The 288,358-nt window shown below is 36.7% G+C and overlaps 1 non-coding gene across 1 annotated transcript; it reads left to right on the top strand.

Moving 5' to 3' along the window:
• The first annotated feature begins 215,368 nt into the window (after nt 1-215,368).
• LOC117071892 lies at nt 215,369-215,434 on the top strand. Its single transcript, XR_004432618.1, has one exon. It is a non-coding gene; the product is annotated as a small nucleolar RNA SNORD37 (small nucleolar RNA).
• The last annotated feature ends 72,924 nt before the right edge of the window (nt 215,435-288,358 follow it).

Raw genomic sequence — 288,358 nt, forward strand, 5'->3', positions numbered from 1 at the left:
GGCTATTTCACTGTACATAGTACTTTCTCCTGCACATCTCTATTACCTTATGTTCAAGTCCCTCGGACTATAATATACTTGTATATAAAAAAGTCTCTTGAATTCTTTAGATAAGAAAACCTTGAGAAAATAAAGGTATTATAAACATAGCAGTATTGATACTATTTTGATTCCTCCAACTATTCCTGATATTATACTTCCTTTGTAAATGTCTTAACTCTGGAACTTTTCCACTTTCATATAAATTAGCATCACAATCTTATAAACATGTTTCTATTTATTGAATCCCAGGTCAAAGTCATTATACAACAAAGAACAACAGTTTTCATACCAGACTGCTTGCATGCATGTAAATTGGGGCTCTCGCCAAGGAGGTAATGAATACAGTCTCAGGTTTCATGAGATGAATCAAAAAATAGAAAAACTAATAACATAATTTTCATATCTCAGATAACCTAAGTCAGGGTATCTTTCTTCTCCATAAGACTCGCCTTTTAAATTTAGGCATGATGTATTAAGTGATGTAAAAGTAAATCACACAGGAAAAAACCAAGACTCTCTCATGCATGAGAGAAAGTGAATTTTCATTTTTTATAATGGCCCCCTTACACCATGATGATTTACATCAAATCTCATATTCCTGGAATAACAATTATACCGGGAGATAGTAGAGCATTGTGGTCAGAAGCATTGAGTCTAATGATCTGGTTCAAATTTTGGTTCTCAAACTCATTAGCCATGGAACTCTCAATAAGTTAGTTAACCCTTCAGAGTCTCAGTTTCCTGTGCAGCAAAATAGAGGAAAATAGTGGCATCTATTCTATGGCTTGGGAAAATTAGAAGGCACTGTTCATCATATGCAGTTAGCTTAATGCTAGGACACAGTAAGATCCCCACAAACAGCAGCAGCTACTGTGGGGTGATTGACAACAGTAACAAGGACACAGGCATTACTATTCATGTTTCTCCTGAAGAGGTATGCCATCAACTTATGTTATAGTGACTGTGAAGCCTTATGGAGAAAGTAAATGAGGGGGATCATGGCTGAAACATCTTAAGTCAATATAGCCACTTTTACAATTGGGAATCTGTGAAAAATAGTATGATATCCTATTGCATAAGGCAATGGGGAGGAGTGATTAAGAGATCGATTCTGGAACCAGTCTTAGTAAATTCCTGTTCTGCCACTTTTACTTTCTGTATGATCTGGGCAAGTCATATCATCTCTCTTGCCTATACAATGGGCCCTAGTGTCTCAAGGCATGTGTTTGCATGTGAGTGTGTACATATGTGTGTGTTTAGTACATATGTCATGCTATTGTTTTGAAGACTAAGTCAACAAGTCAATATGTGGGGGCACCTGCAACAGGGCATGGCACATAGTAATTGTTATTAAGTGTTATTATAATTATTGAACTGGCATGAGATTGGGTACCTTCTTAAAAGGTTACTTTCTGACTATATAAGGAAAAGACAGGAATTTCTGAAGAAAGATATAAATAAAAGTGACTCCACTGCTGTTACTTCAGGGTTGAGCTCCCATTTGGGGGCTAGCTTTTTGCGTAGACTGCTGAAGGGAGTGTTCAAAAGCATATGAGCGTGAATTTGGCAGAGGCTTGGTCCCAAGCTATTGGAAACATTGATGGGAGTGACAGAACCTGTGAAAAAGGTCATTTCAAAACTGCAAGTGGTTTTTCTGTTTCTCTAGAAGTTGAGAATTGAACACAGTGTTGATGCAGACTATTTCTAAATTCTACGGCAAATCATTGCGTGCGTCTTTCAGTTATGCAAATCTAAATCACAGGTCGTAATTAGAAAAGGAGGTGTTTGAGAAGCTGTAGCTATAAGGAGCTAAACTGTTCTGCGTGATCATGGAAAAGGTCATTTGTGTAGTAGGCAGAATAGCATTTCTGTAGGCTGCTGCTTTGGGAAAAACAGTTTATTTTCTAAGTCTGGATTTAGATGCCTACAGAATACAGTTTATATCTTGTGTCTTATATTAAGTAGCTTCTTGGAGGTGGTCAGGCTCTGAGACCCCGAGACTTTGGAAAAGATATACAGGAGTGACTCTCACTTTATCCTGGAGGAAAGACCATAAAACAGCCCTTTATGTTATAAGCTAAAGCCTGAAACCCCAAATCTGTGAAACTTTGAAAATTAAAGGGGCAATCAGTTTTTCTTGGTAACTTGGAAGCAAGGGATACAAAAAAGCAACTTCTCCGGCTTCCCCAGTCTCCCCACTCTGCTATCTGTGTGCCTCACTTGTAAAGCAGGACGATGGTGTTCTCCTATGACCGCTCTGTTGAAATTGTGAGGTAAGAGTTCATATGAGAGTAGAGCTCACCAGTGTCTGCCTTCCTGGGATGAAGTAGATTTTGAGACAGGAAATAAATCTTAAATCTTAGTCTGGAGGTGAGGAGGTGATACCTTCATCTCCTTAGGATTATTTGCTTGGGTCTTGTCTCTGAGGAATCTAGCCAATTTGAAGAAGTTTGAGAACAAAACTAATTTCCCTTACCACTGAGACAAAGAGTCAGCCTTGAAGCAACGACCTGGTGCTGGGACCTCTCAGAACACCCATCTCTAGTCTGCTGTGAATTCAGCTCTGTGGGTACTTTCCTTCCCTGAAATTTGGGACTTCAGTCAGGCCTTGTAAAAGAGCTGTCTGTCATGTGTAAGAGAGGAAGTAAGGGACAGGAGTACCTAGTGTTAGAATGAGGAGCCTAGGCCTGAGGGAGCTCTTAAAGTTTAAGTCCACAGGAAGCCATCTCTGGCTGGGGAAGGACTGGACTGCTGACAGAGACCAATGAATGGTAAGCAGCTGCCTGACACCCTCAGGGCAGAGAAGAGAGGCCCAGGCTGAGGCACACCAGGAGCTGTGAGATTGGGAAAAGATGATGAAGTGGATCTGGGTTCCAGATCCCCAACAGGTGGTAGGTATTAAGAACACTTCAGTTTTTCTGATGTAGTGTACTTTCATTTGTACCTACAAACAGGTGAAGCCTCATAATCTCATGGGTGTTGAGATTGTGTCAGTTTTCATATTGCATCACAAGGGGTGAAAGCCATCAATCGAAAAACAACCAAACAGCTAAACAACCTGAAATGGTTAGACTTTGTGTCCCCACCTAAATCTCATCTTGAATTATAATCCCCATAATCCCCACGTGTCAAGGAAGAGGCTAGGTGGAGGTAATTGGATCGTGAGGGCGGTTCCCCCATGCTGTCCTCGTGAGAGTGAATGAGTTCTCATTAGATCTGATTGTTTTATACGTGTTTGTTAGTTCCTCCTGAGTTCATTCTCCTTCCTACCACCCTGTGAAGAAGGTGTCTTGCTTCCCCTTCACCTTCTGCGATGGTTGTAAATTTCCTGAGGTCTCCCCAGTCATGCAGAACTGTGAGTCCATTAAGCCTCTTTCCTTTGTAAATGACTCAGTCTTGGGCAGTTCTTTATAGTAGTATAAGAATAAACTAATACACCTCCAAAAGGTTGATTGCCTGGAACGTGAAGAGGACTACCTACCAAATTGTCACTGCCTCACCAACAGGGACTAGTCATTCTTACCAATTCCTCTCGCTACAGTGTTAAGTAAATAATTTTTCAAACCTGTAGTTGACTAAAGAGTAATTTTTTTTATAACTTAGCACATAATAGCCAGAGTTCTGAAATTCTAAAGTACATCTTACTGAACATTTTATGCTGAAAGTCTCTGTGAATGAAAGTGATTCAACCATGTATCTGGGATTTTAGAAGGGCTGACACATACAAGAACTTTTTTTTTTTTAACCGTATTTAAAAGTCCTGTTTTACTTTCTAATTGTGCAGTCTCATTTAGAATATTTTTATTTTCTCTAATTTAAAGATGTTACCTTCTAAAGACAAATGAACTTGAGGACATCTAACTTGTGATATCCTTTCCTGACTATGTTTATGACTACTGCTATTACTCAAAGGCAGTTTTCCTGGGTGGGATGTTTTCCAACACACTTTTTTCTTTCCCTTTACCACATTCCCCTTCCCTGTGCCTCCCCTGTATTCCCTGCATCCCCGACAGCAACACACACATACACACACTGTGTCCTTTGCTGTTTCCCTCTTGTTAATTTTTAATTTTTATGACTACATAGTAGGTGTATGTTTTTATGGGTACGTTAGATGCATCGATATAGGCATACTGTGTGGAATAACTACATCAGGGTAAAATTTTATCTTTGGGGCTTTTGTGTTGAGCTAGATCACAGAAAATACTTTTGTTTTGGAGATAAAGTGTCAAATTACCAGTTAAAATGAAATCTAATGCTTTCATAAAATTTTGTGGTACATGTGCCTATTTTCCAAGCAATAGCAAGAACATTCCTATATGTTTTTAAACTAAGGAAGGGAGAGGCATAAAGAACAACTTTGAAAAGATTATTATATATATTAATAGAGAAATTTATTCACCCAGTGGCTGTGTGGTGATGAGAAAACAGAAAGCAAATAGCTGATAGAATGTAAAGCATTTGGTTTTCTAGAGACGTTTGGATTTTATTTGCAGCTAATTAACATGAAGTCTTCAGTAGGCATGACTCTTTTCTCAAATACAGCTAGTTTTATCACTTAATATTCATAATAAATATGCTACAGTATAGAAATAAACTCTCTAGAGAGCAGCAGGAAAATTAAACCACCAGTTTAAGGAATCCGGGTTTGTCACACAGTCTTTACCCTTCAGCATCCAAGGTTCAGTAAGCATGGAGGCTGACACACTAAACTGCAAGTAATAACACGGTCACTCCCATGGAGCAAATAGGTCAGGGCTGCAGGCTGGATCTTCCGAGACCAGCAGACCCCCTAATTCCAGGCACACAGTCTCCCGCAGTCTCGACTCTTGCCTCCGGTCCTAACACCTGTCCTTAGTCTCCAAGTTTCTTCAGTAACATTAACCTTTCTTGCTTCTCAATTTCTCGCATATGAAGAGCTGCAAAGCTCCATGTTTCCTTCTGTTTTCTAGCCCCTTTCTGAGCAATCTCTGTTTTTTGTAGGGCATTGAAGGGCCACTCTGGCAGTAAAGCAGATTGTTTTAATTAGGTTTGATTACTTTTTAAACAAATCCTAGCGGATTGGGAAAAGCAATCGCTAAAAGATGTATTGAGTTTTTTTTTTTTTTAGAACTGAAACTATGAAACAGTGTGGCTACTCACATTAAAAAGGGAGGCTTTTCTACTTTCTCCTTTGTAATGTAGAGTAAGGGATTGCCTTCCTTGTGAAATTCACTGTCTTTCCACCCCTCATTCCACATTTTTCTGTTTTTCAGGCCAAACTAGAATACGGTGGGTGACCACCTCCAGGGACAGCAGGCTCAGAATTGTGCAGTCGGTTACAATTAAAATATGTGATTTATTTATGCTTGCTTGGTCTGTTTCCAGCACAACCTGAAAACGCTTAGATTGTGCCATTTGTTCAGTATACAAGGAGGAGCATATGAGATGATTTATAGCTGAATGAAGAAAAAGCAAAAATATAAAAGTTCTCAGTTGATAGGAATGCTAGTTTACACAATAGGTTTGAGAAGAATTTTATTTTCCTCCACAGATTAGTGTTAAGGACTTGGATTTAAGTTTACCAAATATGAAAAGGTTTAGATAAGTAGAAGCAATATTAACAGCAAATTTCTTTATCTAAGTAGTTTTCATTTTAAATTTTTATGAGTGCATAGCAGGTGTATATATTTATAGGGTACATGAGATTTTGATACAAGCAAACCATGTGTAATCACATCAGGGCAAATAGGGTATCCATCACTTCAAGCATTTATCATTTATTTGTGTTACAAATATTCCAATTATAGTATTTAGTTATCTTAAAATGTAAAATAAATTGTAGTCACCCTCTTGTGCTGTCAAATACTAGAGCTTATTTGTTCAAACTATATTTTTTAATCCGTTAGCTATCCCCACTCTTTTCCCCCCTCTTGACTACCCCTCCAAGCCTCTGATAACTGTCATTCTACTGTCTCCATAAGTTTAATCATTTTAATTTTTAGCTCCCACAAATGAGTGAGAACATGTGAAGTTTGTCTTTCTGACCCTGGCTTATTTCACTTAACATAATGTCCTCCAATTCCATCCATCTTGTTGTAAATGACAGAATCTCATTCTTTTCATGGCTGAATACTATTCCATTGAGTATATGTAGCACATTTTCTTTGTCCATTCATCTCTTGATGAATAGTTGTGTTGATTCCAAATCTGGGCTATTGTGAATAGTACTGCAAAAAACATGGCAGTACAGGTATGCTACAGTATAGAAATAAACTCTTTGAGTATAAACAGTATAGACATATCTCTTTGATATGCTAACTTCCTTTATTTTGGGTATGTACCTAGCAGTCAGATTGATGGATCATACAGTAGCTCTATGTTTAGTTTTTTGAGAAAACTCCATACTATTCTACATCATGACTATAATAATTTACATTCCCACTAACAGTGTTCCCCTTTATATTTCACCAGCATCCATTATTGCCTGTCAGTGGATAAAAGCCATTTTAACTGGGGTGAAATGATATCTCATTGTACTTTTGATTTGCATTTCGCTGATCAGTGATGCTGAACTCATTTTCATATCCTGTTTGCCATTTGTATGTGATTTTTACAGAAATGTCTATTCAGATATCTTGCTGATTTTTCAATTATATTATTAGAATTTTTACTATATAATTATTTGAGCTGATCTCCTTATATATTCTGATTAATCTCTTGTCAGATGAAAAGTTTGCAAATATTTTCTCCAATTCTGTGGGTTGTCTCTTCACTTTGTTGGTTGTTTCCTTTATGATGCAGAAGCTTTTTAATTTGTTGTGATCTCATTTGTCCATTTTTGCTTTGGTTGCCTGTGCTTGCAGGGTATGACTCAACAAATCTTTACATCCATTACAAACATCGTAGAGAGCTTCCCCAATGTTTTCGGGTAGTGGTTTCATAGTTTGGGGTCTTTAATTCATTTTAATTTTATTTTTGTATATTGTGAGAGATAGGGGTCTAGTTTCATTTTTCTGCATATGGGTATTCAGTTTTCTGAGCACCATTTATTGAAGAGAATGTCCTTTTCCCAGTGCATGTTCTTGTCGCCTTTGTTGAAAATGAGTTCACTGTAGATATGTGGATTTATTTTAGGTTTGCTATTCTGTTCCATTGGTCTGTGTGTCTGTTTTTATGCCAATACCTTGCTGTTTTGGTTACTATAGCCCTGTAGTATGATTTGAAGTCAGATAATGTGATTCCTCCAGATGTTTGTGTATATGTGTGTGTGTGTGTGTGTGTGTGTGTGTGTGTGTGTTTTCTCTCAGGATGGCTTTGGCTATTCTAGGTCCTCTGTGGTCCCAATTAGGATTATTTTTCCTACTTCTGTGAAGAATGTCATTGGTATTTTGACAGAGATTGCACTGAATCTGTAGATTATTTTGGGTAGTATGAACATTTTAGCACTATTGATCCCTCTAATCCTATTAACATAAAATATCTTTCCCTTTGTCATCTTCAGTTTCTTGAAGCAATATATTATAATTTTCATCATAGAGATCTTTCACTTCTTTAGTTTATTCCTAGTTATTTATTGCTATTGTAAATAGGATTTGTTTCTTGATTTTTTTTTTCAGATTGTTCACTGTTAGTACATAGAAATGCTAATAACTTTTTGTATTTTGGTATCTTACAACTTTGAATTTCTTTGTCAGTGGTAATAGTCTTTGGTGGAGTCTTTAGGTTTTTCCAAATATAAGATCATATAATCTACAAACAAGGATAACTTGACTTCTTTCTTTCCAACTTGAGTGCTTTTTTCTTTTTTAAATCTTTTATAATTGCTCTAGTTAGGACTTCCAGTAGCATGTTGAATAACAGTGGTGAAAGTGGACATCCATGCCTTGTTCCAGATCTAGGAGGAAAGACTTTCAGCTTTTCCCCATTCAGTATGACACTAGCTCTAGGTGTCATATATGTCTTTTACTGTGTTGAGGTATATTCCTTCCATACTCAGTTTTTTGAGAGTTTTTGTCATGAAGGAATGTTGAATTTTATCACATGCTTTGCTTTTCTGGAACCAATTGAAATGATCATATGGTTTTTGTCCTTCTTTCTGTTGATGTGATGTATCACATAGATTGATTTGCATATGGTGAGCATATGATCCCTTGGATCCACGGGATAAATCCTACCTGGTCATGATGAATGATATTTTTCATGTGTCGTTGAATTTGTTTTGTAGGATTTTGTTGAATTTTTTGCATCAATGTTTATCATTTTGTTGAATTTTTTTGCATCGATGTTCATCAGTGAGATTTCTTTTCTTGATGTGTCTTTGGTTTTGGTATTGGCAGAATACTAGCCTGCCTTCTAGATGAGTTTGGAAGTATTCAATTCTCCTCTATTTTTCAGAATAGTTTGAGTAGGATTGGTATTTGTTATTCTTTAAACATTTGGTAAAATTCAGCATAGGGTCCTGGACTTTTCTTTCTTGGGAGACTTTTTACTATGGCTCCAGTGGCTTCAATTTCATTATTTGTTATTGATCTATTCATGTTTTACATTTCTTCATGGTTCAATCTTAGTAAGTTGTATATGTCTAGGAGTACATCCTTTCCTTCTATGTTTTCCAATTTACTGCCTATAGTTTCTCATGGTGGTGTCTAATGATCCTTTCAATTTAATTTGCAATATCTCCTTTTTATCTCTGGATTTTTTAAAAATTTAAGTCTTCTGTCTTCATTTCTTAGTTGTTCTGGATAAAGATGTGTCAGTTTTGCTTATCTTTTCAAAAAACCAAATTTTTGAAAACATAGTACTGGAAGTCCTACCTAGAGCAATTGAAAATAATTTTTCAACTTCCTCTTGTGTATCCATTACATGGGTTTTGATTTGAGATTACCATGAGGCTTGCAAATAACATCTTACAACCTATTATTTTAAACTGATGACAACTTAACCCTGATCGCAAAAGCAAACAAGGAAAGCAAAAACTAATAAAAATTGTTTTAGTTAGACTAATAAAACTAAAACAGTTATCGTTGATACAATATATACAATTTTTATATATTGTTGTTTAAATTTCATTTATTTCTGCTCTGATCTTTATTGTTTCTTCTGTTAATTTTAGGTTTGATTCACTCTTCCTTTTGTAGTTCTTAAGATGTATCATTCAGTTGTTTACTTGAAGTTTTTCTACTTTTTTGATGTAGACACTTATTGCTGTAAACTTTCCTCTTGATACTCCTTTTGCTACTTCCCACATATTTTTGCTGTTTTGTGTTTTCATTATCATTTGTTTCAAGAAATTTTTCAATTTCCTTCTTAATTTCTTCATTGATCCACTGGTCCTTCAGGAGCATGTTGTTTAATTTCCATGTGTTTGTATAGTTTCTAAAATTGTTCTTTGTTATTGATATCTAGTTTTATCCAATTATGGTCAGAAAAGATACTTGATTTCCAATTTAAAAAAAATTAAGACTTTTCATGGCCTAACATATGCTCTATCCTTGAGAATGATCCACGTGCTGAGAAGAATTTGCATTCTGCAGCCATTGGATGAAATGTTCTATAAATATCTATTAGGTCCATTTGGTCTATAGTGAAGATTAAGTCTGATGTTTATTTTCTGTCTGAAATATATGTCCAGTACTCAAAGTTGGATGTTGAAATCTCTGTCTATTATTATATCGTGGTCTATCTCTTTAGCACTAATAATATTAGCTTTATATGCCTACTCCAATGTATATACCTACTACAATGTTTGGTGCATATATATTTAAAATTTTTATATCTTCTTGCTTAATTTACCCATATTTCATTATATGATGACCTTCTTTGTCTCATTTTAGTTTTTTTTTCCTTGAAATCTATTTTATCTGATATAAGTATAGGTACTCCTGCTCTTTCGTGATTTTGCATGAACTATCTTTTTCCATCACTTTATTTTCAGTCTCTGTGTGTCTCTACAGATGAAACATGTTTCTTATAGGCAACAGATATTTGGGGAGGGGGAGTTGTTGTTGTTGTTGTTCATTCAGCCACCCTGTGATATCTGATTGAACAGTTTAGTCCACTTACAATCAATGTTATTTTATTTTTTATTTTTTATTTTTTTTTTGAGACGGAGGCTTGCTCTGTCACCCAGGCTGGAGTGCAGTGGCCAGATCTCAGCTCACTGCATGCTCTGCCTCCCGGGTTTACGCCCTTCTCCTGCCTCAGCCTCCCAAGTAGCTGGGACTACAGGCGCCCGCCACCTCACCCGGCTAGTTTTTTGTATTTTTTTTTAGTAGAGACGGGGTTTCACCGTGTTAGCCAGGATAGTCTCGATCTCCTGACCTCGTGATCCGCCCGTCTCGGCCTCCCAAAGTGCTGGGATTACAGGCTTGAGCCACCGCACCCGGCCACAATCAATGTTATTAATAAGTAAGGACATACTACTGCTCTTTTGTCATTTGTTTTCTGGTTGTCTTGTGGTTCCTTCCTTCCATCCATCCATCCATCCATCTTATTTTTTCCTAGTAATATGTTTCAATATCTTGCTTTGATATTTTGTATATCACATGGTTTTTTATTTGAGATTACCATGAGGCTTATAACGTACTATTTTAAACCGATGACAACTTAACTTTGATTGCAAAAGCAAACAAATAAGGAAAGAGAAAGCTAATAAAAATTCTGTACTTGAACTGTATCTCTCTAGCTTCTAACTTTTTTTTCTATTTATATCTGATAAATAAAAATGTCTTTAAAAGTTTTTGTAGTTATTATTCTTGATAGGTTTATCTTTTAGTGTTCTTATTCAAGGTATGAGTAGTTTACACACCACAATTAGTGTTATAATATTTGGCATTTGTCTGTGTACTTACTATTACTAGTGAGTTTTGTACCTTCAGATAATTTTTTATTGCTTGTTAACATCTTTTTCTTTGAAGAACTCCCTATAGCATTTCTGATAGAAAATATTTGTTGATGTAGTGCCTTACCTTTTTTTCTGAGAAAATTCTTATTTCCCCTTCATGTTTGAAGGGTATTTTCACTGGTTATGACATTCTAGGATAAAACATTTTTTTTTTTTCAGAACTTTAAATATGTCATGTCACTCCTACCCTATTAAGTTTTCACTGGAAAGTCTGCTGCCATAGTATTGGATATGTCATTTTTTTTCTCTTGCTTTATTTTTTACCTTTGGAAATTTGAGTATTAAATGTCCACAGGTAGTCATATTTGGGTTTAATCTGCTTGGTGTTCTATAACCTTCTTGTATTTGAATATTGATATCCTGGGTTTGGAAAGAACTCTGTTATTAACTCTTTGAATAAACTGTCTACTCCAATCTCTTTACTCTTTAAGGCTAATTACTCTTAGATTTGCCCTTTTGAGGCTATTTTCTAGATCGTATAGGCATGTTTCATGTTTCATTCTTTTTTTTTTTGTTGTTGTCTTCTCTGACTGTATTTTCAGATAGACTGTCTTCAAGCTTACTAATTCTTCTGCTGGATCTATTCTTATTTTGAGAGACTCAATGTTTTCTTCAGTTTGTCAATTGAATTTTTCAGCTCCAGAATATCTGCTTAATTTTTAAAAGTTATTTCAATATCTTCATTACATTTTATTTTGAATTCCCTCTCAATGTTATCTTGAATTTTGTTCAGAATTCTCAAAACAGCCAGTTTGATTTATCTGTTTGAAAGGTCACATATCTCTGTTACTCTGGGATTCGTCACTGGTGCCTTAGTTCATTAGGTGAGGTCATGTTTTCCTGGATGGTCTTGATGATTGTGGATATTGTCAATGCCTGCACATTGAAGAAATAAATATTTATTCTAATCTTTGATGTCTGGGCTTATTTGCACACATTCTTCTTGAGAAGACTTTCCAAGTATTCAAAGAGAATTGAGTGTTGGGATCTAAGTCTTTGGTCACTGCAGCCATATCTCTGTTAGGGAGCCCCCCAAGCCTAGTAATGCTGTGGTTCTTGTAGACTCATAGAGGTAACATGTTGGTGGGCTTGGGTAAGATCTGGGAGCATTCCCTCAATTACCATTCAGGGTCTCTTGTTCTCTTGTTTTACTTTTCCCTTAAACATACAGAGTTTCTCTTTCCTTGCTGAACTGCCTGGAGTTGGGGGCAGGGGTGATTCAGGCATGTGTATGGCTACTACCACTGGAACTGTGTTGGATTATATCTGAAGCCAGCATAATACTGGGTGTCATCCAAGGACTGTGGTAACCATTGCCTAGTTACCACTGATGTTTATTCAAAGCTCAAGGACTCTTAAGTCAGCAGATAGTAAATCCTGCCAGGACTATGCCCTTCCCTTCAGGATAGTGGGTTCTCTTCAGGGCCAGGACGGGTCTAGAAATGTCATTCATGAGCTAGATCCTGGAATGGGGACTTCAGGACTCTACTTGGTATTTTATTTTACTGTGGCTAAACTAGTAACCAATTTGCAATATAAAGTCCTCTTTACTCTTCTCTCCCCTTTCCAAAAGCAAAAAGAGTTTCTCCTGGTGTTGTGAGCTGTGCTGCCTGGGATTGGGGGTGAGGCCACATAAGCACCCCCTTGGCCTTCACAGTGAGTGTCTCACTGGGTTGCATGTACTCCTAGTCCACTAGCTCCAAGCCCAGCACAGCGCCAGAATTTGCCCAGGAACCGCAGTCCTTGTGGTGTAGACTTCCTTTCAAATTTATTTATAACCACAGAGCCCTTTAGCCTGCAGTGGTGGGCTATCCAGAACTCAGGTTCCTACTGTTGGGATGGATGATTCCCCTCTGGCTAGGTCTGGTCTACATGCTTTCTCCATTGGCACTGGCTGAATTCTGCCCTGTGTTGCTTCCCGCTGTTACAGGGCAGCACTGGGTTCCAACGCAAAGTCACACAGTCAATTCCATGTCCCTCCCCCAAGCATGCATTCTTTCTCCATGCCACCTGACTGCTGCCATGGGATGAAGGAGGGATGCTGTAGGAAATTCAAGACTCTTTTGTACTCTCTTCAGTGACTCTTGGCTTATATGTTGTCAAAACCAGGTATTGTGATTGCTCACTCGATTGTTGGTTCTTACGTAGGTAATTTCTTGTGTGGATAGTTTTTCAATTTGGTGTTCCTGTGATGGATTTTTAGGGGGGATGATTGCTGGAGGCTTCTATTTAGCCATCTTGTTACACCTCCAATCTAATTAGTTTACCAATCAAAATTGATCATTGTGTTTACGTGTAAAACAAGTCGACTATTTGTAGCAGATCCTCATTCAGCCTTATGGCTTTATTACTATTTCTTGCATTCCATCAATGCTTATGGCCCTGATGAAATAGGCCAAAGGGTCAAATTACATTCTAGAGGCCAACAATTTAACATAAAAATATACACTTCATCTAATCCTCTTTGGTTTGGTATGAGGAAGAGGTAGAAGATGAAACTACTCAGGAATGTTCACCGAAGAGACCATGGCTTTCTGCATTTAAATATATCTCCTTGTCACCTCGACTTTGCTAATACTAATATTGCAGGTTTAAAAGAATGTAGGTCTACAGGGAAATCAAGCTGCTGGATCTCACCAAAATGAAATATTCAATACTCTGCTTTTCCCCGTTTCCTTTACATTCTTCGGAGACTGTGAGAATGATATTAAAGTTGCTGCAGATGTTAGAGTTATTATTATTATTTAGAGCCATAAAAGCAATAGAATAAGCTAGAAATGATTTGGGGAAGAAATAGTAATCTTGTTAACTGTTGGAGTTGAGGGCCAATAAATGGCACCCTCTCCCTTGATGTTTAAGAACCACTTGAGAAATATGCACAAGAGTCAGGAAAGTAAATATCAAAATACAGGTTTTACTGATGATAGTTCAATTAGAAAAGATGGATTAAAAATATGACTATAATAGGGCTTCCCTATAGCATATTTCACTCAATTAAATGACTTACCAAGTCACAGTCAGAACCACAGGCCATCTTACCCATACCCCATCTTGTCCCTCAAGGTTGGGAACTCTAAGAATAGATTATCTTAAACAAGAGGCCCATGCTCAAGGCTATGTGTCTGTACTTTCCTGATCTCATTAGTCAGACAAGCAATGTCTTTTCCTTTAGGAGGAGCAAGTGAGCTGGGTAGGCAGAAGCAGGAGAGCTACTTTCCCAGTGCTTCCAAGTACAGGAAAGGTCTGTTTCATTGGCCTGAAAAGGATGAAAATGGTTCCCTTAACAACAAGCTTCTATGATGCTATGTGGATTTTCCAGAGGGATTAGAAGTTGTCCAGTGCCTGTGATGCTGTAAAACCCAAAAAAAGGTAATTTATTTCTCAACTATACAAATAAAGTGAGACTTTATTTAAAGCTGATTTATGAGCCTTCCACTCAGGGCATAGAATCTTCTGCACTGGCCACAACAATAAAGTTACCTAAGAGAAACAACAAAATAGTGAAGTTCTATATGAGTACCACCTTATACTTTTTACTGTCCATTGAGCTTCATAATCTAGAAGGAAATATGAACTTACTAGTTTTCTGTGTCTCTCGGGCCTAAAGCTAAGGCTTAGAAGTGTTATTTGTAATTTTTTTTTTTTTTTTGCCACTTCTACTCATACTTGTTTCTAGTTTTCTGGTTTATAGAGCCAAAAATACTGTCTAAGCAAAAGACATTCAGTTGTCACTAATCTTCTCAAAGTATATCTACTTCATTCAAAAATCTCAGAGGCCAGCCAGGCATGGTAGTGCATATCTGTAGTCGCAGCTCCTCAGGAGGCTGAGGCAGGAGGATTACTTGAGCCTGGAAGTTCACCACTGCAGTGAGCTATGATTGAGCCACCATACTCCAGCCTGGGTGACAGAGTGAGACCCCATCTCTAAAAATAAAAAAAAATAAAATATAAAAAAAAATAGGCTGGGCATGGTGGCTCATGCCTGTAATCCCAGCACTTTGGGAGGCCAACGCGGGCAGATCACTTGAGGTCAGGAGTTTGAGACCAGCCTGGCCAACATGGTGAAACCTTGTCTCTACTAAAAATACAAAAATTAGCCAGGCGTGGTGGTCCATGACTGTAATCCCAGCTGCTCTGGAGGCTGAGGCAGGACTTGAAACTAGGAGGCAGAGATAGCAGTGAGTTGAAATTGTGCCACTGCACTCCAGCCTGGGCAACAGGTGAGACTCCCTCTTAAAAATAAATTTAAAAAATTAAAAAATAAACCTCAGAGGTCATAGTGCTTTTAGACACTCCAGATTTTTCTAATTTATAATTCTTACACTGAAAGCACAAAAGAAACATATTAAAGATGGGTAAACCTTCATCCATTCCATCTGGGTCCTTCGGTGACTTCATGGGTCAGTGAGTGACCTATGCCCCTCCCCCTGTCAGTCAGGAACACCCATTTTAAGACATTGTAATGGCAATAAATAATCCTCAATTGTGTTAAGCCACTGAAAGTTCGAAGTTTATCTGTTCTAGCAGATAACATTATCTTAATTAATACTCATGAATATGAGCACTCATTTTTTAATGAGTCCCAAATCTCTTTCAGCACTAAAAGCAGGCAATGGCCTCCCATCATGGTTGGCACATAGAATAAAACTACTTGTTATTCCTGCTACATGGATATTGTTGTTATCTTCCTGCCCCCAGATAGGGTATTACTCTGACCCTCTCTCCTCACCATTTAAAAAAAAAGTTAATAGATTATTTATTTTCGAATTGTTCAATTCACTGCAATAAATATTTAAGAACATAATCTTTGAGCAAGTTACTCATTATGCCAATTAAAAAGAGTAGGTTTTGGCCGGGCGCGGTAGCTCACGCCTGTAATCCCAGAATTATGGGAGGCCAAGGCAGGCGGATCGCAAGGTCAGGAGATCAAGACCATCCTGGCTAACGCAGTGAAACCTCGTTTCTACTAAAAAATACCAAAAAATAAATATAAAAAATAATAGAAAAAAATAAAAAATAAAAGCCAGGGGTGGGGGCATGAGCCTGTAGTCCCAGCTACTCAGGAGGCTGAGACAGGAGAATGGTGTGAACCTGGGAGGCAGAGCTTGCAGTGAGCCCAGATCGTGCCATTGCACTCCAGCCTGGGTGACAGAGCGAGAAAAAATAAAAAGGTTTTTCACATTCACCTAGTTTTGACTTTCTACAATGTGAAAATTCGATGCTTTCTAGCTTTCCTCTTTAAGATAGAAGAAATGAGTCCAGTCAGGTTGTGAGGCAAGTAATACATAGCAAATAACTGTTAAATGCTCTGCCTTTTACTTAATATGTCATATTTGTATACATAGATCTTTAAGAAATTCAATTTGTTCATCAAGTTGTATACATCAAGTATATACAGCTGTGTGGATGTCAATTATGCCTAGGTAAAGTAGTTAAAGGAATTTAGACTTTGTCATGATAAAAAGGTTTTAAATACTACCGTCAAGAACTATTATAGGATCAATAGAGATAACAAATTTTGATTGTTTACCTTCCAGATACTGTACTAAATCCTCTAAATATGTTAACTTTTTAATCATCAAAAAAGTCCCCCATCCATATAAAGTATTAACAATTTAGAAAAAGGAACCAAGGCTCAGAGAAGTTCAGCATTTATGCACAGTCACATAGCTAAAGAGTGGTGGAGTCGGGACATGAGTATGGTCATATGACTTCAGAGAATGAATTATTAATCATTGTTATATTGTATCACATACAGTGACAATTATAACCATTAAATCACTTATTTTGCAAATATTGTACTAAACTTTTAATAGCCCTTATCTCATCTGATTATCACAAGAACCCTTTGGTGTAGGCACCATAATTGTCATTTTATGAAAGAACTGAGGCACAGAGAGATCTCACTTAAGGAAATATCAGGGTGGATTTCAGCACTAGCATTTGAAAATACGCTGTCTGACTTACGTTTCCTTCCCAAATGTTTGAAAAAAAAAAAAATTAAAACCACAGAAGAGTGCTAAGAATAATACAGTAAACACCCACATAACATCATTTAGATTCACCAATTGTAGCATTTTTCTGTATTTGTAGAGCCTATATTGTTAACTACTATAATTATGAGGCTAGATTATTTGATCAGATTAAATACTAGATAAATTTGTGGAAAAGTTTATAGATGTGGGAAGCTTTATGGAGGTGTGTCTTAAGCTAGTCCTTGAAAGTTGGTGGATAAATGGTAACATAAAGGTGTTCTGAAAGTAGTGGACACTTTGAGCATAGTTGTGTGGGTACAAGTGGAGGAAAGATTTGGGATGGGGAAAATATATCAGGAACCAGGTTATGAATGTCCAAAAGCCAAGAAAGGAATTCAGACTGATTGTCATAAGAAACAGGGAGCCTCAAAGTGTTTTCATTAGGAAAAGTAGCAACTAAGTACAGACATTTATAAACACTTAACTTCTTGCTGTCTTTTTAAGAACTTCCATGAATTACCACCGCTGTACAGTTTTCTCCTTCAATTCTCGAAGTTCAAGACTTAGTGCTTTAAAAATCAATAATCTGCAAAATTCTTGAAATGCCAGTTTACTAAGTAGCCCTTGGAAAAATCAACAAGATTATAAAAGAAGCAAAATGCATTTTGATGATTTCTCCACTCCCTTTTAGCACCTTCACTTTGCTTTAGTCAGTCTAGAACATTCAGGCTTGTTATCATGGAGACATCCCCTTTGGGACAGCCTTCCAGAACCACACTTTATCCTCCAGTATGTTTTCTTTTTTTTTTTTCCTCCAACTGGTAATCTACCTGACCTGTACACTATCTTCTTAGGGCTCTATGAAGTTACATTACCCAAACAAGGTAATCTGAAGAACTTAGGAGCCAGGCTATAAAACTGTAACATGTTGTAGGGGTGAATAGATTTGGGAGATAATAAACTAAGATATAAACTGTTTAAATCTTACCACATTGGTGGCTAAAAATTGAACTTACGCTTCTGTTCATTCCTAAACATGGTCACTGGTTTTAACAAACGGACAAGCAATGAGTACACTGAGCTATAACACAGAATCACCGAAGGTGTCAAAGTGACTGCATTCTAGAGGCATGAATTCATGGTCTTTGAGCAGAGTAACTAGAAGAGGAAGGCTCTTTTACTATCTATATCTGAGAGTCATATTGCCTGTACTTACCATGCTTGACAGAAAGAACTGAGGTGAATATTTCAACATGAATATGCCAGCCATGTGTGTGATATGCCACTCACATTTCAAGCATGATGCAAATACATGACATGCCTGTCATCCTGACCTTGTAAATCCCTGTTGTTCCCAGTGTGGTGAGTTGTAAACAGTAATGTTTCCAAGCTGGTAGCATTTTCTGCTATTTCAAGGTCACTGGGAAAACACAAATACGTATTTTTCAGTATTAGGTTGAGCCACCCACATGCAGAGATCTAGATGGTAATGCTTTCCCCATACTAAGCCAAAATATTTGCATTTCTTATAGTTCCACTATAGTTTCTTATACATGCTTTTTTTTTTTTTTTTAAAGGTTCATTTTGTTCGCAAATTAACCTAGTGGAAGGTGAATGATTTTGGCTTTCATAAGTGTAAATATTTCTTATTACTTGAAAGTTGATAGGATATAAGAAACTCTAATATTGAATCAAGAATAGCAAGAAATGAGTAACCTAGAACTTTTCCACTGCTGAAGGATTTCAATCAAATACTAGGCAATCTTGAAGCCGAAGCAATGGTATGAAAGTATGATAATCACTTCATAACTATAATGTCTTTCTGCCACAATCTCTTTGACTATACTTTCTTTACTGAACTACAAAAAATAGTAGTGTTTAGGCTCTACTACCACATATAATAAGTAGGGTTCTTAGACTTCTTAGACTACTGGCCAACATGGTCTAATTTATAATTCTTTGAAATCACTTTGAAGTGATTCAGTGGTCACTGAGGAGTTTGCTTTAATACTAGATTTGAAAGAAAAATAAAATTCTTGTAAACATCAATTGACATAGAATTACTGTCCTAATTTTATCTGTGAAATATTGTCTATAGTTAGGTAAGCAGTAAGGGAGAAAACATTAATTTTATCCTACTCTTATTAATAATATTATTTTTACTGCAACTTTAGGTCCATAGCAAAATTGAGTGGAAAATACACAAAGTTCCCATATGCTACCTGTCGCCATGTATGGACAACCTCTCCCACTATCAACATTCCACACCAGAGTGGTGCATGTATTACAAACGCTGATCACATTGGCACATTTTTATCACTCAAGGTCCATAGTTTACATGGGGGTTCACTCTTGGTAGTATACATTCTCAGAGTTTTGACAAAATTCATGTGTCAAAGTGCAGGCATCTGTTTAGGTCTTTGGTCCATTTCTTTTTGTTGAGTTTTAAGAATTCTTTATTGGGAGGCCGAGACGGGCGGATCATGAGGTCAGGAGATCCAGACCATCCTGGCTAACACGGTGAAACCCCGTCTCTACTAAAAAATACAAAAAACTAGCCGGGCGAGGTGGTGGGCGCCTGTAGTCCCAGCTACTCGGGAGGCTGAGGCAGGAGAATGGTGTGAACCTGGGAGGCGGAGCTTGCAGTGAGCTGAGATCCGGCCACTGCACTCCAGCCTGGGCGACAGAGCAAGACTCCGTCTCAAAAAAAAAAAAAAAAAAAAAAAAGAATTCTTTGTATATTTTGGACAAATATACAAAGAATATTTATACATCTCCTTTAACAGATGTGTCTTTCGTAAATATTTTCTTCTAGTCTGTGGCTTCTCTTATTCTTTTGATGTTTGTCTCTCACAGAGCAAAGTCTTTAATAAAGTTCAGCTTATCAATTATTTCTTTCCTAGATTGTGCTTTTTGGTGTTATATGTCATCACCATACCCAGGGTCATTTAGGTTTTATCTCATGTTTTCTTTTAGGAATTTTATGGTTTTGTGTTTTATAGTTAGGTTTATAACTCCTTTGGAGTAAACTTTTGTGAAGGTGTAAAGTCTGTGTACAGATTCAATTATTTGCATGTGTATGTTATTTTTCCAGAACTGCTTATCAAAAAGATTAGTTTTGCTCCATGGTATTATCTTTGTTCCTTTGTGAAAAATCAGTTGACTCTATTGGTGTGCAACTATTTGTGGACTTTCTACTCTGTTCCATTAACTTATTTGTCTGTTCTTTCATAGGGTGATGTCAGTCCTCTGATCTCATTCTGGCTATTCTGGCTCCTTCCATAAAAACCTATAGAATAAGTTTGTTCATATCCAAAAAATGACTTGCTGGTGTTTTGGGATTGTGTTGAATTTATAAATCAACTTGGGAAGAGCTGCCGTCTTGACAATATTGATTCTTCCTTTTCGTGAACATGAACTTTCTCTCCATTTACCTAGGTGTTTTTTGTTTAGTTCTTTGTTTGTTTGTTTTGTTTTGCTTTGGTTTTTTTTAGACAGACTCTTGCTCTGTTGCCCAGGCTAGAGTGCAATGGCGCGATATCGGGTCACTATAACCTTTGCCTCCTGGGTACAAGCAATTATCCTGCCTCAGCCTCCCAAGTAGTTGGGATTACCGGTGCCTGCCACGAGACCCGACTAATTTTTTGTAGTTTTAGTACAGACAATGGCTTCATTATGTTTGCCAGGCTAGTCTTGAACTCCTGACCTCAAGTGATCCGCCTACCTCAGCCTCCCAAAGTGCTGGGATCACAAGCGTAAGCCACTGTGCCTGGCCTAATTTGGTTTTTATATGAAATATTTTAACAGAGTTTTAACGCTTTCCTCATACAGATCTGCATATTTTGTTTCATACTGAAGTATTTCATTTTGAGGAAAGTGATAATATAGATTGTAAAGTGTTTTTAATTAAAAATTCCACATGTTCATTGCTGGTATATAAGAAAGTGGTTGGCTATTTATATACTAATCTTATCTCCTAAAAGTTTGCTGTAATTCCCACTAGTTCCAGTAGTTTCATTCTTGACATTTTCAGATTTTCTACATAGACAATCATGTCTTCTATAAGCAAAAAACAGTTTTATTTCTTTATTCTCAATCTGTATACCTTTTATTACTCTTTCTTGTCTTACTGCATTGCCTAAGAATTCCAGTACAATGTGAAAAGTGATGGTGAGAAGGGATTTTCCCTTGCTTTTGATCTCAGTGGGAAAACTTTCATTTCTCAATATAGAGTATGATGTTAGCTCTAAGGTATTTTTTTTTTCCTAGAGATTCTTTATCAAGTTAGGAAAGTTCCCCTCTATTCCTAGTTTGCTAAGAGTTCTTTTCATAAAAAAATGTTAGATTTTATTAAATACTTTTCTGTGACTATTGATATTACATAATTTTTTTAGCCTGTTGATGTGATGGATAATATTAACTGATTTTTGAATATTAAATAAACCTTTTATGCATGGGACAAATTCCATTTGGTTGTGACGTATAAGTTTTACATATGGTTGTATCTGATTTGCTAATATTTTGAGGATTTTTGCATCTATGTTCATGAGAAATATTGATCTGTTTTTTGGTAATGTCTTTGTATGTTTCAGATATTAGGGTAATGCTGGCTTCAAAGAATGATTTAGGGAGGATTTCCTCTCTTCTGTCTTTTGGAAGAAGTTGTAGAGAACATGTATAATGTCTTCTTTTAAATAATTGGGAAATTTTATTAGTGAATTAATCTGGGCCTGGTGCTTTCTGTTTTGGAAAGTTATTTCTTCAATTTCTTTAATAGATATAGGCCTATTCATATTATCTATTTCTTTTTGAGTGACATTTGGCAGATTATTTCTCTCAAAAAATTGGTCCATTTCATTTAGGTAATCAAATTTGTAGGCACAATGTTATTTATTGTTTCTCTTTAGTATTCTTTCATTATCAAGGGGATCTATAATCCAGTCTTTCATTTATGATATTAACAGTTTGTTTTCTGTCTTTTTTCCCCTTAGATTAGCTAGAGACTTAATTTTGCTGATCTTTTCAAATAATTAGCTCTTGGTTTTTGTTTTTTTTTTTTAATTTGTTGATTTTGTTTTCAATTTCAATAATTTCATTTCAAGAAATGAAATAATTATTTCATTTCTTCTGCTTACTTTGAATTTATTTTCTAATTTCCTAAGATGGAAACTTAGAGGATACATTTTTAGATCTTTCTTTTTTTCTAAAATATGTCTTCAGTGCTATAAATGTTCCTCTAAGCATTGCTTTCCTGAATTCCTCAAATTTTGATAAATTGAATTTCTATTTTCATTTAGTTTATAAATTTTTTTTTTTTTCTTTTTTTTTTTTTGAGGTGGAGTCTGGCTCTGTTGCCCGGGCTGGAGTGCAGTGGCCGGATCTCAGCTCACTGCAAGCTCCGCCTTCCGGGTTCACGCCATTCTCCTGCCTCAGCCTCCCGAGTAGCTGGGACTACAGGCGCCCACCATCTCGCCCGGCTAGTTTTTTGTATTTTTTAGTAGAGACGGGGTTTCACCGTGTTAGCCAGGATGGTCTCGATCTCCTGACCTCGTGATCTGCTCGTCTCGGCCTCCCAAAGTGCTGGGATTACAGGCTTGAGCCACCGCGCCCGGCCTAGTTTATAAAATTTTTACATTTTTCTTGATATTTTATTATTGACCCATATTATTAAAAGTGTGTTGTTTAATCTCCAAATATTTTGAGCTTTTCCAGCTATCTGTTATTGATTTTTAGTTTAATTCCATTGTGGTCTGAAAGTAGACATTGTATAATTTCTTTTAAATTTGTTCAGGTGTGTTTTACGGTCCACAATGTGATGTGTCTTGATGAATGTTTTATGTAAGCTTGAGAAGAATGTGTATTTTACTGTTGTTGGATGAAGCAGTCTGTGGATGTCAATTATATTCAGTTGATTGATGGTACTCAACTATGTCCTTACTAATTTTCCTACTGCTGGATCTGTTCATTTCTGATAGAAAGGTGTTAAAGTCTTCAACTATAATAAGTTTATTCATTTTTCTTTGCAGTTCTATTTTGCCACATGTATTTTGATACCCTGTTATTAAGCACCTACATGTTATGGATTGTTATGTCTTCTTGAGTTATTAACCCCTTTATTATTATATAATGCCTCCCTTTATTCTTGATAATGTTATTTGCTCTGAAGTTTATTCTGTCCGAAATTAATACAGCTACTTTCATTTACTTTTGATTAGTGTTAGCATGGTATAATGGTCTCCATCCCTTTACTTGTAATCAACATGTGTCTTTATATTCAAAATGAGTTGTTCCCCCCCCCGCCCCCCCGACCCGATACAGGATTTTACTCTGTTGTCCAAACTGGAGTGCAGTGACACAATCATGGTTCACTACCACCTCAATCTCCTGGGTTCAAGTGATCCCCCCCACCTCAGCGTTCCAAGAAGCTGAGACTACAGGCATGTGTCACCATGCCTAGCTAATTTTAAATTTATTTTTGTAGTGATGGGGTCTCACCGTGTTGCCCAGGCTGGTATTGAACTCCTGGGCACAAACAATCCACCTGCCTCGGCCTCCAAAAGTGCTGGTATTACAGGCATGAGCCTCCATGCCTGGCCAGTTTGTGTTGTGATTCACTGACAATCTTTTTTAATTGGTAGATATAGACCATTAGTGTTTAAAATTATTTTGACACCATTTACTAAATATATACCATACTTGTTACTCTTTTCTGTTTGTTGCCCTTGTTCTTTGTTGTTGTCTTATACCTTTCTGCCTTTTGTAGTTTTAACTGAGCATTTTATAATATTCTATTTACTCCCTTAGTGTATCAGTTATACTTTTTAATATTTTTAGTGGTTTACCTAGAGTTTGCAAAATAAATTTACAGATAATCCAAGTTCATTTTCAACTAACACTATTCCACTTTACAATCAGTGCAAATACTTTGTAATAAAAAATTAACATGTCCCTCTTGTTCTTTGTATCATTGCTGTTACTCATTTCACTTGTACATAAGCATATAAACACACACACAAGGGGACTTTAAAAACTTTGTGGAAAATTGAATTAAAAGATTAAAAACTATTATTTCTCAACAAAAGCTCCATCAAGCTCAAGACACTTTCCTAACTGATGATATCAGCCATTTAGTTCATCCAGAAAGAACTGAGCATCCTGGGAATTTAACCAGATCAATGCAATCCTTTGTACCTTATTAACTGAAGAATAAAATGGGTATCCTTTAAAGATTTTTTAAGATTGGAGAACAAAAAGTCAGAAGGAGCCAAGTCAGAACTGTCTGGTGAATGCCTAATGAATTCCCACTGAAACTGTCACAAAATGTCCTCATTTGATGAGAGGAATGAGCGATAGCATTGTCATGGTGGAGAAAACATGTCTGGTAAAATTTTTTTGGCATTTGTGTGCCAAAACTTTTTCTAACTTTCTCAAAATACTCTCAGAATAAGTAGATGTTACTGCTTTTTGGCCCCCTAGAGAGTCGACAAACAAAATGTCTTGAAAATCCTCAAAATTTGTTGCCATGACCTTTGCTCTTGACCAGTTCTCTTTTGCTTTGACTGAACAACTTTTACCTCTTGGTAGCCCTTACTTTGATTGTGTTTGTCATCAGGAGTGTACTGGTAAAAAGCATGTTTTATCTCCAGTTGTGATTCTTTGAAGAAATGCTTTAGGATCTTGATATCACTTGTTAAAAATTTTCATTGAAATCTCTACTCTTTTCTGCAGCAGACCTGGGCACAGCAGTTTTGGCATTTATTGAGTAGAAAGTTTGCTCAAACTTAATTTTTAGAGTTGTGTAAGCTGAACCAATCGAGGTCTTTGTAGTTCTGGCTCTTGTTTCTGCTATTAATAACCAGTCTTCTTCAATGATGGCATGAAAGAGGTTATTTTTTTTTTTTCCTGGGATGGTCTACTGCTGCAGGCTTCATCTTCCAAATGTCTGTCCCTTCTTAAAAAGCATTATCCATTTGTAAACTGCTGATTTATCTGGGGCGTTGTTTTCATAAGCTTTTCATAAAGGATCAACAATTTCACCATTTCTTTCATCCAAGCTTCACCATAAATTTGGTGTTTTTGCTTCCGTTTTTCAAATTGATGTATTTTCTTTCCCAGTGCTTGTTCAGACATGCTGTAGCAAGTTAAAACAAGTTTATTTTACTGTAAACAATTTTAAAATTTACGATTTTGTAATAAACATTTTTAATGAAATCTTTGAAAACCCCTCGTATATATTTACACACACAATTGAATATTGTTGCTGTTACTATTTTGAATTGATCTGTTTGATCAATTAAAAATGAGAAAAATAGGGGGCGGAGCAAGATGGCCGAATAGGAACAGCTCCAGTCTCCAACTCCCAGCGTGAGTGACACAGAAGACCGGTGATTTCTGCATTTTCAACTGAGGTACTGGGGTCATCTCACTAGGGAGTGCCTGACAATCCCTGCTGGTCAGCTGCTGCAGCCCGACCAGCGAGAGCTGAAGAAGGGCGAGGCATCGGCTCACCTGGGAAGCGCAAGGGGGAAGGGAATCCCTTTTCCTAGCCAGGGGAACTGAGACACACAACACCTGGAAAATCAGGTGACTCCCACCCCAATACTGCGCTTTAAGCAAACGAGCACACCAGGAGATTATATCCCACACCTGGCCGGGAGGGTCCCACGCCCATGGAGCCTCCCTCATTGCTAACACAGCAGTCTGTGATCTAACCACAAGGCAGCAGCCAGGCTGGGGGAGGGGCGCCCGCCATTGCTGAGGCTTAAGTAGGTAAACAAAGCTGCTGGGAAGCTCAAATTAGGTGGAGGTCACAGCAGCTCAAGGAAACCTGCCTGTCTCTGTAGACTCCACCTCTGGGGACAGGGCACAGTTAGCAACAACAACAACAAAAGCAGCAGGAACCTCTGCAGACGCAAATGACTGTCTGACAGCTTTGAAGAGAGCAGTGGATCTCCCAACACCAAGGTTGAGATCTGAGAAGGGACAGACTGCCTGCTCAAGTGGGTCCCTGACCCCTGAGTAGTCTAAATGGCAGACATCCCCCACTAGGGGCAGTCTGACACCCCACACCTCACAGGGTGGAGTACACCCCTGAAAGGAAGCTTCCAAAGTAAGAATCAGACAGGTACACTCGCTGTTCAGCAATATTCTATCTTCTGCAACATCTGCTGCTGATACCCAGACAAACAGGGTCTGGAGTGGACCTCAAGCAATCTCCAACAGACCTACAGCTGAGGGTCCTGACTGCTAGAAGGAAAACTATCAAACAGGAAGGACACCTATACCAAACCCCCATCAGTACATCACCATCGTCAAAGACGAGAGGCAGATAAAACCACAAAGATGGGGAAAAAACAGGGCAGAAAAGCTGGAAATTCAAAAAATAAGAGCACATCTCCCCCTGCAAAGGAGCGCAGCCCATCGTCAGCAACGGATCAAAGCAGGTCAGAGAATGACTTTGGCGAAATGAGAGAAGAAGGCTTCAGTCCATCAAACTTCTCAGGGCTAAAGGAGGAATTACATACCCAGCACAAAGAAACCAAAAATCTTGAAAAAAGAGTGGAAGAATTGACAGCTAGACTAATTAATGCAGAGAAAGTCATAAACGAAATGACAGAGATGAAAACGATGACACGAGAAATACGTGACAAATGCACAAGCTTCAGTAACCGACTCGATCAACTGGAAGAAAGAGTATCAGTGATTGAGGATCAAATGAATGAAATGAAGTGAGAAGAGAAACCAAAAGAAAAAAGAAGAAAAAGAAATGAACAAAGCCTGCAAGAAGTATGGGATTATGTAAAAAGACTAAATCTACGTCTGACTGGGGTGCCTGAATGTGAGGGGGAAAATAGAATCAAGTTGGAAAACACTCTGCAGGATATCATACAGGAGAACTTCCCCAACATAGTAGGGCAAGCCAACATTCAAATTCAGGAAATACAGAGAACGCCACAAAGATACTCCTTGAGAAGAGCAACTCCAAGACACATAATTGCCAGATTCACCAAAGTTGAAATGAAGGAAAGAATCTTAAGGGCAGCCAGAGAGAAAGGTCAGGTTACCCACAAAGGGAAGCCCATCAGACTAACAGCAGATCTCTCAGCAGAAACTCTACAAGCCAGAAGAGAGTGGGGGCCAATATTCAACGTTCTTAAAGAAAAGAATTTTCAACCCAGAATTTCATATCCAGCGAAACAAAGTTTCTTCAGTGAAGGAGAAATAAAATCCATTACAGATAAGTAAATGCTTAGAGATTTTGTCACCACCAGGCCTGCCTTACAAGAGACCCTGAAGGAAGCACTAAACATGGAAAGGAACAACCGGTACCAGCCATTGCAAAAACATGCCAAAATGTAAAGACCATCGAGGCTAGGAAGAAACTGCATCAACTAACGAGCAAAATAACCAGTTAATATCATAATGGCAGGATCAAGTTCACACATAACAATATTAACCTTAAATGTTAATGGACTAAATGCTCCAATTAAAGACATAGACTGGCAAACTGGATAAAGAGTCAAGACCCATCAGTCTGCTGTATTCAGGAGACCCATCTCACATGCAGAGACATAAATAGGCTCAAAATAAAGGGATGGAGGAAGATTTACCAAGCAAATGGAGAACAAAAAAAAAGCAGGAGTTGCAACACTAGTCTCTGATAAAACAGATTTTAAACCATCAAAGATCAAAAGAGACAAAGAAGGCCATTACGTAATGGTAAAGGGATCAATTCAACAGGAAGAGCTAACTCTCCTAAATATATATGCACCCAATACAGGAGCACCCAGATTCATAAAGCAAGTCCTTAGAGACTTACAAAGAGACTTAGACTCCCATACAATAATAATGGGAGACTTCAACACTCCACTGTCAACATTAGACAGATCAACGAGACAAAGTTAACAAGGATATCCAGGAATTGAACTCAGCCCTGTACCAAATGGACCTAATAGACATCTATAAAACTCTCCACCCCAAATCAACAGAATATACATTCTTCTCAGCACCACATCACACTTATTCCAAAATTGGCCACATAATTGGAAGTAAAGCACTCCTCAGCAAATGTAAAAGAACAGAAATTATAACAAACTGTCTCTCAGACCACAGTGCAATCAAACTAGAACTCAGGACTAAGAAACTCAATCAAAACCGCTCAACTACATGGAAACTGAACAACCTGCTCCTGAATGACTACTGGGTACATCACGAATGAAGGTAGAAATAAAGATGTTCTTTGAAACCAATGAGAACAAAGATACAACATACCAGAATCACTGGGACACATTTAAAGCAGTGTGTAGGGGAAATTTATAGCACTAAATGCCCACAAGAGAAAGCAGGAAAGATCTCAAATTGACACTCTAACATCACAATTAAAAGAACTAGAGAAGCAAGAGCAAACACATTCAAAAGCTAGCAGAAGGCAAGAAATAACTAAGATCAGAGCAGAACTGAAGGAGACAGAGACACAAAAAACCCTCCAAAAAATCAATGAATCCAGGAGTTGGTTTTTTGAAAAGATCAACAAAATTGACAGACTGCTAGCAAGACTAATAAAGAAAAAAAGAGAGAGGAATCACATAGACGCAATAAAAAATGATAAAGGGGATATCACCACTGACCCCACAGAAATACAAACTACCATCAGAGAATACTATAAACACCTCTATGCAAATCAACTAGAAAATCTAGAAGAAATGGATAATTTTCTGGACACTTACACTCTTGCAAGACTAAACCAGGAAGAAGTTGAATCCCTGAATAGACCAATAGCAGGCCCTGAAATTGAGGCAATAATTAATAGCCTACCAACCAAAAAAAGTCCAGGACCAGATGGATTCACAGCTGAATTCTTCCAGAGGTACAAGGAAGAGCTGGTACCATTCCTTCTGAAACTATTCCAATCAATAGAAAAAGAGGGAATCCTCCCTAACTCTTTTTATGAGGCCAACATCATCCTGATACCAAAGCCTGGCAGAGACACAACAAAAAAAGAGAATTGTAGACCAATATCCCTGATGAACATCGATGCAAAAATCCTCAATAAAATACTGGCAAATCGGATTCAGCAGCACATCAAAAAGCTTATCCACCATGATCAAGTGGGCTTCATCCCTGGGATGCCAGGCTGGTTCAACATTCACAAATCAATAAACGTAATCCAGCATATAAACAGAACCAAAGACAAGAACCACATGATTATTTCAATAGATGCAGAAAAGGCTTTTGACAAAATTCAACAGCCCTTCATGCTAAAAACGTTCAATAAATTCAGTATTGATGGAACGTACCTCAAAATAATAAGAGCTATTTATGACAAACCCACAGCTAATATCATACTGAATGGGCAAAAACTGGAAAAATTCCCTTTGAAAACTGGCACAAGACAGGGATGCCCTCTCTGACCGCTCCTATTCAACATAGTGTTGGAAGTTCTGGCTAGGGCAATCAGACAAGAGAAAGAAATCAAGGGTATTCAGTTAGGAAAAGAAGAAGTCAAATTGTCCCTGTTTGCAGATGACATGATTGTATATTTAGAAAACCCCATTGTCTCAGCCCAAAATCTCCTTAAGCTGATAAGCAACTTCAGCAAAGTCTCAGGATACAAAATTAATGTGCAAAAATCACAAGCATTCTTATACACCAGTAATAGACAACAGAGAGCCAAATCAGGAATGAACTTCCATGCACAATTGCTTCAAAGAGAATAAAATACCTAGGAATCCAACTTACAAGGGATGTAAAGGACCTCTTCAAGGAGAACTGCAAACCACTGCTCAGTGAAATAAAAGAGGACACAAACAAATGGAAGAACATACCATGCTCATGGATAGGAAGAATCAATATCGTGAAAATGGCCATACTGCCCAAGGTTATTTATAGATTCAATGCCATCCCCATCAAGCTACCAATGAGTTTCTTCACAGAATTGGAAAAAACTGCTTTAAAGTTCATATTGAACCAAAAAAGAGCCCACATTGCCAAGACAATCCTAAATCAAAAGGACAAAGCTGGAGGCGTCACGCTACCTGACTTCAAACTATACTACAAGGCTACAGTAACCAAAACAGCATGGTACTGGTACCAAAACAGATATAGACCAATGGAACAGAACAGGGTCCTCAGAAATAATACCACACATCTACAGCCATCTGAGCTTTGACAAATCTGAGAGAAACAAGAAATGGGGAAAGGATTCCCTATTTAATAAATGATGCTGGGAAAATTGGCTAGCCATAAGTAGAAAGCTGAAACTGGATCCTTTACTTACTCCTTATACGAAGATTAATTCAAGATGGATTAGAGACTTAAATGTTAGACCTAATACCATAAAAACCCTAGAAGAAAACCTAGGTAGTACCATTCAGGACATAGGCATGGACAAGGACTTCATGTCTAAAACACCAAAAGCAACGGCAGCAAAAGTCAAAATTGACAAATGGGATCTAATTAAACTAAAGAGCTTCTGCACAGCAAAAGAAACTACCATCAGAGTGAACAGGCAACCTACAGAATGGGAGAAAATTTTTGCAATCTACTCATCTGACAAAGGGCTAATATCCAGAATCTACAAAGAACTCAAACAAATATACAAGAAAAAAACAACCCCATCAAAAAGTGGGCAAAGGATATGAACGGACATTTCTCAAAAGAAGACATTCATACAGCCAACAGACACATGAAAAAATGCTCGTCATCACTGGCCATCAGAGAAATGTAAATCAAAACCACAATGAGATACCATCTCACACCACTTAGAATGGCAGTCATTAAAAAGTCAGGAAACAATAGGTGTTGGAGAGGATGTGGAGAAATAGGAACACTTTTACACTGTTGGTGGGATTGTAAACTCGTTCAACCATTATGGAAAACAGTATGGCGATTCCTCAAGGATCTAGAACTAGATGTACCATATGACCCAGCCATCCCACTACTGGGTATATACCCAAAGGATTATAAATCATGCTGCTATAAAGACACGTGCACACGTATGTTTATTGCAGCACTATTCACAATAGCAAAGACTTGGAATCAACCCAAATGTCCATCAGTGACAGACTGGATTAAGAAAATGTGGCACATATACACCATGGAATACTATGCAGCCATAAAAATCGATGAGTTTGAGTCCTTTGTAGGGACATGGATGCAGCTGGAAACCATCATTCTTAGCAAACTATCACAAGAACAGAAAAGCAAATACCGCATGTTCTCACTCATAGGTGGGAACTGAACAATGACATCACTTGGACTCGGGAAGGGGAACATCACACGCAACGGGGCCTATCATGGGGAGGGGGGAGGGGGTAGGGATTGCATTTGAAGTTATACCTGATATAAAGGATGAATTGATGGGTGCTGACGAGTTGATGGATGCAGCACACCAACATGGCACAAGTATACATATGTAACAAACCTGCACATTATGCACATGTACCCTAGAACTTAATGTATAATAAAAAAAAATTAAAAAAAGAATTTAGATATAACTTTGTTCAGCAAATTTGACACTGTTTATTAAAAGACATTTAAAATTTAAAAAAATGAGAAAAATAAGTTTTTATCTTACCTTTATTGATTGTCCAGTGCTCTTACTTTCTTTATATAGATCCAAGTTTTTGACTTATATTATTTTCCTTATCTCAGAAAAACCTAACATTTCTTACAAAGTGTGTCTATTGGTAACAAATTGCCTCAATTTTTGTTTGCCTGGAAAAGTCTTAATTTCTCCTTCAATTTTAAAGGATAATTTTGCAGAGTATGGAATTCTAGGTTGGTATTTTTCTCCTCTCAACATTTTAAATATTTCACTTCACTTTTTTTGCTTGCATGGCTTCAGAGGAAAAGTTAGTTATAGTCCTTATTTTTCTCCTTTATACGTAGGGTGTTTTTTACCTCTGGCTTCTTCTCTCTCTCTTTTTTTCTGAAATTTGAAAATGATATTCCTAGGCATAAGTGTTTTAGGGGGCATTTTTTCTGCTTGGTGTTCTCTGAGCTCTTGGACCTGTGCTTTGCTGTCTGGCATTAATTTCAGGAAAATCTTCAGTCATTATTATTTCAAATATTGCTTTCGCCCCTTTCTTTCTTCTTCTAGTATTTCTATTATGTGTATGTTATGCCTTTCGTGGATGTCCCCAGTTCTTGGATATTGTATTCTGGTTGTTTTATTTTTATTTTTCAGTCTTTGTTCTCTTTGCTTTTCAGTTATGGAAGTTTCTTTTGTTATATCCTGAAGCTCAGAGAGTCTCTCTTCAGTTGTGTCCATTCTACTAATGAGTCTATCAAATGTCTTCCTCATTTCTGTTACAATGGCTTAATTCTGTTACAATGTCTTTTTGATCATTTAGAAAATATTTCTTAGAATTTCCATTTCTGCTGAAGTTATCCATCTGCTTTTGCATATTCTCTACTTTTTCCATTAAAGCCCTTAGCATAGTAATCGTGATTTGTTTTAATTCCTGGTCTGATAATTCCGACATTTCTGCCATATCTGACTTTCGTTCTGATGCTTGCTCAATCACTTAAAACTGTGTTTTTGCTTTTAGTGGCTTGTAAATTTTTTGTTGAAAGGTGATCTGATGTACAGGGTAAAAGAAACTGTGGTAAAGAGGCCTTTAGCAATATACTGGTGTAAGGAGAAGGGAAATATTCTATAAATCTATGATTAGGTCTCAGGCTCTTGGTGAATTTGTGCCCCTGAATGATGAACTTTATCAATGCTTCTCAGTTTTTCCCTGCATCATGTGGGATGGGATGACTACAGAGGGCTACAGTTGGGCATTTTCCTTTCCCTAGTCAGGTTAGGCTTGGTAAAATGGTTTCTCCTGAGGGTAAGCCCTGTTGAGAACAGAATACTCTACATATTTTTAAATGGTTCATTTTCCCTTCCTTCTCCTGGAAGCAAGAGAAGATTTTTCTTTGATATTCACTGTGAGAAGCTGGTAGAACTCCTGGAGGTAATACTCATAAAAATGTGGGAGTTCCTGGTGACTGGGCACCCCTGGAGTTTTTAACTTTCAGTTGTGTCCTCTCTGAGCCTCCACCAATTTGTCAATTAGAGTTCAAGTTTTCCTACTCTAGCACTGGCTCCTGCTGAGGTTTCTGCTCATAGCTGTCTGTTCTGAGAGGTTATGATTCTCTGAATCTGCCTGCTGCTCTCCAATTTTGGGGCCAAGAGTTTGTTCTGTGATTTCATTTATTTGATAGATCCAAGAACATTTGTTGATATTTTTTCAGTTCATTTGTTTTATTTATTTTTTCTTCTTGTTAAATTGGAGTGGAAACTTCTAGTCTTCTTATAAGCCAGACTGGAAACCAGAAGTCAAAACATGAATTGTTGAAAGAATATACAGTATCATTCTAATGATACTCAAATAGAGATTTAGAGAACTCTGAAACATTTTTGGAATAAATATATTCAGTTAAAAGACCAGGTAAAAAGAAAATGCACTGTTATTGTCTTTTGCACCACTTTTTACCCAAACATTGAAGCCTCACAGATGAAAACATAGAAGAATGAAGGAGACTTTCTGTGGGGTGTCTGCAGCATCACTACAATTGGGGGCAAAAAGTCAACATATCAGTTTCTTTTAATTTTCTATGAAAGAAGCTTAAAGGAAAAGATATATGCGTTTTCATGTGTGTACATGTGTATATGTTTAAATTTTCTATTCTCATTGTCATAGTAAAATTTAAACATACTTTTAGGTTCTTTTAAAAAGCATGCACTTAGATACAAAATATTATTCTAATTTCCAGTTTGAGCAGCTTCATTTGCAAAGAGCAAAAGTAACTATTACAAGTATGTAATTTCATGGTATCTTATATAAGTGGTCATATTTTGTGAGGAGAAAATGCCAATGAGGCATAGCTAAAGGTCACCTATTTTATGAACCAGATTCTGACTCATGGTTTTACCTTTACTTTTCTTTTGCCTTTTTTTGTAGGTTATACTTTGATTAGCATAGAGATTGTCTAATAATTGTTGTAGTATTTCAAGTTCAAATGATTTCTTATCCAGTGTGTTTCTTTGTCCAGGATTAAAATCATTTCTTACAAGTTCTTGGAATGAGAGAGAAAGGGAGAGAAAGACAGAGAAAGATATGGGGAAATGGCTTAGGTAGAAGAAAACTTAAGTCCGTTATGTTAGGTTCTCTGGCGCTAGCATCCTGTTGACTTAGGAAGGTTTCTCAGAGTAAAGGAAATGAATCCTGTGTTTCAGAATTAGAGTTGCTACTGTATTTTCTCATGTGATTTTTATCTTATCTGTTAATTTAACTATATTCAATACTTGTCGATTCCTGACTCTTAATGATAGAACATGAATGTCACATAAGCAAAATAATAGTTTAATTCTTTCTAAATGATGTTAGTAATGGTCCTCTGACCCATCCTTGAATCTCCACTTTTCCCCCTCTAGCTTTTTAGTACCACAGAACCTCTGCTCTGGTGATTTTCCAAAAGACTGTATTTTGCAGCCTCTCATATGAAAATACCCCAAAATTCACAGTTACGCATAAGGATAGCTGCAGCATAGCATAGTGTCTTTATGGGATCCTGCAAGCTAGGTATGAGATGAACTTGTATTAATTAAGAGCCTTCTATATGCTGATCTGTGGGCTATTTTATGCAACCATCACGATCTTCCCATGAAGTAAGTATTATTCTTGTTATATAGATTAAGAAGCAAAAATTAAGAACAGGATATAGGCTATGATCACATGGCTTGACTCACCAAAGCCAAGCTTTTAGGCAAAACTTAAAACTGTTGGTTTTTTTCCCTACCATGTTACCCAGCCTAAATGTGGTGATGCTTATAGGTGCCATGAGATAATGTACACACAAGTATCTATAAATTATTAAATATTAGCAAACTGTATTTGAATGCTCAGTGTTATTTTTCCTATATGTTTTGTACAACATGGAGGAAATGGAAGTAAAAAATTGAATAAATTAATTTAAAATGTACCTGACCTATGAAGAGATATAATAAATAGTGTATACCTGTATGCCCACAACCCAGCTTATGAAATGACACATTTCAGAGACAGTGGAAACCTCACCTCATCACATGTACTTTTCCGCTAAACGTTATATTGCCTCTCACCTTCTTTCTTTCATCTTCCTGCAGAAGCAGCAAAGACTGTCCTGAATTTGGGATTTATTACCCCATTTATTTCTCCAATCTCTAAATAATACATGGTAGTATTTTTTTGTCTCTGTACACATTTTATCATGCTTTTTATTACAATCATTTACAGCTTGCTCTTTTCAAGTTGGTTTTTTAGATTCATATATGTTGATGAGTACACTTTCTAGATTTTTAAGTGAAACATCTAAAATGTTCTCTGAAAATGTTGATAATAAAAATAATAGCTTGATCTTATGAGCTAGGAACTAAAACTGAGTGCTTTACATATTAATTTATTTAGACTTTATAATAGTAGGAGATGTGTATTTTTATCCCTATGTTATTGTTGAAGCTCAAAGAATTTTATTCGCACAGGCAAGAGTTAGTCCATAACAGAGCTAGAATTCCAGCACAAGTATTTATAACTTCAATTTTGTGCTTTTTCTATTACACTGCATTGCCTACCTTTACTGAATTCCAACTTTCATTTCATTCCATTTTTTTTTCAAGATCAGGGCTCAAAACTTCTGGCCAAAGGCAAGGCAGAGAGCAAGAAACAGTGACCCTTATGTGCATAAAAGCTGCCTTAGTAATGCAGCCCCAGGGTTACCATCTCTCCACTGCCTCTCATTTACACAGGCAATTACCCTCTGCTGTTACTGCTCTGTGTAGTGATATTTGGCATCACCTAGGGCACCTGTTTCTTGAGACATTCTACTCTCAGAGAGAAATAACTACTCCATGCATCCATCCCCCAGCTAAACCTAGGCCAATTCACCACCAATACACCATGATTAAAAAGATGCCGTAGAAAAATGTAATAAACCTTTAGAAACCAACCAATGGCTTACATGTTAGGCAAATTTGGTATGTCTTACAATTACTATTAATACTATTGCAAACCATTCATTAAAGCAGCCTCTGCCTCCCTCTTGACTCTTTCATGAGCACAATACTCCCACATTAGCACTCAATTATAAACCAGCCCCATCCGATTTTACTTTACTCTCCAAATTACATACACAGACTGATTACTGTTTCTTAAAAGAGCAAAATCTATGTGAGTGCACTAAATACTCCTTTCCTTTCATGGTGTTGTGGTTTAATAGTCAGATGCTTCTGAATACCTGTGGCAACAGCCTTTTAACTCAGTCTGCAGAAGCATGCATTATACTTGGAATGTGTTTCTTGTAAAGCAGAGTTCAAACACAAAGACCCTAAAGAGGTGTGTTTTATCTTCTGTCATCAAAACTGTATACATCTTTCCTTTTCTGTTTTTTTTTTTTCCCCTGCTTCTTTTTACCCCTCATTGTTTTCTCTACTTATCTAAGTGTCTCTGTAGTTTTCTAGTTGTTTAATAGCCTGGTTCCTCTCTGTTTCTGATTTTTTTTTCTTTTCTTTTTTTTTTTTCACTTATCTCATTAGTATATTTTATATATGCATTTTTTTGGCATCCCAGCCAGTTGTATTCTCAGTATGCTAGTATCTCTTCTGTCAAATGGTGTTTTACTCCCTGTGACTCCACAGGATCTTCTGTAGAATGGTCCAAAAAAAAAAGGACTTGCAAATGGTGAATCTGGGATCAAATTCACCCTCAACAGGAGACAAAATTCTTTTTTCACTTTGCTGCTCCAGGCCCACATTATGATTTTCCAGAACAGTGGTTCTTCTCAGAGTATATGTGGAAATTACCCTTCCTGAGAATTATCTGAACTAGTCAGAAGGCATTGTTCTGTTGTGCTTTTTTACCAAGGAAGAATTCTGACATTGAAAATGGCAAATAGAGAAAGAACTTATTCAACTCTTCCTGAAGAGAGGGCTACTGTTGTTTTTAGTACAATACTCCTTAAACTTTTTTTCTCTTGAAACTCGTCTACTTCTTTACCTACTTGTGGCACCCATTTACCACCCCAGGGAAGTCCCTGCTTCAAGCTGAGGCATTTTTGTACATTTAGTCCTAAACCCAAGACCCCTTTAAACATCTTGTACCAGCGTCTCAGATACCACCATATGTTTGGAACAGTTTCTCCAACAGGCAGTAATTCCTAATTTTACATCTAAAGTTTTTATTTATTAAGTATATTTTTTAATTTTAATCTAAGACATGTATTTCTTACCCTTGAATTAGAAGGCAGTCATCCTTATTTATTAAACTGAGACAAATTTTCAAAATAACAGCATTGTGATTTACTTTAAAATACTCCAATGGTTTCTACTGCACTCAGCCTATGATATAAACTAGTTATGGTTTACAAAATTCTGCTTGACATGATCTCTGTTTACCTTTCCTATATCATCTAGGAGTATTCTCCCCTTTCACTTAGCATGATACAACTATACTGTCCTTTAAAGTCTCAGACTCATCAACTTCATTCCTACCTTAAAGTTCTTTGCTGTTGCTACTTGTTGTTTCCTCTGCATAGATGGTTCTTTCCCCAGATCTTAGAAAGACTGACTTCATCATTTCGATCACATCCTGGCTTAAATCTCAGCCAACCCTTTTCAGCTTTTCCTTGGTGATAGGTTTTGGCTATGTCCCCACCCAAATTTTAACTTGAACTGTATCTTCCAGAATTCCTACGTGTTGTGGGAGGGATCCAGGGGGAGGTAATTAAATCACGGGGGCCAGTCTTTCCCATGCTATTCTCATGATAGTTAATAAGTCTTACAAGATCTGATGGGTTTATCAGGGGTTTCCGCTTTTGCTTCTTCCTCATTTTCTCTTGCCGCTGCCATGTAAGAAGTGCCTTTTGGGGAACTTGCAGTGAGCCGAGATCGTGCCACTGCACTCGGCCTGGGTGACAGAGCCCGACTCCGTCTTAAAAAAAAAAAGGAAGTGACTTTTGCCTTACACCATGATTCTGAGATCTCCCCAGCCATATGGAACTGTAAGTCCAATTGAACCTCTTTATTTTCCTAGTCTCAGGTATGTCTCTCTCAGCAGTATGAAAACAGACTAATACATGTGACATCTACCACACTCTTAATAAATAATGGTTTAATGAATTAAAAATTGTTGGCCACATGCAGTGGCTCATGACTGTAATCCCAGCACTTTGAGAGGCCAAGGCGGGTGGATCACTTGAGATCAGCAGGTCAATACCAGCCTGGGCAATGTAGTGAGATACCATCTCTATGGAAGAAAAAAAAAAAAAAAAAGCCAGGTGTGATGGTGTGCCTGTGGTCTCAGCTACTCAGGAAGTTGAGGTGGTAGAATCGCCTCAGTCCAGGAGATGAAGGCTGCGGTGAGCTGTTATTGCTGTACCATTGCACTCCAGCCTGGGCAACAGCAAAAGAAAAAAAAAATTGCCAACATGCTTAATTTCTGTATAGCATACATTCTGTTCCTGTTGACACTGTCATCTGATGTATACTTCTTAAAAATAGTCCAAGAATTTCAGGTGAGAGGAAGGAGAAAGACCACTGAGGTGGGCCATGACATTCTATGCATTGTCAGGAGGCTCCATCAGAGCCTGTACTCTGTTGCTCTTTTACTGGGAGGCCCTAGTGTTTGTTTGTTTGTTTGTTTGTTGTTTCTTTTCTCACTCTGTCACCCAGGCTGGGAGGCCCTAGTTTTATGCATAGTATTAACGTTTGATAAAGAGAACCATAATGGCAGAATCTTATTTTAAGCATTACTAGTATCTGATGTATCATAGGTAAATCAGGAAAAAGCAATGAAGATTTGATAATGCAGGGATATCAAGTAGAGATGCTCCTCAACTTATGATGGGGTTACATTCTGATAAACCCACTGTAAGTGGAAAATATTTTAAGTTAAAAATATACTTAACACAACCTACTAAACATCAAAGCTCAGGCTACCTTAAACATGTTTAGAACACTTACATTAGCCTACAGTTGGACAAAATCATCTGGCACCATAGTATAGCATAAAGTGCTGGTTGTTTACCCTCCTGATTGTGTGGCTGACTGGTGAGCAATATCATACTACATATCACTAAGCCAGGGAAAGGTAAAATTTTAAAATTTGAATTACAATTTCCACTGAATATGTATCACTTTGCACCATTGTAAAGTTAGAAACTCATGTGGAACCACAGTAAGGGACATCTGTATTTATTTCTAAGTATGTTTCATAGTCATATAGCTTCTACCCTTCAACAAGTAAGAAGAGGTATTCATAGGGCAGAGAAGATAATCTATCATGATGTCATCCTACCTTGCTTTCTGTTGCCCTTTGTAAGATTGTCAATCAACATTTCAACTTATACCTTTTTAATTCAATTTAAAAAATCAATGTAAGACCTATTTTCAGCTACTAATAGCACAGCACCATGCCGACCAATACTGCTTGGAGGGTGGAACCAACACAGAAACAACCTTTCCTTTTTCATCCTTTTAGGTATATCTACCACCTCCTGCACATGCATAAACCTGACAAGTGGTACCTGCATAAGTTCTTCCTCTCCACTTAGTTGTGAATATGAGAATAAAGCTGATCACAATTGCCACAAACTTAGCGTAAGATGTTAGGTATGTGATCATGGACATATAAATTCCCTCATTGCCGTGGAATAACTCTTTTGATCCAGCCCAAAATAGAATTGGCCTTTTCTTTGCTGTTTCTTTGTCAACAGCTATTTTTGCAAGATTTTCATTACTACTTAATTGTTGAAACTTCCTATCTTCATTTTTCTTGTTAAGGACGGATTTTACAAATGAGTTCATTATCTCTACCATTTTAGACTCATCATTAATTTCATGTTCTTCATTTATTAGTGGACCTATTTTCTCTCTGATATTTCTTTTCTCACTGTGGTATTGGTAAATGCCCTTGTTTTCTTCGAGTCTCCTTTACTATCTTTATTGCATTCTCCTTGTGCTATTGGTATCTTTCATATGTTTAATTGACGTATGTATCTATCTATTCCAAGTAGCAAATTTTCCTCCATTGACTTTAAAGTGTTAAAAGACATTTTTGTTTATATTTCATATTTACATACCTCATTCTTCAAATATGTTCTAAATCTGTTCTAGTCTACTTAAACTATCAGTAGAATAAGCACTTCCACAAAGATAATTGAGAAAATTCCACATCTTATAAATGCATTTTTTTATATAGTAAATTTCTTAACCCTAAATTAGTGGAGAGAGTTATGATAATTTTACCTGTTAGGCTGATAACAGAGCATTATTTAACAATGTCCTTGGCCAGGGCACACAGCAAAGCCAAGGAGTAGAATTTCAATTGCTAAACTTATGAGAATTTTAGGAAAAAAAAATGTGGAGGGTAGAGGTAAATAGCAAGAAGTGAGACAGAGAAGACCTGATTCTGGAGCACAAACATTTCTGAATAACCAGATCTCTTGCTCTTTCTGTCTGCTAGACTCTCTTTACCTCACCTCCATTTTGATTCTCACCTCTGTAGTAGTTAGAAATTTAAGGGTAAAAGTTGGGAAAGGGAAGGACATGTATTTGCATGTAGAACACTTTGGCAGAACCTAGGCAGCAAAAAATACTGTAATCCATGATTCCTACTGTGAAACAACAGAGCATTGGATTAGGAAGCAGGAGGCCTGGGGTTTTATAGCAGATTTCCTATTATTTGACTTATTGGCAAATCAGCTTTCTCATTTGTAAAATGTGGGAGTTGAATTGGGTTATACTTAGGATTCTTTCTCTCTCTAAGTGTTCTATATGATTCTTGAAATTCAGAAACTATTAAGTCATTCACTGGGTGGTTTATTTATATATTCCAATCATTAGGTCCCTATTAAGTACTTGATTCTCCTCCTTGGAACTCTAAATGAGCCTGGTGATTTTGCATACCACATACATGCCAGCCTACAAAAGCAAGTCATGGACAGTGGCCTATGTTTGAAGCCACTGCCCAGGGTTCCTGTTGGCATGATCTCTGACTGACTTTGTTTTTATTCCAATTGCACTTAGCTGTGAACTCTTAATATTGAAATCTCAACCTTGAACTGAACTTCAACCCATCTAGAGTTGGTGCTCATTACAATTCTGTGGCAGATCACTTCAATGTCCTCAGATGAACCAGGTCACATCATTGACTCTAATCATAAACTGCTACATGGGAGGGAACTCTGTCATAAACAACTAAATCTCTAAATTAAATATCAGCTAAACAACTCAATCTCTTCCAGTTCAAACTAGTCCCCACCCCTCACTGACTTATGTAAGCTTGGGAGGATGCATCAGACAATTATTTATTAAATATTTTGTCATAGAAAAAAAATTTGCAGAATTAGCCAGAACATCCCATTCTTCAAACATTTCCATTAATCAAGGTTTTACTATGCTTTTAGATGGGAAATCTAATCAAGGCTATCTGAGAATTCAGTGCATGTCACTTACCAAAAATTTCAAATATGCTTTTCAAAGTTTTTACATCATGATGTTTAGGGAAGTTTCTCTGGTCAAAAGATTATTTGCCTGTACAATGTCACATACAATCTTTAAACAATTGTCACTAAAATTTCATCTCCTTGTTAGAAATGGCATTATTTCTACAATGGTGAGTGTCTGGATACATATAGAGCACAGTGAAATACAGAAATGTGTTGCTACGTATAAAATGTAGTTTAACAAAATGAAGAGACCTTCCTTGGAATTGTTTACTGGATCCAATTAGACACTTGAGCAATTCAGGCAAAGATGCAGTTTTTGGATATTTTTATTTTAAATTGTATCATCCATTACCTAAATGCCTTTTCACCCAGCAAGAAATGGCAGAGCCCAGGATTTATAGCATAAACACTCTCCGAATCAGAAAAAAAAAAAAAAATGATGATTCTAATCATGGTTTCTGAAAAGGTATTAACATGCTTACACATGCTTATCCTTTCTGTATTTCCCCCCAAATTCCCAAATATAATATGAATATTTTACAGTGATGTTTAGTAATGAGCACCCAGTCCAACCTCAAAATGACTCCTCTTTTAATTAGCACATTAGTCACTCAGTAAAAATTGAGTTGGATGAATTATTCAAATATAATTCAGCAGAGGTTCAGAAGCAAATCTAAGAGATGGAAGAAAAAAAGAGCAAGGCTGCCTAGTTTTTTCACTCACAGTAGGTGAAAGGGGGACCCTGCGAAGCTAAGGGGTAGGAGTCATAAGAGCCATTATTAATAGAGGGAGACTTAGAATAAGCCTAACGCTGCCCATATCGAAAGGTCACCTTGAAGCACTGATAAACACCAAGCAAAGCAGGGGAAACCATGTTGATGAAGGAATGTTTCTTTATCTTTTGCTTTCATAGCTTAAATTAAGCCCCACAGAATACTGCTGTGTACATTTCGGGACAGACTCTCACTAGGCATTCACCTAGTGCCTAAAATACTTTTGAACTGCAAAGAAACATTCATGTAAAAGTTTTGTTGCCTCAGGATAATTCTGTAATTTAGTGTGGAGAAATGGTCCGATTAGCAGTTGGGACCAGCAGGGGGAAGCTAACTGGAGTGAAGAGGTGAGAGAAAAAGTCAGAACTTTTTTCCTGAAACACAAAACACTGCTCAAGGGAAGAAGAGGAAGTGGGAAAACCAGGAGGAAGTAGAATTCAGTAAGTCAATAGCATTGATAATTGGAAACAAAAATGACTTTTAAAATACTGCAAGGCCAAAGTCAGTAAAAACAAGCAAGGAAAAAATCCCCTGAAGGATTTAGACTTTCTCACAAAATCATTCAGAGGCATGGACAATAAACAAAGCATGAATCCTGCAAGATAGATTCCTACCCCGTGGATTTGGGTGGGCAGGAGAAATAACAGGGCTGAGAGGAGAGTCGCCATGAAAAGCAGCTTCAGTCTCTGGGTAATTTATCTGCAAAAGGCATTTGCTTGAACTATTTGTTTTTTTTTTGTTGTTGTTGTTGTTGTTGCTATTTTCTTTCCATTTCATGTTGCTTTAGTCAAGAGAAAAACATTTGAAGGGAGGAAGCCTGCTGGGCTGTAGTTTTTTCAAGCTGAGTGCGTTATTTCCCTGAGCTCACCAGGAACTTGTTTGACTTCAGCCTAATGTGAACCCTTAAGGAGGGATCTTGACTTCAAGATGACAGGAGTCTCTTCAGTGGTCATATTGGGATGGGTTATTGTATGGCATCCTTGTTTGGTTACAGAACATTTGGGATACATTGGGGTCTAGGAGCCATTACCTGGTGGCCAAAATCACATCAGAGACCTATAACTGACCCAGATTCACTTCTTCCCTCACATTCAGTTTTTGTCCATTTATCTACATACCCATGTAGGCCATCAAATCCCAATTTAATTTGGCTTAACCCGGAAGTAATAATCCTTTGACTCATATATTCTCCCTATTAATCACTCTTTTCCTGCAATTCTTTGACAGCAGAATAGTGTAGGGCAGAAAGCTGTTGTACTGTTCCCCACCCATCATGAGGGTCATTGCCAACACTCCTATAACAAAAGACAGGTTAACTAGAGAAAAGTGTCAGAAGTATTTGAACCAGAGCAACTCTGTCTTCAATAGGGCCTGGGTAAAATAAGGCTGATTCCTACTGGGCTGCATTCCCAGAAGGTTAGGCATTCTTACTCACAGGATGAGATAGGAGGTCGGCACAAGATACAGGTCACAAAGACCTGCTGATACAACAGGATGCAGTAAAGAAGCTGGCCAAAATCTGCCAAAACTAAAATGGTGATGAAAGTGGCTTCTGGTCATCGTCACTGCTCATTATAAATTAATTATTTTGTCTTTACATTTGATTGTGGCATTCATTCAGCTAGAATCCTATTACATTTTTGCGTATTGGAGTCCTGCTACAGGGTTCATTGCTATTTGTTACTTAGTAAGATTTAGGCAACCCTAAAGAAATAAAACATGTAATTGTATATTTTGCAGGGGATTTGTAGGAGGTAGAGAGATTAACCTGAAAGTGATTAAACAACAAAGGGTCTAAAACAAGGGGGCTGGCACTGTAAAGCAGGGGTCTCCAACACATGGGCTGTGGGCTGGTACTGGTTCTCCACCAGTTAGAAACCAGGTTACACAATAGGAGGTGAGCAGCAGGTAAGCCTTACTGCCTGAGCTCTGTTTCCTGTCAGATCAGCTATGGTATTAGATTCTTACAGGAGCTCAAACCCTATTTTGAACTGCACATAAGAGAGGTCTAGGTTGCTCACTCCTGGTGAGAATCTAATGCCTGATGATCTGAGGTGGAATAGTTTCATCTCAAAACCATCCCCCCATCCCCACACTCCACAGTCTATGGAAAAACCTGTCTTCCACGAAAACAATCCCTAGTGCCAAAGAGGTTGGGGGCCACTGCTGTAAAGGACCGGAGAGTAAATATATTAGTCTGTGCAAGCTGTATGTTCTCTGTCACAACTCAGCTGTTATAGTGCAAAATCAGCCATAGATGATACAGAAACAAATGAGCAAGGTTATAGTTAAATAAACTTTATTTATGTACATTGAGATTTGAGTTACATATAGTTTCCATGTGTCACAATATTGATTCTTTTTATTATACTCTAAGTTCTGGGGCACATGTGCAGAACATGCAGGTTTGTTAAATAGGTGTACACATGCCATGGTGGTATGCTGCACCCATAAACCCGTCGCCTACATTAAGTATTTCTCTTAATGCTATCACTCCCCTAGCCCCCAACACCCTGACAGTACCCAGTGTGTTTTTTTCCCTCCCTGTGTCCATGTGTTCTCTGTGTTCAACTACCACTTATGAGTGAGAACATGTGGTGTTTGGTTTTCTGTTCTTGTGATAGTTTGCTGTAAATTATAGTTTCCAGCTTCATCCGTGTCCCTGCAAAGGACATGAACTCATCCTTTTTGGTGGCTGCATAGTATTCCATGATGTTTCTGTGCCATATTTTCTTTATCCAGTCTATCACTGATAGACATTTGGGTTAGTTCTAAGTCTGTGCTATTGTGAATAGTGCCACAATAAACATGTGTGTGCATGTGTCTTTATAGTAGACTGACTTATAAGCCTTTGGGTATATACCCAATAATGGGATTAGTGGGTCAAATGGTATTTCTAGTTCTAGATCCTTGAGGAATCACCACATTGTCTTCTACAATGGTTGAAATAATTTACACTCCCACCAACAGTGTAAAAGCTTTCCTATTTCTCCACATCCTCTCCAGCATCTGTTGTTTCCTGACTTTTTAATGATCACCATTCTAACTGGTGTGAGATGGTATCTCATTATGTTTTTGATTTGCATTTCTCTAATGACCAGTGATGATGAGCATTTTTTCATATGTTTGTTGGCTGCATAAATGTCTTCTTTTGAAAAGTGTCTGTTCATATCATTTGCCCACTTTTTGATAGGGTTGTTTTTTCTTATAAAGTTGGTTAGGTTCTTTGTAGATTCTGGATGTTAGCCCTTTGTCAGATGGATAGATTGCAAAAATGTTCTCCCACTCTGTAGGTTGCCTGTTTACACTGATGATAGTTTCTTTTGCTGTGCAGAAGCTCTTTAGTTTAATTAGATCCCATTTGTCAATTTTGGTTTAAGTTGCCATTGCTTTTGGTGTTTTAGACATGAAGTCTTTGCCCGTGTATATGTCCTGAATGGTATTGCCTAGGTTTTCTTATAGTGTTTTTATGGTTTTACATCTTATGTTTAAGTCTTTAATCCATCTTGAGTTGATTTTTGTATAAGGTGTAAGGAAGGGGTCCAGTTTCGGTTTTCTGCATATGGCTAGCCAGTTTTCCCAACACCATTTATTAAATAGGGAATCTTTTCCCCATTGCTTGTTTGTGTCAGGTTTGTCAAAGATCAGATGGTTGTAGATGGGTGGTGTTATTTCTGAGGCCTGTGTTCTTTTCTATTGGTCTATATATCTGTTTTGGTGTCAGTACCTTGCTGTTTTGGTTACTGTAGCCTTGTAGTATAGTTTGAAGTCAGGTACCACAATGCCGCCAGCTTTGTTCTTTTTGCTTAGGATTGACTTGGCTATGTGGGCTCCTTTTTGGTTCCATATGAAGGTTAGTTTTTTTCTAATTCTGTGAAGAAAGTCAATGGTAGCTTGATGGTGACAGCATTGATTCTATAAATTACTTTGAGCAGTATGGCCATTTTCATGATATTGATTCTTCCCATCCATGAGCATGGAATGTTTTTCCATTTGTTTGTGTCCTCTCCTATTTCCTTGAGCAGTAGTTTGCAGTTCTCCTTGAAGAGATCCTTTACATCCCTTATAAGTTGTATTCCTAGGTATTTTATTATATTTGTAGCAATTGTGAATGGGAGTTCACTCATGATTTGGCTCTCTGTCTATTATTGGTGAATAGGAATGCTTGTGGTTTTTGCACATTGATTTTGTATCCTGAGACTTTGCTGAAGTTGTTTATCAGCTTAAGGAGATTTTGGGCTGAGACGTGGGGTTTCCTAAACCTACAATCATGTCACCTGCGAACAGAGACAATTTGACTTCGTCTCTTTTCTATTTGAATACTCTTTATTTCTTTCTCTTGCCTGATTGCCCTGGCCAGAACTTCCTATACTATGTTGAATAGGAGTGGTGAGAAAGGGCATCCTTGTCTTGTGCCAGTTTTCAAAGGGAATGCTTCCAGCTTTTGCCCATTCACTATGATATTGGCTGTGGGTTTGTCATAAATAGCTCTTATTATTTTGAGATATGTTCCCTCAATACCTAGTTTATTGAGAGTTTTTAGCATGAAAGGTTGTTAAATTTTATCGAAAGCCTTTTCTGTATCTATTGAGGTAATCATGTGGTTTCTGTCATTGGTTCTGTTTATATGCTGGATTATATTTATTGATTTGCCTATGTTGAATCAGCCTTACAGGCCAGGGATGAAGCCGACTTGATTGTGGTGGATAAGCTTTTTGATGTGCTGATGGATTCGTCTTGCCAGTCTTTTATTGAGGATTTTCGCATCAATGTTCAACAGGGATATTGGCCTGAAATTTTCTTTTTCTATTGTGTCTCTGCCAGGTTTTGGTATCAGGATGGTGCTGGCCTCATAAAATGAGTTAGGGAGGAATCCATATTTTTCTGTTGTTTGGAATAGTTTCAGAAGGAAAGGTACCAGCTCCTCTTTGTACCTCTGGTAGAATTTGGCTGTGAATTCATCTGGTCTTTTTTTTTATTTTTTATTTTATTTTATTTTTGGTTGGTAGGCTATTAATTATTGCCTCAATTTCAGAACTTGTAATTGGTCTATTCAGGGATTTGACTTCTTCCTGATTTAGTCTTGGGAGGGTGTATGTGTCCAGGAAGTTATCCATTTTTCCTAGATTTTCTAGTTTATTTTCATAGAGGTGTTTATAGTATTCTCTGATGGTAGTTTGTATTACTTTGGGATCAGTGGTGATATCCCCTTTATCATTTTTATTGTGTCTATTTGATTCTTCTCTCTTTTCTTCTTTATTAGTCTTGCTAGCAGTCTATTTTGTTGATCTTTAAAAAAAAAAAAAAAACCAGCTCCTTGATTCATTGATTTTTTTGAAGAGTTTTTAGTGTCTCTGTCTCCTTCAGTTCTGCTCTGATCTTAGTTATTTCTTATCTTCTGCTAGTTTTTCAATTTGTTTGCTCTTGCTTCTCTAATTCTTTTAATTGTGATATTAGGATGTCAATTTTAGATCTTTCCTGCTTTCTCCTGTGGGCATTTAGTGCTATAAATTTCCCTCTAAAAACTGATTGAGCTGTGTCCCAGATATTCCGGTACGTTGTGTCTTTGTTCTCATTGGTTTCAAATAACTTATTTATTTCTGCCTTAATTTTGTTATTTCCTCAGTAGTCTTTCAGGAGCAGATTGTTGTTGTTCAGTTTTCATGTAGTTGAGCGGTTCTGAGTGACTTTCTTAACCCTAAGTTCTAATTTGATTGCACTTTGGTCTGAGAGACTCTTTGTTATTATTTCTTTTCTTTTGCATTTGCTGAGGAGTGTTTTACTTCCAGTTATTTGGCCAATTTTAGAATAAGTCCATTGTTGTGTTGAGAAGAATGTGTATTCTGTTGATTTGGGGTAGAGTTGTGTAGATGTCTATTAGTTCCATGTGGTCCAGAACTGAGTTCAAGTCCTGAATATCCTTGTTAATTTTCTGTCTTGATGGTCTAATATTGACAGTTTGGTGTTAAAATTTCCCACTATTATTGTGTAGGAGTGTAAGTCTCTTTATAGGTCTCTAAGAAGTTGCTTTGTGAATCTGGGTGCTCCTGTATTGGGTGCGTATATATTTAGGATAGTTGCTCTTCTTCTTGCATTGATCCCTTCACCATTATGTAATGCTTTTCTTTGTCTTTTTTGACCTTTGTTGGTTTAAAGTCTGTTGTATCAGAGACTAGGATTGCAACCTTTACTTTTTTGTTTTATTTCTATTTGTTTGGTAGATACTCCCCATCCCTTTATTTTGAACCAATATGTGTCTTTGCATGTGAGGTGGGTCTTCTGAATACAGCACACTGATGGGTCTTGACTCTATCCAATTTGCGAATCTGTCTTTTAATTGGAACATTTAGCCCATTTACATTTAATGTTAATATTGTTATGTGTGAATGTGATCCCGTTATTATGATGCAAGCTGGTTATTTTGCCTGTTAGTTGATGCAGTTTCTTCATAGCATCGATAGTCTTTACAATTTGTTATGTTTTTGCAGTGGCTGGTACCCGTTGTTCTTTTCCATGTTTAGTGATTCCTTCCGGAGCTCTTGTAAGGCAGGACTGGTTGTGACAAAATCTCTCAGCATTTGCTCCTCCATAAAGGATTTTACTTCTCCTTCACTTATGAAGCTTAGTTTGGCTGGATATGAAATTCTGGGTTGAAAATTCTTTTCTTTAAGAATGTTGAATATTGTACCCCCAATCTCTTCTGGCTTGCAGGGTTTCTGCCAAGAGATCCACTGTTGGTCTGATGGGCTTCCCTTTGTGGGTAACCTGACTTTTCTCTCTGGCTGTCTTTAACAATTTTTCCTTCACTTCAACCTTGGTGAATCTGATGATTATGTATCTTGGGGTTACCCTTCTTGAGGAGTGTCTTTGTGGTGTTCTCTGTATTTTCCGAATTTGAATGTTGGCTTTTCTTGCTAGGTTGGGTAAGTTCTCCTGGATAATATCCTGAAGAGTGTTTTCCTACTTGGTTCTATTCTCCCCGTCACTTTCAGGCACACCAGTCAAACATAGATTTGGTCTTTTTCACATAGTCCCATATATCTTGGAGGCTTTGTTCGTTCCTTTTCGTTCTTTTTTTTCTAATCTTGTCTTCATGGTTCATTTCATTAAGTTTATCTCCAATTTCTGATATCCTTTCTTTCACTTGATAGATTCAGCAATTGATACTTTGTATGCTTCACAAAGGTCTCATGCTGTGTTTTTCATCTCCATCAGCTCATTTGTGTTCTTCGCTAAGCTGGTTATTCTAGTTAGAAATTCATCCAATCTTTTTTCAAGGTCTTAGCTTCTTTGCTTTGGATTAGAACATGCTCGTTTAGCTCAGAGGAGTTTGTTATTACCCACCTTCTGAAGCATACTTCTGTCAGTTTGTCAAACTCATTCTCCATCCAGTTTTGTTCCCTTGCTGGCAAGGAGTTGTGATCCTTTGGAGGAGAAAAGGCATTCTGGTTTTCAGAATTTTCAGCCTTTTTGCGCTGTTTGTTTCCTCATCTTCATGGATTTACCTACCTTTGGTCCTTGATTCTGGTGACCTTTGGATGGGGTTTCTGTGTGGCCATTCTTTTTGGTTGATATTGATGCTATTCCTTTCTATCTGTTTTCCTTCTAACAGTCAGGCTCCTCTTCTACAGGTCTGCTGGAGTTTGCGGGGGGTCCACTCCAACCCTGTTTGCCTGGGTATCACCAGTGGAGGCTGCAGAACAGCAAAGATTGCTACCTGTTCCTTCCTTTGGAAGCCCAGAGAGGCACCTGTCAGATGCTAGCTGGAGCTCTCCTGTATGAGGTGTCTGTCGACCCCTGCTGGCAGGTGTCTCCCAGTCAGTAGGCAAAGGGGTCAGGGACCCACTTGAGGAGGCAGTCTGTCCCTTAGCAGAGCTTAAGTGCTGTGCTGGAAGATCTGCTGCTCTTTTCAGAGCCAGCAGGAAGGAACATTTAAGCCTGCTGAAGCTGCACCCACAGCCGCCCCTTCTCCCAGGTGCTCTGTCCCAGGGAGATGAGAGTTTTATCTATAAGTCCCTGACTAGGGCTGTTACATTTCCTTCACAGATGCCCTGCCCAAAGAGGAGGAATCTAGTGAGGCAGTCTGGCTACAGTGGTTTCACTGAGTTGTGGTGGATTCCACCCGGTTTGAACTTCTGGGTGGCTTTGTTCACACTGTGAGGGGAAAACCACCTATTCAAGCCTCAGTAATGGCAGATGTCCCTCCCCCCACCAAGCTCGAGTGTCCTAGGTCAACTTCAGACTGCTGTGCTGGCAGTGAGAATTTCAAGTCAGTGGATCTTACATTGCTGGGTTCCATGGGGGTGAGATCCACTGAGCTAGACCACTTGGCTCCCTGGCTTCAGCACCCTTTCCAGGTGGAGTGAATGGTTCTGTCTCACTGGCATTTCAGGCGCCACTGGGGTATGAAAAAAAAACTACTGGAGCTAGTTCAGTTTCTTCTCAAATGGCCAGCCAGTTTTGTGATTGAAACCCAGGGCTCTGGTGGTGTAGCCATGCGAGGGAATCTCCTGGTCTCTGGGTTGTGAAGACCTTGGGAAAAGCGTAGTATCTGGGGCCAAAGAGCCCTGTTCCTCACGGCACAGTCCCTCATGGCTTCCCTTGGCCATGGAGGGAGTTTTCCAAATCCTTGTGCTTCCAGGTGAGGCAATGCCCCACCCTGCTTCGGCTTGCCCTCCGTGGGCTGTACCCACTGTCTAACCAGTCCCAATGAGATGAGCTGGGTACTTTACTTGGAAATGCAGAAATCACCTGCCTTTGTTGTTGCTCTCGTCTGCAGACTGGAGCTATTCCTATTTGGCCATCTTGCCAGTCACGATCAATATTTTTTTTAATGCTTTGAAGACTTTGTCTTATTATTTTCTAGCATCCATGATTGCTAATGCAGAGTCTGATTGTGACATAATCCTTATTCTGTAGTAGGGAAACTACTCTCTCACCTCTTGTTGTTTTTAACATTTCCTCTGTATCTTTGGTTTCTGAAATTTCACCAGGATCTATATAAATGTGGATTTTTAAAAAGTTTTTTTCTGCTTGATACTTAGTGATTTTGCTCAATCAGAAGGCCATTATTCTTCAGCTCAAGGAAATTATTTGGTTTTATTTATTCATGTAATAAGATTGCCTTTTCTTCTCCTTTGCTTTTTTCTGTTCTATAATTCCTACTAAAAGACATTAAATTTTCTAGATCTTATTCATGAATTTCAGTATTTTTTCTTACTCATTCTCTTTTATGCTTCGTTCTGTGAAATTTTCTCAATTTTATCTTCTAAGTTGACAACTTCTTTTTGCTCTTCCCGTTTGTTTACTTACTAGATTAATCTGCCATTATATTTTTAATTTGTAGTCATTATTATTGACAGCACATTGTTTTAGCTGAGTTTTTGTAAGTTTTTCAGAGCATCAGGATTACCAATCCATGCATCAACTGTCTTCTCCAAAAGTTTATCTCTGCTTTATCAGTCTGGTTCACATATGCTGTCTGTCTTCTAGTAAGTATTCAAAACTGTGCTTCATTTATTGCTCCTTTTTATTCCTTCTCTCACCCTCCAACTTCCCTAGAGCTATATGGTTTGTTTTTGCTTGCATATATTGTTTCTGTCTTTTCCTTCTTGAGGAGGAAGGAAACAGGTGTATGTCCATAGTCTGTTACCTTGAGTAGCAGGTGAATAAAGATGAGGACAAGGTAAAAGTTGGTGTGAGTATGGGAGAAAGGAAAAAAGTTACTTAGATTCCTATGGCACCTCATTTGGGATAAAATGGGAGGAACTGAGTACACTGTAAAAAAGAAGAACCAAATCAAACTTTGCCTGCTTAACAATTTAGGGAAGAACCCAGAAATGACAATACCTTTTGTAGGAGAAAACCTGTAAAATTTCCACTAATGTTATGTAATAGATCCAAATGTTAAGATGGAACTTTACAAGTTAAGGCGGTACTATTGATGTGTTACTGAGATGTTAAAAACACATTTGAACCAGCTGGTGAATATAATTATGTAAAAGATGCCAGTCTAGTTTTATTTGATTTCCTGGAAGCCTAAGCAATTAACTGTGAATAGGACCAAAATGGTAAGCATGACAAATTCCATTAAGGTAATCAATTAGTAGACAGGTACACCCATTTTAAAGATTGCTGGTGACTTTTTTTTTTTTTTTTTTTTTTTTTTTTTGTCTTTAAAAGCATTTTAATCTTCATCTTCTTGGTGAGTGTCATAGGTATTCTGCAATAAACCACACTTTGGAATTATGTTTGTGAAAGTGGCTCAGTGGCTTAATCTTGCTCCCCAAATTCCTTGATGTCATTAATAACCGCTCTCAGAGTGCATTTTCCTGGCCATTCTGTGTAATCTTTATGTTCTTCCTTTTGAATAGTCCAGAATTTGCATGAATGAGGCCCAGAAGAGTACTCTGTCTGAGTTTTAATGATGTTCATGAACTGAGTAGAACTTGGGAGGAAAAGATAAAGATTTTAAAAACCTGGCCGGGCGCGGTGGCTCAAGCCTGTAATCCCAGCACTTTGGGAGGCCGATACGGGCGGATCACGAGGTCAGGAGATCGAGACCATCCTGGCTAACACAGTGAAACCCCGTCTCTACTAAAAAATACAAACAAAAAAAAAAAACTAGCCGGGCGTGGTGGCGGGCGCCTGTAGTCCCAGCTACTCCGGAGGCTGAGGCAGGAGAATGGCGGGAACCCGGGAGGCGGAGCTTGCAGTGAGCTGAGATCTGGCCACTGCACTCCAGCCTGGGCGACAGAGCGAGACTCCGTCTCAAAAAAAAAAAAAAAAAAAAAAAAGATTTAAAAAACCTACCTAATCCAAAACACAGAGCTATTCCCAAACAGAGTGTGCAGACTGTGGATGTTCATTTTGTGTGCAAATAAAATCTAATCTCCCCCCCCTTCCCCATCTTGCTTTTTTGTAATGCAGAGCAGCTGTAGTGGTTTGGTCTTTTCCTTTGAGCTCTGTGTTGCTCAATAGTAACTTGCAAACCAATCTTTAGCCCAGGAAAGCAAAACAGACATTAATTCCTCATCCCCTACCCTTTATACCATATGTGTGACTCTTAATTACATTCACAGGGTCCTATTCAGAATGTGTAATGTAAGTGTTACACATTACACTTGTAATGTGTAATGTAAGTGTTAGACAAGGGAGTTACCAGGAAAAACAGACAAGAAAGGATAGCCTTGCAAAGCTTTTGTTTGTGAAATAATGCTGTGCTGCTTACACATTTAAGAAGCAAAGATGCCTGAGAATGATAGGACTTTGTAAATCAATTTGGGCTTCAGAGTTTCCATTTGGGGTTCACCAACAAATATGAAAGCAATGATATTTGAACTTACTTCAACCTTTTAATCGGTGCTGAATGTAATTAGTGTCATGAAGTACAGCAGAAAGCTCTATATTATCACCTCACACCCAACTTACCTCTCAGGATTAAAATCTAAACCAGTGTTACTGATTTTTAGGAACGATGTGTCCTAAATTTATATTGGTCCAACATTTTTTAAGCTCACATGTATATCAAACTATTTTAAATGGAATCTTTTGGGAAATCTATACCATCTCTTATACCAAAACTTACTCTCTGCACATTTCAGATGTATATGTGTTAACAGCTTCCAGACACATAATAGGGAGGAAAAATGGCCAGGGCAGTGATTCACTTTGACCATTGTGATCTTTGATATAATCTCATATTTTTCTTGTTAAAAGAACTATATAAACTTGTCTACTACTACTTGTTCATAGTACCAGCTGGTTGATGTCTGATTTGCGTATAACAAACCAATTAAAAGGTTTTTACAAGCTGGGTGCCGTAGCTCACGCATGTAATCCCAGCACTTTGGGAGGCCGAGTCAAGTGGATCATGAGGTCAGGAGATGGAGATGATCCTGGTCAACATGGTGAAACCCCGTCTCTACTGAAAATAAAAAAAAATTGCTGGGTGTGGTGGTGTGTGCCTGTAATCCTAGCTACTCAGTAGGCTGAAGCAGGAGAATCGCTTGAACCAGAGAGTAGGAGGTTGCAGTGAGCTGAGATCACGTAACTGCACTCCAGCCTGGCGAAAGTGAGACTTGGTCTCAAAAAAAAAAGGTTTTACAGTGTTACTTTATCTTCTTGTTACCTCAGTTTTCTTATCTTCAGAATGAATGAACTGGGCTAGATTACCTCTAAGTTCTCACTTAGCACTTGGAATTTTCAGTGGTACAACTTATATTCTTCACTCTCTACCCACCAGTTGGCATAATTGACAACAACCTTGTCTCATTTGTAATCTTAAGACATGAGAAAATCAGATTGATCTAAAATTGCTAAGGAAGAGAGACTATCTTAAATTCTCACTTCCCTGAAAGACTGGTTTTATTCACAGTCAAAAAAGTAAACACATAAATGGTATATGTATTTCTCTCAAAACATATTCCTTCCTTCCTTCAGATATCATTATGCTTGCCTCTTATTTGCTTGAGTCTCCAGGTATAATCCCCATCTACTTGCTAAAACCAGGTGCCATATTGAAGAAATTAAAGCTCACTGTTCTGTAATTAGAGGCAAAGTTTTGAAAGCAAGTGTCCCAGACAGGCAACAATTAACTTACATTTATAGTAGAAAGTAAAATTTATAAAATTGTTTCTGAGGACACGTTTGTTTCTTACAGTGAGTTATAGTGAACATAAAATACAATTTGCATATTTAAAGTATACAATTTGATAATTTTGATATATGTATTCACTTCAGAAACCATCACTACAACCAAAATAATGAACATTTCTTACAAATGTTTCCTTGTGGCCCTTTGTATTCCATCTCTGTCTCACCTGCCCAGGAAACTGCTGTTCTGATTTTTCACTATAGATGAGCTTCCATTAAGTAGAATTTATCATAAATGAAATCACACTGTTATTCAAGAGCAAATGACCCTGTACTCATTTTTCAAGAGCAAATGACTCTGTAATCATTTTTTTTTTAAAACAGGCTCCTTTCACTCACCGTAATTATTTTAAGATGTATCCTATGTTGTGTGTATTGATAGTTTATGATGGAAACTCTATTACATAGATATACCGCAATACATCCATTCACCCGTTGATGGATATTTAAGTTGTTTCCAGTTTGGGGCTACTACAGATAAAGTTACTATGAACATTCACATACAAGTTGTTATGTGTTTATATGTTTCATCTATTGGGTAAATGCACAACTGTTTTTAAAATGGTTGTACTGTTTTAAATTCCCGCAACAGGGTTGCCCTACACCAGGGATCCACAAACTATGTTCTTTTGGCCAAATCTGGCCTGCAATCTGTTTCCGTATGGCCTCTGAATTAGACATTGTTTTTATATTTTTAAATTGTTGGGGAAAACTGTTTTGTAAAATGTAAAAATTATTCAAAATTCAGATTTGTAAAATGTAAATAAAATATACAAAATGTATGAATAAAATGTTATCCCAACACAGCCATATTCATTCATTTTTGTATTATCTGTGGTTACCTTTATCCTACAACAACAGAAGACCACATGGCCCAAAAAAGAAATTCTACTGGATGTTTATAGCTATTATATTGTGATTTTAATTTGCATTTTTATAACGACTAACGATGTTAAGCATCTTTTTATATGATTTTTTGCCTTACATGTGTCCTCTGATGAAGTACCTGTTCAAGCCTTTCACCCATTTTATATAGATTTTTTTGCCTCTTTTAAGTTGTAAGCATTCTATATATATTCTAGATGCAAATCTTTGGTCATATATGTTATGCAAACATTTTATCCCACTCTGTAACTTTCTTAGTGTTTTTCAAAGAGCAAAAGGTTTTAATTTGATGAAGTCTAACTTATTGACTTTTCTTTTATATATTGTGCTTTTTCTGTACTATTTTGAAAATGTTTGCCTAATTCAAAGTCCCAAATATGTTTTCCTATATTGTCTGCTTTAAATGTCAGTTTTAGCACTTAGAATTCTATGATAGAGTTTATTTTTTGTATATTGTATGAAATTAGTGTCAAGATTGGTTGGTTGATTTTCCCATTGAGTCATCAAGTTGTTCTAGCACCATCTTTTGAATATAGTGTTCTTTTCCCATTGAATTGCCTTACGCCTCTTCAGAAAATGAATTGATCATTTATATCTGGGTCTATCTCTGGACCCTCTATTTTGTTCCATTTATCCACATGTCTACTTACTGCCATGCCACAGTCTGTTGATTATTTTAGCTTTATAAATTGTCATGAAATCAGGTAGTGTATGTGCTCTGTCGTTGGCCTTCTGTTTAATAATTGTTTTAGCTATTCTGTCTTTGCATTTTTATATAAATATTAGAATCATCATGTTAATTTCTAAAAATAAATGGCAGGATTTTGTTTTGGTTGCATTCAATCTATAGATCAATTTGGAGAGAATTGGTATCTACAATACTGAGTCTTCTAATCAATGAGAATGTTACATCACCCTTATTTATTACCACTTGGTTAATTTATCTGAGCAAAATTTTGTTTTTGTTATATAGGTCTTGCTCCTCTTTCTTCAAAATTATCTGCTAGTGTTTTATGTTTTTTGTTATAAATAATACTGGCTTTTCAATCTGTATTTCCTCTTGTTTGTTGTCAATGTATAGGAATATAATTGACTTTCGTATATTGTCCTTGAGTCCTACCACCTTGCTAACCCAATGGATCAGGTCTGAAAAATTTTTGGAGATCCCTTATCATTCACACAAAAGATCATGTAGTCTGTGAATAAAGATGGCTTTATTCCTTCACTTATAATAAGTATGTCTTTTTTTTTCTTATCTTATTGAACTGGTTAGGACTTCCAGCATAATACCAAGTAGAAGAGGTAAGACTATACCTTCTTGTCCTAGTCCCAATAACAAGAGCAATCATTCAAACCACATTTATTAACTATGGTATTAACCTGTTTTTTTTTTTATTTTTTTGTGGAGGACTTTTAATAGGCTGAAGCAATGCCTTTTCTATTTCTACATCGCTAAGAGGCTTTTAATCATAAATGGATGTTGAACTTTTGCCAAATACATTTTCCACATCTATTTGGGTGATAATATGGTTTTTCTTTAGTGTGCTTATTATAATGAATTCTACTGACTTTTTATTTTTATCTACTATTTTTATCCTAATGCTTGGAGGTTTTTTTTTTTTTTTTTTTTTTTCTTTTTAATAACAAATAAGCAGGTGCTGCTGGTGATAAAATTACTCAACTTTTATATTTCTTAAAAAGTCTTCTTTTCATTTTCATTTTCTGAAGGATATTTTACCTTGGTTGAAAGTTTTCCTCCCTGAATTTTATAGGTAATATTCTGTTGTCTTCTAGACTGCATTATTTCTTAAGGAAAATTCATGGTCATTCTTACCTTTGTTCCTTTATATATAATGTGTCTTTCTGCTCTGGCTACTTTTAGAATTTTGTCCTTGTACCTATGTTAAACAGTTTAACCATGATGTATTTGAGTATAGTTTTCTTCTGTTTCTTCTACTTGGACTTTGTTGAACATCTGGGATCTGTGTGTTCATAGTTTTGATGAACTTTGCAAGTGTTTCAGCCATTATTTATTAGAATGTATTTTTCTAACTTCCCCTTCCTCATCCTCTCCTTCTGAAATCTCAATTACATGTATGTTAGGTTGCTTCTAGTTGTCTCCCAAGCCACTGATGCTTTATTTTTCTTTCTCTATTTTATTTTGTATAGTTTATATTGCTGTTTTTGATAATGACTCTGTTCTTTACAGTGTCTAATTTTCTATAAATCCCTTTTAGCATATTTTTCATCTCAAGTGTGATTTGGATAGCTATATGTATATATTTATATATGCATGTGTATATGTGTGTGTGTGTGCGTGTGTCATGTATAATGTGTCTCCTGTCTACTTTCTTGAACACATACAGTATATTTATAAATGCTATTATATATATTTGCTCTTCAAATTCAATCATTTGTGTCATTTCCAGGTGTTACTAGTGATTGACTCTTCTCATTATGGGTCCTATTTCCCTGCCTTTTTACACGCATAGTAATTGTTTACTTTTATGGATACATAAAAGATATACATGGTTTTGGGAAATTTTTGATTGGATAGCAGGCACTGTGAATTTTGGTTTTTTTAGGTATATATTTTTTCTATTCTTTTAAATATTTGGGGGCTTTGTTCTGGGATATAGTTATTTGGAAACAGTTTGATCCTTTCAAGGCTTGCCTTCATGCTTTGTTAGCTCCAGAACAGCTCTTGGTTTAGGACTAATTTGGCCTACTTTTGAGGCTTTACCATTTTGAGAACCCTATTCAATGGCCTATGTATTAGAGGTCTTTCCATCCTTCTGTTTGGAAATCAAACTTTCTAGCCTGAGGGGCTCCTGATGTTTGACACCCCCACGTAAAAATCCCTACCATTCCCTCTGTATCACTTGACATCTACTTGAGAGCCTAGAAATAAAGCTGTAGGAAGTTTCATACACTGAATTTTCCTATTCATATCTCTATGAGGATAGGAAGATTCATATCTTCTCTGCTCCTTTTTTGGTGATTGTTGCCCCAGGCTTGCCAGTTTCTTCAGACGCATTTATGGAGCTGAAGATTCAAGGAGAAGCCTCTCAAGATCTCTAGATCTCTCTCAGTACAGCGCTCTCTTCTCTTAGTGCTGTGCCTTGTCAATTCTAACTGCCTTGGGCTCCCCAAACTCTGAACTCTATCTCTTCCTCCCTGTGAGATAGGGGGTCTTATTTCCTATTCTGCCCTGTGACCTGAAAATTGCCTTTCTGCAGCACGGTCATCAGTGATAGGGTTCACCTCACCTGTTTCCCTTTTCTAATGGATCACTACCCTGCCTGCCTATTTCTTAATTTCCAAAAACTGTCATTTCATACATTTTGCCTGTTTGTTTTTATAGTTGTTTCAAAGAGTACAACATTTCTATGAGGAGTAGTCACCAAAAATAAACAATACCTACTTAATATTTGTGCCTATAGCTAATCTTATATCTGAATCCAACTTATTTTACTTCTGAAGTAATGCCCAAGACTGTGATGGCAAGTGTAGTGTATAAAAAGAGGACATACATAGAGATATAAATAGGAAAATTAAGCTTTACTTCTAGGTTCTCAAGTAGATGTCAAGTGATACAGAGGGAATGGTAGGGATTTTTACCTGAGTGTGTCAGTCACAGCAAAAACAAGCTGAGAGTCAGTACCACATAACATGCCTCTGGTTTTCATATCTATTCTTCTGTATAATTGCCAGAAAAGGATTTTCAATTGCTGAATTCTTTTACAAGATTTTTACCATATGCTCATCCCAAAGAGAAAGACTACTGTGACCCAGAATTGCTCGATTCTACTTATCGATTTCAGGAGGACATACATTTGTACTGTTGTAAGCAGACAGTAAAAATTATCACCTTGTACCACTTCCTAGGCTCCCTCATTATTATATGAGTGCCCATAAACTTATATTAACTTTTGCACTTACTTTATCAAGAATAGGTGGAGTCCCTGTATCCTGAACTCATATACAATGCACTTGTGTACTACCTATATGGGGTGGAAAGCTAGACAAGAGACGAAGTACAGAAAAACTGAAAACCATAATTTTATCTTTAAGAGGCAGTGTTTGCCAGTATTTATGAAACAGAAGTTTTTAAACTTTGAAAGTATCTGTGACAACCATGCCTTCTTTAATTTATGTGATACTACTTCTCTTAGGGAAGTAATATATTATTTCCTAACATAAACAAAATTGGAACATTCTTTCTAGGTTTCTCCTTTTGGGGAAAAAGGAATCCTGGGTGAACCAGAAGTTGACTCAATTTAGACTTATCTTGTGACGAAATTAGGACATTTACTAATACCTGAGTTCAAAAATTAGACTTTGGCTCATTGGCTAACCTGTTGATGGTTCTATAAAAACTCAGTAATTTTCGGTGCAATAATAACATTCTCTTGCCCCATTAGGCCCTACAGTTCAACAACCATACAATCTTTTCACTGTCTTTCACCTACCTCATGTTCTCCCAATTCTTACCAAGAGAAAATGTATTCACTTTATAGCATGTATCTCCAATTCACTTGGGGCCCTCTGGCTTTATCATAATCACTGTACAAAATCTGAATCCTACTTACATCTAAATTCCTAAGTATTCTACTCTTGAAATCACACAAGTCAATGTGTATAGAAAAAAGTAGACCGGGAATGGTGGCTCACGCCTGCAATCCTGACACTTTGGGAGGCTGAAGCAGGCAGATTGCTTGAGGTCAGGAGTTCAAGACTAGTGTGGCCAACAAGGTGAAACTCCATGTCTACTAAAAATACAAAAAAAATTAGCTGGATGTGGTGGCATGCACCTGTAATCCCAGCTACCTGGGAGGCTGAGGCACGGGAATTGTTGAACCACGGAGGTGGAGGTTGCGGTGAGCTGAGATGGCACCACTGTACTCCAGCCTGGGTGACAGAACAAGACTCCGTCTGAAAACAAAAAAAAACCCCATGACTTACTAATTGACCTACCCTTTAACACATGATGACTAAACCTCAAATGGGCTCTTGGTTCTTTATATCTGATTATGTCCAATATACAATTATTTTCAAATTTGTAAATCACTTCCTAGTTAGCTAAGAAAATTCAACCAATCAGTAATTTCTACAATTTCCCACTACCACAAGTCTGGCTTACCTGCATCTGTGTTCATACACCTCTTCTATCTGCCTGATACTATGGATTCAGTGTCCATACTGTTGTCTGAGACCAACTTATACACTTGTCTCCTAGATCTCATTCCCTCTTCCTTACTCAAAGGTATCACACTAGCCTGTCTCTACTTCCTTGCACATCATGACTTTTTCTTCCTATACCAGATCATTTCTACAAGCATTCAAAAGTACTGAAATTTATAACAACTTTTAAAACTTCTACTCTTAAGTCCCTTTCAAGCTAATGCTTCATTTCTTATATGTGCCGTTTTTTTTTTTTTTTTTTTTTTTTTTTTTTTGAGGCGGAGTCTCGCTCTGTCGCCCAGGCTGGAGTGCAGTGGCCGGATCTCAGCTCACTGCAAGCTCCGCCTCCCGGGTTTACGCCATTCTCCTGCCTCAGCCTCCCGAGTAGCTGGGACTACAGGCGCCCGCCACGTCGCCCGGCTAGTTTTTGTATTTTTAGTAGAGACGGGGTTTCACAGTGTTCGCCAGGATGGTCTCGATCTCCTGACCTCGTGATCCGCCCGTCTCGGCCTCCCAAAGTGCTGGGATTACAGGCTTGAGCCACCGCGCCCAGCCATATGTGCCGTTTTATAGCAAAACTCCTCAAAAGAGCTATTATATGGGCTATCTCTAATGATTCTTCCTTTATTTTCTATTGGATCCACACCAATAAGTCTCTCATTCTACCTAATATGCTCTGGTCAATTTTAGCAATAGTATCCATTTTGCTAAAGCAACAGTCAAATCTCAGCCGCCATCTGACACAACCTCTCAGTAGCATGAAGAAGTTGATCATTCTCTTCCCTGGGAAACACTGTTGTCACTTGGCTTCAGGATGTCACCTTCCTCTTTGTGCCTTCCTACCTCACTGCTATTTTTCCTCAATCTCCCACTGCACTTTGCAAGGCCCTGGAGCCCATTTCTCAGAGCTCTTTTACGCTCTATTTACACTCCTCTACAAGAAATCATAACCAAGATTAATATCTCTGGCCTACTCTGGGCTTTTTCCTTAATTCCAGATTCATTTACCTAGTTGCTTACTCAACATCTCCCTCTATTTGAATATTGAATAAGCATCTCAGACTTTACAGGCCCCAAAGTAAACTCCTAATCTTCATCCCCAACCTGCTGCCTTCCCCATTTTAGTAAATGGTAAATCCATCCTTTGTCTCAAGCTAAAATTTTGGAGTAATCATTGGCTTTACCCTTTGATAAAATACTTTATATCTATTCCTTAAGCATAATCTTCAGAATACATCCATATTCAAACATCCCAACAGCAGTGTTACCTTCAGTGTAAAGCAGCATCACTGCTCACTTGAATAACTATAATAGTCTTACTGCTCACTTCACTATTTGTATTCTCTCCTGCCCACTCTATTTTCTGTACAGCTGCTAAAAGTTGGTTCTTTTTAAAACTTAAATTAGATGTTTCCCCTCAGCTCAAAAACCACTAATGCCCTATCCTTACTCAGAATAAAAACCAAAGTTCTTACAATTACCTCAAATTGTTCCTTGGCTTTTTTCACTGCAGCCTACAGCTTTTATTCAAATGTTGACTTCACAATGAGGCTTTTGCTGACCACTGATTTAAAATTGTAAAACATCCTCCAGGCCTGGCCACTGCCTACTTCCCTTCCATGCTTTTTTTTTTCCCTCTAAAGAATATACCACATTATTGGATAACATATATTTTTACTATTTTTGTCTGTCTTTGCTATTAAAGGTGAGCTTGTTGAGAGAAGAATATATGTATCTTTTTCTGTTTTGTTTCTTGCTCTTAGCTTTCTTAGAACAGTACCTGGTACTTTGGTATTTGTTGAAGGACTGAGAGAAACTAGGCTTTTGCAGAAACCAAAACATTGAGTTTTCAGTAGTACTTTTACTAGGTCACAGTATCTTGTAAGTTGTTTGGGTATAACATTTTTGTTCATATTTGTAGGCATCTATTAACTAAAAGCATCAATGTCTACTTCAATAGTGATGTTGATAAAGGGATACAAGTTAATGTGTGTGTGTGTATTATGTGTTATTTATTCACTATTACTGCCCACAGTGTATCACTGCTTTACTTCAACTTTCAATAGCTCCAAACTTGTACACACACACACACATACACACACACACACACATTTAAGGCTTACTAGGCTTAGGCACACCTACCTGTTGCATATAATTCACACTGCTTCTCACCATGGACCTGCCATTGCTGCAAGTCTTTATCCTGTCTCTAGGAGCACTGTGTTCTCTTTATGACCAAGTCATCACAAATAGTTTTCCTTACTAGAATGTCTATGCCATTTCCCATGTATCTTAGAAATTTCCACTGTTCTACTTAAGAAATGCAGCCAATACTGACTTGTGTCTTTTCTCTATATTTACCCACATTGTATCACTCCTGTGGCTTTTATCTTAATCTGCCTTATATGGAAAGCATACTTGTTATATGACTCCATCACCCTTTAAAAAATCCACCTGGAAAAAGCTAATTTAACTAAATTTAACTTCCTGTTTTCTTTGACTTATACTCTAATGCTGATCACTGATGAGGCACCTAGCAGAATGACTCTACTTTAAATTTGTGGTATCTAACCTCAACTGGACTGCTATTGTTTCCTAATTAGTCCTCACCCTCATTCTTTGCAACAGCTATTTCCAACCTTCTCCCTTCTTCCTAAACCTCTGTTCCTGCCAGTTTGCTTCTTACCCCTCAGCATATGTCCTACCCTCCTACTTCAAGGAGAAAATAGACGCCTATTAATATAACTTTCTCAACTTCATGCAACCAAAGCAGCTTATTTGCCCGTACTTATCTTCCTTTCTCTCCCTCTCATTTTAGGATATTAACTAATAGCCTAATGCAATCTCTCTACCTGTGCTCCAGATCTCCGTTCTTCTCACCTTTTCAGCATTCTCATTGTATGAATGAACAGAATTCCTTTTCCTGTATCTTTAACTCTCCAATTACATGGGGTTTCCTTTCCATCAGTACTAAACATGTCCATGTGTTGCCTAACTTCTAAAAAGAAATCCTGATATGACATTCTCTCTGGCCACTCCTCTCTTTATCCACCCCTGTTTGATAGACACAGACTTTGAAAGTGGTGACCACCTTTATGCCTGTTCTTTTCTTCTAAACATTTCTCAATCGACTATATTCTAGTTTTTGCTCCTACCGCTACAGTGAAACCCTAACTTTAAATCTTAGGATGAAGCCTGAATTGACAGCACAGCTTAATGTAGCCTGGTTTTTGATTCCCACTTCTAGCCATATCTTCCACCGTATTCCTATGCCCATAACTCTCCCCAATACATACACAGTATACCACAGCTTCTTGGAGTTCTTGGAAGATACATGCTCTATTTCTTTCTCTCATCTTCAGGATTTCACATCTTGTGACTCTGGCTGGCTAGTTAGCATTTCTGTATTCTCCAAGATTACCTTGAGACATTATTTTATTCTGAAACTTCTCTGATGTAGGTCCTCTCACAAATCTAAGGTTAAGGTGTTCTGTGTCCTCCCACAGCAAGTTGTACTTCCCTTTGCATTGTAATTGCCAATTCGATTATCTGTATCTCTCACTAAATCAAACACTTCATAATGGCTTGAAGCCACATCTTTGTCATTATGTCCTTGGCTACCCACTAGAGTGCTTGTAGGCAACATGCACACATGCTCATACTCATGCACACACATACCACTATTTAGCCATCAGAAAATTTTTGATGTGTGTGTGTATTAATTCAATATAACTTTCATGTTTGCCCTTTTGCAAACATGGGCAATCCATATTCACAATTCTAATACTATATTAGGATTTGTAAGCCTCATATAAGTAAACACAGGATTACATTTCCACTGTAAATCATCACATCAGCTTAACAGTTTTGTGATAACAGGATAACTCCCATGGCTATTCTTAACTACAAATATTTTTTCCCCAATGATTTAGTTATGCTTTCATATAGTGTAGACATGATATATACTAATATAATACAGATATTTTCTATAATATTCATATTGGAATGGGCCAGAGCTTAGTCATTGATCTTCATCCTTTCCTGGTTCATCTCTTTTAAATCATTGTAATCAATTTCATTGCTTACATACCCTATCAGTTTTCTATTGCTGTGTAACTATTCCAAAACTTGGCAGTGTAAAACAACAACTTTTCTTTCAGTGTTTCTGTGAATTGACTAGGTGGTTCCTCTCCTGGTGTCACCTGGATCACTTGTTTAGCTGCATTTAGTAGGAAGGCAGGGAGAAAGTCCAAGCTGGCCTCACACACAAGTTTGGTTGTGGATGCTGCCTGCCAGCTAGGTTACCTTGGTTTTCCTCCTCATTGTCTCTCACCTTCCTGTCTAGGTGGGTTTCCTTACATGGCATTTCAGTGCAGTGTTCTAAGACTGTGAAAGGAAAAGCTGAAAGGCCTACGTAGACTTAGCCTCAGGAGTCATAACATCCCTTCTGCCACAATCTGTTGGTCAAAACAGGTCACAAGGCTAATGAAAATTCACCTCTTTTTTTTTTTTATTTTTTTATTTTTTTTTATTTTTATTTTATTTTTTATTATACTTTAAGTTCTAGGGTACATGTGCATAACGTTTATATCATGTATAACTCCCCAATGCAATCCCTCCCTCCTCCCCCCTCCCCATGATAGGCCCCAGTGTGTGATGTTCCCCTTCCCGAGTCCAAGTGATCTCATTGTTCAGTTCCCACCTATGAGTGAGAACATGCGGTGTTTGGTTTTCTCTTCTTGTGATAGTTTGCTAAGAATGATGGTTTCCAGCTGCATCCATGTCCCTACAAAGGACGCAAACTCATCCTTTTTGATGGCTGCATAGTATTCCATGGTGTATATGTGCCACATTTTCTTAATCCAGTCTGTCACAGATGGACATTTGGGTTGATTCCAAGTCTTTGCTATTGTGAATAGTGCCGCAATAAACATACGTGTGCATGTGTCTTTGTAGTAGAGTAATTTATAATCCTTTGGGTATATACCCAGTAGTGGGATGGCTGGGTCATATGGTACATCTAGTTCTAGATCCTTGAGGAATCGCCATACTGTTTTCCATAATGGTTGAACTAGTTTACAATCCCACCAACAGTGTAAAAGTGTTCCTATTTCTCCACATCCTCTCCAACATCTATTGTTTCCTGACTTCTTAATGATTGCCATTCTAACTGGTGTGAGATGGTATCTCATTGTGGTTTTGATTTGCATTTCTCTGATGGCGAGTGATGACGAGCATTTTTTCATGTGTCTGTTGGCTGTATGGATGTCTTCTTTTGAGAAATGTCTGTTCATATCCTTTCCCCACTTTTTGATGGGGTTGTTTGTTTTTTCTTGTATATTTGTTTGAGTTCTTTGTAGATTCTGGATATTAGCCCTTTGTCAGATGAGTAGGTTGCAAAAATTTTCTCCCATTCTGTAGGTTGCCTGTTCACTCTGATGGTAGTTTCTTTTGCTGTGCAAAAGCTCTTTAGTTTAATGAGATCCCATTTGTCAATTTTGGCTTTTGCTGCCGTTGCTTTTGGTGTTTTAGACATGAAGTCCTTGCCCATGCCTATGTCCTGAATGGTACTACCTAGATTTTCTTCTAGGGTTTTATGGTATTAGGTCTAACATTTAAGTCTCTAATCCATCTTGAATTAATTTTCGTATAAGGGGTAAGGAAAGGATCCAGTTTCAGCTTTCTACTTGTGGCTAGCCAATTTTCCCAGCACCATTTATTAAATAGGGAATCCTTTCCCCATTTCTTGTTTTTGTCAGGTTTGTCAAAGATCAGATGGCTGTAGATGTGTGGTATTATTCTGAGGACTCTGTTCTGTTCCACTGGTCTATTTCTCTGTTGTGGTACCAGTACCATGCTGTTTTGGTTACTGTAGCCTTGTAGTATAGTTTGAAGTCAGGTAGCGTGACGCCTCCAGCTTTGTCCTTTTGACCTAGGATTGTCTTGGCAATGCGGGCTCTTTTTTGGTTCCATATGAACTTTAAAGCAGTTTTTCCAATTCTGTGAAGAAACTCATTGGTAGTGATGGGGATGGCATTGAATCTATAAATAACCTTGGGCAGTATGGCCATTTTCACGATATTGATTCTTCCTATCCATGAGCATGGTATGTTCTTCCATTTGTTTGTGTCCTCTTTGATTTCACTGAGCAGTGGTTTGTAGTTCTCCTTGAAGAGGTCCTTTACATCCCTTGTAAGCTGGATTCCTAGGTATTTTATTCTCTTTGAAGCAATTGTGAATGGAAGTTCATTCCTGACTTGGCTCTCTGCTTGTCTGTTACTGGTGTATAAGAATGCTTGTGATTTTTGCACATTAATTTTGTATCCTGAGACTTTGCTGAAGTTGCTTATCAGCTTAAGGAGATTTTGGGCTGAGACGATGGGGTTTTCTAAATATACAATCATGTCATCTGCAAACAGGGACAATTTGACTTCTTCTTTTCCTAACTGGATACCCTTGATTTCTTTCTCTTGCCTGATTGCCCTAGCCAGAACTTCCAACACTATGTTGAATAGGAGTGGTGAGAGAGGGCATCCCTGTCTTGTGCCAGTTTTCAAAGGGAATTTTTCCAGTTTTTGCCCATTCAGTATGATATTAGCTGTGGGTTTGTCGTAAATAGCTCTTATTATTTTGAGGTACGTTCCATCAATACCGAATTTATTGAGCGTTTTTAGCATAAAGGGCTGTTGAATTTTGTCAAAAGCCTTTTCTGCATCTATTGAGATAATCATGTGGTTCTTGTCTTTGGTTCTGTTTATATGCTGGATTACGAGCAGAACTGAAGGAGATAGAGTCACAAAAAACCCTCCAAAAAATCCATGAATCCAGGAGTTGGTTTTTTGAAAAGATCAACAAAATTGACAGACCGCTAGCAAGACTAATAAAGAAGAAAAGAGAGAGGAATCAAATAGACGCAATAAAAAATGATAAAGGGGATATGACCACTGACCCCACAGAAATACAAACAACCATCAGAGAATACTATAAATGCCTCTACGCAAATCGACTAGAAAATCTAGAAGAAATGGATAATTTCCTGGACACTTACACTCTCCCAAGACTGAACCAGGAAGAAGTTGAATCCCTGAATAGACCAATAACAGGCTCTGAAATTGAGGCAACAATTAATAGCCTACCCACGAAAAAAAGTCCAGGACCAGATGGATTCACAGCTGAATTCTACCAGAGGTACAAGGAGGAGCTGGTACCATTCCTTCTGAAACTATTCCAATCAATAGAAAAAGAGGGAATCCTCCCTAACTCATTTTATGAGGCCAACATCATCCTGATACCAAAGCCTGGCAGAGACACAACAAAAAAAGAGAATTTTAGACCAATATCCCTGATGAACATCGATGCAAAAATTCTCAATAAAATACTGGCAAACCGGATTCAGCAGCACATCAAAAAGCTTATCCACCATGATCAAGTGGGCTTCATCCCTGGGATGCAAGGCTGGTTCAACATTCGAAAATTCACCTCTTAATGGGAGGAGGGGCAAAGTCACATCACAAATGTACAGGCGAATTGGGATGGGATGAATCTACATCTGTATTGGGCAATCCACTGGGGGGGAAAATCTATGTGACAGTGACTCTCAAAATTGCATCTTCTGTCCATATATCCTTATTGGGCCTAGACTTGTATATCTGAATGCTGACTTATCACCTCTACATGGACATCCAAATTGAATATCTAAAACAGAACCCCTCTTCTTTCCAATGATGAAACGACTCCATCCACCAGCTTCCCCGTGAAACTAATGACAAATCCGCCCATCTCATTCTGGCAAAATCCTTAATGTCACCTTTGAGTAAAGCGACCACATAATTTGTAATCCAAACTGGGACACATTTGGGAGAGGCAAAGGAGGTGAAAATAATTGAAATAATAATAATTTTTGAAATAGAGATTTTTCCAACAGATTATTTGACTTTATTAGGGATCTAGAAAAGATTTTATTCAAAACTTTTTTCAACAATAGAATTATTTATAAAATTAACACATTCTTATATTAAAAATATGAAACTATAATTTTGAATTGCTGATATATTCAGTGGATTCTTCTTATGCTATATTTTTAAATGAGAAAAAATACTGTAAGTGCCACAATTCTTAAGAAAATCAGAGAAAATTCTAAGTGAAGGAGATCTCACTTCTATTTTTTATTAAAGTATATATTTTATTAAAGTATATATGGTGTACCTCAAATATGCTACGTTCTTTGTTTGTGCCTCTGTCAAAGAGGACCTTTCTTTGATAAATATTTTTACAAAAAAAATTGCAAAATAATTTTGTCTACACATAAGTTTTAGTGTTTCATAAAATTTAGATGCTGCAAAATCATCAGACTTTGCAATTTCATTCTACTGGCACAAAATATGCACATATTCAATTAAAATAAGAATTCCCTGAAAAAAAATTCCACAGTTGGGATATTATGGTTGAAGTTTTCAAATTTCAAAATGAAATCTTCATTTGACTTATATCACTTATTTTGTTTTGTTATTCACTCTTTTATACAGATAAATGTGATAAATACAGATAAATTTTTTTTGTGGTTTTGGCTCTGTTTTTTAAAAAGTTAGCTACAATTCATTAAAATCAATCTTTAGAAGTTGGATTTTTTTTTATTAGTTTGGTTTGGCTGTGTTCTCCAATCCTTAAATACTTACATTAAAAATTTCCAAATAATTTCAAACCAAAATCATTCAAAACTTAGAGGACTTGCTTAAAAAAGTTTATTGCTATCGTAAACCACTGAGTAGTTTTTCAAAGGATGAAATGTGGTATGAACTGACTTACTAAAATATTTTTTATTTTTTTAAAATTAAAGCTCAGCTTTGTAGCTTACTTTCTCTGTGTATGTATAAAAACCTGCAATTTTGACAATGTCCATTTTGATTTTTAGACCATCACCTCAAAATGGAACTCAAGTCTGAATTACATGTGTTCCCTAATCAATTCCAAATATATTTCTACTTCACATAGACCTTAATGTGTGAGGACATTGTTCTTGTCATCATGATACTGTGTCCTACAAAATCTGCATTCACATTTTTATTATAAAACAATCTTTATTGTTGTACTTAACCGAAGGGCATGTGAAATAATAGCATTCAAATAATTTTACCTTCAAAATTATGACAATTAAAAAGCTTTACTTTGAACTGGATGAGTAAAATAATCAAACCATTACTCAGTTAACTGATTTTTCTATTTCAAGAATCTGATGACACTCATATAACACCAGCATCACTTAATTATTCAAAAAGTTCCTCAACTAATGGACTAGAAGAAAACTTGAATTAGAAACTGAACAAAAGTAATTTAAAATAATGAACATTGATCTGAAGGAAAAGTCATTCTTCATCTGGTGATACATAAAACTACATTTTGCAGGTCCGCATATTAAATTATTTTTGATAACAGTCTTTCTCAACTAACAACTGACTTGAAGCAGATGCTGATGCTTCTTCATTATATTTTTGTGTGCTGGTTTTCATTTGACCTGTGGTACCATGATTACCCCCACAGAGGATGGTAAATGAATAAGTTCCATTATTTATCAACTTTGAGAAATGAAAATTCATTTTTTTTAATTAAACATGAATTTGTTTTAGGTTAGTGAGGCCAAAGAAGTTTATCACAAGCTATCGCAAAGCAGTGCAAAATAATGAAACAGATTTATGCCACACCATACATGACATGTGGGAATATGATCCATAATGAAACCACTGTAGCAAGAATGCTCAGGTTCTCATCTATACGTGCTTAGACAGTTTCTAATACCCACAAACCACTGTGGTCATGGACACTTCTAACTAGTGATCTGGTGGCATTTTGTATCTCACAGGCCTAATGGAAACAACTGGCTGTCACACCAAGCAGTGAGCAGGAATGACAGTGCTGAATGCGTTTCCTCATGCCTAGAGAGAGAATTACTTTCTGTCAGAGAGGCATGGAGCCTTCTTTTACTTCACCCTACACCCAATCCACATACATACTATTTTCTCTATATTCAACACAGATCCAGAATCTTACTATACCTTACGACCTCTTCAGCTGCCTATTTGGTCAAGTGACCATCATATCTAGCCTGGAGTCTTGCCATGTTTTTTCAACTGGTGTCTCCACTGCACGTTTACCTTTCAACAGTAGTCTATTAACACAGCAGCCAAAGTGACACATTTTAGTGTCACTGTGGTACTACTCTGTTACTCTGCTGGAAACCCTGCCATGACTCCCCATTTAGCTCAGAGTGATGGCCAAAGTCGTTCTCATGAACCCTAAAGCCCCACTCCATGAGCCTATAATTCCCCTTCTATTCTCTCCTTTCTTACTTGCTATAGAAAACAAACACAGAAAAAACACAGAAAACTTCTTGATATTCCCCACAATATTGTAAGCATCTTCTCATCTGAGGGTCTTTCCTCCAGCTAGCCCTTCTACCTGGAATAGTCCTTCCTCAGATAGTCTCTTGAAAAAAGTTTCCTCACATTTTTTCCAGAATGCAAATTCAAATTTCATCTCCTCAGTGAGGTCTACTGTGACTGTCCTATTTAATGCGGCTACCTGAACATAACCCTACATTACTACTCTCCTCCGTATTTTGCACAACTGATTTTCTTTTCACAATACTTAGTGTCTATATCCTCTCTCTATATAATTTACAGTATTAACCAGCTTACTCTATCATGCTATGGTAACAAATGACCTCAATCACTTACAAAAACATTTTATTTCCATAGACTTGACTTCAGTGTCGTCTTCATTCTGAGTATTCCAGGCTGAATTGCCTTTCTCCTGATAGAAAAGAGCAGAAGCTTCTTCTTGGAAGTAGCATCCATTACTTCCACTGACATTTCATTAACTAAAGCAAATAATATGACCAAGCTAGAGGTAAGAAATGTAGAAAGTGTAATCCTCCCACAGAGAGGCACTTAATACTCATTAACATTTATTATTTATTATTTGTTCCCCCAAGTAGTACATTAGGGACAGGACTCGTCATCTAATTTTATCCTGATAAATATTAAATACCTAGATAAAGTTTTGCATATAGTAACTATTAAGTAAAGTTTTATTGAATAAACAAGTAAATGAAAATATACCATTTATTATATGGCTTTGCATTTTGATAGCTATCTAAAATCTTTAGAGTTGCTATGGTTAAGGTGAATACAATCTCATTATAAAATAAAGATTACAGGCTTATATAACAATTTATTATTGACATTTAACTTCTGGTGAAGATACAATAATATGGTAGAGGATAATAACATTCCAATGATCAGGGAATGAAGGACCCATTGCTGGTCCTATAGCTTTGTAACTGGCTATCTGGTTGGCCTTGAACATGTTTTCCTTGCTAGCAGAATCTATATGGCAATGTAGCTAATCCAAGGGGTGTGTCATGATTAGTCTAGACCAACAATGACACTTCTTGTGTCGTCCTACCCTTTGCAGAGATTATCCTGGTATGATTTCCTAAAGAGGAAGTTGAGGGCATCTAGAAACTAATCCTCTCTAGTGAAAGAGGATTGAATAAGTAGCATGTCTTTTTGGCTCTCCTCTCCTTCTCTTCCTGTTTGGATACTATTGGGTAAAGATGGTATGCCTGGAGCTGTGGCAGCCATAATGTGACCACGAGGTGACCAACATAAGGATGATGGTGAACACAAGCAGGATAGAGGATCCGACCAATGGAAAGAGCCAGTGTCCTTTATCTCATCACTGAGCTGCTAAATCAATCCTGCAATTGCTGACCTACAAAATTCTTGGTAAATAAACAATGGATGTTCTTAAGTAGTGGCTCAAGACACAAAATTTGCATCCCAAGTGAGCTGAATTTATCCTGAGACAGATCAGTTGTCCCCCGCCACCCAAGAAAAAATTATGATTAAACATCACAACATCTCATAATACAGAAATATATTTCAAAAATATCTGAAATAGGTAAGAAATACAGATAAAAATAGGAACTTTTGGGTATTAATATATTCAATATGGTCAAAATATTCTAAACTGCTTTGACTATATATATATATATATATATATATATATATATTTGACTATATGTAGAGAGAATTTAGAAAATATTTAAGTTGATTTTTACTTGTATTAATCGAGAGTAGCTTGAATAATTTTGGTATTTATAAACCAACTGTTTTAAAATCACATAGATTCAGTCATAAATTAATATACTTATTCCATGGTCTATCACCCTATTTACTGTGAAAATTAATAATATATGGTATGTCTTTTTCTATTAGCTTAAAATATAAGCTTACTTTGAAAGAATCTAGGGCCCATTTGGGGCTAAATATAATTTTATAATTTCATAGACTGTGGGACGTACCTTTGAAAACAGCTGGCAATCAATATGGACTTTGAGTATTATGTATCTCCTGTGAAAAGGGGAAGCTATGCTCTAATTTCAGGGAGACCCTATGGGCTGCAGAAGGAGCCATGGGAACCTAAAGAACTAGATTTTCCCCTGTGGGATGATAACTCATTGACCTGAGCAAGGGAATAAGTAGCATTCCTGTTGAGTTTCTATTATAAATTCACTAGGTGGCAAATAACAAACATTACTGTGACTTAAAGTTTTATTTGTCTCACAAAGCAGGAAGTTCGAAGAAACTCAGAACTGTCATGGTGGTTCAGTGATGTTATTAGGAACTAAAGTTGTTTCCTTCTCTCAGTTCTATCTTTATTATCCATTCCTGGGCCCTTATGTTTCCTGTCTCAAGGGAGAGGAACACGTATATCAGCATTTTTGGCAAGAAGAAGGGTGGACTAAGCCTTAATAGTGAATTTTGCTTTTTAATTTGGGAGGTAAAGCAAACCTCAGGGACTACTAATGATATCTTGTTGGCCACAACTGTCACAAGCCTAATCCTGGAAGAAAGGTAGAATGAGAAATTGAGGTTTTGCTCTTTCCAGCATTTATGGTAGAATGATGCAAGGGTGAAAATAATCACAAGTAGTTTCTGGAGAGTCAATCAACAGTGTAATTATGTAGGAAACAATTATGTTTTTATGATCTCTTATCTTGAGCTGAGAGCACTTATGAATCTTTGCAAATACAAAGAGAAGAAGTAATTCCTCTTCTTACCATGCCAAGTCCCATGCATTTTCGCTGCCTGCAATCCTCTCGCTTACTCCATTTTTCTTATATGAACATTACCCATCATCAGAGCCAACTAACCAATTTTCAGTGCTCAAAGCAGAGTGAAAATACGGGACCCTGACCAGGAACAGGGAAGTCAGTCTCCACTTCTGACAGGCCATCAACCCCAACACAGAGTGATGGGTAACTCCCAAGCAATTGCAACTTCTGCTCTGAGACATACTTCGAGACTGGTTTAGGGGTAGATAAGAAGCCATTCCTAAGATGTGCACTGAATGTGTCTTTCCTGACTCTTCCAGCACTTTCTAGTCCACAGCTGTGCCCTGTGTGTAAGCATGACTCCTTAGCCAGGTTGTAAGCTTCCTGAGTGGTTGCAGCTGTAAGAACTTTACACTGTGCATATCTGTACCCCAGTGCTGGGACCTTGGTAGATGCCTGATGTATCATTAATTGTTCTTATCTTTTGTTCCTGACTACAGCAAGGGATCTCTTAATGGTAGTGATGAATCCTGCTACCCAGTGGCCAGGAGAGAGTCCTGATGTTGTAAAGAGGGGTGCTTGGTACACAGAACTTTTCCAAGGCCTTCGCCATGTTCCAGGTCAGCATTCTCCTTGGGAACTCCTCCATGGTCAAGGTTTTTTAGAGATACATGCAGCATCTTTGATTCAAGAAATACCATAGAGACTTGCTTTCTTCCTCCTAGTTTAGACTTAGTTTCTTCTTTAATTTCTATTATAAAATGGGAACTGACATTGTCTATTCTCTGTGCAGTGTCTGCAGTGTCACATTCAGAGAAGTAGACTAACAATCAAAAAGTAATTAAAAGCAACCTCATCTCTTTTTTGTTTTGTTTTGTTTTATTTTGTTTTGTTTTGTTTTGTTTTTTTGAGACGGAGTCTCGCTCTGTCGCCAGGGCTGGAGTGCAGTGGCCGGATCTCAGCTCACTGCAAGCTCCGCCTCCCGGGTTTATGCCATTCTCCTGCCTCAGCCTCCCGAGTAGCTGGGACTACAGGGGCCCGCCACCTCACCCAGCTAGATTTTTGTATTTTTTAGTAGAGACGGGGTTTCACCATGTTAGCCAGGATGGTCTCGATCTCCTGACCTTGTGATCTGCCCGTCTCGGTCTCCCAAAGTGCTGGGATTACAGGCTTGAGCCACCACGCCAGGCCCCTCATCTCTTACTGACATTTCTTGAAGAAGGTCTAAAGGATTTAATAGATAATTCATATCAATATCATCACACTCTGCCACTGCCTCCAAAGCCAATGGGTCCATGCTTTATAATCCATTTTCAACAACAAAAATCTTTAAAAAGCAAATTTCAGGCTGGGCGTGGTGGCTCACTCCTGTAATCCCAGCACTTTGGGAGGCCAAGGTGGGCAGATCATGAGGTCAGGAGTTCGAGACCAGCCTGACCAACATGGTGAAACCCCTTTCTCTCCTAAAAACAGAAAAATTAGCTGGGCATGGTGGTGCACACCTGTAATCCCAGGTACTGAGGAGACAGAGGCAGGAGAATCACCTGAACCCAGGAGACGGAGGTTGCAATGAGCCGAGATCGCACCACTGCACTCCAGCCTGGGCTACAGAGTGAGACTCCGTCTCAAAAAAAAAAAAAAATTAAATAAAAAAAATAAAATCACATTTTATACAGCCCTTGAATCTTTGTTGTCTCCCTCAATCTATTAAGTCATCTCTTTTATTTTCCTTTTGGTGTAGATATATGTTCCCCTGATATCACCATCCCGATGATACTCTTCTCACTTCACAGGATGCATAGAAAAGTTCAGGGACTTCTCTGATAGACTCAAAATTGCCCTTAAAAGTTTGGAGAGAGAGAAGTAAAAGCCAGCAAGAGATTTAGCTTTGGAGGAGAGAATGGAGGGAGAATACTGAAACATTTATAATTGAATATCTTTTAAGATTCTCATTTCTCTGAGAATCATTGCCCATGTCTGACTGGACTTCCTTCCCCCAGAGAAGGAAGAGAATCTGTCTCACTGCGTACATGCAGCAGCACTGCACTTGGGGACAGAGAGCCAAGATTGGTTTCTGTTTATCATGGAAAAGAGCTCAAGGTACTTAGTTTTAAGCTGCACTGAATCTGGTATCTTTCATCTGTTTATGTTCTTTAAAAAAAAAAAAAAAAAAGCCTTTAAAAATTCAGTGTAGAACAACAACAACAACAAAAAGCAAATTGTTCTTTGATTCCATAATGGCTTTTATTCCCCAGAACTGCAGTGTGCAAATAAAGGAAAGCAAATTATGGTCTGAATTAAACTATTTTCCTCAGCTAGGCTGAGTCACCTTTGACGTTCCATTTTTTGAACAGAGCCGGCTGCACATATAGAGCTATTTTAAAAGATGTCACGTACAAACCTGCAACTTTAGTACGTTCTACTTCAGGCAAGTCATCTAAAGCAAGGTAACTGAGCTGAATTTACCCATCTAGACCCCAGGCTTCAGTTGCCTCGTAAATCTATTTGGTATATATAGTAGCATCCAGAATATTAAAGCAAAATCATTACAGATACAGTCCTCTATGGTCCTCTTGGCTGCGCCACAGATGGCAAGATGTGATCAGAGAGGAAAGATAAATGCATTAAACTTCTCCTTGCTTATATCCCCTGGTAGGGAGAGTAGTAAATGGAGAGCAAGAGTTTAGTAAACGACTTCAGAATGTTTCTTAGGCTTTTAAATAGTCAAGATACAAGCAAAAGCCTCTGGTTCTAATAACTTAAAGAAGTCCATGGCAGATCTAGAAAGAAAGCTCTGTGGAGGGTGAGAAGAGAGTGACACAGAATGTACATAATGAACATAAAGCAGAGGATCTAAAAATTAATACTCTCTACATCTCTGCTCTTCCTATTGAGATTGTTTTTCAATGCATGCTAGATGTGAAGGCTTCCTTAGGACCTGTGTAGTCAGTAGCAGCTCCCAAATTTCTCAACAGGAGGAGCTTGGGGCATTCATCTTGCTTTTTTGCACTTTACAGATATTGCATCTTTTACAAATTGAATGTTTGTGGCAACCCTGCATCGAGCAATTTTATTAGCGCTGCCATTTTTCCAACAGCACATGCTCACTCTGTGTCTGTGTCGCATTTGGTAATTATTGCAATAATTCGAACTTTTTCTTTATTATTACATCTGCTATGGTTATCTGTAATCAGTGATCTTTGATGTTGTTATTATAGTTGTTTTGGAGCACAACAAACCACACCCATAAAGAAGGTGAACTTAATGGATAAATGTTGTATGTATTCTGACTGTTCCAACAACTGGCTATTTCCCCATCTCTCTCCCTGTCTTTGGGCCTCCCTATTTCCTGATGTATGATACTGAAATTAGGCCAATTAATAATCCTACAATGGCTTCTAAGTGTTCAAGTGAAAGGAAGACTCGTATTTCTTTCACTTTAAATCAAAAGCTAGAAATAATTAAGCATAGTAAGGAAGGAAGGCATGTTGAAAGCTGAGATAGACTGAAAGCTAGGCCTCTTGCTCTAAGAAATTACCTAAGTAATGAATGCAAAGGAAAATTCTTTGAAATAAAGTGCTATTCCAGTGAACACATAAATGATAAGAAAGTGAAACAGCCTTATTGCTGAAATAAGTTTCAGTGGAGAAAGTTTTAGTGGTCCAGATAGAAAAAACAGCCACAAAATTTCCAACTGCCCAAGCCTAACCAGGTGAAGGCCCTAACTCTTCAATTCTGTGAAGGCTGAGAGAGGTCAAGAAGCTGCAAAATAAATTTTGAAGTGAGCAGAGGTTGGTTCATGAGGTTTCAGAAAAAAAGCTGTCTCCATAAGATAAAAATGCAAGATGTAACAAAAGATTTTCATTGTAGGCACAATAGCCTTTTATTGATGCCATCTAAGACATCCATAGCTAGAGAAGAGAAGTCGGTGCTTGGCTTCAAAGCTTCAAAGGCAAGCTGATTCACTTGTCAGAGGCTAATGTAGCTGATGACTTTAAGTTGAAGCCATCATTCATTTACCATTCCGAAAATCCTAGGGCCCTTAAGAATGATTCTGAATCTACTCTGCCTGTCCTCTACAAATGGAACAACAAAACCTGGATGACAGCAAATCTGTTTATAACATGGTTTACTGAATATTTTAAGCTCACAATTGACACCTGTTACTCAAAAAAAAAAGATTTCTTTCAAAATATTACTGCTCATTGACAGTACAATGGGTCACCCAAGAGCATTGATGGAGATGTACAAAGAGATTAATGTTTTTACTGTCTAAGGAAGCTATAGCTTTAAACAACATATTTCTTAAATAATAAGACTTGAAAGAAAAATAACTGATTCATGGGGTGCACAATGGATGTTTCTTATTATTTAAGACATGTATTTTGTAAGGCTATAATTGCCTTAGATAGTGATACCTCTGATGGATCTGGGCAAAGTAAATTAAAAATAAAACCTTCTGGAAAGAGCTCTAGATGTCATTAAGAACATTTGTGATTCATGGGAGAAAGTGAAAATATCAACATTAACAGGAGTTGGGAAGAAGTTAATTCTAACCTTCATGGATGACTTTGAGGGATTTAAGACTTCAGTAGAGGAAGGAACTGCAGATGTTGTAGAAATGGTGAGAAGTGGAATTAGAAATGAAACCTGAGAATGTGACTGAATTGCTGCAATCTCATGATCAAACTTGAATGCATGAGGAGTTGCCTCCTATGGATGAGCAAAGCAATTTCTTGAGATGAAGTTTTCCTGCTGAAGGTGCTGTAAAATTATTGAAATGAAACAAAAGATTTAGAATATTACATATACTTAGCTGATTAACAGCAGGGTTTGAGATGATTGACTCTAAGTTTGAAAGACGTTCTACTGTGGGTAAATGCTATCAAATAGCATTGCATGCTACAGAGAAATCTTTTCTGAAAGGAATAGCCAGTTAATGCTGCAAACTCTGTTACCTTATTTTAAGAAACTGCTACAGCCACCCCAACTTTCAGCTGTCACCACCCAGATCAGTCAGCTGCCATCAATACTGAGGCAAGACACTCCACTAGCAAAAAGACTGTGACTTACTGAAGACTCCGATATCATTTGCATTTTTAGCAATAAAGTATTTTAAAATTAAGATGTGTGCATTTTTAGACAGGATATTTTTGCACACTTAATGGACTCCACAATATTGTAAACATAGCTTTTATATATGCTGTAATACCAAAAAGCTTCTATGACTCAGTTAATTGCAATATTCTATTACAGTGGTCTAAGCTGAACCTACAGTATCTCCTATGTAAGCCTGCACAATAGTTTTATTTAAATAATGCAAATATTCAAAGTGTCTAGGAAGGTTCTGAAGGAGATTAGGAGAGATAGTGGCTGGGTAGTGCCCCTTCTAAGCCATGCCTCCTTCAGTGCCATATCTGTGTAGAGTCCAGTCTTCCAAAGAGTGATCATTCTAAATTACGTCTGAGAAACACTCACTTTCAGCCATCAGAAACAAACCTCATGAGGAAGCCACAGAATCAGCTGGATGCTTCCCATTCTTAGGAGGTTTAAAGAGGCAGTTTTGTGTATCATTTGGGGAGTGAATTGTAGGGTCAGACAGACTTGTTTTCAAATCACAGTTTTATAATTTATTAGTTGTATGACCTTGGGCAAGCCATCTGGTCTGTCAGATTTGTTGTATGTAAATAACCTACTGCCTAGGGCTGTGTGGGTCAAGCTGGGGTGTGTGTGTGTAGTATTGCTTGGTTCTTGTACCTTGTAAGTGGTTCAAAATGGTAGCTTTTATTATAAATATCATAATTTATATTATTTTACTGAGCTCACATGTATTATCTTTCCATGTGTTATCCTCATTCCTTGACTCAAGAAAAATTAATTATCTTGACCTAAAACTTGTCATAGGTTGTGAAGACATCAGTTTTGTAAGTTGAAGGTTTGGTCAAGTGGAAAGACTTGCACACGAATAACAATAATCTAGTGATGAAGTACAAAGGGCGAATGGTATGCTGAAGAAGGCCTAAATTCTGACTGCTGTGGGTGAGTAGGGCTCATAGAAGAGATGATATATTTTAGCTGGTTCTAAAGGATGAACAGAATCTCATCAGTTGGAAGTGGGATGTGGTGTGGTGAATTGCTGACAGAGAGAAATAATAGCTTAAAGGAATACAGGTTTGAAAGTATAAAGTCTTTCAGAGTAATTTGTTCTAAGAAACCTAAGGATAGACTTGAGGAAAGGTTGATGGTTGGGGGATTGGGACAGGAGAGATGTATCAGGATATAAATGTGAATTTTAATCTTAAACCTAGTAAGGCTGAGAGAGTTCATGCTTACTCTGTGTGCATTAAGGAGCCACTGGGAGGTTTCTAAGCCCAGAAATGTCACAGTAAGGTTTGTTTGGGAAAGATAATTCTGGTGTGTTCTGAAGGGTTTATGTGGGAGAAATATGAGATGCAGAGACACTAATTAGAAAATTATTTCAATACGGAGGCATTTTCGGTCAGAGGCAGTGATATGGAGAGATGAAGGTGTATTTCAGAAAAGAAAAGCAGGAATCTGAAGTGAAAATATTTATCCCTCACCACAGAGGCTCTTTCAAATATTTGAAGACACTGTTTTGAGCTTTCTAGATCATTTAGTTTTTCAGACCAAACCTCTCCCACCCCTTTAATTGCTTCCATTTAGAAATATCCTTGTCTTCCTTAACATACTTTTGGTGAGTAATCTAAATCTGTCATTTTTCTGATTTAAAAATAGGCTCTTAAATTGAAACCCACACTTCAAATATAGACTCATCACCCCAACCAGACATTGTACAGCTATCGTTTATTATAAAATGGCATTATCTTTTAAACATTTTGTCATAATCTTGGCATCATTGAACGTGTGGCTAACGAATAAGCCCAGATCCTTTTTGCATTAACTGTTGTCATGCCACCTTTTAACATATGATTTGCAAAGTTTTATCCACATACATTAATATTGACAGGCTGAATTAGGTGGGCTGGTGTGTGATAAAAGCCTTGGAAGATTGTATTTTAATATAGCTTACTTAGGTTGCTAATAATTGAGAGTGACTTATGAATAACTACATCTAAGTAAGCTGTTGATGTAGACTTCTAGAGCAAATCATGATTCATAAACATTTACCTTAAATCTGTAGCCTAAAACACTTAACCTGGAATCCCTCCAGCCTCATCCCAGCCAAGCTATTTTACAGCAGAGAAATTTATTGACAAGTAGAGAATCTGTCTAAAACAGATATATTTAGACTTAATTTCAATCATAGATAATTAACCAATTCACTCATAATTTTTCATCAACCTAAACTATCTGTACAAGTATAACATGACATAATGATAATTTCTGTGAAAAATCACCTAAGGATTCTTGTTGATAAGCTCATAATGTGACCTTGGGCAGATCATCTTCTCATATGCCTTAGTTTTCTCATCTATAAAATAGGGAGATAATACTAATATTAACAATATCTCATGGGGTCATTATGAGGATTAAATAATCATATTTTAAAAATATTTAGAATACTGCCGGGCTTATACAAAATACTGTTGAGAAAGAACAGGACAAGTAGTTGTTAACTAAGTATCATTTTCTCCTACCACTACAACAAACTAATGTAACCAGCTGGTAATGGAGATGAGTTAGGATCTCACTCATATTCTCTGTTGTCTAGCTTGCCCTTAGCTGAATATTTGATCATTCATCAAGAAACATTTATTAATCACACACTATAGTCCATGCATTGTGTTTAAATTGTGCTTAGGAAATGTTAAAAAGACTCTAAATGTTAAGAAATTTAGAGTCCAGTGGTATAACAAATGCTTAAACTACGAATAACAGCACAGACTCCAGGGTTGTGACATCTTTCTGGGTTGTGACATCTTTCTGGCTTGTGGACAAGTCAGTGACTTCCGACCTGTAAAGTTGTTATGCACTTACCTATTTTCCCAAAAAGTCGACATCAGAAGTAACCTGACTGTTGGATATGAAAGGAGTTTGGGGACTGTAATATGTTTTCTCCTAAAAATAAGTTTTTAAACATGTAGGCATTATTGGTTCTTGAAAGCTGATGAGAATTACTGGATGAAATGGTGACTAGAATACCAGTGGGGATAAGGCTAGTTAAAAGTACAAAGTAATTTGGGGCATATTTATACATTGTGGAAGTTATTTTTGCTAGACTCAGATATTGAAATGTCTTTTTTTGAATTAGATAATAAGTAAACAAATATAACTTTATCCGGAATTAACTATGCCTATTGTACACACTGATCAATAAAACACTTTTTCCTGTCTGTGCCCTTTAGCCTCACATGTAAACCAGAAGTCAAGTGGCATTGGGAAAACCTTGATCTTTCACTATCCTACCATGGTCATTCCAAACATTTCCAATCATTCTTCATAGATAATACCATTTTTAAGAGTCAGTTAACTTTGCAGTACTTTATATTTGTTAGACAACTGAAGTGGTGAGACTAGCTGTGTAGTATTCTTTCCTGCCTAGAGTCAAAACCTGATTGTACTTATTTCAAACACAGCAGAAGATGAACCTGGTATAATACAGCTGTATCCAACCACTGTCCCAGGACAGGGAAATTTAAGTTGGCTCTATTCAGTACTAGCCCTTCTTCCGTTATCTCTCCTCATGGGATTACAGGCATTCTTTAATGTTGCAGAGTAGAGATAAATTGGAGAGGGTTAAGCTAGGCCAGCAGGCACAGAAGGGCACCGCATCCACTGGAACTCAGTGGGATTTGGGGCCTGCCAGAGAAGGTCAGTGCTTCTCTGCAGCTGATGTGAAGGTAGAACCGTTGAAGCCTTGGCTTCTGGCTTTGGATGGACCTCACTGGAGTGAAGACTAGACAGTCTGCAAATTATGATATGGCATCCACAGGGCTTTTGAACACAACAAAAATCATCCTGCCAGGGGTGCTTTCCTGAGACACTGCTCATTTCTGTACAAAACATGCAGATCCACAAACATCTTTTATTCTTCTCCTCTCAAATGCACTGCCTCCATTTTTACATTTTTGACATAGAAGCATCTAAAGTAATTCATCTAATGGAATTTAGAAACTTAAAAACACTAGAGACAGCAATTGTGAAGTTATTTCTGCTTTCTACCCTGGTAAACGTGAGGAAATGGACCCGGACTCTATTAACTACATATATGGAGAAATTTAGGGAAAAGGAATAGGTGGGGAGGTGGTAAGAAATATACAGCAAGCAAAAGTAAAATAGGTATTTCAAACAACTCTACAACAGCTGAATTTTTGAAAATGCCTATATGTTTTATGGACCCTAGAATGAGATTATAGAATTTAACTCCTGTTCTGGTGCTTGTTCTCTGAGTGTCTTTCAACAAGTCACCTTTCTAGACCTCAAGGATATCCTCCTCTGTGAATGGGGATAATGATGGCACTCTCTCATGGGCTGTTATGAGAATTAAATAAGTGTGTAACATACTTATAAATGTTTACATAAGTATTCAAGAGTTGAAATATTTTATTGAGTTTATTTTTTACTTAACAAACTCACAAAAATACATTATAGCAATCCTGAAATTGCCCACTATTAGGAAGGGTAAAACTAGTAATCTTGTCGTGGTGGTCTCAGAAAAGGTTAGTATTAAGACACTGTAATACACAGATGAAAGGAACCTTGGGATGGAGTCTTAGTTGCTGTGGATGTAAAGACAAGGATAAACTCAAGTTTAGGCAAGAAGGTGGTAGAAAAGAGATTTCAAGTCTGAGCCAACAAATGGTGAAGAATCACTTAATTTGCCTTAAACATAACCACCACTAAATGACTTTTTTGCTGGCGGGATTTTCGGTTTTTTATTTGCTTTTTCTATTGTTTTTATCTGAAGATATTTTTCCAGAAAGATATTTCTGGCTGTAAATAGGAAATCAATGGTAGGCAGGCTTTACTTTGCTGAACTTATCGATTCTATAAAACGAAAGCTGCTCATCTATACATCTAGCCAGGCAAGGAGTCAGGCTTATTTCTTTCTAAACTGCCTTTCTCAGACCTTTCAAATCCAACAGGGCTGAAAAGGAAAAGGGGTCTTCTTTAGCTTCACACAAACTTACAGCCATTTTGATGACAAGAAAGCAAGGTTGCTTCCCAATGTGTCTTTGTTCGAGTGATAGCAGCCCCATTGAAACCTCCTGATGGAGCTCATTGAAAATAATAGGCCCTATTATCTTCACTGGCAATGCTGCCATGAAGCTTCAAAAACTGAAATAATGACAGCACATATTGGATGTACAGTAGAAAGGCATAGCGTGATTATGGGCAATTTCTGCCTCTTTTCTACGCACCTCAATCGATGAGGAGGGGGCAGCTGGGGCAGACTGTAATGCCCAGAGAGGGACATTTTGTAGCTATGCCCTTTTGGTCATGTTTGTATGCTTAGAATTTAAATGCTTTTTCTCAAATAATTTGTAAAAGTGAAATATCAATGTCAGAATCTTCAGAAACTAGAGTTTGGGAGGAATTGATGATTTAATTTAGTAATGAAATACTGTCATATTTAGTAACTAGGCAGGAACTGCTGCTGTGAAGTTGGTAGGAAATTTCTGGGAGACAGTAAGTGCAGTAAGGCAGAGTGACCCTGTACTTACTCTACAGAGGAGGGTTTCTGTGAGATCACAATGCCCTTCCTTTCCCCACATCAGCGCTCTCTGGAATCCCGGATATTCCCAGCAAATCTGATTTTTCTGGCCACTGGAGATGGAAGGAACAAATGAGAAGGAGGATAAATCTAGAAGAGAGGAATACATCAGCCCTCAGAAAAACCCAGTGGGCCAGGAACAGACCTATTAGGCTCTGAGGAATTACCAGGAGGAAAACTCCCCTGAAGGCTCAAAGACAGCTGAGCAGGCAAGGGCTCCCTCAGGAGGAGAATGCGCTCTATTAAAGGAAGAAAAAAAAAAGAGTATTTGCTTTTGGGAACCTTTCTTTGGTTGCTTGTTATTATCTCTGTTTTCAGAAATGGAGTGTCTTAAAACCACTAACCAACACACACATTTTTGTTTCATTTGAAACAACTCTAAAGAATACAGTGTGTTGTGTACATCACCCTTGGGGCTTATACTTAATATAAGAACAAGATGGTCTCCTTGCTTTCCTGGTACCTAAGCTGGGGAGAGGCCTATGGCAGAAACAGCATCGTCTGTCTATTGTGGCAAAATGATAAGTGACAAGAAGGAAAAGGATATCTAATAGACATTTTTCACAAATCTGTCCAACGGTTGAGGCAGGTTGTTACATCCCACCAGGCCCAGGTAGGTAATAATGAGAAGCTGCTACAGGACCTAAGTGGGACTTATATCTGCATAAGAAAAAATTTCTCTCCCAGCTCATCCTTCTTCTGGCATATCCTCTTGTATATTCAATCTGACTAGGAAATACTTCCTTCAGGGCCTCAGTTCAGATGGCAACGTTATTTTATTGAGAGATGTTACCCCTTGGGAAACATGTGTCTAGTACATCTTACCAGCATGCATGATCATGTGTGTACACACAAACATATGGCCTCCCCACATCATGCTAAACCACAGGGAGGCCTGAACCATCAAAAGGCAACTCCAGAAACGCATGGTGGTAAAAATCTGGGGTGCTTGGTGTCTGCAAAGCACCGTCCTGGGTGGGCCTCTACTCCCTTAGCTGTCCCTGTCTGCAACTAGTCTAAAAGCTCCATAAGGTCAATGACAGCTTATCTATTCCTGAAACCTAATGGGGGCCTTATAGATAATTATGAATGAAAGTGTTGACCAAATATAAAAATCCTTACTAGTAAAAGTAAAATTTGAGAAGATTTCTAAGGAAAAAAATGAGATTTATTGTTTATAACTACTTTAAAACCTCTTAGAAGTTGAATTTAAGGCCAGAATCTATAAATTCCAAATAAAATGATCTCTTCTTCCTTTGAATCTGGCAAGGTACTTTCAGACCATGTCACTATTCCAGGTGCTTTTCTCCGAATTATATCTCTCAACGGAAACTTTTCTTGTCTACCATGCTTGTTCTGACCTCTTGTTTTCTGGGGGGCAGGGGGGATAGATGTAATTTTATGCATTTATATGTTTGTTTATCCTTCATGCAAAAATGCTGACTTGCTGAATTAAAAGTCTTAACAGACAACAGAAAAAAATCCTAAAAATCATTCTACTTTTCAGAGAACATTTCAGTTTCTAAATACTTATTAAAGCTTGGCCCAAGAATAACCTAGATGACATCATTGCTATGCTCATTTAAAACACAGATTTCAGACTTTACCCCAGATCTAAACTGGAATCCTTGGGGCTGCGCTTTAGGAATCTGTATTTTTAAACAAACATTCCAGGCAGTTCTTGTCCACAACAACGTGTGACAACAGTGAGATTCTGAGCTTAGATAGCATAGTTACACCTATATTTCTGGGTGAAGCCTCACAATTATAGCTTCCAAACAAAATAAGTTCTATATCGTATCTCAAAAGCAATCTTTCAATACTGCACTGTGTTTCCTGATCACAGCATAAATGGGGTGTTGAAGGGTTTTCCAATGTCATAGAGTTTGTCTTAAGTGGATGGAGGGAAGATATGCCTCAGAGCAATGCAATGTATCAGAGAATGCATTTCCCCTCTTAGGGCATGGCCTGATGTAGAGCTGTGGTGAATTAAAATGTGCAGATTGTCCAGTAGCACAGCCAGCAGTACACTCAAAGCACTAACCTTCTTTCAAAGAACAGTGCCTAGGGGTTGTTGAATTTTCCTTCCCTCTGGTGTACTTGGAGTATTTAATCCTCAGAGTGGATTGATTTTTAACATCCTTCCCTTCTATATAATGGTATCTTTAGCAGTGATCTTCTAATAATCAGTGATGATCATTAATTTGATTTAGCCTTTATTTTTAAAAAGAACAATTAAAAATAAAATTTCAACTTGAAAAATGTTATGAAAATTCAATAAAGTATTTCATGTATGACCCAAAATAGATGCTTCTTAACGATGTGTAGTTTCCATTGTTTCATTCTTGGAAATTTTAAACATGAACTTCAAGTAGTCACTTAGAATGACAAAATTGAATAGCCCATGTAATTTTTCTTTATTTTTACAATCATGTGCAATCGTTGTATATCTAGTGTTTAAATTCAGGAATATGTAGAACAACATTTGGAGAGGCAAACTCAAAGGATGTTGAGTCATTGCAAACATCTTATGAACTGGTAATTCTTCAAATTTCATGTAGAATATGGCATTTATTAAAGAAAATATAGATTTTATTAAAGAACGATGCTGATTTGAAGGTCACATACTGGAATATTATTAAAAGTCGACAGTAATCTCAGTAATTTAGAAATGAGACCAACAAGATACTTTTTTGCAAAGGAGTATTTCATCACTGACATTGCTTAGAGTTGCTGGAGCATATTGATAATGAAAAAAGCATACAGTCTTTTAGTCCATTCTAGAAGGTGTGAAAAATGCACCTTCTTATTGCCTGCACCTGGGGCAGTAGATCCATTGCAGAGCTGTCACTGGGTAGCAGGAAAAGTTCAGTATCTGTGCTTATCTCGCTTTTGACCTGTGTAATTTGCATAATTTAAGACATTGAACTATGTATCTCACTTCATTGCTAGGAGACTCTTTTTCCATTCATAGTAGTTGAGTTCCATTGGATTGTGGTTCAGGCTGGGCAACTCAGGCTCTCATATTGATATCACTTTATGGCAGGGACACAACATAGCATTTCTTTACCTAGAAATAGTTACCTGGTTTTGTACCATCCGTTTATTTCATTTAACCTCCAGCTAACACCTTTGCTCCAGCCAGACTGCAATCCTTACAGCCAAAAGAACATGAATTTGCAGAGCAATTTCATGTTTGTGATTTTATTTCATCCTTAAGACTTATAGGAGATGCCGAAGAGACAGTGTTTTCTTCCTGTTTTGTGGATGAGAAAAGGAGGTTCAATGAGCTATTAAGAGACACAGTTAAAATTAGAGCTCAGGACTTCTGTCTGTATCCTTCATCTTTGCTCAGATTTTCTCAGGAAGCATTACTCTCACTTTCTGGGATATGTAAATCCTTTCTCTCTCTCTCTCTCTCTCTCTCTCTCTTTTTCTTTATATTTTTCTTTTTTCTATAAAACATTCTTCCTCTAGCCTCCAGTGAAAATAACATATAATGTATATCTAATATTTAGCAATTCAAAAAGTCTTATGTATTTTCTTATTTTGCATTCTTAAATTATGTCTTCCTCAAAAAGCAGAGGTTAAAGTGACCCTTTGACTATAAAGGTTGTAGGTTTGTAGAGCTGAACTTCAGTCAAGTCATCAGATTCCAATCCCAGACCCTTTGCATCATACATCATGCTTTTGCAGTTCTGAAATATCTTTTTGCATCTTATCTCCTGGCATTGCATTCTGTGCCACTGGAATGTTGTCTAAGTTTTTCCATGTGCATTGCTGCCCCACTTGCATCTCCAACTGAACTCTAACTTAATTGACCAAAAAGGCAATGTTTTATAATTCTTTTATGTCCTGCTCTTCTCTATAGCTCTTAGCATATTTCTAAGCACATAATTTTCAAAAATCTATTTTTAGTTAATTGCTTTGACAATAGATTAAATTATTGATTGAAATATTTATCATAATTAGTCCTTTGACTCTTGGCATAATTCATTTTACATGTTCTTTCTACATATTACAGGCACTTTCATTAGCATATCCTTATTTTCCAGACCTCGGTGAATTTGGTACAATGTTTTGACCCTTTATTTAAATCAGCATTTGAGCCCAGCATCTTTCTGGATTTTGTGGCATATTTTTGGCCTATATTCCTCCACCTCTGTGTTCAGTCCTTCTCTTGGATTATAACCTATGATATGTCACTATGCAATGTGATTTTTGAGATTTAGACCTGTGACTGCCTCACACTAGCTCAGTGCAATAGCCATCCAAGGGAAGTATTAGAGTGAAAAATTAGCAGGTTAGCTTTTATTAAAAGGAAGTTGAGCTGTTTAGAAAATTCTGGCTTTGAAATTATGTTAGAAATTTATTTCCATGTCCTAGCAGTGAATAAAAGATACATCTCTTGTTTAGATAAATGTCCTTGAGATCACCTGCACTTTGATTTAAAAAGATAGCTCACACAACTATAGCAACGAACAAAAAATCAGACTGATAAAATTAAGAGACAACTGAACTAAGAATTGAAAGACTGTGAACTCAGTAGACTGTGAAATCCTTAGGAGCACACACTAATTACTAATATTCATATTTCTGGTACACAGATGTTTCTGCCTTTAGAAGTCCTTAAAAGTCTTTCAAATAAGTGAACGAATGACTAAAAAAAGAATGACATAAGCCACATCTGCAAGTCTGTTTCTGCCATGTTGCAACTGAGTAACCCAAAGTAACTCAATATTCTTACTTGGTCTATGTCAGCTTTCCCATATGTAAACCTGGGATTTGAAGTGAGCTATCTTTACCTTGGGGTTGTGAAAGTAAAATACTGTATGCCTGTTAATGCTAGCTAGATAGTAGGCAGTTACCAAATAGTGCCATATATTTTGTATCAGTCAAAAGTGGATTTGATTGCAAATAACAAACATTTGCTAACTGTAGTTTAAACAGTTTATTTTTCCCACATATTACAAACAGCAGAGATTAGCTAAGGCTGGTATTGCTCAGCAGCTCAGTGATGTCAGGGTCTGTATCTCTTCAACTCATTGTACCTTTCTCTCGTTATCACACACAACTGCAGAGGCTCCAGCTAGAAGAAGTCTAGAAAGGAATATGTAGGGAAGAGGAGGGGTAACACCTGTTGTGGTATCTACTTTCTTTTACCTGGAAAGGTGTTTTCCCAGGAGCCTACAGAGAAGACTCCCTTTCGGGTCTCATTGAACTTTGTACATAATTATACCTATCAGTTTGAAAGGGACAGAACCGTTACGATTGGCTTCAGTCAAATCATGTTTCATTGCCTAGGAATGTGCATACTGTGCCCCAAACCAAATCTAGACACTATTAACAAGGAGAAATAACATCTAATCATGTATTCCACATAAAAATATCTGGAAATGTTTTAAGGAACAAGATTTTAGAAAAACCAATATGTCAGTGCTTCCACTGGACATAAAAGTGTGTGCGTTGTATGTGCGTGCACATATGTAGTAATAGTGTTAATGGGGGTAGGAGTTTAACCATGTTCTTCTTTGATTACTAACTGCCTGATTTGGGAAAGGACTGGCATAAAGTCATCTGGTATGTGATGTCCTTAAAGTAATGGATACTTTTAGAATCAACATGTTTTATGCTACCTTGTAAAAATCCCCGCTTTGTTCAGCTTTGCAAAATAGAGTGATGTCACAGTCTTTGTCTTAGAGGGAGTATTAGCTGACTCTCCAATCTGCCATATGATTTCCTCTTTAACTTTTGATACTGAAAGGAGAGGCATTTCATATCATCAGTGCAAAGTGCCTATTGAAGTAAGACTCGTAAGAGTAATAATTATAGTGTATGGTAGCACAACACATTTGGTCTGAGATGCTCCTGACTTACGTCTTCTCCTTTAATTATGGGATCAAACCAGTATGCCATTCCTGTAGTATCTGGTGACCCACAAGCTCCTTTTACACGAGTGTGTCTGGCATACTTAAATAGGGCATTCATTCCATTATTTGCTTGACTATGATCCTGGTTCCCCCTCCTTCCACTTCTCACACCCACTATTAAATTGCTGTGCTTACTTTCCGTTATGGAAGTGACTAGAACCTAATACTCTGACTCTGCTTATATATGAAGTCAATGTTTACTCTGTTGAACCCATCAGTGTTTAAAAAGGAAAGGAGGGAGACATCTGTGACCCAGCCACTGACTGGAGGTCACAATTTCCAACTGCCAAATTACCAAGTAATTTTATTAATACCAGCCTCTGAAAGAGAAGGAAAAGGTGCTTTTAAAGCCTTTGGTTACGTGGCTAGAATACAATTCTACATTAAATATCAGCTAATTTTATTTTATTTTATTTTATTTTTTTTTTTTTTTACCCCACACATAGTAGAGCCTGGATTATTTACAGTTCATCAGGATGCTCCAGGGTTATACGACTGCCACACAACAGATTTCTTTGCTTTAAGAGAGCAACAGACACTACATAGTTTATTGCAGTAAATGTCTCATTTCTAACTATAGACACATTAAAGCCTTCAAATTAGCTAGAGGACTCTTGGTAATAATTTATAGCTACAACAATAATTATAGCTCCATTTTTATTAAACACACTCCCCCCAAGATATTTTATTTTCAATACAGAAGTTTTTACTTTGTTAGGCTTCAATAGATTGGTGTCTTAGTCTGTTTTCTGTTGCCATAACAGAATACCACAGACTGGGTGATTTATAAATAATATAAATTTGTCTCATGATTCTGGAGGCTGGAAAATTCAAGACTGAGGGGTTGTATCTGGTGGGGGCCTTCTCGCATGGCAGAAGGCATCATGTAGTGAAAGAACACGTGCAAGATAGAGGAAAGGGGGGCTGAATGTTTTCCTTTTATCACTTATGTGATAACTAACCCAGTCCTTTGATAAAGGTATTAATCCATTATGTGGTGACAGAGCTCTCATGACCTAATTGCTGCTTGACAGTCCCACCTCTCAACACTGTGTTAGGATTAAGTTTCCAATGAACTTTAGAGGACACATTTAAACCAAAGCAGTTGGTTTCTGGATGCATATAGAGGCCGTTTGTTGTTGTTTCTTTTTCTTTTTCTTGTTGCCTTGACAAAATAAAATCATTCCATTCTTGGCTGTTCTTCTGAATTTAATTCTTTCCCTTAGGATTTACAAGAATTAAACTGTTTGTTCCAAGTAAATTAGTAGACTTTTTTTTTTTTTTAAATGTATGTCACTTGCTCAGATACTGTGGTTTACCTAAATCCAGGGAGAGCCAAATGCAGCATTCATACTAGTGGGTCCCTATTGTTGATTTAAAGGTAAAAGCCACAATAATTTTTTTTTTATTTCCTTACAAGTCATCTATATTAATTGAACAAGTAAAGGATTGGAGTCGGCGTCTCAACATTTCAGAAAGATAGATGGCTGATAGTCTTAATCTCTTCAAACTGCCATAACAAAATAACTTCAGCCAGCTGGCTTAAACAACAAATTTATTTTTTCACAGTTCTGAAAGCTGGGAGTCTGAGATGAGGGTCCCAGCACTGTTGGGTATTGTAAGGGCTCACATTCTGGGTCGCAGGAGCTGCCTTCTCCCTGTGTCCTCGTGTGGCTGAGAGACAGAGTTTTCTGGTATCTCTGCTTATAAAGGCACTAATCCTGTCTGAGGATTACACATGTATTACCTCATCTAAACCTAATTATGTCTCAAAGGCCCTATCTCCAAATGTCATCACACTGGGGTCTCAGGCTTCAACATATGAATTTGGGAGTAGGGAACACAGTTCATTCCACTAACAAAAATAAATATTCTCCAACAATAAATGTTTAAAACTGCTCATTTTGATTGACAAAAAGTATTAAAATGTCAGTAGAATTCACGAGAAAGTAAATCTTCAGATGCTAAAAAACAAATTTAAACTATAAGGTGTACTGACAATGAGGTTGACTAGAGTGGGCTATTGTCCAACTAATATAATAGATTGGATTTTAGTTCCCTGCCCCCCAGATAACGAGTGTGAGATTTTGACTTGTACAAGGCAGGATGTTGGCACTAATATGTATGTATAAGTCTAAGAACTTAAAAGGATCGGCTAGAAAAAAATCCACCCAATATCTCAGACAATAACAGAGCCCACTGACTTTGACTTCCCAAATGGATGAGTGAAAAACAGGTCCCAAAGCACCTGCTTAGTGGGTCCTAATCATGGACCCACGAATCCTGCAAGTTTGGCATTTAAATTTACTCAGTTTGCATGGTCTGAGAAAAATGTATCCTTGGTGGTAGAATCCCTGAGACAAACAGAAATAAATGCAAAACTGTTCTATAGAGATTCTCCTACAACCCAGGTTTCAAGAGAAAAATGAATTTGTAAAAACAAATTATAATCCAGCATGAGTGTAGTCAACAGATACAAAACCAAGAATATTAGCAGCCAGGAACTTGAAATAGTAAATTAAAGGTTACACGAAGTAAAAAGGGGGCCTAAAATGTTTAAAGAAATTTAAAAAAGAAATCCAAGGATATAAGATACCATGAAATACACAAATTTCAAATTGATACAAATAGAACATGTAGATATGAAGAATTTTATCACTAGTTTAAAAAAAAAAACGTAGGTTTAAGTAAACTGAGCAAAGATGAGAACAAAGCAGCTTGAGCAAATTTGTGATTTGAAATACAAATCTGAGTAAACTACTAGAAAGAAGTAATAAATACAAAAAATCATGCAAGGAAGCTTAAAGAGTCAAGGTTTTCAATGTTCAGCTAATAGGATTTCAGAAAGGAAAGATGAAGAGGCAAGATGGAAACTAAATGTCCGAAAATTTACAGAATTGATAAATGACCAGAATCTTCTGATTTAAAACACACATAGATCTATCCATTCATGTATTCATTTCATTTCTAGGTAGACTATAGACCAACTATAGAATACCAAAGAGAGCAAACCCGAAAAGCTAATAGGCAATTCACTGTCCACGGACAGCAAACTTTTCAATTGCAATAAAATGTCAGAAGACAATGAAATACCTTTAAAGTGCTGAGTATAATTGTTAGTTTTGAAATTTACATTCAGCTAACCTAGCATCCAGCTGTGAACCCGAAAGAGTTATTGACTATTTCTGGAAAAAAATTAACTTTGGGGAATACAATAAATTATAGACTGTACTCCACTTTTAAAATACCTTTCAAAATGTTTAAAATACTTCATGATTTAAAAAAATCTTGTTTTAATTCAAGACGTTTTTATCTAATGATGAAACTACCTTTCTGTATTTCTTTCTCCATGTATCTTCCTATAGTATCAAAATTCATGCAAGAGAGTTTAACTACTATGCCCTGTACGAATAATATCTAGGATCTGTTAACTTTTCAAGAAACTTCAATAATATTTGCAACCTGTAAAGAAACTTTGACTCCAAGATATGTAACAAAAATTGCAAATTTTTAAAATGTGTAGTAAAATGTCTACAATACATACTATTGACAATCATTAAATTTCAAGACCATAAAACTTCCACTTCATTAAGAAATTTTATTTTTTACTTTGAGGGAATTTCCATGCATATAATTCCTAAAATTTGAGGTCAGTAAATAACAAATTAGCTTAGAAACAAATAATTCCAGAAGCAAAAAACCTTTGAAACTGTTCCTATTCCAAATTTATTTTTAATGTGAAATTTGAGTATGCTGGCTATGATTTTGCTATGCATTATGCTGCTGCGATATAGAAGTGTTGTTCCCAAAAATAGAGGCCTAGGGTCTATCTATGATGGTTCTTCAATGATTCTGTTATTAACTCAATAGCCCCTTTGCCAAGAATATTCATTGCTCAACATGTAGAAAGTATGGATGTGTTTGCTTCTACTATTATGCCTTTTACTCTAATGTTTTTTCTTTCTCCTATGGCTATTACAAGTATAATGTTTATTGAGTTATCACATGTCAGATGCTGTGCCCAGAGTTCCAAATGCCTTAACTCCTTTAATCCTCATGATAGCCCTAGGAAAATAGACTCAATTATCTTTAGTTTATATAGATGGAAATTGTGGTTTAGAGAGTTAGATAACTTGCCAAAAATCACACTGATAGAAAGTGTAAGGAAATGAGCCTTTCTGACTTCGATGCCTCCTTCTTCCCCATTATATGATGCTGCCCTCACATTTTCTACAGAAAGTAAGAATGTTGTTGTTAGGCCTAATGTTTGCCAAATGAATTCATGCCACTTTTACTATAACTTCTAAAGGATTAGACAGGACAAACTCATAATGATGGTTTGAAACTTCCAGCAATGGAGAAGGCAGGGTCTTTAGAGGTCCTAAGCACTAAAATATTGTGGTGATTATGGAGAATGTTTTTTGTCTCTCTTCACCCTCTATGTAATTCAAAATATAAACAATGCTAAACTGAAAAATAGGAATAAGTTCACCAGAGTCCTAGTTTTGTCTATGATGTTTGCTTTTCCTGAAATATATTATTTCAAAAACTATTTTTATGTACCTCATTTTGCTGGTATCTAAAGTATAAATTTGGTCTATGTGATGGTTAATTTTACATGTCAGTTTGGTTGGTGTTTTCTGATAAGATTAACATTTAAACTGATTAGCTTTGAGTAAGCCAGATTGTCCTCCCCAATACAAGTGGACCTCATCCGTTCAGTTGAAGGCCCAAATGGAACAACAACAACAACAACAACAACACAAACTAGCCTCCTCAAACAAGAGTGAGTTCTCCAGCAGAATGCCTTTAGACTTCATCTGTACCATCAGCTGTCCTAGATCTTCAGCCTGCAGGTCCACACTGCTTGTTCTAGAATTGCCAGCCTCCAGAATCACATAAGTCAGTTCCTTATAATAAATATCTTTCTATGTATATTCACATCCTATTTTATGTTTTTTTGTTTGTTTGTTTCTTCTGGAGAACCTGACTAATACTTTCCATTGAGTAATCCACATTTCAGAAAGGCCTATTCTCAGTCAAGTGTCCTAAATCCATGCCTTTTCTTTCCTAATGTTAGTGTCTGAATTCTCAATTCACTCTGGTCTCACTTACTTTGCAGAAGATGCAAGTGAATGCTATTTATTTAGCAGCTTAGAGTTTCTCCCTCTTATTTCTGTGGTACTAAGAACATACTCTACACCTATTCTTTATCCTCAGGTCTCCTATTGAAATCTAACCTTGGTTTATGAAACAACATAATGTAATTATGAGCATGAGCTTTCGAATCAGACCTTCATTCAGTCTCATTGCCCTGTGGCCTTGAGCAAGTCACTTTGAATCCCACTATCCTCGTTGGTAAAATACGAAGATGAAAATGCTATTGCATTTAACGATGTTTCATAGTGCTATGCAAATGTGTCTTCAATCAATGTTGGTTATTTTTATTGTAGGTATTATTATGTAAGTGTGCTTGGAATTCCTCACTTGGTCATTGGTGACAGTGGGTTTATAAATGACCAATTAAATGGTCCTTTAGAAATTGCCCTATGGGTCTATAATGGAAAGAATTGAAAGCCTGAATATTAACCAAGGTACCCTGAATATGAACTGGGCATATATAGTGCTTTTCAACTATCTGCTGTCCAGTTATGGTGCCAAGTTTCAACCAACTTAAAATCCTACAAGTTGTAGAACTAGTCATGAGATTTTCCTCGATCCTCCAGGACATAGAAATCAAATGAGCTCACATTTAAGCACTTAAAGGCTCTTGAGCTGTTTGAATGGACGTCTGAGATCCATGACATATCCTGTGTTTGCTGCAGTGTTTGGTTCTTAGAGACCAGGGTCACAATGAATTTCTTCAGAGCTGGCTTTCCTAAGGGCTATTTTTTATGTGGAAGCCTTCATCTCATAAACAATTGAATTAGTTCACATTAACCACCATCAATGGCAAAAGTACACAAAGCATAAAGAAATCACCTAAAATAATGTTTTTGAACCAGCTGCTAAATTAAGTAATGTATTTGTTTTATTGCACATTTGCATAATACGGCAAACTAGAAACTCTGTGTAACAGATGTGCTGGTGGCAGGGAGATTTGATTACTGGCTTCTGTTATTAATCACTGCACAAATCTTAAATGATTTGTTTCTACAGTTTGATCAATTTACATCTCAGAACTTACATTTATGCACACAATGTGGAGATAAAGCATCTGTTCACACCTTTCGTGGAGATATCAATATATTTATGGGGACTAAAGTTTTGTTAACCAAGGCACAGGAGACTTTGGCCAAATATTTGACAACTCAGTGAAAGATACCTTCATTCCTCATCAGCTAGTTATTATAAATAAAAATCACTTTGCAATTTCCTGAACAATTGGCAATTTCCTGAACAATTGTGTTCTGATGTCTATTGTCTTTATTAAAAAAAAGTTGAACCATAGATATTCCTATTTCCTACAAATCACTTCAGAATTTTGAGGAATTACAGTATAGAGTACAAACTACTGTATGTAGTTTTAAAAATTATCTTTCCCTTTTTAATTTTACATTTGACATTTCATAATTCCATATCTAGGATTTCCATCAGCATTCTAAATAAATGTAATCCATTTTTAAAATGGCATGCCTAAATTTTTAAGAAAGTAAAAACACAAGCAATATAAATATTGTTTCATTAATTTCCAATTAAGCATGATAAATGCATTGGTTCTACACATACACGTTTCCCCAATAAGTTGAAACACTAGATCATGTGATTTATTTCCAATTGTGAGTATTGCAGTTATTTGGTAAGCAAACAGTCAAAATACCCATAAAATAAAGTTAACATTTCAGCTTGTCAATTCCAGGGGCTTATTATACTAAAAGGGTTGTTTATTATCACTTGCTATAATTATTTATCATTTGGGTCCTAATTTTTCTCTTAATTTTTTTACCTTTGCATATATAGACATATATCTCCTATTTGATTTATTTTAATTTCTTTCAAAATCACAATAACTGGCAAAAGAAAACATTAGGGAATTTTTTTTTTCCTCATATAATTATCTTTCCCCAGTTTGGCCTCCTGTTTCTTCGTGGTAGAGCCAAAAGAAAGAGAAGAAAGAACTCAGATTAAAATTAAATGCATCATTTCTGAAAACTGGATGAAATTTCAGATAAAGCCTTTGTTTTTAATGCCTAGGAAAAAATTAAAATGTATATATTTTTCTCAGTCAGAGGCAAGACTGTTATGGTAGCAACCCCTGCCTTTTTATAGTTCATCCTGGGAGCTAATGAAGCATTGGATATTGGTTTCAAATTCAAAGCATATGTACTGACTGAGGCATTTTTTCTTTATATCACATGATTTCAAAAGGAGCCCCAAATGTGGTCATCTTAGAAAATGCAATTTGGTCGAGTACTAAAGAGCTTTTTCCCAGACGACTAAAACCTTCCCGTTTTGAGTTGCCTATGAGAACACAAACTGGCTGTGAAGTACATTCACAACTCTATGTGAAAAATGTACAGGAGCTGATGAAAATATATTAAAGGATTGCCACGGCAAGGTCATGAAGGGCATTGGGCAAATTTGGATAAATGTGTCCCCGTTTCACAGAATCAGAATCTGAAGTGAATTAGAGGACAATGTAAAAAGATGTTGAAGAGGATAATGTAATCTACACAACAAACTTAACAGCATTACACATCCAGAGCCATCTCCGAAGTCATTAACGCTGTTGCCGGGGGTGTCTGCCAAAGAGCCAGATGTCATTCTGCCACAACTTGGCATCTGATGGTTGTCATTTATAAGATGGAATCGAGTGAGGACTGTAATTAGGTGTGTGCTGAACGGAACCCATCCTTCTGACTCCATCGGGGGCTTTTTCTTGTCTTAAACACATAGAGAACAAAGCAGGGGAACTGATCTGCCCTTTGGACTCCTAGAAGCTCATATATTTTCTCCCCTGAGGGAAATGCACAGCTTATAGTTTTTTTCATTAAGCATTTATTGTACTCTTTGGAGATGGCAGACATGGTCCTTGGACCCCCAAAAGCATATGCTCCAGTGGAAGAATCAGACATGTAAACAGATCAGTTTACAAATACACCCTGTTAAGTGCGATGTTAGGGATATTGGCTTAAAAATGGTGTTGTGGGAGTACAGAGTGGAACAACTCCTCTTTGGAGATTTGGGAAATTGCTCCACAGAGGAGGAGATTTTGAAGGATGAGCAAGCATTTGGCAGGTGGGTGAAGAAACGAGGGGGTGCATACTCTATCAGAAGAAACCATGTGTAGACAAGTGATTATGAAATCATTTATGGAAAGGTCTGTTGTACTCCAGGAATTATGTGAATTTACAAATGTGAGAGTCAGAGGCAATGTAGATGGGCTAGATGAGGGTAGATGGTGTTGGGGCAAAGATGAAGAAAATACCTACTGAATCCTTAATTCCTCCTTGCATGAAGAAAGTTAGACTAGTATCGTGAGTATAAATTCATGTTAATACCCCTAAAACCTTAATAATAGAAAAAGCTAGCATTTGATAGCTTACTGAATGCAGATTTGTCACATCTAATTCTTACCACAACCTGATGAAATAGATGCTATCGTTATTTTTCACTTCACCAATGAGTAAAAAGAGAATTAGGGATGGCAAATAGCAGGTCCAGGTTCACCCAACAGGCAACCAGCAAAGCTGGGGAACTCAGAAAACCTGCAGACATGCTCTCCAGCACCACACTAAGTTTTTCTTCCACAGAGTTGTGTGGGTAACACACGGACTTCATTTCAGTGGCTGGAAAAGTTCCAGCTTCCTCAGTAGATTATATGGCCTAGCACATCAGCCTTCAGAATCATCAATCCATTTTTCTAGATAAAATCTACAAATGGTACTAAGAAATAGATTTAAAGAAAATATTTAAGATAGAAAATTACCTGCCCCATTCCTTAGTGTCCTCATTAGGCACTAGAATCCCCTGGAGGCAGTTCTCAGACTGAAGGGCTTTTTTAAAGCTTTCAATGTATATTTAATATTATGTAGAGATGCTCAAGATAGAGTTATGAATTCAAATAATGGGATATAAAATGATATGTATAGGACGATCACATTGTTAAAGGGTAAATACGAATCAAACACATACACAGTATACATATCATGATAATGTTAAACATTGAATGTGAGGATTACAAGTGTTTTTTTCAAAAATTTTATATTTTTCTCCTGTTAAAGGAGCTTGTACAATCAGAAAACACAAAACACCAATAAATGGAGGATGCCTGTAAGAGAATGCGTGCCAAGGTCTGAAGGCACTTAGAGAACCATCAGGGGCAGCAGGTCTTGAATTCACCTGAGAATATTCAAGATCTTTTGAAAATCGGCCAAAAGATGAGGAACCACCTGCTACCAAGACGCACTGATTTCACAGGGAGCATCCCTAAGTTGGTTTGGTCCCTCCAGTGTATAACACTCTGAGACTACCCTGTTGGTCCTCAGAGACCCCAAGCCCTTCCAGAACACCCTGGGAATCCTCTCTCAACACACCTCACCAGGTAGAAAACTTAAAGCTGGTGTTAAAGCAGAAAACAAATTAAACTGGATTCAATCATAAGGGGATTATCTCATGTTAAAGGAGTCCAAAAGCGGAGCAGCCACTGGAAAGACTCACAGATGCCTAGGACCTGGTCGCCCCCCTTTCTTCTCTGCCCCAGCTTGTTGCCTTCTCCATGCTGACACTGCTGTAGCCATTCTAAGCATAGTGTTCAGGCAGGATCTCCAGGGGCAGAAGTGGGCCCACTCCTTTCTTGTGACTTGAAGAATGAGAAAACCTTTCCTGGAAGATCCTAGCAGTCTCCTCCTTGTAACTCATTGTGTTCACTAAGGGCTAGTTTTTGAATGACCTGAATTGGATTTTCTGGAAGTCAGCTTTCCACTATCTTCTTTTTGGATGTGAGCTATGTTATATAACTCCTGGAGGCCCAATTTTGAAGCACCCAAATAGAAATTTGCCCAGCACATTAGATATAAACAACCCATTGTAGTGATAATAATTATGATAAAAGGCTTAGTAGGCAGTTTCTTTCTGTGTACTATATGGGGTACCAGGAGGTGATAAGGAAAGGGCAAATAAACTTCTGCTACAGTATTTTATGGGGAAATAGATTTCTTAATCTGCAAACATTTTGGAGGGGGTGGTTTAACACAAAGTATCTGGCCTGGTAGCATTCATCCTGGGAGTCATGGGGCAATTTTTCTGCTTCCTAGCGTCAGAAGACTTTGGTAAGCTAAAATCCAAGTATAAATGGCATAGACCGTGTGCCACTTACTTTGCAAGCAGTGTATGTGGCAGTATATAAGGTGAAAAGTGGGCCCAGCCCTGACATATATTGTTCCAAGGCAGCCAAAGAATACTTGGACCTAAGGTTGGGCTTGAAAACATGGAAAAATGGCTAGACTAGAATAAACTCCCTTTACCAGTGAGCCAGAGTATTTTCTGGTTGTAGGAGTAGCCCAATCTCAAAGTATGTGGCTTTCTTGCCCTTCTAAACTGGCTTCTGTTCAATACCAGCATTGTGTTGGAAAGGGGACAATGTTTAATCCATGAGAGTATGCTTATGTATCCAGTCTGCCCTCCAGCTATTCATGATGAGGTTACCATCTTGGCTAGATTATGTGCCTTTGATAACAAAGGGACCTGGCTGGTTCTTCTTAATGAAGCAAGTATTATGGCAAACTATATTCCACAGTAGCTACCACTTCTTGGCATTGCAGAGAAGCAGGCCCTATTGCTGACAGAGTGACAGATAGCTGTGTTGGAAGGGTCATTTGAAGTGTCATAAAAGCACGGCTGGTGAAGGCCTGGGACATCCATAAACTTGGTTCAATAGCAACCTTCTTCCAAAAAATTATACATGAGATAGCATCCAAGTAAAGAACAATGTGTTTCCTAGGCAAACAAAGCACTTCTTTAAGCTTGGGCTTCAGGACAGAATTGCATAATTCAGATATTCCTAAAGTTCACAGGGCTCCTTAAAGGGGCTACCTCAGGTCACAAAATAAAAAGTTGTCAACTTCTCTCCAAATCTGCTATTTTAACCTTGGTCAGTCAAGTGTCATTTCTTCCCTGGGTTACCACCTTCCAACTCTACTCTTGTCAATCCATTTTTCATAGAGCAATACATGTTCTCAAAATATAAACAAGATCATGTCCTATCACACTGTTGCTTAAAATCCTTTAATGTCTTGACTTATTCTTGAACTATGAATTCTTCCCCATAGTTCTCAAAGCCTTGCACAAGTTGGGCTATCTACCTCTTGAAGCTCATCTCGTCTAGATCTTCCCCTTGCCCCATATGCTCCAGTAACATGATCATCATCCACTCATGCCCAAAAACTAAGGTCATTTTCACAGGACATTTTGTAGAAACCTTTCCTCTGCCTATAAATGTATCCCCTGCTTCCCTGCTCCCATCAGTCTTTGCATGTTTGTTTTGTTAGATTTCAGTCTGTCAATTCTTCAGAAAGTCTGTTCCTGACCATTCTACATAAAACTAGTCCCTGGTTTATTTCTTGCCCAATTTTTAATTCGTTTATTTTTCTGTGTATTTGCCTGTTTTCTTATTTCTACAATAAAAATTCAAGTTCCTGAGTGGAGCGGCCATGTCTGCCTCATTTTGGTATGTGTGTGTGTCCCCAGTCTCTGGCAAGATGAGACTTATGAGTCATCAAAAAAATATTTAATGAATAAATGTATCAATGAGTCAGGAGAAAAGTAGGAGATAAAAAAAATCTCATCTCTTTTCAAAAAAAATCTTCTGATTGTGTTGCCTGAAGCTATGGTAGTCTTTTCTCCCGGTTTTCTCTTTTGCATGATTGCCATTGTTAATGTTAGCTCCTGTTTATGGAGTTTATGTTGTCAATGTTTTTGCAGGGTTCAGACATACTTAGAGATGTGAGATGTAGTTTCTCTCCTGATGACCTAACTGAAGTGTAAATAATCAATGGGGAAAAATAATGACCACAGAGGACTAGAGCTTTGAGATTTTCATAAAAGAAGCTCTTGGGATTCAAGATCAACACTGAAGGGGTAGTTAGGAGTTAGAAACCAGAAAGGGCACTCAAGACAAAGAAAATGGGAAAATTGGAGAGTAACCAGAGTGTATGAAATAAGTGAGATTATATTTATAAATATATTTGATTTGACAGCAAATGTTTGGACAATTCTTGTTGAATATATGATTTGTACAATTATATATCCATTAATTACTCCCTACTTTGTAAATATCTTCGTTTGATATCAAGCCATAATTTGACTTATTTATCAGTATCATAAATCTATTTTTCTTTCCAATGAGATTATAAATATAAGCAGGGTTTTTGTTCTCTTCATCTTTGCATTCATAGAATTTGATTGTCCAAATCAGAAACCACTATGTCTTCTACCTGAAAATGATGCCTCTCTATGGCATACTAATAAAGGATCATCCAGCCTCTCAATAAACTTTTCACAGAATTCTCATGAGGCAGCTTGTTTGGATCTCGGCTCACTGCAAGCCCCACCTCCTGAGTTCATGCTATTCTCCTGCCTCAGCCTCTCGAGTAGCTGGGACTACGGGTGCCCATCACCACACCCGGCTAATTTTTTGTATTTTTAGAAGACACAGGGTTTCACCATGTTTAGCCAGGATGGTCTCGATCTCCTGACCTTGTGATCCGCCTACCTCTGCCTCCCAAAGTGCTGGGATTACAGGCGTGAGCCACCACTCCCGGCCTATGGCAGCAAATTCTTAAATTTCTTTCCTTCTCGACTTTTCACCACTAACCCTAGTTAAGTGCTCCAAAATTATACAAAACAAAAATCCATTTTTTTGCAAAATAATCCCTGGCATATTTGAAGGCAGAATTTTTGTGTGTGTTTTAGGCTAAATAACCCTACTTTCACTAGCTATTCCTTATACATATTAAAACTCATGTTTAAATACATCTATTTTCCCAGACAACTGATAGTTATTTAAGCTCCATGACAGCAAGAACGCTGCTTATTTCATTTACACTGTTTTCATCTCACCTATAATCATGTCTGACAAATAATAGGCAATCAACAACATTTATTAAATAACTAAGTGAAGGATTTTTGCCAGTGCAATAAAGCAAGAAAAAGATGTAGCAGATATCTAGTTACAAAGGAAGAAGTACAACTCTTTCTATTCACTGACATTACCATCTGTGTTAGAAAATGTACGAAATATCTAAAAAGGTACTAGAACAAGTAAGTCAGCTTAACAAGGTTGTAGGATCCAAGATCAACTATACAAAAACCCAACTGCATTTCTATATGCTAGCAGTGAACAACAGAAAAAAAAAATTCATAACATCCAAAATATGAGACACGTAAGAGAAATTTGACAAAATATATGTAAAAATCTGTAACCTGAAAAATATAGAACATTACGTAGAGATAATCATTATACAACATTGTCTAGAGAAAAGTGAAAAAAATCACCATGTTAATGGGTTAGAAGGCTCAATATTACTAAGACATCAAGTTTCGTTAATTTGATATGTAGATTCAATCCTATCACAAAATCCTAGGAAACTTTTCTGAAGAAACTGATGGATTCCAAAAGACATGAAAATATGAAAGAGCTAGAATAGCACAAACAACTTTGAATAAAAATGCTGGGAAGCTAAAAATAGTTATTTTCATAACATATAAAAAGACTAGTATAAAGCTAGTCATCAGGAAAGTATGGAATTGGCTTAACTATAGGCGAGTACAAAGGAACAGAATGGAAAGCTTAGTATAGACTCATACCTATATAGACAACAACAAAGGCAAATCAATGGAGTAGGGACAGTCTTCCTATCAAATTGTGTAATTCTTACTTGAACCTAAGCCAATAATTATTCCAAGTGAATTATATATTAGGTATACATGATATACCTAATGTAAAAATGAAATGTATGTAATGTAAAAATGTAAATGTAAAAATGAAAACTAAAAACTAGACAATCACATGAGAAAAAAATCTTTGTTACCTCAGGTTAGGCTGACTTCATTGATTAGACACTAAAAGCATAATACATGAAGCAATATTAACTAGACTTCATTAAAATTAATTTGTACTCTTTGACACTGCTTAGAAAATGAAAAGGTGAGATACAGATTGGTAGAAAGTAGTTGAAAATCAAACATCTGATAAAAGTATTGTATTAATACACAAAGCTTCAAAAATTCAACGATAAGAAAGCAACCCAATAAAATATGGACAAAAGATTTGAATTGACACATTACCAAAGAAGATACACTAATAGCAAGTGAGCTCACAAAAAAAGATGCTCACTGTCGTTAGTCATTAGGGAAACACAAATATCATAATGAGATACCCCAACACACCTGTTCAAACAGCTAAAATTAAAAAGACTGATCATAGCAAGTATTGGTTGAGATGTGAAGGAATTAGAATTCTCAATGCTGCTGGTGTGAATTTAAAATGGTAGAACCACATTGAAAAACAGTTTTACAGTTTCTTAAGAAATTAAACATACACCCACTGTGTTATCCAAGAGAAATAAAAGCATATCTTCAAATGAAGATTGCATTTTGTACTTTAGTGATTATAGGAGCTTTATTTGCAATGGTTCCAAACTGGAAACAACCCAAATATTCATTAATTGGTGAATGAATAGTCATATCTGTGTAACGGAACACTGTTATGCAATAAATGGAATGAGCTGTTTGTGCACAACAATATAAATTCATCTCAATCATGCTGAATGAGAGAAATTGATAGAAAAAGTGTATACTATGAATGTTCATTGTTATAAAATTCTAGGAAATGCAAATTAATCAATACACAGAGAATAGACGAATAGTTGCCTGAGATGCAGAGCGGGGTAGTCAGGGAGGGGCAGAAAGAAAGACATGAGGGAACTTTTGTTTTATACATACATATATGTACACACACATACATACACATATATATATTCAGATATCTAGATATATATCTAGATTTATAAGTTATATAAAGTTATATAAGTTATATCTAGATATCTAGATATATAAGTTATATCTATATTTAAAGCTCATCTTGTTCATTCATGAGCTATGTGCTTTTGGACAAGTTATTTAACCTTTCATTTTTATTTTTAATTGATTCTTTTAGAATCCCTTCAAACTCCACAGAAGTGATGTGAATGTAAGTAACAAGGTGTCTTAGATGGGTAAAAGAGAGAGCTCTAATGCTGATGAAGTTATACAAACTCCATCCTCCCCATTTGTAACCACTAATTTGCAAAGGGGCTGAGAAGTTTTTTGCGGGGGACACATAGTCCCTGTTCTCCATTCATCTTCTGCCATATTCACATATGTCTGATGGACTGGCAGGGCAATAAAGGAAACCAGATTGCTGGAAGTATAATTAGAATCTCCCTAGAGGTCAAACTTCCCAATAGGGAAGAAGGAGACTAGCTGGTAGTGTACAGAGGTCTAACATTTGCCAATTATGGCAATGGAGGACAAACCACAGGTCAAGCTAGCCTAGCTATACTGAAGATAGTTGTGCTTTCTGAGGATGGGACTGAATGTAAGTGAAACGATAGAGGTGCCTCACTACCTTCTATATACTTTTGTATAGAAGCAGATTTATTGTAGCATATCCCCAGCTGAATACAGCAGAGGGATCCCTCTGCCTCTCTATTCACAAAAGCATCACAGCAGCAATTAGGTTTCTAGCATTGAGTGCCACAGTTATGTTTCACTGGCATCAGGTATGGTGGGCGTCCGTTTACACAGGTAGCAAGGAATGACCTGTACTGACCTACTGATAATGTCGGTGTACTTGGAGATTTCTTCAAAGTAATTAAGATGTGAATTTTCCTCAGGCAAATGAGTGATACTCTACAAGAAAAAGAGATGTATATTACTTTTGACAAGCTTCATCTGTACTTATTGCAGGTAACAACTGAGAAACTGAAGTTACAAATAAGATAAAAATTACATTGAAGACATATTATAATAGTAAATCATTAGAGAAATATCATGTTTCCAAACTTAATGGAAACTTTTCTTTCCTGACCTTACTAAATTCCCTCGCAGAACTCAACAATGCAGTTTACTACCATAATCTTGAAACATTTCTTTTCCAAATCCTAAGAGACCTCATGATCCATTTTTTTCTACCTCTCCATTTACTTTTTTTCTCCTGCCTCTCCATCCTTTTCAAAGTATATTTCTCCAACCAATACTTTTAATCTTCACATTTTTGTATTCAACTCTCTACCTCACATAACTACAGGGATATCTCATGATACCACACGAGTTTAATGTATTCTTCTTCTTAAACTTGTCTTCCTTTAGTCTTCATCATTTCATCATTATCCCATCATACCAACCAAGTAGGAATGATCCAGAGACCTGGGAATAATAGTTCATCTATCTAGTTTATCAGTCTAGAAACCTATGAAATAAGATAATAAGTTTGCTTAACTTGAATTATTCTCAGTGAATCTATTCTGGTTCTTATAGCTTCTTTTCCTGAAATTAAAAAGTATTGATGTAAGAATCTTCTAGAAAATTTGTAGGGAACCATTGTAAAATATACAGATATAGAGTAAATAGCCTCTCATTCTATTTTCTTGTTTTTCTATTTACTCTCACTAAAACATTTAGTTTTTAGTTTAATTTTTCACAAATACTGAATGTGTAATGCCACCTATATTGGATTTTGAACCATTTGTGACCTCCTGAGACATTTCCTCTTATCTCCTATCCTGCACTGGTAGACTTGATAAACCTAACTATCCAAGACTGTAACTTCATTCCCAGAGGTAGCATTACTTTTTAGTCAGTGTGGCCACTGGGGAGTGAACCAGGATAAATGGGATTAAATTGAAACAATAGGAGGTTCAGGTTAAACACTAAAAGAAACATGTCGAGAAAAGGTCACTTAGACATAGGAACAATTTCCCTTGAGAATGTAGAAATATCTTCATTGTAAGTTTAGTTTTGTTTTTTTTTTTCCTAGTGTAGTTAGACTAAAGTTCAACAAGAGTCACTATCTCATATTTCACGGTAGGCAATCCGGTTTTTCCCCCCTACATTAAGAAACAGTAGAGAGGGGGAATCCATACTACCTGGGCCTGATATTTAATACAGTATAGAAAGGAAGCATTTCATGGCCCTTAATATAAAATCCCCCCTTCTATTCTCCTTAAGGATTAACTTGTGACTCTGGAGAATAAGGCTTAAGTACCAGAGTTATCGCCAGTGATGAAACTCATATCTCCTTTGAATTCTGAATTAAACGTTTGTTTTGAAGGAATTAGTTTGAAGCTATTAGTCTATGACTGTTTATACAAAAAAAAAAAAAAAAAAAAAAAACCTAGTGGAGTCATCTGCACACATTTAGCATTTAGTTTCTGTTGATAATGCTGTTAAATTGAGTTAGTTTTCTAATAAGTGTAACAATGAAATCAAATCTCTTTTCCCCACATGCACTCCTCCAGCAGAATCCTAGTTTCCATCAGTCGACGGGTGTATAATCAGAAAAAGAATCCTGCATGCAACAAGGTAGAGCTCTTTATTTGTGGTAGACTAAGAAGTAGAAAACAGAACTTACTTTATCTTGCATACCCATTGTTTTCCATCTTCATTGGTCAGAGGCCCTATGAAAATCAGACAAATCAACTGCATTCTTGTTTTTTAATTCATCAATTTTTAATTTTGGTATCACTCCTATTGACACATAATTGTTATTGAGGGCTAATCACAATAGTTTTAGAATAATGAGTATATTACTATGACATAAACAAATGAACATGCTTAATAAACTTCTAAGAATAGTGTAATTTCCCAGACTTCACTGGCTCCATTTCCGGATTTACAATGATGTTCATTGGAGGAGATGATGGGGAGGAATCAGAGTCCTTCTTTATAATATTTAAAAATATTGAATGACTTCAGAGTAAAAGTGACACACCAGTTGCGTGTGAGCAGGATTGAGTCTGCAGATACATTTTACTTGGTTCTCCTAACTCTGTCAAGAAATTTGATGGAAAGCTTTGGTTCTGTTGGTAGTAGTTTAAGACATTGAAGTCTTCATTGAAACATTCTGATAATCTTTCTCTAACAATAGTGGCTGGATTGTCAAAATGGATTATTACAAAAGGCAGAATTATAAAATAATATTCATATTTTGAGCTAGTTATGACATAACCCTAAGTCCTCTACCACCATCTATTGTTTCTCCCTTTTTTATTCCATAATATGCTTTTATCAGTGTTCTAACTGGTTAGTATCTTGCTCTTTAAATCTCAGTTATTCTCTGTCATGCCAGCTACTCTCCTTCCTTTAATAAGAAGAATGATGTTTTTTGGTGAGCTTACTCAACTTTTCTCCATTTCATCATTTCTCTGTTTCTTTAAGATTTGTTTTATCCTATTTTATCTGACTTCTTTCATTTGACACTCAGACTTATAATTTTTCTATCAGCTTGGTTTTAAGTGTATTACATCTTATTAATTTAAAAGAAAAATGGACACCTACCTGTATGTATAAGTTTCATCAATTGCTAAGTTCTATGTGGTTGTAACTGTATTAGTCCGTTTTCATGCTGCTGATAAAGACATACCTGGACTGGGTAGAAAAATAAGTTTAATTGGACTTACAGTTCCACGTGGCTGGGGCGGCCTCAGAATCATGGTGGGAAGCAAAAGGCACTTTTTACATGGTGGCAGCAAGAGAAAATGAAGAATATTCAAGAGCAGAAACCCCTGATAAAACCATCAGATCTTGTGATACTTATTCACTACCATGAGAACAATATGGGCAAAACCACTGCCTTGATTCAAATGATCTCCCCCCAGGTCCGTCCCACAATACAGAATTATGGGAGTACAATTCAAGATGAGATTTGGTTGGAGACACAGGCCTAACCATATTATTCTGCCCCGGCACCTCCAAATCTCATGTTCTCACATTTCAAAGCTAATCATGTCTTCCCAGCAGTCCCTCAAAGTCTTATTTCAGCATTAACCCTAAAGTCCACAGTCCAAAGTCTCATCTGAGACAAGGCAAGTACCTTCTGTCTATGAGCCTGTAAAATCAAAATCAAGCTAGTTACTTCCTAGAGACAATGGGGGTACAGGTATTGGATAAATACAGCCCTTCCAAATGGGAGAATTTGTCCAAAACAATGGAGTTATAGGGCACATGCAGGCCTAAAATCCAGTGGAGCAAAATTTGAAGCTCCAAAATGATCTCCTTTAACTCCAAGTCTCACATCCAGGTCATACTGATGCAAAAGGTGAGTTCCCATGGTCTTGGGAAGCCCCTGTGGCTTTGCAGGGTATAGCTTCCCTCCCAGTTGCTTTCACAGGCTGGCATTGAGTGTCTACGTCTTTTCCAGGTGCATGAAGCAAGCTGCCAGTGGACCTACCTTCCTGGGGTCTGGAGGATGGTAGCTGTTTTCTCACAGCTCCACTAGTGGGTGTCCAACTAGGGACTCTGTGTGGGGATTCTGACTCCCCATTTCCCTTCTGTACTGCCCTAGCAGAGCTTCTCCATCAGGTCCCCGCTCCTGAAGCAAACTTCTGCCTGGGCATCCAGGCATTTTCAAATATCTTTTGAAATCTAGGCAGAGGTTTCCAGACCCCAACTCTTGACTTCTGTGCCCTTGCAGGCTCAATACCATGTGGAAACTGCCAAAGCTTGGCACTTGCACCCTCTGAAGCCATGGCCTGAGCTCTGTGTTGTCCCCTTTTAGCCACAGCTGGAACAGCTGTGAGGCAGGGCATCAAGTCCCTAGGCCGTACACAGCACAGCACGGGGACACTGGGCCTGGCTCATGAAATCATTTTCTCATAGGTCCTCATAGGCCTTGATGGGAGGGGCTGCTGTGAAGACCTCTGACATGCCCTAGAGACATTTTCCCCATTGTCTTGGGGATTACCATTGGCTCCTTGTTACTTACGCACATTTCTGCAGCTGGCTTGAATATCTACTTAGAAGATGGGTTTTTCTTTTCTGTCACATTGTCAGGCTGCAAATTTTCTGAACTTTTATGCTCTGCTTTTCTTATAAAACTGAATGCCTTTAACCGCACCCAAGTCACCTCTTGAATGCTTTGCTGCTTAGAGATTTCTTCCACCAGATACCCTAAATCATCTCTCTCAAGATCAAAGTTCCATAAATCTCTAGAGCAGGGGAAAAATCCCACCAGCCTTTTTGTTAAAACATAACAAGAGTCACCTTTGGTCCAGTTCCCAACAAGTTCCTCATCTTCATCTGAGACTACCTCAGCCTAGACCTTATAGTCCCTATAACTATCAGGCTTTTCATCAAAGCCATTTAAGTCTCTAGGAGGTTCCAAATTTTCCCACATTTTCCTGTCTTCTTCTGAGTCATCCAAATGGTTCCAACCTCTGCCTGTTACCCAGTTCCAAAGTCACTTCCACATTTTACAGGTTTCTTTCAAGCAGCACCCCACTCTACTTGTACCAATTTACTGTATTAGTCTGTTTTCACACTGCTGATAAGGGACATACCTGATACTGGGTATAGAAAGAAGTTTAATTGGACTTACGTTTTCACATGGCTGGAGAGGACTCAGAATCATGGTGGGAGGTGAAAGGTACATTGTGGCACCAAGAGAAAATGAGAAAGATGCAAAAGCGGAGACCCCTGATAAAACCATAAGATCTCATGAGACTTATTCACTACCATGAGAACAGTATGGGGGAAACCACCCCCAAGATTCAAATTATCTCACACTGGGTCCTTCCCACAACACATGGGAACTATGGGAGTACAATTTAAGATGAGATTTGGGTGGGGACACAGATCCAAACCATTTCAGTGACTAAGACAAAATCAAGGACTTACAATAGAAAAAATATTTTGTAACTATTAGTTATAATGTAAAAAATACTTATAAAGAAGAACTTCAAAAAAAAGAGAAGAAAAATTTCAATGAATGATGAGAATACAGGAGAGTAAAGGGATTAATTTTGCCTGTAATATGAAATGTAAGGCGCTTGATCTGGAGAATAAGAGAATCAATGGGAACATCTAAGAGAGCATATAAGAGATAAACCCCAAAATGGATTTCACAATGAAACTTAACTTTAGGACTCTGCACTTCCTTGGGTCTCTTCCAATGTGTTCCTATGGTCATATGTTTTTGTACTATTTACAAAAGTGGGTATGTTAACCATTGCTATTTAATATCACTTTCTCTTTCTACTCCAACATCTCCTCCCACATACCCTGCCTGGCTCAGGTGGCTTGGAGAGGCCACAGGCTTTTGTGGTACATGATTAGGAGAATGTTGACTGGGAGACAATTTGGGTTAGTGGTATAAATTTCTGTGGTTTGCCATCATATCCATATGTAGTTAACTTATTGCAAGCCATCCCAAGGTAGGTATAAGTTTCAGGAATATTCCTCCCATATATTGTGTAAACTTGCCTGTGGTTGGTACACAAAGGTATGAGCCTAGTGGTCACATCTAGCTATGATGTGGACCTGACACAATAAGAATGTGGTAGGTGTGTTGGGTAGTAAGGGAGAAACAAGATCTAAAATGTGCAGAACTAGAAATTAATAGGTCGAGATTTCCAGTCACTTGACGTGTAAAATTATAAACAAAGGAAGAAGATTTGATCTCATTGATAAACAGTAAAAATGGAAGTTCTCTCTTGCAAGAAATATACTGAATAACTTCTTAAGATGTTAGAATTTATAAATACAAATGATATTATAGCTTTTCACAAATCTTATCACATTCTTGAAAACTGGCATGATTTTATCAGTAATGAAACAAGAAGTTTAAATACAATTTTCTAAAATATCAGTTAAATTTTTTTCATCCATGCTAAAAGAAAAATCAACAAATTTTTGTGTTTTCTTAAGATTACAAAATTATTTTAAAAAATGAATATGTGAGCAAGAAATGTTGTAAAAATACAGAACTGTGTCAGAGGTTAACTTAAAAAAACACGCTCTTTATTCAGATTTGGAAAACGTAATATTCATTAGCTTTTAAAATATATACTTGATTTTCTCATTCTAAATACATGTTACTTTTTATACTTAATTTACATTTATAAATGTATATCATCTTTCTCAAAGAGGGCTCCCCAAACTATATAAACTTCAGGCAGTACAAATCAGGGTAAATAAATTTAAATTTTCCAGGCAAATGTGAAATTTTCCAAGTAGAGAAAACAGTCTGTATAAAGATTGATACTACATATTATTCTGGATCCCATTCACATCAGGCAGACTCAAGTAGCGATAAATCAAGGAGAATTCAATAAAGTGTGGGCGGCGTATAGTGGGTATCAGGGATAGTGCATCATATCTATTACCTATCTGTTACCAGCCCTAGGCCTAAAGGAGTGAAGGGAGACAGCAGTTAACTAGAACCCAGAAGAAATGGACCTATAGGAAAGACTTTCCCTGGAGAGGAGCTATGTACTTTGAGAAATGCAAAAGAGACTGGAATAAACAGATTTATATATAAATTTGTATTATATACTATACAGATCCTTACTTCATTTTCTCCCGCCACTCTCATGCCTTAGTCTCATACAGCCCTAACCCAAGTATCGCATAAGCAAGCCTGTGAAAGTGGCCCAATTATGTTAAAAGATAGGAGGCAGAGTGCAAGAGAGAGATGTATATTAGTTAGTCTGAATGGGCAGACGAAAAATATCTAGCTATATGTATAATAACTGTATGCATATATGTGTGTATATGTATGTACATATATGTGCACATGTGTGTCTTACACAAATATGTGTACATGTATACAATTGTATATATAGTTACATTTAAAAATGAAATTCTACCTGTTTAATTCACTTAATAACATATTATAAACTCTTTTCTGTGCCAGGAATCTTTTAATACAATATATTTTCATAGAATTATATGGTTCTATGTTCTATGGCACATGTATCAACATTCACTGAGGTTACTTCAAAATCTTCAATATTATATAAAAACCTATAACATCCTTGTAGATCATTTATTAATGAGCAACAATATTTCCTTAAAAATAAGTACTGCAGGATCAATGGGGTACCCATTTCAAGTTCTCATCACCAGAATGCTCTCCAGGAAGATTGTACCTATGTACATTGCCATAATCTGCATATTTGTGCTTACTTACATAACATCCTCATGAAGTTACACTATAAACTTTCTTGAAAGAGCTATACGTCTACTTTCCTACCATTTCTCCCCCTTAATTTTTGTAATTGGAAATTCTTCTCTTGGCAGTGAACGATGACTTCCTAATTTTGAATTCTAATGGCTATTTATCATTCTTATCATTGATCTTACAGTGTTTGGTATTATTGACTTTGAGCTCCTATTTGAAAAAATCTCTTTGCTTTAGTCCTTCGATACATTTCAATGCTGATTTGAATTCTCTTTTCTGTTCTTTCTCTGTCTTCCTTTTGGTATATCCTCTACCTGCTTTCTGTTAGATATGGGCATCCCCTCCGACTCAGAGTTCTGCCACTATTCTTGCACTATAGCAGGGTTCAGCAAGCCTTCCTTGCCTCTCATCTTTGTCTCTTCTTTACCTCTTCCAATGTTCCCACTGTCATTTCAGTCCTTGTTATTCTCACATGGACCATCAATAGCCTCCTAACTGGTCCCCGGACTCTAGGTATAGCTCTATCTTTCTAAAATACATTTTTGCCTATGGTGCTCTCTTGAACTGCAGCATCCACTGTCTTCCGTTCCCATCATCTATCAAATGAAATACGAGCTGGTATTCGGCAGCCCTCTTCCTCTACTCCTAAATATACAGTCTACGTTCTAGTCTAGCTACACAGCTTTGCCTTGCTTTTCCTTCTACCTATATATTTTTTCCTTATCTCTGCTTTTCAAATTCCACCCTTTCATTACGACCTGACTCAAAGGCACCTCCTGTAGGAATCTTTCTCTAGTCACACCCACTAACAATGACCTATCTATTCAATATTCTAAGCTCCGTGAGAGGCTTTAACCATTACTAGATTATAGAATGATTGAAAACAGATTCTGGTGTTTTCCTTTTTTGCCAATCACACAGCATAGAGTTTTGTTGCTGGCAGGTGATTAGTAAATATTAATTAAGTGAACAAGACAGCCCTAGAGCAATTCTACTGAAACTTTGGGTTTAAGAACAGTTAGAGAAAGCTCAGAAAGAGTCCACTGGTCATAGCTCATCTCTAGTTTCGGGTCTTACAAAATATTCTACTTAAAGATGCGATGACAATTTACATTTAAGGTAATAAGCTAAGCAATAATTTTGTCGAATATGGCCTTATTGACTGCCCAAGAATTCTAAAAACTGCAAAAGAATTTGTATCTCATTTAACAAGGTCTAACAATTTACTCACATTTCTACCACTGAACAATTCAAAGTTCATCTTTGATGGCACATGGCAACATTTGCCACACACACACCTAGGATAGCCAGTTAATGTCTCAGTCTTCATTGCCACATTTGGTCTTGCCCAGAGGGGACAAATTTTATTCTTTCTCTTCACACAATCATGTTTCATAGGAGCAAGTTAAAAAACATGGGAAGCATTTAGAAGTCACAAGACCAGCAACAGGAAAGAGAGGAAAACCTGCTGCCTGTCATGAAAAACATAAAGCCACTTTGCCAAGTTAACAAAGAACGAAGAGGTGCAATGGTGCAATGGGGAAGGCAAATATATGATTTCTTTTCTGCTTAACTCTGTGCAAGCTTTTCCCTTAGCTCTGTGCATGTCTTTCCTTTCTTGTATGACTTCAGGCTAGTCATTTCACTTATTCATACGTGGCTTGCAGAGAGTACCACCTCCCAGCCTCCTACTCCTACCTCCCAGGCTACAGGCATGCCAGTTGCTAATGCACTGCGATCTCCCCAGCCTGGCCCAGACTCCCAAACAATGAGATATCCTCTGTGCAATTTGTACAGCACCTTTCTCAAGCGTGGAGACATTGCACAACCCAGCAGTGAACAATGAGGCAGCAGGAGGCAGCACCAACAGGCGACATCTAACACGTTCAGGAAAAACAAAATTAAGCAGCAAAGCACTTTAGAGCAACAGAGACTTTTAAAGAGGGCTCTCTCAGGTAATGTAAGCATCTTCTTTCTCACCAGTCTCACAAGGGCATGCCATGGGGCCAAAAGAGCAATCCCTCCATCCCCAGGAGAAAGAGCTGAGCTGCAACGAGGACCAAATCCATTTATTTTCATGTCTCAATGAAAATACTGCATAGTTTGTAAATCACACATGCTCTGATCGCATTCCTTTTAAGAATACACAGCATATTTATTCACATGGGGAAGCATTTGATCAGCCTGCCTGCAAAGAGATTCTTAGATGAATGTGGCTGTTTGGTTTCTTACTAAATTGGGAGCTGCAGAGAAAGTGTGACCAGAGATGGGGTGCTGAGAAGGTACAGGCATTATCATGTGGAAATTTTGGCCTGTGTACCATAAGGACTATGCAGATGAGAAACAACATTCATGTTTGGTCAATTTTAATTTCTGAACACAGCTTACAATTTCCAGTTCAACTACATGTTGACCTCCAATTAAACCATACCATGTAAGGCCCTGATGGCACGAATACAGAGAAATCACATTTTCCACACTGCTGTCAGGAGCAGAATAGAATGGTAATTTTGCATTTGGTTTTGTTTGTCAGCATGCATTTTAATATATTTTATAATATGACCACCTGCTCCAGAACCAAACCCACATTGTTCTCCCTGATAAGACTGGGGAATAAATTCCTCCAAGGCATCTTTGCAAAGGGACTTATCTCTTTAAGTTTGCTGAGTGTCTGAGTGGGTGGAATAGGTTATGCTTTGCATTTCAAGAAACAGAATGAAATGCCACCAACAACCCAGAATTTCAATACTGGCATTGCCAGAGCTCAGAGCGTGCTCTTTAAAGAAAATGTAAGATTTAACCCATACCTGAGATATGTGTCTTTATGACTGTTAGTTGCATCTTCAAGTCATTATTTTAAAATGGCCATCAACGCAATGCATATTTACTTAGTAGCTTTGTTGTATTTTAGTTGGTAAATGACTGGGGTTAGGTGGTGTTAGCTTCGTACATGAGAACAAAAAGGACTCTTAAAACTTTTTCAGTTTCTTATCTACTGTGACAGCATAATAACTGTGTAGTCTAAGGATGAAGAGTATAGGCTCTGTAAAAAGGCTTGGTTCAAATCCAGGCTCCGTCTCTCAGGCAGACTACTTCATCCCTCCATGTCTCAATTTTCACATGTTTGAAATGGTGTGACAACAACCTGATAGGATGGGTGTGAGAATTAAATAAGTCATCTTAAGTGCTTAACACTGTGCTTTAGAGAAAAGGTGCACATAAATGTCCATTTTTATTATGATTAAGGTTCAGACTAACATGATTGAGTGCCTGAGAACTACCAGCAACATGCCAGCTCCTGTTTTTGAAAACCTTACCTCTAGGAAAGTAGCACATTATCTTTTCATCTTATCACTAAAGAAGATTTTATGTTGGAGCTCTTCAGCCCACTTTTTAGTTTATTTAAGGACTTAGCTTCCTTTATTGTCTCCCCTTCTGTGCTCAGCTCCTTTTAACCAGAGGTTACTGCCTCCTCTGTAGGATCTATGACTTTGTTACTCTTGTAGCCCCTAACACTTGTAATTGTGTTACTATTTTTTTTTTTTTTTTTTTTTTTTTTTTTTTTTTTTTTACACTAATGTCCTTCTTTTCCTTACCTAGAGTGAAGATTCTTTGAGAACAGGCAGCAGATCTGCTCCTCACCTAATGAATTTTTCCTTAGGATATAAAGGAATAGGAACCAGCTCTTAGAAAAATAAGTCTGTTGCTTCAAGTACTTTCCTAAGCTTAAAGAGAAATTGGAAACCTTGCATATCTTCAACACACTCAGGCCTGCTTCAGTATTTGTCAAGGCCTCAGCCATCCTGAAGAGATTGTCAAGACAAAAGACTGCAGAGGCGAGAGGAGTAGCAGATTAGAAAGACATATTTCAGAACTTCACAATTGCATTTTAAGCCTCTTCACAAAAGTCTCTCCCTGCACATAGCAGGATAGGCTAAAAATATTAGGAATTCCAGGCAAAGATGCTATGAGCTGATACATAAAATTGTCTGTCTGTCTGTCTATCCGTCCATCCATTCATCCTACCTACCTACCTACTTACCTATGTCTGTCAAATAGTTAATGCCTCCTTGTGGTGTTCATGCAAGAATACAGCAAATTTGAAGTCATTTTTTTTACACTATTCTGATCATAATGAGAAAGCCAGTTGGCCATAAACATAACTAGGGCTCTGATGAATACAGCCTAAGTTGTTGCTCTCAGCATTTGACACATAGCCTTCTGCACCTACACAAGAACAACTCTGCCGAATCTTGCTTTCATTATTGTGCTGTTTGCACAACCATTGGGAAACAACCGCAGCTTCGTGGGTATGGACCGAATGCCAGGGGTGAGGAGTGCATTTCCAGTGTGTTTGCCACTGTTTTCTTTAATGATTTTTCAAATGAATATGGTCTCTGTCCTTCTGTTCTTTAGAATGTATATGTTGGGCTTCAATGATTTCAAAGCTAATGGTAAAATATGCACTATTCAGCACCGCTCTGTTGAGATTTGAATCATTATTTGTCCTCTTTCTCTGGACAGACTGTAGGGTTAAATGGCTGGGGTTTTTGAAACAAAAGACTTATACTCCATTTTCTTTGTACTATCCATCCACGCCTCCTGTAACAGGAGCCGGTTGAAAGCTCTGTGTCTGGGTTGTCATTTCTCTTGTACAGTATATATTAGAGTCCCAATGACCTCTACACCATCAAGGTTCTACAAACCTTAAATTTAAGCTACCTTCTCCACCAAAGTACCTAAAACAATAACTTTTTTATGTTGCAACAAACATTACATTTAATGAGTACAGTGCACATGTAATGATACAGTGAATCAGTGTGAAGCCTCAAATAATGATTTCTGTTGGCACTATAAAAGGAATGTAATTTTTCTTGTTGAAATACCATTTTTCAGTTACTGCATGAGTGATGTGGTAATTATCCCCTACACCTGGGATTTAAATCCAATCCTACAAGCCCATTTTCTGTTTGCAAGCTGTCAGGCTGATGCATAGGCTTTGTTCTTATCTGGCAGTAGGCAAGGAATCGGTAATTCAGAAACAACAAAGCCACTGATGGGTCATCATGTAATCTGCACTGAAAATTGCAATCTGTAATGAGATTGGGAACGCAGATGAGGTGACTAAAATTGATTACCTACTATATCTGAAAATTTCAATTTTATTGCACAAATATGATCAAACTAGTCCATAAGTTTGAGGATTAGTTGAGAAAGAATAAAGATTACTTTTAAATTAGGTGAATGCAGATAAGTTATTTAAATGTAAATTATTTGCTTTATAGCAATATGGTTGGTCTGCAGGGTGATTCATATGGCTACATATTTTAAGCTCCCCGATGGCATCATTTCTGCCTGGGAGTTCCAATTAGAGATGACATACACACTTTCAGCTCTTAAAAGCAGTACAGCAAAGCAGACCATGAATGAAACTCATGCCAATCCCCAAGCCATAAAAATTCACCTTTCATATGCTTATTAGGGGAAAAATAACATCTAGAAGTCCTGGGAGCTTTAAAAAACAAGCCTTGGAGTATTTGAAAACATCTTCCACTCCCCCTTGCCCCCAGTGCACACAAACTGTTTTCCAAAAGGTCAGACTTTGTGGATTTAGCTCAGGAGTCAAGATGACAGGTTCCATCCCTTGCTTCCAATAGGAGCCGTGGACTTTATATAATCTTAGAACCACAAGAGATATTGGTGATATTCTGGGCCAACTTTCCAGCTACTATAAAGATCTCTTCATTTCTTGTCAGTAACATAATAATTTCTATCTCTGGAAATCTGGCAGATCTCAATGTTCTTGAAACAAATGGTATATCTAATAAGGAATCTTTATTATGACACATTTTCCAAAATGCATTACAATATGCTCACATAATGCCACCAGAATATTTCACCTCTTTGTCTAGCTCCTAGAAAGAATCCATTAAGGGGAAAGGAAGAGACTTAAGATATTAATTTCTAGTTGAGAGAACATCCTCTAGGAAAAATACATGCCCTCAAAGCCCAACTTTGTCTTTTTGGGGTGTCAAGGAAAACAAAACATTTCCATCCTGTGGGCTGTAGCTGCTTTTGCAGCTGCAAAAGTTTCTTCCACTCTTGAAAGTCATTACCAATAGATTATGAAACAAGGGTTCCCCTCTGATTATTGCATTCATGATCTTATATAAGACAGCTGAGGAGCTGGAAGGTCACATTAGTGAAGTGCTTGGTCACATGAGCTAAGTTACTCTTCAGCATGAATTTTATATTCTGAAACTTTTCAGAGCTTCACTAGTCTCCTGCCCAGTGTACACTGTTCCTAGGCCTATTTTCATAACCTGGTCCTCTTCAGGAGGAAAATTCCGAGGAAAAATATGTTTTTATTATTTGTTTTGTTTTGCTTTGTTTTTGCTTTGGTCTTACATCCCGACTTTTCTGCGCAGTTCCTCTGAAACCCAGAGAGAGCCCACTGGCAGCTAACCCAAGAAATATACATTGACATTGATCTACAAATCCCAAAATAATGACCGAAGCTCTAGTGACTCAAATTAACATTTGCTGGGCTTTATGTTTGGTTGTTATTTTTTTTTAACCACCATGTACACTCTTCTCCCCTAAAAGAGAAAGGAAAGAATTGCAGGAGTTGCTTATTTTATAAACTATGGAAAGGTTTATATTTCATGCACCATCTTCACAGAACTGCTTTTGTTATTCTTGCTCTTCTTTCAAAATGTAAACTCCTTCTGCAATGAACTTTTTTATAGTCATTCTTCTCTTCTGAAAATCTCCATATTGTTTTACATGTAGAAAAGGAATATGCTCTTCATTTCAAGTATCCATATCTCACTTTGAAGCACGTAAACAAAAAAAGATGTCAGCTGTCCCTGCACTCATGCAAATTTGGCTCTCAGCCCCTCTTTTACATTGAAACTGTTTTCTTAGTGAACCTTAGTGGAAGACACTGTAGTCAGTCTCTAACCTGGAGGGTTGCAATAGCTCTCTTTTTCCCATCATGCATCTCTAAAATGTATTCTCCATAAACCTGTCAGTTATCCTTTTAAAACACAAACTTGATGCCCTTCTTTGTGTTTAAATCCCTCCAATGGCTTCATTATCACACTGAAAATAAATTCCAAACATCTTACACTGGCCTACAATATTTTGGACTCTGCCAACCTTATCTCATATAATTCTCAGCCTTGCTCACTGTGCTATTGCCAGGCTTGGCATCTTTGAACTTTACCAGCTTTTTCTTGCAATAGGACCTTTGCTGTAGCTTATCTGCTTTTTGTTCCTGGTTCCTTCTGGTCAGTCAGATCACAGTCAAGTTATCCCTTCCTCAGAGAGGCCTTCCTTTTCCCCACCTCCCCTCCAATCCAATCCAAAATATCCACTAGTCACTTTATATTCAAACATTCTCTTCAAATTCCTGAATAGTATCTAACATTTCTGGTACTTATTTTTTCTCTTCCAACTCAGTTTTAAGTTGTATGAGAGCTGGGACCTAGTTTGTCTTACCTCTAAGATCCAAGCTTTGAAATTGCCTAACACGTGGTACACACTTTATGTTAGAATAAATATCAGTCCTTATCTCCTACTCATTTTACCCAATTACTTTTTCTCACAGTTTTTAAATAATTGTTTTCCCATATGCAGAACTAATGCTGTTGACATCTCCCTTCCTGAAATTCTCTTGGCCTTTGAATTCTATGTTACACATACTGGGTTTTCTTTCTACATTATCATTTCCTTCTCTAGTCCTGTAATTAAAAGGCTGAGTTTCTTCAAGATACTTAACTGGCCTTTTTTTCTTTCTTTCTTTCTTGGATATTTCCAATACTTTAATGGCTCCAGTAATTATGTCAAAGAAAAATTGCACTGGACAAGTTAAACAGGCTTTATTTAAGACTATCATCATAGGAGAGAGAGATTGAACTCAAATCCACTAAAACAAAAGGCAGGAGAGTTTTAAGCCCTGGGATGAGCTAGTGGAAAATTACTGGAAGGTGTGAAGAGGGAGAATGGTCAATGTGATTAGACCATCATTGTTTGTTAATTGGCATTTATTAAAGTTAGGCTCCTATTCTCCCACAGAGATTGAGAGATAAGGTCTCTGTCTTTCTGAATGGTTACATTTCAAAGGGATGGCTCCCAAATCATTGAAAAAGCCATTTCTCAGTTATAAAACTGGCAAGAGGTTGGGAGAAGAGTTGCATCTAATAGGGGCAGAAGGGGAATTTACAATTGCATTTTCTAAAGTAAATGCTCTAAAAAAAATAAAAGGGTGGGGGCGGGGTTGGGGGGGAAGGTAGAGATCAGCGTATTTACACCAGAATAAACCTGCCTAAGGTTTAGTCAAGCTGAAGAGAACATTAAATCATTCTGAATGCAATTACCAGGTTATCTTCCAAATTAGTATTTTCAAACCTAATGTCTTTGACAAGATGAGATCCTGAATTTTCAGTTGTCTGTTGAATACCTTCAGCTGGGTATTCCATTTTTACACACAACTTATCCTGTTTTAAAACAAGTATTACCCTTTCTTTTTAAAAATGATTCTTATATATTCACCATGTCCTTTCATTTTTATTGTTACTGATTTATTACCTGAATGCTATTTTAACCACTTTCTCCACCTTCATTTTTTCCTGTTGAAAACAGATCTTTGGTAATTTTTCCAAAATACTACTTTGAGCATATCCCTGCCCTACAAGACCTTCAACAATTCTTCATTGTCTGTATGATCATAATAGTTTCTCACCATTCTAGAACTGAAAATAATTTCTTAATGTGCAAGTTAACAAGACTTCATAATTTTGTAGAAGATCCTACTGGTTTTGACCACTTAAGGAGACTGCAGAACTGTTAACATTGACATAACCAAGAAAAATAGTAATAGGAGAAGAATGTGGCCCAGACCTATTTGAATAGTGACTTTACAATGGCTTACTAAGCGATATTAACAAAATGAAAGAGAATTTAAGAGAGTAATGGAGTACTTCTATTCATGGCTTTTTAAAGGTCTCTATTAGATCAGGACTTAGTACTTAATCCTTGTTTTCCCAGTTCATTTTGGGCTTACTTATCTTCTTATGTTTCCTCAATCCTTAAATCAAAAACAGCTCCTACCGGTTTCTTTCACTTTTATATTTTTGGCAACACTGGGAGGCTGTCTGGCAAAATGACTCCTTGAAACTTAAGGAAGAGAGTAGTAAAGCCAGTTACTTCTTATGCTCCAGTCGAGGGAAAATTCTAGGATTCCTAATGTTCCTTGTTGCATCAATTGGCATCACAGGTAGTCAAGGGAGAAAACAGGTAATTCAGAGGGAAATATATTCTCGTTCCTTTGCTGAGCTACTTTCTCTGAGATTTTTATATTATAACCAGGGCATTCTCTTTGTTTCAAATACTATTTTAGGGTAAAAAACAAGTTGAACATGCCATTCCAGGCACTCAGGATACAGAAGCCAGCTTCCCTATGTGTTTACATATCTGGGCTAAACATTTAAACTGGGCCTTACAGATTATCCTGGTACTGGGCATAGGGAAAGGAATTCAAAGAAGTTAAGTTGGTCAGTGTAGAACTAGTTAGCTCCATTTAACGAAGCAAAGTTCATTAGACTCTGAAAGACTCCCCGTTCTTTTTCTATAGAGAAGTTATCTATTCTTAAGTAGTGATATTTTATTTAGCTTTTTTATATATGTAGTCAACTGTCATCTCTAAACCATTCCATATACATTAAGCTATGATGTATTATGTTTAAATATAATATTAAGCTTGTTTATAATGTCAAGCATACCTAAATGTAAAGTTTCTACACTTTTGCTCAGTTTCATTTTATGTAAAATTTCCTTCTTACATTTTTCTACCTATTCTAAATCTATTCTTTATTAAACTACCTCAATTATTGGCAAGAGGTAAATTATATTGGAGAACAAGTCTAGTGATTGTAACATGTATTTCCAGGATTTTAGCATTTCAGATAGGATGTGCATGTTTAAATACTAAAATATATACTAATACATCACCAAAAATATGAGAATTTTTTTTGTTTAGAATTTTATTAGTTTGGGTAATGCTAGTTACTCCAACAATTAAAGTCTGTGTCTTAGTGACCTAACCCGACAGCATTTTATTTTTTAGTCAAGTAAAACTCATTTGACAATAGGGGTGTTCTTGTCAGGTCTCCTTTTCAGGGGATATTCAGCCTGCTGATTAGAAGAGAATGGAGAAATTACACTCACTTCTTAAAATTTCTCACCTGGAATTGGCACAAAGCAGTGAGAACTAGTCACAGGGTCCCATCTAGTTTAAAGGAATCTAGGGGCTACTTCCAAGCAACAATTCTAAACCATGAAATGGGATGACAAATCTTTGGTACTCAGCTTTCTATTTCTGCCACAAAAGCTCTTAGTTAGGTGTTTAAATAAAATGTGAAAACTCAGTTATATCTTAAAGTCAAAATCAATTACTCATTAGAAATATGGTAAAACATAGTCCTTTACATAGATCATAAAGCTTAAATATGTTCCTGTATATTTGTATTATAAGGAACTTCTGTTGGAAGAATAATTCCTTCTTGAATTTGAAGACTTTCAAAACAAGTATGGAAATCGATACAGGCAATTCTGCAATAGAATTTCCATCTACTTAAGCTAAATCTAAAGAAAATGGGCCGGGCGCGGTGGCTCAAGCCTGTAATCCCAGCACTTTGGGAGGCCGAGGCGGGCGGATCACGAGGTCAGGAGATCGAGACCATCCTGGCTAACACGGTGAAACCCCATCTCTACTAAAAATACAAAAACGAGCCGGGCGAGGTGGCGGGCGCCTGTAATCCAGCTACTCAGGAGGCTGAGGCAGGAGAATGGTGTAAACCCGGGAGGCGGAGCTTGCAGTGAGCTGAGATCTGGCCACTGCACTCCAGTCCGGGAGACAGAGCGAGACTCCGTCTCAAAAAAAAAAAAAAAAAAAAAGAAAATGAAGAAAACTGGATTTTTTTTTTTTTTTTTTTTTTTTTACAAAATGTATATTTCACTGAGTTTAAAAGGTGTTTCAAAAATATCTCATGCAAGTTACAAAATGAGAGACAGGATTATTTAAAAGTGGATTCAAGAGAAAATACTTAGAGCTAGAGCAGGGGTTGGAGAACTATGACCAGCAGGACAAATCTGACCCACTGGCTGTTGGCCATATTGTAAGTAAGGTTGTATTAGAACAAATCCATGCCCAATTACTTACACATTGCCTATGACTGCCTTTACATGTTGCCTTTTGCATTGCAATTACTATTACAATTATAGCAGAACTAAGTAGTGCACCCTGCAAAGCTGAAAACATACTACCTGGCCTTTTACAGAAAAATTTTGCTAAACCCTGAACTACAGTAATAACTGTCTTCTCATTGTTCTATCAACTCTTGTAAAAATTGAAGGATCCCAGTGTAAAGTAAGAGGTTTATCTACAGCTAGAACAATCTGCACAAAAATATTCTTATAACTGAATGACATTTTAAACCCATTTTCATTTTAATCTCACACTTTAAAAAAGATTAATATTTATATTCTACCTGAGTGACTCGTTAAATTTCCTTTATCTTATATAGTATTTAGCATGCTATCTTAGGAATGTGTTAATTATTTTATCTCTAAATAACTTATACTAGAAAGGCAACCTATTTTAATATATAGTACAAACATTTTCACTTTAATATTTGTAATGCATTTATTCATTTTGTAATTATATTATTTGGTTCAATAAAATATTTATAAATTCTAGTCAGACTATTATTCCCACTAAGCTTTGGCACTTCAACTACTTGAAAATGTCCACTATTTCATCAGAATGTATGTTTGAGTTAAAGGAGGAATTAATCCAGTTACTTTGAAGTTTCCTATCTATACATATACTGAGTTTCTGACAAACATGCACACCTCCTTTCAGAACCTTCTGAAAATGATTAATACTTGAAAAAGTGGGCACTGAATGAAGAGTCACTGAAGTCTGAGACTAGACAGCAGAATAGAGATGTCACTGTCGGCCTTTGTAAGAGGTACATATGAGGAGCACTGATGAGTGGTGGATGTTACTCAAAGTGACTGCTGGGAGAAGTGGAAGTTTCTATTTGGATTTTAACTAAACAAATTGGAGAATTGCTTCAACCCTCTCTCTGAGCTTTGGGTTTTTTCAACTACAGAAGAAGGAGCAGACTAGTAGTTTATTACATATAATAAATCTAATACATTTTTATATGTATTTTTCAAGGCATGCTCTCTTTAGATGTATGGATACAGGTAGATAGCTAGAGTGGTATAGAAAGAGTGATAGATTAGAGGTGGGTACAAAGAGAGAGATTAGAGATAGAAATAAGGATAGGTAGATGGATAGATAGGTAGACATGGGGAGATTGTGTGTGTGTGTATATATATATACACACATGTATATATATACACATACATATACATATATACACATATATATACACATACACACATATATATATACATATATATGTGCATATATATATATATATATAGAGAGAGAGAGAGAGAGAGAGAGAGAATGGGGGAACAGAAAGGAGGGGAGAGAGAGTTAGATGACAGATAGATGATAGATCAGCCAGACAGAGACAGGGAGATGTGTGTATGTGTGTGAGTGTGTGTGTAGAGGGAGACAGGGAGAGAATGAGAGAGATTAGAGATAGAAATAAGGATGGATAGGTAGATGGATAAGTGAGTAGATATAGGGAGATGTGTGTGTGTGTGTGTGTGTATAGACATAGAGACAGAGAGTTGGAGAGGAGAGAGAGAAGAGAAGAAAGAGGTTGAGAGAGACAGAGGCCTTTGTAACACATCTGAGAAAGGTCACTCAGTACTCAATTACTCAAAATTGACTGCAGGGAGGAGTGGAAAGAGAACTGTCAAACAAAAAGCAGGGCTTTTACCAATAAAGTTCTGATTCCGATTTTATAAACACATATAGATATAGATTTAAATACAAATAAAGATAGAGATGGACAGGTGAGAGAGCAAGAGCGAGAGAGTCATGGAACTCCCCCAAGATTTGTTTCTACACAATCTTATAACGTTTAAAATGCAAACATAAATCCAACAATTGAAGTGGAGGACGGAGGGCCAGATACCCATTCTCAGGTCTGCCCAATTTTTCTACTGTCTTTGTGGCTGGCTCATGTTAGGACTTCCTAATGGAAAGCAGCATTTGAAAAATGCTTTTAAAAATAGCATTTAAACTTCCTTTTATCTTTTACATTATCTAAAATCCCTCTTTTGCTAGTGAAGCATTTCCTTTTTTTTAAAACTCATTTTCCTACCCCTACTACTAGTTCCTGAGCACCCCTACCTCTGGTTCCTGAAGTACTTCTTTTAATGTATCGATGCGCTATATTTTGAAACATCATCTATGGTTATACTGACCCCTTGAGTTTTTATTTAATTTTAAATTTATTTGGTCTGTTCTTATCAGTCAAGGTTCTCTTTCTTCTTCCCTGCTCCCAACCCAACACTTTGCAGGGTGCCTTACAGAGATTGGAAGGATATTATGGCTTGATCCACCACTGTGTCCTAAATCTCCAACCTGGTGTTAGGCCTGTTTATGAGTACAGAAAGTAGTTTATTTCCAAACGCTTAAGTAGTGCTGTAAAATATAAACTCCTAGTAACCCTGCAGGATTTCACTTTCCATACTACATTTTACTTTAGTCATAGCAATGGAGTTGGATAATCCAATTGTTTAATGCCATGACACCCTGTACCACTTACCTCTTGCTCTGTTCTTTCTTGGCGGGAGAGGGGTAGTTGTCAGACTTATGAGAACCCTCAACAGTATCTACTGTAGTCAGGTAGCTCAGACTCTTGTGCTTGGAGACTGTGAAGAGCTCTGATAATTATCACTTACCTCTGAAAAGTAAATGACCCAAATAGAGAATTCTAATTTTTGAAATACAAATTTTGCATTTCAGTGGAAATGTACTCCTAGTTGATAGTTCAACTAGGATTCCCTGTAGCTCAAAATGTTTCCTATTTGGGTATTTGAAATAGATTAAAGAGGATCACTAAATATAATAGCTATTCAAAATTTGGAAACAGAAACTGAAAAAGTGTGTGTGTATGTATGTGAGTATTTCAAATGATAAATCATGTTCATGCCAGGGAAGATAAGTTAACGTCAGTCTCAAGGTGAATCAGCTAAGTTACACAGATATTAGAACACTGTGAGAGGTTTACTAACTAGTCCTGAGTCTTATTTGACATTACTGTCAGGCAAAAAAAAAAAGAAGCGTATATTTTAGTATTTGAAATTCCTACGGTGACTAAATTGTTGATCTGTAGTCATTTTTCAAAAGTCATAAAATCACTGGAAGTGTTAAAAAAATGTTCAGTTTTCATAGTCTGGAAATATTTATAGGATTCTAGAAGCTAAAATAAACTGTTATCTTCATTTGAAGTTGTTCCCAATGCCTATTCAGTAGTGCAAGTGCTCTGCATTTTTATTTCAGTGGTGAAGATAGATGATCCATCCACACCTAGTTGTCCCCTAGTATAATGGCCTTTATTTATGAGTGTTCGTGGAGAGAGCTATAGTCATTGGCCAGAGAATAGGGTAAAACTACCAGGCCCTTATGATGATAAAATGAACCTTGGCTACATAAAAAGATTAAAATCTTACAGTAAGGAACTTATATTTCTGGCTGTGATGGATTAGTTTGCAAAGACCAGTCTTTCCTCATCTAAGAATTATACAGGCTGGATAGAACAAAGAGGAATCTATTTGAATACACAGGAAACAAAATGGAAAGTCAGCAAGGACTAGAGAGTCCACAATCTCAGATAAATCTTTAAAAGAAGAGAGTAACAGAGAAGGGAGCCTAATATTCAGTTCTGTTTTTTTCCCTTCCAACAGTTTACTCATTTGTAAATGGTGGCTGAACAACTATAAAGTTTCTAGACCCTTGTTCAGTCTCCTAGAGCTTGCGAGATAAAACTTGGAGCTGGGCACTGTCAAAGCAGGATGCTTAGGCTTTTAGCTGGGATTCCTAGAGGGTACCTGTTATGAGAGTGAGAGTAAGAGAACCACGGAGCATCTTGTGAGTCAGAGCAAATCAGAAAATGTATCAGCTTTTATAGCATTGACATCTAGCTCTCATCAGCTCAATCAGAGATTGGGTTAATCTGTTTTATCCCTGGTTTAAAGACTTGTCAAAACCAAAAACAAAGCAAAAAGATAAATCTTTGATAGAGAACAAAATTCTTCAGATTCTTGAAATATCTCTCTAAATTTTCACACACAGTAATTATCATTTAGTCAAAAGTTACATACATACCAAGAGACACTGCCAAATGACAAAAAAAAAAAAAAAAAAGAATACAAGCAACAGTAAAAAGAGATCTACAGGACATCCATATTTTGCAGTTACTAAATACAGACTTTTAAATAAACATGATAAACATGTCTAAGAATATAGATGAAAAGATGGGGAATCTATTAAAAAGAGTCAAATGAAAATTATGTAATTGAAAATTACAATAACTGTAATTAAAAATGCAACATATGGATGTAATGCAAGATTCAACAAATCTATCTTTGCTTTTTTCTGTCTTTTACCACTGAAATACATATTACAGAACAGGAACTCTGTCTATTTTTCCTTGCTATTTCTGCAACATTGAAAATAGTACATGATAAAAATAGATACTTAACGAATATTTATTAAATGAATGAATTAATGATAACTTGCCAAGAGACAAATAAAGTGGCGTATCCTTTTAAGGCTAGAGTTACAAGCAAGGAGATGAAAAAGACAAGACAGGGTAGAAACATTTGTCAGCACAAAGGCAGCAGAAAATGAAGATAGGAAAGAGCCACAGAATCATAGACAAGTCTCCACTCAATGTGTTCTCTTATTTGCCATCTTCTACTTCTCTCAGCTGCTTCCACTATAATGAGAGACGTAGAAGTTGAATACAAGAAGAAATGTTGATAAGCCACCTGTGGTTACACACCTGCTACACAATTATGGGCTGCCCAGCAGAAAGATTGAGTTACTGAGTTGGTTCACACCTCAATAGGAGACTGATAGAACCAGTAAGTGCTATGATAGAACTTTCCTCATTCTTCTCTGAACCTTTCCTCTTGGAGAAGGGTTGCAGGAGAATCCTAAGTCTTAGACTCCTCCACAGCTTTGTCATGGTGCACAGGAGGAGGTTTCACATTAACCATTTTCCTTCTCAAGGACAGGAAACTAAATGCTTCTCTTAAATACTGTGTGTGAAAATTTGTGGATATTTTGAGAGTTTGAGGATTTTGTTTTCTGTATCTACTTAGGCAGCAGGCCAAGTAGTTTTGAAATATTGTGCTTTTAGAATTAAGTGATATTTAAAAGGAGCCATAATAACTGGAGAAAAAAAGCAGAAAAAAGAAGGTGAGAACTTCAGGGGGGAATTAAGTAGCCCAGGCAGTTTATAGGCGACAGTTATAACTTCAGAATTTTCTATTGTCATCCTTTAAATATCTTCAAATTAACAGAAAGAGGGAAGGAAAAAAATTTTGCTTGAGGTAAAATGTGGTTAGACCATAAGGAAACACTGAAAGCTAAAAAATAAAAGGCTAAAGTTAAATATCTACAAAAAACTTAGTCTATGCAACACAGATTTTTTTCTTTGAGAAATTTTTTTCACTGAAGTGCAGAGATTATTCTTAGACTTACCAATTTAGTTTGCTGTTTGATTTCCTTGCTTTGATCATCAAATCAGTGTAAGTGTTGTCTCTGTGAGGCCAGTGCAAGCCATCTATTCTAGACATTAGGTAAAACAAGAGAATACAAAAGACCACAGATGAATAAGAAATCCAGGTCCCATGGAAGGAGAGAAGTTTGAAGCCCTGGCCAGGGAGCCATTCCTAGAGGATTCAAGAGTTCCAGGAATACTACAGATACCAGAATTCCAGGAATGAAATACATGAGGCAGGTTCCCTAGGGCATCTTTGGGTGAAGGCTAAGTAGGGCAAAAACTAGCCAAGGACAGGAGCTCAGGTTACTCAGGGGAGTCTAGAATATTCTCCTTAATTTACCAACACTGATACTCTTTATGAAGGCCTAAGAATGACCTCTGTCAAACTCCACTCAAAGAGGCAACCAATTCTTCCAACCTTTATTTTATGTTCCAAAAGTACTATTGGGAAGTTGGATCCTTTCTCACTTCATCCAATTTCTGAAAGCTATATAGAGCAATTAAGAGAATACTTGTAGGTCTCTGAAAATACTAACACTTTCCAGAGTTTGAGTAATTATTTTTGCATAACTTATCTGTGTAAAATTACGTAGTTCCAGAATGAGTAGTGTTATCTTAATTACAGAAAACAGGGCTCTCTTCATTGAGATCTGACAGGTAAACAGGTGGAGGTTAGGGTTAGTGGCTTGACAGATTATAGACAACTGTCAAAACTAGGCAAAGAACATATACATACAACACACACATACAAATACATACACATACCGTGAAATAGATCTGATTCTACCAGATTCCATTAGACATTTATTTCATTTTTTATAAACAGTGCCTTGCAGTCCAATAACACAATAGGAAACTAGGTAAAGGGGCTGTTTTTTGTCACTCAGTGTGTCACAGTATAATTTTACCTATCATTATTTCAGCTGAAGGTGGCATTTAGCAGTTCATTAGTGATTAACAGGGCCCTCCATTGCTCAAAAGAATCTTAGATATTTAAGGAAAGCATTTAGTCTAGATTGACGGTTTTTCTATCCTAACCATGTCTCTAAAACAAACAAACTAAAAAGTTATGGTGAATTCTATTAAGAAATATATATTTCATGTCAATTTGCTACCAGACTGTAAGCGGGAATGACAATAAGACATAGGTCTGTCTCCCTCAGCAGGCTTCATTTCCCTATCAAAAGAGAGCAATGCGTGCAAGGTCTGAGTAGAAGACTTAGCGTTTTTTAGCACTGCACTGTCACTCTCTTTTTATGTTTTGTTCATAATGGTAACTGTCTGGTTTGATGCATTGGTTCTGATGCTTTCACCTGCTTGTTGTCATTCAGGTGCTAAACGAGGAGTATGAATATGTATAATTCTTTCAAGAGTGCATTAGAATGACCCATCTTGGCATATTTTATGACATATCCCACCAGACCCTGATTATTTTGTGAAGTTGGCATTCAAGTTGTACTGGTTGGCTTTTGATAGCTTTTGCCAACGTCTTCTGAGCATGTATGATTAATCAGTACAATAAAATGGGACACTCTAAAATGCAGGATTGATGCATGGGTAAGGATTTTAAAACTTTCATTCCTTTATCAGTCATTCAAGACAGTTTTAGTAGCCTATTACCGGAACGTATTTTAGGACATCTTCCACCATTTGATCACTGTGCTGGTATTGTGTGGCCCCTCACACAATGGGGAGAAATGGATCTTTTGATTTTGATAAAGATTCTCCCTTCTGGATGAGGAGCTAGTGTTTTCTTCTTTGGAATATTGTCAAGTGACTTTGGGTAGGTAATAGAAACCAATAGTAGCTGGGAAATCTTAGGCCTCCTTGAAAAGACCTTTTGAGAACAAAGTCTGGATTGGAATTGGGGAAGATTCTTTTGCATATCCCTTCATTGGGCCACTGGGAAAAACACATGGAAAATTTGCAAGTCTGACTGTTTTTATTCATTCACTCATTTAACAAATTCTTATTGAGCCCTATGTGCCAGGGACGGTGATAAAAATGATGACACAAAGTTAGTAGGAAAAGCCTCTCCTTAAGATATTCATAGTGTAACTGCCTAATGGGTTCTTCTAGCCCACGGCGCAGATAAAACCAGTTCACTGAGACCATGGCATTGCAGTAAAGAGACTTTAACTGACACAAGGCTGGCTGTGCCATGTGGGAGACAGTTATTACTCAAATCAATCTCCATGAAAATTTGGAGGCTAGGGTGTTTCAAGGAAAGTTTGTCAGGCCAGGGAGTCTGCTTCTGGATGGGGTCGCAGAACCTGTTGGTGGGTCTGGGTGGAGCCATTGGTTGTCCACCCATCCGTGGGTCAGAAGTGTGGAAACCTGAAAAGACACCTCAAAGGCCAATCTTATATTCTACAATAGTAATGTTATCTACGGGAGTAATTGGAGAAGTTGCATATCTTGGGACCGCCAAAATAGTGTCTGGGAGTCTTTTATGTCTGCACATTAGCAGAATTCAAGTTCCTCTCATCCTCCTAACCTGATGGTCTTTTATTAACTAGACAAATATAGTTTAGTTATGGGAAGAGCAACTATCATTTAAACTATAAACTAAATGTCTCCTAAAGTTAGCTTGACCCTGGCACAGGAATTATTAAGGGCAGTTTGGAGATTAAAGGCAAGATGGGGGTTGGCTAGATCAGATCCCTTTCACTGTCATAATTTTCTCATTGTTATAATTCTTGCAAAGGCAGTTTCAATAGCTTTGTTGTGGAGAAAATAGATGAATGTATGGCAAATGCATGCAGTCTTAAAGCATTCAAATTAAACACAATCTCTCTTAAGGGTGGAAGAAAAGTGTTCCTGGAAATCAAATTATTCAAGTCTTAAAACTCTACTTTTGGTAAATGCCTTAGAAAAGATCATGGCTTGGTATTGATGATCCCAAGCCACAAAATGGCAAATGCAGACAAGCTTATGTAGAAAGAAACAAAATTCATATATTACAGAGATGAGGATTCAGATTGGACAATTATTTTCTTAGTCTCATTGATGGAAGATTATTGTCTTTTTTATTTTTTACTGTGAGGAATTGGGAGTTTTAGGGATATACTATCAAATTTGATTTTCTATAAATACATCTGTTGAAGTCTATACATTTTTTCTTTAAGATGGATAGTTCAGCCATTTTTAGAACATTATTTTTGTCACATTTACACAATGTAAGTTAGAGTATCATTTAACAATATTATTGTGCATACGAACTTGGACTGACTGAAGAATTCTGACCAATAGGATCAAGATTCTGGTTTTCAGAGGGCACCTTTTACAGAATTTCATCTCACCTGGGAAGACTGAGTATTGCCATGGCAGGGACATAACCACTCTGGGATTTCTTTTCTAATAAGGCCTTCCAGAGAGGGAAGAAGAGAAAGAGGATCCACAGGAGCACAAGCAAAGACATATGTGGATTCATAAGTTGCTGTGGGTTTCAGGACAATTTAATCATATTTTACCATTTCTCAGCAGAAGTAGCAATACTGGTTCACCAAAACACTTATATGTCTCTATCAAGGTATCTTTGTGTTCATCTTCATTCTCACTATTGGCAATATGAAGGGGTGATTGAGTTGGAGGAATTTCTAGCTCCAGATAATTTCCATCTATATTCCCAAAATCCTATATGTATATTATATACATTTCCCAACCAGTGCCAAGAATGAGGAATGGGTAGAATAAATAAAGCATGGGAGATGTAAAACATGTCCACTGTGTATTTGCCTCCTCAAGCCCGAATGAATTTCATAGGATGAAATGGACATATAGGGCAGCCCATAAAGGGAAAACAAGTCATCAATAGACAACCTTTGTGAACAATGTAGAACCTAAAGGAAAACTTCCACTTCATCCTCTGAAGGTTTACTGAAAATCACAACTGACAAAAGAATAATAGGAGAAACGTCATACGTATTTGTTGTGCACAGGAGGGTGCTAGGGAGAAATTGCAGAGTAATCACCCCTCAGCCAATGGGATACAGATGCTCATATATGAAACCACCTTTGCAAAATTATGACAGAGATCTCTGACATGAGTGACTCCATCTTGCTTCTAGCCTCACAGGGTGGCTGTCTTTTATTCCTGGGTGTAAGCCAACTTTGGGAGAAATTTAGTTTACAGTTTAAATAATAGCCCTTCCCCAAAACTAAACTGTTCTTATAAAACTAATGAAAAGACCACCAGGATAGGAGGATGAGAGGGTCTTGAATTCTAAATAATTACCAGCCATTATTTTATAGTTCATAAGATTTGCAACTTCTCTAGTTGAGCAGATAACATCACTATTGTAGAACCTAAGATTGACCTTTAGAGATGTGTTTTCAGGTTTTTTTCATTTCTGACAAGGGATAACCCCATCTGGGCCCTCTAACCAGTCCTGTGGCCCCTACCCAGAAACTGACTCAGCACAAGAGGACAGCTTCATTTCCCTATTATTTCTTCTCCAACTCAACCAGTCAGCATACCTCCCACCGTAGCTCCTTGCCCATCAAACTATATTTGAAAAATCTCTAACCTCCAAGCCTTTTGGAAGATCATTTTGAGTAATGACTCTGTTTCCCATGTAGTGTGAGTGGCCTCATGTCAATTAAACTCTTTACTGTGTGCAATGACATGCTCTTGGTGAGTTCATTTTGTTTGTGCAGCAAGCAGGAAAAACTTATTGGGTGGTTACATATACCCTTCTTAGAGGAAAGGGAGATGTGGAAATGTAGATTATTTGAGAAGTATAGCAAATGATTTTTCAGGAAATTGAATGGGCTTAAAGTACATACAATGGCCTAGGACAAAGTCTGTTGGGCTCACACAGCAGGCAATGGTTTGTGACAAGTCTGTCCAAGTGTGTTGACAGATTAGTCTTTCTTCCTGTTACGAATTTAATTAATGAACACTCGGGGAAGGAACCAGAGGTAATGATTTTCTTTGATGGGTCAAGATTTTAGGCAGATGAGGGCAATTCCGAGAATGACTTCATCCTGTTCCCAAGAGGCAGAAGATTAAGAGACAGGGTGGCAAGGTGGTGTGGAGGGGGAGTCAGGGAGACCTTGAGATTTCCTCAGTTCAGCATGTCAAAGTGCCATATTTTGAGTTATTTGTGAACCCCAACAACAATAATAGCAGCCAATTATATTTAACACTTACATGCCAGTTACTTTTCTGTATGTTTTTGTACAATAGCACTAATCCTTAGTTTATTTAATTCACATTTGTATCCTTAGTAAGTGGAGGAGCCAAGATTTGAGCCAAGGTAGTCTGCCTCCTAAGCCATGTTCATATCCCTGCAGAAAAGATCTCCTTTAAATCTCATCTACTCTTTCTAGCAACACAAAGAATGGCTCAGTGATTGCTCTGGTCTTCAGTGGTATATGATTTGTTAGTGTCAGCTTTAGCTTTACAGAAGGGGGTGCATTTGAGGTCCTTTCTCAAGGTTCTGAATTTGATTTATCATTTGATATTTAAGAGAGAGAGTGAATTTTCACCAATTTTGGTTGCATTACTGCTGACTCTAGAGACTAAAAGCAGAAAAAGTTCTGTTTTGATTCTTTGTAGAATGAATTACAAAGTTAAAACTACTTAATTGCAAATTTCATAGACCAAGACTTCAGAGAGGAGGCCAATGTTGAAAGTCAAATACTCATGATGATTAAGGAATAGTTGAAAACCATAGAATAAGGCTATATGGTAGTTCCACTTTGCCCTCCAGGTACCAGCAGATTTAGATGAGGAGCCTCTTGTTGACAAAGACTCACTCCCTGTCTGCCAACATCCAGATTTATCAACAAGAAATTAATAGCTTCTGCACCCCATCATTTCATGGACAGTCTGAGAATAAGCAGAGAATATATGCATAGAGATAATTAGACTTTCAGAGGTAAGGTGCTGCTGAATGTTTGATTTCTTGTTTTTCCTTTTTTTTTTTTTCCAAAAAAAAAATGAAGTGGCTAGAATCAACACACAGTGTTCAAAACAGAAGCTTGGAGAAACCACGGATAAGCAAAGTCTGGCTTTCTAAAAGCAAATGCACAGGGTTCTAAACAGAGTAGAGAAACAAAAGCCTGGGATGCTCTGGTTAAATAGTTTCTACATTTTGAAAAAAATCAGCCACAACTGGCAAAACATTTTTTCTTTCCTTTTTTTTCACCCTTAAATCTACAGGGAAGAGACATCTGATACCAACTACCCTCAGCTCTCTGGTCTTTTGAGTTCATTTTCCAAATCTATACACAAAAGCAGCAGAGAATATAGTAGAATAAATGTGTCCAGGGAAGAAATAAGTGCATTGGGGAATTGAATAGAAATGATAAAAATCACTCACATTTCTTTATTGAAATAATTAAATATGAAGTGGAGTGGAGAGTAGCAGATGAATTCTAATAGTAATTGAATTGGCACTTAGGAGTTACCTTATCTGCCTTGCCACAATTCAAAACTCCCCACAGTGTTTTCTCTCAGTCCACATCATATTAATTATGCCTCTCATCCACCATCTTGTTTGTGAGCAAAGTAGTTAGTATGCATGGAGAGGTATTCAGCTATCCTAACAGGGTTCAGTGAGTAGTTATTTCATCCCTCAAGAAAATGGCATCTGTTTCTCTAGCACACAAAAAGCAGCTACTACACATACCAACTGCCATGGGGATTTCTTCTTCCTGCTTTATGAAAAGAACAAAGGTTTCTGTTTTTTATAACTCAGATACATGGTCCTGCTTTCTCTATCTGGGTGAAAATCTTGGAGCTTGATTCTTGTCAACTCCATCTCCAAAAATATTTGGTTTCCCACAAGTAAGTTTTCTGTTTTATACACATCTTTGCAGATCCCACCTATCGCATGTCATGCAGAATACTTGCTGAAATCCTATCTAAAAGTGGAATTTTGTTATAAAATTTTTCCTCCTATCTTATTTTCAGCACACTTTGTTTTATTTTATAGAACAGAGAAGATTAATGATGTAGGTTTTCCAGCCAATCACATTATTCTGCCTCTGATTGCCATGTTCTCTCTTTGGATGGGGGAATATAATGATAGATGATTTCTGCAGTATACAGGTTCTTTTCAACCTTGATTATATGGACTAGTTTTCTTGTGTTAAGATTAGTCAGTGGGAAGAATGGAGTTGAAGAGTAAAGATTTTGCTAGCTGGAATTCTATTTATCTTGTTCTGCTTAAACAGTTCCAGCAAAAATAAAAAATAAAGGTGGAGGGATGTTAACTAAGTTTAACCTAAGGCCAATTGTGTTAAACTAATTAATCACTTAAGAATAAGAGGGCAAATTGAGACAATAATAGAAAATACCATGTATGGAGTTGACCTGTTGCCTGGCTCACCCCTTTGTCTATGTGTGCATAATTTAATTGCCATCTGAAATTATTCTTGTTCATTGTCAAAGTAACTAATTCATTGGCTTGCAAAAAAAGATGAAGACTTGGGCCTCTGGATCAAGGCACTGAGAGGCTTCAGTCATACAATAAGTTCCCTTTGAGGGTGAGGGATGTTATATAATTTTTAATAATTAAAAGTATCATTATGAATATTCATTTGTCTCTCCAGCCATCTGGAGGGTAGCCCAGTAATACCAGAACACAGCATGGAAACTTTTGGTGTAGGGATATGTTTGGGGAGGCATTGCCTCAGAGGCCAGTAAAAGAGATTACAGTAACTGTTGGGGAGAAGATAGATATGAACATGCTGATTGATTTCTTTTTCAAGATCAAATTTGCATCAATGTCTCTCCAATTCCTTTATTGTCTAGGTATCATTTCCTGCTACTGCTTGTTATTTGACTCATAAGCTTTTATACCTTCTCTATTATCCTTAAGTTTTGCTTAGGCTAAGCTAGGCTTCAACCAGGAGTATATTTTCAGGTCCAACTGAGACTCCAAACTTTGATTTCCACATTCTGATATACCAAAACATAAGCCAGGAGTGAGGCTATGTCTACACTCTACTATTCAATAAATTAGAGATTGGAAAGATAGAAGATTGACCAAACCTGACTTTTCAAAATAAAAAGCAGTAACTTCAAGATTTTATTTTGAACACCTTTGAAATATTTTCTAGTATTTTAGGGTGGTTCTAAATATGAAATAATGTGTTACTTTTTGCACTCCTCTGATGAAAGTCGTAATCTTCCTTAAAGTAAAAATATAACCCTAAATTACCTGATTTGATCACCAGTATTTATCAAATTAGTTATTTGCTAAATCTAAATTCTTACTTAAACTTCATGGGCATGACAGCAATTGTATAGGCTTCAGAGATAACAAAACTGTAAATGTTGTGCAGAATAAAAGATTTAACACCAAATGGTGTGATTAACTAATGGAACTGCATTGCAAGTGGTAGCGCAACAGGAAAATCCTTGCATTACTGTGAAAAAAAATTAAGATGGATAAAACGTATTAAGTCCTACAAATGAGAATGAAAAAGTTGTAGAAAAAAAAAAACAAATTCTAGTGCAGGAAAATCAGCTTAGTGAAAATTGAAAATGCATGTAATAAAACTAATTGAGGCAGGATATTAATCTTGTGTAAAAAAGATAAAAGCATGTTAAAGTCTGATTGTAAAATATTAATGTGCTAAACCATCATAAAACTTCACATATGCCCTTTAGCGATAGTATTGTTAATGATGATAAAAACTTATTTGCAAATTCTTCTTTTATGAAGTCTGGGAACAGAAAATCTGAAAATGAAGACTAATGTAGACGTCTACTGTGTGTAAAAGATAGGAAATGGTGGAGGTTAATGAGGTTTAGGGCAACTGGTCTCTTGACATTTAACTGTGTGACCATAATCAAAGAACCTGTGCAGTCTCTGAGTGAAGTGATTCGAAATGATTCAGGTTTGTACCCTAATAATATTGGGAGTATTCTTAACTCTTCCTAACGTGTTTTCTGATGGGGCACATGCTCTTGGAATTGCACTTATCTTGGCCCACAATAAAGGAAACTGCATTTCTAGATTTTTTTCTTCCACTGAAGCCCCATTTTAACAAAAACAAAGGTGGAATTCATCTCAAGCCTTATTCTGCTTTTACATCATTATGTTACTGACTCTGAATTTTAGGGGCTAGAGTGACTGAAATTCTCTGATAGCTCAGGAGACTGTTTTTGTATAATAGGGGGAGGCAGCAGGAAGAACTGAAGTAGGCTGTCCTGGGTCAATCAGCTTGACCTGCATGCAAATCCTTATTATGTCAGTTACTACAGGATGTTGATTCATTTATTTAACCCCTCTGAGTCATGCATACTTCATAGAAAAAACACATAGGGACAAAAAAAAAAAGGTTAATAATCCCTATTTGCATGTTTTTTGTGGGGGTCTATAATGAAGTATATAAAGCTTCTGTTGTCAGTGCTCAAATATAATACTTATTAAAATTTTATTACTGAATTTTTTTTTTATCTGCTCAGAAAGTTCTACTAGCTGACCTCCCACACAGTATGGGTATTCCACACGTCATGATTCAGTCACCTATTTCTACGTAACTGGAAAGTTTTCTGTGTTCATCAATGTCTAAGAAAATCCTATTCATGTTTTAACACCCGAGTCACATCCCACTTTTTCCAAAAGGCATTTCCAGCTCCTCCATCACAAAATATACCTTTTGTGTTTCTCTGGTCTTCTGTTAAAGTTATCTTCCTTTCAACTCTGGTCGAATCATGTTTTATTTCTCCCTTAATAGCAGGAGCAATGACTTGTACTTCTCTCACATTTCACCTTTCTCACAAACTCCTAAAACATTTAGCATGTTACCCAATACCTGTTTGAAATTCCTTTATTTGGTTGCATTCTTAGAACACAGGACCAAGAAAAATGCAAATTCTTTGATTGATTATGAAGACAAGAGCATGGCCTTTGTTTAAGAGCATGCAGCTCAGGTTTTGAATATGACTTCAGGACCTTCCTATTTTGTAAAATGACACTATATTTAAGGCATAGGTCTAATTAGAAGTGAGCCAAGGAGTAGACCATCTGTCATTGACTTTATGAACTCATCATCGACCTGATGGTGAATATATATTAAATGGACTTTTCTCAGCTACACTGCTGAATGTATTTGTGCTTCTGTTCTCTTTGGCTCAATTTGCCTTTACCACTATTATCTTCTCATTGTTGATTCATGTCCAGGTACTGTTTTTTGATGTCTTGTCAAGTCATCAGCCCAAGTGACATGGTGAATAAAGGGAAAGAAACTGCTCTCACCAATCTCATGCCATTTTGCTTTTCTGCCTCAATAGCTTTTCCTCTTTAAGATACAGAGAGACCTTCCACAGATCAGAAGGCAGCTCAGAGAACATGGAGGCAAGACATCTAGATGATAACAGGGATGCCTATTTATAAAAGTGTGTAAAAATGAAAGAGGAGTCTGATAGCAAAATTGGATTGGTTTTACAGAGCAGAGGTAGCATATCCCAGGTAGCCTAGGCCTAGCTATGTTATCCCTGAGAGAAACTGAAGTCCACATAGAAGCATTTCATTAATTTAAGTAAACCTTTGGAACAAAAAGGCAGAGGGAGCTCAAAACAAACATCTTGTGTTGCTGATTTTTAATATCTTGTGTTTTGTTTTCTTATTTGTAGTACCACTACTTGTGACTGACTTGTCTGCTAATCCATATTTTAAAATCTAGTGCATGGCCGCATCAAATAACCTACTACCATAGACTATAATCTCCTATTTAATTAAGAGATAAGCCTTAATAAAATATGGTTAGCATGAATAAGCTTTGGATATGATCCTATGGTCATGTCATCCTAAATACTGTTTGGATTAAACCATCAATAAATGTAAGCTTTTTAAAAAAATATAAGATGTCTCTAGAATGGATGAAGAAGTATCTTGGACATGAGAGATTAGTAAATTAAAAACAAATTATGAGGCTTTTTATAAAAATACATTTTTAAGACTTTTTAAACACTCTGGCTTTAGGAATGAACACACATATTGGCTCTGATTCAATTCTCCATTTGACATCATAGGCCCAAGTTTTGCTTTGTTCCTGCATAGGATAGATGTTTTCAGACATAACAAGATTCAAATAATCTGATGATGATACTGGAAACTTTTGTTTTGTCTTTTTCTTTAAAAAAGAAATATCTGTTAGTGGAAGGCATTAGAAACCAGTAATTATAGCACTACTAAGGAATTGACCTTACAGGTTAGAGTCACTTAATCTGTTAAGTTAGATTTGTATGAAGTGAAGCTTATTTAGCACTTGATTGTACACAGTCCTATTGTGTTCTTTAAGGTTTCACATGACTGGTCTTCCAAATAGAAACAATTCAAGAAAAAAGTTTATTTTGCTTTACTCTTCTTAAACACTTCCGAGTCTGTCAATTCACTAAACCCAGTGCAGTTGGATTAACCATACCATAATACTGAACTTCAGTTTCCTTTTTGTCAAATGGCAATGCTTATACTTGCCTTGACTAATTCATAGGATCATTCTGAGGCTTACTTGAGATATCAGATGTCTAACTATTTCATAAGTTGTAAAGCCCTATATAGATATTAAATATTATTGTGATAACCGACACCCATAGTAGTTGTTCAATTATATAGCATTAATATAATGAGGTCACAAGCCAAACAGTTGGTTCTCACAGTATTTTATTTGTGGTATGAAAAAGTAAGCAGTTTCTAAAGTACCTCATGTAATTCTAGTTGTAGCTTACAGACCAAGATAATTGAAAATTTAATTTGTATGTATTTCTTCATATTGATGAAATGAAATCTGTTTCATTCTCTGAAGAAAGAAAACAACTGTTTTCCATGAAGCAGCATATAATTCTTATAATTCTACACCCAGGATCATGGAAGTTACTATAAAGGTGAGACATGGTATACTGTTTAATAGAATGTACTAAAATTTCTTCCAACACCTATTTTTTAAAACTGAAAAATTATAATTCAAACCATTACAATTTTTATTGCTAACGTGTTTATTCTCTCAAGATCATAAAATATCTATTACCTTTAATATGGAAATCTATTAAAGAATATCTTCATTGCCTGAAGGTATGTGGGGACAAATTCCAATGACTAGACTTGCTGAATATAGTATGGCAATAAAAGAAATAGATTTTGATTATTCTATTCTATGAAGTCAACACAAATTTAATATAAAAAATTATCTGTTCTTAGTCATTGGGTACCTAGTGTGAAATGTCAAAACTAGAACAATACCAACTATATATATAGTTCTTATTTGCCAGTACAAACTAAGCTGTTCCTGTATCAATGAAACCCATAAATAAAAGAACATATAATGTATTAGAAACAGAGGGATACAGAAATTGAAAAACTTTCTTCTCATTCAAATCCTTTATGCTCCCCTCCATAGCCAAGCTTCTTAATTATGTAAAATTAAATAAGATGTTTGTTGTTACACAGAAAGCCAGACTCCAGGCCCCTCACACCACTGATGCTTCTTCTTTTAAAGTCATCTACAGACTTCTTTTAAAAAAGTAAAGCAAATGGAAACCTTATTGAACTTAACTTACTTGAAAGCTCAGCAACATTTAACACTGTGGTGACCTCCTCTTTTTGAACATACTTCATTCTCTTGATCTCAGTCACTCCTTATTCCCCATTTCCCTGGTCATTTCCTCTTAAGGCATTCCTTTCTCTGCATGAAGATCAAATGCATATTTTACTGAGGATTCTGTCCTCTTGTTGAGTTAAACAATTTTCCTGTAGAAAATATAATTCAACATTAATTGATGACTCCTTAATCCAGCAACAACTTTTTCCTAAGTTTCAGACTCAAAAAGCCTAATAGCCTTCAGGATATGTGTATTTTCCTGCCCTATTTAAACTTAACATGTCCAAAAGTAAATATAAAATATCAGCACCAAAATCTGCTCTTCCTCCTCTGCTCTCCATTTCCACAAATGGTGCCATAGTCCATCCAGTTACCAAAGCCAGAAACTTGTTAGATTCTTACATTTCACTTTTTCCCCCTCTGTCCCATGTCTAAGCACAAACCAACTTCCATTCATTTTATTTTTTACCTGAATGAATCCTAAGTCTTTGCTTCTCTCTCTCTCTCCCTCTCTAATTTCAGGCCTATATGAGTATCAGTAAGGGCCAGGAAACATGGTAGAGGGCTTGAATTCCCTCTCCTTTTGATATATCCTATCACTTTTAGCTCTCTCTTGGATTAGAGGAAGGGTATGAACATAATTCCATATTAGTTTATACATATGAGGTACAGATCTCTGATACAAATTACAAAAGCAGCAGCCAAAATTTGAGAATCCTTTATGATTGAGGCACAATCGCATGGCCCAGCTACTCCATATTTTGCCCCACCCAGTGCCCTTACCGCAAATCTGACTGTTGTTACCTCTTACCTGGGTTACCTTAATAGCCTCATGGCAAGTATTTCTGCTCCTGGATTTATAACTTTATGATTCACACAATAACTAGAATTAGCCATAAGTATTTGAGAAGGACAAAGTAAATAAATGATCATAATATTTTAGAGGCTTTTAAATGCCACTCTCATCCCCAAATAGGAAGGTTTAATTCCCAATTCACTTAAAAAATTCTAGATGTATAAGTGCCCATTAAACATCATAAGTGCCCACAAAGTCCTTTCACCAACACACATTATATGTTAAAAAAAAAATTTGCACTCACTTAAAAACAGAGATAGATACTGCATTTTTTCTCAGATATTTTAGTCCAAAAAATATCTTTTTCTGTTAGGCATATTAATTTTAAAGCCGAGAAGAAATTGGTAATATTATTCTTTTAATGGTCATATGTGTGTATATACATATATAAATATAATTATATATCTATAATTATTATGTATGTCCCACAGATACTCTGCAGAGAGGGCTATGATGACATCATCTAATCCCCTCCATAAGTCTTCATGACATCCTATTTCTTTTCAGTCCAACAAAAAGCACATTTGTGATGGAACTTATTCAATTTACTTTGGGTACAGTCAACTTTACAACCTTTTTGGTTTACCACTTCATGTTCTCCATGGTTGGCACAACCTGGACTGACATAAAAGCAGACCTAGTAATACCCTGGAGAAATAGAACAAACAATTTTCTAGCCCCACTCTATTTTTATAACTGCCAATGCTATCTAAATGGCTGACTTCCTGAGCTATATTAATTGCATTTTAGGCTTTCCTAGATTTCCTATCTGACCAAATTTTAACTAAGAAACTATAATTAGAAGATTTATAAGTTGACCCAACTGATTTTGTTATTCTGGAACCGAAAGGACAGTGTATTTTATGGTATTGCTACTAAGGATTACTAGGGATTTGCAATTCACTGATATGGATATTGTTCATGATTTGGTTATGATAAAATAGGTGTACAGTGGGACTAATAATCACTGACAATAAACTTGGTTTTGGTCTCAAGAGCTATATGGAAACAAAGATGAAAAATGAAAATAGCAACCATAGTTGCAGCCCTCACAGAAAGCAGACAATATACTGATGTTTGTATAATATTCACAGATATAATGCAAAACAGAATCTAAAAATAAGAGCTGACATTCATTGAGTCTTAATATATGCTGGGAATTGACCAAAAGCATGTATGTGGATAACCATTAATCCTTGCAAAAAAAATGCAAAGCTTTTCTAGATAAGAAAATGAATACTTGGAGAAGTTAAATAATTTGCCCAAGTTTGAGCAGGTCAGGATTAAACTTAATTCCATCTGCCTGTTTGTTTTCTCTGTAAACCTGTGCTATTTTCATAAATGCCAGGGAAGAAATAAAGTTGTGTGTGTGTTCAAAGTAAGTTATATTTATCCCTATTTGGAGCCTCAGGGGAGGCTTATAATAAAGATTTTATTGTTATTTATGCTAAAAATAGCATGGAAAAGGGTCTGGATGAAGGTAAATATTCTAGGCAGAAGAAATAGCAAGAAAAGCATCAAAGTGGGAAAGGGAGGAGTGTGAACAGAAAGCAGTAAGTTGTATATCTGCATTGCAGGCTAAGCGAAGGATAAAAAGGTAAGTTGTGGTCAGTTTATGAAGGGGCTAAGGAGTTTCAACTTAATTCAGTAGGCTATGGGGGAACCATCCAAGTGTTCTGAGAAGCTTAATTACTGAAATATAATTATACTCTAGAAAGGCTTACCTGGCAACAGAATGTAAATGGATAGTTGTGTGGGAGGGGAGATTGAAAGATAGATAATTGTAAAAGGCTATTGCAGTAAGAGGATAATGAAATGAGGTAGGACCAAAAAAGTAGGAAGGTGAATGAGGGAATGTATAACCGTAATTTTCTTCTAAACTGTCCAGTTTTGAGAATTATCATTGCTGATCCTCATATAATAGATTGTGGTTTGGTGCTTAGCAGGGCTAGAAACTACAAACCTTGGGAACTGAATGGTTCCATTTAGGTCTAAAATACCCATAATGTATGACCTGTTGTAGATTCTATAATTGAGAAATATTTATAATAAATATTTTTGTGCGGCTTGAGAAACAACTCACCACTCAAGATGCTTGGTTCTCTATGTTGTAGAAAGGAAAAGCTATTCAATGGTATAATCAAAGTCCTAGGTGTTATGTAGAGGTCTTGGCATAACTGGTACTGTGACTTCAATTTCTAGGCTCAGGTTTCTCATTTGGAAAATGTCAGTAGTAATAATTATTCTCCTTGCTTCTCTCAGTTGTTATAGGAAATCAAATGAGGTAATTACTTTAGAAAACAAAAAATTATCTCTTCTTTTAAGGGTAGGGATTATTTCATTGTGCCTCTTTATAGTCTCCAAAGCACTGAATTAAGCCCACAGTAGGAGGTAGAAATGTTTGTTGAATGAGTGGCGTGTACAAGACTTTGGGCAGAAGAATGGCTTTTGTACCAATTCATTGACACTATGTTCTATGCAGCAAATGTGGGCACATGATTTTATCCCAAGTTGTAAGCCTTTATTGAAAGAAAAGGACAGGAAACAGACATGGTTGTGACCAGGGACATTATAGAAATATGAAAGTATAGCTACTATTGGTTCATTTTCTGTTGGAGGTTCTTTATGACCTACTATAAAGATGTAAAAGCTACAGAGAAAAAAACTCATTAGTGAAGTAAGCATGAAGCCTGTGGACAATATCTCAGTCAGGAAAGAACTGGGTCTTATAGAATGGGTGCTTCATTTACTATCCCTTGGGGAAGATGGGCCAAAAAGAAGAGTATGTAATTAGTATATGGACTGGGAAGAAGGGAACAGTCTTTCCTATGTATGACATGACTTTAGTGCACTGGGCATTATAAAAGGAAAAACAAAAGGCGATGTTCAAAAGGAAGAGGGAAAGCCACATGTCTTCGTTTGTTCATTCAGCAAATATTAATATTTAGGGTACACATAAGAAGTCACCAAGAGGAATGCACAGTGCATGTGAAGTAAAGATGGTGTTCCCCCAGAAACATGACTTGGGACTCATGGACTTTGAAGGGATATGACAACAGATATAATCTATTATGTGCCTGTGTGTAAATTAGTTTCTTACAAATATTGAGCAAAAGTCGAATGAACTTTTACACTATAACAAGAATGATTAAGTTCTGAAGATGTTTTCACTAAATTGAAACACATTTACTCTATAACAGATGGAGCAAAAAGGAAATAAAAATTAAACAAAAATGGGATGAAAATCGGAAAGCTTGCTTTTCACTTAAATAATTTCTACTCTAAGAAGATTCTCCATTGATTTTTTCAGGACTTTGGTCATTTGAATTTTTTATTATTTATTTATTTATTTAATTTTTTTGAGACCATCTTGCTCTGTCACCCAGGCTATAGTGCAGTGACACGATCTCAGCTCACTGCATCCTCTGCCTCTCCTGCCTCATCCTCTCGAGTAGCTGAGATTACAGGCATGCACTACCATGCCTGGCTAGTTTTTATTTTTAGTAGAGACGGGGCTTGTTGGCCAGGCTGGTCTTGAACTCCTGACTGCAAGTGATCCGCCTGTCTTGGCCTCCCAGAGTGCTGGGATCACAGGTATTAGCCACCATGCCCAGCTGGTCATTTGAATTTTAATTCTGAAAGGAAGGTAAGGAAGGTAACTGCTGTCTGAAAGTTTCAATAGCCAGTGTTTTGGTATTTTTTTTTCCTTCTGCTCTCAAGGTCATGGTGAACACTGTATTTAAAAGGAATTGAACTTTACCCAAAGGGTGTGGATATGTGAAACAATCTGCTTAGATACAAGCAGAATAATAACAATCAAAATAATTCAGTTGTATTCACATTTGGACACACAACAAATAAAAAGGGATTGGCAATATAGTTCCAAGTGGAAAACAGTCACAGAGAAGGAAGCTAGAGAGTATACATTTCTGGAGAGATTCCGGCGAAAGCCAAGATATTCTGCTTCCCATGATCTAACAGATAAGATATAATTTTGCTTCTCCTTTCCATTTTCAAAATACTTTCTCATTTGTTATCATTTATTGCCAATAAATGGGATCGATCTATCTATATTTATTTATTTATAAACATGTAGCCAATCATGTTTTAGTCTGTAGAAATACAGACTAAAAGAGAGAAATAGGTGACAAAACGCATTAGAGGAGAGGATTACCCTTGGGTTTATTTTCATTATTTTTTTCTTTCTGTTGACTAAAATAACATTTTTCTGTCTTGAACATAAGTCCTTGTCTGGGGTCACAGCTATATTTCTTTCTAGTTTAAGTGACATATTCACTTTTATTTCTTATTTTAAGTTGACCTGGAATCTTATAACACTCCTAATTACAGGAAATTGTAAAATCAAACACAGAAAGCTCTTTTGTTTGCTATTGATAAAAACTTAAATATCCAGTTATTATTTTTAACTATATTTTTAATATAATTCCATGTTTTTAATAATATTCTATCCTGGAAATAGATGCTGCTTTTTTTTTTTTCAAGTTTGAAAACATACAAGCTATTTACCTGGAACTCTTCTGAAGGATCTTGGTTTTCAATTTGATAACGTACTCAGAATCGTACTGTGCATCTGCACATCACTGACAAAAGAAAACATTAGAGCATTCTCATTTCAGGATAGTTCTGACTATTGCCCTTCAGAGACATTTGGGAGACAGAATAATGGTGTCTAATAATTTCAGCCAAACTAGGTATTTATCACAGCTTCAAACAGGCAGTAATTCACTTCTATTTATTTTCTCAGAATGTAACACTAGTCTGAATTAAACATTATGATACATACCTGTACTAGTATAAACTATTTTTTCAAATTTTCCTAGTCAAGATTTCTTTCTCAAAGAAGAAAATTAGACAGGTGCAGCACACCAAATGAGATGAACTTTGTCCTCAAAGAAAATTGGTTTTTCCTTTTCAATTTCATTTCAAAGAGATCTGACAAGTGTGGCTTTGAACAAACTTTAACAGCACAATATCCTTTGTGTAAGTTTTCCCTTGTCAGCTTTTCCATTCCAGCAGGAACTTAGAACAAAGTGGATGTTGCCCTTTGAGTTGAGAACTTCATCAGTTGAATGAACACTAGTATAGTGCAGTGAAATTGAGGGCATACTCTCTCTACGAATCTCAACAGTGCAGTGTCTCAACAAATATAATTTCTCTATCTGGAGGAAGGAGAGACACTAGCTATACATTTAGATTCATGCACTCTCCTACTTTTTTCTTTATAGCAAAAGCCAAGCTATTTGGCAACATAACCACTTGAAACTTTTACAGATTATGCTAAGAAGCCTTTTCTTGTGTGTGGGGCACAAAACATTATTTTGTGATGTTGTTTTGTCCTACATCATTTTATATCAAAACCATAGGGAGCCAGATTATTAGAGGGGCAAAATCAGACTTTTAGATGCGTGCTGTTTTTCCTTATACATGAAAGTTAAAAAAAAAAAAAAAAAAAAAAAAAAGTTTTTCTGTTTGTTTTGCTTTGTTTCAATTTTAACATTTTGTAGCTTTGTGATCATTGAGAAGTAAAATACAAAAGTAGAGAAAGGAAAACATGAGAAACTGCTTCACAGAGATTCTAATCTTTATTGCACAAAAGTTTGTTATAGCTACTCATTCCTTAGAGCTTTAGATTGTGTATAAATTGTGCTACTTTATGCTGATAAGTAACTTCTTTGACAAGTTTATTTTTCTTTGCATACTCTCCTAACTTTCTTAAGGGTTTTTGTTTTTGTTTTTGTTTTTACAATTGCCCCTTGCATCTTTTACTTTCTCTTGGCTCCAACTGTTCCTTTCATCTTCTTTTTTTTTTCCCTATGCATGAATATTTAAAGACTGTGCTAGTGTCAAACATTCATGTAGAGACAACTTAAATGCAAAGTGGATAAGGTTACAGAATAAGCCCATGCCCAATTTAATTACAGCATTTTGATTAACACAGATTGTAAGTAGTTTGAACTAAGAATTTTAAGTTGTTCATCTTGAATATTACAAAGGCTAACCAGAGACGAAGTATAACTTTGACTCAGAAACTGCCAGAAAACACTCTGATTAACCAATTTAGATGTACTATCTAATTAAGGATCTAAATATCTTTGGATCACAGAAATTCATGTTTATTGATAAGATAAAATATTTATTACCCAGAGAGCTGAATTAGCAAAAAGAACAGCTCTAATCAGGTACTAACTTCCAGAAAAAAAGAATGTTGGTTGAAATTAAAAGTGTGATACTCATGAGCAAACCTGGCATGTTTATTCAAAGGTTTTGCTTCTTGCCAGCAAAGTCAGTATCTTTGAAAGGCTAGAGTTGATAAAGTCTGTGGCCAAGTTTCTAAATGGGTTCAATAGCTAATGACTGTCCGTAGCAATAGCTAATTGAGAGTAATGACTGGGCTACGAAAGAGCATAGAGCAGAGATAGAAGAAAACTTCCCTGAAGTAAAGGCCTGAAAATACCTGCAAGGGCAACAGGGAAAAAACCCAAGCCTTTTATATTTACTGAACAGTCATTAGTTGCCCAAAATTTTTATTTTATTTTTTCTTTTTGGATGAATGTAATGTTGTTTCTCTTAAAAATATAAGGAAAACAAGGAAACATTAGAGGCTCTTGTAATGTGTTTTCTAGTACCTGGAAAAATGCCTATACAGAGTAAACAATAGATTTAGAACTTCTCCAACTTAAAAAGCATGACAATGGAAGCTACTTCAGTTTTTCTTTGTAAGATTTAATTTTCTATTAATTTGTCTTTGTGGTTATTTGAGGCATCTCAAATAGAGATAAAATCAGGTCTCAGCTATGCAAAGATTGTTATTCTTTAATTTTTTATGTGTAAAAATTTAAAATCATTGTAAATACAAAGTTTTGTACTCATGGTTTTTAATAGATAGAATTTTTGATATAGTAAAATTGCATGAAGGAGCATGCTATATTTTACCCATTTAATCATATCAAAGACAACTAAGTTTCAATACCTTTTCAAAGCCAATACCTTTTCAAAATGGGATTATTAGTCAGATAGAACCACTTGCCTGTTGGCAATTTTATTTAAATTATAACAACACACACACAATACACACACACATACCCAAGCCCCATTTATTCTAGCTTTGCAGACTCATAACGTAAAAGGAATAAAGTCCAAGACTTTTACATCAGAGTAAGACAGATATTTTGTTTATATGAATTTTCTCTGGCAAGACTTTGCAAAAAGAATTTAGAGGGAATCTGCTAGAATACTTTGTGCATTTCCTGAAGTTCTCAGCACATATTATACACTTATTGCCTCTGAAAAAGAAGTTTCCTAATCCCAGAGAAGGTATATTCTACTTGGCAGGTCCTGTAGTTAGTCTTCCTGTTCTTTTTGGTTATGGTTTGCCCAAAATATCAATTCAAAAACTAGTGTGGACAATAATATAAAAATCAGGAACTTTTTATTTCTGATTAGAAAGCTATTACATATAAAAATTATGTAACAGTACAATCAACTTTTATAATTTTTTACATAATTGACAATTATAGAAATTTTCAGTGAGACATCTTTTTAGTTTCCTCTTCCCTTGTTTGCACACAATGCAATGTCTGAATAATGTATTTATGCTCTAGAAATTAGAGTTCAATATATTATCCTATTAAAATAATATATTACAGCATTACCAGCATCATTATTACAAAAATGGATTCAGAATAATAAGCCAAATTTGACCAGGGGACTGTGCAGTCATAAATCTGCCGGAATCGCACAAGGCGCAGTTTTGCTGACAAGAAATTCCTATGTACTGGCCTCTTGAGACATGTTAGTTAGATTCATATGTACAGGATGTAAGAATATCAAGCACTTCTGTTTGAATGCCAAAGAGAGCACATTTAAGCAGATAATGTCCTTGAGAAACAAAAAGCGTTTCTTCACAAAATGAGAGACTTCACTATTCGTATATTTGGAGGAACACCAAATGTACATTACAGAATCTCAAAATGACTATATATAAAGGTGACAAGCTTCATAATTAAAAATATAGTACCCAGGGTGATGGCACATTATAACCTATTGCTCAAAATTGAGGCCTGGTTTTAGGCAAAATTATAGCTCCAACAAAATGTATCTTTGTTTCCTCTACTCTTTAAATCATATTCCCTTTGTCCACTGGCTACTTCATTCCTTCCATCCCAGGCCCTGTCATCTAGGGCGCTCATTTTCTTTAGAAGGGAAAATAACAGAATATTGAGCCTGGGAATTCCCTATAACTTAGATATCAAACTGTTTACTTGTAAGCAAAGAGATCTTGACATGTTAGCAGAGATGACCAACATCAGTCATCCCCTCTTATCTGTGTTGAGGGTATATCCAAAGACCCCCAGTGGGTGCCTGAAACTGTGGATCACACTAAATCTTATATATATTAAATATTATATAATGTATATATTTGTTATATATAACGTTTGTTCCTTTACATACATACCTAACACAAAGTTTATAAATTAAGTATAATAAGACATTAATGGCAACTAATAATAAAATGGAACCATGATAACAATATACTATCATTAAAGTTATGTGAATGTGATCTCCCCCTCTAAAATGATCTTACCACAAGTAACTGAAACTGCAAAAAAGGAAAACTCCAGATGAAAGGAAACTACTGTATTTCATAGCACATTCTCAAATGAAACACCTCATTTCTTGGTTGATAAGATGCATTATGTCTTTCTTCTAGGATTGTTTTTATTAATGGCTGGTAAATCCGGAGGCTGGGAGTCTGTGTTACTGACTGGAAATGCAAACAGCCATAGATGCCATTGTTCTGGGTTTGGGTTTGGGGCTTGGAGCCCTTAAAGTGGAAGCCTAGCAAAGTTACCTCTGCATTTTGAAAACCTCCACCAATGATTCCTATGCATAGAAAGAAAAATATTTCTTCTGGACCCATGAAAATTTCTAAGTGTAGGCAGAGCTCCTGGTTAATGTCCACGTTTTTCTGTAGAAAAAACTAATTGATGGATATTATATAACGCTTTTTAATCTATAATTTCCTTCTTTAAAAAATTTAATTCCTGTAAATTTCCACTAGTAGTTTATTTATTATTTGAAGAATCTTCAGACTCATAATTTATTTCTTCCTTTTTGGTATTACATAAAATTTTGTAGGAAAGTTATCCACACTTGATTTTACATATACTGTTAGTCTAAGGTAGTACTTTACAGACATTACTGTGCATAAAAAACACCTGGGCCAAAGACCCTGACCTGAAGCTCTAAAAAGGTCTAAAAGGTTCCTCGGTAGGCCGAGTGCAGTGGCTCATGCCTGTGATCTCGGCACTTTTGGAGGCTGAGGCAGGTGGATCACTTGAGACCAGGAGTTTGAGACCAGCCTGGCCAACATGGCAAAACCCAGTCTCTACTAAAAAATACAAAAATTAGCTGGGCATGGTGACAGGCGCCTATAGTCCCAGCAACCTGGGAGGCCAAGGCAGGAGAATTGCTTGAACGCAGGAGGTGAGGTCGCAGTGAGTCGAGATCATGCCACTGCACTCCAGCCTGCGCAACAGAGCAAGACTTTATCTAGAAAAAGTAAATAAAGCTTCTCAGTGAAACCAATGCTGCTTTTCTGGGGACCAGCTATTGAATGGTTCTACTATAAACTGAACAAAGATTGCCAGCCTATGGGTCATAAGGTTTGAATTTAGCTGTGTGCTATTAGATATGAATAAATGCCCTCACGTAGCTCTGCCTTGACGTGAACAACCCTTCAAAAGTGTGATCACCTACACAGGAGAATTATCTTAATTTTGTTGCTCCTAGAATTCTTGAAAGATCAAATGACACACATAATGCATTAAAATGGCACATAAATTATGAAGTGCTATGCGATTAATTTTAGTTATTAATGTATTATTTCAAGGCCCTCCTCTGAGTCAATGTAAACTAATTTATGAGAATCAAATTCACTGCCAGAAATAAAACATCGGGCTGTATGTACTGATTATTAAAATCACATAATCATTCTAGAAAAATTATGGGTCATAAGTGTTTGAAAAAGACTCCCTTATTATTAAAAATGCAAAATTAAATAACATCCTGTCATATTGGTAAACTTAATATTATTATTATTTACTCACTACAATCCTTAGCAATGGGGAAGGTACACCCATGATATACTGGTAGCAAGAGAAAATGGCACTTGGTTTCTAGATAAATGTGTTAAGAACCTTAAAAAGTGTTTGCTGTTAAACTCTGTAACTTCACTTCTGGGAATATATTTTAAAAATAAATTAATGTGCTAAAAATAGTTGATGCATCAAAATTACTCTTACAGAAGTAGTATCATAATAAACTTTGCAACACTCCAAATGACCAAACTAGTAGTATTATGTTATGGCCTGAATGTTTGTTTGGCACCTCCAAAATTCATGTTGAAATTTAATCCCCAATGTGATAGTATTAAGCGGTGGGGCCTTTAAAAAGTGATTGGGTCACACGCTCATGAATTAATTAATCTATTCATGAATGGATGAATTAATGGGTTACTATGGAAATGGGACTGGTGAATTATATAAAGAGGAAGAGAGACCTTAGCTAGCATGCTCAGTCAGCCCTGTCACTCAGTGATGCCCTATAATGCCTTGGAACTCTGCAGAGTCCCACCAGCAAGTAGGCTCTCACCAGATGCAACGCCTTGACTTTGGACTTTTCAGCCTCCATAAGTGAAAGAAAGAAGTTTTGTTTCTTATAAACTAGTTTCAGGTATTCTGTTATGAGCAACAGAAAATGGACTAAGACATACTACTAAATAAAATACGGTACATTAATATAATGGAATGCGAGGGCAAAACTTTATTCAGAAAAACTTGTAGTTTGAAACTTACATTTCAAAGGACAAAAACAAAGCAGCTATCCTCCAGAGCAAATCTGGTGAAATAGAAGAGCCTTCATATGCAGTGGATTCCCAAATATGTATATATATACTTTGACCTTATAGGATCACTACAAGAATCTGTCTTGATCAGAGATTTTGAAAAATATTTTTTTGTAAATATGTTTAACGTCTTGTTACTAAAAATATAAAAACCAAATAGCCATTGGTGGTGGAAGGTTATAAAAGAACACAGACATACATGCTCCAGTATAGAATATGATACCAGCATATGTGATATTTTATACATTTAACCATATGACTGAATGACTATAAAATTTAGATAAAAAGACAGAAACTAAATATATGAATTTATCTTATTAGGATAAAATGTCCCAAGAACTAAAAATAATCTTTAAGTTATAATTTTACATACTTTTATATATCTAATTTTTTATATTTAGTTTTCACTATTTTTATTACATAAACTTTTTCAATCAATTCACATTGCATGTTTGCTTTTAGGGAACAGGTATAGAAGAAATGACAGATAATTCATCAAGCTAGCAGTTGATATTATATAAACACAGTAATAGCTTGACTGGATATGTTTCATTTTTACCCTTTTACAATTGTTCTGATGTCAAAGAAACAGTTTCAAAATGCCTATAGAGATAATACCTACCAAAATAATCCTCAGGGGAAATGGAAACAAAGGTTTTGGCAAGTTTTTAGGACTTACAATTTTATGTCCACGGGATTATGGATATGTGAACCTGTTCCCATTCTCACAACTGAAGTAGGTGATTTAAAAAACTTATGCCTAGGTTGGGGTTCTATTAAGTCTACACATAGCAACCTGTGAGGAAATGTAGTTGACAACTATCTTTGAAATGCGCAGATGGCATTTTGAGGGCCTTTACACTGCACCCAATCCATTTTTTAATATTTCAATGTGATAGAGTCCTTTATTTAGAGGATCTTTATTGACACCTATTATATATCCAGTACAACACTGAGCATAATAGGAATTCAAAGATATATGTTAATGTAAACTTAACTTGCATCTCCCAGAAAGGAGATCATAAATCTTAGACACAGATAAAGCAACATGACTGCAAATGATGTAACTAAAAGAGAAGCACAAAGAATCTGATGGAAGACCAGAGAGGATTACCCTGGTAGGGTAGTTAGGAATGGCTTAATGGAAAGGCAGCCTGGAGAATAAGAACAGGTATAGTTGGCAAGAATGGAGAGGGAAGAGTTTCTGATACAGAAAATAAAAGCAATGGCAACAATCAAGCAAACAATTACATCATATCTGGGAATACTAGATTCTTCTCTTTAGAACAAAATATTAGACAAGTTGAAAAAAGAAATACCAGACTGGGTGCAGTGGCTCACGGCTGTAATCTCAGCACTTTGGGAGGCCAAGGCAGGCAGATCACCCGAGGTCAGGAGTTCAAGACCAGCCTGGCCAACATGTCAAAACCCCATCTCCACTAAAAAATAAAAATAGAAAGTTAGCTGGACATGGTAGCTGGTGCCTGTAATCCCAGCTACTTGGAAGGCTGAAGCAGGAGAATCACTTGAACCTGGGAGGCAATAGTTACAGTGAGCCTATATTGCACCACTACAGTCCAGCTTGGGTGACACAGCAAGACTGTCTCAAAAAAAAAAAAAAAAGGTTTTGCCGAAATCAAACCATCATGTGTTCTAAGTTTCAGGCCAAGGTATCTAAACTTCATCTTATGGGGAAGAGAAAGTCAGTGAAGGTCTTTGAGTGGCAAAATTACACAATTTAAGTAATAGGTTAAGACGATTATTCTGATGTTAATGTGCTAAAGGGTTTTATGGGAAACCAGATCTAAGGAGAGAGACCAGAATTCCAAATGTATCTCAATAACTTGACTATTAGTATTGCCCTGAGAAAGTTTCTCCTGTCCTTTCCATGTAATCTACCATCAATATAAACATATCTTTTTTTATATATATACTTTAAGTTCTAGGGTACATGTGCACAACGTGCAGGATTGTTACATAGTTACATATGTACATTTGTTCCAGGTTGGTGTGCTGCACGCATCAACTCATCAGCATCCATCAACTCATCATTTACATCAGGTATAGCTCCCAATGCCATCCCTCCCCCCCCCCCCCCCCCATAATAGGTCCTGGTGTGTGATGTTCCCCTTCCCGAGTCCAAGTGATCTCATTGTTCAGTTCCCACCTATGAGTGAGAACATGTGGTGTTTGGTTTTCTGTTCTTGAGATAGTTTGCTGAGAATGATGGTTTCCAGCTGCATCCATGTCCCTGCAAAGGACACAAACTCATCGTTTTTTATGGCTGCATAGTATTCCATGGTGTATATGTGCCATATTTTCTTAATCCAGTCTGTCACTGATGGACCTTTGGGTTGATTTCAAGTCTTTGCTATTGTGAATAGTGTCACAATAAGCATACGTGTGCCTGTGTCTTTATAGCAGCATGATTTATAATCCTTTGGGTATATACCCAGTAATGAGATGGCTGGGTCATATGGTATTTCTAGTTCTAGATCCTTGAGGAATCGCCATACTGTTTTCCATAATGGTTGAATGAGTTTACACTCCCACCAACAGTGTAAAAGTGTTCCTATTTCTCCACATCCTCTCCAGCACCTGTTGTTTCCTGACTTTTTAATGATTACCATTCTAAGTGGTGTGAGATGGTATCTCATTGTGGTTTTGATTTGCATTTCCCTGATGGCCAGTGATGACGAGCATTTTTTCATGTGCCTGTTGGCTGTGTGCATGTCTTCTTTTGAGAAGTGTCCATTCATATCCTTTGCCCACTTTTTTATGGGGTTGTTTTTTTCTTGTAAATTTGTTTGAGTTCTTCGTAGGTTCTAGATATTGCCCTTTGTCAGATGAGTAGATTGCAAAAATTTTCTCCCATTCTGTACGTTGCTTGTTCACTCTGATGGTAGTTTCTTTTGCTGTGCAGAAGCTCTTTAGTTTAATTAGATCCCATTTGTCAATTACGGCTTTTGTTGCCGTTGTTTTTGGTGTTTTAGACATGAAGTCCTTGCCCATGCCTATGTCCTGAATGGTAATATAAACATATCTTTATGTGAATTAGAAAAAGAAACCCCGTAGGGCTGGGGAAGCCCAGGAGCACACTACATTGCTTGGGAGCTTGGGAAGTAGACAGCATCTTTGCGCAAAAAAAAAAAAAAAAAAAAAAAAAAAAAAAAAAAACCAAAAAAAAAAAAAAAAACCAAAAAAAAAAAAAAAACAGAAAAACTTTCCTCTAGGTCTCTGAGTAGATTTTGCAACATTATTTGCATGTGAGGAAAGATGAGTATAATCTTAGCTTCATTTTAGCCTTCATTCTCCACTTAAAGATGTATGCATTACATACACTGGATAACTACAAATAGAATCATGTTTCACTTATCCTACCTTCCAAGATTGTGGTTAGCACATACACCCAATGTATTTAGAAAAGGATTGTAATAGATATCCAATGAATGATAAGGGTGGTGGTGGTGATGATGGTAATCATGAATAGGAATAGCAGTAATATTAGTAATAATATCTACTGTTACTATCTTAACTCAGCATGTAAAGGACTTGGACTAATATTCAGAAAATAGAAGTGATCAGGTGAATTAAATTCAAAAGGGAGAATGAAGGGGTTTTGGCTGATTATATTTGCTGAATGAAGGAAAATAAGTTGAAGATGATTTTCAGCTTGATAGATAGTAAAGGAATAATTTTGCTCCAGTTAGAAATGGTGAAGTTAGGAAAAGTTATTATGGGAAAGATGACAAGATTTGTCTTTCACCTGTTGTATGTAAAAGTAAAAGTGAGGTATCCAGGTACAAATATTCATCAGGTGATTGAAAATGTGGGATCAGAGCTCACTGTGAGGATGCAGCTAGACCCAATAAATCTGAGATTCAGGTGCATAACAAAGGTGCATTATAAAACTGTATATGATCACTGAGGGAAGGTATGTGAAGAGAGAAGAAAACGTGGATAGAAGTAAGAAGATTCCTTTGTGTAGTTGTTAGTGCTTATCTACTACTTAATTCCAGAAAGATGCCATTCACAGCATAACTGATGTGATAAAAATCTCCATGAAGGAGGACAAAGTGCCTTCATACAATTATACATGATAACCCTGTTTGGAGATTCCCTGTGTTTAGGAAATGATGGAGTTCTGCTTCAGCAGAAGATGTCTTGTCTCTCCTACTGAATGCAACTATAACATCTGAACAGAAGGCATGCAGCAGCTCTTTGAGAATCCTGAAAAGAAAATAGTAGTAAGCAGACTGGGGAAGAAGACAAGAATTAAAAGTATCCCGAAAATGGTGGTGAATTTTTCATTTTTCTTCTCCAGTATCTCCTAGCCTGAATGCAATGCAGTCTGAAACCTTAAAGTAGGCATTAGAAAGAACAGGGAGGTCCAGGAGAAGCTTGCTAGTTTTGGCTCAGGGAATCAGAAAGGGAGCTTCTCATTCTCAGAGAGTGTAAACTTCCCTGATGTATTTTTCTCACCTCTGTTTCCTTGTTCCTTATCCTACAAGCAGTCATATCATGGCAGTGGAAAAGGCGACAATGCAAGAGGAGGCCACAGAAAGCAAAATAAGGAGGGTAATTTTCCACTCTAATTGGTGGAGTTGTGATCCTGAAAGAGTTGCATCAAGCTTTGTTGCCTTTTTTTTACTTTGTCCTTCTACCTTTTGGCTCCCAGTTGAGTCACAGAAATTCAAAATGAAGTAACTAAAACTCAGCTTTCTGGCTGGACACCCAGAAAGGGAAGTCCCAGGGAACTGGAAAGTCACAGAGACATAGCACAGAAAGAACCTCAGGAAAACTAGCCAATAAAATTTCTTAGAAATACCTGAGTTCACTCAAGCTGGCATGTATGGGTCGAACCAGCATACGAAAGGCTTTTAAAATGGAAATAGATCACTATCCACAGTGGTGCATATGTGAAATGGGTATTAATAGCACTACAAAGGCTTTGAAAACGTAACTGCCATAAGAACCACAGCTCACAGAAGTTGGTTGGGACTTGTAGAATGAACCTAACCATGTAAATTGCTTACTGAAATAAAAATATCAATATTAAAATAAAACAAGGTTGACAGTCTCATATTTAAAATGTTCAGTGTACTATTCAATATTGCTGAAGATATGAGAAAATAAGGAAAACCTTGACTCTCATGAGAAAAGGCAAACAACAATTAACAATGCCAAGAAGACACAGGTGTTGGAATTATCTGACAAATACCTTGAAGTAGTCATTGCATAAATACTCTAATAAGTAATAAAAAACACTGTAATAGTGAATGGAAAAAATAGAGAATCTAGCAAATAAGGAGGAAATAATTTCTATTTCCATTCCATCAAATAGAAATTATGGAATGGAAAATATAAGAAATAAAATAAAAATCTCACGGGCTGGGCTCAACAGTGGATTGGAGATAGATTTGAATCTCAATTTGAATGAAGCTGAATGATTAATATAAATTATCCAGTATGAATAACACAGGGTCAACGAGATTTTTTTTTTAAAGAGTTGATCCTTAAAACCTGTGCGACAGTACAAGAGGTCTCATATTTGTGTCATCAGAGTGTTGAAGGAGGGGAAGAAGAGTGCAGCACTAAAAAAATGTATATACGTATATATATGTACACACATATATATATATTGCTGAAAACGATGTTTAAAGATGTAAGTATACAGTTTAGGAAAGTTCATCAAACGCTAATCAGGGTAAACTCAAATTCATCAAAATATAATAATGAAAGTCTTGAAAACTAAAGACAAAAACAAGCAAAACCCAATTTTGAATGTAGCCAGACAAAAACGATCAATTACTTGTAGGAGAACAATGTTCAACTGACAATGAATTTCTCACCAGAAATCATGGAGATGAGAAGGAAGCGGCAAATATTCTTAAAACACTGACAGAAAACAAGTGTAAACCCAGAATTATATTTCAGAAATGAAGGTAAAGTAAAGATGTATTACGGAGGAGGTATTTGGAATCATGGAATTGCTCTGCGCCCTGATTCTGGTGTGATCGCATGACTGTATACGGGTGTAAAGTTCATAACACCATACATCAAAAAGTCAATTTCACTGTATTATAATTAAGCAATACAAATAACAAGGAAAAGAAATAAGAATCTGAAGGCAGAAAATTAATGTATCCATAGATATCTTGATTTTATTGTGCATTTTTTTCTTTCACTACCTGCACTTTATTTTTCTCTCTGTACCCTGGGTTTAGAAAGAGTGCCATCGTGGATAATATCTAGTGAGGAGGTGAAATTATGGCTATTTTTGTAATTGGATAAGATGGCCTAGTAGCAATTTGAAAACTGTATTTAGCATTAAAGTCTTTAATATATCCTTTGTTGAATGGTCTACAAATGTGCTAACTGAAAATGTGGTAACCAGTGGCTGCTGTTTCATGATGGCTGTGAGAGGGACTTCTTTGTGGACCCACATAAAAACCTGGAAGTGGGTCAGTAGAAGCTGTCTTATGTCACTCATCAAGGAATGGTGGGAGGGCCAATATCAGAACTGCTAAGAGCAGTATGGCAACAGGTGTGAGTTAGGAAGTAACTGATAATAGAATTTAATTTATGTAATCCTAACTTTGATTAATACTGGACTAAAGCTAATCACTTATGGTTTATGGCAATGCTTTTCAAACATTGTTCTAGAAGACCTAGGCCTCAAAGTGAGTGTTTAAGGAGCACCGCTGGTGAGGCTATGAGATCAACTAGATAGTATTCCTGGTGCCTTCCCCAGTCTCCCAGTGTAGGCTACAACATTTGGGTTTCTATGAAGATTTTTATTGGAAAGGGGGTTTTATTTCTAGGAGGTTGAGGGAAAGTTGTATGGGTCATACTAAAGATAGACCTACATAAAGACACTCAGCCAGAAGCAGATACAGAGGCAAATCGACCACATTAGTAAATGTTGGTATAACTTTCAAGAAGGAAGTGTGAGGGACTTTTAGGAACAGCTAACTTTTCCAGGAGGTTCAAAATATGCTTTCATAGAAGCTCCTGAAATAGGAATAGGGAAAGGAGAAAAAAAATGCTATGAAAGCCTGTAGGAATTCTATATCCAGTGGTAAGAATCAGAAAAAAACAGTAACACAATTTTCAGATTTTCCAGCTGAACTGCCTGTAAATGAGTCCACAGTGCAGTAATACCTTCTGGATTTTCAGCACAAGTAATTTCCAGCCACTTCACTGAGCCTATGAGAGAAGTTAAAAAGAATGTGGGAAAGCAGAAGAATGAGAGGAGCAGGTGATAAGGAGAGAATGACATGGGCCCTTGGAAGTGAACAATTTAAAAATTGCTAAAGAATGCATAGAAAAGCCAGAAATGATTTTAGAAAGTATGATTTAGGGAGCTGAAAAAGAGGTTTTTTAAATACTGAAGATTAAAGAGAAGAGAGACGATATTCATACAGTCAGAAACAAGAGGACTGTCACCAGGGTCAGCCATGACAGGGTGGGTTCTGGGTCACATGAAAGAAGAATTCTGTTAGGTTGGTGCAGAAGTAATGGCAAAAAATGTGGTTACTTTTGTACCAACCTAATAGATTTATTCGTTCCTCACAGGTGCATGTCCCTGACAGCCTGTCATAGGGTAAACAGATACTGCCATAGGACCACTATTGATTTGTGAGACACCAGCAATACCAGGACAACTGACCCCTGAGTTCCACGACTGTCTCAAAGAATGTGGGTGAGGTGTGTCCTTAGTCTGTGAGGTCAGCTTGACTCACATGGAGGAGTCCTTTGGTCTTGCTTTTAGTAGTGGAGATAAAACAAGATTTCAAGAATTAAAAAGAAGAGGCTAAGAAAACGAGTTCTCTCTCAGTTCTTGTTAACTTATGTCAAGAGAAACAGACAGAAGTACCAGAGGAGGACATTCACTATTTGAAGACAAACCACTATAGGTTACTGTCATCTCTAGCAAAAACCAATGTCATCCAAAAAGCAGTATGTCTCCAGTACTAAAAAGTTGAAAATTTCTAAACCTCCTTGTCTAAGGGCTGATGGTCAAGTAGAATTTGTATTTTGGTTTTTTTCTTTCTTTTAAATAAAAGTTGGTTTGTTTTTAACCTAGCAATTTTTCTTATGGACCAGTTGGTCAATATGTTTTGGCAACTTTGGAAAACATGTTTTATTATTTCCCCAATCAAATCAAAAAATCCCTTAGGAGCCATTAAGTCTATTGGTTAAGTATGGTTTCATTCCTATACTTCTTTAAAAGCTTTATTATTTACAAATTGTAATGGCTTCATCTGAGCTAATCCAGTTTATCATGCCATTATATATTTAGGGCATGTCCTGAATTTAGAAAAATCCCTTTAAGAATTCTGTACAAACTGCCAAGAGCCACAGAAAGAGCCACTGAACTTTTTTCCCAAATGCAGTATTATCTGCATCCTTTCCCTAGGGAAGATCAGCAATTAACTTCTTGCTCCAGGAGTACTCAAGCAAAACCAATCCAAATACCTGGTCATGATGACTCTGCTTCAGGAAATGTCCCCAACTGGACAGGCAACAATAGTTTACTCTTGGCTGTTAAGGGGTTGGCGAGGGAGAATATGATGCAAATTTGTCTCTACCGAAATAATCTCAACTAATTAGTAAAGGACATGTGAAGTACACCACTATACCACTTTCAGTGCTCTCAGACCGGTGAGGAGATGTGAGGAATTGGCAATGCTCACTTCCTTTTAATGTCGACTGGGCTACCTATAAGAGAGTCATTTAGTTTTACTTTCTCCGCTTAAAAAAAAAAAAGGTTCTGGTGTGCTTTAAAGAAAGCTGATATTCCACACTGAATAGTAGTTTACTTTCTTGTATCTACAGAAAGCATAGCTTGGTAAAATATTTACTGCATTGGGTAAATTTTTCCATATATATAGCTATCCCTCTGGGAAGAGAAATTTAAGTCAAACTCAGAGAAATTGTTTTGAATCAATATGAAGGACACAGAACCTCCACACAGATACACGTAGATTATGTGGGAATAAATGAGATATATCCATTCAAGGTTGATACAGCCCTTTAAACTCTCGCCCAACCAGGGAAGCCCTGCTTTGGATTTTGGCTGCTTGGCTGATCATTATATCTCACTTTGTGGCCCTCTTGCTTAAAGAATATGTCACATCCAGGCCGGGCGCGGTGGCTCAAGCCTGTAATCCCAGCACTTTGGGAGGCCGAGACGGGCGGATCACGAGGTCAGGAGATCGAGACCATCCTGGCTAACACGGTGAAACCCCGTCTCTACTAAAAATACAAAAACTAGCCGGGCGAGGTGGCGGGCTCCTGTAGTCCCAGCTACTCGGGAGGCTGAGGCAGGAGAATGGCGTAAACCGGGAGGCGGAGCTTGCAGTGAGCTGAGATCCGGCCACTGCACTCCAGTCCGGGCGACAGAGTGAGACTCTGCCTCAAAAAAAAAAAAAAAAAAAAAAAAAAAAAAAATGTCACATGCTCCCTTTATTTATTGAATTTAGGGCATTATCATTGACTCTTTAATGAAATGGGTGGAGAAAAAAGAAAATGCAAAGATCTTAATAACCACCCTGCAGTGTGGTAAAGGGACAATAGATCACAACGAATATCTGAAAAAAGGAAGTCATAATGCAACTGCTCAAGATGAAGGTGACAGTGAGTTATTTGTGCTGGCTCTTCTGGCTTGTCAAAGGTGGGCAGGGATGCCCTAACCTTTCAGATCCTGACCAAACTCTTCAAAACTACCCCAACATGCCTTCAAATACATATTTGGAATAATAACATCAAGGGGCGGTGAAGAAATGTGAGGCTCTTGAGACTACAGATGCTTCATTTTCCATTTTCTGTGTACTTCTTTTGTTCCAGACAATTCCAGACTCCATTCCCAATTTTTTCTCTATGTGCAAAAACTAAGGCTTTGTGCACTCTGTTGCTATGGAAACAGGAGAGGGAGAAACAGTTTATGTATTTCAAAAGCTGTCAGCCTATATGCTGTAGATTTTGATAACAAAACCTACATACAAACTATCTTCCTTCTACTTCCAATGCTCAAGACCCTAACTTGATAGATAGATTGTGTGTGTGTATGTGTGTATGTGTTGCTTGGGAAAATTAAGGATCTATTTATTTAGCTTTGCTGCAATCCTTCTTATACTTAATTTAGTGTCCAGGGGACAGAAAGAAGGTTTGGTGACGCAGTTAGAGAAATACAAAACTGTTCTTAATGAATGCTTACTAAATCAGAATGAAGACAGAGTTAGCAGGCATCACAACTCAATTTATTGCCAAAATAAAAAAGATTGAAGCTCTATTAATTTTAAAACAGATCTGAATGTTGCCAGGCTTATATTTTATAGAAATGTAATGTCTGCTATATCCTCTTCAGCTCTCTAATAAAAGAGCTATTTTGAAATTACAAAATACACTGTTTTCCCCCAGAGAACCCAATTCAATAGCTTATTGATTTTTCCTGGCATCCTTAGTCTGGTGTTTAGGGGCTTCTGGGCTCCCAGACCTGGAAGGAGGGAGTGTGTTTATAATTGATTCATATTCTGTACAGCAAAGCCACCTCCCCACACCCTTCAACTCAAAGTCTTTATGACAGTCCAACCCATTAAGTGCTTGCCTTCCTACTATTCTCAGTTGCTTGCCAGTATTTCCTAATATTTTCAAGAAAATAACTGCCATCGTAAGGTCATTTTTAATCAAGTTTAGATAATACAGTTAAGTGGACCAAGAAAAATACATGAGAACTTTGACCTTCAAATCTGGAGCACACTCCAATAAATAAAGGGTCTGCTGTCCCAGTCATTAAAGGGTCTGTCAGGTTCTCTGCCATATGGCCCCTTTTCCTGGTGCTTATAACTAGATGACTCACTTGAGCCTGAAAATCAGGCCCTCATCTAAAAATGTCTGGGATTGTTTTTCCCCTCCATGAAGAAATACTAGCAATAACTGATCTATACATGCATAAATGATAAGTGAGGGACTAATGAGAACATGATGAACAGCTAGTGATGCTCTTCATTTTCTTTCTTTCTTTTTTTTTCTTTACTAGAAAAGGAATGCCCTCGATCTTAAAGGAAAAAAAAAAAAAACACTCAAGTTCAAAATCTACTGGTCACAACATGAGTTTCAGAATTGTATTAACTTAGTCTCCTGGTTTCTATGTAGTAATTTACCCAGTAAATGAGAATAGTTACAGAAGGATTAGAACTCTTCATAGTAAATTATTGTGTTATTCTTTAAAATCATTGCATTGGGGAGTTATACATGATATAAACGTCATGCACATGTACCCTAGAACTTAAAGTATAATAAAAAATAAAAAATAAAAATAAAAAAAGAAAAAAAAATAAATAAATGATTTAAACAATAAGAAAAAAAAAATCATAGGTATATAACCTCCAAGGAACTCACAACGTCTAATTGACCTTATCTTACAAATAGTTACCCTGCTCCTGAGAAGTGATACATTTTAAATTTCTATTAAATTGCTAGGGGTAAATAAAACCCAGAGATAGCAAATGGCCTCATCATGTCTTTTGAAAGAGGATATATGATAGCTTACAGGTAAAATTTTAAAAAACTAAGTCTGACTGATTGAATCATAAGTATGTAGATTTTCTAAATCTCTATTAATTTGGAAAGTTTCTAAAAGGTGTCAAAGGATTCCGCTTTCAGTGGCCCTGCCCTCCTCATAAATTTTGCCAGTTACTTAAATGAGAAAATCAAATGAATGATTACCACATTTTCAGACGGTATATGTTGTAAGGAATAAAATATATATTGTACAATAGGATGAGGTTCAAAAAGATATTAAGATCTTGGGAAGATGGCTAAAGCCAACAAAATTAAATTTAGTAAGAATGCAAGTTCCTGATCTTAGGTTAGAAAAAATTAGACATAGTTATGAAAGAACAGCTTGGGAAAGGTGTGAACATTATTTTTATAGATTTTTATAACAACAGCATCACTATGAATCTGCCGTGTATCATATCTGATAAAAGAGCAAACACAGTCTTAGGCTGCATTCACATAATTATGGGATTCTGAATAAAGAAGGTGCTAGTTTGGATGTAATCTATCTGGTCAGACATTCTCTAACAGTCTCACCTGTCTGACCTTAAAAATCACCTACACTTCCTGATATAGAATCTCCTGGAAAAGAGAGTAGGAAATGAGTTTATTCCAGGGAGATGAGCAGAATGCTAAAGGAATTAAATCTATCCTTTAGTTTGATGAACATCTAACGGAACTAGTGATGTTTAGCCTAGAGAAAAAAGATCAAGGGAAAACACAATAGTTGTCTTCACTGTTTCCTTAGAGATAAAAGTAAGACTGATGTTTTGAAGATATATGGGCCAGATTTTTATGTAATACACAATTTTCACAATCTGGGTCGTCCAAAGATTAAATGTACTGCTTCTGTGGGTAGTGAGTTTCTCCATTGCTAGATCTAAGTGTCAGATGGGTAATTAAATTAGTCTTTGAGGTTCCTACTAAACAAAGTTTATAATTGTGATTCTAGAACTCTCTAGAGTAACGCATAATACAGTTCTCCCTGGCCAAAGATAACAAAATATATAATGGACTGATACATTAAAATATATAACTCGTAATCCATCCAAACAATGGAAAATATGGAGCTTTATCTACCCCATGTATGTAACAAGGAGATTTTATTAAAATTTTCACTTCTAAAGGTGATATAGCAATGCACCTGTCAATGAATGAAGGATGGTCTTTATGCGTATACATTTTGATGCAGGTATGCTGAAGCACAATTATCCCAGCCACCACCTGTAACAACCCTCCTGCAGATTGAATGGTTGAGCAAAAAAGAAATTTAGAGGTGGTTCTAGGACTTGGGGTAGAAGCGGAATTAGTGTTTAATGGGTACAGAGTTTCAACTGGGGAGGATGAAAAAGTTCTGGATATGGATGGTGGTTATAAGTGCATAACAATGTGAATGTACTTAACGTCACAGGACTGTGTACTTGTAAATGGTTAAAGTGGTAAATTCCATTCTGTGTATTTTACCACAAGAAAAAAATTAGAGAAACCCAGATATTCTCACTCTGAGTGATGAAATTCATCCCCTGGGCACTTTCAATAAATTGGTCAGCATGTCCATAATGAAATCTTCATCATAAAAAAACTGCTTACCAGATCCTTCTTGATCTTTTCCTCTCACAGAAGATGTCTTCCCTTTTCCTCTCACTTCTTCCCTTTTCCTCTCACAGAAGATGTCTCCTTCTGAGAGTATCCATAGAAACAGGGACACATATGTGGGATATGCCGAAGGTATACATGTGTACTTGAGTGAAGGAGAAAAGATTTGATCCTAGCTTTTAAATGCAGGGATTGAGATCCTAGCTTTTAAATGCATATCCAGATATGATAGGATAAAAATTACCATTTACCTATGGGAAGGCAATGGAGTTATAGACTACAACTATTAAAGGAAGAGAACCCACAATGAGATGTGATTCTCATTAAATTATATATCTTAGAAAGTATAGAAGGTCTCTTATTTGTAGTATAAACTGTCATTTTATTATACATAAGATTCAACCAGTAGAGATTGTTTGCAATTCAGGTTTACTGGCCCCCACCTATTGGTTCTGATTCAGTAGATCTTGGGCTAGGAAATTTCAATTTATAAAAATAAATCCAGATGTTTATGATGAGACTTGTTGAAGAATACATTTTGAGAAATACTAAAATAGATTATAGCCCAATAATTCTCAAAATTCTTGCCTCAGAATCCCTTTTTATTCTTAAAAATCAGTGAGGGCACCAATGAACTTCTGTTCATGTGGGTTATATCTGTCACTGTTATATTGGAAATGGCCATTTTCACAATATTGATTCTTCCTATCCATGAGCATGGTATGTTCTTCCATTTGTTTGTGTCCTCTTTTATTTCACTGAGCAGTGGTTTGTAGTTCTCCTTGAAGAGGTCCTTTACATCCCTTGTAAGTTAGATTCCTAGGTATTTTATTCTCTTTGAAGCTATTGTGAAGAAAGTTCATTCATGAGTTGGCTCTCTGTTACTGGTGTATAAGAACGCTTGTGATTTTTGCACATTGATTTTGTATCCTGAGACTTTGCTGAAGTTGCTTATCAGCTTAAGGAGATTTTGGGATGAGACAATGGGGTTTTCTAAATATACAATCATGTCATCTGCAAACAGGGACAATTTGACTTCTTCTTTTCCTAATTGAATACTCTTTATTTCTTTCTCTTGCCTGATTGCCCTAGCCAGAACTTCCAACACTATGTTGAATAGGAGTGGTGAGAGAGGGCATCCCTGTCTTGTGTCAGTTTTCAAAGAGAATGCTTCCAGTTTTTGCCCATTTAGTATGATATTGGCTGTGGGTTTCTCATAAATAGCTCTTATTATTTTGAGATACATTCCGTCAATACCAAATTTATTGAGAGTTTTTAGCATGAAGGGCTGTTGAATTTTGTCAAAGGCCTTTTCTGCATCTTTTGAGATAACCACGTGGTTTTTGTCTTTGGTTCTGTTTATATGCTGGATTACGTTTATTGATTTGTGTATGTTGAACCAGTCTTGCATCCCAGGGATGAAGCCCACTTGATCATGGTGGATAAGCTTTTTGATGTGCTGCTGGATTTGGTTTGCCGGTATTTTATTGAGGATTTTTCCATCAATGTGCATCAGGAATATTGGTCTAAAATTCTTTCATTTGTTGTATCTATGTCAGGCTTTGGTATCAGGATGATGTTGGCTTCATAAAATGAGTTAGGGAGGATTCCCTCTTTTTCTAGTGATTGGAATAGTTTCAGAAGGAATGGTACCAGCTCCTCCTTGCACCTCTGGTAGAATTCAGCTGTGAATCCATCTGGTCCTGGACTTTTTTTGGTTGGTAGGCTATTAATTATTGCCTCAATTTCAAGGCCTGCTATTGGTCTATTCAAGGATTCAGCTTCTTCCTGGTTTAGTCTTGGGAGAGTGTAAGTGTCCAGGAAATTATCCATTTCTTCTAGATTTTCTAGTTTATTTGCGTAGAGGTGTTTATAGTATTCTCTGATGGTAGTTTGTATTTCTGTGAGGTTGGTGGTGATATCCCCTTTATCATTTTTTATTGCATCTATTTGATTCTGCTCTTTTTTCTTCTTTATTAGTCTTGCTAGTGGTCTATCAATTTTGCTGATCTTTTCAAAAAACCAACTCCTGGATTCATTGATTTTTTGGAGGTATTTTTGTGTCTCTATCTCCTTCACTTCTGCTCTGATCTTAGTTATTTCTTGCCTTCTGCTAGCTTTTGAATGTGTTTGCTCTTGTTTCTCTAGTTCTTTTAATTGTGATGATAGGGTGTCAATTTTAGATCTTTCCTGCTTTCTCTTGTGGGCATTTAGTGCTATACATTTCCCTCTACACACTGCTTTAAATGTGTCCCAGAGATTCTGGTATGTTGTATCTTTGTTCTCATTGGTTTCAAAGAACATCTTTATTTCTGCCTTCATTTCGTTATGTACCTGGTAGTCATGCAGGAGCAGGTTGTTCAGTTTCCATGTAGTTGAGCAGTTTTGATTGAGTTTCTTCGTCCTGAGTTCTAGTTTGATTGCACTGTGGTCTGAGACACAGTTTGTTATAATTTCTGTTCTTTTACATTTGCTGAGGAGTGCTTTACTTCCAACTATGTGGTCAATTTTGGAATAAGTGTGATATGGTGCTGAGAAGAATGTATATTCTGTTGATTTGGGGTGGAGAGTTCTGTAGATGTCTATTAGGTCCGCTTGGTGCAGAGTTGAGTTCAATTCCTGGATATCCTTGTTAACTTTCTGTCTCGTCGATCTGTCTAATGTTGACAGTGGGGTGTTAAAGTCTCCCATTATTATTGTATGGGAGTCTAAGTCTTTTTGTATATTGGAAGTGAATACTGATAATACAAAAAATACTTAATTCATTTACAATTATAATAAACTGTTAAGTAAATTAATGAATTAAGTTAATGAATTCTAAAAACCATATTTTTACAACAGAAAAACTGGTGATAAGAAGACCTTGTTTTACAATTTTGCACATCTTAGTGTCTGGCTTAATAGGAGACCTATGAATTCTCACATATATGTCTACATTCAATTTGATGAAATATGTTGTTTTTCTTGAAGCACATGAAGAAAACTCAGCCTTAAACACGTAAAAGGACAATAAAATATCATTTCAATAACCTTTCCATATATTTGTAGACATTGTTCTTTGATGCTATACCAAAGCTCAACAAGTGGCAGTTTCTTAAAGGTTAGCTACCACTTGAAACCTGAAACCATATAAATAAACATTTTCTTCTGTTACCTTAAAATCTATTTGCCTATCTTGCACTAATTCATTATTTTGTAATGATAAACATTTATTACTTGTAAAATCTTCTTTTTAAAGTTATACTGAGCCTTCTAAATGTTGAAATATTTTGTTAGACATTAATCATATCACATATATTAACTTCACTGCTGATCTAATTAGAGAAGTCTTAACATACCGGGACACTACCAAGATTATGATAGTGAATAAAATTTTTCCACAATTGTAATTATTGTTTGAAAGCTTAAACTTCATATCTTACAACACACACTGTAATTGTTTTCCTTGAAGTGTCAAATTCCGCTCATTTTAGAAAATGATGGCCAAATATATAAGTCCAGTAACCATAATTTGTGAGTTGTTCTTTGTAGTTAAAAAAAAAAAAAATTCCTCTGTGAAAATGACAGCCAGTTCAGCTTGCAACTCAGCTACACACATGCATTAGTATGCAGCAAATGTACATTGTGCATATTTCTATTTTATAGCAGATACTCAACAGATGTGTACTCGGGTTGAGATTTAATAAAATTAATCATTTTAGCTACTTCATTCAATGGGATTCTTAAGAAATACTGATTTTTTTTTCCAATTGTGAGTGTGTGATGGTGAAGATTATAACTGCTAGTATATATATGGTGGCACTGTGTTGGTCTATAATTAAGGTTACAGCCACTCTTCCCATCATAGCTTTTGCATCACGTGTGCAAAATGAACAGTGTTAAACAAGCAAGTAATATGTTTGTTAGTATTATTTTGGGAATAGTCTTGACCTCACAGACCCGAAATGGCCATGGATCTGCAGACCATACTCTGAGGACCTCTGATCTACACTATCAGGCCAGTGTTTACCTATGGAGGTGCTGAGGTTAACAGCAATGTTAATGATTAAGATGGCAGCAAGTTAGACAAAAGACAGAAAATCTAGTGATCAATAGATCAGGTTGGTGATTACAGTTAACAATAACCAGCTGTACATTTCAAAATAGCTAGAGGAGAATAAGTCAAATGTTCCTAGCATAAAGAAGAGATAAATATTTAAGGTGACAAAAATCCCAATTACCATAATTTGAGCTTTATAATATGAATGCAAATTATCACCAAAATATGTTCATTCTATATACATTTGTAAAAAATGATTAAAATAAAAATTAAATACAAAATGGAAAAGACAAATATTTAAGGTAATGCATATTGCCTCCCCTCAGAAAAAAAGATAGCAGCCGACATTATTTGTGCCACATCTTTTTTTTTGGTTTAACATTTTCTTGAATCCTCACTAGAACTCTATGAGTTACATACTATTATTGTCTCCATTTTACAAGTGAGGAATATGAGGTACAGAGAGGTTAAGAAAGTTGCACAAGATCACAAAATTGTTAGGTGACAAAACCAGAACTGTCCTTTGGACCCTTTCCTGAAAGTAAGGTAGGCATGCATGGGGAAGAGGCACTGCCCAGGGACTGAAACCCAGGACATCTGAGGTAAACCACCAGAAGAAATAGTTTATAGAAAGTTATTAAGGTTATGTTTGCATGAATAAATACTAAGAACCTGTCCCATTTATACATAGGTGTTAATTACCTTAACGTAGTTCATGTCGGTTTTATAAACATCCATTTCTATACTTTGTATTTTATCTTTTCTTAGTTTGGTCAAGTAAACGTAACTAAATCGCTTGCTTTAGCCTTAGCTGCCTGCTTCACAGATGATCTTTTACAATGAAATTTACCAAAAGTGACTCCCAACTTACTCAGCCATGTAAAAGATAGACACATTTATGAGTCTGTTCAATATAAACTGCACACTTGAAGAAAAGACATACTCTCAGAAAGAAGCTCTATGAGACTCTAGGCAATCTAGAGGCTAATCTGTTTACGGACATCTGTTACCATCATCAGAGGGGCCTAGCCCACACGTAAATGATTATAGTCTTTTCAAATATTTAACACTCATTATACAGCTAAAATACTTTGATTTTCCTTATATTTTTGGTGTTTTAGTGTTTCACTTTCATAAGGAGACTATTAAGATTTAGATTTAATATTTTTTGTCTGTGCCCCTGCTCACACCTTCCTGTTTTTCCCCTTTCCTATTTTACAAGTCCAGTAACTTCTAGTAACCGCTACTGTGACTGTATTAACATATCTTGTTTTGTATTTTTTCCATCCACCTTCAAAGGAAGAAATCAAAGCTCAAAAAAGTTGAGGAACTCACCCAAGGTCATAAGGATCTTAAATTGTGTTTCAGCCACAGTGTTGGCCTAAACCCTCTGATACCAAATCCAGAGAAATATTAAGCACATAGAATTCTTACTACTAGACATATCCTAATCTATGTGAAATGTATGGTATATTTAAGACAGGCTGGTAGCATTTATTCAGGCAAGATGCTTTATTTTACTCAGTAAATACTGTATTCTGAAATAAGAAAGCACGTATGAGTAAATCAGAATTAACTCTCTATCAGCAGTTGACGATATTTTTCCTTCCAAATGGTAATTCATTGCCAGTGGAAGGACAAATACTACTACTATTTGAATAGTAAGTAGAATATGTATGAATGGTATAAAGAAAGCATGAAGTAGAAATGTTGCCACTACCTTCTTTGCAATTTAGCATGGTTTTCTCTTCCATGGAGCCCAAAGAATATTGCTTCAATATTCTTTTCAACACAGGACTCCAAATAGCCACTACCAACTGATCATGGTTAACAATTTAAGATGAAGCCATTTTCTTCTCTGGTTTAAAGTAAATTTCATCTATGTAAACAACCAAGTACTATTTTTGCTCTTAGAAAGATTTATACATGGAAATAGCATGCTTTTGATCCATAGATGTTTAAGATCACATATGTTTGTTTTCATATGGAAAATAGTCTGATTCTATGTAAAAGGTAACTCAGTACCTCCTTACACAGACTGGGTAAATTTTCCATTACCAAACAGCATCTATATTCTCTTATCAGAACCTAAATGCAGCCACTTGCCACTTGTTTTTCTTCTATGCCCTTCAGTAAGTCAAAGGAAGATGAGAGTCAGAGTTCTATGCCACTGGGATCCAAAGAAAATGAGTCATACACACCTGAGCACTATGAGCTCCAGTTCAGACATCCTCTGTTGCTCACTCCTCTGCCCTTGCATGCATACTCAAAAAAGAAAAGCATAGAATCAGAGTCTTGTATGAGCTCCCCAGAAGAAATCCCTTAGTAATACTAACTGGACTCTTAATCAACTGCCCAATTCCCTTGGGCTTTTCAGAAAAGTTAGGCTAGGTCTGAAGATAAACCTCTAATAAAAATTAAGGTGATTATTCATTGCAGTACAATAGGAGAGTCAACATTTCCTGGTAGACAGCAGGGAATTGTACAACCCACCAGCTGTGTGCTCACATCGAAGCGCTCCCACGGGTGCTTTCAAGCCTCAATCAGGACAGTGATAAGGGAACTATATTGGAAATGAGGGGCTGCTGACGGCTCAGGTGAGTCGGGCAAAAATAAAGAATCAGACTTCAAAGGGTTGTGTGCATTAAGAGAAGCACAACAAAGGAGAAGGGAGAGAGCTGCCCCACATCACCAACTCTATCATGGAAGCTCTCCTTATCATTCCGCTCCAGTCCTGTGATTATGAGGAGGGAGTGAAAACATCCACTAATCAGGGCAGTGTGGTGTGCTATTCACAAGCTCATAACTGGCAGTAAAACAGAAAGGCCCATGTCTGCTCTGCTGAGTAATTTCCACACTGAGGCCCTGAGCAGAGATGTCGTGTCATTTGTAACATCTGCCTTGGCATCCAGGAGCCAAAGTAAGCTAGTTAGGGAGTTGCATGGCTTCTTTCTCCCTCTTCCTGTGACAAGTCTGAAGGACTCAAAGTTGTCTGTAGAGAAAACTAGTCTGAGCTCTTCAGAGACTTGTCAGTTCGATGAAGGTAAGGCAGAAGAGTGTATTGGAGGCTAAGGAGATACTCTGGCTTCTTATTTACCTAGAAGAGAGGGCAGAATTAGCGTCAGATATGGAAGGAGAAACCAAGTATCAAAACAGAAATGGTCTGGAAGGGAAATCTTCATAGCTGCACAGACTCAGTCTCTATGCGTCATTAATTTTTTTTTTTTTTCATATAAGACTATGCCCCAATGATAGTGATAGACGTCAATACCACTGCTAACTCCAAGGACACTTGAGTTTTTAACCTTTCCTAATTATTCTAAAGCCCATATCCTAGCCCAGTGCCTTTTACTCCTAATGTGTACACAAATAACCTGGGGATCTTATTGGAATAATAATTCTCACTCTGAAATTCTAGATTGGACTGAGTATCTACAGTTGCCAACTGATATCAGTGCTGTAGGTATAAGCACTCCCTCTGCAGTAGCATGGTACTGCATCACAATTTTGGGGGCTCCCGGCAGGGCCAGGAAACAGTAAAGGCCAGTAAATAGCCTTTACTTTTATCTTTCCCTCATAACTAAGACTTAAAAAATACTGTCCAAAGTGCAGTCATAGTATATAAACCACATCTTGCCAATAGCAAGTCTTATTCCTCATATGGATGAGAGACATAAAGATGTAAAAGAGGACGCACCCAGGCCTAAACAGGTGTGGGTGGCCGCTTTCTAATGAGTTTGAGGGTAAAGTAAAGCTATATTGGGTGTGTGCCCAAGGCATACACCTGTGCAACTGCGTATTCAGGGAGCCCAGGGAAATTGGAAACTAGAAATATGGAACCTCTTAACAATTTGGCACTTAGGAAATGTATCAAAGTGACACAAGGCAAATCAAAGCCATTAGCCATTCCATGTAAAAATTAAAGTCCCAGGACCATTCAGTATAGCTTCTCTTTGCCTTGAACCATATCATGAAGAATGACTCTCGGCTGATGGTTTCTTTGGTGCAAGGCCCTGAAGTAGGTACTACGGGGCATGTGAAACATGAAGAACACAGAGTATGACCTCCAGAAGTCTGCGGAGGGGCTGGGGAATGGAGTATCTAATGCACATTCTTGTTTGATGTATTTCTATTATTTTCCTATACAATTTCCACAGAACAGTTATTGCTGCAGTAGTTCCTAAAAGACTGGCTACATCTAACAGCCAATGCCAAATTGAAGGTTTGTTGCACCAGGATTGCCAAATAGTAATTTTACACACATTTATACCAAATGATCCCATCCTGAAGTGATTTAAAAGTTTTCCACTGCCCTTTCTGTATCCAAAAGACTCTGTGTTAATCATGAATGGGTTCTGCCTTACAGCTTCTTTGAGAGGTTCATCAGTATTCCTCTTTCCATTTTACAGATGGGAGGACTGGGCAGAGAGACATTAAGTGACCGCCCAAAGCAAAAGCTGGAATCAGAGACTGTACTTGGGCCCTTCACTCTCGCCCTTAACCAACTGAGACATCCTGGCTCTGTTACCCCGGCTTCTTGCACACACCAGGCCTGCCAACCACTTTAACAGCCAGCAACAGACGAGTCATTATGAGCTGCTATGTAGGGAAAAGAAAATATAAGCCAGATTCTCATCCTATATAACTCTAGGGGAACTTTAAATCGCCAGATGTCAATCTGGAACCTCTCCTGAGTGCTCCAGCTCTCAGGCACAGATGGGAAAAATTAGGCTTTAAGGATACTTTCTAGGCAGACTTGGAGTCCAGAACTCAGGAATGGGACCTGGTGCTCCAAGGCTTGCAACCGTCCCTTTGAAATATGCCATTTAACCTTCCCAGACTCCAAATCTCATCCGTAGAGGAGGCTTATTTTTCTCATTTGTCTATGAATCAGAATGTTGTGTTAGAGAATAGGCTTTGTTATTGGCAGACTTGGACTTGTATCTTGTCCTCACCTCTCATTAACTGTATGACATTGGGCAAGTTATTCAACCTTCCTGGGCTTCAGTGTTCTTGTGTTTGAAAATTTAAACATTCCAGAAGCCATTTTCACAATGATACAGTGAGGCTTAGATACGACTAAATAACTAAAACGTTGCTGATACATAATAGACACTCAACGAATGTCCTAATTTTCTCATTTCTTGTTGATATTCATGAATAAAATATCTTGGAAATATTTGGTAAAGAGAAATAATGCTGATATATTAATCCCATTTTAATAAGCATTCACTCTGGGTCAAAAATATATCAACAAGTTATCTCATATAGAAGCAAGGTAATTGAGATAAATTAACTGGAAAAAATAGAATACTAAAAAGGAGTTAGTTAATTGTCCTCAAATAAATGAACTGTTTTCATTCAATAAATTATGGTTTCCTATTAGTTTTCACCTCTGCTGAAAGACACAGTAAAATGTGTTCAGAATGAAGTAATGTATAAAGAAAAACCTGATAACAGTTAAAATCTAGAATATTTTTCTAGGAGAGAATGAACAGAAGTTTATGGAAAAGCAGATATAACCCCAATTCAGGCCAATAAAATCCATGAAAACCTACAATTATACTAGCATTCTAAGACAATAGATGACAAATATGGGAAATTGTTAGATTAATTTTAAAAACTATTAATAAGAAGAAAGGGTTTACAGAGATAGCCTAATGTGGAAGAAAGAGAACAGCTATTTTTATCCTGAATTTGTAACTACCCTTTTCACCTTAGGTAAGTTAAATATTTGGTCCAAGTCCCCTCATATATAATGGGAACTATTGAATTAACTTAGTTCTAGTACAATTTTAGGTAGTTGGTTTCTTTCTGATTTAAAATGTGTCTAGATTTATAAAATAAAGGACATTTAATACTCTTTAGAATCAGACATACTGTATAAGATGAGGTATATCTACTATGAATTTCCATCCATCTATTAATAAAATGATCAAAACCACTCTCCAGTCTGGAGGCAGGATGATGAACTCAAGGTCACAGTGCACAGGACAGTGCCTCTCTGTCTGCCCACAGATGATCAATACATTTTTTTTTTTTTTTTTTTGGAATAAAAGACTGCACAACCTAATCCCAGACATGAGCTCCATAATTCATTCCAGGATTAATTTGACAAGCCTACTATGTGCCAGGCAGTATATTTATTTGCAGTGGTATTTGGATATGACATGAGTACCGTATTTTAAAAGTAATTTACCACCATTTGATTCAGAATTTTCCCCAATATTCTCGAAGGCAAACGAAATTAGTTGACTTGTATTATATGGTAAAAGCTGCAAAGGACAGTGTGCTGACCTTGGTCTGCTAGTTTGTCTCTTGGAGGCAGATGCTCTCAGGGAGGAAAGTTGAGATAAACTGGAGGATTAGTAAAATTCTGAGGGTAAAAGAAGTTCAGCCTTTAGGGAATGGAGTAATGAAGCATGGCAAAGCAAGTCACATTACCTATATTAACCTAGAAAGGAAAATGAGTTTTCTGTTACATGTAGACCTTATTAATGAATAATCACTACATTGTTCATAACTCTGCCTATGCTGGAGAAGGTGAAGTGGACCAGGATGAGCAGAAAAGATGTCAGCAAGTAAATTTTCATGGGGCTTTGACATGCAGACTGATTTTCAAATGCTTTGACTCAGAGGACTCAGAAAGTAAAGGCAAGGAACAAGTAGGTGTATAGAGTGTCATTTTGGTGGGTGAATGAGTCATACCATAGGTTTCTTTCCTGCAAATGGTATTGTCACAGCGTCTGCTTAAGTTATTTGATCCAAGCTTTAAAAAGAAACATTGCAAGTCTTCCTTTCAGAAAGGAGACCCTAAGGAGTTTAAAAGAAATTATGGTTTCTTTTCATCAACACTGCTACAAGCCTTACTGCCACCAGCACTAATTACTGTAGCTCACAAACCCTGTACTCTTTCTTCAATTTAAGGCTTCAAGAATACTCAAAGCTAAACACTGGAAATCCAACACGGATGTGGGCTTTTTGCTCTCATTTTAAAATGCATTATATAAGAGGGAGAATCCTTATCTGAAACTACAGGTTTGAACACACCGTAGGTCTTAAATTAGACCTCTCTTTGAAGCTTAGAACGGTAGATGGGAACACAGATACAGCTGAAACTTATATTCTGGTGGTGCAACTGCAGTGCCTTGTCTATAAAGAGGCTAGAAAAAGATGGGCATAAACTGAAAGACTAATACTAAACAGCTGTGCTTATTTGGGGACAAAATGTGCACTGTCGGGAATGTTTTCTTGAGATTTATTCCTAGGAATTATGTACATATGGAAGTCAGGTTGACTCTCCTTTGGAGGAAGATATTTTCCCCCATGAGAGAAACAAGCTTTTTTAATCACAGTGGTGTTGAAGGTAGAATTGTAGGAAATCCTAAACAAAGGAACAGTCCATCTGAAATTTGCAATATCATTTAGACTTTTCTTTCTTCTCGTAGAGCATATCCCTCTGTTCACATGATTCTGTTGTACTTACCACACTATATATTCGTCATCTCTTTGTTGGTCTTCTCCCCTTCTTACTCATTATTGCTTATATCTTATAGAACAAATATATATTATCTATTAAAAAGCCTGATTTAGAAAAAAGTCTCATATACACACATAATTTGTTCCTTTACCTTTTTAAAATTCATTTAAAGATATCAAAATATTATATAGAGTTTAGAATTTAAAGGGACTAAGTCACTCATAACCTCAGTGCCCTAGCCAGCAAATGTTATTTTAGGAAATGAATTTTTTTTGGAAAAAACACAAATCTAAAATTAAAAATCATTTTACATCTCTAGGTAGAAAACATAAAATCATACTCAGAGTGTTCTTAAAAATATATTTCCTATATTTAAATTTCCTTAAAAGCCATAACACTTCATCAAGATGTCTTAAGTGGGTGAAGATGATCTCATTTAGCAGATGAGGAGAAGGAAAAAGAGCTTTACACAACTATTTCAATGACAAAGAATGGATTAGATTTAAAGCGATACTTCCAGTTCAGGCTCAAATGGTGGTGACATACTTTCAGGGCATGGGCAGGGAATGGGTTTGGAATTGTTTTTTGTATCAAAAGGTTGGACTGAAAATTGCCTTGAAAATATCTTCTAAATTGTAGGCCTGACAAAAAAATTATTTGAGGAATGTGTCTGTTTTTATATTAGACGCAAATTTTCCAAGAACAAGATCTAAGCAACCCCTTGACTGTTAGGAGTTGTGATTTATACCTGTATTATTTTCCTATGTTGACAGATAAGATCACAAGGCTCTGCTTTCTGGAAGCAATAGAGAACATTTCATGGGAAATGTAAGTAAATATAATTTGATTTTTAATTTTTCATATTTAGTACTGATATAAAAATTGATTATTACAAAGCCAGTAGTAACTTAGGTATCTTAAAACAATGGTTTGTTTTTGCTCTTATATTCTTAAATGAAAACAAGATATTGATCTCTAAAATAAATTTTTAATGTTCCATTTTCCCATAGCATTGTGGTTACTGTAAACAAAACAGTTTAACAGATATGATTTCTCTCCTCCTGGAGTTTGGTAAAGACAGTTGGTTTAAGATTAAAATGACCCTTCTACTTCACATATCAGATGGTTAAGCCTCATGTTGCCTGTCAGTGTTAGGAATAGATTTGGTGATCTCAAACCAACACAGCATAGTTAACAGAGAAGGGGGTCAGAAGAGAAAAATATTTTTTTTCCTTCACTAAAGTATTTGATAAAAATTGTTTCTTCACATTTTCTGTGACAAATGTATGCAAGTGAAAAAAAAAAAACAAAACAAACAAACAAAAAAAAACTAGCTCTTTTTGGATAGGTTTGAAGGCATGAGAAAGTAGGTCAATAACTGATCAGAGTAATTTTTTTAGCCAAATCTTTATTATATCAATACCCATACCATGAGGAAAGTACTCCATAGTCAAATGAGAAATGCTGCCTATTGAAACCAATTATTCAAACCAAATATTTTCAAACTGTTTTTGAGGATTAAACTGACTAACTCCTCTTTAGGTTTCCCAGCCCCTAGGTGCCACTCCGTGTGTCTACATGATTCTAGTTAATCCCAGGCAATGTGCCTTGCATTAAATAGTGCAGAGAATACAGCTGGTGAGTGGATCTGCTGCCCCAGCACAATGCTTGGCCTTTCAGAAGGACCTAGAACCATCAGCTTCAAGGTAGAGCATTAGAAGTTCTATAGGTATTAGCCATGGTTGACAAAATGCACGTGTTAAATATTTAGTTAATGCTGGCTTCTGATATTGGATTTCTAGGAAATCCAAGGTAAGAGGTAGGATGGTAAGAGAAATGGATTTCTCTGACAGTCTTTAGCCTTTAAGAAATTTCATAAGCATCCAAACTATTGCCAGAGGTAACACGTTTCCCATTCTTACCGTAGTGACAGCAAATCCAGGCCTTTGGATTGGAGCACTATTTTAGGAATTTCTTGTAGCTCAATGCATATTTCTTGTAACAAGTTAATTCCAAACCACCCATTATGATATAAGTGATTACTCAACCATAGCATGTGCCAGGCACTCTGCTAGTCATTGAGAAAAAACAAGATGAATAATGACAGTGGTTAGTATTGCAATGGAGGGTAATAGGTGCTATAAACAAGGAATACCCAAGGAAGAGTAGGGTGGGAAAGTTGCTGAAGGAATTTTAAACAGAAAATGTGATACTTAAGTGGAGACAAAGTTTAGGAGGGCATTCCAAGCAATGGGAAGACTGCATAAAAAGAAGTGTGGGTGTGGTGGCTCACACCTGCAATTAGAGCACTTTGGGAAGGGGAGGTAAGTAGGATTGCTTGAGCTCAGGAATTCGAGACCAGCCTGAGCAACATATCGAGACCTTGTCTCTACTCAAAATTTAAAAAAACAAATCAGTCAGGCATGACAGTGTGCACCGGTGGTCTCAGCTTCTTGGGAGGCTGAGGTGGCAGGATTGCTTGACCCTAGGAGATAGAGGCTGCAGTGTGCTGTGATCATGCCACTGCACTCCAGCCTGACAGAGTGATACTCTGTGTTAAAAATAATAATAATAATTTTAAAAAGACAGAAGCAAAACATCATAGTGGGTCCTCAGAAATGAAACACGATGCAGTTTGTTCCAGGGAGGATGGTTTCAGTGGTGTCTGAGGGTTAGTCCTGTGAGGCCCTGAGTAGACTGGTGAGATGAAAAATCTTGCCTGGGTGATAAAGCATGGAAGGGCCTAACTGGCCTGCCAAGGGGCTTGATTCCAACCCATCTGTGATGGAATACTATGGAGGCCATGGAGCATCTGGATCAGACTCACTTCAAAACAGTTACATTCATTGCAGTATGAATGGTAGATTGAAGGGAGAAAAGGGTAGACATAGGGATATCAGATAGAAGAACATTGTACTAAAACAAGTTGCAGTTGATCAAGGAAAGGTAGGACGATGATGGAAATGTCAAAGAAATATTTTAGAGGTGGAATTGATAAGACTTAGTTACAAACTGAAAGTAGTTGATGAGGTAAAGGAGGACTCTAGGACGAAGTCCATGTTACTGGCTTGAGAACAGGTGACAGAAAGTAGGTTTGATGAATTCCATTTAAATTGATTGAACTTGAGGTATCTGTGAAACATCCAGTTAGAGATGACTATTAGGGTGTGTTATATTATATATGGGTCTGGAGCTCAAGAAGGAGGTCCATTTGTGAAATGAATAATTCTGAGTCATCAGCATATAATCTAAAGAGTCTTTAGGAGATTAAATATGATGGGGACAGAGGAGACATTTTAATTGAGAGAAGAGGAAGAAGGTGCAGAAGATGAGACACTGCCCCATTAGGAGGATGATGCAGGACATTTCAGAGGTTGTTGCAGGGGTGGTTCTTACTCATTCTTACAACTGAAGCACAGACACATACCACTGTTCTGAGTTTGGGCAAAAGTCTGAGGCAAAAGGAAAGAATAAAAGCTGATTAAAGGTTATTCTCCTCTCCAACAGTTGCTCTGGAGTTCTTTAACTTGATCATGATTATCAATAAATAGAGGTACTTGTTATCATGACATGTCCTGGAAATGTTCCCGTGAGATGGATGTTTCTAGTCTGCAAAGTGAACAATGAAGATTCTGGGTAAGATGAGAGGGGAGTGAAGGACTCTCTCCTTCTACATGAATGGGTCATCTTTTTCTGACTGTTTACAAGACTAATGTTGTAATTAGGCCATCTCTGGGCTAAACCTCAACCTCAAGGCCTGCCTTTATTATTCTAACACTATATCTTTAAATCCAACTGGGTTTTCAGTCTATTCAAGGGTATCTATTTATATATACATGAGATATCATACTTTAAGAACTTTAATTACTTGGGTGTTATAGTGTCATAAGTACTGGATTTAAACTCAGAACATCTGACTTTGATTTTCTGCTCTGTCACAGATTAGATTTGAGATTAAGTCATTCTCCTTCTCTCAGCCTCTATGCCCAAATTTATAACATATGACAGGGTTAGACAAGATAACCTCCAAGATTTCTTCTCTAAACTTCCTAGAAAAAGTTGATAGTCAGATACAAGTAAATATATATTCATTTTCTATCTCAGTTATTTACTTGATGAACATGCATTAAACACAATTTAGGTGCCCTGGGCACAGATAAATAAGGAGCTCAGAAACTAGTGAAAATTAGATAAATATTTTTCCTCAGGTGAAAATGTATTTCCTCAAAAACTAATTCTTCAAGCTGTGGGTCCTTTTTTTTTTTTTTTTAATGAGTCAGGCTTGGCATATGGGTTTGGAGGTCACTGTAGAGGAAAAAAAACATTTATTGTCCAAAGTGATATCCTGAGAAAGTAATCTTGAAACTGCAGATGCTGAGGGACACAAATAACCACACTTTGGGGAACGTTTAGCAAAGAGTAGTGCCAATAGTTAATGGTTAGAGACATTCTTGTAAGACAGTGATCTAAAACAGCAGAACTAAAACTTTTGAAGGCAGATGTAGGAGATAGGTAATCAAAGGTATGAGAGAATGATAAGCATGTGGTTCTGGGGTCTTCCTGTGGATATGGAGCTCTGCCTAGGTATCTATGTCTCATGTGCCTGAATCTGATTAGAGACTAACTCAGATGTTCGTATTTCTGGAGGATCCCTCCTCTTTTTTTTCCACCTGCCCCATCCAATAGAATATAAGTTACCCTTCTGTGAGTTATGAAAGCAACTTTCCTACTTATTTAGGAAAGGTAAGATACTGGGGAGATGAGCAAGTGCTGATAAGAGAGATAAAGATCAGCTTTGCAACCCAGAATGATCTGACTAGGAAGTTAAGCTTGCTGTCTAATGGTATTATCTCTCTTTTCTCATGTTTGTTTCTTCCTGTTCAAGATCTATTTTTTCTTCTGTTGGTAACAGTAGTCTATTTTTCTTTTAGAAAACTACTCCACCATCATCTGATGTGGTTCTGATGGCTGTGCATTTCTCAGCTTTATCCTCAGCCTGTGGGTAAGTCCAAGACTCATGGAAAACCAATTAGACTATCTTTTCTTGGCATTTAGAAATATTGAAGAAGAATGATATACGCCTGGGAAATGGTTGGTGCAAAGTCACTCGCTGGTGTAATGCCCCTTCATTTGGGTATTCGGGGCAACCTTGGCTCTCACCTTCCCAGAGGCTACTTAGCCCTTTCTTCAATTTGCTTTTCTTCTCACTATTCCTTCAATAAATTCCTTATCTCTCTATGCTGTACATTCTAAGTTTATTATGTTCATATTAAGTAGCTTAAACCTCTTCCAGATGTCACTCGATCCAAGGAGCTCTTCTTGTTCAGAGAAAGGTTAGGAAATGCATTTTGAAGTACACTTGGGAGACAAAGGGCAGGGCCCTGGGTCCCCTGTTTGGCTAGGTATAAGAAGAAAAAAAAAAGGAAATTCAGACTATTTGAAGATCTCTTTTAATTGAAAGTTTATCTGTGGCATTTCTGTTCTAAAGAGATAGGCTGTGAAAGTGGAAATCTTCCTTGACAACATAGGGGCTTCTTTAAAGGTTGTGACATATCCCTGGTCATGAGGCCCACTGCTACTGCAGGAAGATGGATTTCATTTGCCCCAGCCTCTCTCTCTTTTCTGGTAGATAATGTAGAACTTTCAGGAGTTTCCTTCAGTTTCTGGGGCCTTGGTTCTTGAACAAAGAGATTCCATTATCTTCTACTCTTTCTTCAGTCTTGTCTACAAGTCATTTGTTACATTACAGCATTTCCTGAAATTTAGCAAATTCTTGAAAAGAAAGATTTAATCTTCTCAGGAGAAGCTGGGGAAGATTTATAGACGCCTATTCTTAACATGTCAAAATGTGGCTTGGCTGCTAAATTTACTGGGACCGCCTACACAGCTGAGGATTTCTGTGACTCTGCTGGAAATAATGGCTTTAGGAGGTAACCAAACAGCATTAGAGAAAAACATTTGAGAGAAAACAGATTTTTAGGATGCAGAAGTATTTCTTGTTTTATAAAAGAGCATTACATTTTTAAGAGCTCATTAAGTTGTTTTCCTTTATGTTTGACCCCAAATTAGAGTTTGGATTTCTTAATTTTCTCTTCTAAAATCATCTGCAAGGTGTTGGTAACTTGAGTTTCCAAGTCTTCAAATGCCATACAAAATGAAAGCATTAATTCTTAGGTATTATTAAGGAATGTATTCAATTCTGTTAGGTAGCCTTGTATAATACTTATTTTTTCTGGGCTTAATCATTACAGGTAATTTAAAATAAATACTTTTGCAAGTGAACCAATAGAAATATTTCACTGTCATCGAACAGAAAGTTAAAAACCTAATTACAAATAATATTCAATACATACTGTGTTAGTTTCTTCACTCTTTCCATATCTTTGTTCACATTATTTAACATTCACCATTTCTCCCCTCATAGATTCATACATTGGCATTTTTTTCTTCATTTCATTGAAGAAAATGGTACTCTGTTACACAAATCTGCTCCCTATTTCTTTTGAAACTGTATTCAGTCAGTCCCCACAGAAAGAATAGGTAATGAAATTCTATCTCTCAAGTGTATGTAGACATATCAATCACTTTAAGTGGAAACAATCATTCCTCTGCCATTTGGAGCCAACATCTTTGAACATAGAAGCAGCACCATTGCTTTCTGTTACTAAAAATAGTTTTTCCATAAAATGCTAAGGTTTACCTTCCAACCACATGCCACAGAGGTCAAGAAAAGCAGATTTCCTGATAACATTTGATTTGAGCAAAGGGAGTGATAAAAGGTACGTTTTGTAATCTGGGTTCAAAGCCGACTGAAGACGTGGAATCCAGTGAAGATAATTGAGCAGACCTGTGCTGTCACCCTGCTACTATTTAGTGATCTCTGCCCTGGATTGGTCAGGAAGTACAAAGACTTATAATTCTTCTCCATGTTGTTGATAGTCAATACTCCCAACTCTAACATCTCCTATACAATTCAGCATCTTTTCTCCCTCCTAAATAAGCAAAAAATATTTTGGATTTCTGATGCCACCTTTTCTCAAGAATCATTATACACGTTTAGCTTTTGTTTTGATTTCAGTGCTTTAGGAATTTGGCACCAGGAGATACAGAAAATAAGGCACTTGACCTCTTTCATTGCAACTGCCCCCATTCTGCATGCCTCCCCTACCTGCTATAAACTTAAAAATCCACGCATATTTAAAATACTGCTGGCTAAAAGCATGTTGCTGATGGATTAGAGAAATATCACGTTAGCACAACGCATTCTAGTTACAATGAGGTGCTGCTGTCTCTACCCAGGGCATTACTGCTGTGAAGCAAAACAGCTCTCACTTCCAATCCCCAGATACAGAGCAGTATCAATGCAGAAATATTAAAGAGAAAATTAATAATTTATTTCAAAAATTCATTTGCAGCTGCACTGCAGTGAATTAATTACTTTTTGTATTTCTCCTCTTATTCATCCCTCTCTCTTGCTAATGATCAAGTTGGAACTAGGAAAAGGAAGTAAGTATGGTTGGAAGAGGTGGGAGTCTGGTGCTGCCAGAGCAAAAAGCACAAAGAAGTACGTGCTTTTATGTGGGTGCCCTAAGAGACATGATACGTGAAAAAGGATAAGTTAAACTTAATCCTATCTTCTTTACACCAAAACCAATAGAAAACCACATTACTATGTTTAGGTTCTACTTAGTATTTTAGAGGAGAGAAAAATTAAAATCCAGCAAGCAAAATCTCAAGTTATTAAAAAGATTAATCTGTTGTTTATCACTATATCATCTATGCAATTCACTTCCCTGTATGCTCATTAAAGTAGACCACACAGACAAAGCAATTGTATAGTTTTGCTTAAGTGTTATATGGAGCTCGTGTACTGACTTCCGGAAGGGTTGGGGTAGACACAGTAATTTTTGCATAACACTTGCTTATCACAACTTGCCAGATGACTCTATGGTGACATTATGGCAAGGTTCAAATCCATAGCCATTTAAATCATTTTCTGAGCTAGAATAGAAAAATCAGTCCGAGAAATTTCATCTACCAAACCTCAGACTGAGGCAAAGCAGATGCTTTCTTCCATACTTAAAACGCTCACAAAACAGGAAGATAGTTTCCATCATGCCAGTTCAAGCTACCATTTTAAAGCAAGCAAAAAGATGTGCTTTTTAATATACCTTATTCTAAGTAGCTAGTTTAATGGGAGAAATAACCTTTGTACTAATGAGATTTTGAAAAAACAAATGAATGCAAAAGCAAATACTGAATTTTCTCTAATACCCTCATTGCTCTGGCACAGGATCCATAGCCATTTGGGTACCAAATGATCCCCTCAGGGATAAACAATTTCCATGGGTGCAACTGGATGTTCTGGCATGTGTATCAGCAGAAAGGGAGAATAAAGTTAAGGGAGAAGACAGACAGAAATCAGCGTTTAATTTTATCCAAAAGATAAGAGACAGAGGAAGAAGAAGAAGTACAGAGAGGAGGGTATCAAGAACCAACATTGATGGTGTCAGGGGCAGATACTCCTCTGTTCTGTTCAGTGAAACTATCACCGTGAGAGCCCATTGACTCCTCTGTGAGAATCTGTATAGTTTGCATCATGACACTGTGCCCCAGACTGTCTTAATGACTCACTGTCCCCGTTTTGACACAACCTAACGTGATCAGGAGCTCATCAGCTAATTCAAAATTTGTTTTCTGAAGGTTGAAATGAGACACCATCTAAAGGTGTACTTGCTATAGTCTCACCTCTGAGTAAGGAAACAAATGCTTTGTGACCTTTTGTCTTTCATTCACTACTGTATGATTTGGGATACTATAGCTCAATGTATCATTATAGCTCTTTCCTTGGATTTCTAAAATATGCCTAATGAGTAACCAAATTAATCAATCCCAAGTGTCTTGGTGGAAAAGATTTCCCCTCCCAATATCAAAAACCCTTCAGATAAGATGAATACATAATAAGGCCAATGTTTATTTATGTAGCTGCTGTAACTTAAAAGAGATCTATCTGAAGGAAGCATTTATTCAATATCATCAAGCCACTGATAACTTCCATGCACTCAATATACTGGTTCATTGGCTATGAATGCATTCTTACTTTTACAGCTTCCCCAGAAATTCTTTATCTGAAAAGTTACCAAAAAGCAACTCATCATATCATACAGTAAGAAACTAAAGATCTATACCTAAGACATATTGTTGCTGTTCCAAACAAACCTGGAATATAATTTGATAATTCAACGAAAAATTGTTTGTTTCATATTGTGTATGTTAAAAGAAGTAGCATTAACTGGAATCATCAATCAAAAAATTTCCCCAACATCTCCCGGCAAGTGATTGCAACAGCAGCTGGAAATTTGGTAGACATCTTTCCTTCCTAATTCCTTCAGCAAGAACATTTAGAACGCTGTAATGATTGGCTCTAAGGAATCTTGTGTTTATGAAAAACTATCCTGCTTCTGCCTTATGCATTCAAATTTGTCTCCAACCAGACTCTTTGCATGCCCTGAAAGCTCCCGGAGGCTTTTGACTACGTAGTACTGCCCCCATGTGGGCCAAGGGTGTCAATCGTACAAGAAGCATCTGCATTGCATTTTTGACATTAGCAGAGGGAGGTAAAAACTGTGATTTTTGGTAGTTTTTATCCTATACATTGATTTGAATTTTCAAGGGAAATAAACTTTTCCAGTCTCAGAATTAGTCATAAAAAGTAGCTGGGTTAAGATGCCTGGAAATAAAGAACAGAGGAGAAGGGATCGGAAAATCTAGGCCAATGTTCTCCCTCACCTGGGATTCTTGTTTTTCTCCGCCCAGAAGGTCAAATCTCAGTTGAATTAGTATGCAGATCACATACCCAGCAACTACAGTTCCAGACTAGGGAATGTGCTAATTGGCTCACCCACCCGAAGTACCGGGGTACCAGTCGTCTGACACATAGCCTCTGAGAGAAGCAGGACTTAATGCAGGACACAATGTTCTCATCACTCTGCACTGTCTCCTATCCGTGCTTCTAGCAAGCAGCCTGGCCATACGCAGCGATGGCTGGAGCACTTTCATAATTATTCCCGCTTCGTAGACTAATGTGTACACTTGGGATTTTAAAATGCTATCTAATTCAGAAGAAATTAAAATTAAAGCCAGTGTCCCTCCAGGCTCCTTTCCCCATACATTCCTCCTGTAGTGTTCCAAATAGTGCTCTAAATAGCATCATGCATAAAAAGGTAGGTTAGAAACTCAGCACTGGTGGTGTTAACACCCTTTAAGTCTGTCGTAGCATTGAGAATATGGTTAAAGCTAGTCCCTTACCAGACAGTACAATATAAAAAACAACCCTTTTGCTAGTCCTCAAAAAAGTTAAATAATTAAACCCCTTTTCTAATTCCTTTATGATTAGAGAAAATGCCTTATAAATAAATGAGTAAATAAATAGCATCTCTAATATGAAGATTACTTGGTTACTTGTTTCTAATTCCTTTCACTACTGGCCTCATAATTCCAGCTGTTTTGCTCTCTTCTGGGATTGTTTCCGAAAGTTTCCGAAAGAGGTGGGACGCTTCAGAGAAGAAACATAGAATTTCCTAAGTGTTAGCACCCGTCTTGTTCCAGGAAGCAATGATATGCTTAGAGCTCTCTTTGAATAGGGAGCTCTCTGAATCATATAGTATCCATGTTGCTGATGCAATAGGATCAGGAAAAACGACAGCCGTCAGTTGTTGATTAAGTCTGATAACTTACCCATGCTAATGGGGGGGAGGCTTTTCATGCTTCCCCTGCCTAATGTCGCTCATCAAATATACACTTATTAAATATTCAGATAATTGTGGTAGTCATAATAGTGGTAATAATAGCCACATGATGACAATGGTGAAAAAAAAGCATCCTTGAATGGAAGAGGTTTCATTCTGCTGAAGCAAATCAAAAGAGGTAGTACTGCTGTGAGCTGTGTGCAGAGTACATAAGCCTATCTAGATGTTCCTTTGTTTTATCATGTTTTTAATAAACTAAAGGTAATTAGCTAGATTTCCCGGGATTACTTGGACACACAAAAGTACAACAAATTTTTAGGCAACACAAATACTTCTCCTGATTTGAGTTTGCATTTTGACCTGAAACTAGCAAAGCAAAGCTAATTCTCGACATTGTAATTTACATTCTACTTCAGTTTCTTATTTGTGTTAGTTCAATTTTAGGTCAAATACCCTTGTGGAGCCATCTTATATAAAAAAGACAATTCAGCCTCAGCTGAATGAGACTATTTTTTGTTTGCTTGGTTAGTTGGTTGGTGGGTTTTGCTTTGTTTTTTACAGGTTTGCAGCTGAAAATTTTTTTCTTGCTTGTATTTTTCAACTTTTATGTTTGTCAGAGCCTCTAAGTCTGGGGCAGGATGAGATGTGAAGATGTCAGAAAATTCAAGGAACCTTCTATTTTGTAGACTCAAAAGGATTTGATAAGAATACGAATTGTCAGTTTTGCTCATCACTCAGTTCTAAAAATCCATACTCAAAACCTTTCATGATTATCTCTCAGTAGCATCAAACATAATAAAATCAAAATAAACTTCTGATGAAAATCAGGTTTCAAAATTTTACCAGAAGTTTCTTTTCTGTTTGATTCTTTTTGATCAGCACCAGATATACCAGAAACAAACAAGTTTCTCCAAAATCTCATTTTGTTTTAGCAACACTCCTAGCAAGAAAAAAAAAAAAAAAAAGACAAATATGGAAATGATGCTGTTCAGAGTTTTCTTCTGTCACCTCTTTTAACAAGTTCATAAAAACAATACTAGTATTGGCCTTATCAATTTTCCTAATTGAAAATAACATAGTTAATACAATAGACTCAGCTTTTGAATTTGTGGTGATCTTTCTCTTGTAATTAGGAAATTTTGCATCCCTGACAGTTCAGTAGCACTATTTTTTCTTTTCTCTTAAGTCTAATGTAAGTCTAATGGGCTCATTTAGGCTTGTAATGAACAGTTTAGGATTTTTACTCTCAGGTTCCCAATCTTGGTAGGTGACAGTAGTTTGTTTGTATTTGCCTTACGTATTTGATGGTACACAGTAGTGAAATGCAATCCTTTGCTGTCTATACAATTATTGTGATGCCTTTGCAACGTGATGTGCTCACTGACACAAGTTTACCTTCTGTTGCCCCAGGCTTGCAACCTTGTGGCATTTGAATGTACCTGTTCCAAAGAAAGTATTGGTCTTATGACAGTTTTGTGATGTGAAATAAGCTGAAAGCAGGCTCAATTGACCCGATTATAACAACATACCTCAGTCTAGAGACTCTTCTAGCTACTGATGATTGCTTTTCTCATATTTGGAAAGACTATGACATGGCCAAGAGAAAGAGAGAGAAATGTCTTTGACCAAGTCTCTGAACTATAGAACTTGTCAGAGACTTTTTTTTTCTTTTGTCCTGAAAAGGAAAGCAGAATACCAGAAATATATTTTTGATACTTAATAAAGTCCTAGCTAACACTGTTGATGAAACAGCAACAGTTCCTTTTCCAAACTTGCTATTTTGGAAAAGATTATGGGTAGCAATTTGATTGGGAGAGATACCTAAGGAATTGCAAACATATGGTTTTTACTTAGAGTGTATGATTCTATACCTATTCAGGAATAATAGTGGATAGCCTGAAGGGGATTTTGGACAATGGCAAAAATCTTCCATCCCTGCTTCTTGGCACTCTTCTGCATATTCACTGTTAGTGTGACCAATTTGGAAGTTTACTGTTTGTTAACTGTTTCTCTACTTTATGACATATAATATGTAGAGTAACATAAAACCAGATAGGATGAGGAATATGCATTTAAATTAACCTAACTAATGAAAACAAACCAAACAAAATATTTATTGTATACCAGTGGCTTTCGTTCCTGTTTCTTCATGAGATCTAAATCAGTGTTCTTAAGTCTAATTCCCAAAGAAGCTTTCATTGTCTGGGCGCATATGCCAGAATGAACTGCCATTTACATTGGACCAAGAAAGCAGTAAGCATGTTGAGCAAATTTGACTCAAATATTCCAGCTACTGGTGATATACGAGCAGAAATAGTACATACGTTCTCTTTGAAAGAAAGAATAAACTAAAAACCAGTCACTGAGTACATGAATTTCTCATCACTGCTAAGGTGCCACAAGGCCCCAAGATTCTTCCTTACAAAGCCACCCACCAGAGAGAAAAAAGAAAAGAAGAAAAATAACAATTCTAATGTTGGGAAAAATAAGTCAAGAACTGACTCTAATACTTTCCTTACGTTTTTTCTGGAGCTCTGTGGAGAATATTCTGTGCTGGTAATTGCTCCTAATCAACTGGATGGAAGAGAAAGCAAAAATAAGAACAACCCATTCCTATATATTTAGTATATGCTCAATTCTCCTCTAATATAGAAGACATCTAGGAGAATCCCAGAAAAGGTTTTACTAGACATTTCTTTTCACCTATCACACAGTTCTAATCATTCTTTTCTTGGAGTGCTTTTAATACTTTCCCTGAAAATATGTAGCAGCATAATACTCTGTTATTATGGTACAATTGATCTAGCAATATTTAATATTCTCTATAGTTCAATCGTCACCAAGCTCTAGCCATGCTAGAAAATAGACTTTGAATAAATAGAACTGTCTCAGCTAACTCATCCCACCTGGAAATAGGAAATCACCATAGGATTGTGATAATCTTTGAAACCTAGTACTTTGGGCAGGGTAAATATTGGGCTCATACATGATGCATACTCATGCAAGGACTCACATCGGGTCTCCCTCAATTATAACTGAGTTACAAAGTTGTCTTGACTTTGTATATTGGAATAAAATGGACTAATATTCATTACAAATAAACTGTACTCCAAACAGTTCTTAGAATAGATACTTCCAAAGAGCTGACAGAACAGAGCACTATTATTTTTATATTATGTGCCCTCCTTATCCAAGGATAAGGCAATACCCTAGAACTAACATTTATGACAGCCCCTAAAATAACCACCAAGCAATTGTGTATTTAACTCTTAGTCTTTCAATATTTTAAAAATGTTTTTCAGGCATTAGCTAGAGTTCCTCATACTTGCCTCTTTCCATATTGCTTGGATCAGTGAAGACAATTATCTTAGCAGCAAATTAATGTTAACTTCACTACACAAAATTTTGAATAAAACTGAACAAGAAGAGTGATACACATAAACAACATTTTAGGCTCATGAGCTACGCACTTATGTTTTTAGTTGATATAAATTTTGGAAAACTTTCCTTGTATAGCTGTAACCACTAAATTATAACACCCCTGAAGGACTCAACTATGTTTTTTGCATCCCTATAATTTCAGATTACAGAATATCTGACTAGTAGTAGGTACTCAATAAATACCCAATTAAAAAATTAAACCAATGGGACAATGTAACCTATGTTTTGTCTCTTAATGTAACACCATATCTGGCAGAATTTTAATAATTAGTCACATCTATGAAGTATATAATAAGCTAACTAGTTCTTCAACACTGACTTATAACTTAATGAAAAAGTTAACTTATTCCATTCCTTTTTACCCTAGACATGTTTCACAATGTGATCTATATGTAACCCTTTTAAAGGAAACCAGTCTTCTCAAGTCTCTTCAGAAACTAAAAGGATATTTATAAAAGAAATGATGTTATACCTCAAACCATGAGTATGGAACTGGAAATAGCAATTTGACCACAGAAGTTTTTTCACAACTCATATACTACCCAGTGATCTAGGATCCATGTGGCCTCACAAAATATATATTAGCCACTTGTAGTGTCAATCTTTAGAACCTGAATGAAAAGAAAAATTATGGTGAGAAGAGGAAATGACAGAGGAGCACACAATGGTGATGGTGGTGAGGACAGAGATGGGATAGTTGAAATCTATTAATGGTAAATCACTAAGAGAAGACCCTAAAACTCCTAAAATCCTTAAATGACCTTGAGTTTAGCGCCATTTCCTTGAGGGCCAGTCCTATTACTGATCATCTACTTAGATGTCTATGAAAGCCCACTACCGAAACCACTCCATATGTATTCTTAAACTGGCTTTTCTTTAGCTAGCTTAAGTAATACTTTATTCCTCATAATCAAATAATCCTAATGAGAAGCTCTTTAGCTTAAGTAGTACTTTATTCCTCATAATCAAATAATCCTAATGAGAAGCACTTGGAGTATTTGCACATTTGTGAGTAAGTTAAAGGTGTTTTGTTTTTTGCATTACTTAGCCCTCTTCTCTCAAAGGATGATTAAGAGAGATGAATGGAAAACAAGGAAGGAAGGATACTAGAAAGTTAGGTAAGGTCTTACTAGTCTTCGGGGATCCAGGACATAACCCTCACTGATAACTGTGGGCTTCCTTCTGCTTATTGGATGGATGTAATAATTAGCATCAATTTTCTGTGTATCTGAGATGAGCTGTATAGACTAGAAAGTCTTATAAAGGCTAGGACACAAGATAATTCTAATAAAAACTGAAGTTAATAGATACTTCTTAATCTGTAATGTTAAAAATAATCTGAAAGTCATGTTAGAAATGAAAATTCTTATTCAATAGATGTAAAGTAGGGCCTAAGATTCTGCATTTTCACAAGCTTCCATGTAATTTCAATGCTGCTGATCTGTCCAATACATTCTGAGTAGCAAGAACGAAAGGACCCTTTATATAATTACACCACCATTCTCTTTATTCTCTGCAGGATAGTAAAATAGAAGATGACCACTGAAACCAGACGAATTCACCATTTCCAAGCTGTGTGACTTTGAGCAACTCATTTAGCCTATCAACATTTTTGTTTCCTCATTTGTAAAATGGTGAAGATAATATTTATCTTGCAGAATTCTAAAAATGTTATGAAATATGTAAATTTCACAATAGCGCCTAAGCCAGTGGTATTTATTTTTTGATTCATTCACTATGTTAATTAGAAAACATTTATTGAATAGTATGTAATTTTCTACAATAAATGCCGGAGATGAAGAAATATATGATCTCTGCTCTAAAGAGTTTATAAACCAATGAAAATAAAAGATTGTCTACAGGGTTATATCTCGTGACATATAATAATAAATGCCATAGAAAAAAACAAAATGCTCTGGAGTTTTAAAAAAGGCAGGTTGACAGAGAGGAAGGAGAAAAAGGAAAAATCAGAGAGTGTTTCAAAAAGGAGACTGCATTTCAACTTAATCTAAATGAGATTGTATCCAATGTCAACTAAATCTGTATTGTTGGATAAGAGTTCATCAAACAGAAAAGATGGGGGCTATCATTTCAAGTAAAGGAAGAAGCTTGTAGAAATCACGGTAATGTGAAAACTGTAGCTTTTTAATGGTACCTCCAGAATTCCAATGTGGCTAGAACTAGGTTGAATTGGGAGGAGGCAAGGAAGACAAAGCTAGCTGCATCTAAAAGCAAAGGTCTTGTATGATACGCTGGGATCCTAGGACAGTCTGCACCTCCTAATATAGCTTTCATCAAACCTTATTACAATTTAAAACTAGCTCAAGTACAACTCTGCAACTCTAATATAAATGTCTGGTCCATAACAGGTACTCGATGAGTTCTTGTTGACAGAATAATTGCATAAATATTAAGGGGAGAGAGCTCTTGGGGAAGGGAGAAAAATGCCTAAAATCATATTCCACAGACGGATCCCATAGACAGCTGCCTGCTTTGCTTATCCTGCAGTGACCTTAGCCCATGTGGGGGCTCTAGCATAAATATGCTTCTTAGAGCAACACCAAGTGTTTTTTATTTGGCATGATTGTTACATTATATAACAGAAACAACCATCCCATTATACAATCTATTGCATGCATTCCATTTGGCCTCCCTGTGATGATTCAATCTCTTAGTGGTGCTTAAGATGGTAAAGGTTGAGAGAAACTATTATACTCTAAGCAGATTGAGATCATCAGAAGAAAACTATGGTGTGTCACAAGGCACCCACCATTGCTTGTAACATAAAGTTCAGTAATATAGCTTGCAGCTACTGGTTGATTAGAACAGCTTTCCAGACCAGGACTTCGGCTTTCCTAACACACAGAAGCACAAGGCTGCTTGTTTTCCCGAAGAAGCAGAATGGCACAGTCTCCAGTGAACAATATGATTTCAATATAGAAAGCCTGCTTACATCTCACTTCATTTTCATTCCATCTATTGATTTCTTCAGGATTGTGCACATGTATTGGAATATCTTTATTGAATCCCCCAGGCATTCCAAGTAAACATAAACAGAATAATTAGGAACAATAGTAAAAGAATAACTGTAAAGCAGAGCATTTCTTCATATTATATTAGAAATAGAAACCTTGGATTTACCAGATAGAACTATTTTAGGGCTGGCTTTAGGCAGAATTAAGCAGGAAAAGCTCGTCTTCTACAGGAGGAGAGCACAGTGGTGAAGGGCATGGGCTGGAGGCAGGTAATCTGGATTTGAAACTACTTGAAGACTTTCTGGCTTTGTGATTTGGGATGTATTGCTCAATCTTTCATGCTCCAAGCTTATCATCTATAAAGTAAGAATTATACAATTACTTAACCCATAAGGATATGGAGAGTTAATCCATGAAATATGGCTTAGAATAATAATGACACTCAAGAGCTTAATATGTGTTAGCTATTCTTATAATCTTCAGGGTCTCCACCCTACTAATTCAGTAAGTATCCCTACTTCCAGAGTACCTCATTCTATATTTTAAATGACTCCAATATTATTTTTTTTCCTTTTGCATACTTGTATTTCTAGCAAGAGTTCGAGTCATTTATGTTTGTGTAATTGTGTCCTCACAAAATGTTGCCCTTGTCTGAAACCTTTTTATCTTTCGTCTTTCGCTGTGAAAAGAAAAACACTTTTTAAAAGTTATTAAGAAATCCACAACATTAGTAATCAAGTGGTGAGAAAACTCCTATCCCAGCCCACAGCCAAAGCCCCTGAAGTTACAGCAATATATAGTCATTCATGCAACAAATATTTACTGAAGTGTCAGATACTCCTGGATGCTGGGGGCACCAAGATAAATAAGGCAATGTAGATGCTCATTATTCACTGGGGAGCATGGGAGCATCAGAAAATGGAGCTTAAATCAGTCTCATGTAGGGGAGGAAATGGTGTCGGAAAGATTTTCTCCCTATATCCTTGTAGACTTTTCTCGAGTTGTTTAATGACACGCATCAGTTTTCTTTTGTTGTTTGACATTCAACTGGTTAGAAGACAAAGTCTTCTTTCTCATCCCTCAGTAAATCCTAAAAACATATCCTTCTACACATCTATAATGCTTGGAGAACTGGAAAAAATATGATTGTCCAACTCAGAAGTTAGAGACCTGGGTCACATACATACAGAAAAGTTTCCTTTGGGTATTACTTATTAACACCATGAAAGCAGCACAAATGCATCCATTGATTCACTCATTCAATTACTCCTCCTCACTGTGCCTTCCTGCACACTGCTAATTGTGCCCTCACAACATGATATGATTTGGCTGTGTCCCCACCCAAATCTCATCTTTAATTGTAAACCCCCTAATTTCCACGTGTCATGGGAGGGATCCAGTGGGAGGTAATTGAATCATGGGGGTGGGTCCTGTGCTGTTCTCATGAAAGTAAGTCTCATGAGATCTGATGGTTTTATAAAGCAGAGTTTCTCTAAACAAACTCTCTTGCCAGCTGCCATATAATATATGACTTTGCTCCTCATTTGTCTTCAGCCATGATTGTGATGCCTCCCTAGCCATGTGGAACTGTGAGTCAAATCTTTTTCCTTTATAAATCAGTCTTGAGTATGTCATTATTAGCAACATAAGAACAGACTAATGCACAACCCATGTCAATAATGTTAGACAAAACGTAATCTATTAAAGAAAGTGTCCTTGTCCATGTGGAAGCTAAAAATAGTTGATGATGTATGTTATAATAGAAATAAAAATAAAATGAAATATATGATTAAATACCATTGAATTGTTTAATAAATGACTTGATGTTCTGGGAAAAAAAAAAATCAGCTAAGATAATAAATACCAAAAGTTTTACCTCAACTGCCACTCGTATCAACTGGAAATAGATGCCTGGAAAACTGTGTTGCCAGTGATTATGTGACTGCCAGACTCAGAATGAAACAGCTTAGGGGCCAATGTTGGTCATGTCACAGGAATCAGAAGTATCAGCACTTTGCTAACATCTTTTTCATGGTGTGCTGGCTACGTAGCATGACAGTTAAGAAAAGTGGTTGTAATGTACTAGACTTGGATTCTGCTACTTGTTAGCTCTGGGACCTTAGGAAATTTATTCAACTTCTCTGGGCCTCAGTTTTCTCAATTAAAAAGTGAAGATACTATAGCTCAAAAAAATGTTAGCTATTCATGAAAGACAGAGCCAAGTCTGACTCGGTCATCTTTACATCCCTGATTCATGGTCCAAAAGTATCTTCTCTTGACACATACACACACAATGGGAAGGGTATTTAAAAGAACTGGGATTGGAGAAGAACTATAAAAGGTGGTTAGACTATTAAGTCAAGGAGCATGAGAGAAGAAGTTACTATTTGGGCAAAAACAAGTTGGCAAGACATGGAAACCAAATGAGTATGACAGTCACGGACTAAAGGAGAGAGAGACAAGCCAGAAGGAACGATAGATGCATCCAAACAACTTTGACTTTGGAAAACACTAAGAGATCATCTCATTTATATTTCTTTTTGTGAAGAAAGACAACTGAAGCTCAGAAGAGTTTAAATAGCTTATAGTGGGAGATACTGGCATAGCTAAGATTACAACCCAGATTGCCTGACACATACTTCAGTGCTCACTTGGGAAGAAACTGGAAGAAAATGCTGGGAAGCTGGTCTAAAATCATATGATAGAGTTCTCCATATGGAAAGTTCACTCCTTAAGTGATGAGGATCTCTCTGCTCTGTTACCAACAGGATAAATTGGAGCAAAATTCCCTGGGGGGGTTCCTTTGTGGGGCATGGCCACGGATAGTGAGGCCACAAAGCAAGCCATATTAATCAGCAAGCAAGAGTCAAGAATATGAACTAAAAAGATTTCAAGCTTATTTATACAAAAAACAGTACCCAACAGTGTTGGTAAGTGGGGTAGCAATGGACTGATGCTTGATTTAAGTGGAGATTAGATAAGGAAGCTAGGAGAAGAATTCCCTTTACCCCGAAAACACATTGTATTTGTAATGTGCCACATACTATCTGAAAGTGAAAACTACACGTAATGCTTTGCTTGATACTTTGTGGGCTTTTATTTAGTTTTTTTTTTTTTTCTTTTCTTTTATGAAGAGCTCAAGATATTCTCTTAGATATTGCTATTACTCATAACATCTATGCCCTTTTGTTTAGGACCAGACACATTTTTAGTCTCATTTTATAACAGAGCAACCATTAATAGTCAAATATGAAAAACATTCTTGTTTATTGACTCCTATCACCTTATTTCTTACACTTGATGCTTGTCCTACCCAAAGACAAGAAACCATCACCAAATGTCTTCCCTAGGTAGGTAAATGTTGCTCATTTTTATTTGTTATCTAATAAATAAATGCCAGATTTGGAGGTGGAACCTTCAAAGTGAAATTGCCTCATCCTGAGAAAATGTTGGTGTCTGTTTACATCCATATATTAATGGAATAATCTTCCAGATCAGTCAGAGTACTTGAGACACAATCAGTGATACATATGCCACCATTGTTCTTAATTAGCTTCTGATTAAAATGTCTTCCCATGCTCTTCAAGCTTAATTGTTGTCATTGACACCCATGAAAGTACTCTTACAAAGATTTCTGTATTGAGAATTAGAGGCAGGGAATCTATAGTGAAGCACTGTGTCCCCAGGAAGTTCTTCTCTCTCCCCTGATTATAATCAGTCTCTGACTGCCATCACACAAGAATTATAATACCTAGGTAATAAACACCCTGAAGACATACTGTGACTGTAATATTGGGTTCTTCAGGCTAAGGGGTCCTGCAGTGGCAGGATTTTGTGTTCAGCAGTGCTCAGCAGTTCCATCCAGAATTTTATTTCATCAGTAGATAGTGTTTACTTCTCTTCTCCATTGGGATGTAAGCATTGCAGAGAAGAATTTGGGACTAAATTCCACCATAGTGTTCTGTGCAGTGAACCTCCTCAGGATTGCTTTTTTTTTTTTTTAAACATGGATGGTACCCTTAGCCAACTGTGTAGCAGATTTGTTTTCTAAGTCTAGATGTGCATTGCAATCTTTGGGAATTATTTTTCAGTCACAGATCCCTAAGCCATTTCCTAGTCCATTTAATCAGAATCCGTACAGAGGTTAAGAGCAAGGGCTCTGGAGTCAGCAGTCTGAGTGTGTATCCTGACTCTAAAATACAAACCTGGGACAGGTATTTAAACCCAGTGTCTCAGTTTCCTTATGTATGAAAATGCAGTTAATTATATCTACCTCATGAGGGTGTGCTTAGAATAGCACCTGTCCCATATAAACACAGTTTAAGTATTGGTTATGATGGTGGTAGAGGAAATGGAGCTAAGACTTGACTAAATCCTTCCTGAAGCCCATCCCACCTCTGGTCATTTTAGATTGGGAAGTCAATAAGCCCCTTTTATTTAACTCTTTTTGAGTTTGGTTGTCCTGTTATTTTCAACTTACTGCATCCAATGCTCAGGCTAGGCTGAGCAGCCTCATCTGGGCATTCTACCAATACAATAGAAAGAGCACCAGTCAGAAGACTTGAGTCCTAGTCCAAATGCAACTCTATCTAGGAGCATATGATTTCAGAAGCCTTGGCACTGTTAACTTGATTACATATGAGTCTGGGCATTGACATCAAATAATCTATGTAATAAAATGTCTCACCCCTCAATTCTGTTTACCTAATATATAAGGAGACTAAACTAGAAAAGCCTGAAGGGTGGTCAAGCTTAAGAAGTCAACATTTTTAGTCTTCTCCTGGAGGCCAAGGGATGGACTGAATTTTGCAGTGCATTGTAGAAGCTCTTCTTCTCTTGCAGAGGAATGTGATTCCCCTCCTCTTTGAAGGTGAATAGGAGGGAGGTGTTGAATGCTGCTAATTCTTAGAATGGAAACCAAGGCAACAAGAGAAAACAATATCAGAGAGATGCTGATTCTAGAAGGCTTATGAATACAGAAATTACCTGTCTTTGTTACACGTTTGGAGCTGAGCCTTCCTATAATTTATCTATGCATCTCAAGAGGCTTTATACCAAACACTGAGACATTTTCTTAAGTAGAAGAGACTAATAAACGACATTTTTAAAAAGCAACCATCCTTTATGTCTGATCGTTCTTCCATGCTGCTTGTCCAAGACTGGTTTAAGGTAACCTGACTGTGCACATGAGTGCTTTCGGCTGTGCCCGTGCAGTATCCAAACACCCATTTAAGAAGTGAATTCTAAAACAGGGAACACAGACTGTCCACTTAAAGGCTTAATGTTTAAAATCCGTACTTTTCATACAAAAATCCAGTTTTCTGGCCACTCTAGAACAAAAATTGGAAGATCTGGCAATACCAGATTGGCATTCCCTGTCACAACAATAGGCTAATACTGAGCAGCAGCTGCCCCAGGACTGCGTCCAGCTTGCTGCAGTTCCCAACCTCCCTGACATCAGTGGGACTCAGAGGCTGGCAGTATTCAACATTCAGCTTCTGCTCTTGTATTCTCACACTTGGCCAGACTCACTCATTTCTACTAGTTGTTAGACATTCAGAGGTATTTGAGTTTGTAACTCTAGATTGCCTTTAAACTTTGTCCACATCCAAGCTGATGGGCCTAAATTTAACTTTCTGAAAATCAAATGGAGTACCGCAAACAGTGGGGAAGAACACTGGCTCTATGATGTCATATAACCGGTTTAACTATTTACTTTCCAATAATTCCAGATGACATTCTATAGGTGCAGTAATGTTACTTCATGTATTATGAACTTCTAATGTGGAGTTAGACCTTTGTGTATCACAAAGAAGTGATGGCTCTTTAGATCACCTACTGAGATGAATTGAGGAAGACTTCTGGAATAGGCCTCAAATAGCTTTACAGACTAGCCTGAAACCTTTTCTGCATTTTCCTCATTTCCTTCATGGAGCTTAGGTCAGAAACTGCTTTTCCAGCACCATCTATTAGAAGCACATGAAATGTCAGGCCAGATTTACGGATTCAGGACTTGACATTGGATCACAATTCAGTTTAGAATAGAAGGAATAAGAATGCCAAAAATGACTTGGAGCCAATTTCTTTGTGGTCACAACAACAACACTAAAAAGAGAGCATTGGTTTCTCAAGCGAAGTCACTCCTCCTTCCACCCCTGCGCCCCAACTCTTGTTTTGGTACATATACTGGTTACAAAAAACTAAGTATGCAATTACAACAAAGACCTAAAAATCTGCTTACCATTTCTGCTACTCATTTCCAGACATCTGACTGTAATCTTCTCTATTACCACCATATCCTCTCTTCTTTTTTGTCTTCCCAGTTCCTCACTGCTACTGAATCTCTCTGCTTTTTTGGGTGGCTGCGCCCTTCACCAAATTGTGACTGCATGCAAACAGCACATCTTATGCGGTATTGCTCCCCTAATTTCTAAGCATGCGACTCTGCACTGTAGAAGCTATTTATAGCTACTTAAATGATTGATGGCCTCCAGTACGTCAAGCCTTTCCTCTCATTCCAGAATGTCAGTTTATTTCTGAGTTTATTTACTTCACTACCAAATTCAAACCCCATCATCAGCCATCTTAGTGAATTCTTGCATTTCATTTACTTTCATCTCTCTTTGCCAAGTTACCAGACTATCAAGGGTGACCAGAAGTAGCTCTGTAACTATAAGTTTTGAAGATATGTTTATGTGTTCTAAAGCAAATACACTCTATAAAATGGTAACTGATACTTTGCAGACATATAGTATAATACTTCTAGTCACTCAATTCTATCATAGTACATATCCCCCAAATGCTCTAGAATCTTCGGTTTCCCAACATCCCACACTCTTCAGTCTTATTAGATGACCTAATCCACCTATGAAATTTAAATAACCTCATTTTAGCTCCCTTAATTTCCTACTTCCCTTTTTAAAATATCATTGCATTGTTATTTCTGTTTTTATTTGTGCATCTTTGTTATCTAATTGATCAATTTGTTCATTTGTTCCTTCCCACCCCATAATCCCTGGGACTTTTTTCTGAATCCCTCTTCTTCTCTCTTACACTCGTCCTCCCTCTCTCTCCTTTCCTCTCCAGTTCTATTGTTTGTTATTGTCTTACTTTTATTCACTTCTTTTATCCACAGCAGCTCTTTCAAAGGCTAACTGTGAGCTCAAAATTGGCAAGTCCAAGCTGTTTCTAAATTCTTTTCCTCCTAAACCCTTGCATTTTCAGTGCTATTTATCACTCTTATTTTACATTCTTTGTAACAGTAACTTTTTTGACACTGCCACATTTTTATTCTATTACCTTTTCAAATACTTCTTACCTACCTCCCATGTGTGGCTCCTCCTTATCTCACTCTCAATCACACAGATTTCTAATCAATTTTGTGTCTTCCTTCTTCTTTGTACCCCTTGTGCAATCAGTCCCCAATTCCTGAAGTATACTTCAGGGCACAAGAGACACATTTAACTTGCCATGTTGTCATCTAGTATTCAATCTGAGCATCTCAGTCGCTTCTCAGGTGCCTAAGATGTTCTAGAAGTATACTCTGGAAAACTTCAAATCAAATATTAAAACCAGGAATGGGGCTAAAGCTATAAAAATCAGAAAAGTAGTTCACTAGTTGACAGATAATAGGTGAGATGATGCTTGAGCATATTTATCTTCTGCTTCTACAGCTAGGTGGGGATTTAGTTCAGAGAAAATACATTTATCATGCCAAAGCTCCAATTCACTCCCTTCCTAGTAAGAGGAAAAAAAGGAAAAATAAAGTTTTTGTAATGGGGGATCATTTATGTAGCAAGCAAGAGAAATCCAGCTCAAACAAGCTTAGGTCAAAGTAGGGGATATATCTGCACGCATGATTAGACTTGGGAAAGGGAAATAGTGGCTCTTGGAAAACTAGAACAACTGATTATTTCTTATCCCCTGACCATACTTTTCTTTCACTTCAACCATGTTCTCTTTGGTTAACTTTTTTGATAATACTTGAATCATGGCAACTTGAAGTCTAGGTTCATATAATCTGCTTTCCTTCAACACAGAAAAAAAAAAATCTGTTTCCTGTAGCTCCAATTTGAAAAAAAGAAAGTAGAAAAGACTTTGTAGGGCCAGTTCAGGAGATATACAGGGTGGGCCTCCCTAATCAGAAAATGTAAAACCCAAAAGTTTTGAGCACCAGCATGATGCCACAAGAGGAAAATTACACATCTGACATCATGTAATAAGTTGCAGTCAAAATGCAGACATAACATTGTCTCCTAAGGCTATGTGTATATATGTATATGAAACATAAATAAAATTCTTGTTTAGACTTGGGTTCTATCCCCAAGATATGTCATTATGTAAGTGCAAACATTCCAAAATCAAAATATGTATGTATGTGAAATCTGAAACACTTCTGGTACTAAGAATTTCAGATAAAGGATATTCAACTAACTGGTACCCCAATACCCCAACCCATCAGGTTGCTTCTGCATACAGGGTCATACAGGAAGCTGACAGCTCTCATTTGCATAAAACAAGATCCATAAAATGAGGACCTATACAGCACCAGCCTCAAGCCAGAATCAGTCCAGACCCAATACTTGATCTTTATTTTAGTACAATGACCAATCTTTATAAAGATCTGCTCTCAAATTTTAGGCATCCTTTCTTTCAGCCAGGAAAGTTGATTTTAATCTTTTAGTCCTGAAAATTTAACCTTCCTAATTAAAAAAAAAAAAAATCAGGATTTTATGTATCTATGGATACTCAGTTCAGAGAGAAGGATTAAGTGTAGCCCTTGCTAGTCTTAGAATATCAGAAATCAAAATTACTTTGATAGAATTCACCAAATGGATTACATAGCAATGGTACTTGCATGCATTTTACATGTGACATAGCAATTTTATAAAACTCTTAAAACTGTCCATCAGGCTGGACTTAGGTTGAATTAATGTGGTAGTTGGGATGGCACAGGCCTGCAATGGAAGACAAGTGCAAAGCCATGCTATTTCTCTGCTCCCTTTTTCCTCTGTTGTATCATTGTCATTGCCACCTTATTCCATCACTAGAGACCCCTAGGGAGTCAAATTCCTCCATTACACTAAGACTTTCCCTTTATTTGAGGTCAGAAATATGAAATAGGTGAAGAAATCTCTTTTTCTCACAGTTCAAATTCCACATAAAGTATTAATTCCCATATTATAACTCACTTGATATGATACCTAAATGATTAAAAATGATTCCAAAGACCTGGATAATACACTTATAAAGCTAAGGTCCTGTTCTGACAGTCTTTTGTCAATAGAATACTAAAGGGAGAGAAAAATCCAGCATATTAGATTGTGAGTTACTATATGTGTTTGAAAATAGATATAATGGAAATTTCAGAAAGCCAAACAATCAAATAGAGAGACAGCTGCCCCCATGCTTCTTTCAAATGGAATCTTCTTTTTTGGGGTAATGCAATTGAAAACAATTTTCTATGTAAGACACAAAAACCACAGTTGAGAAATAATAATAAAAGTTTATAGAATCAGAAAATTCTTTCCAATCCATCTACCACAAAGGCTGATAAAAATCAAAGATTGGAACAAGTCGATACAGACCCCAATTCACAAATTCAGCTTGCCTTAGCTACTGCTGCCACTGTTTTTTTTTTTTTTTAATTGGATACTCAAGGTCAGTAGTTGTAGAATCAGTAATTGATAATGTATTGTGTTCAACTCACATGCATAACAGTGAATTCTGTAACCATGACTGCTTTAGTAAGAAACTGTTGTTAGTGCCTTCAATGCTCCAAACAAAAAATAATACTAATGAATCTGCTGAGTACTGATGGAAAGGATGTAATACGCATTTCCACAGAAATGTCTTGTAATTTAGGATTAATTAATGTCCAATTATTGTAAGCTGTTACTAATAAATTTTAAAAGTCAGCTCTGCACTTCCATTTTGTAATGTTTTTATAAAATGGAACATTAGATGTTTTTAATCTTGTCTGTTCTTGCAAAATACCCCAGATAACATGCTGTTTTGCATTTCAAATAATATATACTCATTTAAATGCAAAACCAGGGTCCAATCAGAATGAGATGGCAATCAAATTACAATATTCAATGAAGAGTTTTCCAAGCTGACTTCATTAGTAAACTATCATGAATTTCAAGATCTTACAAGGTTTCTATTTGTTTGTACAACTGCAAAGGGCTCAATTATGGAGCTTTGAGAGAGTCTAAAAATAGCATCAGACTAATTAAAAGTTTCAACCAGATTTGGGCTAGCACTGTTTTGAAAGTCTTTTTAATCCATTTGACTTTCAAAATGGACTTAGGAAGCTAAGGCTCTGCTTTTAAACTATTGAATTAAAAACAAACAGGCAAAAAAGAAAACAAACAAACAAAAAACAGTGAAACCTGGAGCCTTCCTCTTTCTGGTATCTAAGAAAACACAGAGGACTGTGCAGATCCGTCTGAAAAGACTAGCCATTAGAGTGCTGCTCCATGTCCTCTTGGGCTCTTAGGGGAACTCAGTGTCATTTTCTGGCATTATTGTGCATGTTGAAAACAAGCTGGAAGAGTCTGTAGCTTCAAGTGGCTGAATCTTTGAAAAATGCAGGCAAGAACTTCAGTCTTTGAAGTCATTTTCCCTTTGGGAGGTAAGATCCAGGTAATCAGGAAAAGCTCAGGAGGTCGGGCTATTATGATAATGCTCTGCCAGTGCAGTTGCTGCTCATATTACATCTTTTGGATCATCAAACTTCGTGGAAACTCCCAGCGAGGCTTCTGTCTCAACAGGTGCTTTCTTTGTTTGACAAACAGGGCAGTGATAGGGTGTGCGATAGAAAGTACTTAGATTGCCAATTTTTTTTTTTCACACTTATCAGACAGTGCAGTAGTGTGGTTCACTGAACATGGCAATATGGGAAAGGCTGCTGGATTTTTTTTTTTTAATTTTATTGTAAGTTCCGGGATACATGTGCAGAATATGCAGGTGTGTTACATGGACATACATGTGCCGTGGTGGTTTGCTGCACCCATCAACCCATCATGTAGGTTTTCAGCCCCATACATGCATTTGCTGTTTGTCCTAATGCTCTCCTTCCCCTTGTGCCCAGCCCCCAACAGGCCCCAGTGTGTATTGTTCCCCTCCCCGTGTCCACGTGTTCTCATTTTTCAACTCCCACTTATGAGTGAGAATAGGGGTGTTTGGTTTTCTGTTCCTGTGTTAGTTTGCTGAGAATGATGGCTTCCAGCTTCATCCATGTCATTGCAAAGGAAATCATCTCATTCTTTTTTATGACTGCATAGTATTCCATGGTGTATATGTGCCACATTTTCTTTATCCAGTCTGTCATGGATGGGCATTTGGGTTGGTTCCAAGTTTTTGCTATTGTGAACAGTGCTGAAATAAACATATGTGTGGATATGTCTTTATAGTAGAATAATTTATAATCTTTTGGGTATATACCCAGTAATGAGATTGCTAGGTCAAATGGTATTTTTGGTTCTAGATCCTTGAGGAATCGCCACACTGTCTTCCACAATGGTTGAACTAATTTACACTCCCACCAACAGCGTAAAAGCATTCCTATTTCTCCACATCCTTGCTAGCAGCTGTTGTTTCCTGACTTCATAACAATGGCCATTCTATCTGGTGTGAGATGGTATTCATTGTGGTTTTCATTTGCATTTCTCTAATGATCAGTGATGATGAGCTTTTTTTCGTATGTTTTTTTGGACGTATAAATGTTTCTCTTTTTATCTCTTTAAATTTCTGCTTGAACTGCCCTTGTGTTTTCTTTCTTCCACAGAGTTTTAAGCACTCCTGAGATTTCCCATAAGGTATGAGTTAAAATGTTAAGAAATGATTGTCATTAGAGACATGCTAACTTCTTACTCTAAAGCATCACAAAAATAAATCTTACTAATGTAAAGGTTTCCAAAGTTAAATACTACAAATACTACTTTCATTAAACTCCTATTCTAGAGGTTATATAGGTATCAGAGCATCTGTCACTGCCACAGAAAAACCTTAGAGGTAGCTAACAGCTTGAGGAAGAGTACAGCCTTGTAATTTGGCTTTATGTTGTGCCTATTAATGTACAAACTATGATGCAGGTAGCGTTTATTCCTATGCCATTTAAATGAACAAAAGTGAGATTGTGGCCAAGGCAATAATATCATTATAAACTGAAGGAGGCAAGTGTGCCTTTCAGATCATCAGTGTAATGGTTGTGAGCCTCATTTCAGAGGCTGGGTTTTCTTTAGAGGACTTCTTTTATGGTTACATATTTTTAAGGGCAATAACTCATGAATAAAATAAATATGAGTGAGGGAGCTCTAAACTCTTGTAAAGCTAACTCAGTTATCTATGTAAATGGGAGCACGGGTTGCATAAATCGACAACTTCCCAAGCTAATACCCTGGTTTCAATTTAGCCAATAGTTCCCATGTTTCAACTTTTCCCTTCAACAAACCCTCTACTTTCTCTCTAACCAGAACTGCAGCTAAACAACAAAATGGATCAGCTTGCGTTTTATCTCACCTTCTCTTTTTATCCCTAAAGGCATGTTTGATGGATGGAAATGGTCTAAAGAGGTGGCAGGAGGAAAGGAGGGAAGCAAAAGAGCTGGATAACCCACCAAGCTGGATAGCAAACCCCTGAAAAGTCCAGTATTGGGGGGAATTTACATAATTTCTAATTTTCATCAGAATCATGTCAAAAGTTAGCAAATTCCAGTGTTAAGGCTGACAGAAATTATTTGGCAGTCAGATTTCACTTGTAGGGGGTTTTCTATATGACTGGATTTGTGCCGAGTAAAATTTGGGTGGATCTTTGCAAGTGAAAATGTCCCTAGGGTAAGAAAAAGGACTAGATGATCAAAGAAAATAATAGAGTACCATAAGAAACACAGAAGCTCCTTAAAAAGTAGCTAAATCTAGTGGAAATTGTTAGAGGACTGGGAGAAAAACATATCATTAAAGTTCAATAGATGAACAGAGCTGATGTAGGAAAAAGATGCCAGGCTATTTCTATCAAAAAGAGATCAGAAAGCAGGTGAAAAATACCATCATTTTGTGAAAGTATTAGACGTGGGGTAATATATGAGCTCATCTGAAATATCGCACAGCAATCCCACTTGATGTTACCCACATACCATATTCCTTTATTGTATTTTTAACTTCAGAATACCTTATGTATCAATTTAGATAGCAATACTCTTTGGGATTATAAGAGTTAATTTATCAAATAATTCCTATTTTAATAGAAGTTTGTCCAGTTTAACTTTTGAATATTTTAACTTCCTTTTCATCATAATGGAGAACTGATTTTAAACATAATGACATAGTGGTTTTTTAAGAGGGGTACCTGTACTTTTCTAAGAAAAACAAAGATCAGGATGAAATTGAGATGATAAATGAAGGTAACTCATACTTAAAAAAAAAAGAGATGGTAAGAAGAGAGATCAAGTCAATTTATCAAAAGAAGAAATGAAATAGGTAGCTATTCACAGACACTGCTTTACAGGAGGAAGGTGCTCATATGAACATACAAGAATGTGTGTCTTTTTAAGGTCTACCCAATGCCCCCATGTCTTTATAACAGAAATCCAGTACCCTTCAATGGATGTCCACTGCAGGAATCTGAATATACAGCAACATAATAAAAAGGAAGAAAATGTTTCGCTTTCACTTTTATCTGAGAGTCAGCCCTCATTGATACCAGGCCACTATCATGGTTTTTTTCTTTTTTGTCTCCAGCACTGCCTTGATTCCCATCCATTCAAGCCCAGGTCTCCAGGCTCCTATACATTCTTTGAGCTCACTATATCTTTCCAATAAATTTGCTTTTGTTTAAGTTAGTCAAAGACCATTTCTGTTACTCGCAACAAAATAATTATGAAATATGGAATCTTTAAGGCAGCTTAGAAACTGAGAGGACATCAAATATGGTTAGAAAAAGAGAGGATCAATGTCAGCAACACAGAATTTTAAAACATGTCATTAAAAAAGAAAGTTGTTGGCCCTGACTCACTATGGGAGTTTCAAGAGGTAAAAGTGATGCTAAGATGACAGAATCTCCCCAAAGACACGTTTCCTTGAACACACATGCTTGACAAGCACTTGTGTCCTCTGAGAAGGCTCTCTGTGAAGGTGTTAGACCAATGGTCTTCAGTCTTTTTCCACCTCTGCATGCTGGAAGGTTGAGAAGAAAGCTCATCAACACTATGTCCCCTGGAAGTAGTGATTTTGAGTTCTGAAGGGAGATTAGAACACAGTGAGCAGGTCTGGAAATGCCTTTTGGGTGATTCAGACACTTTTCTCCCCAGCACCTGTCAGTTACAAAAGACAACTGCTTTGATGTTAGTAGACACATTAAAATAAATTGTGAAAGTAAGGTTAAGTACTGACTAAGCAAAGGAGTCACAAAATATACACCACAGCAGTAAAATATAAGGTTATAAAATTCAAAAACAATTTAGTTACTCAGCCTTCTTATTTTAAGTTTGGAGACACTGAGGCAAAAATCACACATTCTCCGAGTTAACACATCTTGTCTGTTAAGGCAGGTGTTAGGGCTCTTGGTTCTCGAACCATGGTCCATTTCATTAAGACACATTGCTTTCTTATTTTTTTAAATAGCTTCCTCCAAATAATATTGATTCTTAGTGCTGGTGTATAAGAGTAGTTACCTTGATCCATCATGATATATTAATAAAGAAAGATCAAAGATCCACATGATATATTAATAAAGTTGCCTGTTATAGGAAAAGTATTACTTGATGAATTATTACCACTTTCAGTACCAAATAATGATCTATAAGAGATACCACATGCAGATTGCTACTTAAATTATAGATATAATATCTGAAATATTAGGACCAGTGTCTGAAAACATAATTGGCAAATTTGACCCATATTTGTTGATGATAAATATTACAAATCTGAACTAGGTAATGGTAATAAATATTATATTTTAGAAAATAAATATATAACAGAAGCTCAAACACATTCTGTTTTCTCTTTACAAAAACATCACAAGAAAGCTAAATGTTAAATTTTAGAAAATACATCAATCAGAAGCTCAAATTCAATTGACATTTTTTACCAAAAAATTCACTAGCTAACTTTTTAAAGATGATTGTGACAAAATATTCAGAAGCACATATGTATAGACATTGAGATAGATACATCCTTCACATAAAGAATGAATGTCAATCCACATTAAATATTACTTCAAATACATTTTAGATGCCCTTTGAGATAAGAAAAATACTAAAAACATCTACATTTGAAATTGACTTCAGTAGTCGTTAGATCAACCACAATTTTCCACAAATAAAATAGTTTCATTTTTTCAAAATAAAAGTACTTCTATCATTTGGGGCTGTCTTTGAATTTTTTTTTTTTTTTTTTCTGGATAGTCTTTTGTTCTATATTTTTCAGGGTAGAAACTTAGCTGATAAAGTCATCAAGCAGTTATTTTATGCATTCCTATTTGGTTTTTGTCTTTCTATTTCTCATCATTCATTGACGATACAAACAGACTTGTCTTTCGACTGAAATTCCTTTTTTTATGGCTCATAATTTATGAAGAACATGGCCTTCTGTGATAAAGACCCATCAAAAGCATCATTATTCTGCATTTATCAGCATTGAACTGCCTGTTTTATCTGTTAATATTAAAAGGTTCTGCTTTTTTTTCTGTATCTGGCTATAGTCCTCTGATTCATCTCATCTCTATTATCTTCCGGGATAAGGCTTTGCCTTAGACTGTGGGTCAAAAAATCACATTATTAAAATTATCTTCAACATTCAAAATAAAAAATATTTCCATGCAATCTTATTATTTTGGTGAAGATGGCAAATGAATATCATTTAGCCCTTCTGAAGCTGATCTGATCTTTTGTACCTATTGCCTCTGGTAATGTGTTGCTATACAAGATGTACTGAAATAAACGGTTTGTCCTTCAGGTCTTTCAATCCTGTGTTCTTTATCTGTTAATGGGGTTCCACATGCTCTGCTTTTCAAAACTCCTCAAGTTGCTGCATTGAATGATAAATGTTTTGCTGATCCCCTTTCCAAACACCAGCCATTGTAATCTGCATATTAACAACAAATGAGTAAAAATGGTTGGAAAGGGGGCTAAGAATTTAAATGAAGTAATGTTCAAGGTGAGGAAAAACTCAGAATGGAGGCAGACTAAGGCAAACAACAAAGACACTTCTAAGTTCTCAGGGTTCTCCACAAACTTCCACTCATTTGTGTTTAAAATCTAGAATTTGTCAGAGTGGCTTAAAAATCCTGTGTTGAAGCATGGCATGAAGATGAATATTGTGTGCTGTTATTCCTTCTCATCTCATTAGTAGTGACATGTATATTGAGCTCTTCCGGATGGTAACTTGATTTCTACCTTCCCTGACCTCCCAAATTTGACTCGTCACTGATGATTTAAACTTAGACTTGCATAATATTTACAAAATGCCCAGGAACAGGCAGAATTCAGAGTTAAAAAAGTAAATATAACTAAGTTACAAGAACCAAGATTCTTTTGGCTATAGAACCAAAGGGAATCTTTAAAAGCATGTAGTTAATTTCTTTCCTTTTGGCAGGGCAATGCCTAAACCTGGCCTAAAAGGCAGGTGTTGATCCTCCTTTTAAAGCCATCAAGCAAAGGTAAGTTATACAACACTCTGGTGACCTGTTCAGGGTATCTCAATCCTATTAGAAACAAATTATGTCAGATCTAACAACTTCATACCAAATGTCCAAATATTTAACACAAAACAGAGACCTTATTTATCATGGTGTAGTGGAAAGAGTCCTGGAATCAGAATCTGCACAACTGAGTCATTGCCTCTTTCTGGCTATGGGCATATTTCAAGTTACTGAACTTCTGTGAGTCTATGTCTCTTCATCTGACACAATTATATCAGCGTAGTTTTTTTTTTTTTTTTTTTTTTTTTTTAAGAACTGTGTACATTAGCTTAACTTTACTGTCATTATTGCTATTCTTAAATACAAGAACACACTCAGCACCTCCCAAGAAAGGGGCCCTTTGCTGGTAATGTGAAAAACAAAGGCATATTGTGTGGTCTCTGCCATTAAGGAGCTGAGCATTTCATAGAGAGAAAGAGACATATCCAAAACTATGACCTAATTAGATGAAATAACGTATTGCCACATATTAAATCATGAGTATAAGAAGTACGTTCTATTAGAAGTCAGAGGAGGGCAATCTAACATTTGCTAAAGCAGCCAGGAAGTCAGTGTATTCCTGAAGACTGAGATATGCAGCCTCTGAAAAGAAGACAAGGCCAAATTGAGGCTCATTTCTTAAACACAGTATTTTGGACTGAACATAAATTAATTGGGAGTAAAATGAACCCTTGTAATGCCTTGTATTGATAGCTAGGACATTACTCATTTATTCATTCAATAATGACAATTTCTCTACTATGTGCCAGATTAAAGAGACAGAAATTAAAAGATAGTTGCATTCTAAAAGAATTTTAAAGTTCAGTGGAAGAAAATTGAAACTAACATAAATCAAATGATTTTCCTACTGGCCCAAATGAAAAATAGTACAGCCAGGATTCCAAATTAGTTGTGATGAGTTCCATATATCATTCTTTTTACACACTATCCCTCACATATTTTCCCACATTCCTCTCTCTCTCTCTCACACACACACAAACGTACCACACACACGTACCACACACACATGCTACATCCTCACCTCACATGTGGGTGAGGATGTAGCATGAAAATATACCACAATAAACTAGGTAGATTTATAAAAAATTATTTCTTCTGTCTTTTCCTTCACTATTCAAGCAGAAAGAAGAGCTTACCATGTACAGTGAACACAAGAAGAGATGATACAAAAGAATAAATATCCAATTTACTGGATTGTAAAATTTTAGATAGATTTTGAAAATATCTAGTAGAGGTAATGATCTTGAAAGTCGGAACTTTTATTTTCAATAAATAAGCATTTAAGAAAAATAAGTTTGTATTTTCTTATTCCAAACATTCAGTTTTAAATATGAAAAATACTGAAAGTTCAAGGCATGAGTTTATAACTAACACCACTATTTTTTTAAATTATACTCCAAGTTCTAGGGTACATGTGCACAACGTGTTAGTTTGTTACATATGTATATATGTGCCATGTTGGTGTGCTGCACCCATCAACTTGCCATTTACATCACGTATATCTATCTCCCAATACCATCCCTCCCCCATCTCCTCACCCCATGACAGACCCCGGTGTGTGATGTTCCCCACCCCGCGTCCAAGTGTTCTCATTATACAGTTCCCACTTATGAGTGAGAACATGCGGTGTTTGGTTTTCTGTCCTTGCCATAGTTTGCTCAGAATGATGGTTTCCCTACAAAGGACATGAACTCATCCTTTTTTATGGCCACACCTGTAATACCAGCACTTAAGGAAGCCAAGGGAAGTGGATCACTTGAGCACAGGAGATCGAGATCAGCCTAGGTAACGTGGTGAGACTCCATCTCTATCAAAAATTACAAAAATTAGCCAGGTGCAGTGGTGCATGCTTGTAGTCCCAACTATTTGGGAAGCTGAGGTGGGAGGATCGCTTAACGCTGGGAGGTCGAGGCTACAGTGAGCTGAGATTGCACTACAGCACTCCAGCCTGGGCAACAGAGTGAGACCCTGTCTATTAAAAAAAAAAAAAAGAGTAAGTAACATTTCTTCAATTTGACCTGATATGTATTGAAGAAAACCAGCATCTGAGGCCCATAGAGAAAGAAAAAGAATAAACTTAGACAAAGAAACAGACATGCATAAAGGGAAGAAAATGGAAAGAGACACAAGGAGTAAATGGCCATCTACAAGAAGAGAGGCTTGGACAGATTCTCTCTGCTCAGTCCTCAGAGGGAACCAACCCTACTGACACTTTGATTTCAGACTTCGAGCCCCTGGTGTCATGCAGAAATGGGATTTAGTTACAAAGTTTACAGTTTTTTCAGAGGAGAGACAGCCTGGAAAGTCAGACCCCAGTTCTTTTTGTTCTGGAATCCTCTCAAATTTACTTAGGATTTTCACTGCTCTTTCTGTCACCTAAGGACATCAGTGGTGAATGCAGCAGGCTAGAGACTGACTTCCAAGACTAGGTAACAAGCGCTATACCGCTATAGGTAGTATAGCTAAAGGCAGACTGGAGCACAAATGGCGTACAAATGCAATATCCCCCAGATGCCTGGAGCACACACATCCTGCTTCTGTTTCCTGTGGGGCAGAAAGGTGAATCAACTGAGCACTAGCTTCCAAAATACTGTTTCTCATAATGAAAGTGACTGAGTGATCTTGGATTGACAAGCACTCACCATGAGCAAAAATCTGAGTTTGAGAATGCATGCAGGTGTAAAGAAACAAAGGAAGCCACATTTTTTATATAGCTAAGTTTATAACAGTATAAATACTGCATGATTTTCATTTCAGCAAATGTGCTTGGCACTTTAATTAAGAGTTGGGAATATAGGGATGCATGTCTCTCACGTATTGACTCAAGACTGGTGCCAAAGCAGTGTGAGGCACATTCCATGCATCATCACCATCCCACACATCAGATCAACTTGTAAGTTTCATTATCAATCCTCAGCAAATTAACAAACTGAGGATTACCAAGATTGTGTTAATCTTGGTAATTTGTCACATCATTGCTGATTCATTGGCAGGGATCAAATCCAGGTCCACTCAACTCTGCTGCCTGCCTTTTATTCACAAGGCCATAGGAAGCTTTGAGTAGAATAATATAAGAGAAGTAGCGAATTGTAATAAATAATTCAGTAAATGCCATAAGAAATGTATGAATAAAATGAAGTAGCAGTAGGGAGCATGCATCACTACTACCAAAGGTCTCAAGGAATGTTAATATAGTAATATTTTTCTTTGCTGTTTTGAGCTAGGATAAGAGTTTTGGAAGCAATAAATAGAAATAAAAGATGTTACAGAGGAAGGAAATCATATGCCAAGCCTAGCGTTATGAGAGTTATGGCTGGTGCAGAGAAGGTTGAGATGTGGTCTAAGTCTGCCAAGTAGTAGGGGAACTCTATGGTGGGGAGGTGGGTTGAGCCAGAACATGAAGGCATTGCAGAGGCATGCAGCTTTTTAAGTATAGAAATGATGGGCTCAAATTTGCCTTTAGGAAGAATTAACTTAGAAGAGTATAGAGGCTGTATTTGGGAAGTCAAAGCATGTGATCATGTGATAGGAAGACTGAAGGTGACAGGGGCTTTGCAGTGATCTCAGGAGGAAGATAGGAAAAGCATGAGAAACCAAGGCACCGATTTTGGAGTCTTTCCTGAAGTGGAATTAGCAGACTTCAGTAGCTAATGGTATATTTGGAGGGCAAATTAGTGCATACTTGAGAACCTTTAGGTCATTATTTTGTGAGGCAGAGTGGAATAGGTTAATTGGATGATCCCAATGAGTGCATACTTGAGAATTTTAGGTCATTATTTTGTGAGGCAGAGTGGATTGGGATAATTTCCTGTATTGTGTATCAATACAGGATATCTGAGCAAAACCAGCAGTGTGGTAATCAGTATTTGCATGAGATATTAGAGGGAGAATTGTATACAGGGAGATGAAAAGCTAGCCAAGGAGCAGAGGCCAGAAGAGCAACATTTAAAATCTTAAGTATAATAGAACTCTTGGCATGTCTTTGCCCAGACTTTATGCCATTCTTTCTTAAAATAAATGTTCTAAATATTCAAGAAATGTAAGGTTTTAGTGGAAAGAGTTCTGACGTAGTAAGGTTTTAGTGCCAAATTTGTCATTAATTATGTGACCTTTGACATGTCACTTAATCTAATTCAGATGTGGCATCTTGATCTGTGGAACTAGCAGATCTCCAGGGTCTCTCTTTCTTGCTTTCAAATGCAATGATTCTCACTCATTTCTTTAGAATATTTTAATTGAAGTATATATTACATGATATTATAGGCTATAGTGTCATGTGCTCGAGTATTAGTGACAAGAAAAATATTAATAATTCTAACTTTATGACTATAGAACTTTCAAGTTTTTATAACTCAAAGTCATGGATATTTCTTTATCTTTCTACAACTGAGTACAGATTCTATACACTAAAAAGATGTTGCAATAGACTGGTAATAAAACAAAAGTCATCGGGACTGGGTGAAAGTTTTCCAAAATCATCATTGTAGTTTATTAACATAACGGTCATCATTAATAATGTCTATAAACAGATACTTTATATAATATAAAAAATTATTCAATCAAAAGGATTATGTTCTAATAAGAAATAACTTATTGATTCAGCTAGATACAGAATTCTAACAATGAAGTCTCTTCAATGAGGGAGAGAAATGATTAATCCCATAGTCTTGCCCCTAAGCTGTGGATCTTCTCATTCCAAGTATTGCACAAAATAAAAATGCTCCATTATCTTAGAGCTAATGCTCTTCAAAGAGAGAAACTGTTGTTGAGTCTGTCTTACAACTTATCATTTAATAAAGTGACCTATTTCTTAAAAGATGCTCCACTGTCTTAGAGTTCAGAAGAATTCAAGCAAAGACTTTACAAGGTGAATTAATGGCCCAAAGCATAGCCTTATGCCAAGCTAGTAAGTCAGAGAAAATCATTTTAACCTTCATCCAGAAATTAAATGGTTATTGATTCATATGGAAGATAGTGTAACCTTTCAGATTAAATTAAGAAATGCTGCTGAACACAATTAAAATGTTTCTAATGTAACGCTGTTTGCAGAGTGCATTTTTGACTAAATTCCATCTCTGAGGTTAATTACCATGTCTAGGGTCCAGGAATAATAGATTAAATGGAAAGTTGGCTCCAAAAGTTAAAGAATGGGGAGAAAGCAAGAAGTATTCAGAAATGATTTATGCCTTACTGATGAGTTTGAGGGAGGAAAGCCAAATAACCACACCACTCTTCTATGCTAAAAGTTTTAAGCTAAAGTGGTGATATAAAATTAATAGGATGTCCATTCCTTTCAGTGGGGCTGAGGCAGCTCCAAATTTTTCTTACAATTAGGAATCACCTCATTCTTGCTAGTAAGACTAAAGGTATTATGTTGGACAAAAGTAATTGTGGTTTTGCCATTACATTCATTGAAAGGTCTGGAGGTACTCAGCGTAGGTAAAGAAGGTGGATAAAATTGAATTGTAACCTCTAAACACAAACCCTGTCTCAAAGTGACAATGGTACTGTGATATTCTAGAAGGGTTAAAAATTGCTGAGTTTTTTTGTGTGTGTGTGTTAAATATGCTCTTAACTAGCTGATCTTACAAAACACCCAACTTAATTTTGCCACATCTGCAAAGTGAGAGGGTTGGGGCTCATGCCTTCTAAAGTTGTTCCAGTTCTATAACTTATGAATAATAAATACAGACACACACACACACACACACGTTTCCTTAAGCTCTGTTGTAAGGGCTCCCACTATGAACCTGCCTCACCAAAATCATGCTGGGTAGAGAGCATACACTTTTAGAGAACTCAACTAAACTTGTTTTCACATAAATCAAGTTTCCAGAATGAAAAACCGAAGTATTTCACAGTGAAAACAGCAGAGAATGTATACAAGGAAAAAAAAAAGAAAAAAGACTAAAGGCCTTCATGACGCGTTCAGTGAAGAGAAGCCCTGGTAACTTTTACCAGTTAATTGATGCATAAAAGGTTGTGAAGATTAATGCACATCAAAATCCAAACTAAATTGAATTTTTGACATTTTTGCAAACAAAAACCCCAAAGAATACATAGGTGCCTTTTGATTTGTCACAGTTGGAGGACTCTGAATCATGAAGTGCTCTAGGAGAGACCATTAAATAGTGTTAGATGGTTTGTCAGTGTGGAGGAAAAGTAATTGAAGAATGAAACTGTGTGTATGGGCATTGCATTTTAAAGTATTTATCAAACAGAGATAAAGTGAGTTTTTTCTTCTACAACTAAAACACAAAGTGTAGATTAGAAGGTCACAGGAAAATGTAATAATTTAAGTCCTTAATCTTTCTTATGGGGTTAGACTAAATGATCCTTGCTTAAAAATACTTCTGGTCTACATTTAAAAAATATTGGCCATCTAAGTTATTTGTATCTTCTGCTTATGGGCAGAAAAAAAAGATTTAAAAGTCAACACATGTTTTATGGGAGTGGTATTTGAAAATAGCGATATAGTTTGAAATGAGCATAGCAGGTAAAATAAGAACCAAATTTTTAATATCAATTCAGTAAGACTGTAAGTATGAAAATAACTTCAGATCACCTCATTCTGATACTCTACTTCTGTCACAAGGGCAATCACTGACTATATATATAATTATTGTATATACATACTAATGAACTAAGCAAGTGTTAGCATTTCATTAAGCCAATGAGACTGTTTTATTCCTTAAAAAAATAATATTAGGCCGGGCGCGGTGGCTCAAGCCTGTAATCCCAGCACTTTGGGAGGCCGAGACGGGCGGATCACGAGGTCAGGAGATCGAGACCATCCTGGCTAACACGGTGAAACCCCGTCTCTACTAAAAATACAAAAAACTAGCCGGGCGAGGTGGCGGGCGCCTGTAGTCCCAGCTACTCCGGAGGCTGAGGCAGGAGAATGGCGTAAAACCCGGGAGGCGGAGCTTGCAGTGAGCTGAGATCCGGCCACTGCACTCCAGCCCGGACGAAAGAGCAAGACTCCGTCTCAAAAAAAAAAAATAATAATAATAATATTAATCCTAATAATATGAATAATCAGGTAAGTGTAATGTCTTTGCAGTCAACACAGAACAAAGAACATTCAGAAGAACACAAGGTCTATATTGCCATCCGAACACATCTTCATTGGAGCTACATAAAGAAGACCTTGTCATTAGGTCCATGTGTTCCCATGTATCTGAAGTACCCCAGAAAGAGATGAGTTGCAGCACATGAAAAACAATTCTGCCATCCAAATAACTGGTTTCATCTGATTTTATTCATGGGATTTTATAGGTATGTTTTTCTTCTTAGGTGGAATAATATAACTTTTTTTAAAACTGCTATTTGACTAGTAGACAAGGCTGACAAAGACAATACAGAAAGGGACATGCATTAGGTAATTCCAAAAAGCTTTTGTGGCTGTCTTCATTGTCCTTACTTCAAATGATTAGCGGTTGTCAAAGTAAAGCTGTTCATACCATAGAGATATCAAGATGAAAACAAACATGGTCTCAAAAAACTGACTTCCACATGGAAGAGAAGGAAGGAACAGTTTCTATTCTTGGAAGGACAACAGCACTTTGTTTTAATCAGTTGCAAAGAATCTAAAACTCTAAAATTCTAAATGAGGTTAATAAATCAAGAGTTTAAATGAAAACAAGTTTCATAATCAGCGTGCAAATAAACACTGCTGCATATTCTATTAAGATTGGTCCCAAGGCTAAGGCAAGTCAGAACAGATTTTTTTCTATATATCCACAGTTCAAAGCTTTTAGGTGGCAACAGACCATGAGAAAATGTTTTAGTAAAAAAGACCACTATTTAGTAAAAATGATAGCATACAGTTAGAGGCCAACAGAAAGCTCCTTTTCCCTGGAAGATTTTTTTCCTCAACTTCTAAAACAACTGTATTTTGACAATCACCTGCAAAGTAAGTCTAAAGCATCACATCATATCCCATTGACATCATTCTTATCTCTCACTGAGCATAAAGTATTCAGTTACGTCTTAGCTCCTGCAATTAAAACTTTGACTGAGTTAAGGTTTCTCTAGGGACATCTAGCTTTGTCCCCTAAAGTTGACAATATTTGGGAAAATGGACAGTCTGAATCAACTTTCCCAGAGACCTCAAAGATTCCAAATTTCTACTTTTAACAAGGAGATGACTAAGGTGAAAGAGAAAAAATAACTTTAGGAGACAATGATTATTTAAATATTACACAAATTAGTTGTAGAAAATTCAGGTAAAACTTTGGTTTTTGTAAATGCCATTAAGAGGTCAATGCAAGAAAGTAACAGTTGCAGACAGCCAGAAAGAGATTATAAGTGAAAAGAAACGTTGAACACTGAAGCTTGTAATCATAATACTTAAAATATGAGAAAAAGAAAAACCTATGAAAAAGATCATGAACAAACAGTAAGCGATACAAGTCTGAAAAAATCAAGAAGATGAGGAACTAATCAATTTTATCAAACACTACAGATATCTATTTAAGACTAGGGATAAACATCATCCATTGGATTTTGCATGTTGGGGGTATATTGGTGACCCTAGCAAATGCTATTTCAATGGGAAGTCATTGTTGTGAATCGAGAGGAAAGTGGGAAGTGAAGAGTTGAAAACAGTATCCATGTTCTTAAGGCAACCCTGATGTACTAATTATGCATACTCCAGAGGCAGAGACCTGCATTTTAATCCATGCTTGGACATTTAAGATTAGACCTTGAGAAAGTTATATAACATCAAGGAACCACAGTTTTTTGTCTTTACAATTTGGGATAGTAATAATACCTCCCCAGGATTTGTGAAAATAAAACAAGATATTGTATGTAATTGGCTAACATAGCACCTGGCATATAGTAAACACTCAACAAATGTCACTATTATTTTGAGAAGAGAGACATAAAGTCAAGTGAATAGTTTTGTGCCCTTTGTGACTTTGTTTTGTTTCAGAATTTATGTTGGTAGGTATGTATGTGTGCATGGATATTTTAGATAGAAGTAACTTGAGCATAGTTGTAGGCTAAGGAAAATCAGCCAGTAATAAACAAAAAGAGATACTTGAATTCTGCTTTGGGAAAGACATTTCTCTATTTGGAAAATACAATTTCAAAAGCCTGCTGGGGACAAGTGAGATCCTCTGGGCAGAGATGTGGCTGGTACCAAGACATCAGAAAAGGGAGGAAGATGCTTTAAATGAAATGAGAGGAATAAAGTATGTTTTTAATACCAAATATAGAACCTCAGTCAGAAACTTAGATTATTATTATTATTGGTTTATTGAAAGGTGGTCCAGGGAGCAGGAGTAAGGGACCACAGAGATTCAAACTAGGAAGGAAGAAAAACCAATATATTGCTGCATCTCAAATTTCCAACTGAAGATGGCAAAAAAAAAAAAAAAAAAAGCATTTATTGATCATCCTCCATCCCCCATTGGTAGAGCCTTGCCCAGAGGGCATGAATACCCTCGCATTTCAGGTGTGCTTGCATATGACCTGAATAGGCTCCATCAGTATCCCATGGTGCAGAGTCAATGAAGGCTTGAAAGATATTTTGGTGCATGCTTGAGAAAAGATACTGTCAGTTCAAGCTATATCGAAGCTTACACAGAATTAATTTGATGGAGCTATAACTGGAATCAGAGACGAGATCAAGAAAATGTGAGTTAGTGAAAAAGAGTCATATGATTCAGTTTACTCCTTGCCGTGTTCCTGCCTTTCATTAAGTCCAATCTTTAATTGAGTCTTGTAGGTTCTGACCTTCAAATCACTTAGTAAAGGGAAGTTTGTGAAACAAGACACAATTCTCCCCCTTTTCCAATGCAATTGATCACCAAGTCTTAATTGATCTTTATCATCTCTTGTCTTTATCACCTATTTTAAATTTCTCTCATGCTAAGCCTTCAGCTAATCTGGCTGCTTGCCTATGGGGGTGACACACACTTTCACTACTGAAGGGTCTGAGCCCTCATTAGTTTTGCCCTTATTAAGAATTATGTAAATTGCTCATTCACTATTATCACTGGGCATAGAAATTCCAAGAAATGCTTCAGTTAATACCTTGAGTTCCAGATATCCTCTTTTCTATTGCCATTAATATAACAACACCCTATCCCCTCAAATTAATTAGGAGTTTCTTTGTCTTCTGGTCCACTGACATCAGGATTCTAAAGTGATCTGCCAATAGTCATAGCTTCAAGCTCAATAGAAATTTTGTGTCCAGTAGAAACAAACTATGGCATGACATTCTAGGGGAAGCCTGCTAGGCCTGCACACATGCAAAGCCTATAAATGCGTGAAAGTTAACACCTTTTACTACAATCCTCAACAAAAAGGGAGTTGATGGATAAATGTTACTCCTTGTTAGCCTGTCCCATGGTGGAAGGAGCCATATTGGGGAATGTGGACATTTAAGGTTCAAAGTACAAAGCTTAAATTTGAAAGCCCAAAATCCACAAATGGGTCATTAGAAATGGTGGTGAGAGGGGCTAATCCTTTTTTCCAGTGCTTGTTTCTCAACCTAGGTGTTCTAGCTTTTGAGGTAACAGCACATTGATTTAGTACTCTAACACTGCAAGGTTTTATTTCCAAGCTAGCAGCTAGCAAATATTTGAATAGACTATTCTTATTCTATTAAGCTGATGGCTTCTGGTGATTGCATGCATATATTTATATGAGGGCCATAGAATTCCATGGTCAGATATCCATAGCTATAAAATGAATCCTTCATTTGGAGACAATATTGTGAAAAAAAAATGCATGCCAATGAATAAGGCATTGTTTGTGCTCTTAGATCATGTTGAGGGTAAAGGAACTTTGAGCAAGGAAATAAAAGCAGATCTGGAGTCCCTATCAATTCCTGGATAAACTCTTGCTGCCTCCTCCAGTGGGGAAAGACATCCAAGTGGCTAACTAGTCTCTTCAGGATCATTTTACATAGAAGAATCATCATCAGTCTCTGAGGTTGACAGGTTGGGTATTCAGAAGTGTAGTAGCTAGGTCAGCCTTGGGAAGAGGACATACATATTTTTTTTTATTATTATACTTTAAGTTCTAGGGTACATGTGCACAATGTGCAGGTTTGTTACATATGTATACATGTGCCATGTTGGTGTGCTGCACCCATTAACTCATCATTTACATTAGGTATATCTCCTAATGCTATCCCTCCCCACTACCCCCTCTGCACAATAGGCCCCAGTGTGTGATGTTCCCCTTCCTGTGTCCAAGTAATCTCATTGTTCAATTCCCACCTATGAGTGAGAACATGCGGTGTTTGGTTTTCTATTCTTGTCTCTACAAAGGACATGAACTCATCCTTTTTAATGGCTGCATAGTATTCCGTGGTGAATATGTGCCACATTTTCTTAATCCGGTCTGCAACTGATGAACATTTGGGTTGATTCCAAGTCTTTGCTATTGTGAATAGTGTCACAATAAACATACCTGTGCATGTGTCTTTATAGCAGCATGACTTATAATCCTTTGGGTATATACCCAGTAATGGGATGGCTGGGTTAAATGGCATTTCTAGTTCTAGATCCTTGAGAAATTGCCACACTGTCTTCCACAATGGTTGAACTAGTTTACAGTCCCACCAACAGTGTAAAAGTGTTCCTATTTCTCCATATCCTCTCCAGCACCTGTTATTTCCTGATTTTTTAATGATTGCTATTCTAACTGGTGTGAGATGGTATCTCATTGTGGTTTTTATTTGCATTTCTCTGATGGTGAGTGATGATGAGCATTTTTTCATGTGTCTGTTGGCTGGGGCATACATATTTCTAGAGCCACGCATAGCTTCCACGTGGGTCTCTACTTTCACAGCCCACTGCGTAAGCACTGCAATGATTGGAAAGAGACTGGTTGAGGCCCAGTAGACAAAGCATAGGAAACTTTTCAAGGCTGGACTTTCCTTTGAAGCTCCTTGGTCTGGTTATAAGTAAAATCTGCTCTGTGGCTGGAGGATATGAAAGTTATTCTAGATGCTACCTTGAAGTCCTTAATTTGAGAGTTGGTAATTTAACTCTTTTTTTTTTTTTTTTTTTTTTTTTTTTTTTTGAGACGGAGTCTTGCTCTGCCGCCCAGGCTGGAGTGCAGTGGCCGGCTCTCAGCTCACTGCAAGCTCCGCCTCCCGGGTTCACGCCATTCTCCTGTCTCAGCCTCCCGAGTAGCTGGGACTACAGGCGCCCGCCTCGTCGCCCGGCTAGTTTTTTGTATTTTTTAGTAGAGACAGGGTTTCACCGTATTAGCCAGGATGGTCTCGATCTCCTTGACCTCGTGATCCGCCCGTCTCGGCCTCCCAAAGTGCTGGGATTACAGGCTTGAGCCACCGCGCCCGGCCTGGTAATTTAACTCTCTGTATAGGCTCAATCTTCTAAAATTGTAAACAGCGGCCAGTAAATTCCTCAATCCTTCAAATTCCTACTGCCCCCAAAGCATTTTTAGAGCCCCTGAATACCTCAGCACTTCACCTTTCACCCAGCCTCATCCTATTCCACCAAAAGTGAGAAACTAATTGTGATGCCACAACATGCCTAGGCTTCATCTTCATCCCACTGTCTGCTCCCAGTAAGGCTCTTATTTCCATCCGTTCTGGAACCCATCTACTTTTAAGTACCAATTGGTCCTAACCATGGCCCTCAGAAAGCAATGCCTCAATTTTAATAAGATAATTTTAATAAGATAATTTATGTGAAAGATAATCACAGTGAGCAGGAATAAGAAATCAATCACAGAAACAGGAAGAAGAAAAGGAGTGATGTTATTCAGTCCATCACTGCTGTAACAACAGCATGTCAATCACTCCAGGAAGTTCTGAGAAACATATAAAATGCCTCTTAGGATTGTCCCCTTGAAGACTGACAAGGAATAACATCCATCAGCGCTCTGTTGGTTGAGGATTGTGTCAGATGTTAACTCCTGCACTCTCGGGTCCTGCATGTGTGCAGGCTTCTCCTGGCATCCCAGGCCATAGCATCAGAAGAGCCTCATACAACACTTGGTGTGTGACTGAGACGAGATGCTGCCAGAATGCAGTGAGTCAAAGCCTACAAAGAACATTTCCCGGCCGGGCGCGGTGGCTCAAGCCTGTAATCCCAGCACTTTGGGAGGCCGAGACGGGCGGACCACAAGGTCAGGATATCGAGACCATCCTGGCTAACCTGGTGAAACCCCGTCTCTACTAAAAAATACAAAAAACTAGCTGGGCGAGGTGGCGGGCACCTGTCCCAGCTAGGCTGAGGCAGGAGAATGGCGTAAACTCGGGAGGCGGAGCTTGCAGTGAGCTGAGATCCGGCCACTGCACTCCAGCCTGGGCGACAGAGCGAGACTCCGTCTCAAAAAAAAAAAAAAAAAAGAACATTTCCCTGCAGTGACGGCTGGAGTCAGGTAAATGAGAGAGGATAGAAGAAGTGCACAAGGAGCACGTGATACAGAGGGAAGAGAATATAGAGAAGAAAAGTCAAAATGAGAAAAATGGGGAGAATCTAGAACTAGATGCAGGAAAACTCCATAAAGGTGGACAAAGAACGTGTCTATGAACAATGATACCTATTACATTTAAAGTTCCATGCATGATCCCAGTGTAAACCACTTTTCTATATGCTTCAAAAGCCTCCAATCAAGTCTGTGAAGCCAATGAAACATGCATGTTAATATATATTCGGTGGACCCTAAGGACATGACTACCTGTTATATTTGAGTTAGCCCAGGAAGACCCAAGGCTAGCCCTGAGGAAATGCAGGAGTCCTGGAGAAAGAGAAAAACAAGAGGATGCTATTGTGCCTCTCTCTAGACATTTGGCAGAATATCAGAAGAATGCTTTTAGAATTCTAATCACTGAGATTTTTCTTTAATTGAAGTATAACACGCACACTGAGAAGTGTAAAACTCTTAAGTGTTTTTTCTCAAAGTGAACAACCTCATATAGGCAGCACCCATATCAAGAAACTGAATATTCCCAGCTCGGCATCATAGAAGCCTCCCTTGTGCTCTCTTCCAATCACCACCCCCTGCAAGGAGGAGACACTTTCCTTATTACTAACACCACAGATTGGTTCTGTCTCATTTTGAACGTTATTGAAATGAAAACACAAAGAATGTACTTTTTCAGGTCTAGTTTCTCTCACTCAAGTTTTGCTTGTGATAGTCTGCAAGGCTTAGAAGTTTGGTAATGAAATTCAAGCCAAGTCTTTTACATGGTTTTGTTTTGTTTTCTTTTTTTGTTTTTCTGATAACTAAGCTAGAGATGTTTGACAGCTAAGACTTTGTCTCCCATCAGGCTATGAAGACCTACACACTGTATCTTATTCATTTTTGTCTCCCCAGCACCTCGTGTAATGCCTAAGACAATGATAAAGTGAATAATATCTGTTTTTATCCACCACAGGACTGACTAGCACAGAGCCTAACTTTTATTGGTACAAAATGAATGTGAGTAGATTCTTTGATGGTAAAATTATTGTAATCATCCCTTCTTATATCTCTAATATTGTGATTGACATTTCAATCCGTAAATACTAAAGTGTACAATTTATACATGTCTATGTTTTTATTTTATTACCTATTCAGTTTTTGAGAGAAAAATAATCTCTTAATTTTGTAGCTAAGATGCCCCAAATTGCAAAAGTAATGAAAAAGACCCAGTGATAATACTGTGATTGGAAAGGAAGACACTGATTTCTCATATGACTGTGGCAAACTGTTAAGAGAGAAAATTCCAGAAGACTTAAGTTGTCTATAGTCTTGGCATCTCTCCCTCAATGTACTTGCTACTTTTTTTTGTTGTTGTTAGAGTCTGCTTAGTTACACTGCAGACCACAGTAAAATTATAGATTTGGAGATGCTGGAATCATGTTTCCTCAAAGATAAAAGCCAATTTAAAAAATTTTAATGAAGAACAGGAGAAGCAATCCAGAGTTTGTAACAAATTATTAGGATTAATAAAAAATATGCTATGTAGCCCTGTTTTGCCTTAGTAGACTCCATATATGTGCTTAAAGATCAAGAAGAGATTGTTTATAAGTTTTTTAAAACAATCTTTCTGTAACAGAGAACATAGTCTAGCATGATTTTCCACGAATAGTCTCCCCTTCATTCTTGTGAACAAGCTTAATAATAATAGTATCAGTTAAAATGTATGTATCTATAATGTAGCTATAGTGATAGTAATAGTGTACTAACATGCTGATAATTACATAGTAATAGCATAAGTAGCATTTACTATGGGCCAAGTATTATTCTAAGTACTTGTGTATTATATGTTAAACTTAAGTATTTACATATTAACACAAACACTAATATATAGAATCCTCATGCAGACGTATCATGTAGGGGACTTTTATTATCTTCATTTTCCAATTAAGAAAACTGAGCTCTTAGAAATTATGAACGAAGACTGCAATAACAGAGGAAAAGACAAGATACAAACCCAAGCTTTAAAGTCTGTGCTTTTAACCGCTAGGTTATATTGCTGCTGAATAAACTAAAAGGAGAGCTTTGGCATTTGTACTTAGTTTTGAAAGGAGTTCACTTACATGTTTTCTGAGCCCTGTGTCTCTTTTATGTGAACTTTGTTGAAGTCTGGAAAGGAGAAGTATAGGAGGTCTGAACGAGAGGTTGAGAGCAGAGAAGAGACAGAGGAACAGGCAAGAGGTTGTGGGACTGGGCTCAGAAAGCAGGGTGAAACGACTAGGGATGGGAGGTAGACCAGGTAGGAGTCTTAAGTAGTGTGACTTTGGGCACTTGCCAAATAGCGATAACATTTTTAACATATGACCTAGAATGAGTGTTAGGAAGAAAATTACATGGTTCTAAATAATCTATTGCAAAATATTGTTTTCAAAACAACAGAAGTTAAATCTTCACTTAGGTATCACATGGTTCGAATATGAAAATATTAAAAATTAAACCAGCCACATTTTTTTAAACAGGAGATTAAGACACTGTAATGTTCTGAAGCAATTTGAATGAGAACTGAAAGGGATTAATAAAATGAAGTGACCAATTCTGGGATGATCAAATGGTAAACAAAATACCTACAAGAAAAGAACAGAAATCTAATTACAGAAAAGAGACATATGCTCCATAGCGCTGGTCAATATACCCCAACTGTAGTTTTGTCCTGTCATCTCTCCCACTTCTTTTTTATTCCTTTATGCTTTAGAAACAAAGCTGGTAAAGAATCAATTCAGTAGGCAGTACAATAACTTGGAGATAATGTATCTGAGTGCCTTTTCCCAGAGTCTATCAGACTCATATATATAATGATATTATAAAATAATATGTTATTGTTAAATAGAAATTTGTTATTAAAGTAACTTAGATGTTGTAAGAAAAATCACCAGCTTCCCAAATCTGATGTGGAATCAATATATTTAACTAGTTAGGAAATAAACACAAATTGGGGAAGTGATTCCATATCCCAGTACACATGTGGAGTCACTTTTAGAACATTAATGAGCATGTAATTTATTCAACACAAGAATTCTTAGATATTATTCTATATCCGTATGTAGTTTGCAAATATATGATTGACCCAGAGAATGCACATGACATTTTTTCTGAGGACCTTAGTCTTTATAAATTTCTTACATTTTATTCAAATCTAAACACCTTAAAAAATCTTTTTTTAAAGTTTCAGAACAAATGTATGAGAAGTTACGTTTTCCAGGCAAGCATATAAGGAATTTTATATCAAAAGCAAATACAAGGTCACATAAATTTAGCAAAATTTGATCTTATATTTGAGAAAGTATTTTGAGTATATTTGAATGAATTGAAGGAATATTAATTATTGTTAAAAGAAAAACTTTCAAATTCTATTTAATTTCACAATATCTTTTGAACATTCTCTATATGACATTCAGAGATCACCAAAAATTGCGTGACATAATTATCATTGAGAAGCTTATAAGCTGATAGGAAAGACAATATGTATATATACACTTATACATACATGTATATATACACTTAAAATACATATATGTATATATTACAATAACAAAGACAATATGTATATATACACAAATACCTATATATGTGTATATATACATATATTTATATATAAATACACATATGGATATATATATTACAAATCAGACAATATGAATATATACAAATATAAATATATATGTTTGTATTATATACATATAATAAATAACACAACACTTTAATATGATGCTTCATCTAATGTTAGAATACATCTTGGTAAAAGTAGGAGAGAACTGCATTTGGCCAGAATTTTTATGGAAGACTGAAGAAGTATCCAAAAGATATTAAGTAAGTCTCCTGAGCAGCAGAGAATAATAATAACATGAAAGATGAATTGGGTTGTGATGTGCTTAGATTACAAATTCTCTAGGAGGGGTGAAAGAGTCCAGTGAACCTAAATGGAAAAATCCTGGGTCCCACAGCACAGGCACATGTAAAAGGAGGTTGCCCCTGAGTGGTGTTCATTCATGCAACAGTTACACATCCTAAATTTACCATGTATATGATAATTTCTGTTCTAGGCAAAGATCCCTGACTTCCTGGAACTTGCTTCCTCATAAGAAGAAACAGAGTTATAGTCAGTAAATATAACAAATACATCAGTAGATAATCGTATTTTAGAAGGTAATAAAAGCTCTGAAAAAAATTAGAGTAGAATAAAAGGGGTTGAGGATAACAGCACAGAATGAGCTGTAAATTTTAAAAGGTTAAGAATGATAGACCTTATTAATAAAGTAATATGTGAGTAAAGACTTGAGGTCTGTGGGGGATGAGTGTTCTAGGATAATCAGCCTAACAGCTCTAGGGCAGGAGAAGCACACTAGCTTGTAAGAGAAATGGCAAGAAAGCTATTGACTCTGGGATGGAATGAATCAAGGGAACCCAGTAGAAAATCAAATTACAGGGGTTAAAAAAGCCAGGGAATGTGAGGCTTTCAGAAAACAGTAAGAACTTTCATTTGTACTTTTAATAAATTTTCCTAAAAGGCTTTGAAACAAAGTGGTACATGATATTAACTTAGATTTCAAAAGGGTTACTCTGGCTGCTGTGTTACGAATAGACTCATAGATAGAGTTAAGAGGTCACAAACTGAAACAGGAGGTGAGGTTAGTGCTATAACCCACATAAAATAGGAGGCTTGGAGTAGAGTGATACCAGTGGAAATAGAGGTAGTGAAAACTGTTTACAAAGGTGTGGGTTCAGGAAACCACTGGCGATAGTAAAGTGTCCCAATGCTAGTTGTCTCTAGACTTCATGAGTCAAGGAGGGAGTTTATTATAAATTGAGGGAGACAGTTGGGTAGAGTTTATTACAAATTGAGGGAGGGAGTTGGATAGATTTCACTACTGTGAGAGAAGGCATACAATCAGCTCAAGGCAACCTTCAAGGGAAGGAGTCAAGAAAATACATACCTGACCTCATCCTTCTCCCTGTCATCTCTCTTACTAGGGCTTCCCATTGACTGGATGTCACTGAAAGCCAGAAGGCGCAAGAGCCTACTGATGTAATCCTTGCAGGTTAGCCTCACAGGGCCAAACACAAGAAAGGAGATGAATAAAGTATGCCTTGGGAAGAGCAAATGGAAGATCAGCAGCCCCTGTATCTTGGCAGCTAACTGACCACGTACCAAGAAGGATGGAATGAGATACTGTGTCAGATTCTTAGGTGGCACAAATAAGGTGAAGACAGAAATTTGGCCATAAGATTTAACAATGTGGAGTTAATTGAAAATTTAAAAAGGGGGTATATTCGGAACAGAATATTGGAGACAAAAGCTAGATTAGCACGAGGCTAAGAGTGAATGGAAAAAGAATAGGGGGCATTGAATATAGACAGTGTCTACAAACACAGCAAGAATTTCCAAGCCCTTTATTTGAACATCAGGCAAACTGAGGAGCAGAATTATAGTATTATATGATAAAAAATACCTCACTTTTGAGTGCCGATATACTTGAGTTATAAAAGACAGCGATATCATCATTCTTGAACTCTCTGTCCTAATGGATTTTTCAAACCATGTAGGATGCCAAGACTACAGTTTGAACATGCTTCCACAAGATACCAAGAAAATCCAAAAACTGTGACCAAACATTTGCATTTTTGTCTTTTTCATATATATTGCCTCCTGCTTTATAGCTGCTTCAAGAGTAAATCAAAATAAAAGAACTTGAATTGCTCATTCTTGCCTATCCCTGAAAACTCCACTGCATGTTCTGACCAATGTCAGGTGAGCATTACAAAGTGATTGTGATAATATAGGTATAAGGTGGTGAGAGTCTTGTTAGGTTAGTGGAAACAGAAATTCACAAAGTAATATTTTATAGATAAAATAACTAATAAAAGATAGCAAAGTGAATGGATATAAGGAATGAAAGATAAGGAGAAGCCAGCATTTCTACTCATTTTCTTAACAACAGAGCAGAGAAAAATTGTGATTCTATAGACAGATGCTTAGAATTTTTAGAAAGCATGAGGAAGTAGAGGAGGAATCCAAAAACACTTGGTTTGCAATAATAAAACTTCCATTCACTGAGTGACTAATATATGCAGCAAGCAAGGAGATAGACACACTCATGAACATTACCTGACATGAAAGCTTAAACATCATATGGTTAGTCAGGAAATAAACCTGAATCTAGGTATTAAATGATTTCCCTGGTTGGGTGGTTAGGAAAATACATAGGGGAAAGAAGTAATGCAGAGAGGCTGAAAACCAGTCAATGATACCTGTGCAATTGATCTTCAGAACCTAAACACTTGTTTTTATGTTAATCCTTATTGCTTTTTAACCAGTTGACAAAATTCTGATTTTTGTCATCAATATAATTACTTTCCATTTTACACCTTGTGCTCTTGGCAAATGTGAAAAGTTTGCTTTCTACAACTTCATGTAGGCCAGAGTTAACATTGAAAGACTGGGGCTAAGAATGGACCTCTGTGACATTTGCTGTTGAGTGGTCAGAGGGTAGACTGAAGGAGTCAAAAGTGCTGATTCAACCTTGGATGAGATGCATGTTATACATGAAAGATGCAGATTCAAAAGAAATAGATTTTCAGAGTGAAACTTCAAGCAATAGCAGAGTAGAGAAATCAGTCAGTCCTCTTCCAGAAAAACTTTCATAAAAATGGACGAAATTGCCATAACCATGTTAGGTCTCTGGAAATTAACCATTGGCAAACAGTAAATTTAGAAGCATTTATTCAAGAAAAACTGCTTAACTTTGTATAAGAACAGAAAGATTCTGTAACTCTGGCACAGTTAATGTAACCAGAATGAGGCTAGCCATGAAAACTAGCAGCATTGCTGCTAGAGGGGGATGACTTGATATGAAGTGTAGTTAGGAAAACCAAGTCGTGTTATCATAACATTGAATTTGCTCCCTGACTGACTCACACATCAATTGGCGGAGGTTGGAAGCCTTACACAGTCTCAAGATGTTTAAGCATAACCTGTGATTAATCATTGGCTGACCTCTAAACTATGAAAACACAGGAGCAACCCCTAGAAAACCAAGCTTAAAAATAAGAATAGCATTTTAAAAATTGAGCAGAGCTATCAATGCCACAGTGTAGAGGAAACAGATTCCATAGTCTAAATCCAGTCAAGTTAATAAAACAAAATAATATTCCAGAATTACTACATATATCATAGAATCTAGTTTTAAAAAAAAATTATGAGCTATGCAAATTATATTAGTCAGGATTCTCCTGATAATCAAAACCAACAGGATGTGTAAATATATAGACAGACTTATTTTAAGAAGTTGGCTTGTGCAATTATGGAGCCTTAGTGAATCCAAATCTGATGGTATAGGCTGGCAGGCTGGAGACTCCAGAAAGAATTGCAGTTCAAGTGCAAAGGCAGTCTGCTGGCAGAATTCCTTCTTTCTCAGGGAGATCAGTCTTTATCCTATTAATGCCTTCAACTGACTGGATGAGGTCCATCCACTTTGTGGATGGTAATTTGTTTTACCCAAAGTCCTCTGACTTAAATCTCAATTTCATTCAAAAACATCTTTAGAGAAACATCCAGAATAATGCTCGACTAAACATCCAGACATCATAACCCAGCAAATTAACACATAAAATTAACTATCAGGTAAAGTAACAGAAAAGTATGACCTATACTCAAAACATGAAAAGAAGTCTATGTATGTTATCTCAGAGTGGGTAATGATGAATTTAGCACTGAAAACTTCTGGCCAGGCATGGTGGCTCATGCCTCAACCCAGCATTTTGGGAGGCTGAGGCAGGTGGATCACTTGAGTCCAGGAGTTTGAGACCAGCCTGGGCACATGGTGAAACCCTGACTGTACATAAAATACAAAAAATTAGCCAGGTGTGGTGGTACATACCTGTAGTCCTAGCTACTTGGGAGGCAGAGGTGGGAGGATCACCAGAACCTGGAAGGTCGTGACTGGTGAGCTGTGATCATACTACTGCACTCCAGCCTGTACAGCAGAGTGAGACCCTGTCTCAAAAAATAAAAAATAAAAAGAAAAAACTTCACAGCAGCTATTATAGATATAACCAAAGAATTTTAAAAATAAATAAATAATGATGACTCATCAAATAGAGAATATCAATAAGTAATAACTATAGAGAAGAACTGAATAAAATTATAGAGTTGAAAGCACAATGACTGAAATAACATTTTACTAAATCAGATTAATTACAGGTTGTATATAGCAGCAAGAGAAATAATCAATGAGCTGGAAGACAGATTGGTAGGAATTACATCATCTTAAATACAGAGAGATAAAGATGAAGAAAGTCACACAAATCTGTAGACAGTATTACACATATGAACATATTTGTAATGGAGTCCTAGGAGGGCCATAAATGGGAGCAAAATAAAAGAAAAGAAAGAAAACAATTCTAACTTCATTGATTTGAAGTTTTAAAAATTAACCAACAGATCCCACGTAGAATAAATTAATAAATCCCATGTAGAATAATACAAAGAGCTTTGCACACCTAGACACATCACAGTTGAACTAGTGAAAGCCAGAAACAAACAAAAACTCTAGAAAGCAACAGGAGAAAAGTGACTCATCATGTACAGAGAACAACATGCTAAACTGCTGACTTCCCATTTGAAACAATAGGAAATATTAGGCAGTGAAATGACATATCCGAAGTGCTGAAAGAAAAAAAAAAAACTGTCAGTCAAGAATTTTATATTAAGTGAAGCTATCTTTCAAAAACGAATATGAAAATAATACATTCCTACATAAACAAAAGCTGAGAGACTTTATTAGCAGCACAGAAAAGGTGAAAGAAAAGGACATGGTAACCCAACTGCATAAGAAGAAAGGAAGAGCATAGTAAATGGGAAATATGTGAATAAATACAAAACATTAAGTAATTTGTGTTTTCTTTTCTAAATCTATATTCCTAGCAAAAATATATGTACAAACTAGCAAAAAGTAATGTGGAAGAAATGAAGGTATAACAGAGCAAAATTGCTATATTTAACTGTATTTAAGGAGTTTCAGAATAAGAGAGATATTGATAAAATGATGTATATTGTAATCCCTCGAGCAGTTTCTAAGAAATAACTTTTAAACATGTCATTTAAAATATTGACAGAGAAACTAAAAGGATACACAGAATAGTATTTAATACAAAATAAATGAAAGAAGAGTGAAGAAATAAAATATTATAAAACTTTTAAAGAAAATGAATAACAAAATGGCAGATGTAAATTCATATATCAATGACATTAAGTGTGAATTGGGATAAACACCAATCAATAGACAGACTGTAAAACTAAACCAAATAGCAGGTCCAATGATATACTGTTTACAAGAGACTACTTTAAATTCAAAGACACAGATTGAAAGTAAAAGGATGTGTGTGTGTATGTGTGTGTGTGTGTGTGTGTGTGTGTGTGTGTGTATGGAGTTTTTGCAAATTGTAATTATAAGATAAATCTAATGGCCATATTAATTTTAAAAAGTCCTAGAATACATGAAGCAAATTCTAACAGGATTGTAAGAAGAGGTAGATAAATCAAAAAATTATAGTTAGAGATTTTATTACCTCACTGTCAATAATTGCTAGAACAAGTAGACAGAAAATCAGGAAAGATATAAAAGGCTTGGACAACACTAACTCGACCTAATTCACACTTATAAAACACTTCACCTAACAATAGCAGAATACACATTATTTTCAAGGTCTCAAAGGCAAATTTAGAGCTTCAAAGGCCTATGTTTGAAAAGAATACTAATCTCAAATCAATAATCTATTTCACTTTGAAAAACTAGAGAAACCCAAAGTAATCAGAAGGAAGGATATAATAAAAACCAGAGTAAAATCAATGAAATAGAAATCAGAACAACAACAGAAAATCAACGACACTTAGATGTGATTCCTTAAAAAAATCAATTAAATAGGTAAAACTTTAGCTTTATAGAACGAGGAAAACAGAAATGAACAAATGACAAATGACAAAAATCAGCAATTACATGGGGAACATCACTGTTAACCTAGAGAAATTAAAATAATCACAAAGGAATATCATAACATGTTAATGTAGACAAATTAGACCACATAGATATTTAATAAAATGGACAAGTGCCTAGAAAGACACAAATTACCAAAACAAACTCAAGAAGAAATAGAAAGTCCACGGAGATGTGATGGATTTAAAAAGAAACTGAGTTACAGAAACAAAGTCAAATGCTGTATGTTCTCTTACAAGTGGGAGCTAAACAATGACTACACATGGACATACAAAGTAGAATAACAGACACTGGAGACTATGAAAGATGGGCGGGTGGGTGAAGATGTGAGGACTGAAAAATTACCTGTTTGGTAGAGTATTCACTCTCTGAGTGATGGGTACACTAAAAGCCCAGACCTTACCACTCTGCAATAATAAATGTAAGAAATCTGCACTTATACCTCCTAAATATATTTCTTAATTAAGAAAAGAAGAAACTGAGTTAGTAATTAGTAATTAAAGATTTTTCAACAGAGAAAAGTCCAAGCCTAAATGGTTTCACAGGTGAATTATTTAATATTTACAGAAGAAATAATCCTACTCAAATTCAGAAAATAAAAAAGGAAATACTTTCCAAATCATCTGTGAGTCTAATATCTCTCTCAAAATGATGCCATACAAACCTATCACAATAAAAATATAGGTCAATATTCTCTATAAATATAGATGCAACAGCCCTTAATAAATTTTAACAAACAGATTTCAGAAACATATAAAATGGATTACACATGATGATCAAGTGAGATTTATCCCAGGAATGCAAGGTTCATTTATCATTCAAAACCAATTAGTAGAATTATTGATATTAATAAAGAACAGAGAAAATGCAAAATTCAGCACCTATTTATGATAAAAACTCAAAAATCTTAGATGGAAAGATCCTCAACCTGTTAAACAGTATTCATGAAAAACTGCAACTAATATCATACTTAACTGTGCAAGACAATGTTTTCTTTTAGATCATAAACAAGGCCAGAATGTCTGTTATTAACACAGAGAAGGTTCTAAACCATGTATTCAGTAAGGAAAAGCAAATAAAATCATAGACATTTGAAAAGAAGAAGCAAAACAGTTTTTATTCAAAGGCAATATAATGTTACATATAGAAAATTCTAAGAAATGTACCAAAACCATAATTGAATGTTTTTAAAAATCAAAGGATAAAAGATAAATGTAAAAATCACTTCTATTTGTAGATACTAGCAATGAAAAATTTGCATGTAAAGCTAAGAAAGTTGTTTATTCATAATATAAAAATAACAAAACATTTAAGAATAAATATAACAAAAGAAATATGAGACCTGTATATGGTTAACTACAGAACTTTGGAAGATAAATTAAGAAAGATCTGTGGAGAAAAATTCCATACTCACAGATTGGAAGACTCCATATTAGGAGAGCAGGTCTCCTCAAATTTATCTATAGATTGAATATGAAAGACTTAGTATAGTTAAAGCAATTTTTAGAATGAATAGCATAGGATAACTTACACCATTCAATTTCAAAGCAAACGCTAAACCTATAGTAATCAAAACAATGTGGTACTGGCTTAAGGATAGGCAGGGAAAAAACCTCAAGTTTATGATCAGTTGATTTTTGACAGAAATGCAAAGATAATTCAATGATGAAAGGATAGTTTATTCAACAAATGGTGCTATAACAATCGAATATTCATCTGCAAAACTGAACTCACACCTTTACCTCACGTCCTGCATATAAATCAGCTAAAAATGTGAAAATGTGTTATAGACCTAAGTGTTAAGAGCTAAAATAATAAAACTTTCAGAGAAACTATACGAAAAAAATATCAGTGATCTTGGGTTTGGAGAATGTTTCTTATATAAGACACACAAGGCATATTTCATGGAATAAAAAGGTAACAAATTAGACTTCATAAAAATGAAACTTTTGTTGACATTATTAAAGATAAAATAATAAGTCATGGACAGGGAGAAAATACTTGCAAATCATATATCTCATTAAGGATTTAATCATAAATATTTAGAGAACTCTTATAACTTATTAATAAGACAATCCAAATGAAAAGTGCCAAAAGGTTTTATCAAAGAAATATTAAAAAGCCAATAAGCTCATTAAAAGATGCTCAATATCAGTCATTAGAAAAACGTAAATTAAAATTTCAATGAGCTACATAGTCACTAGAATGGCTATAATCAAAAAGCCTGATAATACCAATCGTTGGTAGGAATATGAAGAAACATTAAAGTAGAGTGAAATATGGTATACACATTGTAGAAGACAGCTTGTAAGTTTCATAATAATTAAACACAAAACCTATCATATGATCCATGGTATTAGGCCGTTCTTGCATTGCTATGAGAAAATACCTGAGACTGAATAATTTATAGAGAAAAGAGGTTTAATTGGCTCACAGTTCTGTAGGCTTTATAGAAAACATGATGCTAACCATCTGTTTGACTTCTAAGGAGGACTCAGGAAGCTTACAATAATGGTGGAAGGCAATGGTAGAGCAGATATGTTCTATGATCAGAACAGGAACAAGAGAGAACAAGGAGGGAGGTACCAGATACTTTTAAACAACCAGATCTCACAAGAACTCACTCACTATCGTAAGAACAGCACCAGGCGGGTGGTGCTAGACCATTTATGAAAAATCTACCCCCATCATTCAATTACCTCACACCAGGCCCCATCCCCAACATTAAGGACTATAATTGAACATGAAATTTGGTGGAGACACAGATCCAAGCCATATCACGCATCAATTCCGTGAACCAATATCTACACAAAGAAAGTGACAACTTTTGTCCAAGACTTGAATGTGAACAATAATTGCATTCTTCATAATAAACTAGAAACCTCTAAATGCCTGTCAAAGTAGATAAATGCAATGTGGTATATTCTTACAATGGAATACTATTCTGTAATACAAAAGAATGGACTACGGAAACTTGAATGAACCTCAAAACATTATGCTAAGTGAGAAAAGCCAGACACAGAAGACTATATATTATATAATCCTGTTTACATGGAATTTCCAGAAAAGGCAAACTATGGAGAAGGAAAGCAGACCAGTGCTTGCCTAAGCCTGGGGTGATCATGTGAATTGACACCAGACAGATGTAAAGGAACACTATGGTGTCATGAAAATGTTCTAATATAAAATTGTGGTGATGGTTGCACAATTGTTTAAATATACTAAAAATCATTAAATTTGTACACTTACAAGAGGTGTACTTTATGTACACATACCTCAAAAAATCTGTGTAAAAAAATGAAATAGGTTTTCGAAAGATGACAACACTTCAGCATTCTCATTCATGATCAGAGCATTTGAAATACAACTTTTTAAATTCACCCCAAAGATATAATATCTAAGTAGGTCCTACTTTGAGATATCTTGTTTAAAATATATTTTCTCACTTCCTGCTCTATGAGAGTTCAATACCTACAACAATAATGAAAACATATTTCTTATATTACAATTGGATGTTTTTTAAATTAAAGCTGATCAGATATTTATTCTACTTGATATTGCACATCTGTGAAGTTAAAAGTTAATTACTTTTTAAAAAAGTAATTGAGTCTAATACACAGGGCCTCAATATTTTCTTAGAAAATTATTTCTTCATCATCTCTTAGAAATATTTTATGGTAATGACACAAATAAAACATTGAACAAAAATTTATTTCATAATTTCATCCGAATAACTTTTTCCAATTTCAATTGTGGTAGAACATCACGTAAAATTGACCGTCTTACCTATTTTTAAGTATACAGGTCAGTGGCATTAAGTATATTCACACTGCTATGCTATATAAATCACCATCAATCCACAGACCTCTTTTCATCTTGCAAAACTGAAACTCTATACCTATTAAATTCCATATCCCTTTACTCCTAGCCCCTGGCAACTACCTACTTACTATCTCTATGAGTTTGACTGCTCTAAGTATCTCATTCAAATGAAATTTTACAATATTTTTTCCTTTTGTGATTGGTTTATTTTACTTAGCATAATGTCAAGGTTCATCCATGGAGTAACACATGTCAGAATTGCCTTCTTTTTTAGGGTTGAATAATATTCAATTGCATATATATGTGCATAATTTTGTTTATTATTCAGTGGTTTGCATTTGACACTTTGGTTGTCTCCATCTTTTGACTATTATAAATAACATGCTATGCACATAAGTGTACACATTTTTTTCCAGTCTCAACTTTCATTTTTGCTGACTATATACCCAGAAGTGGCATATCTGGATCATATGATAATTCTATTTTTAACTTCTTGAGGAACTGCTATGCTGTTTTCCACCGCAACTGCACCATTATATTCCCACCAACAGTACTCGAGGGTTCCAATTCCTCCACATCCTCACCACCTGATTTGGGGATTAGGGCTTTGCTTAGTTTGCACACCATTGATCAAACTGTATGTTCATGAGCTAATGGAATAGAATTAACAGAACCCATTACTCACAGTTAGAATGGTGTATTAGGCTCACACTTCCTCCAAGTATCTCTTTGTGGTCTGCCATCCACCTGCTTAGAAACAGTATACTGAAACAATATTTCACCTAGAAAAATTTAAACTCAAAGTTAGATCAAACTAGAAAGACTTTTGAACCAAACTAAACACAAATCCAATACTTAATGCTTTAATCATGAACTACATCTTATCCCATAAACAAATCAGAACTAAATTCATGCACTTAAAAAAATGGTTAAAGAAAACTCTGAAGCATTTGAACTATGTTTCCAAAACAAATATAAACTTTAATGTATCGCTTGGTTCAAGTCTCATTAAGCGATAGAAGTTTGTTGAATGAAGTTCAACAAACAAGAGTGTAGACGTTTGTTGAATGAAGGTAATATTGGCATTTGGAGTTCCTGCTGCAAAACTGCATATTCTGTGCCATTCAAGCCTAGAGCTACAGGAATTAGTGTGATCTCAGTTTTTTACTGATTATAGAGCATTTCCATCTAATACCTGGGATTCTCAGTAAACATCCATTTTCTCTGGAAGCTAGTTTCCCTGTATCATTTCAATTGATCTTTAGCTTTCTTATCAATAATGTCTTCAATTAATTCTTGAGAGTTCATGTTTGTTTTTTTTCCCTGTCCTCTGTATGTTTGACATTTTCACATTTTTAAACACAGGTATTTAGTTTTGGGTGTCAGGCAACAGATTACTTTTAATTCATGTCACCATCAATTGTTCTGTCAATCCATGGTCAAACAAAAATTAACAATAAGATTGATTTGATACTTGATTAACAGGTCTCTCCTTCATGAGTAAGGCAACCATCAACAGCAGAGCCACTTTAGAATCTCCTGGGAAAGTGTGAACATGACAGTAAACAGCCTACATCAAAGACATTTCAATTCAGCAACAAGCCTTTCTGTTTCGGGTAAGTGATATACACTCAAACAAAACATTAATCAGAAGACCTATTTCATCTCCCTGGGGAATATGACTAAGTCTACTCTCTAAGTGTGATTTTGAACAAGAAAAGAGTTCCTTTAAGGAGATACAGAGGCTGAGATAAGCATCTTAAATATAATATGGATTTCACGGTAATAAAAAGAGTCTTGCTGCAAGTTAATATTCTAATATTGTAAAATTTTAACTCCTTCTTCTGATTAGGCTCATCAACTTGGGGCCTCTATTTGTGCTCCTCTCTAGCTGGGTGGTTTCAGTTAACATAAACTTGAGAATGGTAGAGAATATGGCATTTACATTGTCTACATAAGGACTGTTTGACCTGTTTGAGTGTAGAAGTTTGTTTACTCATTTGTTTTCTATTATATCTTAAAATATAAAATAAAAAGGAGAGACTAGCAATAAAGTCTGGAAGTGGAACATGCAAAGAGGACGATATTTATCTTCCAGAAGGAGAGGGCCACGGTTGTGGAAGTTTTTAGCCACGCCATACTTTTGTTTGAAAATGTCACTTGTTTGTTAGAGTGGAAGCCACATCTAATTGACAGATAATGGTCCTTTGGTCTGTATTTTCATCCTTATTTTTATTCTTGTAGAAAACAATGAATTCAATTCACTCTGACTCTCATCCTACGTTTATTCCTCTGCTGTTATCACTAAATCTCAAAATCTTCATGTACAATATAGGGTCTAAGAAGGATCTGTAGTGTTATGATTTGGCCATATCTTTTCTTGACTCTCATACAAAAGGTGAGGAAAAAAGAATGTCATTTAGAGTGGCTGTGTTTTTCCTGGACCATCTTGTACAAAGAATCCAGTTCCTGCTGAAATTCTGACAACCCTTGAAAAAGCTAAAGCCTGTAACCCAAGTTAATTTTCTTGCTTTGCTAAGAATGATAATCTTGTCATAAATGCTATTTAAAATTTTAATATTTGAGCTAAAGTAGCACATAGGAGGTAGATTTTTTAAAAAGAATGAAACGTTTTTTTGTAACTTGAAAGTGAATGAGCATATTTTGTTCTAAATCTTAAAATAGATTTAAATCTGATGTTGATCAAATATGGAAACACTAGTAAGTTGCCTTTGGAAATCGTGTGTTCACAGAAACACAATAATGAAAGGCGTCTTACAAGAACATGACACCATCTTTTACAAAGCCAATACATCTGTTATTTTTATTTTTTACAAAAATCTTTTGGGGAAGGTGAAACTTCATTTTCTCTCAGTGATTATATTGTCTTGCCTTATTACTGTTTTCATAATGAAGGTGCTAGTTTCATCCTATGGCAGAGTCTTTTATTGAGGATATACTTTGCCTAATGCTCTCTCTTTTTGCAACTAAAGACATGATCAAGAAACAAGCTAAATTTATTTTTGTTTGTTCTGTTGCAATGAAAAGGGCTTTAGGAAAGAAAAAATAATAATCTCTTCAATTTTTGCCTCCAAGGAAGGTAGACAGGCTCGATGCTCATGAACGACCTTTACTCCATTTGTGTGTTGTATATATCAGATATATTTTACTTACTTTCAATACAGTTGTGAATTAATATTTTTATTGCATTCTTAGTGATGAATCAAGATAACGTTTTTTTCCTTAATCTTGTTTACCTTTGGCATACTAGGAAACTGACTACTGAAGTCAAGTATATGACATCTTTCTTTTATGAACAATCTAAGCTTCTAAACATACAAACTTCGATGATGATTATTATTCTTGTTACTTGCTGATCTCAAATAGATCAAGAAAGCGGTGATTCCTTATATTCAGAGCTAGCCAGACCACTCCTTAGAATATAGTGGTCAAATTTAATTTTCACAACTGAACATTTCTGAAGAGTTTTTATAAACTTTTTTTAATATATGAGTTTCATATAGTTTTTAAAAATAAGTTTTAAATAATTTACAAAAAATCAGGGAAGATATAAAGGGTTTGTTAATTCAATTTGAAGAAAACATTGAGTAATCTGCATGTTTTAATTTGGCAAGTAGACACCTAAGGTAGAATTAATTGTCTTTTTACCATTGCAAACAACTGATCAAATGTCTCTACCATGAGATATAATTCAGTTAAATCAATCATGTCACTGAATTTGGTTAGTCAAAATGGTTAATCGGGTAACTCTACACAGATATTCCTAAAATGGTTTTAAAAAATGAAAAGAAGTAAGATTACTATTTATACTGAAAAGAAGTGTGGGAGATTAAGTTTACTGTAATAGTATGGGGGAATTAAACAGTTTATTCAAGATCACACTACACCAAGTATTGGGTCACACTTTCTTTTTATGTTCAACTCTTAACACTATAAATCTTTACCTCATTAGACTTTAGACACATTTTTTTCTGCTATGATTTTCTTTCTAATTATTTCTGGAACCTCCTGAGGCACGTTTATAAATTCATACCCATTGCACTATGGATCCTAATCCTGCTCTCTGGCTCTGGACTCCCGGATCCTGTGAAATGTCTTGGCCACCATGAATTGATACACTGCAGGCTGCTTTTCTCTCCTGTATTGTTTTGTTCTAAACATGGGTCAGGCCTTAACGTCAATCGCCTGCAGACCACATTAAGGGGATGGTAACATTTCATAAGACTTTTTTGTTTTTGTGGAATTTTACACATGAAAAGATAGGAACTACTGGAGGAGAATAAAAACAAGACTTCACATTGCCCTTTATTGTGTAAATATCTGACGTTCCTCTCTGATATGTGACCTCTAACTAAGAAGAGCTTCTCCCCAAGTCCCAGCAACAGTGGAACATGTCCACTTCTAGACCTGAGCCTACCCAAACCCCAAGACTCGGAAGATATTTTTTTTTCTTTTTTTTTGTTTTGCCTCATCTCTGGCTAAGGTCACCACTACACATTATTGGGTTGACTGGTTCTCTAGATGTTTTAAAGTAGATATTTATCTCCATTTCTTTCTGGTGAAATCAAACCTTACCCACAGATTCTGTGACCTCAAAATAAATGAAACAATTGTCAGACATCAGCATATACTGCAAAGTCTAGGTTGTTCAGACTTACATAATGCCAGACTCTAATCCAAAATTGGATAGTGCTAAGGTCGGCCCGTTTCAAGGTATCTCTTACCGAGGTTCACTTTGTTTGTGAACAAGAGTATTTATAACGAAAAAGAAGAATGTCTCATCTGTTTGTTCAACCCCTTGATCAAAATCACATAAAACGGGTATTTATATAATCAACTCTTCCCATTACTGTTAAGACAAAAATATTCATTATAGTATATTGATATGTACACAGGTCTAGGAAAGATTTAGTTTTGATAGTCTTACACAGTCTCAGCCTATACAAAAATAAAAAAAAAAGGTCCTAAGTAAATTATAGTATCAAGTGTTCCTGGCTCTTAGGAAATGGTATGCATTCAACTCTGATCTAATGTCATCTAATGGCTTCTTTACATTTTTATGGGGGAATACAGACAGTTAAGAGCAGGATAAATTAATTTTCTTTAATATAAAATCGAAAGAAATATCAATGTAACCATTCTAATATTTCAATGTTTCCTAAACAATTTTTTTTTTTTACCCCATCTAAGCCATAGAAATAAGAAAAAATAGAACAGAATGAACAATACTTAATTCAATAGCATTGGAAGCAAGTTATAAAATATATTGCTATTGGAACAGTCTGTAGTATTGATGAAAGTGTATATCAGTATGACATTTCTCTGGGGAATGTTGACAATATAAAAATTAGCTTTAAAAAGTGTACATCTGGCCGGGCGCGGTGGCTCGAGCCTGTAATCCCAGCACTTTGGGAGGCCGAGACGGGCGGATCACGAGGTCAGGAGATCGAGACCATCCTGGCTAACACGGTGAAACCCCGTCTCTACTAAAAAATACAAAAAACTAGCCAGGCGAGGTGGCAGGCGCCTGTAGTCCCAGCTACTGGGGAGGCTGAGGCAGGAGAATGGCATAAACCCGGGAGGCGGAGCTTGTAGTGAGCTGAGATCCGGCCACTGCACTCCAGCCTGGGCCACAGAGCGAGACTCCATCTCAAAAAAAAAAAAAAAAAAAAAGTGTACATGTTTAAAACAGAAATTCTACTTGAAAATCATTTTAAACAGGTAATTAAACATATGAAAACTATATGTAAGTATGTACTGCAATTGATAGCACTTTTTGACAGCCATATAGAAATTGAAGTAATCTAAATATTCAACAATAGAGCAATGGCTTTATAGATTATGGTGCCTCCACCTTTTAATGTTATATGTATTTTAAAATTATCTTTTCAAAAAAGATTAAATGCTACCCTGTCTTCCACAATGGCTAAACTAATATACACTCAAAAACCTAAACAAAAATACTATTCAACTCATCAATCCATTGCTGGGTGTATACCCAAAGGAATATAAAACTCACACCTGTAATCCCAGCACTTGAGACCGAGGTGGGTGGACCATGAGGTCAAGAGATAGAGACCATCCTGGCCAACATGGTGAAACCCTGTCTCTACTAAAAATAAAAAAATTAGCAGAGTGTGGTGGCACTTGCCTGTAGTCCCAGCTACTCAGGAGGCTGAGGCAGGGTTCAATCACTTGAAGACGGGAGGTAGAAATTGCAGTGAGCTGAGATTGTGCCACTGCACTCCACCCTGGTGACAGAGCAACACTATCCCTCCAAAAATAATAATTATTATTCTATTATAAAGACACATGCACATGTGTGTTCATTACAGCACGAGTCACAATAATAAAGACATGAAATAAATGTAAATATAAATGTCTATCAATGATAGACTGGATAAAGAAAATGTGGTACCTATACACCATGGAATATTATGCAGCCATAAATAAGAACAAGATCATGTCCTTTGCAGGGACATGAATAGAGCTGGAGGCGATTATCCTTAGCAAACTAATGCAGGAACAGAAAATCAAATACATTTTCTTACTTGTAAGTGGGAGCTAAATGATGAGAACACAAAAACAGTCAGAGGGGAACAGCACACACTGGGGCCTTTCAGAGGGTGAAAGGTGGGAGGAGGGAGAGGATCAGGAAAAAAACAACTAATAGGTACCAGGCTTAATACCTGGCTGATGAAATAATCTGTACAAGAAGCCCCCATGACACAAGTTTACCTATGTAACAAACTTGTAAATGTACCCCTGAACTTAGAATAAAAGTTTAAAAAAAGATATTTGATGTCTTGAGTAATGTTTACATAACACTATACATTGAAGTACCAAATATAAAATTATGTAAGTGGACAAGTATGCTCAGAAAATTATAAAAACATAGTTAGAAGTAGCTATATCTGTATGATAGAATTTGAGATTTTTGTTTCCTCTTTGTAAGTTTTTATATTTTGATAACAAACATGTATTATTAAGTTTTATGATCAGAAAAATATTTTAAAATGTCTTCTCTACTAAATATAACAGTAAGCAAGTAATTTTACCTATGATAACATAAATATTATATATAAGGAATCCTGAAAAACTGTTTTTAAGACCTACGTCTGAATTATAGGTAAGACAGGTCAGGGTAGAGATTACTACAAAGTTGAAAAATTTTGTGTAAAAATATGGAAAAAGGGCAGGCAGGAAATCTAAAACTAAATACAAAACAATAACAACACACACAAAATGATGACAACTTCTATTAAATATAAACCTTCAAAAAGATGAACCTTTAATTCAGAGGAAAAAATTACAACTTCAAAGAAAATACTGAAAACTTTTCCTAGCAGAATAAAAGGTATTAATAGAAGATATATATATATATATATATATATATGAAAACTAAATAGATTCAGAGGTACATATGCTGATTTGTTATACAGGTAAATTCATGTCACGGGTGTGCTATACAAATTTATTTTGCTATTATTATATATTTTGCTATTATTTTGCTATCATTATATAAATGTTTTATATATGTTATATGTATTATATACAATATTGTATATTATATATTTTTGTTAACTTTAAAACATGTAATTTTACTGTATTTACTTTGTTAATTCATTTCTAGTTCTTTCAATTTCCAAATATAAAAATGTTTAATTTCCAATATTGTTTTTAATTCTTAATTTAATAACATTGTGACATTCTGTATGTTACTGTGTCCTTAACATATATATAGAGAGAGAGAAAGAGAGAGAGAGAGAGACCTGAATTAGAGTGGAAGCAGTGGAGTTGGAGGAAAGAGGACATATTTAAAACTCAGAGAGGAAGAGTCAGTAATTTAGAAGTTGATTGAATATGAAAGGTAAGTGTGACAAAATAAACTGAAATTAATGCTTGGTCTCTATCCAAGGTGACTGAAGATGGTATATTAGTCAGCTTGGGCTGCCATACAAAAATACCAGATTGAGTGCCTTAAACAACAGAAATTTTGTTATCGAGTTTTGAGGCCAGGAGTTTAAGACCAGGGTTTTTTTCTGAGACCAATTCTTTTGATTTGTAGATGGCTGCCACTTATACAATCACATGACCTCCTCTTTGTGGCCATGCAGGGAGAAAGAGACAGCACGGTCTCTCATATCTCTTTTTATAAGTGATATATCTCATATCACTATCATGAAAACCTCATCCTTTTGACTTCATGGAACCCAATAGCATCTCAAAGGCTCCATCTCTAAATACCACCACCTTGAGCATTTAGGGTCTCAACATACAAATTAAGGGGAGACATGACTCTGCCCATAGCAGATGACAATGTGAAAACTGTGCAGAGAAATGAAGGAGAAAGGCAAGTTTGCCCAGGAAGGATGAGGGCAAGATTGAAAAGTATAATTTTAATTTTAGATATGATGATTAATTTCAAGTGCCTTTAGGATGCAGGTGAAGATTTCCAGCAGATCCTTGGTTATGTAAGTATAATGCTTTCAGAGGATGGGAATTGATTAGACAGTCATTTATTTGTTGCTGATAAACCTATAAAGGAGTAGAGCATGTGAAAGAATGACAGTCAGTGAGGGATCTCTTGGAAACACTGAAACATGGCCATATAGGAGTACAGAGTGAAGGAGACTGAGTATGGGCAGAACGATGGGAAGAGAAGCCAAAAACTCTGTTGTCATAGAAAGAAGGGATGTGATTGTCGTCATCCACAGAAGGGTCAAATAAAAATTCTACCCATTAAATACAGGCATTAGGATTTCACTGGAGAACTTGTTTTTGTGACAATGCCTCCATCTTGCACCAAGTTTCAATAGCTCTGCCTATTTCCCGTTCGCTATGCCTAAGGACAAACTTGAATAACTAGCCTGCTACACTAGTTCTGGTGCTTCAGAGAAGGACCCTGTTTTGCTCTCATTAGTTAGCCCAGATAGTAGAGTCCCATGCAAAATCTGTACCTTCTTAGATGCCATCTGTGACCCATGCTTGGTTCTTGCTGACACCTTCTTGAGCAAGGCCTCTTAGAGCATATGCTTCAGATGCCTGACCCCATTTCTCTGTAGATATCCAATTGCGCAGGTCCTGCTCTGCTATGGCTGATGTGTCCAACTGTTCATGGAGATCCAAAGCCTCCTACTTGGATGCTTTGTATGTTTGATGTATTTTGTTTTATGATATGCTCCTTAATTCCTCTGCTCCCTATAGCTTTTGGAGAGCATTCTTTGAACAGGGACTCCTGATTTTTCAGAATTGCTTTTCTAAGGAAATTGTTGCTAGTGTTTGCAAGTCCAACTTCACTTTTTTAAAAAAACCAAAAAGAGAAAAACAGATAAAAGAACCCACTTAAGCCCAGAGGAAGCATTCTGGGAAGAGACGTCGGCTGCCCTGTGACTGTGCATTTTAAACGGGCGCCTCTCCTCATGATGAGAATTACCTTGGCCCGGGCTGAGCATTCCCAGTGGGCTCTTTCCACTTAAGCTTTTTATTAAAAAAGTAAATTGGGATTATTGTATTCCCTTACTTTACTTTGGAAGCACAAATTCTAAATTAATTGTGGTCTAAACTGATAGCAAACAGAGAGGTTCTGATAGCAGTCTGGTGGCCTCTTGTTTAGCCAGCAGAGAGTTCGGTTATTGCTGCTGGGAATGGCTTGGCTGAGATATTTTTAATTTACATTTTTTTCCTTCCCTCTAACGAAGGATTGAATTATGACTTACCAGAAAATCCCCGGTGTCATGGAGAGAGAGATATTGACTAACTTCCTCTAACTTGATTTCAGCTATTTGTTTGGAGCTGGGTTTTAAGTTGCAGGGGGTGGCATTCTGAAGTATTTTTGTATTCATGGGAGCACTGTCCAGAAAACGTTTTTAGTTTCCTTCAGGAGTCATCACTTCAGCACAGTGGTAGTGTTGTAAAAGATAAGAAAGGCATTTCTATACTGATTGATTGTGTGGCATTATTGCAACGACCACACTGGTAGGAGCAGTCACGGCTGTTAGGTCAAGAACTTCCCTAGCCCTTTTGAACCCGACTCTACCTTGGCAAGGGAAATCCCAGATGTCAGCCTAAGTAGCCACCACCTGCCAAGGACTCAATCCCCAGTGGAAAGGACGGAATTGTAAACAGTCATCTCTGTGGTATAACAGTAGCTTTTTGCCTGCTATGGAGTGGGGATGGTAAAAATGTGGATGTTGCAGAACATAATTACTGGCCTGGAAATTTTCCTTCTGTGGGCAGATGGTATGATCAAGAGCAAAGACAGACATGTCCTTCCACAAACCAAGGGCAATGGTTACACAATAGTCTTAGGTAACAGCCACTATAATAGACAGCTTTAAGTAAAAGTCAGTGATGTATGTTAAAAGAGCTTCCTTGAATCCAGACAGCTCAAGTGAAACACCTTTTGAGGTCATTGGGCTCAAATCTCACTACAAACACACTGCGTGAAACAGAGTAGATGTATCAGGTTTGCCTACGTTCTAAAACAACTGAATTCTAGACATCCCCATATTTCAGAGAGAGAGTTTAAAAAGAAAGAAAACAGCACCCAAATTCAGAGCAGAACTTGGGCATAATGACCTTGGAATAACATTTATTCTGTGCCTCCAGTTTTCTGAAAACAGCTTTCAACTGCAAAAATATTTTTTGAAGTTGCCTATTAGAGAAATCTGTCCTGAAGCTTATATTACAGTTTCATTATTGCTGTAATGCCAACCGGTATATGGTATCTCAAGGTGCATGTTTGTTTATATCGATCTCATGTACAACTGCTATACTCCCCAGCCCTTATTCAAAAATAGAGCATTTTCCTGAGGATTAGATGAGACATGCTGTGGAGCTCAATTAATAATTTTTTTTCTAAATACCAAATGTTTTTTTTTCAAGCACTAAGCCAAGTAACACATGGAAAATAACCTTTTATGTTTTGTAGAAAACAGTTCCCATTTGGTAATGCACACTGCAAGTTGAAAGATGGCATTCTGGCTTTTCCAATTGCTTCAAAAAGACATCCTATTTCCTATTTATTGTTTCTGTTTGGCAAAGCTCAGATTCCTAAAAGAAAGAGGAAGATAATTTCCTAAAGAAATTGAATTTTCTTTCTGACTAATTAAGGCCTTCAGAGTCCAATATTTAGAAAAAAATTAATCACAAGCTTATAGAATGGGAAGATTAAGAAGAATTCTTTTAATCTCACACAATTTAAGCCTAAAAGACAATTAAAAATTGTTTCTTTCCCCCAAATTGTTTAGATTACATGGTACAGAAAACAGGTTTTCTCTTAGAATTTCCTCCTAGTTTTGGCTGGACATATTGGTAGACAAAGATTACCCTTGAGAAATAATGAGAGCCCTTTTATATTGGAAACCCAAATAATTGATTTGCCAAAAAATGGCAAGGCATTGAAAATCACTGCTCTGTATGTCCCAAGAATAAGAGTAAAACCAATGAAGAAGCCGTTGTTCTTGCTCTAGTCCTAAGTGAAAGAGGCATAAGCAAAAGTAGAAATGAGGGACACAAGTCAGCCGTGCAACAAATGCCACACAAGTGATGCAACCTTGGGGCCAAGAAGTGCTGATAAGTACATACCTGTGTCATACTGATATCACTGAATAATTGTTGTCAATTATGTACATTTAAAAAGATACCTATAATCATATCCATGTTTCATGTGAATCTTTTTTAATGAATTGAGTGTCCTATATTCTTTGTTTTATTATAAAGTATTCAAATGAGGCTATCTCAACACAAAATAGCTATTCCCAAGGCTAAAGAGGGAAGCAGATTTTAGAAAAGAAAGCATAATTCTTAGAAGCAGTCTGATTTCCTCAAATTTAGTGCCTTTCTGACATCCATATGGGAAAAACTAGTGGTCATGTTGTATTTTGTTTTAATAGTGTTTTACCTAATGATACAGATTCTTTGGGCCGTTCATGCATAAATGACAAGAGAGGAAACGGCTGTCATTCATCCTGAAATATGAAGAGAAGGTGAATGGTCAAGGTCACATATCACTTGGAGATGAAGTTGTGCACCAGGGTCTATGCAGCCCCTTTGCCTGTGCTGTCATTCTTCGGAACTGGAAAGGATGCCTTCCTCTTCATTCTTCTCAATCTACAACGTGGACTGAGTCCCCGGTTCTCACTCTCAATCCTCCTGTCCCTTCCAATCTTTATTTTGGGTGCTGAGCCATGACCTTATATTATTGATGACATTTTAAAGATTAAATTTCTGGATAATGTGCCAGTTCCAACTGATCATGACATCCTCAGGAGCAGGATCATTGGGCCTGGAGAGCAGGAAGGGGTAGAGGGAGTTTCTGCCTGTGAATGTGACCTTCTAAGGAAAAGTTAGCCTGATAAAGGAGGAAGGTCTTTTCAAAATGTAGTCAAAATATTATCAAACTACCACACTTAAATTCACACTACAATATATCTGTGACTGAGTGACTACCTAACTGCCTGCAAATGGCTTCTCTTCCAAGAAGCAGGTAATGAGAATTTTATTTTAGAAATTCTCTATTTCAAACAGAATTCTGTAGGAGGTGCAGGCCTCTTTATACATTATTAAATCTCTCACTGAGGATTTCTTCCCCTGAAATCTGACCTAAGGTTTTCATTGGAAACTCTTGAATTCTCAGTTGATACGGAATGCTTAGTAACTTAGGTGAGCTGCATCACTCTAAATTAGATTTCATGTTCCTAGTACTGAAGTGTGTTTCCAACATCTGCAAATGAATCTGGGACCTCCTGTTCTTTGTCATCAACTCCAGGTGACTTTGCTGTGCCCATGCTTCATTTTGCAACATGTAACAGGTTTCGTTTGTTTCCAGCAGAGAAAGAAGTAGGTTGGAAACCCCCTTTTTTTTGCCACTTCAGGATTCCAGCTGGGCTATACAAGGAACTTAAAGAAGCCTGTGAATTGTTCTTGCTCCATCATGTCCTTCAATGTCCCAGCTTACACTTACTCTTTAGGGAATGTACTACCAGTTGCCTAAATGCAGTAGGAGAACTAAATAGGGATTTTAATAAATAAGGAAAACAGATGGAGGCTAGAAGCTCTAGCAAAGTTAAAAGAATTGTGTGCTTAATAGACTAATGTTTAATCGCAGTAGTAGCTGCCAAGCCACCACATAACTCACCAGTATGCATGAACTGTAGCAGTAAGAGAGTGACTGCTTTCAGTCTCAAGGACTTTCCTAAAAATTCAAGGTTGTAAGAACCTAACCTAGAGAATAATTACTTGTCCAGACGTGATAACAGACTCTGGCAGAACAAAAATGACAGCTTGATTCACAGACAAATATAAGTCGGTCTTGGATGTCTGGCTTCCATTTTTCTGTGGAGAGATAGATGTCTTTAAAAAGCCTCAGCAGTGAACATCCTGTCAGTTAAAAAGGTCAGACACTGAAGTGTATCAGAAGAGATGATGTTGCACAGACCATTGAGAGAAAAGAAAATGATTTCATTATCCTCGTTCATCTGCTATAGATTAATTCAGTTCCCATCATCGTAGCAATTAAGGTATTTTTGTAGTCCTGTCCTGACCTAGTTGAGGTGGAACAAGGTAATAAAAAGAAGCATCAAGGAGAAGGCTACTACAGCTGTTAATACACCTTAGGAACAAGTGCTTTTAGAAACAGAGTTTGGGGTTGATCCATTCAACTGCAATCCATTAAGACACACGCATGCACACACACGCACAAACACACACACACACAAGCATGCAAATCCCCTAGAAACATTTTCCTATATATTAGAAGGTAAAATTTGCATCTTGTATACCCAGTGAACTATACCAGTGCTTGAAAACAATCATGTAAAACACATTTTTCTATTCACAGTATATAAGTGGATGGAACACTTATATAAGTGAATGGGGAAATAGAAGAATGCTGGGAGGATTGCTGTCCTCCAGGTCAAATAGAGGGCTTATTTTTATTTATTTATTTATTTATTTATTTATTTATTTATTGCCAACCTGAGCTCTCAGTAGTCTGAGTGCAGCATCCAGAAAGAGGACATAACAGATCCTCCTAAACTAATTCCTTCTAATTTTCTGTTTGCTCAGTCACTTTAGTTTAAAACTTTTGTCATCATGTTTAGCCACTCTTCTAGCACTCCTTATACTATTTGCCAATTTATATTCCTTCCACTTCCTTCTATTCATTGTGCCTTCACAAGGTCATCTCTCTCCCTTCTTTCCACTCCCACTTACACAGTCCTCAGAGAAGCACTCATTACTCCTCACTTGGACGACAACAATAGCTTTCTGACTCCCCACCTATCCTTTTCAAACTCTAATGTATTCTACTCTCAACCAACATATCAATCTGTCTAAACCTTATCTTTAATCGTGTCACCCCCTTGCTTGAAAATGTCAAATGACTTTCCAGTGACTACTAAATGAAATGCTAAGTTATCACCCTAGCCCCCAAGGCTTCCCAAAGCAAGCAGCAGCCAACCATCGGTGCCTTATTTCCTATTAGTCTTTTATGCCCCCATACTCTGATCTATCCAGCCCGTGAGCTGCTTCTTAGCCACATCTCCGGAACAGTTCCATTTATACTTCTGCTCATTATTTTCCTCATTCTTAGAATGCACTTTCCCTCACTTTAGCTTGGAATTCATTCCATCCTCTAAGGTCAGTCAGTCCTTCAGGTAACATTTCTTGACTTCACCCTACTGAACATAATTCTCCATTATTTGTACCTCTCTTAAGGTACTACTTATAACCTTATAGAACAGTTAAAAGATTGAAGGGACTTGAAGTTAGAGCTATTTAAACCTGTCTCTTTTGAATTGGGGCAAGATATTTAAACGTTCAAAAACCAAAGTTTACATAATAAAAGTCAGCAAAATTTAGTAACAGCCAACTCCATGCTTGAAATGCATCAATGAACAAAGAAAAGCCTTACAATTAGAGGGAGGAAACAGACACCTAGACATTTCAAAATATTCAAAGTAAATAATAAGTAAATTATATAACATACTATAAGTTGGTAAGTGTGATTTTAAAAAATAGAGTAAAGGGGATGAGGGAGTCAGGACAGGTTGCAGTTCTAACTTTGGTTGCTAGGCCTCATTACAAAGGCAGTATTTAAGAAAAGACCTAAAGGAGGTAAAAGAGTTTGCCATATAACTACCTGGGGAACATGCAGCCTCAGCAAAGGAAATTTCATCCTATGCAAAGGCCCTGAGGCCTGTGCTGGTCAATAAAGAGCAAAGAGTCAGGTGTGTCTGGAATAGAATGGGCAAGGAAGAAAGAGAAAATGAGGTCAGAGAAACAATGAGGACAGAGGGAAGAGCTTGGAAGGCTTTCAGTTCATTGTAGGACTCTACAAGGTCCTACACTGTAGGACTCCATTTAGTAAAACAGGAGAAACTGCAGGTTTTTCACACATCCCGAGTAAAGGAGTGACATAATCTGACTTGCATTTTGAAAGGATCATTCTGATTGCTCTGTTGAGATTACATTGTGGGCAGGCAAAGATAGAGTCAGGGGTAACTGTTAGGAAAGTACATTATGTGAATCTTGTAAGAGATGACGATGGCTTAGGTTAAAGTGATAGTAATAAAAGTAATGGGAAGTGGTCAAAATATGGCTATGTTTTCAAGGTAGAGCCAATGAGATTTTCTTGTAGTTTAAATGTGGAATGGAAATAAAGGAAAGAGTCAAGAATAACTAAGATTTTTAGCCAAACAACCTACAGTGGAGTCAGATCAATTGAGATGGGGAAGACTGTGCATTAAACCATTTGGGGAGAAGGGCAAATATCCAAGTTTCACTTTTGAACATATTTTGAGTTTGAGATTTCTACTAGGTATCCAAGTTGAAAAACTGAGCAGGCAGTTGGATGAATCCAACTATAAAATGGGGATAATAAATCTTAGAATAATGAACAGAGTTGACTTGAAGATAAAATATGATAAAATTAATAAAAGATAAAATATGACATATGTGCAAATTTCATTTTTGTTTATGCTATACTGCATGTTATTTTATTATTATTGAGTTTGTGTATGTGGTATGTATGTATTTGTGTTTATTATGTATTCTATATCATCTGGATACCAAAGCTATAATGTTTACTTTTTCATTTTCAAAAAAATATTAGCTATCTCTTGTTACAAATGAATGCATCTTCATTGGAGAAGATACACTTCACTCAAAGTAAAAACTGTTAACATTTCAAAGTATATTATTCTTGAATTTTACTTATTTTTTGGAAGATTTTTACTTTTGGGGCATCACCCCCATAATTTTATCCGTTGAATTGATGTGTTTAAAAATATTCATTTCAATTAAAATATGTGTCTCAGGTTTTCAAAATATAAGCTACTTAAAAGCGACATGGAAAACTCTATGCTTTCTTGACTGCTTTACAACTTCCTCCATTTCCTTGGCTGATGTTAAGTTTAGCCAAAAGCTGCCTTCTTAGATATTTTAAGCTTAGCCTAAAAGTTTCTCCATATCTAGTGCTCTGTAACCTAACTGGATGTGTACACATGCTGTAATCCACTCTTTTACCGATCACTGAGTTTCGGCCAATAAAGGCAGACAAACGTTGAAAACATGTTCAAATAAGACAAACGCTGAGCTGTGATCAATCCAGCTCTTCTCTGTAGCTCACTTCTGTTTTCTGTACCTCACTCTTCTTTTTCAGTTCATAAATTTTCTTTGACCACACAGCACAGCCAGAGTCTCTCTAAACCTATTCTGGTTTGGGCGCTGCCTGATTCGTGAATCGTTCTTTGCTCAATTAAACTTCGTTACCTTTATCTAAGGTTTTTCTTTTAACAATGGTTAAACTGAAACTTGAATTCAAAATTTTCAAGTTACAAAAAAGCATTCTTTCTTTATATTATACTTTCAATATGTAAAAAATAACTACATAAATTAAAAAAAAAATACATCTTTCATTTCAGAATCTCCTACTGAGGATCCTCAATAATTGCCATAAACCCGCTAACATGAACTGTGTGGTTGATTTTGTCATGAATTTTTAACCTAATGCCTGGCTCTATTTTACGTTTTTCTTCACTGTCTTACTCCTAATGTACACCATCTAATTGCATCTTATGTCTAAGTTTTTTTTAATCCTTTCAGGAACAAGGCACAAATCAGCCAACCAATAAACAAACAGATTCATGCCACGTAATAGGTCCTAGATATGAATTACTGCCAATTGTCTGACTCCCAGGTGAGACAGAGGAAAAGATATTTACACACAGTATGGCAACTTTAAATACTCGTGGTTGCATACTTTGGAAAAACTTGGCTTTTGTTTCTTAGATTGGCTCATTATGAAAAAAGAAAAATATTGTCTTGCACACTTCCTCTATCCCCTTCTTTTCCAGTTGGAAGAAAAGAAATGATTAATCAAATATTGCTACAAAAGCCAACCCCCTCTGTTGCTCAAGCTGCAGTGTATATGTTTATTGCTGTTATTAACAATATTATTACATTTGTGTTTTCTGTGGTCATTTTCCTTAGTATTTATTTTTTGAGATCAAATTGTCTCCAATGGCATTCTTGCAGACATTCTATTTATAGTACTAAAATTAAGACAAGCAGGAATTTTAGTTCTGACTAATAGTGTGATTATCCAAATATTTTATACCAATAAGTGCAGGAGATCCATTAGTGAAAAAAATAATTATTTCCAATCCCTAAGGGTTCTTTCTGTACAGATATAAAATTAATATTTATGGAGAAAATAATGAATAGGTGTGAACATCCTCAAAAAATATCATATAGGCTTAGGTAAAATAAAATGTAATTTTAAGCACAGGATACCAATAAATAGGAATGGGCAAAGGAAATACGCATATATAAGGCAAACATTATCATACAGCATTAAGGAAGCTTCAATCTAAATATCGTCCATAGTTAGAAAAATTTACTCTGAGGTTCTTAAACTACACATAGTTATGCTGCAGAGAAAATGCCTCACTCTCAATCTGACAAAGGGAACTAAAGAAATGGTTTAGACAAGGCAGCAAAATATAATAAAAAAGCCTCCTGTGATGAAGATTGCCATATTAGATATATTATTTTAACATGAGGAATAAAAATAGATTAGAGAGTGACATTTGAGGAAATGAACCCATAAGAAATTTATATTTTAAAAAGCAATGCAAAGAGATGAAGTGTAAAATGACAGTGTTACTATTTTTGTTGAGATTATTGCAGCAGTTGCTTTATGTTTTGGACTCACTACTTTTATTCATACTGAAGCTTTACTCTTTTGAGCACTAGAAATAGAAAGATCAGGGGACAAATGATCTTTCTGCCTAAATGTCACTAGCACTGAACTGATGGAGAACACTAATGGAGCAAACAATTCATTCATATTTCTAGTTGGTGAAATTACCTGTGGTCCACACAACAACAACAACAAAAAATAAAGCAATATAAAAAAAAATTCCTCACTACTTGGAATCTAGCAAACAAAGAGTTTTGAGTGTAAAAGTATCTGCATTCTGGCAAAAAGCAGCAACAACAACATCCTCCCAGTCTAACAAAGAGCCAGCTATTAATTCAGGTGATAGCTCCCTTTGGCCAACATGTACTGTCAACATTGGGTAGGACAGCTGGTGGATAATTTTCTCAGCATCTTTGAGGTAAGTGAAAAAAGAATCTCTGCAACTTGCCACCATTACTGCCTATCATCCAAGATCTTCCTCCATCAAGTTTGATTATAATTCCCAACACAATATCTAGGAACAATTCAAATGAAGTGGTCTAACTATGCTTAACAGTATCTTCAGTTTGGATTCAAAAGTAAAGTTATTTAAAGAATAATGTTTATGAATTCAGGGGAATACATAGAAATAGAAATAAATGGCTTTTCCAGTATATTAAATGCCAAAACTAACTTAAAACATTTGACATGCTAGGGGGAAATGTAATTGGTTAAAAGTGAGCCAAAGATTGTGGTAACATTTCCAGTAAGAATACATCAAAGCCAATGGTGGTTGTAGTGACACATATTATTTCTTTTTTGTTGATGGTTCAGATATTTTATTTACTGGATTTGATCTCTACTTTTTCTTATATAGGGAAGAGATGAATCATCATTCTAAAAGTGCTGCCTGAACTAATAGAGACTAATAAAGTAAAATGGCCAAAATTTTTTTAAAATGATTTAATGATGTATCTGCTGCCAAATGCAATCGTGTTTTAAGCCAAGTACTAGGCATTTCTTCTTTCACTCAAAGGATGACAGAATTTCTGTTGTGTAGACGGTACTGTAACAAGTGGACAGTACATCCAGCAGAAGCAGATGTACTCTCCTGGAATTTGCATTCCAGGAGCATATGCACTAGTTTTGTGCGAGTTTGTAAATGTGTCTAGTTCTCTATCATAAATAATGTTACAAATGGGTTTCCTGGAAAGGTTTTCCTTATTCCATACTCCAGAGTCCAAAAGGTTTTTCAAAAGAATGAATGAGTATTTGAATCACTATTTCAGGAATTATAGGAATTTAGATTATCATATGTGGTTGGAAATGCATAGCCAAGCACATTCATCTCCCGATTCTTCACTACTCCTATCTAAATGACAATACAATTATACAAAGATAAAGAAATTCATAACAGCTCTAACAATGATAAACACTGCTTGAAATGTCCAGGACAGTGTGGGTAATGGATAGAAACTAGAAAGCAGATTAGTTGTTACTGCCTGCAACCCAAAACCCTATAGGAAAAAGTTATCACAGGGAATAATGATGCTTCCTAGAAAAAATCTTAGCACTAAAAGTAGAAAAGAAAGAAAACAAAGACCTATAGCAAACGTGGTAAGCAATGGCCTAGACTGTTACAACCTAGAGATTTGGAAGAATGCAACAGTGATTGTATTAGTCTATTTTTATACTACTGTGTATGAATAAATACCTGAGGATGGGTAATTTATAAAGTAAAAGAGATTTAATGGACTAACAGTTCAACATGGCTAGGAAAGCCTCACTATCATGGCAGAAACTGAAGGAGGAGCAAAGGCAAGTCCTACGTGGCAGCAGGTAAGAGAGCATGTGCAGGGGAACTGCCCTTTATGAAACTGTCAGATCTCAGGATAGTTATTCACAATCACCAGAACAACATGGCAAAAAAAAATTGCCACCATGATTCAATTACCTCCCACAAGGTCCCTCCCATGACATTTGTGGGGATTATGGGAGCTACAATTCAAGATGAGATTTGGGTGGAGACGCAGCCAAACCACACCAGTGCTGTAACAATGAATTCCCAATATGTTAATAGGGAAGCGTCTGAGTACTGTGATTACTCCTTCTTAGCTTAATAAAAGGCAGAAGCTACAGTTGTAGACTTCTCTGACCTGGCAGTCTTCCCATTCTGTGTTGTAGTCATGGACTATAGACTTCAGCAAGACTCTGAGGAAGTAGTGAGGCAACTAGGAGCAGTGTCTTGCTTAATCTCTTAAATGATGATCTCTATGTCTCCTACACAACCCCTTTGCTGGCAAACAGTGAACCAGAATAGAATAATTCTTAAAAATACAAATCTGTAGTCATAATCTCTACATTTATCCAGAGCTGGTCACTTAGTAGCTATGTCACATTGGCTCGCTTATGTCACTTAAGCTCGCTGCACTTCACTTTATCTCTAAAATGGAGTTATATTGGTTTCTACCACTTGAAGCTGTTTATTCTATAATACGTTAATCTAGCACATAGGTAATTACTACGTGTGATTTGCTAGTGTAACTATACACTGTGCAACTATACACTGTGTATTTACTATTACAACATTATTATTTATTAGAAAGATAAAGTTGAGGAACATAGTGCGAGAAAATATGGAATAAGATAAAAATAAATAATAAAAGATAAAAAGAAAAAGGGAAAACGTTAAGAGATATGGAAGGTAGGATCATCCAATCAGACTTCCAATAGCAAATTGAAATTAGAATATAATCAGAGGAATAGTACGAAATTTCTCTAAGCTGAATATACTTGTTCTTAGTTTAAAAGAGATTCCTGATACAAGGGAACAAAATAAAGAGGACAAATAAATATCTTGTGAGATTTTAAAACTATAAGAATCTAAAGAAAAAAAAATCCCAAGATTGTCAAGCTTACTCACACATGAATGAAAATCAAGGTTGCGTGAGTTGTGTTACCAGCAACATTGGAAGTTGGAGGTCAATGGAGCATTGCCTTGAAAGTTTTGCAGGACAACGACTTAGAAACAAAATAGTATGTCCATTTAAAATATCAATCAGGCATGAAGGTAGATATAATATATATAACACATTTAAATTTATAATATATATTCAAACATACAACGAACCAGGAAGTGTAGGTCACACGAACTCAGAGAAAATACATATTTTTAAAAAATTTAGGCAAAACAAAAAAGAAATTAAAAAGCAAGACATAAGAGACAGAGAGTTGGAGTATAAACCTAGAATTCTGATAGAAAGAAATTCTGAATTGTCTGCAAATTAGTCGGAATGTTCTCAGTTCAAAAACCAGGAAGCCCTTATTCAACTGGTTTAAACAATTTTTTAAAATTATATCAAAAATCAGAACATCCTGAGTTAGGGAAACATCAGAGTTGGATAATTCGTTGGTTCCATTTTGTCACCAAGCAGCTAAGTTCCTTTCTTTCTTTTTTTTTTTTTTTTTGCCACTTTCTGAAAAGCTCACCTTGGGATCACAAAATGGCCAGTACAGTTCAGATATCACATTTAAATATGAGCAAGTTCAGCAGAATAAAAGAAAATTTCTATTTTTTTTTATCTACTCCCTCTCTCTGCTTTTAATCAGCAAATACAACCATCCCAGAAGTCTTTGCAGATTTAGCTTTATTTCTCATTGGCCAGAATTGTCTGACACGCATATCCCTAAACCAATCATGGGCAAGAAGAATAAGGTTATTCTGATTGTTTTAGACAAAACAGAAACTTACCCTTTTCTTTGAGTTACATGGAGAAGAGATAGAGGTTAGACTACAATTCATGATTTATAAATTAAGTTGGCACAGGTGTAAATTCATAAATTAAATTGGTACAAATTTGAACCAAAAGTCAGTAGGCTCTATGAAGAATATGTTTAAGAATGAATGATACAGTTACATACATTTTATGATTAAAATGATTCTGATTAATATAAAAAGAGGAAGGCATATGCCTTTTCTGTAAGACAGACAATTAAAATTCTAAGGAAAAATAAACATGTGTAAGAAAGTCATAGTCCAAATATGAAGCAAGCTAAAATGTAGCCTGAATCTGTGTACTTGATGGAAATGTATATCTGAGTCTCCTGAAAAGGAAACCCAAACTCCACTGGTCTGGTAATTTAGAAAGGCTGATGATACTTGAATTACTGAGTATGTCATTTTAGAATTATAATTGATACAATTTTTAATCAGTTCTCCATGATGTATTTGTTACTATGAATATCGTTTAACTCTTTTATGAATATTTTATTTACAGATCATTTCTCAATTTATTTTTAGAAAATCTTCCTAAAGTTTTAAAAGCTGTTTCACAAATTTAAAATGTTTCAAATTTTTTTATCCTTATGTAAACATAATCTTTTCTCCTTCCCATGGGACACCTGACTCAATTTTGCTCCTTGGAAACTTAACCTATTTAAGAAATATATAATTTAAAAAAGAATAAACTCAAGCTATGAATAATATGTTTGGAAAAATTTTATGGAAAACATCATGTAATTTGTTGAAGAAACAGTAAAGTTTAGGCATTTTTTCAGATTTACTGTAGGTTCTTTGCTATCATTAAATTTAAGTCATGTTAAATGTATTATATTTTCATGAAATTAAAAAAAATTCAGTCCATTAAGTGTCTGCATAACTATGGTGTAACTTATCAAAATTGGGATTCCTGGCTAAACTGAGTGCCCCAAGAGAAGCTGCTCTTCTTTTTCAGCGGTGAATTTTCCACCTGTGAATGTGGATTTGGCTTACTGGGGGGACATTGGGTATTGCAAGGAATGATTCACGGAAGTCCAAGGCTTCCTAGTTGATCTCATGGAACCAAGTAAAGGTGGCATTACCAATTTCTGCTCTCTTGATGACTTACATCGATCCCCTCACACATAAACAAATTTACACATCCAGCAGATGAAGGCCCCGCCTTGCAGTAACAAGGCTTTGAAGGATGAATTAGAAATCCTCCAGATAGGTGGATTACCAAAGAAAGTGTTAAGCAGCATATCTTGTCCAGGTAAGTACAAGTTCAAAAGCTTTAATGATGCATAAGTAGAATAAATTAAGAGGCAACGTATGTTAGGAACAGGAGTATCAAATGCGATAGTGTATGTGCTACACAAGCAAAAAGTATTCTTATATTTACTATTTGACACAAAATGTACAAAGCAATCTATCTATGTAAAATTGCTTTGGAAGTTATGAAATAATACTGCTAATGTTAATTATAAGATATTTCTAATATAACTAGAGTACAGATTATTTAATGTACAAGTGAAATAGTTCTTAATTTATCTTGAAACCACATACTTAAAACTACACTCCATGAAGCCTAATTTAATTTCCCTTTTCTCTCGCCTCTTTTTAGCTGACTGAATTATAATCGATTTTAGTTCCTATTAAACATATAACAATTAGATATTCTTGCTGTAGGTCTGAAGGCTTGAAGTCCTTTCTATTTTTTTCTTTCAATTATTTGCAGAGAAATACCTAAAATATTTCTCAGCCATGTTCCTTCCTACCTACTTCCTTATTCTCCTTTTTAAAATTTATTGACACATTTCACCCAAATTAACTATCACCAAATTAACTTCACTATCCCCTTGATCTCTTACCTGTCAGTTCTTTGAACAATCTTTGTTATAGCTAATCAAACACAATACTGTTTTTATCATGCAACTATTTTATGAGTATTTATAACAGAGCAAATGTGATAAGGAAACTGTAACAACAGGTAGGATAATTGGAAAGAAGGCAAAAATTATTATTATTCATGCATTAATTGACAGTAAATATCTACATAACCCTCCAAAGTATTGAAAATTTAAAAAACGTTAATATAACAATAGTGATAATGATTAGCTAACGTGTTAAGTGCTTAGTATGGGCCAGGCAGGAAGTGCCTTATATGTAGAAATTATTAAATCACTGAAACAAACTCACAAGGTATGTATGATACTATTACTGCTCCCATTTTACCAGAGGAAGGTATTGAGGCATGGAGAGAGACTTGATCAAAATCACACAGCAGCTAAGTAAGCAAGCAGTGGAGCCAAGACGTCCTGGGCATTCTGGCTCCCAGGGTCAGTAGTTTCAACCACAGAGCTATAAAAGCTAAGAAAGGAGGACAGGGAGAAGAAAAATCCAGTAATTTTCCTATTTAGAGTTTCAACTAATGAGAGGCTACTGTGGGGAAACAACAAAAAGCCAAAACCCTTGTCTACAGCTGCCAGTCATTGGTGAGCTGTATTCCATTCAGAGGAAAGGGGAAATGCTCTCTTCCCAGTTCAGGATCTTGCTCCGTAACCAGGCTCACAACATAGTTCAGTTTTGCCAAATGTCACAATATCTCTGAAAAGCTCCCTCACCATCTCAGTTGAACCATAGTCTGACCCAGACCATTCCTATTGTAGGACTTTCCTTCTCTGTTGTTATAACAAATTATTTCCAAAAGCAACAGTCTATGGATTATTAATCCTGCCTTTGACCCAGAAACAATTTACTGTTTCATTCTCAAAGCAGTTTCGATCCTTGGAACCATCACTACTACCTTCACATTTCTGAAAACAATTATTTTAGTTATTTTTCTGCTAGAAATAACAAAAAACTACTACAAAGCAATTATCTTTGCAAAGAAAATAGAAATTTCAGTTCTCGTGAGAGATCTACTTTAACTTCATTTTCTTTCATCTTTGCTATGTTCTAAGTTTTTATGCTTCTAACTATCATGTATCAAACACCCGAGAGTCTGAACCTCAGCCTACATGATGAAATCCCTCATGGTCCATGGACCACAGAGTGGCACACAGTTATAGTTTCTCCCTGTGCAGAGCAGTAGCACCGTGGAGAAAAGGTTTACTAGTCCATCTCTCCATTTTGTGGGCCTGTCTGTAATGCAGATTGTACTGTAGAATAAGAAACAGACTGAGTTAGAAAGTTATTGAGAAGCGTGCAAAAGAACATGAGCCAGGTATGGTGGCTCACACCTATTATCCCAGCACTTTGGGAGGCTGAGGTAGGAAGATCGCTTGAGCCCAAGAGTCTAACAGCAACCTGGGCAACATAGTGAAGACCCCTTCTCTATATTAAAAGAATTAAGCTGAGTAGGTGGCACACGCCTGTGGTCCCAGCTTCTCTGGAGACTGAGGTGGGAGTATGGCTTGTGCCCAGGAATTCGAGACTGGAGTGAGCGATAGGCAGACCACTGCACTTCAGCCTGGGTGATAGAGGGACCCTGAGAGAGAGAGAGAATCTGAGAGAGACAGAGAGAGGGGAGAGAGAGAGAGAAGAGAAAGAGAAAGGAAGAGGGAGGGAAGGAAAGAAGGAAGGGAGGGAGGAGAGAAAGGAAGAAAGGAAAGGAAGAAAGAAAGAAAAGAGAGAGAGAGGGAGGGAGGGAGGGAGGGAGGAAGGAAGGAAGGAAGGAAGGAAGGAAGGAAGGAAGGAAGGAAGGAAGGGACAACATGGAAGTCAAGAATGCAGGAGAGCTGAGGGAGAAGGTGAAGCATGGTTGAGTTGTTACCAAGGCCTCGGTCAATCCCATAGGAGCCAGGACACAAATGGCCTCTCAATGAATGTTGAATGTTCCCAATCAAGGCAAGAGAGGGAGTCTTTGTACCCTGTATCAACCATTCACTAGATGTGGGGTATGTCCAGGGAGGGATGAGGTAAGTTTGGGTGTCACAGCTTCCTCTGTCTGAGGGTAATCCCAGGGGTTTAGCTGTGTGCTGTCAGAAGCTAAGAGTATTGAATGCCTCCACCCTGGAAATGTGGAGGTGAAGCACAGCATTAATTACATTTATCTCCAACATGATGGTGAAAAATAATGTTTAATTACTAACATGGATACCTGTACGCTTAGAGGGACATTTCCCTTCAATCTATTGAGATTTCCTATAAAAAGTATGAAGAAAGTTTAAAATCCCGAATCCTCCAAAATAAGACTAATGTACCTAGAATTAGAGAGTAAATCCAAATTAAAATCTGGAAAATGTTTATGGACTATGTCCAGACAGTGCTTAACTGTTACAGGGTAATTCCTTTCATCTTTCCTTTTCCTCTAGAGATATTCTTGACCTCTTACTTTCCACAAAAGGATGGGTGAAAAGATAATTGTAACAATAATTATTATTAAGCTTTTAAAAAGTTAGTTGTAGATAAAATTAGAAAAAGTCAAAGTAGCAGTATTATAAGCGTTCTGTTAAAAAAGAGAGAGAGAGGGAACAAAATAGAACATTGTCCTTAGATTTTCTTTTACATTTTTTTCCTATATGGTTGGCATATGGGTTGTTTAATTGATACACATTTTTATATATTTATGGGGAGCATATGCTATTTTATTAAATGCATAGAATGTGTAGTGATCAAGTTGAAGTATTTAGAATATCCATCACCTGGAACATTTATCACTTCTATGTGTTGGAAGTATTTCAAGTACTCTTTTTCAGCTCCTTTTAAATATACAATATATTGTTGTTAACTATAGTTACCATATTCTGCTATTACACGTAAGAAATTATTTCTAACTATACATTTAAGCCCACTAACTAACCTCTCTTCATGCCCCACCCAACACACTCACCCTTTCCAGCTTCTGGTAACTATAATTTTACTCTGTATCTCCATAAGAGAACATTTTTGACTCCCACATATGAACATGACACACATGTTCATCAACAGGTCATGAACACTTTTCAAAAGAAGACATACATGTGGCCAAGCATGTGAAGAAAAGTTCAGCATCGCTGATTATTAAAGAAATGCAAATCAAAACTATAATGGGATACCATATCACACTAGTAAGAGTGGCTATTTTTAAAAAACCAAAAAAAAAAAAAACCAGACACTGGAGAGGTTGCATGTGAGTGACAACAGGCAATATTTGTCTTTCTGTGCTTAGCTTATTTCTATAACATAATGACCCCAATTTCCATCCATGTTGCCACAAATAACAGGATTTCATTCTTTTTTATGGCCAAGGAGTATTTCATTGTGTGTGTGTGTATATATATACATATACATTTTTATTTTAAGTTCAGAGGGAGTTTGTTGTACAGATTATTTCATCACCCAGCTATTAAGCCTAGTACCCATTAGTTATTTTTTCTGATCCTCTCCCCTCCTCCAAAAGGCCGCAGTGTGTGTTGTTCCTCTGTATGTGTCCATGTGTTCTCATTATTTAGCTCCCACTTATAAATGAGAACATGCAGTATTTGGTTTTCTGTTCCTGCATTAGTTTGCTAGGGATAATGGCCTCCAGCTTTATCCATGTTTCTGTGAAGGACATGATCTCATTCCTTTTTATGGCTGCATAGTTTTCCATACTGTATATGTACCACATTTTCTTTATCCAGTCTAGCATTGATGGGCATTTAGGTTGATTCCATATGTTTGCTATTGTGAATAGTGCTGCAATTAACATAGATGTGCATGTGTCTTTATGATAGAACGATTTATATTTCTTTGGGTATATACCTAGTAATGAGATTGCTGGGGTAAATGGTTGTTCTGTTTTTACCTCTTTGAGGAATCACCACACTGCTTTTCACAATGGTTGAACTAATAATGTACACTCCCACCAAGTGTATAAGCATTCTTTTTTCTCTGCAACCTCTCCATCATCTGTTATTTTTTGACTTTTAAATAATAGCCATTCTGACTGGTATGAGATTGTATCTCATTATATATTTGATTTGCATTGCTCTAATAATCAGTGATGTTGAGCTTTTCTTCATATGCTTCTTGGCCACATGTATGCCTTCTTTTGAAAAGTGTCTGTTTGCATCCTTTGCCCAAGTTTTAATGAGGTTGTTTTTCTCTCGTAAATTTGTTTAAATTCCTTATAGATACTAGACATTAGATGTTTGTCAGATCTATAATGAGATGTTTTGGCTATGTTCCCACCCAAATCTCATCTTAAATTGTAATTCCCACAATTCCCATGTATAGTGTGAGAAACCTGGTGAGTGGGAAGTAATTGAATCATGGGGGTGGATCTTTCCCATGCTTTCTCTTGATAGCGAATAAGTCTCAGGAAACCTGATGGTTTTTAAAACAGGAATTTTCCTACACAAGCTCTCTCTCATGGTCGCCATGTAAGAAGTGCCTTTCACCTTCTGCCATGATTGTGGGGCTTCCCTAACCATGTGGAACTGTAAGTTCATCAAACCTATTTCTTTTTTGCAAATTGCCCAATCTTGGGTACTTATTTATCAGCAGCATGAAAACAGACTAATACAGTAAATTGGTACCAATAGAGTGGGATGCTGCTGAAAAGATACCTGAAAATGTGGAACTACTTTGGAACTGGGTAACAGGCAAAGGTTGGAACAGTTTGGAGGGCTCAGAAGAAGACAGAAAAATATGAGAACGTTTGGAACTTTCTAGAGACTTGTTGAATAGCTTTATCCAAAATGTTGATAGCAATATAGACAATAAAGTCCAGGCTGAGGTGGTCTCAGATTGAAATGAGGAGCTTGGGAACTAGAGCAAAGGTGACTCTTGTCATATTTTAGCAAAGAGACTGGAAGCATTTTGCCCCTCCTCTAGAGATTTGTGGAACTTAGAACTTGAAAGAAATGATTTATGGTATCTGTCAGAAGAAATTTCTAACAAGCAAAGCATTCAAGAAGTGACCTGGGTGCTGTTAAAGGCACTCAGTTCTATCAAGGGAAGCATAGCAGGAAAGTTCAGAGAATTTGCAGCCTGACAATAGGATAGAAAATAAAATCCCATTTTCTGAGGAAAACTGTAAGCCAGCTACAGAAATATGCATAAGTAACAAGAAACTAAATGTTAATCCCCAAGACAATGGGGAGAATGTCTCCAGGGCATGTCAGAGATCTTCACAGCAGCCCCTCCCATCATGGGCCAGGAGGTCTAGAAGGAAAAAAATGGTTTTGTGGGCCAGGTCAGTGTCCCTGTGCTGTGTACAGCAGAGGGACTTGGTGCCCTGCATCCCAACTGCTCCAACCATGGCTAAAAAGGGTCAATGAAGAGCTTGGGCCATGACTTCAGAGGGTACAAGGCACAAGTCTTATCAGCTTCCACGTGGTGCTGAGTCTGCAAGTGCACAGAAGTCAAGAATTGGGGTTTGGAAACATCCACCTAGATTTCAGATGATGTTTGGAAACACCTGGATTCCCACGCAGAAGTTTGCTGCAAGGGCAGGGCCCTCATGGAGAACCTCAGGTAGAGCAGTGCAGAAGGGAAATGTGAAGTCAAAACTACCACACAGAGTCCCTACTGAGGCACCACCCAGTGGAGCTGTGAGAAGAGGACCACCATCCTTCAGACCCCAGAATTGTAGATCCACCAACAGCTTGCACTCTATGCCTGGAAAAGGCAGACGCTCAACACCAGCCCATGAAAGCAGCTGGGAGGGAAACTGTACCCAGCAAAGACACAGGGGTGGAGTTGCCAAAGACCATGGGAATCCACCTTTTGCATCACTGTGACCTGGATGTGAGACATAGAGTCAAAGGAGACGATTTTGGAGCTTTAAGATTTGACCACCCCTCTGGATTTTGAACTTGCATGGGGCCTGTAGTCCCTTTACTTTGGCCAATTTCTCCATTTAGAATGGCTGTATTTACCCAATGCCTGTACCCCCATTGTATCCAATAAGAAACCAACTTGCTTTTGATTTTACAGGCACATAGCTGGAAGGGACTTACTTCATCTCAGATAAGACTTTAGATTGTAAACTTTGCAGTTGATGCTAAAATGAGTTAAGACTTTGGGGGACTGTTGGGAAGGTGTGATTGGTTTTGAAAGGTGAGGACATGAGATTTGGGAGGGGCCGGGTACTGAATGATATGTTTTGATGGTATCCCCAACCCAAATCTCATCTTGAATTGTAACTCCCACAGTTCCCATGTGTCGTTCGAGGAACCCGGTGGAAAGTAACTGAATTATGGAGGCAGTTCTTTACTGTGCTGTTGTTGGGATAGTAAATAAGTCTCACAAGCTCTAATGGTTTCAAAAACGGGAGTTTCCCTACACAAGCTCTCTCTCTCTTGCCATTGCCACGCAAATGCTTTTCACCTTCTGCCATGATTGTGAGGCCTTCCTAGCCATGTTGAACTGTAAGTCCATTAAACCTCTTTCTTTTTGTAAATTGTCCTGTCTTAGGTATATCTTTATCAGCAGCATCAAAATGGACTAATACACAGTTTCCAAAAAGTTTCTCATTCTGTAGGTTGTATGTTTATTCTACTGACAGCTTCTTTTGCAGTGCAGAATCTCTTTAGTTTAATTAGATGTCATTTGTCAATTTTTGCTTTTGTTGCAATTGCTTTTGGCATCTTCGTCATGAAATCATTGCCTCTGTCATATCTATGTCTAGGATGGTATTGCCTAGGTTGCTTTCCAGGGTTTTTATAGTTTTGGGGTTTACACATAAGTACAGGTATCCCTTTGATAAACTGGTTTTTCTTTGTATAAATATCCAATAGTGGGATTGCTGGATAGTATGGTAGTTCTATTTTTAGTTTTAAGAGAAATCTCCATACTATTTTCCAAAATCGCTGTACTAATTTACACTCCCAGGTATGTGGTTCTTTTCATTAACACAGTTCATACAGGAAATGGCCTGCTTTCTTTTATATATTTATTGTATATGTTTAAGATATAAAATATGATGTTTTGATGTACATATATATATAAAATGAAATGAATACTACAGTCAAGCTAATTAACAGATCGGTTTTTCACATATAAACAACATATATAATGAATTATATAAACACTCTCCCTCTTTCTATATACATGTATATATAACTCCTATATATATAGTCATTCTGAGTAGAAGTTGTCTTATTTCCCCAACTTAATGTGTATCAATAAGGAATCTTAATTGTAGTTAATTGAAAAGAACCTTGATCCTGTATTCTATATCTAGAGCAAATGAAAATTCTGGCAGAATCTAAACAAGCAGCCAATACCTTAGATGGAATGGAGGCTGAAAAAGCAAGCTCATGGCATTTTTATTTAGTTTACTAAGAAAGAGACTCTGCCTCCCAATGGACTCATATGGCAGAGAATTTCCCACAAATAGGAAGGAGAATCCACAGGCATGGCAGCAAACAGAATTTCATTATCTCTACAATCTGCTCATTTGTGTGACCAACACCAACATAATTTTTCAAATTCATAAATATTAAATTAAAAAATCCTGCCTAACCTACAATGCAATTGTCCCTTGTAATTCAAAAATAGTCTTTTCTAATAGCAGATAACGGCCAATATTTTCCTCAGTCACTTCATTCAGCACCAAGGCCAGGACTCTGGCTAATTATTTCTATAGTTCTGTTGCAATCCTCTCTCAATAATGTATAATCTGTAGATTAAATTGTAATGTTATCCATCATTAACATACTACATCTAAAATATCTGAATCGATGGAAAGAAAAGAACAAGAAAGCACAAGAACAAGAACTCACACTCATTTTTCTAAAATTGATAATGGTGTTTCCAATTCAGTTGAGATATTGTTGTGACCCCCAGCAGAAGCATTTCTTCCTTAGCACTAAGATTTTCAAGTCATCCAAACTCAGAGTCATAGACCTGGGAGCAAACATTTTTGAGTTTCATGGGTTGTTAAATGAATCTGAGACATTAACTCTGTCAAGCATTCCTAGTGTGCCCTTCAAATTCTCTCAGGCCTCACTCTCACTCAAGCCCCTGCAATGGTGACCAGTTCCACAGAGGCTTCAGTGGACTTTGTATAGATGCAACATGAAACCCTTCATCTTGAGCCTGTGTCATGTCCTTCTTGTTTCTTGTACCAGAGCATCTCTGATGCTATGTTACAGGCAATGCAGGAGTCTATTCAGCACTCATTCATGTGGAGTCCAGAAGGGTGAGTCAAAACTCTTAAATCACGTTTTTCCAGTAGAAGTGGAAGCCCATGAATAAACGTTTCCATAATTTTTGTTCCCAGGAGCCACTTCTGAGATGCATTTCATAAGCCTTCTTAGAATGTACTGCAAGTTTAAGTACTTTTTGCCCACAGTGGTGACTGACTTAAAAATGCATACTGGTTTTGGGTTTGCCACATTCATTCTAATTCACTCCTTCTGCTACTTTTTCCTGCTCCCAAGTTCACTCAGCAAATAAAAGATTTACACAACCTTTTATACAGGTCCTTCTCTCTCTCTCTCTCTCTTTTTTAAAGATGGAGTTTCACTCTTATTGCCCAGGCGAGAAAGCAATGGTACAATCTCAGCTCACTGCAACATCTGCCTCCTGGGTTCAAGCGATTCTCCTGCCTCAGCCTCCTGAGTAACTGTGATTATAGGCATGTACTACCATGCCCGGCTAATTTTGTATTTTTAGTAGAGATGGGGTTTCTCCATGTTGGTCAGGCTAGTCTTCGACTCTTGACCTCAGGTGATTTGCCTGCTTTGGTCTCCCAAAGTGCTGGGATTACACATGTGAGTCACTGCATGTGGCTTCAGGTCCTTCTTTCAAAGACACTCAGGTTAAAAGGAAATAGCTTATATTCCCACACGCTTATTTGGGGCCTTCTAAATATCAACTTAGAAGTAAAGAAGTAAGTGTATTTGGTTTTGGTTCCGAGTATATATCACTTTGTAAGATGATACATCAGTCTTGTAAGTTGTCTGTAGCTAATATTGTAAAACATACTTTAATAAGACATCATACTGCTTTATGCAACCAGTTGTTTCTGGATGAAGCAGTATGTGGTAAGACGAGTAAAGCCAATGACAATTATTTTATCGCCTTAATTATGTCTTAGGCATAACTCCAAGTAATAATTAATTCTATAAGTGATATCATTGTGTGGGATAGGGCATTCAGTAATTTCATGGATTGTTGTTGGAAAAAGCAGGATAGGCGGGGCAAAAAAGTCCAAACTAATATAGCTATTTGTTCCAATATGGAAAAATTGAAGCTCCTTTCATTGTTAAATGTGTTACATGCAATCAGTTTGACACCCTCCACTTGGCTGGCCCCCCAAAGAGTTAAGGTTTGATTAGCTGGTGCTATTGAAAAGTTAAAATTCATCAATGGCAGTAGGTTGATGAAACTTAATGAGAAGAAATTTAGGTTTTGAGCCCACTCCTAGTCTTTATTCTTTCCATTCTCATCACTTCAAATCTTTTTCCTTCTGCTGTGGAATAGCTCACATCTGGTATCAAATTTTATATGTGTGTTCTTAATCCGAGCAACAAAAGCTGCATTTCTTGAATTTTTAAAAAAGCTTATTAATCAGATCGCTCAATCTATGTCAATTATCCACTCCCAAGCTTCAGTATCTGCCATTGTGAGCCTCACTTGTGGGAAGCAATCTCATTAGTTGGGGAAGTCCCCAAATATAGAAAGGGTTTCTAAGATGTTTACTAGGATATCTCGTTTTGTGTTATTGATGTGGCTGTTGCTCTTAGTTAAGATGCACATTTTTTCTTTCAGGAAGGCTAATTCTGACTCAGGTTATTTGAAATTAAGAAGCCTAAACCTGCATCACAACATGGATATAGTGTATAATAAAGAACTGAATTATATTTCCTGATTGCATCGTCATCATTCAACAAGTTTTTATTGACTGTCTTTCTCTGCCAGGCACTGCTTTAGAGTCTGTGGATACAAAGAGATTGAGATGAACTTTGCCATAGTGCACGAGGTGCTTACAGTCTGCTAGGAGGGGATCAAATAACCAATTAATTATATTTGCAATAACTACTCTGAAAAAAATACATGATACTATGAGAACAAATAATGAGAAAATGGGGTTTGTCCTTCTGGTTTATGGCAGGAAGACTGAGGAAATTACCTTTACAATAAATCCTGCAAAAATAAAAATAAAGGGGCATCAACAAAAGAAGGAAGGTATGTTTGTACCAAAGTCACACAATCTTTAACTATTATTCTTTACTAGTCAAATAGCTTCCTATTTCTTTATGTTTAGTTAATATAGATACATCGTTATTTATAGATTATCTGTGTTCATGCTGAGCTTAATTTAACTACAGTTCTATAAAAATATAAAATATAATAAAACACATTTTATGCAGAAAGGAATCACCCATATGGAATAATGATATTGTTCACTTGCCCCAGAAATTCTATGGAAATGGGTATCTCCAATTTATTGGACAGGAGGTTTTGTCATCTGCTGTAGCGTCAATGTGTTCCTCAATGAGAGCCTAATGTACTATTCGAATCATTGCTTTTCTGTAAAAAGAAAGTTAAAATTCTGCTGATATTTTACTCCCTCTGCACTTTCCATTTTGGCAGTTTGGCTTTCTGGCTGGTTACTTTAATCATTTTAAGTGCTTGAACTAAGAACCCATTTAACACTTTCCATTAATAAAGAAAAATGTGGTCCAGGAATACCTAACTTAAAATCTTAGAGGTCATATAGTTTAACCTCCATCCAATTCAGGGAACTCTGCATCACTTGTCTGACAGGTGGTATTCTAGATCTTCTTAAAATCTTCTAATGATGGAGAGTTCTCTGACATTAAAAGGCAAAAAAAAAAAAAAAAAAAAACCCTTATGTGCTTGAACCAGCACAATCAACTCTAAGATCTGGACATTATACATCTGTATCAGTTAGAATAGGTGCAAAGATAAGTACCTGAACACCCAAATGCACAGTGGATCAAACGCCCAATATTGTTTTTCTTTATGTACAAAAAAAGAAATAGTCTTGAAGGTAGCAGGAAGGGCTGGTACAGTGGATCCACAAAGTCATCAGGCACCTAAGGACTTTGGTCCCTTCCAGGTCCAGACTACCAAACCTATGCTTTCAAAGCATGAATCAAGATGGCTGCTATAGCTTCAGCCATCAGGTCTATATTTCTTCACTGGCCAGAATATAGTCACATGAAATGCCTAATAGAAAGGGTGCCAAGAAATGTAATCTTTAACCTAGGTATCCATATACCCACAAAATATTTGGAGCTCCTATTACTAAGAAAGATGCAGAGAATGAGACATGGAAGAGGCTAGAGTTTAAGCTTTTTCTGTAAAAGGGCAGATAGTGCTGAGGAGGATGTGGAGAAATAGGAACATTTTTACACTGTTGGTGGGAGTGTAAATTAGTTCAACCACTGTGGAAGACAGTGTGGTGATTCCTCAAAGATCTAGAACCAGAAATACCATTTGACCCAGCAATCCCGTTACTGGATATATACCCAAAGGATTATAAATCATTTTACTATAAAAACACATGCACACATATATTTACTGCAGCACTGTTCACAATAGCAAAGACTTGGAACCAACCCAAATGCCCATCCATGACAGACTGGATAAAGAAAATGTCATACATATACACCATGGAATACTATGCAGCCACAGAAAAGGATGAGTTCACGTCCTCTGCAGGGACATGGATGAAACTGGGAAACATCATTCTCAGCAAATTAACACGAGAACAGAAAACCAAACACTGCATGTTCTCACTCATAAGTGGGAGTTGAACAAAAAGAACACATGGACACAGGGAGAAGAACATCACACACCAGGGCCTGTCAGGGAGTAGAGGGCTAGTGGAGGGATAGCATTAGGAGAAATACCTAATGTAGATGATGGGTTGATGGGTGTGGCAAACCAGCATGGCACATGTATACCAATGTAACAAGCCAGCATGTTCTGCATATGTATCCCAGAACTTAAAGTATAATTTTTTTTTTTTTTTAAAAAGGGAGCATATAGTAAATTCTTTCAGCTATATGGTCTCAATCACAAATACGCAACTTTACCATTGTAGTGAGAAAGCAGCCATAGCCAATATATAGGTGAATAAATACACTGTGTTCCAATACAAGTTCATTTACATAAACAAGAAGTGGGCCAGATTTTGCCTTATTGTTAACTGACTCCTAAACAGACAAATAGCAAGCTATGCCCCATTTATTAATTCATCTGAAGATACCATTTATTTTGTTGATAAGGAACTAAATCCTTAATTCCATTTTACATGAAATGCTGATTAATTAGTGATGACATTTTTAAAAATTTAAGTGTATCTCCTCACATTTGTATTTTCCTTACATTTGCCATTTATATATTCCCTCTTTTCTGACATTGGTAAATCTGTTAAGCATGCCATCAATGTTTTCTTTCAAATTGCTGATGATAATGTTGGACAGCATAACGATATGCATTAAGAGTTTCAGAGATCTCTTTCACAGTTCAGCAAATACACATTTATTGAGAAAAGATTATACACCAAGCACTAAATTAATCACTGAAGCTTTAACAGCATCCAGGATGAAGCACTTGCTCTTTGAAACTATGCAGTACAGACCAGTATTTACAGTTTGGAAGTGAACCAGAGTCATGAAGGGAGCCTGTTCCAAGTGTAGATTCCCGTAGAACACCTCAAGTAATTCTAATTCATTTGGTTTATGGTGGGACTAGTGCCAGGACATTTTTATTTATTATAGAACACACACCCTGGTGGTTTTGATCTAGTCCATGATTTAGAACCCAGTACTATTCTTTTTAGAGGAGATGCCGTTAAGACCAATTTCCCTATCTTGCCTGCAATGGTATTATGAGAAGTTTACCTAATCCATGGCTAATTTCAGACTATACTCTGTGTATCCACTGGCCTTCTATTTTTAAGATTATATTCCTATTTTTAATGTGAGGTTAATGGCTTTCACTTAATCTTTCTTAAGTAATCACAAATAACAAATGTTAACAGTTACTAAAGCTTCCTCTATACCCCAACAGAGTGCTCAATACTTTACACATATTGCCTTATATAAACCTCAAACAATCACATGATACAGCACTGTTATTAACCATATTTTACAGATTAATAAACTGAGGCCTAGAGAGCTGAATAATTGCCCAGGGTCACAACACCTATGAGTAGAAAAGCAATGGTATAAACACAAGTTCATATAACCTAGCACCTGCTTTAAATCATCCTTCCCTACTATGTCTCTATAACTTTTCAACATTTTTCTGAATTTTATTGGATTTAAATGAGATTATTAAACCAAGTGATCTGGACTACATCATTTCTTACCTAAAAAAGGCATCTCGAATCAAAAACAAAATAATACATACTGTATTATTTTATTTCTAGAAAGTAAAAACAAGCAAAAAAAATTCAGGCTAACATCAGGATAGTGGCTACCATTAGGGGGGTAGCGAGTAAAAAGGGGGATTTTAATTAAGGGGACATGAGGGGGCTTCTAGGGTGCCCAATATGTTATTTTTATGATCTCACTACTCTTACATGGCTATGTTTATTTGGAAAATTACTGAGATGTGTAATTACCTTTATGTTTATCATATTAAATAGAAAGCGAAAATATACCTTGTGCATGCCTGTCTACCAAAAATGATGTATTGGGGTATATTTAAAATGATACATAAACTAAATGCTTTGGAAAACATTATTCCTATGGTTCTAAACTCTGGATGCTTATGAAAATCACATGAAAACATTCCTGGACATACACATCCTCCTAAGTCTAACTGGAAGAAGTTTAACAGGAAGAAGTTAAATCCCTGAATAGACCAATAACAAGTTCTGAAACTGAGGCAGTAATTAACAGCCTACCAACAAAAAAAGTCCAGGACTAGACAGAGTCACAGCCAAATTCTACCAGGGGTACAAAGAGGAGATGGTACCATTCCTTCTGAAACTATTCCAAGCAATAGAAAAAGAGGGAATCCTCCCTAACTCATTTTATGAGGCCAGCATCATCCTGACACCAAAACCTGGCAGAGACACAACAAACAAAGAAAATATCAGGCCAATATGCCTGATGAATATCGATGCAAAAATCCTCAATAAAATTCTGGCAAACTGAATCCAGCAGCACATCAAAAAGCTTATCCACCAAGACGAAGTCGGTTTCATCCCTGGGATGCAAGCCTGGTTCACCATATGCAAGTCAATAAACATAATCCATCACATAAACAGAACCAATGATAAAAACCACGTGATGATCTCAAGAGATGCAGAAAAGCCCTTCGATGAAATTCAACACCACTTAATGCTAAAAACTCTCAATGAACTAGGTATTGATGAAACACATCTCAAAATAATAAGAGCTATTCATGACAAACTCACAGCCAGTATCATACTGAATGGGCAAAAGCTGGAAGCATTCCCTTTGTAAATCAGCCCAGATAAGGATGCCCTCTCTCATCCCTCCTATTCAACATAGTATTGGAAGTTCTGGCCGGGGCAATCAGGCAAGAGAAAGAAATAAAGGTATTCAAATAGGAAGAGAGGAAGTCAAATTGTCTCTGTTTGCAAATGACATGATTGTACATTTAGAAAATCCCATCGTCTCAGCCCAAAATCTCCTTAATCTGATAAGCAACTTCAGCAGAGTCTCAGGATACAAAATCCATGTGCAAAAATCATAAGCATTCCTATACACCAATAACGGAGAGCCAGATCACAAGTGAACCCCCGTTCACAATTGCTGCAAAGAGAATTTTTAACCATAGGAATCCAACTTACAAGGGATATAAAGGACCTCTTCAAGGAGAACTACAAACCACTACTCAAGGAAATAAAAGGAAGCACAAACAAATGGGAAAACATTCCATGCTCATGGATAGGAAGAATCAGTATTGTGACAATGGCCATACTGCCCAAAGTAATTTATAGATTCAGTGCTATCCCCATCAAGCTACCATTGACTTTCTTCACAGAATTAGAAAAAACTAAACTTCATATGGAACCAAAAAAGAGCCCGTATAGCCAAGACAATCCTAAGCAAAAAGAACAAAGCCAGAGGCACCATGCAAACTGACTTCAAACTATACTACAAGGTTACAGTAATCGAAGCAGCATGATACTGGTACCAAAACAGATGTACAGACCAATGGAACAGAAAGGGAGGCCTCAGAAATAATACCACATATCTACAGCCATTTGATCTTTAACAAACTTGACAAAAACAAGTTACGGGGAAAGAATTCCCTATTTAATAAATGCTGTTGGGAAAACTGGCTAGTCATATGCAGAAAACTGAAACTGGTCCCCTTCCTTATGCCTTACACAAAAATTAACTCAAGATGGATTAAAGATTTAAATATAAGACCTAAAATCATAAAAACCCTAGAAGAAAAGCTAGGCAATACCATTCAGGACATAGGCATAGGCAAAGACTTCATGACTAAAACACCAAAAGCAATGCCAACAGAAGCCAAAATTGATAAATAGGATCTAATTAAACTAAAGAGCTTCTGCACAGCAAAAGAAACTATCATCAGAGTGAACAGGCAACCTACAGCATGGGAGAAAGTTTTTGCAATCTATCCATCTGACAAAGGGCTAATATCCAGATACAAAGAACTTAAGCAAATTTACAATAAAAAAAAAAAATCAAAAAGTGGGCAAAGTATATAAACAGACACTTCTCAAAAGAAGACATTTATGCAGCCCAAGAACGTAAGAAATGCCAATCAAAACCACAATGAGATACTGTCTCACACCAGTTAGAATGGCAATCATTAAAAAGTCAGGAAACAACAGATGCTAGAGAGGATGTGGAGAAATAGGAAAACTTTTACACTGTTAGTGGGAATATAATTTAGTTCAACCATTGTAGAAGACAGTGTGGTGATTCCTCAAGGATTTAGAACCAGAAATACCATTTGACCCAGCAATCCCGTTACTGGGTATATACCCAAAGGATTATAAATCATTCCACTATAAAAAGACATGCACACGTATGTTTATTGCAGCACTGTTCACAATAGTAAAGACTAGGAACCAACCCAAATGTCCATCCATGATAGACTGCATTAAGAAAATGTGGCACATATACATTATGGAATACTATCAGTCATAGAAAGGATGAGTTCATGTCCTTTGCAGGGACATGGATGAAGCTGGAAAACATCATTCTCAGCAAACTAACATAAGAACAGAAACCAAACACTGCAGGCTCTCACTCATAAGTGGGAGTTGAACAATGAGAACGCATGAATATAGTGAGGGGAACATCACACACCAGGGCTTGTCAAGGGTGTGGGGGCCTGGGGGAGGGATAACATTAGGAGAAATATCTAATGTAGATGACTGATTAAGGGCTTCAGCAAATCAGCATGGCATATGTATACCTATGTAGCAAACCTGCACGTTCTGCACATGTACCCCAGAACTTAAAATGTAACAAATAAAATCACATGAAAACATTTTTAGAACTTTATCTCAGAGATTTTGATACTAAGTGGAGCAAGGGTATTTTATTTTAAAAGGCTATCAGGTGATTCTCCTATGTAGCCAGGTTTGAGAAGCACTGTTCTATTCTACAGAATTCACTTCTAATTTTCTACACATTTGTGTAGACCAGGAGACAAGAAAGAGCTGAATGGCTCAGGCTCTGGTCTTGCAGATCCTTGCAGAAACAAAGTGGAGGAGGAAGATGCATAGACATTGTGGGAGCAAGGGAGGGGTAATCAGTTGAGTCAATATTCAGGGGTATTTAGAAAATAACATAGGCACCTAAGGCTTTTTCCTGCTTACATAAATGAAAATAAAATGACCTTTAATCATTTTATTTCATCTAGGATTATCAAATTAAAGGCCTAAGATCACTGTCTATTTGCCCAAGGCTCACTTCAATGTGCCATTATCTTTAAATATTGTATAGTCATTTCTGCAGCCCTTCCTTCAATTACAAATTCAGATACTTTATTGAGTGTTATTATGTGTCAGTCTCTGCTCTTTGCCCTTAACTACTACAATGAGCCAGACAAGCAAAGTCCTTGTTGTCAGAGGTTATATTCCAATTAGGAAGAATATAATTAAAGAAATAAGCAAGATAAATCTTTATTCATCCAGTCCTTGACATGTAGATACTGTACCTGAAAGATGGATAATTCTTAAAATCTGAAATAAAGCGATGATGATCTGTTTTACCACAATGAACAGTTTTACCTATGAGCAACCTGAGGTACAAACCCTAATCTGGCTGAGTCCAGCTCCTACATTTTTCAAATGTACTTCATTGACATCCAGTGTTGTGGCTAGTGCAGCTTTGTAGATGGAATGAGAAGGAAGTAGTTAACAAAGGACAACAAAATGAGCACTTTCTAGATGCAAGTCACTCTACTATGTATTGAGAGGCACACAACTGAGTAAATAGCAGGTCGTTTCTGCCTTCTTAGAATTTATAATGTAGTTTAGGAGATAAGATTCCATTTATTTCATACATGAAAACTAGCTCATATCAGAACGTGAATGCTAAGTGCTAAATAAGATCAGATAATAAAGAGCATAAAATGTCAGAGGGGGGAGCAGTCTGTCCTTGCTGCACAGTGCAGTTTTTCCTAAAGGCAAATTTCATAATGTCCCTTATGTGTTTAAAATCCTTCAGCTGCCTTCAATCTACTCCAGCATGGCTCAGGAATTCCTTTGTGTAAAATAAGAGGCCTTTCGTGATCTCCCCTGTCTCTGCTACTCCAGTTCCACAACTCTCCAGCCCCATCCACTCCATGAGTTACCTTTCCCAGGCAGCTATTTCTGATGACATAAACTCCAAGTCTTCCTAGTTTGGGTACATTCATAGAGTATCAGATATAGTTCTCTCAAAGCTCTCCAAACACTGAATTTTGCTTATTACTTATGCACTCCCCATCCCTGGAGAATTTTGTAAACTCAAATTCCTTCCACAGGATACTTTTAGTAGACACAGCGGGCTGCCCACTCAATGCCCATTAACCCAATCTTTCTTGTCAACACAAACTAACTTTATCTAAGGATCCAGCTTTCAGGGAAAGTGACTACATTCTCAATTAAGGAGTCAATCCTAGATTAGCAAATTGGTTTACTGCCAGTAACTAGTTTAGGAGTGGAAAAGTGACATAATTCTGGCCAATGAGACATGAAAGGATGTCAACCGGATGGGGAGAAACTTCTGAAAAGATTTCTTCAGTTGTAAAAGGTGACACAGAGGAATAGACTTATTTGGACAATATTATGTCTGTAAATGCTTCAGGAAAATGTGGCAAAAGAAATATATAAAGAACCTGGGATTTTAAGGTTTTCATTAAGTGAAATAAACTCTAGAACCATCTTACTTTGGGGTTTCTGTCTTGTTATCTGTAATTAAAACTATCTTAAATGTTAGAAAATTGATTTTCTTTTATTTAAGATGCTGAGGGTTCAAAATGGCTAACTTTTGATCAACTAACCAGGATGGTGTTTTTCAAACAGTTTGTGAACATCCAAATGACATCTGTTGTAATGTGTATTTTTGAATCAAACAAAAAAATATATATATATTGTATTTTATTTTAAAAAAGAATAATGGGAGAACCTCTGAATACTTAGGAAATGAGAATTTATAGCAGTTAATAAGCTCAAATAAGATGAGGTTGCTGATGACAGTCGAACTTTAATGTTGGGACCATCATAATTCTTAGTTATGTTGATTTTATTCTTAGTTACATATTATTTAATTTATACCCAGGATGAACAGATAGATAAGAAACACATATGAAATGCTAGGCTGAGTGCCGTGGCTCGCACCTGTAATCCTAGCACTTTGGGATGCCAAGGTGGAAGGATTGCTTTAGGCCAGGAGTTCAAGACCAGGCTGGGCAATATGGCAAAACCCTGTCTCTACTAAAAATGCAAAAATTAACCAGGCATGTTGGTATGCACCTGTAATCCCAGCTACTTGGGAGGCTGAGGCAGGAGAATAGCTTGAGCCTAAGAGGCTCAAGCCTCGGAGGCTGGGAAGGTTGCAGTGAGCCTAAATGCTGCCGCTGCACTCCAGCCTGAGTGACAGAGTGAGACTCTGTCTCAAAAAAACAAACAAAAAGACATAAGATATGCCAATACCGAAGTCCAAGTTAGGGAGAAGTATAAAAATAATAACCGCAAATTTGCCTCAATGTGATATTCACAAGAACCAGTTCCATAAGTTACATTTATCTGTTCAAAATTCTGCTCAGCATAGAAAGATGCCTCTAGTAGTTTAAAAATTAAAGAGATAAAACAATCTGGTGATGATTATATCTAATTTGGCTTTTCATTTTGTTGAATAAAAACTACACCCCCGCAATCTGTTACTTGAATAGAAGAGTTTATAAATCTTAGTTTAAAACCTTTCCTTTTATCTCATCATTAAAAAAATAGAAATTATAGAAATAAGCTGATGGATTTTTGAAGTACAAAATTCAGAATGTTAAACAGTCATGAAAAGTTCTGTATACTTTTATATTGTTGTATATATTTAAATGGCATCTCTAGGATTAAAGTATATAAATTACTTGTCATTTTTGATTTTTTTATTTAGATGCCATTTTAAAATTAGAAAAATTGTGAAGTACTAAAGTACGGAGAGTATCTGGAATTCCCTTCACCTATTTTATTTATTCTTACTTAACCACTGAACAATTATCAAAGCTAAGAAATTAACATTGGTGCAATACTATTGATTAAACTTAAGACTTTATTTGTATTTTACCAGTTTTTTCATCAATGTCCCTTTTCTGTTTCGAGATCCAGTCCAGGGTCCTGCACTGAATTTAGTTGTCATTTCTCCTGGATCTCTAATCTGTGACACTTCATTATTTTCTTATCAGTTCATGACCTTGATACTTTTGTAGAATGACCTTCAATTGGGGTTTGTCTGATGTTTTCTCATGATTAAATTGAGGTTATGCAGTACAGTACTGTGAAGGATCGCACAGAAGTGATGTGCCCCTCTCAGAGGATACATAATGTCAGTATATATTACTGCTAATATTAACTTTGATCACTCAGATAAAGTGGTATCTACCAGGTTTATTCACTGTAAAGCTACTATTTTTTCCATTTGCAATTAATAAATATGGGGGTATGCCTCATAATTAACAAATATCTGGAGGGAGATGATTTTCCTGTTTCTTTCTAAATTTTCACTCACTAATTTTAGCGGCAATTAGTGAATCTTGTTTGCAGCAATTATTTTTATTACTATAAGTTCTAGGGTACACGTGCACAATGTGCAGGTTTGTTACATATGTGCCATGTTAGTGTGCTATACCCACTAACTCGTCACTCACATTAGGTATATCTCCTAATGCTATCCCTCCGCCCTCCCCCACCCCACAACAGACCCCAGTGTGTAATGTTCCCCTTCCTGTGTCCAAGTGTTCTGATTGTTTAATTCCCACCCACGAGTGAGCACATGCAGTGTTTGGTTTTTTGTCCTTACGATAGTTTGCTGAGAATGATAGTTTCCAGCTTCATCCATGTCCCTACAAAGGACATAAACTCATCCTTTTTTATGGCTTCATAACATTCCATGCTGTATATGTGCCACATTTTCTTAATTCAGTCTATCATTGATGGACATTTGGGTTGATTCCAAGTCTTTGCTATTGCGAATAGTGCTGCAATAAACATACGTGTGCATGTGTCTTTATAGCAGCATTATTTGTAATCCTTTGGGTATATACGCAGTAATGGGATGACTGGGTCAAATGGTATTTCTAGTTCTAGATCCTTGAGGAATCGCCACACTGTCTTCCACAATGGTTGAACTAGTTTACAGTCCTACCAACAGTGTAAAAGTGTTCCTATTTCTCCATATCCTCTCTAACATCTGTTGTTTCCTGACTTTTTAATGATTGCCATTCTAAGTGGTGTGAGACGGTATCTCATTATGGTTTTGATTTGTATTTCTCTGATGGCCAGTTATGATGAGCAATTTTTCATGTGTCTGTTGGCACTTGCAGCAATTATTGTAGTATCACTTCTCTTCCATTTATTTATTCAGCTTTCTACTGATATTCATGTGAACTCATGGGTACCCATATTATTGTTGGGGTTATAACCCAATATTATTTATTATGTTGCTCAGATTGTACCAATCTAAACTATCATGAGTTCATACAGATACCTTCAACTCCAATCCAGAACCACAGGGCTCCTTCTTGCATTTCTTCCTTATTTGTAACTTCTTTCTTCTAGAGAAATACAGCTCTGGTTATCACAGCTATTTACCGATTTGTTTCAGCCTAGTATATATATAGTCTCAGAATTGATAAACCACACTCCTGGGAGAAACAAATTTACCAACTAGAGTTCAATGGTAGTATAAAACTATTTCTGGACCAGGCACGGTGACTCACGCCTATAATCCCAGCATTTTAGGAGACCTAAGGTGGGATGACTGCTTGAACCTAGGGGTTTGAGACCAGCCTGGGCAACAAGGCAAAACCCTGTCTTTACAAAAAATACAAAAATTATTTGGGTGTGGTGGCACATGCCTGTAGTCCCAGTTACTCTGGAGGCCGGGGTGGGAAGATCACTCGAGTTGAGGAGGTAGAGACTCCATGATCATGTCACTGCACTCTAGTCTGGATGACATAACAAGATCTTGTCTCAAAACAAACAATTTCTTTTTGTAGTATCTAGTCAAATCACTTCTTTTCTAAAATTACTTACCTGAGCTCATTTATTCCTTGCCCTCTTTATTCATTTGTAATGTAGTTCATTTCATTTGTCACAGTCTGCTTTCATCTTTCCCTTTTCATCCTGGTTGATTTTTTAAAAGTTACATACAATAAAATTTACTCTATGTGCAGTATATGTCTATGGGTTTTGACAAATGCATGAAGTCATATATACTCCACCATAGTTCTATATGGAATAGTTCCATCACCTTAAATATTCCCGTGTGTTACCCTTCATTTCTTAACTCCTTTGTTCACCTTCCAATCCCTAGCACATTGATCCATCTTTGGTTCCAAAGTGCCATATAAATGGATTAATGCATTATATAGCTTCTGAAGTCTGGGTTCTTTCACCTAATAAAGTGAGTTTAGGTTCAGTTTATATTGTTGTATGATAAAATTGTATATTCCTTTTAATTGCAGAGTAGTATACAGTTGTATAAAAGTACCACAGCTAGTTCATGCATTGACTGGTTGAATGACACATAAATGAGTTGTTTCCACTTATTGGTGCTGTTGAATAAAGCTGACATTAAACATCCATGTAAAGATTTTTATGTAAAAATAAGTTATCATTGCTGTTGAATAAATACTTAGGAATGTGATGGTAGCTCATATAACAAATGTATTTTTAAGTTTACAACTAAATGTCAAACTGTTTTCTAAAGTGGCAACATTTTGCATTTCCCCCTGCAGCGTATGGGAGCACCAATTGCTCTACATCCTCACCAGCACTTATTATTGCCTTTTAAGTACTTATTATTATTACGTTAGGCATTCTAATAGGTGTGTAGTTGTCTCCTGTTGAGTTTTAATTTGCATTTAATTAACATTTCCTTAATGATACATCGTTTATGTCCTTAGCTAACATCTGCATGTCTCCTTTGGTAAAGTGTTTGTTCAAATCTTTTGGGTAATTAAATGAATTTTTTTGTTTTCTTATTCTTGAGTTTTGAGAGTTCTTTATATATTCTGGAAATAAGATCTTTATATAATTTGCAAATAATTTCTCTCACTAGCACTCTGTGTTCTTATTCTCTTCACTATGTCTTTCATACAACAATATATTTTCATTTTGACAAAGTAGAATTTACCATCTCTTTGTTTTGGGGATCATTCCTTTACAGTCATATCTAAAAGCCCTCTCACCCAAGATTTTCTTCATAAAGTTTGATAATTTTACATGTTAAATTTAGGCATGTAACTCATTTAATTTTCATATAGATTGAGGTTTATATTTTTGCATAGGAATGTCCAATTTTTGTAAGGAAAATTTTCAAACAGACTATCACTTCTCTATTGAATTTCACTGAACTTTTGTTGAAAATCAGTTGACTACATTCGTGTGCATCTATTCACAGAGTCTTCTGTTTCATTGATCTATGAGTCTATTGTCTAAGCAATACCTTATGGTAGTAGCTCTATAACATGCCTTGAAATCAGGCAATGTGAGGAAGTTCCAAGATGGCCAAATAGGAACAGCTCCTGTCTACAGCTCCCAGCATGAGCGACACAGAAGATGAGTGATATCTGCATTTCCAACTGAGCTTTGAAGAGAGCAGTGGTTTTTCCACACGGAGTTTGAGATCCGAGAATGGACAGACTGCCTCCTCAAGTGGATCCCTGACCCCCGAGTAGCCTAACTGGAAGACACCCCCCCAGTAGGGGCCAACTGACACCTCATACAGCCAGGTGACCCTCTGAGACAAAGCTTCCAGAGGAAGGATCAGGTGCAACATTTGCTGTTCTGCAACACTTGCTGTTCTGCAGCCTCTGCTGGTGATACCCAGACAAACAGGGTCTGGAGTGGAACTCCAGCAAACTCCAACAGACCTGCACCTGAGGGTCCTGACTGTTAGAAGGAAAACTAACAAACAGAAAGGACATCCACACCAAAAACCCATCTGTAGGTCACCATCATCAAAGACCAAAGGTAGATAAAACCACAAAGATGGGGAGAAACCAGAGCAGAAAAGTTGAAAATTCTAAAAACCAGAGCATCTCTTCTCCTCCAAAAGATCACAGCTCCTCGCCAGCAACAGAACAATGCTGGACAGAGAATAACTTTGATGAGTTGACA

The sequence above is a fragment of the Trachypithecus francoisi genome, unplaced genomic scaffold (assembly GCF_009764315.1).
Source record: "Trachypithecus francoisi isolate TF-2019V2 unplaced genomic scaffold, Tfra_2.0 Lachesis_group3, whole genome shotgun sequence".
Classification (NCBI taxonomy): Eukaryota; Metazoa; Chordata; class Mammalia; order Primates; family Cercopithecidae; genus Trachypithecus; species Trachypithecus francoisi.